Source organism: Giraffa tippelskirchi, chromosome X, assembly GCF_054371585.1.
Source record: "Giraffa tippelskirchi isolate mGirTip1 chromosome X, T2T-mGirTip1v1.2.pri, whole genome shotgun sequence".
NCBI classification, from domain to species: domain Eukaryota; kingdom Metazoa; phylum Chordata; class Mammalia; order Artiodactyla; family Giraffidae; genus Giraffa; species Giraffa tippelskirchi.
Genome location: NC_137289.1, coordinates 98971865 through 99254134, shown reverse-complemented (window position 1 = coordinate 99254134; position 282270 = coordinate 98971865). Strand labels below are relative to the sequence as shown.

Sequence of the window (282270 nt, the reverse complement as noted above, 5' to 3'; positions counted from 1 at the left end):
GAGTCGGACACGACTGAGCGACTTCACTTTCACTTTTTTCATACCATTGTTTTTAAATTCCACATATATGCATTAATATACAATATTTGTTTTTCTCTTTCTGACTGAATTGATTCTGTATGACAGTCTCTAATTCCATCCACATCTCTACAAATGGCACAATTTCATCCCTTTTCATGGTTGAATAAACTTCCATTGTACATATATACCACAACTTATTTATCCATTCATCTTTCAGTGGACATCTAGGATGCTTCCATATCCTAGCTGTTGTAAACAGTGCTGCAGTGAACATTGGTGTACATGTGTCTTTTTGAATTATGGTTTTCTCTGGGTATATGCCAAGCTGTGGGATTGCTGGGTCCTATGGTAGTTTTAATTTTAGTTTTTTAAGGAAACTTCATAGTGTTCTCCATAGTGACTGTACCAATGTACATCCCCACCAACAGTGCAGTAGGGTTCCCTTTTTACCACAACCTCTCTAGCATTTACTGTTTGTAGATTTCTTTTGGTGATGGCCATTCTGACCAGTGTGAGATAATACCCCACTGTAGTTTTGATTTGCATTTTTCTAATAATTAATCACATTGAGCATCTTTTCATGGGTTTGTTGACCATCTGTATGTCTTCTTTGGAGAAATGTCTATTTAGGTCTTCTGCCTCCATTCAGATTCAACCTATGTTGGATGAGCATGAATTTGATGTATAATTTCATAACTGATTATTTCCCCACTCTAACATCTCAAACTGAACTATGACACTGAATATGTTAAACAGTGTCTCCCAGATTATGTTAGGCTCTGGGATTCAAGGGTGGAAAAGACACACACAGTCTCCACCCTCAGTGACTCCTAGTCTGTTGGGAGACATTCAGTAAAATAAGCACTGACAAGGAACTTGGTAAGTGCTTTCTATCAGAGAGAAGGTAATTATATGGACTTGTCAGTATGTACCAGGAAATAATCTAATTTCAGAGGGACAGAGAAGCTCCCTAGAGAAAGACAAGTGTAACCTGAGAGCTGAAGGTAAGCAGTTTCAGCCAGATGAAGATGGAGGGAATCATCCCTGACAGAAGATAATGAAGTTGTAGAAATCAGAGAGAGCATGGGGGATGTGATGACTAGAAAGAGGTTCAGAATGGCTGGAACATGCCATGCGGGATGTTGATTCGAGATCCTGCCTGAAACATTGTGAGCTTACTGAGTATTTATTGAGTTGAAAGATCTTTTTATGCTCTTAACTGAAAGAACACTCCTTCAATCCTTGAGTCGATATCTTCAATCCTGGAGAAGATATCTGTGAAGTCACTAGTTTATAAAGTATAACCAATTGTTGGACAACCTCTTGTACTCAGCTGCGAGTTGTTGCGGGAATAGAACTTTGACTTACTTTACTGTGTTATCACACAAGTAATACAGTTATAATCCCATTGCATGCCAGCATTTACAGGACTCAGTCATTTCCAGAGAAGCTTTGGGATTATTGGAATATATGATATGGACTGAAATGTTATTTAATTAATTTCTTTACTTATATCAATTTTAACAGCTTTACTGTTATAAATAAAGTGTTACAAATTATATTTACTTTGCAAATCATACAGTGGAATCTTTGAAATTGAACATGTCAGTGATATTTAGTATATTCACAAAATTGTGCAACCATCAACACAACAATATTTAATCACCCAAATGAGAAACTCTAATGCTAGGCACCTACCAATGCACTTTCTGTCTGTTCTCAACATTGCACATAACATGCAATCGAACAGTATATTATTCTTTTATTTAACTAATTATCTTTTTTAAATTTATTTTTTATTGAAGGATAATTGCTTTACAGAATTTTGCTGTTTTCTGTCAAACCTCAACATGAATCAGCCATAGGTATACATATATCCCCTCCCTTTTGAAACTCCCTCCCATCTCCCGCCCCATCCCACCCCTCTAGGTTGATACAGAGCCCCTGTTTGAGTTTCCCGAACCATACAGCAACTTCCCCTTGGCTATCTATTTTACATATGGTAATGTAAGTTTCCATGCTGCTCTTTCCATACATCTCACCCTCTCCTCCCCTCTCCCCATGTCCATAAGTCTATTCTCTATGTCGGTTTCTCCACTGTTGCCCTGTAAATAAATTCTTCAGTACCATTTTTCTAGATTCTGTGGAACACATGTAAACCCATGGCTGATTCATGTCAATGTATGGCAAAAACTATTACAATATTGTAAAGTAATTAGCCCCCAACTAAAATAAATAAATTTATTAAAAAAAAAAAGAAATTAAAGGAAAAAAATTATAACAGAAAAAAAAAAGATTCTGTATATTATTCTTTATGACTGGCTTCTTTGACTTAAAAATATTTTAAAGGCTCATCCATGATGTATTTTATTTTTTATTATTGTTGAACAACATTTCACTGTATATATGTACCATATCGAGTTGTCAAATCATGGATATTTCTATTGTTTGTACTTTTGGTAATTAATGATTGATGCTACTGTGAATGTCATATACAAGTTTTTTGAGTATACATAAGTTTTCGTTTATTTGGCGTATATACCCAGGAGAGGAATTGCTGGGTCATACAAGATCACTCTTGTTTAACTCTTGAGAAACTGCTGCATTGTTTTGGAAAGGAGTCGTACCATTTTTAAACTCCAACCAGCACTGTATCTGGCTTCAAATTTCTCCACACTTGCTTTTATCTGTCTGTTTTTTTGTAGCCATCCCAGCAGGTGTGAATTGGTATCTCATTGTGACTTCGACTTTCAGTTTTTTGAAATGAATGATGTTCAGCACCTTCTCATGTGTTCAGTGGCTAACTGTATATCTTTTTAGGAGAAAGATCTATTCAAGACCTTTGCCCATTTTTAATTGTGTTTCTTGTTTTTGGATTGAGTTGTAAGATTCCTTTATATATTTTGTATACATGTCCCTTATTAAGTATATGATTTGCAAATATTTTCTCCCATACTATAGGTTGTCTTTTCACTCTCTTTTGTTGTTGTTGTTTATTTATTTTTGAACTTTAGTTTTTATTTTTATTTTTTTTTGTTTTATTTTATTTTTTTTTAATTTTAGTTGGGGGTTAATTACTTTACAATGTTGTAGTAGTTTTTGCCATACATTGACATGAATCAACCATGGGTTTACATGTGTTCCCCTTCCTAGGCCCCCCTCCCACCTCCCTTCCTATCCCGTCCCTCTGGGTCATCCCATTGCCCCAGTCCTGAGCATTTGTCTCATGCATCGAACATGGAATGGTGTTCTGTTTCACATATGATAATATACATGTTTAAATGCTATTCTCCCAGAACGTCCCACCCTCACCTTCTCCCTCAGAGTCCATAAGACTGTTCTATGCATCTGTGTCTCTTACTCTGTCTCGCATATAGAGTTATCGTTACCATCTTTCAAATTCCATATATATGCATTAGTATACTGTATTGGTGTTTTTCTTTCTGGCTTACTTCACTCTGTATAATGGGCTCCAGTTTCATCCATCTCAATAGAACCGATTCAAATGTATTTTTTTAATAGCTGAGTAATATTCCATTGTGTATATGTACCACAGCTTCCTTACCCATTCGTCTGCTGATGGACATCTAGGTTGCTTCCATGTCCTGGCTATGGTAAACAGTGATGCGATGAACATTGGGGTACACGCGTCTCTTTCAATTCTGGTTTCCTCGGTGTGTATGCCCAGCAGTGGGATTGCTGGGTCATATGGCAGTTCTATTCCCAGTTTTTTAAGGAATCTCCACACTGTTCTCCATAGTGGCTGTACTAGTTTGCATTCCCATCAACAGGGTAAGAGGGTTCCCTTTTCTCCACACCCTCTCCAGCATTTATTGCTTGTAGACTTTTGGATAGCAGCCATTCTGACTGGTGTGAAATGGTACCCCATTGTGGTTTTGATTTGCATTTCTCTAATAATGAGTGATGTTGAATATCTTTTCATGTGATTGTTAGCCATCTGTATGTCTTCTTTGGAGAAATGTCTGTTTAGTTCTTTGGCCCATTTTTTGATTAGGTCGTTAATTTTTCTGGAATTCAGCTGCAAGAGTTGCTTGTATATTTTTGAGATTAGTTCTTTGTCTGTTGGTTCGTTTGCTATTATTTTCTCCCATTCTGAAGGCTGTCTTTTCACCTTGCTTATAGTTTCCTTTGTTGTGCAAAAGCTTTTAATTTTAATTAGGTCCCATTTGTTTATTTTTGCTTTTATTTCCAATATTCTGGGAGGTGGGTCATGGAGGATCCTGCTGTGATTTATGTCGGAGAGTGTTTTGCCTATGTTTTCCTCTAGGAGTTTTATAGTTTCTGGTCTTACGTTTAGATCTTTAATCCATTTTGAGTTTACTTTTGTGTATGGTGTTAGGAAGTGTTCTAGTTTCATTCTTTTACAAGTGGTTGACCAGTTTTCCCAGCACCACTTGTTAAAGAGATTGTCTTTTCTCCATTGTATATTCTTGCCTCCTTTGTCGAAGATAAGGTGTCCATATGTGCGTGGGTTTATCTCTGGGCTTTCTATTTTGTTCCATTGATCTATATTTCTATCTTTGTGCCAATACCATACTGTCTTGATGACTGTGGCTTTGTAGTAGAGCCTGAAGTCAGGCAGGTTGATTCCTCCAGTTCCATTCTTCTTCCTCAAGATTGCTTTGGCTATTCGAGGTTTCTTATATTTCCATACAAATTGTGAGATGATTTGTTCTAGTTCTGTGAAAAATACCATTGGTAGCTTGATAGGGATTGCATTGAATGTATCGATTGCTTTGGGTAGTATACTCATTTTCACTATATTAATTCTTCCAATCCATGAACATGGTATATTTCTCCATCTGTTTGTGTCCTCTTTGATTTCTTTCATCAGTGTTTTATAGTTTTCTCTATATAAGTCTTTTGTTTCTTTAGGTAGATATATTCCTAAGTATTTTATTCTTTTTGTTGCAATGGTGAATGGTATTGTTTCCTTAATTTCTCTTTCTGTTTTCTCATTATTGGAGTATAGGAATGCAAGGGGTTACTGTGTGTTAATTTTATATCCTGCAACTTTACTATATTCATTGATTAACTCTAGTAATTTTCTAGTAGAGTCTTTAGGGTTTTCTATGTAGAGGATCATGTCATCTGCAAACAGTGAGAGTTTTACTTCTTCTTTTCCTATCTGTATTCCTTTTATTTCTTTTTCAGCTCTGATTGCTGTGGCCAAAACTTCCAAAACTATGTTGAATAGTAGTGGTGAAAGTGGGCATCCTTGCCTTGTTCCTGACTTTAGGGGAAATGCTTTCAATTTTTCACCATTGAGGATAATGTTTGCTGTGGGTTTGTCATATATAGCTTTTATTATGTTGAGATATGTTCCTTCTATTCCTGCTTTCTGGAGGGTTTTTATCATAAATGGATGCTGAATTTTGTCAAAGGCTTTTTCTGCATCTATTGAGATAACCATATGGTTTTTTTCTTTCAATTTGTTAATGTGGTGTATTACATTGATTGACTTGTGGATGTTAAAAAAACCTTGCATTCCTGGGATAAAGCCCACTTGGTCATGATGTATGATCTTTTTAATATGATGTTGGATTCTGTTTGCTAGAATTTTATTAAGGATTTTTGCATCTATGTTCATCAGTGATATTGGCCTGTAGTTTTCCTTTTTTGTGACATCTTTGTCTGGTTTTGGAATTAGGGTGATGGTGGCCTCATAGAATGAGTTTGGAAGTTTACCATCTTCTGCAATTTTCTGAAAGAGTTTGAGTAGGATAGGTGTTAGCTCTTCTCTAAATTTTTGGTAGAATTCCGCTGTGAAGCCGTCTGGTCCTGGGCTTTTGTTTGCTGGAAGATTTCTGATTACAGTTTCGATTTCCGTGCTTGTGATGGGTCTGTTAAGATCTTCTATTTCTTCCTGGTTCGGTTTTGGAAAGTTATACTTTTCTAAGAATTTGTCCATTTCTTCCAAGTTGTCCATTTTATTGGCATATAGCTGTTGGTAGTAGTCTCTTATGATCCTTTGTATTTCTCTGGAGTCTGTTGTGATCTCTCCATTTTCATTTCTAATTTTGTTGATCTAATTCTTCTCCCTTTGTTTCTTCATGAGTCTGGCTAACGGCTTGTCAATTTTGTTTATCTTCTCGAAAAACCAGCTTTTAGTTTTGTTAATTTTTGCTATGGTCTCTTTTGTTTCTTTTGCATTTATTTCTGCCCTAATTTTTAAGATTTCTTTCCTTCTACTGACCCTGGGGTTCTTCATTTCTTCCTTCTCTAGTTGTTTTAGGTGTAGAGTTAGTTGATTTATTTGATTTTTTTCTTGTTTCTTGAGGTACGCCTGTATTGCTATGAACCTTCCCTTTAGTATTGCTTTTACAGTGTCCCATAGGTTTTGGGTTGTTGTGTTTTCCTTTTCATTCTTTTCTATGCATAATTTGATTTCTTCTGTGATTTGTTGGTTATTCAGAAGCGTGTTGTTTAGCCTCCATATGTTGGAATTTTTAATAGTTTTTTTCCTGTAATTGAGGTCTAATCTTACTGCATTGTGGTCAGAGAAGATGGCTGGGATGATTTCAATTTTTCTGAATTTACCAAGGCTAGATTTATGGCCCAGGATGTGATCTATCCTGGAGAAAGTTCCATGTGCACTTGAGAAAAAGGTAAAATTGATTGTTTTGGGGTGGAAAGTCCTGTAAATATCAATTAAATCTAATTTGTCTATTGTATCATTTAAAGTTTGTGTTTCCTTGTTAATTTTCTGTTTAGTTGATCTATCCATATGCGTGAGTGGAGGATTAAAGTCTCCCACTATTATTGTGTTATTGTTAATTTCCCCTTTCATACTTGTTAATATTTGCCTTATATATTGTGGTGCTCCTATGTTGGGTGCATATATATTTATGATTGTTACGTCTTCTTCTTGGATTGACCCTTTGATCTTTATGTAGTGTCCCTCTTTGTCCATTTTCAGATCCTTTATTTTAAAGTCTATTTTATCTGAAATGAGTATTGCGACTCCTGCTTTCTTTTGGTCTCCGTTTGCATGAAATACGTTTTTCCATCCCTTCACTTTCAGCCTGTGTGTGTCCCTAGTTTTGAGGTGGGTCTCTTGTAGACAGCATATATAGGGGTCTTGTTTTTGTATCCATTCAGCAAGCCTTTGTCTTTTGGTTGGGGCATTCAACCCATTTACATTTAAGGTAATTATTGATAAGTATGATCCCGTTGCCATTTACTTTGTTGTTTTGAGTTCGTGTTGCAACATCCTTTCTGTGTTTCCTGTTTAGAGAAGATCCTTTAGCATTTGTTGGAGAGCTGGTTTGGTGGTGCTGAATTCCCTCAGCTCTTGCTTGTCTGTAAAGCTTTTGAATTCTCCTTCATATCTGAATGAGATCCTTGCTGGGTACAGTAATCTGGGTTGTAGATTATTCTCTTTCATTACTTTAAGTATGTCCTGCCATTCCCTTCTAGCCTGAAGGGTTTCTATTGAAAGATCAGCTCTTATCCTTATGGGGATCCCCTTGTGTGTTATTTGTTGCTTTTCCCTTGCTGCTTTTAATATTTGTTGTTTGTGTTTGATCTTTGTTAATTTGATTAATATGTGTCTTGGGGTGTTTCACCTTTGGTTTATCCTGTTTGGAACTCTCTGGGTTTCTTGGACTTCTGTGACTATTTCTTTCCTCATTTTAGGGAAATTTTCAACTATTATCTCCTCGAGTATTTTTTCATGGCCTTTCCTTTTATCTTCTTCTTCTGGGACTCCTATGATTCGAATGTTGGGGCGTTTCATATTGTCCCAGAGGTCCCTGAGGTTTTCCTCATTTCTTTTGATTCTTTTTTCTTTTTTCCTCTCTGCTTCGTTTATTTCCATCATTCTATCTTCTACCTCACTTATCCTATCTTCTCCCTCCGTTATTCTACTGTTGGTTCCCTCCAGAGTGTCTTTTATCTCCTTTATTTCATTATTCATTCTATATTGACTCCTTTTTATTTCTTCTAAGTCCTTGATAAACATTTCTTGCATCTTCTCAATCCTTGTCTCCAGGATATTTATCTGTAACTCCATTTTGCTTTCAAGATTTTGGATCATTTTTATTATCCTTATTCTAAATTCTTTTTCAGATAGATTCCCTATCTCCTCCTCTTTTGTTTGGTTTTGTGGGCATTTCTCATTTTCCTTTACTTGCTGAGTATTTCTCTGCCTTTTCATCTTGTTTAGATTGCTGTGTTAGGCGTGGCCCTTCTGTATTCTGGTAGTATGAAGTTCCTCTTTATTGTGGAGGTTCCTCACTGTGGTTGGGGTTGGACAGGTGCCTTGTCAAGGCTTCCTGGTTGGGGGAGCTTGTGTCGGTGTTCTGGTGGGTGGAGCTGGATTTCTGCTCTCTAGAGTGCAATGGAGTGACCAGTATTAATTTTGGAGATGTCTATGGATTTGGTGTGCCTCTGGGCAGCCTGTATATTGATGCTCAGGGCTATGTTCCTGTGTTGCTGGAGAATTTGCGTGGTATGTCTTGCTCTGGAACTTATTGGCTCTTGGGTGGAGCTTGGTTTCAGTGTATATGTGGAGGCTATTGGATGGTCTCTTATTAATTAATGTTTCCCCTGGCTTTCAGTCTTATTCTTGCAGTAGCCTCAAGACTTCTCCTTCCATACAGCATCAATAATAAAACTTTTAGGTTAATGGTGAAAAGATTCTCCACAGTGAGGGATACCCAGAAAGGTTCACTGAGTTACATGGAGAGATGAGGTGGGGGGGGGGTTGAGGTGACCAGGAGGGGAAGAGGGGAATTCAAATATGGAGAGAGCAATCTAGCCAGTAAGCACTTCCCTCTGTGCTTTCCACAGTTTGAACCCTCAGAGTGGTTCACAGAGATACATAGAGAGGGGGGAGGAAGGTAATAGAGGTGAGCATGAGTAGAAAGGGAGGAATCAAGAGGGGAGAGAGAGATCTGGGCAGTATCCTGTTCCTGAAGTGTTCTCCGGTACCCAGAACACCCTCAGAGATTCACAGAATTGGGTTGAGAAGAGAAGGAGGAGGGTGGGAGATAGAGGTTCCCTGGGGGAGAAGAAAGAGCATCAATAGGGGGAGAGAGTAATCAGGCCAGTGATCACACTCCTGAGTAAAAATAGGTCCTAAAGATTGGGTTCTTAAATGTACAAAATTGATATCAAATATGTAAAACAAAGATTAAAAATCTAGAGTAGAGGTTAGGACTCTTATAAAACTTACAATATAAAAAAAAAGAAAAAAGGAAACAGTGTAAAAAGAAAAATAAACAGTAAAACAGTAAAAAAAGAAACAGGAAAAAAAGTAAAACAGGAAAAAAAACAGTAAAAAAAGAAAACACAAAAGGTATAAGATATATGTATGCAGTTTGCTTCAAAAATAGGGGTTTTTTTTTTTGCAAGTTAATAGTGGGTTATGAAAATGAAAGTTAAAGGCGTAATAGAGTACTTGAAGAAAAAAGAAAGAAGAGAAAAAAAATTTTTTTTAATTAAAAAAATAATAATAATAGTAAAAAAATATATATCCTGGACTTTCTCTGCAGCTGTTGTGAGCAGTGTGGGGTCTGCTCAGTTTCAGATAGATCCTTGTTCCTGCTTATACTTTTCAAGATCTATAGGTCCTTTTCAATGCAGTCGGTATTAACTACAGGGATTTTAATCTGTTGGCCTGTCACTTCCAAAGCGCTTCCCTCTGTTTATTTGGCTTCTGTTTGGAGATCTCTTCAGTATCTAATTTCCGCCCTGCAACAAAGGGGTGGAGGTGGTCTCTTTAGGTTCACTTGTTCAGTCGTGCTGTGGGGAGGAAAGAACACTGCAAACCTGGCGTGTGTGTGGTGAGCTCGCAGTGTCTCGGCCGCACTGGGTTCGCCCCTGCTCACGGCGTGTGTGCTTTCCCCGTCTACCCTGCTCAGGCTTCAGGTTACTCAGCTGGGGAGTGGGCCGGGGAGTGGGCCCTGAGATGCGTGCACTTCCCAGGTCTAAGCCGCTCAGGTTCAGGCTCCCGGTTACTCCACAAAGGCGCAGACTCGGTTTCGCCCACGGCTTGTGCCGTTCCCAGTCGGAGCTGCTCAGGCGGCCAGGAGTTTGGCGAGCGTGCTCTCCCCTGTTGGGGCGGTGCGGCTTATCACCTCCCTGGTCCCCGCCTCGGTTTACGGGCGCGCCCGGCTCCGGTGTGCTTTGTGTCGGTTCTGGGGAGCTGGTCTCTGGCTGCGACCCTCCCGGCGGCTGTCGACCCTCCGGGATCTCAGGCAGTCTTTGCTTAGAAACTGGGAGCCTGTTTGCAGTTTGGTAGGGGGTGCCCTCTCTGGGGCCGAGTTTGCCCCTTTCCAGCTCTGGGTGGCCCCGCCTGCCCGCTGTGTCCGGCGGGGGATGGGGCGGTCCGCAGCCGGCTAGCTCTCCTCTGGTATCGCTCAGTCCTTTGTTCTGTGAGCGGGCCGGCAGTGCCTTAGAGTTGGGCTTTTCGCGGGATAGTTCTCTCTCTCTGGCTGTCCCACAGTTTAGGTTACTATCTCACGTTAGCTCCCTCAGATTGCCCTCAGGGCACTCGGTCCCGGTCCTTACCCTAGGCAGTGCCGCCCGCTCCTCTCCGTTCAGCCCCCACTTGCTGGTGGCGGATGATGCGAGCGTCTGGGGTTCTTTGCTGGGAGTTGCTTTAGGCACGTAATCTGTGGGTTTTATTTATTTTTTCCTCCCAGTTACGTTGCCCTCCGAGATAAGAAATCTTCCCCCACACCCGCCGGTGAGAGGGTTTCCTGGTGCTTGGAAATTTCTCCTCTTTTACGACTCCCTCCCCGGGACGGGTCTCCGTCCCTAACTCTTTTGTCTCTCTTTATATCTTTTATAATTTCTCCTACCTCTTTTGAAGATAATGCGCTGTCTTTGTGGAAGCCTGACGTCCTCTGCCAGCCTTCAGAAGTAGTTTTGTGAAGTTTGCTCAGCGTTCAGATGTTCTTTCGATAAATTTGTGGAGGAGAGAGTGGTCTCCCCGTCCTATTCCTCCGCCATCTTAGCCCCGCCTTCCTCTAGGAGTTTTATAGTTTCTGGTCTTACGTTTAGATCTTTAATCCATTTTGAGTTTATTTTTGTGTATGGTGTTAGGAAGTGTTCTGGTTTCATTCTTTTACAAGTGGTTGACCAGTTTTCCCAGCACCACTTGTTAAAGAGATTGTCTTTTCTCCATTGTATATTCTTGCCTCCTTTGTCGAAATTAAGGTGTCCATAGGTGCGTGGGTTTATCTCTGGGCTTTCTATTTTGTTCCATTGATCTATATTTCTATCTTTGTGCCAGTACCATACTGTCTTGATGACTGTGGCTTTGTAGTAGAGCCTGAAGTCAGGCAGGTTGATTCCTCCAGTTCCATTCTTCTTCCTCAAGATTGCTTTGGCTATTCGAGGTTTCTTATATTTCCATACAAATTGTGAAGTGATTTGTTCTAGTTCTCTGAAAAATACCATTGGTAGCTTGATAGGGATTGCATTGAATCTATCGATTGCTTTGGGTAGTATCCTCATTTTCACCATATTAATTCTTCCAATCCATGAACACGGTATATTTCTCCATCTGTTTGTGTCCTCTTTGATTTCTTTCATCAGTGTTTTATAGTTTTCTATATATAAGTCTTTTGTTTCTTTAGGTAGATATATTCCTAAGTATTTTATTCTTTTTGTTGCAATGGTGAATGGTATTGTTTCCTTAATTTCTCTTTCTGTTTTCTCATTATTGGAGTATAGGAATGCAAGAGATTTCTGTGTGTTAAATCCTCTACATAGAAAACCCTAAAGATTCTTCCAGAAACTTACTAGAGCTAATCAGTGAATATAGTAAAGTTGCAGGATATAAAATTAACTTTAGTTTTTAATCAGAGCAAATTTGATTTACAATGCTGTGTTGGTCTCTGCTGCACAACAATATGGTTAAGTGTGTGTGTGTACACACACACACACACACACATATCCAGGCCCCCCTGTGCTTCCCTCCCACTCCCCCATCCTACCCATCTAGGTCATTCAGAGCACCAAGCTGAGCTCCCTGTGGTATACAGCAGCTTCCCACTAGCTATCTATTTTACACATGGTAGTGTATATATGTCAATGCTACTCTCTCAATTCGTCCCACACTCTCACTCCACAAACCCCATGTCCACAAGTCTGTTCTCCACATTTGTATTTCCGTTTCTGCCCTGCAAATAGTTTCATCAGTACCATTTTTCTAGATTCCGTATATATGCATTAATGCATGATATATGTTTTCTCTTTCTGACTTATTTCGCTCTGTATGACAGATTCTAGATTCATACACATCACTACAAATGCCCCAATTTCGTTTCTTTCAATAGCTGGGTAATATTCCATTCTACATATATAGCAAACCTCTTTATCCGTTCATCTGTTGATGGACATCTAGGTTGCATCCATGTCCTGGCTATCATAAATAGCAATGCCATGAACATTGGCTGCTTGTTTCCTTTTGAATTATGGTTTTCTCAGGGTACATGTTCAGTAGTGAGACTGCTGGGTCAAACAGTAATTTTATTCCTAGTTTCTTACAGAACCTCCACACTGTTGTCCATAGTGGCTGTATCAATCTACATTCCAAACGACAATGCAAGAGGGTTCCTTTTTCTCCACATCTTCTCCAGCATTTACTATTTGTAGATTTTTTTTTTTTATGATGGCCATTCTGACTGCTGTGAGGTAATACCCTATTATAGGTTTTTTCAATTGGAAGGTAATTGCTTTACACTCTTGTGTTGGTTTCTGCAGTACAACAACGTGAATCAGCCATAATTATACATATATACTCTCCCTTTTGCGCCTCCCTCCCCTCTCCCATCCCACTCCTCTAGGTCATCACAGAGCACCAGGCTGGGCTCCCTGTGTTATACAGCAGCTTCTGACTAACTATCTACTTTACTCATGATAGTGTATATATGTCAATGCTACTTTCTCAGTTCATCCCACCCTCCCCTTCCCCTGCAGTGCCCACAGGTTCACTCTATGTCTGCATCTCTATTCCTTCCCTATAGTAGGTTCATCACTATTTTTCTAGATTCCATATATGTACATTAATGTACAATATTGGTTTTTCTTTTTGACCAGTTTCACTTGGTATAACAGGCTCTAGGTTCATCCACCTCACTTCAAATGACTCAATTTCGTTCCTTTTTATGGTTGAGTTATATTTCATTATATATATGTACCACATCTTCTTTATCAGTTCATCTGTCGAGAGACATCTTAAGTTGCTCCCATGTGCTGGCTATTGCAAATAGTGCTGCAATGAACATTGGGATACAAGTGTCTTTTTCAGTTATGGCTTCCACAAGGTATATGCCCAGTAATGGTATTGTTGGGTCATATTTTAACTTTATTACTAGTTTTTAAAGGAATCTCCTAACTCTTTTCCATAGTGGCTGTGTCGGTTTACACTCCAACCAATGGAGCAGGAGAGTTCCCTTGTCTGCACGTCCTCTTCAGCAGTTACTGTTTGTAGACTTTTTCACGCTGGTCATTCTGATTAGTTTGAGGTGATACCTCATTGTACTTTTGATTTGTATTTCTCTCATAATGAATGAGATTGAATATCTTTCTGTGTGTTTGTGGGCCAAATCAGCATGTCTTCTTTGGAGAAGTGTCTATCTAGGCCTTCTGGTCATTTTTTGATTGGGTTGCTTGTTCTTTTGATCTTGAGCCCAATGAGATGCTTGTACATTTGTTGGGTTAGTCCCCTTTCAGTTGCTTCATTTGCAAATATTTTCTGACATTCTGAGGGCTGTCTTTTCATCTTGTTTATGGTTTAGTTTGCTGTGAAAAACCTTTTAAGTTTAATGTGGTGCCATTTGTTTGCTTTTGTTTTTATTTTCATTACTCTAGAATGTGAGTCAAAAAAGGTCTTGCTATGGTTTATGTCAAAGTGTATTTTTCCTATGTTTTTCTCTAAGAGTTTTATAGTGTCCAGTGTTACATTTGGGATTGCCTGGTGGCTCAGATGGTACAGAATACACCTGCAATGCCCAAGACCCAAGTTCAATTTCTGGGTCAGGAAGATCCCCTGGAGAAGAGAATGGGTACCCACACCAGTATTTTTGAGTGGAGAATTCCTGGACAGAGGATACTGGTGGGGCTAAGAGTCGGAAAATACTGAGTGATTCACACTTTCACTTTCATTACGTGTGATTGAATTGTTTATAGTTTCTAATTCTTTCTGGTTCAGCCTTAGAAAATTGTATCTTTCTAAGAATATGTCCATTTCTTCCAAGTTGTCCATTTTATTGGCATGCAGATGCTTGTAGTATTCTCTTATGATCTTTTGTATTTCTGTGGTGTCAGTCATAACTTCGCCTTCTTCATTTCTCATTTTATTAATTTAAGTCTTCTCCCTTTTTTTCATGAGCAGTCTGCCTAAAGATTTTTCAGTATTGCTTATCTTCTCGAGCAACCAACTTTTCCTTCTAATGATCTTTGCTATTGTTTACTTCATTTCTATTAAACTTATGTCTGCTGTGATTTTTATGATTTCTTTCTTTCTCCTGACATTGCATTCTCTTTGTTCTCCTTTCCCAAGTTGCTTTAGAGATAAGTTTAGATTGTTTTCTGAGGTTTCTCTTGTTTCTTGAGGTGAGATTGAAATGCTATAAACTCCTCTCTTAGGACGGGTTTTGCTGCGTCTCACAGGTTTGCAGTCTTAGTGTTTTCATTGTCATTTTTCTATGTATTTTTAAATTTTCTCTTTAATTTCTTCAGCGATCACTTGGTTATTTAGCAGTGCAATGTTTACCCTCCATGTGCTTGTGTTTCTACAGGTTTTTCCCTGTAATTATTTTCTAATATCATAATGCTGATGTTGGGAAAGATGCTTGACACAACTTCGATTTTTTTAAATGTTCTGAGGCTTCATTTGTGACCCAAGATGTGTTCTCTCCTGGAGAATGTTCCATGTGCACTTGAGAAGAAAGTGTACTCTGCTGCTTTCAGGTGGAATGTCCTTTAAACATCAATCAAATCAATCTGGTCTATTGTTTCATTTGAGGATTGAATGTCCTTATTAATTTTCTGCGTGGATGATCTACTCATTGATGTAAGTGTCCTGTTAAAAGTCCCCTACTATTATTGTACTACTGTTGATTTCCTCTTTAATACTTGTTACCATTTGCCTCATGTATTGAGGTGCTCCTATTTGGGGTGCATAAATATTTAAAAATACTATATCTCCTTCTTGGATTGATCCCTTGATCATTATGTAGTGTCTTTCCTTATCTCTTGCAACAGTTTTTATGTTAAAGTCTATTTCATCTGATATGAGCATTGCTACTCCAGCTTTCTCTTGATTTCCATTCGCATGGAATATCTTTTCCCATGAACTCACTTTCAGTCTGTATGTGTCCCTCAGTCTGCAGTGGGTCTGTTGTAGGCAGCATACTCACCGGTCTTCCTTTTGTGTCTCTTCAGCCAGTCTTTGTCTTTTGGTTGGGACATTGAACACATTTACATGTAAGATAATTGTTGATATATATGTTCCTATTACCATTTTCTTAATTCTTTTTGGATTGTTTTTTAGGTCTTTTACTTCTCTTGTGCTCCCTGCCTTGAGAAGTTCCTTTAGCATTTGTTGTAATGCTGGTTTGGTGGTGCTGAATCTTCTTAGCTTTTGCTTGTCTCTAAAGTTTTTGATTTCTCCATTGAATTTGAATGAGATCCTTACTGGGCAGATTCATCTTGGTTGTAGGTTTTTCCATATATCCTGCCACTCCCTTCTGGCCTGCAGAATTTCTGCTGAAAAGTCAGCTGATAGCTTTTCGGGATTCCCTTTATGTTATCTTCTGCTTTTCCCTTGCTGCTTTTTTTATTTATTTTTTTTCCTTGCTGCTTTTAATATTCACTTTTATTTAATTTTTGTTAGTTTGATTAATATATGTCTTAGTGTGTTATCCTAGTGTTTATCCTATACGGGACTTTCTGCACTTCCTGAACTTAGGTGGCTATTCCCTTTCCCATGTTAGGGAAGTTTTTGACTATAATCTCTTTGAATATTTCCTCAATCCCTTTCTTTTTCTCTTCTTCCTCTAGGACGCCTAAAATTTGAATGTTATTGTGTTTAGTATGTCCCATAGTTCTCTAAGACTGTCTCCAATTGTTTTCATTCTTTTTTCTTTATCCTGCTCTTCAGCAGTTATTTCCACCATTCTGTCTTCCAACTCACTTATTTGTTCTCCTGCTTCAGTGAGTCTCATAATGATTTCTTCTAGTGTATTTTTCATTTCAGTTATTGTGTTTTCATCTTTGTTTGTTCCTTATTTCTTCTAAACCTTTGTTAAACATTTCTTGTATTTTTTCAATCCATACCTTCACTGTATTTTGAAGATTTGGGATCATCTTTAATATTCTTACTCTAAATTGTTTTTCAGGTAGTTTCCCTATTTCCTCTTTATTTATGTGGTCTTATAGTCTTTTACCTTGCTCTTTTGTCTGTAACATATTTTTGGTCATATCATTTTTTTGATAGGTGGGACTGTGTTCCTCTTGCACTGATTGTTTGGCCTGAGAATTCTAACACTGAAGTTTGCAGGCAGTTAGGTAGAGCCAGGTCCAGGTGTTGAGATGTGGACCTCCAGGAGACCTCACTCCAAATAATATTCTGTGAGGTCTGAGTGTCTCTGTTAATCCAGTAGTTTGGACTTGGTCCTTCCACCATAGGACCTCAAGCATGATCTCTGGCCCATGAATAAAGATCCTGCAAGCTGCATGGCACACCAAAAAATAAAGAAAAAAAATGTGGAAGACAATGACAAATAATAAAAAATAAAATAAATAAGAAAACTAACAGATAAATTAGAAAAATTAAACATATAAATGAAACAATCATTGGAAGGTAAGACACAACTACATTAGAAAATAGGGAAATAAAAAAAGGGTAGAAAAAAACCTTTGCTGTAGGGCAGGGCTTAGGTGGGGTGGAGCTCAGGCAGGGAGGGCTTAGGCAGAGGTGGGGCCTATGCTGAGTGTGGCCTGGATGGTCCCCAGAGTGCCTTCAGCTTCAGAGTACAGAGGAGTGGCCCCAGGCCTCAGCAGGCTCCTGGAGGATGAATGGGGGGAGGGGGTCAGAAAAACCAGGTGCGTTCTCCCATGACCCCAAGGGTCCCTCCCCATCCCCACAGATGCCCTTGAGGTAAGAGTGCCTCTCCACGTGTGGGAAAACATTTCCTCCCCTAGCTGCGCCTCAGGAGCACTGACCCCAACTAGCCTGCACATCTCCTTCCCCCTTGTGTCCCTCCTCCCCAGATCATACAGGATTGTTTGGGTGTTGCTGTGGTCCCCCTGGGATTCAAGGCTCCCTGCCAGCATCCAGTAGGTGCCCAGGATGTTTCACTTTCTTGATAGCGTCCTTTGAAGGATAAAAGTTTTAATTTTGATGATTCCAAATTGCCTGTTTTTGTTTCCTTTGGTGCTTGTGCTTTTGTATCATATCCAGGAAATCATTGCCTAATCCAAGATTAACATTTACATCTCTGGTTTCTTCTGAGTGCTTTATAGTTTTAGCTCTTATATTTAGGTTTCTAATCAATTTTTAGTTAATTGCTATATACAGTGTGAAGTATAAGTCTAAACTGATTCTTTTGCTGGTGAACACCCAGTTATCCCAAGACCATTTGTTGAACCATTATACTTTGCCATTGAATGGCCTCTGCACCCCTCACAGTAATCAATTGACCATAGAGACATGGGCTTGTTTCTTCCATCTCCATTCTATTCTGTTATCTGTCTATATACAAACCTTATGTAAGTACCATAATGTCTTGATTATTTTAGCTTTGAAGTGGGTTTTGTAATTGGGAAGTTTAAGTACCTATTCTTTCTCCAAACTATTTTGGCTATCCCAGGACCCTTTTAATTCTTACAATTCTAGGATCAGTTTGTTGATTTCTAGGTGGAAAGAGCAGTTTGAATTTTGATCGGGCTCTATTAGGGGAGTACTGCCACCTTAACACAATAGTAAGTCTTCCAATCCATAAATGTGAGATGCCTTTCCACTTATCTAGACTGTCTTTAATTTCACCCAGCAATGTTTTGTAGTTTTTATTGTACAAGTCTTCAATGTGTATATAAATATATATGCTCTTTGTATATGACCTTGTATTTTTTAAACCTGTTGAGCCCCTGTATTAGGGCTAATAGTTTCTGTGGGGAGAGGGTGGTTCTTTAGGATTTTCTATACACATAATTATGTCATCTGCAGAGGCTCTTTAGAAGGGCTAAGATGGCGGAGGAATAGGACGGGGAGACCACTCTCTCCTCCACAAATTTATCGAAAGAACATCTGAACGCTGACCAAACTTCACAAAACTACTTCTGAAGGCTGGCTGAGGACGTCAGGCTTTCACAAAAACTGCGCATTATCTTCAAAAGAGGTAGGAGAAATTATAAAAGATAAAAAGAGAGACAAAAGAGTTAGGGACGGAGACCCGTCCCGGGGAGGGAGTCGTAAAAGAGGAGGAATTTCCAAGCACCAGGAAACCCTCTCACCAGCGGGTGTGGGGGAGGATTTTTTTTTTTCTCGGAGGGCAACGTAACTGGGAGGGAAAAAATAAATAAAATCCACAGATTACGTGCCTAAAGCAACTCCCAGCAAAGAACCCCAGACGCTCGCATCATCCGCCACCAGCAAGTGGGGGCTGAACGGAGAGGAGCAGGCGGCATTGCCTAGGGTAAGGACCGGGCCCGAGTGCCCCGAGGGCAATCTGAGGGAACTAACGTGAGATAGTAACCTAAACTGTGGGACAGCGAGAGAGAGAGAACTATCCCGCGAAAAGCCCAACTCTAAGGCACTGCCGGCCCGCTCACAGAACAAAGGACTGAGCGATACCAGAGGAGAGCTAGCCGGCTGCGGACCGCCCCATCCCCCGCCGGACACAGCGGGCAGGCGGGGCCCGCCAGAGCCGGAAAGGGGCAAACTCGGCTCCAGAGAGGGCACCCCCTACCAAACTGCAAACAGGCTCCCAGTTTCTAAGCAAAGACTGCCTGAGATCCCGGAGGGTCGACAGCCGCCGGGAGGGTCGCAGCCAGAGACCAGCTCCCCAGAACCGACACAAAGCACACCGGAGCCGGGCGCGCGCGTAAACCGAGGCGGGGACCAGGGAGGTGATAAGCCGCACCGCCCCAACAGGGGAGAGCGCGCTCGCCAAACTCCTGGCCGCCTGGGCAGCTCCGACTGGGAACGGCACAAGCCGCGGGCGAAACCGAGTCTGCGCCTTTGTGGAGTAACCGGGAGCCTGAACCTGAGCGGCTTAGACCTGGGAAGTGCACGCAGCTCAGGGCCCGCTCCCCGGCCGAGTAACCTGAAGCCTGAGCAGGGTAGACGGGGAAAGCACACACGCCGTGAGCGGGGGCGAACCCAGTGCGGCCGAGACACTGCGAGCTTACCACACACACGCCAGAATTGCAGTGTTCCTTCCTCCCCACAGCACGACTGAACAAGCGAACCTAAAGAGATCACCTCCACCGCTTTGTTGCAGGGCGGAAATTAGATACTGAAGAGATCTCCAAACAGAAGCCAAATAAACAGAGGGAAGCGCTTTGGAAGGGACAGGCCAACAGATTAAGATCCCTGTAGTTAATACCGACTGCATTAAAAAGGACCTATAGATCTTGAAAAGTATAAGCAGGAATAAGGATCTATCTAAAACTGAGCAGATCCCACACTGCTCACAACAGCTCCAGAGAAAGTCCGGGATATATATATTTTTTACTATTATTATTTTTTTTTTTTTAATTTTTTTTTTTTAATTAAAAAAAATTTTTTTTTCTCTTCTTTCCTTTTTCTTCAAGTCCTCTATTACACCTTTAACTTTCATATTCATAACCCACTATTAACTTGCAAAAAAAAAAAACCCTATTTTTGAAGCAAACTACATACATATATCGTATACCTTTTGTGTTTTCTTTTTTTTAATGTTTTTTTCCTGTTCTACATTTTTTTACTGTTTCTTTTTTTACTGTTTTACTGTTTTTTTTCTTTTTACACTGTTTCCTTTTTTCTTTTTTTTTTTTTTTTTTTAGATTGTAAGTTTTATAAGAGTCTAACCTCTACTCTAGATTTTTAATCTTTGTTTTACATATTTGATATCAACTTTGTACATTTAAGAACCCAATCTTTAGGACCCATTTTTACTCAGGAGTGTGATCACTGGCCTGATCACTCTCTCCCCCTATTGATGCTCTTTCTTCTCCCCCAGGGAACCTCTATCTCCCACCCTCCTCCTTCTCTTCTCAACCCAATTCTGTGAATCTCTGAGGGTGTTCTGGGTACCGGAGAACACTTCAGGAACAGGATACTGCCCAGATCTCTCTCTCCCCTCTTAATTCCTCCCTTTCTACTCATGCTCACCTCTGTTACCTTCCTCCCCCCTCTCTATGTATCTCTGTGAATCACTCTGAGGGTTCCAAACTGTGGAAAGCACAGAGGGAAGTGCTTACTGGCTAGATTGCTCTCTCCACATTTGAATTCCCCTCTTCCCCTCCTGGTCACCTCAACCCACCCCCCCACCTCATCTCTCCATGTAACTCAGTGAACCTTTCTGGGTATCCCTCACTGTGGAGAATCTTTTCACCATTAACCTAAAAGTTTTATTATTGAGGCTGTATGGAAGGAGAAGTCTTGAGGCTACTGCAAGAATAAGACTGAAAACCAGGGGAAACATTAATTAATAAGAGACCATCCAATAGCCTCCATAAATTCACTGAAACCAAGCTCCACCCAAGAGACAATAAGTTCCAGAACAAGACATACCACGCAAATTCTCCAGCAACGCAGGAACATAGACCTGACCATCAATATACAGGCTGCCCAGAGGCACGCCAAATCCATAGACATCTCAAAAATTAATACTGGTCACTCCATTACACTCTAGAGAGCAGAAATCCAGCTCCACCCACCAGAACACCGACACAAGCTCCCCCAACCAGGAAACCTTGACAAGCCACCTGTCCAACCCCAACCGCAGTGAGAAACCTCCACAACAAAGAGGAACTTCATACTACCAGAATACAGAAGGGCCACGCCTAACACAGCAATCTAAACAAGATGAAAAGGCAGAGAAATACTCAGCAAGTAAAGGAAAATGAGAAATGCCCACAAAGCCAAACAAAAGAGGAGGAGATAGGGAATCTATCTGAAAAAGAATTTAGAATAAGGATAATAAAAATGATCCAAAATCTTGAAAGCAAAATGGAGTTACAGATAAATAGCCTGGAGACAAAGATTGAGAAGATGCAAGAAATGTTTATCAAGGACTTAGAAGAAATAAAAAGGAATCAATATAGAATGAATAATGAAATAAAGGAGATAAAAGACACTCTGGAGGGAACCAACAGTAGAATAACGGAGGCAGAAGATAGGATAAGTGAGGTAGAAGATAGAATGATGGAAATAAACGAAGCAGAGAGGAAAAAAGAAAAAAGAATCAAAAGAAATGAGGAAAACCTCCGGGACCTCTGGGACAATATGAAACGCCCCAACATTCGAATCATAGGAGTCCCAGAAGAAGAAGATAAAAGGAAAGGCCATGAAAAAATACTCGAGGAGATAATAGTTGAGAATTTCCCTAAATTGAGGAAAGAAATAGTCACAGAAGTCCAAGAAACCCAGAGAGTTCCAAACAGGATAAACCCAAGGCGAAACACCCCAAGACACATATTAATCAAATTAACAAAGATCAAACACAAAGAACAAATATTAAAAGCAGCAAGGGAAAAACAACAAATAACACACAAGGGGATCCCCATAAGGATAACAGCTGATCTTTCAATAGAAACCCTTCAGGCTAGAAGGGAATGGCAGGACATACTTAAAGTAATGAAAGAGAATAATCTACAACCCAGATTACTGTACCCAGCAAGGATCTCATTCAGATATGAAGGAGAATTCAAAAGCTTTACAGACAAGCAAGAGCTGAGGGAATTCAGCACCACCAAACCAGCTCTCCAGCAAATGCTAAAGGATCTTCTCTAAACAGGAAACACAGAAAGGATGTTTCAACATGAACTCAAAACAACAAAGTAAACGGCAACGGGATCATACTTATCAATAATTACCTTAAATGTAAATGGGTTGAATGCCCCAACCAAAAGACAAAGGCTTGCTGAATGGATACAAAAACAAGACCCCTATATATGCTGTCTACAAGAGACCCACCTCAAAACTAGGGACACACACAGGCTGAAAGTGAAGGGATGGAAAAACGTATTTCATGCAAACGGAGACCAAAAGAAAGCAGGAGTCGCAATACTCATTTCAGATAAAATAGACTTTAAAATAAAGGATCTGAAAATGGACAAAGAGGGACACTACATAAAGATCAAAGGGTCAATCCAAGAAGAAGACGTAACAATCATAAATATATATGCACCCAACATAGGAGCACCACAATATATAAGGCAAATATTAACAAGTATGAAAGGGGAAATTAACAATAACACAATAATAGTGGGAGACTTTAATCCTCCACTCACGCATATGGATAGATCAACTAAACAGAAAATTAACAAGGAAACACAAACTTTAAATGATACAATAGACAAATTAGATTTAATTGATATTTACAGGAGTTTCCACCCCAAAACAATCAATTTTACCTTTTTCTCAAGTGCACATGGAACTTTCTCCAGGATAGATCACATCCTGGGCCATAAATCTAGCCTTGGTAAATTCAAAAAAATTGAAATCATCCCAGCCATCTTCTCTGACCACAATGCAGTAAGATTAGACCTCAATTACAGGAAAAAAACTATTAAAAGTTCCAACATATGGAGGCTAAACAACACGCTTCTGAATAACCAACAAATCACAGAAGAAATCAATAAAGAAATAAAATTATGCATAGAAACGAATGAAAATGAAAACACAACAACCCAAAACCTATGGGACACTGTAAAAGCAATACTAAGGGGAAGGTTCATAGCAATACAGGCGTACCTCAAGAAACAAGAAAAAAATCAAATAAATCAACTAACTCTACACCTAAAGCAACTAGAGAAGGAAGAAATGAAAAACCCCAGGGTCAGTAGAAGGAAAGAAATCTTAAAAATTAGGGCAGAAATAAATGCAAAAGAAACAAAAGAGACCATAGCAAAAATAAACAAAACTAAAAGCTGGTTTTTCGAGAAGATAAACAAAATTGATAAGCCATTAGCCAGACTCATCAAGAAACAAAGGGAGAAGAATCAGATCAACAAAATTAGAAATGAAAATGGAGAGATCACAACAGACTCCAGAGAAATACAAAGGATCATAAGAGACTACTACCAACAGCTATATGCCAATAAAATGGACAACTTGGAAGAAATGGACAAATTCTTAGAAAAGTATAACTTTCCAAAACTGAACCAGGAAGAAATAGAAGATCTTAACAGACCCATCACAAGCACGGAAATCGAAACTGTAATCAGAAATCTTCCAGCAAACAAAAGCCCAGGACCAGACGGCTTCACAGCGGAATTCTACCAAAAATTTAGAGAAGAGCTAACACCTATCCTACTCAAACTCTTCCAGAAAATTGCAGAAGATGGTAAACTTCCAAACTCATTCTATGAGGCCACCATCACCCTAATTCCAAAACCAGACAAAGATGTCACAAAAAAGGAAAACTACAGGCCAATATCACTGATGAACATAGATGCAAAAATCCTTAATAAAATTCTAGCAAACAGAATCCAACATCATATTAAAAAGATCATACATCATGACCAAGTGGGCTTTATACCAGGAATGCAAGGTTTTTTTAACATCCGCAAATCAATCAATGTAATACACCACATTAACAAATTGAAAGAAAAAAACCATATGGTTATCTCAATAGATGCAGAAAAAGCCTTTGACAAAATTCAGCATCCATTTATGATTAAAACCCTCCAGAAAGCAGGAATAGAAGGAACATATCTCAACATAATAAAAGCTATATATGACAAACCCACAGCAAACATTACCCTCAATGGTGAAAAATTGAAAGCATTTCCCCTAAAGTCAGGAACAAGGCAAGGATGCCCACTTTCACCACTACTATTCAACATAGTTTTGGAAGTTTTGGCCACAGCAATCAGAGCTGAAAAAGAAATAAAAGGAATACAGATAGGAAAAGAAGAAGTAAAACTCTCACTGTTTGCAGATGACATGATCCTCTACATAGAAAACCCTAAAGACTCTACTAGAAAATTACTAGAGTTGATCAATGAATATAGTAAAGTTGCAGGATATAAAATTAACACACAGAAATCCCTTGCATTCCTATACTCCAATAATGAGAAAAGAGAAAGAGAAATTAAGGAAACAATACCATTCACCATTGCATCAAAAAGAATAAAATACTTAGGAATATATCTACCTAAAGAAACAAAAGACTTATATATAGAAAACTATAAAACACTGATGAAAGAAATCAAAGAGGACACAAGCAGATGGAGAAATATACCGTGTTCATGGATTGGAAGAATTAATATAGTGAAAATGAGTATTCTACCCAAAGCAATCTACAGATTCAATGCAATCCCTATCAAGCTACCAATGGTATTTTTCACAGAACTAGAACAAATCATCTCACAATTTGTATGGAAATATAAGAAACCTCGAATAGCCAAAGCAATCTTGAGGAAGAAGAATGGAACTGGAGGAATCAACCTGCCTGACTTCAGGCTCTACTACAAAGCCACAGTCATCAAGACAGTATGGTACTGGCACAAAGATAGAAATATAGATCAATGGAACAAAATAGAAAGCCCAGAGATAAACCCACGCACATATGGATACCTTATCTTCGACAAAGGAGGCAAGAATATACAATGGAGAAAAGACAATCTCTTTAACAAGTGGTGCTGGGAAAACTGGTCAACCACTTGTAAAAGAATGAAACTAGAACACTTCCTAACACCGTACACAAAAATAAACTCAAAATGGATTAAAGATCTAAACGTAAGACCAGAAACAATAAAACTCCTAGAGGAAAACATAGGCAAAACACTCTCCGACATAAATCACAGCAGGATCCTCCATGACCCACCTCCCAGAATATTGGAAATAAAAGCAAAAATAAACAAATGGGACCTAATTAAAATTAAAAGCTTTTGCACAACAAAGGAAACTATAAACAAGGTGAAAAGACAGCCTTCAGAATGGGAGAAAATAATAGCAAATGAAGCAACAGACAAACAATTAATCTCAAAAATATACAAGCAACTTCTGCAGCTGAATTCCCGAAAAATAAACGACCCAATCAAAAAATGGGCCAAAGAACTAAACAGACATTTCTCCAAAGAAGACATACAGATGGCTAACAAACACATGAAAAGATGCTCAACATCACTCATTATTAGAGAAATGCAAATCAAAACCTCAATGAGGTATCATTTCACACCAGTCAGAATGGCTGCTATCCAAAAGTCTACAAGCAATAAATGCTGGAGAGGGTGTGGAGAAAAGGGAACCCTCTTACACTGTTGGTGGGAATGCAAACTAGTACAGCCACTATGGAGAACAGTGTGGAGATTCCTTAAAAAACTGGGAATAGAACTGCCATATGACCCAGCAATCCCACTGCTGGGCATATACACCGAGGAAACCAGAATTGAAAGAGACGCGTGTACCCCAATGTTCATCGCAGCACTGTTTACAATAGCCAGGACATGGAAGCAACCTAGATGTCCATCAGCAGACGAATGGATAAGGAAGCTGTGGTACATATACACAATGGAATATTACTCAGCCATTAAAAAAATACATTTGAATCGGTTCTACTGAGATGGATGAAACTGGAGCCCATTATACAGAGTGAAGTAAGCCAGAAAGAAAAACAACAATACAGTATACTAATGCATATATATGGAATTTGAAAGATGGTAACGATAACCCTATATGCGAGACAGAATAAGAGACACAGACGCATGGAACAATTTTATGGACTCTGAGGGAGAAGGTGAGGGTGGGACGTTCTGGGAGAATGGCATTGAGACATGTGTATTGTCATATGTGAAACAGAGCACCATTCCATGTTCGATGCATGTGACAAGGGCTCTGGGCCGGGACAATGGGATGATCCAGAAGGATGGGATGGGGAGGGAGGTGGGTGGGGGGTCCGGGAAGGGCAACACATGTAAACCCATGGCTGATTCATGTCAATGTATGGCAAAAACTATTACAATATTGTAAAGTAATTAGCCCCCAACTAAAATAAATAAATTTATTAAAAAAAAAAAATTATGTCATCTGCAAATAGAAAAGTTTTACTTCTTTTCCAATGTAAATTCACTTTATTTCTTTTCCTTGCTTAATTACCCTGTCCAGAACCTCCAGAACAATGTGAAATAGAAGTGGTAAGAGATGATATCCTTGTATTGTTCCTGATTTTCAGGGGAAGTATTTCAACCTTTCATCATTAAGCACGATGATAGCCGTGAGTTTTTCATAGATGATTTATATCAGGTTGAAAATGTTACCTTCTACTTCTAGTTTGAGTCTTTTTATCTTGAAGTGATGCTGAATTTTGTCCAATGCTTTTCATGTAGGTACTGAGATGATACTGTGGTTTTTGTCCTTTATTCTATTGATATGGTTTAGTAACTTAATTGGGTCTTAATATTAAATCAATATTGCATTCCTGGGATACATCCTACTTGCTCATGCTATATAATTTGGTTTGCTAGTATTTTACTAAGAGTCTTTGTGTCTATATTCACAAAAATATTGGTCTGTGGTTTTCTTTTCTTGTGTTGTCTTTGGTTTGGTTTGGTATCAGGGTAATAATGGCCTCATAAAATGAAGCAGAAGAATTAACTTCTTTGGGGCTTCTGAGGTTGTGCTAGTGGCAAAGAACCTGCCTGCCAATGCAGGAGAGGTAAGAGATGTGAACTCAATCCCTGGGACAGGTAGATCCCCTGGAGGAGGGCCTGGCAACCCACTCCACTATTCTTGCCTGAAGAATCGCATGGACAGAGGAGCCTGGCGGCCTATAGTCCATAGAATCGCAAAGAGTCAGACATGACAGAAGCGACTTAGCACGCATGCACATTAACTTCCTTAATAAAGTTATTCATCCTTATTTCTTTTTGAGTGACCTTGGTTAGTATTTTTCAAGAAATGTTCTCATTTTATCTAAGTATTAATTTTTTGTATACCATTTTTCTGTTCTCCTTTCTTAAATAGCTTCATTGAAGCATAATCGATATACAACAGATTTTATATATTTAATGTGTACAATTTGATGAATTTGGGCATATGCAAACAATGATAATATCATCACCAGAATCAAGATAATAGACACATCCAACACCTTCTAAATTTCTTTGTGTCTCTTTTTTTGTTTGTTTTTTGTTAAATTGTGTGTGTGTGTGTGTGTGTGTGTGTGTGTGTGTGTGTGTAGGTGTGTGTGTCACAGTGAGAACACAATATTAGATTTACATTCAACAAATCTGGGGGCTTCCCAGATGGCTCAGTGGTAAAGAATCCACCTGCCAATTCAGGAGACACAAAAGATGCAGATTTGTTCCCTGGATCAGGAGATCCCCTGGAAGAGGAAATGGCAACCCATTTCAGTATTCTTGCCTGGAAAATCCCATGGAGAGAGGAGCCTGGCAGGCTACAGTCCCTAGGGTCACAAAGAGTCTGATACGACTAACTATGCAACAAATTTTGAATAATATTTTTAAAATCTTCCTTCATTATGCATTTAATATCTGAGAGCTCTATATTGATATCCCCTATCAGTTCAGTTCAGTTCAGTCGCTCAGTCATGTCCTACTCTTTGCGACCCCATGAATTGCAGCACGCCAGGCCTCTCTGTCCATCACCAACTCCCAGAGTCTACCCAATCCCATGTCCATCGAGTCGGTGATGCCATCCAACCATCTCATCCTCTGTCGTCCCCTTCTCCTCCCGCCCCCAATCCTACCCAGCATTAGGGTCTTTTCCAATGAGTCAACCCTTCGCGTGAGGTGGCCAAAGTATTGGAGTTTCAGCTTCAACATCAGACCTTCCAATGAACACCCAGGATTGATCTCTTTTAGGATGGATTGATTGGATCTCCTTGCAGTCCAAGGGACTCTCAAGAGTCTTCTCCAACACCACAGTTCAAAAGCATCAATTCTTTGGCGCTGAGCTTTCTTCACCGTCCAACTCTCACATCTATACATGACCACTGGAAAAACAATAGCCTTGACTAGATGGACTTTTGTTGGCAAAGTAATGTCTCTGATTTTAAATATGTTATCTAGGTTGGCCATAACATTCCTTCCAAGGAGTAAGCGTCTTTTAATTTCATGGCTGCAGTCATCATCAGCAGTGATTCTGGAGCCGAAAAAAAAATAAAGTCTGACACTGTTTCCAATGTTTCCCCATCTATTTCCCATGAAGTGATGGGACCAGATGCCATGATCTTAGTTTTCTGAACGTTGAGCTTTATGCTAACTTTTCCACTCTCCTCTTTCACCTTCATCAAGAGGCTCTTTAGTTCTTCTTCACTTTCTGCCGCAAGGGTGGTATCATCTGCATATCTGAGGTTATTGATATTTCTCCCGGCAATCTTGATTCCAGCTTGTGTTTCTTCCAGCCCTGCGTTTCTCATGATGTACTCTGCATATAAGTTAAATAAGCAGGGTGACAATATACAGCCTTGACGGACTCCTTTTCCTATTTGGAACCAGTCTGTTGTTCCATGTCCAGTTCTAACTGTTGCTTCCTGACCTGCATACAGGTTTCTCAAGAGACAGGTCAGATGGTCTGGTATTCCCATCTCTTTCAGAATTTTCCACAGTTTATTGTGATCCACACAGTCAAAGGCTTTGGAATAGTCAATAAAGCAGAAATAGATGTTTTTCTGGAACTCTCTCGCTTTTTCTATGAGCCAGTGGATATTGGCATTTTGATCTCTGGTTCCTCTGCCTTTTCTAAAACCAGCTTGAACATCTGGAAGTTCACGGTTCATGTATTGCTGAAGCCTGGCTTGGAGAATTTTGAGCATTACTTTACTAGCATGTGAGATGAGTGCAATTGTGCGGTAGTTTGAGCATTCTTTGGCATTGCCTTTCTTTGGGATTGGAACGAAAACTGACCTTTTCCAGTCCTGTGGCCACTGCTGAGTTTTCCAAATTTGCTGGCATATCGAGTGCAGCACTTTCACAGCATCACCTTTGAGGATTTGAAATAGCTCAACTGGAATTCCATCAACTCCACTAGCTTTGTTCATAGTGATGCTTTCTAAGGCCCACTTGACTTCACATTCCAGGATGTCTGGCTCTAGGTGAGTGATCACACCATCATGATTATCTGGGTCGTGAAGATCTTTTTTGTACAGTTCTTCTGTGTATTCTTGCCACCTCTTGTTAATATCTTCTGCTTCTGTTAGGTCCATACCATTTCTGTCCTTTATCGAGCCTATCTTTGCATGAAATGTTCCCTTGGTATCTCCAATTTTCTTGAAGAGATCTCTAGTCTTTCCCAATCTGTTGTTTTCCTCTATTTCTTTGCACTGATCGCTGAGGAAGGCTTTCTTATCTCTCCTTGCTCTTCTTTGGAACTCTGCATTCAGATGGGTATATCTTTCCTTTTCTCCTTTGCTTTTCACTTCTCTTCTCTTCCCAGCTATCTGTAAGGCCTCCTCAGACAGCCATTTTGCTTTTTTGCATTTCTTTTCCATGGGGATTTTCTTGATCCCTGTCTCCTGTACAATGTCACGAACCTCTGTCCATAGTTCATCAGGCACTCTATCAGGACTAGTCCCTTAAATCTATTTGTCACTTCCACTGTATACTCATAAGGGATTTGATCTAGGTCATACCTGAATGGACTAGTGGTTTTCCCTACTTTCTTCAATTTAAGTCTGAATTTGGCAATAAGCAGTTCATGATCTGAGCCACAGTCTACTCCTGGTCTTGTTTTTGCTGACTGTATAGAGCTGCCCGGAGCGGCGGCCAACAGGGGTTAGGCCGGGCCGGGGGCTGGGGGCCAGTGGCGGCGGTGAGAAGAATTACCCAAGGCCCAAGGTAAGAGAAACCCAACTAAGATGGTAACTGTTGCGAGAGGGCATCAGAGGGCAGACACACTGAAACTAAAATTACAGAAAACTAGCTAATCTGATCACACGGACCACAGCCTTGTCTGTCTCAATGAAACTAAGCCATGCCGTGTGGGGCCACCCAAGACGGATGGGTCATGGTGGAGAGATCTGACAGAATGCGGTCCACTGGAGAAGGGCATGGCAAACCACTTCAGTATTCTTGCCTTGAGAACCCCATGAACAGTATGAAAAGGCAAAAAGATAGGACACTGAAAGATGAACTCCCCAGGTCAGTAGGTGCCCAATATGCTAATGGAGATCAGTGGAGAAATAACTCCAGAAAGAATGATGGGATGGAGCCAAAGCAAAAATGATACCCAACTGTGGATGTGACTGGTGATAGACAGAAAGTCCGATGCTGTAAAGAGCAATATTGCATAGGAACCTGGAATGTTAGGTCCATGAATCAAGGCAAATTGGAAGTGGTCAAGCAGGAGATGGCAAGAGTGAATGTCGACATTCTAGGAATCAGCGAACTAAGATGGACTGGAATGGGTGAATTTAACTCAGATGACCATTATATCTACTACTGTGGGCAAGAATCCCTTAGAAGAAATGGAGTAGCCATCATGGTCAACAAAAGAGTCTGAAATGCAGTACTTGGATGAAATCTCAAAAATGACAGAATGATCTCTGTTCATTTCCAAGGCAAACCATTCAATATCACGGTAATCCAAGTCTATGCCCCGACCAGTGACACCGAAGAAGCTGAAGTTGAATGGTCCTATGAAGACCTACACGACCTTCTAGAACCAACACCCAAAAAAGATGTCCTTTTCATTATAGGGGACTGGAATGCAAAAGTAGGAAGTCAAGAAACACCTGGTGTAACAGGCAAGTTTGGCTTTGGAGTACAGAATGAAGCAGGGCAAAGGCTAATAGAGATTTGCCACGAGAACACACTGGTAATAGCAAACACCCTATTCCAACAACACAAGAGAAGACTCTACACGTGGACATCACCAGATGGTCAACACCGAAATCAGATATCCCCTATGGTATTTCTGAAATTGGTAATTAGTGTCACTCCTCCTTCTTTCTCTCTCTTTTTTTAATCCATCAGTCTTTAGGTTTATTATTATATTAATCTATTCACAGTATCAACCACTGGTTTCACTGAAGTTTTTGGTAGTACTGATTTTCTGGTTTCTATTTAATTGATTTCTGCCCAGATGTTTGTTATTCTTTTCTTTTGTTGGATTTGGGTTAAATTTTGCTGTATTCTAGTTTCTTAAAGAAGATTATTGATCTTCAAATGACAATTGGCCTGTTCCCTTTTCTAATACAAACGTTGAGTGCTATAAATATCCCTCTGTGAAGCTTTGGCATCACCTCATATACTTTGATATACTGTATTTTCTATTTCTCCTTTGATCCTTGCATTAATTTGATGTTTTGTTCAATTTACAAATAGTTTGTGATTTTCCAGCTAACTTTCCATAGTTAATCTTGATTTGAATTATATTTTGGTCAAGAAATATATTTTGTATGATTTCAGTCCTTTTGAACTAATTACATTTTTTAAATGGCATATTTTGTTGAACTTCCATATTCACTTTAGAAGAATATGTATTCAGTTGCTGTTGTTCAATAAATGGGCTTCCCAGGTGGTGGCAGTGGTAAAGAATCTGCCTGCAAATGCAAGAGAGGAAAGAGACACAGGTTCAATTTCTAGGTCTGGAAAGTCCCCTGGAGTAAGAAATGGCAACCCGCTCCAGTATTCTTCCCTGAAAAATTCCATGGACAGAGGAGCCTAGCGGGCTACAGTCCATGGGGTCTCAAACAGTTGGACACAACTGAGCAACTGCGCACATTCTGTAAATATCAATTAGGTCAATTTGGTTAATAGTATTATTCAATCTTCTATATATTTTCTCATTATGTTGCTCTCTTACGGTAATAATGGCTGAGCATGACAGTGAAAGTCTTCAACTGCAACTGTGGATTGTCTGTTTTTCCTTTCCATTCTATCAGATATTGGCTCCTGTATTCTGAAATTGCGTACATGTTCATGATTTTTATATCTTCTCAGTGAATTGAATTCTCTGTCATTATGTACTGTCCTTCTTTATCTTCGGTAAAAATCCTCATTCAGAAGTATACTTTTATAATGTTAATTCAGCCTCTCCAGCTTTCGTGTGATTTGGGATTTGGAGGTATAAGCATTTCCACACATTTAATTTTAAATTATTAGCTTATTTAAGGTGAGATTATTTTTTACTATACATAATGTGATCTGACAAACAAGGACTTTATTTATTAATCTGGCTTCATGGGTCTTGGCTGCTGCACTCGGGCTTCTCTCTAGTTGCAGTGTGTGGGCTTCTCTTGTTGTAGCGCAAGGGCTTAGTTGCCTCGCAACATGTGGGAGTCTTAGCTCCCAGACCAAGGATCAAATCTGTGTCCCCTGCATTGGACAGCAGATCCTTAACCACTGGACAGCCAGGGGAGTCCCCCAAAGTAGTTCTTTTAATTGACGTGTGTAGGCAACTTGCAATTAGAGGGTAAATAGTTCAGTTTTAAATCTACCATCTGGATATGCTTTTCTTTATATCACATATGTTTTTTAGTGACCAGTTTCCCATTTCTTCTCTTCATTTAGATTGGTTATTTCTTTATTAGTCTATTTTATTGCCACTATTGGCTTTCTAGATATACATCTTATTAAAAATCTTCCTAGGGAATTTCCTTGCAGTCCAATGATTAGGATTTGATGCTTTCATTGCCATGGCCCCAGGTCCAGTCCCTAGCCAGGGAACTAAGATCCCATGAGCTGCATGCATAGCCAAAAAATTCTTTCTAGGGGTGGCTCTAGAGTTTACAATATGCATTTTATATTTCTTACAATATGCCTTCAATTAGTATTATACCTACTTCATATATAAGAACCTTACAACTGTGTATTTCCCTTTCCATCCTGCTATCCTTTGTGCTATTGTTTTCTCACATTTTATTTTTGCATCTGTAACAAACACCACATTATGCTATTAATATTTTGCTTTAGATGATTATCATGTAAAGAGATTAAATATTTTTAAATATGTATTTATTCAAAGGTTTTGGCCATTTCCAGTATTATTCATTTCTTTGTATAGATACAAATTTGCTTCATGATATCTTCCTTCTCCCTTAAAAACTTTATTAACAAACATAGTGGGGCAGGTCTGTTAGCAATGAATATTCTCAGATGTTTAGTTTGATAATCATTGGTTTAAATATTTTCACTGAATTTTCATTTTAAAAAAAGCATTTCCATAAAAGCAAAAATAAACAAATGGGACCTAATTAAAATTAAAAGCTTTTGCACAACAAAGGAAACTATAAGCAAGGTGAAAAGACAGCCTTCAGAATGGGAGAAAATATTAGCAAACAAAGCAACGGACAAACAATTAATCTCAAAAATATAGAAGCAACTCCTGCAGCTCAATTCCAGAAAAATAAACGACCCAGTCAAAAAGTGGGCCAAAGAACTAAACAGACACTTCTCCAAAGAGGACATACAGATGGCTAACAAACACATGAAAAGATCCTCAACATCACTCATGGGTCTCATATCAGAGATATGCAAATCAAAACCACAATGAGGTACCATTTCACGCCTGACAGAGGAAAAATTAAAAAATTAAAAATTTTAAAAATTAAAAATTTTTAATTTTTTAAAATTAAAACAAAACAGCTCCAAAAAAATAAAAAAATAAAAAAGCATTTCCACTAATTAGACAATTCTGGGTGGCATAAATTCTGATGAGAATTTTTCTGCCTTTCTTAATTTTGTTCCTGCGTATGAAATGTGTCTTTTTGTTTCTCTTTCTGCCACTGCTAATGTCACATCAGAAACACTGCTGATGTTTCAATCAATCTTCTCAGTTGTTGAGCTGGCCTTCAGTTGTTTCCTGGCTACAGCTATTTTCAGTTCAATTCAGTACAATACAGCTGTCAGATGGAGACATCAGGAGGTCACAAACACCTCATGTCTGAATCCTGGCAAGTGACAAAGTGTCTCAAACGAGAAATAAATGCCCAAGTGGCTCAGACGTTTCAATCCCTGCAGCACAGGACCAAAGACAGAGCAACCTCCCTCTGGGGCCTGGTCTCCCCCCAGCTGTGCAGCATCAGAGCCTGGGTCCAGACTCACAAATACCCCAGGGACCTCACACTAGGGTCAAAAGAACCAAATTTCAATGATACACTCGAGCAGATACGGACCAAGGAAACAGGAGCTGGCAGGCCTCACTGCACTGGACACTCAACACCAAACAATCCACCAAACTGAAACTCCTAGAGACTCAGTAAATGAGGCAAGACACACGAAATCAGCTGAGATGAAATTCGAATACAGGCCGACATCCATTTTAGCAACTTCATAAGCTGCCAGGGAGAAACCCAACAGCTCAGAGACCTCGCACCCTGGACACAGAAGTCGCAATCACACAGCTCACACCATGGGACACATCACACCAACTGCACAGAGCACTGGTATGGTGAACGCATACAGCCCTTTCACAATGCTTCATGCAGCCACCACAAAGAGACCTCAGACCATGGTATCCCGCATCCTACACACCCCAAAGTTCACAGCCCAAGACATAGTAACCCCCTCAAGGTTTCAGCACCCTCAATCCCTGGCTCACAGACTTATCTCCAGGTCAGAGATGGCACACTCAGGGTGGAGAGGCACCGAAGGGTCAGATACCTCCCAGGCTTTGTCAAATACACTCTGTGATGTCACAATCAAGGGTATGGATACCAAGGGTATTCACGGTCCCTGAAATCCCTACGTGGATCATTCCTAGTTGTGGACTTGAAGCTCTTCTAGGGAACTGGACATAAGGAGTCCAGCCTCTTGCCTAGACTTCCCACCCTACAAATGGTGCCAAGATGCCAGTAAAGGCACATTCACTCCCCTGCCCCACTGAGGCCAGTGTAAACTGGTGAAACACCTTTGCAGGGCTCTGTGGCAGCACCCATTAGAATTTACATTCCATCCTGCCCTCACCCTCAGCAGCATTTGCCTTCATGAAAGAGGGACATGTGTAAGTCCTATTCTGTGGTGCCTCCTTGGCATTTAGAACAGTGTCAGGCACATGCACATAGTAGGTACTCCAGAGATGTGTGTTTGGCTAAGGAAGTCTTTGATCCAGCAGTATCACTGCTATGAATGTGCCTTAAGGAAATATTCCCACATGCTCAGAGATGTGTGTACAATGACAGCCAATTTCTAGGGAAAACTCTAGTGCCCATTGATAGTCAGTGACCATTTGTTTAAATTTTCATTGATTTCTTTCAACTGCATTTTGTCATTTTCAGTTTACAAATCTTATACCTCCTTGGTTAAATTAATTCCTATGTATATTGTTCTTTTTGTTCTAGTATAACTGCAATTTTCTTACTTAATAGGAGTATTCACTACTAGTTGAGTTTTGTATATGAAAGGTGGTGATGATTTCACCAGTGTGTACACAGCTGTTTACACGTCAAACATACCACAATAAAGTGGTTTAAAAAAATAGAAATGAAAGCAAAATAAAGGCATTACCAAATTAAAAAAAGAAAAAAAACCTCAGGGAATTTGTTGGTAGAACTGGCTGTCAAGAAAATCTAAAGGAAGTTCTTCAGGCTGCAATAAGTGAGTTTAGATGTTCCTCAGAATGCATGTGAAAAAGCAAAGAGCACAGGTAAAGGTAATTATGTGAACAAAAATACTTTATGAGTTCACATTTCACTCCTTTCTTCCTGTATTTAAAAAGCAACTGTCTAAAACAGTTTCACATAAATTATTGTTGTGAATGTGGTAGTTGCTCAGTCGCGTCTGACTCTTGGCAAGCCCTTTACTGTAGCCCGCTTCTGTAGGCTCCTCTGTCCATGGGATTCTCCAGGTGAGAATACTGGAGTGGTTAGCCATTCCCTACTCCAGAGGATCTTCCTAACAGAGGGATTGAACTTGGGTCTCCTGCATTGCAGGCAGATTCTTTACTGTCTGAGCCATCACAGAAGCCCAATTATTGTTGGGCCAATAACATATGGAACGTAATATATTCACTGTAACAGCACAAAGGAGGTTGTTGGGAGCAAAGCTGTATTAGGTAAGGAAACAAGTCAGGATGGTGTCAGATCCACAGGAACATATGCAAAGCATCAGAAATCATGACAACGAAGGTTAATAGAACAGAAGTTGTAAATATATACCTGATATCCTGCCTTGTATCAGCTTTTCATAGACATAACATTATAGTAATATAATAATGATAAGCGTGAATTAATGGGATGTACCCTTTATAGATCTACTATTTGTGACAATATGAGGGAAAGAGGGAAATTGGAATAGAGCAATAAAGGAGTAATGTTTCTATATGTCATTGTGATTAGTATAAATTTCAAGCTGGTTGTGATACAGTAAGATGTTTATTAGTGGCATTAGTAATAAACCTCTTATGTTAGAAAAGCAAAGATGTACCCATCTGAATGCAGAGTTCCAAAGAATATCAAGGAGAGATAAGAAAGCCTTCCTCAGTGATCATTGCAGAGAAATAGAGGAAAACAATAGAATGGGAAAGACTAGAAAGGTCTCTTCAAGAAAATTAGAGATTCCAAGGGAACATTTCATTCAAAGATGGGCACAATAAACGACAGAAATGGTATGGACCTAACAGAAGCAGAAGATATTAAGAAGAGGTGGCAAGAATACACAGAAGAACTATACATAAAAAGATCTTAATGACCCAGATATCCACGATGGTGTGATCACTCACCTAGAGCCAGACATCCTGGAATGTGAAGTCAAGTGGGCCTTTAGGAAGCATCACTATGAACAAAGCTAGTGGAGTAGCTTTTTGACTGACTGATGGACATGAGTTTGAGTGAGCCCCGGGAGTTGGTGATGGGCAGGTAGCCCTGGCGTGCTGCATTCCCTGGGCTCACAAAGACTGGGAGACGACTTAGCGACTGAACTGAACTGAAGTTGTTTATGGTAGCCTATAGCTAAGGAAATAAAAATAGTAGAAAAATCAGTAAAGAATTTAAAATGCTACACTAGAAAATACCCATTTAATGGAAAAGAAAGCAGTAACGTGAGGACCATAGAATACAACGGCATCGAAGAGAAAACTATATTGGCAGATGTAAGTCTGTATCAACATTAAATGTGAATAGATAAAACAATATAAACAAAAGGCAGACATTGAAAGACCAGTTTACAAATAAAAACAAGATCCAACTGTATGTTCTCTACAGAGGACACAGTTTAGACTTTAAGATACATAAATTACCGTGCGTGTGTGTGTGTGTGTCTGTTCAGTCTCTCAGTCATATCCAAGTCTTTGGGGCCCCAGGGACTGTAGCTGTCAGGACCCCTGTCCTTGGAATATTCCAGATGAGAATACTGTAGCGGGTTGCCATTTCCTACTGCGGGGAATCTTTCAGACCCAGGGATCCTACCTGAGTCTCCTGCATTGGCAGTTGGGTTCTTTACCACTAGTGCCACCTGGGAAGCCTTATCTGACCCAGCAATTCTATTCCTAGACAATTTTACCCAAGAGAAATGAAAACATGCTGACACAGTGGTCTGCACTCAAATGTCCCACACATGTATTCCTAATAGCCAAACATAGAAACAACCCAGTTATTCAACAACTGGTATACAGATGAAGAAAAATGAAAGAATATACCTGTACAAAGGAATACTACACGGTAATTTAAAAAAAAGGAACTACTAATGCATGTAAGAGCAAGGATGTGTCTCAACTGTGCAAATGAGAGAAACCAGACACAGAAGCCTACATATTACATGATTTCATGTCAATGGATTTCTGGAAAAGGCACAACTATTCACACAGAAATGTATCTGTGCCAGGGTATAGGAGTGGAGGAAGGAGTCTGATGGCAGACACCTCAAGGGAGCATTTTTGAATGTTGGGCCATTTTCTACATTTTTATTGTGGTAGCATTTACACCACGGCATACATTTGTCAAAACTCTACAAACTATAATGCTTTAAAGTGTTGGCTTTTATTGTATACAAATTATACCTCAATACGATTTTTAAAGGGAAAAAGAACATTTAAGTATTTAAATATTGGTTATTGTATCCATCTAGACCATGAGCTCAAAAACATAAAAATCTTTTGAATTCTTCGCAGACCTGGCCAACTTCCAGGATTCCCCATGGCAGTTTCGTACTCTTATGACAGGACACAGAAATGTGTTCTTAACCATGCTTACAAGTCCCTCTCCTTCACCTCAAGTCCAAATTCTTGTTGAGTTCTGTCCATTTTATCTCATAAACGTCTAATGTGTCTCTTTTTACCCACATACACATCTGCTCTGGTCCAAAGCCTCCCTCCATTCAGTTGTCAACCACCCTGCTAACTGGTCTCTTACATCCACTGAGGGTGTCTGTCTCCCTATTCCCGCCCTCTCCCTCCTTCTCTTACAGTTGCAGAACTATCTATGTGTTTCTAGATAAAGGCTACTCTCCTATACAAGGACTTGAAGGCATGGTCTAGCCCCTGTCTACCCTGCTAGCAACATCAAAAGTAGAGCTTCATTTTCTTGTCTCTCTTATCAGACTTCCTTCACATCTGCCAATTTCCTAAGCTCCTCCACTTAGATTTTCCCAATTTCTGAAGCCTCCTGGTAAACTCCTTCAAGCTAGGCTTCAACAATACGTGAACCGAGAACTTCCAGATATACAACTTCAGTTTCGAGGAGGCAGAGGAACCAAAGATCAAATTGCCAACATTTGTTAAATCATGGGAAAAGCAACGGATATCCCACAAAACATCTGCTTCTGCGTCATTGACTACACTAAGACCTCTGACTGTGTGGATCACAACAAACTGTAGAAAATTCTTAACCAGAGCGGAATACCAGACTACCTGACCTGTCTCCTGAGAAACCTGTATGCAGGTCAAGAAGCAAGTTAGAACCAAAGTTGGAAGAGGTGAGTGCTTTAAAATTGGGAAAGAGTATGACAAGGCTGTATGTTATCTGGTAGCAACAGCCTCATAATATGAGACAAAGGAATTAACTTCCTTGGGACTTCCCAGGTGGCCCTAGAGGTGAAGAACCTGCCTGCCAATGCAGGAGAGAGTCTGGTTCAATCCCTGGGTCAGGAAGATCCCCTGGAGGAGGCACTGGCAACCCACTCCAGTATTCTTACCTGGAGAATCCCAGGGACAGAAGAGCCTTGCGGGCCATGGTCCATAGGATCGTAAAGAGTCAGACACGGTGGAAGTGACTCAGCATGCACACACATGAGCTTAATAGATAGAAAGGTATTATTCATCTTCATTACTTTTAGAGTGAACTTTGCTCCTCAATATTTTTCAAGAAATGTTCTCATTTTATGTAAGTATCAATGTTTTGGAGAACATTTTTCTGCTCTCCTTTTGTAAACACATTTATTGAAATAGAATTGATATACAGCAAATTGTATATATTTAATGTGTACAATTTGATGAGTTTGGACATATGCAAACAATGATACTATCATCACCACAATCAATGTTACACACATATCCAACACCTCCTAAAATTTCCTTGTGTCCCTTTAGTTTCGCTTTATGTTAGACTGTGTGTGTGTGTGTGTGTGTATGTGTGTGTGTGTGTGTGTGTTTGTAGTGAGAACCCAATATTAGATTAACTCTCAACAAATGTTGTGGCTACCCAGGTGGCTCAGTGGGAAAGTATTCACCTGCCAATGCAGGAGATGCAGGAAATGGGGGTTTGATCCCTGGATCGGGAATATCCCCTGGAGGAGGGAATGGCAACCCATTCCAGTATTCTTGCCTGGAGAATCCCATCGACAGAGGAGCCTGGCTGACATGATTCAAGAGAATTGGCAGACACTTGGCATATATGCATAAGCACTTGACTTTAGTCCCTCAGTCGCGTCCGACTCTGCGGCCCCATGAACCGCAGCACACCAGGTCTCCCTGTCCATCACCAACTCCCGGAGTCCACCCAAACCCATGTGCATCTAGTCGATGGTGCGATCCAGCCATCTAATCCGCTGTCATCCCCTTCTCCTCCTTCCCTCAATCTTTCCCAGCATCAGGGTCTTTTCCAATAAGTCAGCTCTTCGCATAGGTGGCCAAATACTGAAGGTTCAGCTTCAACATCACTCCTTCCAGTGAACACCCAGGACTGATCTCCTTTAGGATGGACTGGTTGGATCTCCTTGCAGTCCAAGGGACTCTCAAGAGTCTTCTCCGATGCCACAGTTCAAAAGTTCAGTTCTTCAGCGCTCAGCTTTCTTTGTAGTCCAACTCTCATATCCATTCATTACCACTGGAAAAAGCATAGCCTTGACTAGACGGACCTTTGTTGGCAAAGTAATGTCTCTGCTTTTTAATATACTACCTAGGTTGGTCATAACTTTCCTTCCAAGGAATAAGCGTCTTTTAATTTCATGGCTGCAGTCACCATCTGCAGTGATTTTGGAGACCAGAAAAATACAGTCCGCCACTGTTGCCACTGTTTCCCCATCTATTCGCCATCAAGTGATGGGACCGGATGCCGTGATCTTAGTTTTCTGACTGTTGAGTTTTAAGCCACCTTTTTCACTCTCCTCTTTCACTTTCATCAGGAGGCTCTTTAGTTCTTCTTCACTTTCTGCCATATGGGTGGTGTCACCTGCATAACTGAGGATATGGCATGTGACTAAATAAGGGCCAGTTTGTCCAAAGCACTGTGTGCCTCTTCCTGTTTTTCACCCAGAATTCTTTCATGACGCAGTGTCATTCAGGGATCGCAGAGGTTACAACTTACCCCTGTAGAACTGGCTGTGAGCAACGGTGTTTCTGTTAGGGATCCTAATTCATCTGAAGCCAGAGATGGAATTTCTGAGCTGGAGTGCATCTGTGTCCTCAGGTGTGACCTATTAGAGCTGTTTTGGGTTGGCATCCAGGGTGAGCACTCTAAACTGTTTGCAGATCTCTGTCCCAGGGCATGAAATCTCAGAACTGTTTGGGGGGTCTGTGTCCAGAGGATTGGGCCTCTCAGCTGTTCATATATCTGCACACGAGAACAGTCTGAAGAGAAAGGCTGGATGGACCTCACTCTCACGGGCCTTAGAAGCAGGCCTGTGATGTCACATTTGCTACGATTTCTACCATGCCTCCCTACAGAGATAAAAACTTAGGGCCCCATCCTCAGAGAGGGTAATAATGCACAGTTCACAGAAGCCCAGGTAATAATACTGATAAGAAAAATACTTGCTGATATGACTGCCACCCTTGATAGGGGCCCTGTGACAAAAACTGTGTACACATACTCTCTCACTCCATCTGCCCAACCCACAACAAGGAGGGCACCGTTAGCAGATGGGCGCCCAAGGCCCAGTGCAGAGGGAACGTCTCAGCTCATGAGGAGGGGAGGAACTGGATGGAAGCTTGGGCTCCTTGGAGGAGGCGGGAAAGACTCAGCACAACCCTGGCCAGGGAGTGGGGGAGGGGGGTGTTGGCACAGGGCCACAAGGACCCTATGGCTGACTCACTGTCAGGGTATGTCTCTGTGTCTCCCCATCACACACCCAGCTTCTTATCTGATGGATGGAATGGACTCGTCACATTCCCTGGGGACGTGATCATGGAAGGTACAGAGTTGAGCCTCCAAGCTGCTGGGGGGAAATCTCACATTCACCAGTTTGCATGAGGCTCCACCACAAATGCAGAGATCTCTGCCTCTCTTTCCCCCATTAGAGCAGTCATTGGCAGGGAGATCAGCAAGAGGGCAGTCTGGGCAGGATAGGTTGTGAGGGACCCTGTGTGCAGTATGAGCCTCCCCAGGAATGGAGAATGTCCTTTTCTTGATGGGCAGAGGCCCCTGATGTGTGTGAAGGGAGCGTGATTAAGGCCCAGGCCATGGGCAACTGAGTCATTCTCTAGAGAAAGAGAGGATTTTACTCCCCAGGAGTAAAATGGAGACATCAGGATTTTACTCCCCAGTTTTTCCACTAGGATCTAGGATACTTTTCTCCCAGATAGGTATCTCCTCTAGGCTGTTGCTCAAATGTCACAATCTTAGAACTTCCCTGACCACTCTTTCTAGATATCATCCCCTCTCTCTATTTCACTATCCCAATTTAATGTTAATCATGGCAGTTACAAACACCTGATAAATTACTTGTATTTGGGGACCACATGATCCCAAGAGAAGGTAAGCTCCATGAGGAAAAGATCGATTTTCTCTTTCCAAACACACAAATTTGTGCTTGACACATACTTTGGAGAGAATGCATGAACAACGGAATGAATAAACAAAGTTAAACCTGTTGAGAGAAGCATAGCTAGACAGGCTGAGGATTCTGCTAGAGAACATATTCAGGGATGATAAGATGATGACAAAGCTGTGATCTTTATCTCACCTACGAGGTCGAGTCCTTGGGTCCCCTCGAAATTGACCCTTTTCCTAACAGAATGGAAGGTCCTGTTGTCTTTTTCACATATTACTCGCGGTCAACGTCAGAGGCCTTCCCCACGCCAGGACCTCAGATTCCAGTCGGAAGCTTTACTTACCCTGCCCACTGGGGGACTGTGGCTGGATATTTCTGCATTAAACAGGAAAGCTCAAACAACTACGATGCGTAGCATAGATAAAATGCTTTCAATGCTCTTTGTTACGACAGTGGTCACTATAGACAAGTAATCTTCAGTTTATGAAGACTTCTTTTTGAGTCCAAGATGGCAGCAATCTGTGGGGTTTTCACCCTAACCTTGCCCTTCCGCCCTTTGCGGATCATCCTGGAATGGTCCCCAGGCATCTATATCTGCTGTTCCCCAATCCCACCAGCAAGGGGCGCGCGAGATGAAACAGTTCTGTCCTGGGATATACCACTGAGGGGAAGCGGTAAGACCCCCCCACTCTGGAAGGTACCATTGGGAGAGGGCGTTCCACAGCAGGGAGGGCCCCCTTACACCGCGTCAGGCATGGACCACAGTTCCCAGGCGCGGCGCTCAGGGTGCCTCTGGGTATATCCCGATTCGCTCCTCTTCGTCTTCCCGCTGCTTTCGAATCCGAGTGGACACTGGTATTCAGCGGAAACTTTCTTCGTCTCTTTTCCAACTCCACCCCTTCGTTGGTGGGACGACTACGCAGCGAGAGACCTGCTGTCGGTTTGGGTATGGCGTCAGAGAAGCTTTCTGGGTAGTGACTGGTCACCGCGTGATTGCGGGCACTGTGGGCACAGAACTGGAACTGAGGGCGAGAGGCGCGTGTATACGCGTGCGCCTGCGTTAGCGTGGGCAACGATGCAGAGCATGCAATTTTCCTCCGAGTTTTATTGCTTTTCCCAAAGGGGTCGAATAGCTGCTCTGGTTAGTGGCGAGGTTTGGCGCGGTCACTGGCCGTGCATGGTGACTGCGTTTCAGTCTTGTTTAGCTCTCGCTCAGTCTGGATCCTGTGGCAGCGCACGGTCTTCACACAAATGCACGCAATTCATGTCCAGGGAGAGGTCTCTGAGTTTGGTGTCTCTCCCTGGAGAGTATACTGTATCTGGCACCTTGGGATTGTGTGTTGCTACGTGTGACAACACAGGTGCTGTTTGGCTACATTTGATCTCCTTGAGCCTTTGGGCGGAATTGTGAGTGATGGGACATTTGATCTGAGTGGATTTTGTGAGCCATAATACAAAGCCTCTAGGATGTGTGCCTGTATACCGGGATGTGCATCTTTGGAGGTTTCTTGCCTCTCAGTCCCTGTGTGTGAGATCTCTGTGTTAGGGGTCTGCACCCCAGAATGTGAGATCACTGAGCTTTTTGATTCTGGGTTCCAAGTTGTGATGCCTCTGTGCTGCTTTAAGGATGGGTTAGTCTAAAGGTGTAAAGTATCAGGTGCCTGGGGCTCTATGCAGAGGTTGCAAATTTTTCCTTTGTCTGGGAACTTTGTCTTAAGATTATATGATATTCTTGAGTTATTAAAACTTCTGCCTTTCCGTTTAGGAGGGTTTGTATTAGGTCGGTAAGTGTCCGCGTGGTTTGGGAGTCAGTCTCCATGATGTGAAGCATCTGTGCAGTTCTCATTTGTTTCTGTCTGGAAGACTTTGGGCTGTTTGCAGGGTCTCTGTCACAGCGTGTATGGTTATGGTCTCTGTTGTGTTTGAGCGTCTGAGACTCGAGTTGTGTGCTCTCTGTGCAGAGATTCAGTGAGCTCTTTTTGGTGTCTCTGGCTGTCTATGAGCTGTTGGAAGTCTTCGTGTTAGAAATAAAACCTCTTACGTTCTTGGCTGTGAGATCTCTGTCCAGGAAGTGAGGATTTGGTAGCTGGCAGATATGATTCTGAAGCCGGGAACCTGACATGCTGACTGTGTGTTGTTGAGTGTATCACTTGTCTCGTGAAATCTCAGTATGTATCATAATTAATACAGTGGGGCCAGTGCCCATCTTGGAGGGTACCTGTGCATGTTAGCAATGTGTTTAAAGGGCCTGCCTCCAGACTGTCCTTCAGCAAATGTTTTCTGAGCACCTGCCATAGACCTGAGCACTATTGGAGGAGTTTGGGACAGGGCAAAACTAACCAAGTCTCTCATTGCATAGACTTGGTGGTCAGTAAGTAAATCAAGGGTGGCAGGCACTATGAAGAAAGATATTGCTAGATCAGGGGAAAAGGTGTATGTGGGTATGATATTATGATTTTCTTCAAGATAATGAGGGAAAGTCTCCCTGAAAGATGCCAAGTAAGCAGAGATCTGGAGGAAGTGAGGGAGCAGGTCGTGGGGTTACCTAAGGGAAGAGCATTCCAGGCAGAAGGAACAACAAATGCAACAGTCCTGGCATGGAAATCTACTTGGCGTGCTCCTGAATGTCAAGGAGTCCTGTGATGCACTGGGTTTGGCACGTAGCTCTCATTGAAAGGGGCCTGGTGCTGCTATTTCTGTTTGTCCCCCAGTTTGTGGTCATCTGCATTTCACAGATGAAGGACTCAAGGCTCCAACATGTGCCCTGCACCTTCTCTCCTACCTATACCTGAAATTAGGAGTGAAACCTTCTGGTCCGTCAGGAGAGACAGAGAACTTGAGTGTACCAGCTGCAGGGATGATAGCATCCACGTTGAATGTCAGCCGAGCAGCGTACCTCAGTTTTAATGTGGGAATCATGCCTCATATCGTTGCCTGCCCTTGATGGAGGGCAGGACTTAAGAAGGAGAAAGGGAACTGGGGCAAAGGAGAGAGGCAGGAAGGGGAAGCTGGAGGACAATGAGAAAAAAAAATGAATGGTCTCATCACATTGCTTGGATTTGGCCCAAATCACCTTGATTAAATGATTGGAGTGATATATATATATATATATATATATATATATTTTTTTTTTTTACTTTGTCCCTGTCCCTACCCTTTCTTTCCCTCCCCTTCTCTTTTGTGCCTAGGATACCACCTGGGGCTGGAGATTTCTTTTCTGTGAATTTTTCAACTACAAGCTTGCTTTTAAAATAGGTTATCTGTTCCTTTTTCACTGAAATTTGATAGTTTGTTCCGCTTCACCTAAATTGCCAGATGTAGTTATTCTATGACTATAAACTTATTCATAGAATCCTTTTAATTTCTGTGGAATCTGTAACCTATTTCTTTCCTGATATTGGTAAGTTTTGTCTATAGTTATCTTGCTTTTGTTTTATTCTTCTGGGCGGAAATTTATGAATTCGTAGTGACCTTTTGAAAGAGCCAGCTTTGGGTTTTGTTGATTATCTATATATTTTTTCTAATATCTGTTCCGATCTCTATTTCCCTTATTTTGCTGAGTCTCGCTACCAAAGGGGTTCAATAAAGTTCCTGAAAGTTTCCCAAGTATAGTGTAATCTCACAGATTCTAGGGCACTGTTGTAGCCGCACTGAGTGAGGTCCACTGAATGTAGATCATGGCATCTGCACTTTTTACAAGAATTCCTCAGTTCTGATTGACATGGACAACGTGTCTAGGCACTACTGGAGCAGAGGCATGGTCTTATTTTCCCTACTGCCAGGCTGTCTTCACTGAGAGCATGTGACAGGGTTGTCTGTTTTCTCTGATGCACAAACCCAAGGGGTATGACACAAACTCAAGGGGGTTGACAATTAAATGGAGGGAGGCTTTGGACTAGAGCAGATGCGGTGGACTTTGGAAAAAGTAGATGCATTAGAGATTTTCGAAGTAAAAGTGACAGAACTCAGCAAGAATATGGACTTGAAGTGAAGGAGAGGGAATTGTAAACATGGTTAAGACCAAGTTTCTGTGTCCTGTCATAAGGGTACAAAGGTGTCATGGGAAATCCTGGAAGTTGGCCAGGTCTGGAAAGAATTCCAAATAAGATTTTTATGTTTATGAGCTCATGGTCTAGATGGATACAATAACCAGTATTTACATACTTAAAAGTTCCTTTTCCTTTTAAAAAAAAGTGAGAGGTATTGAGATATAATTTATATACAATAGAAGTCAATGCTTTAAAGCATTACCGTTTGTCGAGTTTTCACATATGCATACCATTGCGTAAATGCTACCACAACAAAAATGTAGAAAACGCCCCATTCGTTTGAAAACGCTCCTTTGGGCTATTTGCATTCAGACTCCTTCCTCCATTCCTATACCCTGGCCACCGCAGATATATTTCTGTACCTATAGTTGTGCCTTTTCCAGGAATCCATTGACATGGAATCATATAACACACAGCCTTCTGTGTCTGACATCTCTCAGTGGCACAGCTGAGATGCATCCTTGCTGTTACATGCATTAGGAGTTCCTTTTGAAATGACTGTGTAGTGTTCTCCTGCACGAGTATACACTTTTGTTTCTCTTTCATCTATATGCCAGTTGTTGAATAGTTGGGCTGTTTCTGGTTTTGGCTATTAGGAGTACATGAGTAGGATATTTTAGTAATGGTCCTTGTGTGAATATGTTTTCCTTTGTCTTTGGTAAAATTAAAACTCCTAGTAAGTACGAAAATTCCTGAGAATAAGAAGAATGTGCTACTGGAGAAGAGTGAAGAAATAGCTACAGAAGGAATGAAAAGGCTAAGCCAAAGGGGAAACAACCCCCAGCTGTGGTTGTGTCTTGTGGTGAAAGTCAAGTCCGATGCTAAAAGAACAATATTGTACAGGAACCAGAGGTATATTCTGAGAAATCAGTTACCAGTTCAGAGATATAAAGGTGCACTGCTGCAAGCAACAGATGGAAACAGAGGTATGTATTTCTGTGTCTATTCCATGGAAGTGAGTAAAGCCATCGCAAGCGTGATGGAAAACCCAGAAGCAGAGAAGGAAATGGTTCATCAAAGCATGTATAAAAATAGGTATTAAAAACCGTAATGTCTGTTTCTGTCACGAATGTCTTTCTGAGACACATTCTCCACTAAGGGTAACCTGGGACTACCTATCACCAGTTTGTGGATGCATAAGAAAGACTGCCCTGGAAGGAAAAATATATAGTCTTCAAGCCCCTTTCTCATCCTCCAGAGACCCTGCCGTTCCAGGACTCCACCTCAGTGGCGAGAAAACCTCAACGTGCACGGCACACGCCGAACTCCGGGAGCATGCGCAGTGTGTGCACGTGCACCCGTTGCTGCGCATGCGCCTTGGTGCACATACATCCTGAGCGTTCTGTGAGGAGCGTTGGGCCTGAGGCGGTTGGGTTTACTCAGTCCCGGTTCCTTCTCACTGCTTGCGAGTCACCAGGTAGGTCCACAGATCTGTCCTGTCTGGAGTTGAAGTGTGCGAGTGTGTGAGGGGGAGCCAGCGAGTTTCGGGCGGGTCGGGCAGTGCGATCTGGGGCCTTTGAGGAGGAAAGCCCTCGAGGTCGTCATCTTTCTCCTCAGAGGTGTCGCGACGCCATAGTTCTTGCCCTGGTGGCTGGAGAGGAAGGGCGGTGGGCAGAAGAGGGCAGGGGTCGGGTGATGGTGGGGGGGAGACTTGGGAGTGCTATTTGAAATATCTGGTTCACTGGGGCCCTGGAACTGACGACAGAGCACAGAATCTGGGGCCGGCAGTGGGACCTGGGCAGGGGGCGGGGTGGGCGATTAAGGAAAGGCCTAGAAACCGGACCGCGGGGGGGTTGTGACTGTATTGTTATAGCCACGCGTTTTGGGGAACAAACTCACTCAGAAGGACAATGGAGGTAATGGAGGGCAGTTTATTACACCGGCGGGCCCAAGGCAGAGTCTCCTCTTAGCCAAGGACCCCGACCAGCATTTGTGAAAATTTTTTATACCGCATGTGTACGTGTCCGAACTCACCACCCCAAATTCCTCGAGACTTACATAAACAAAGGAAGGGTAAATACAATCACAGTAATCTCATCATTTAGGTGTTATGTGTTCAAACAGTTAAACAGTTGGCCAATAATCAATAAGCCGGAGGTTACACCCCGATAGGTACAGAAACATTTACGGCCTGTCCAGAGACAGGGGTGATTAGTGTATGTTTTCTCTTAGGCGATGAGTAACCTGGATAGGATCTTCAAGGTTCCCCTGTCCGGAGGGGGTCTTATCCTTCTATTGTCGTTTTCACAGGCACTAGGCACAGAGTTCAGAGTCCATTAGAGAGGTGGCCGAGCATGATCAGCACCAACAGGCCTAAGATGGAGTCCAGGCCCCAGGAATTCCTTCTTCATTATCCCGGGTTTTGTGATAAGGTGTCAAGGGAGACGTGGACCAGTTGCTCTGCATGCACTCACCTCAGCCCCAGACCCTGAGAAAATCAGGCTGTAAAGACTGAGCCTTTCTTCTTGTTCCAGCTGAATTCCAAGGGAGTTGGGGGAGATATGTCTGGTGAAAAGGAGTGTGACAAAAGGAATAGTCCTAGATTTTTAATTCCTAGCAGCGTTTCACTAAATATCTTCATGATGGAGAATTCTGTTGTGAAATCACACTTCCTCACAAAAATTCAGCCTTCCTGTGTACCTTAAGGTGATTTCTCTGCCAGCTTAGCAAAGACAAATATGGCTTTTCTAGCAACTGTATTTGGTGTACTTGGAATGCATGTACACTCGTACTTAACCGGAGTTTTCTTTTGAAAGTATTTTCACATTTTTTAAAAAATAATAAGTCAACGTATGGTCATAAAAGTGATCAAATATAGCTGTACTCTTAAATACATTTTCTAAATCACAATATTCTACTTTCAGGGAGAAATATGAGTTTGCAAGTGGCATCAACATTGGGACCTATAGATCAAGAGTCCTCCCAGCTGGGTGAACCTGTGGTTGTGAGTACCTTACCATTTGATGTTTTCTATTAGCACAAGTTTATTTTGGAGAAAATATTGTTAAGTAGTGAGGTCGTTGCTGAGCCGCAGAAAGACGGCCGGGATTCTTGGCCTCTGGAGGAGAAGAATTCAATCCGGGGCCAGAGACGAGGCTGGATCGCCCAGAGCTTTGGTGTGATAAAGTTTTATTAAAGTGTAAACGAGATAGAGAAAGCTTCTGACATAGGCATCGGAAGGGGGTAGAAAGAGTACCCCCCTGCTAGTCTTCAGCTGGATGATATATAGTCACTAGCAGTTTGTTAATGAAAGAAAGGAATGTCTTAAACTCAGAATGGCACCAGGCCCCTCATCCATAAGATGTATTTTGGAATAATCTGGGCACCAGACATCCCGGGTCATAAAACGATTGACTTGAATTTTGCAGAAAGGCAGATCATGCAAATAGTTTCATCTACATAGATTAGGGGAACAGTGTCTGAGTATAACATACTGGTTTGTCAAGTAGGTTCTGAGCCATTAGGCGGAAGACAGCGCTTGGGGTAAATGCAGAGAACAATAACATAGCTTAAGACAAACATTTCCATAAGAAAAATGCATTGGTTAACTCAAAGTTTGTGAATAGTTAACTTCAGGTGAAACCAGGTGTCATGGCCACACAGTATTTTCAGAGAAACCTCTTTTAAATTTGTATAGAGAAGGGAAACAATATCCCTAGTTTGTTTCATCCTGCCGCTTAAGAGAGAGAGAAAATGTCTGACACTTGCAGCCTATTTCCTCCGTTTGGAGACTCCTGGCCTTCCTGCCGGTTGCCCTCTCAGTAAGTAGTACAGATGCAGCGATAAAGGTCTTTCATGCTGATAAAGGGTGACAGTTTGTCTTAGGAAGGAACATTGATCCAGATATATTACAGTCTGGTGTTGCCTGGATGAGTATACCGTTAAATTCCCTGGAAATGTGCCCAGTGACTCCCTTCCTCCTGCTTATTAACAACAGATTGCATACTTCCATCCCAACATAGATTTAAATAGCTTCCAAAGTCTTTCTGGGTAACTCTTAGGGGAGCTAACTTTTCTCTGTGGGAAGAGTAACTTTATTAAAAGTAAGTACATAGAATTGTGTTGGGAAAATGTTGTTAGGTTAACTTATGATCAGATATATCTGTGTCTTATGTATATTTATGCTATTAGATGTATTAACAACAAAAGGTTTTTATTTGCATGCCCACTCTACTAGGACCAGTAGCCCAGTGTTGAGCAACCTCAACAAGGGGAACCACCAGCTGAAATGCAGGATATCACACCGGCAAAGGAGGAAATAAATGAAGAGGATCCAGTGGATCGTGGTGAAGAGAAGCTTGAGACATAATTTATATACAAGAGAAGTCAATGCTTTAAAGCATTCCTGTTTGTCGAGTTTTGACATATGCATACCATTGCGTAAATGCTACCACAACAAAAAGGTAGAAAACGTCCCGTTGGTTTGAAAATGCTCCCTCGGGTGAGAATGCAAACTAGTACAGCCACTATGGAGAACAGTGTGGAGATTCCTTAAAAAACTGGGAATAGAACTGCCATACGACACAGCAATCCCTCTGCTGGGCATACACACCAAGGAAACCAGAATTGAAAGAGACACGTGTAGCCCAGTGTTCATCACAGCACTGTTTACAATAGCCAGGACATGGAAGCAACCTAGATGTCCATCAGCAGACGAATGAATAAGGAAGCATTGGTACATATACCCAATGGAATATTACTCAGCCATTAGAAAGAATACATTTGAATCATTTCTATTGAGATGGATGAAACTGGAGCCCATTATTCAGAGTGAAGTAAGCCAGAAAGGAAAACACCAATACAGTATACTAATGCATATATATGGAATTTGAAAGACGGTAACCATAACCCTATTGCGAGACAGAATAAGAGACAGAGATGCATAGAACAGTCGTATGGACTCTGAGGGAGAAGGTGAGGGTGGGACGTTCTGAGAGAATAGCATTGAAACATGTATATTATCATATGTGAAACAGAACACCATTCCAGGTTCGATGCATGAGACAAATGCTCAGGGCTGGGGCAATGGGATGACCCAGAGGGATGGGATGGAGAGTGGGTGGGAGGGGGGTTCAGGATGGGGAACACATGTAAACCCATAGCTGATTCATGTCAATGTATGGCAAAAGCCACTACAATATTGTAAAGTAATTAGCCCCCAACTAAAATAAATAAATTTATTAAAAAAAAAAAAAAAAGCAAATGCTCCCTCCGGCTATTTGCATTCAGATTCCTTCCTCCATTCCTATACCCTGGCAACCACAGATACATTTCTGTGCCTATAGTTGTGCGTTTTCCAGAAATCCATTGACATGAAATCATATAACACATAGCTTTCTGTGTCTGACATCTCTCAGTGGCACAGCTGAGATGCCTCCTTGCTGTTACATGCATTAGTAGTTCCTTTTGAAATGACTGTGTAGTATTCTTATGCATGAGTATACTCTTTTTTTCTTTCATCTACATACCAGTTGTTGAATAGTTTGGTTGTTTCTAGTTTTGGCTATTAAGAGTACATGAGTAGGATATTTTAGTAATGGTCCTTGTGTGAATATGTTTTCCTTTCTCTTGGGTAAAATTGGCTAAAATTAAAACTCCTAGGAAGTACCGAAATTCTTGAGAATAAGAAGAATATGCTACCGGAGAAGAGTGAAGAAATAGCTACAAAAGGAATGAAAAGGCTAAGCTAAAGTGGAAACAGCCCCCAGCTGTGGATGTGTCTGGTGGTGAAAGTCAAGTCCGATGCTAAAAGAAGAATATTGTACAGGAACCAGAGGTATATTCTGAGAAATCAGTTACCAGTTCAGAGATATAAATGTGCAATGCTCCAAGCAACAGATGGAAACGGAGGTACATATTTCTGTGTCTGTTCTATGGAAGTGAGTAAAGCCATTGCAAGCATGATGGAAAACCCAGAAGCAGAGAAGGAAATGGTTCATCAAAGCATGTATAAAAATAGGTATTCAAACCAGTAATGTCTATTCCTGTCATAAATGTCTTCCTGAGACACATTCTCCACTAAGGGTAACCTGGGACTACCTATCACCACAGTTTGTGGATGCGTAAGAAAGACTGCACTGGAAGGAAAAAAATACAGTCTTCAACCCCCTTTCTCATCCTCCAGAGACCCTGCGGTTCCAGGACTCTTACCTCAGTAGCGAGAAAAGCTCAACGTGCTCGGCACACGCCGAACTCAGGGAGCATGCGCAGTGTGTGCCCGTACACCCGCTACTGCGCATGCGCCTTGGTGCGCATAAGTAGCGCAGATTCTGTGAGGAGCGTTGGGCCTGAGGCGGTTGTGTTTACTCAGTCCCGGTTCCTTCTCGCTGCTTTCGGGTCACCGGGTAGGTCCACAGATCTGTCCTGTCTGGAGTTGATGTGTGCGAGCGTGTGAGGGGGAGCCAGCGAGTTTCGGGCGGGTCGGGCAGTGCGTTTTCGGGCCTTTGAGGAGGAAGGCCCTCGAGGTCGTCATCTGGCTCTTCAGAGGTGTCGTGATGCCATAGTTCTTGCCCTGGTGGCTGGAGAGGAAGCTCGGTGGGCAGAAGAGGGCAGGGGTCGGGTGATGGTGGGGGTGAGACTTGGGAGTGCTATTTGAAATATCTGGTTCACTGGGGCCCTGGAACTGATGACAGAGCACAGAATCTGGGGCCGGCAGTGGGACCTGGGCAGGGGGCGGGGTGGGCGATTAAGGAAAGGCCTAGAAACCGGACCGCGGGTGGGGGGGTGGGTTGTGACTGTCTCCCGGGTTTTGTGATAAGGTGTCAAGGGAGACGTGGACCGGTTGCTCTGCATGCAGACTCACTTCAGCCCCAGACACTGAGAAAATCGCCATAGTCAGGCTGTAAAGACTGAGCCTTCTTGTTCCAGCTGAATTCCAAGGGAGTTGGGGGAGATATGTCTGGTGAATAGGAGTGTGACAAAAGGAATAGTCCTGAATTTTTAACTCTTAGCAGTATTTCACTAAATATCTTCATAATGGAGAATTCTGTTGTGAAATCAAACTTCCTCACAAAAATTGAGCCTTCCTGTGTACCTTAAGGTAATTTCTCTGCCAGCTTAGCAAAGAGAAAAATGGCTTTTCTAGTAACTGTATTTAGTGTGATTGGAATGCATGTACACTCATACTTAACCATCGTTTTCTTTTGAAAGTATTTTCACATTTTTAAAAAAAGTAATAAGTCAACATATGGCCATAAAAGTGATCAAATATAGCTCTAGTCATAAATACATTTTCTAAATCACAACATTCTACTTTCAGGGAGAAATATGAGTGGGCAAGTGGCATCAACACTGGGACCTATAGATCAAGAGTCCTCCCAGCTGGATGCACCTGTGGTTGTGAGTACCTTACCATTTGGTGTTTTCTATTAGCAGAAGTTTATTTTTGAGAAAATGATGTTAAGTAGTACAGATGCAGTGATAAAGGTCTTTCATGCTGATAAAGGGTGACAGTGTGTCTTAGGAAGGAACATTGATCCAGATATATTACAGTCTGGCGTTGCCTGGATGAGTATACTGTTAAATTCCCTGGAAATGTGCCCAGTGACTCCCTCCTCCTGCTTATTAACAACAGATTGCATACTTCCATCCCAACATAGAGTTAAATAGCTTCCAAAGTCTTTCTGAGTAACTCTTTTGGGAGTTAACTTTTCTCTGTGGGAAGAGAAACTTTATTAAAAGTAAGTACATAGAATTGTGTTGGGAAAATGTTGTTAGGTTTACTTATGATCAGATACATCTGTGTCTTATGTATATTTATGCTATTAGATGTATTAACAACAAAAGGTTTTTATTTGCATGCCCACTCTACTAGGACCAGCAGCCCAGTGTTGAGCAACCTCAACAAGGGGAACCACCAGCTGAAATTCATGATATCACACCTGCAAAGGAGGAAGTAAATGAAGAGCATCCAGTGGATCGTGGTGAAGAGAAGCTGCAGCGTGCCTGTCAAGGTAAAGTGTATCAGTGCATCCTGCCTTAAGACATACCCAGTGAGTGGAGGAAAGGAAACATTAGAAAAGGACTTCAGACAGTTCCTAAAAAACTGAGGAGAGTATAGTTTGCAGGTTCGTGTGGTTGGTGAAGTTTTCCCTTGTTTTCAAGACAAGTCGGGGGAGCATCTAAGTTGTCTGAGGACAACCCTGGAAAAGGAAAATGGTAATGACTTTCGGAAAATTCTGCTTTCTTTTTCTCCAGCAAAACATTCCTGGAATAATGCTCCTGAATTTCTTACTCATCACATTTTTACCATCCTAACCTAAGGCTTTTAATTCATAACACTGAGGGAATGAATATCATCATTCCCTTGTTTATATTGTAGGTTTTACAGCTGAATTGATGTATTTTTTTAATGATTCTGACCTGGAACTTGATCTCCCGGAATTGGCTGTGGCAAAGACTGGGGGTCAAGGTGGAGATGGTCCTGATGTCTAGGAGGAGATTGCGTCAAATATAGAGCCTGTTGAAATGCCAGAAGCAGGTATGTCATCCATTCAGAAAGTAATTTATGTGGTTTCTGTTTTTCAGAATATTGTATCTTTAATAATATAGAGGGAACATTACTATTATTTTAATAATAGAATTCACATATTCTTTGAAAGACAGTTCACATCCCAGATGCCTGAGTGCCTGACTTACAGACTTTCCAATAAAGAGACAGGATCAAAGCCATATCGGACTGAAAATAGGAAACCGTTTTCCTTTTTTTTTAATTTTTAAATAAATTTATTTATTTTAGTTGGAGGCTAATTACTTTACAATATTGTAGTGGTTTTTGCCATACATTGACATGAATCAGCCATGGGTTTACATGTGTTCCCCATCCTGAACCCCCCCCACACCTCCCTCCCCCTCCCATCCCTCCGGGTCATCCCACTGCCCCAGCCCTGAGCATTTGTCTCATGCATCGAACCTGGAATGATGTTCTGTTTCACATATGATAATATACATGTTTCAATGCTATTCTCTCAGAACGTCCCACCCTCACCTTCTCCCTCAGAGTCCATAAGACTGTTCTATGCATCTGTGTCTCTTATTCTGTCTCGCATATAGGGTTATCGTTACCATCTTTCAAATTCCATATATATATGCATTAGTATACTGTATTGGTGTTTTTCTGTCTGGCTTACTTCACTCTGTATAATGGGCTCCAGTTTCATCCTTCTCAATAGAACTGATTCAAAAGGAAACCGTTTTCTTTCCTTGAGTATAAGTACTTTAAGCAACAGCTAATAATTTTCAGGTTCTTTTCTAATTTCTGCTTGTAACAAATACGGAATGCATTTGTAATAAATATCAGTTTACATGAAATATGCTCAGTAGGTTCTAGTACCAGCTTTAACATAATGTGTGTGATTCAGGTAAATCCCTTAACTTCTAAACTGAACTTTATTCATTTAAGTTGTGAATTCAGAACAGATACACTAAAATGCCAATTTTTCCATGCTGATTTTTGCACTCTCTGATTCCCTTCGATGGAATGCATACAAGAGTACTCTGTTTTTCTTGATTGATTTATCATAAAATATCATCTAGAGTCAAATTATAACAGGGGAATTGAGATTTCATTTTCTGATGGGGGACCCATGTACACCCGTGGCTGATTCATATCAATGTATTGCAAAAAACACCACACTATTGTAAAGTAATTAGCCTCCAATTAAAATTAAAAAATTAATTTTTTTAAAAAAGAAAATGAGCCAACATTCTGCTTGATGTTTGTTAAATTCTCTCAAATTCTGAATTCTCTAGCTCTTAAGAAAATTAGTTGCATTTTAAATCCTTTCCCCATTGAAGCATGATATGACTGAATAATAAAATGGCAAAAGGTAGTCTAGTTTCCTGTTTCTGTGGCTGATCAAGTTGAGAGAGTGCATTTAGTCAGTGATATTCCAGGCAGGTGTGAGTGAGATACACATGCTAAGCACACTACCTGCCCCCATGTTTGGTCTGTTTTGGGGGGCGTTTTTTTGCTTATTTTAAGTGGAGGATCATTACTTTACACTACTCTGATGGTTTTTGCCATACACCCAACTCTCACTCTTAAGGAACTAGTAAAAATCTGAGCCTCACGATATAATCGTCTCTCACTATATCAAATATGTTATTTTTCCTCTTTGATACGTGAGTTTAAAAAGTTTTGAAGGTTAAAGTCTGTAACTCTAGTTCTTCCCACGTAATCAGCGTAGTATCTTTCACATAGGTGTTCTCCAGATTGCTGACAATTAATTGCATGGTTCTAATTTTACAGGAAGAACTTCATGGTTAGGGAAGATTTTACTGTGTATTAGCCTTCTAAATATTTTCACTTTACCTTTTTGTTCCATTCCATTAGAACATGTAGATGAAAGGACAACTTTCAGACTACTTGCAAGTAACTACAGAACATGATTAAAATGTTCTCTTAGAAACATCTTAGCCCTAAATATGTGTGGTATTTAAAAAGAAAAATACATTAATTATAAAGTACATAAATATAAAATCCTACCCCCAACAAACAGGTAAGAAAAAGAGCAACAGAATAAACCTAACGGAAAAAGAAAAAGATACTTAATAAAAGACAGGTATGAATCGTCAGGAAGAGGAAAATAAACTCAACTAATAGATAAACACAATGTGGTAATTTACATAATTTTGTAACACACATATATATACACACACATTTTTTAATATTCTTTTCTGTTGTGATTTATCACAGGAGATTGGACATAGTTCCCTGTGCTGTATAGTAGGACCTTGTTGTTTATCCATTCTGAATGTGATAGTTTGTATCTGCCAACCCCAAATTGCCAGTCCATTCCTCTCAGTTTACATGATTGTGAAGAAAATGGACAAAGCCCAAGTATACCTAATAAGAAATATGAACAAGACACTAACAGTAGATTACAGAATTAAAACAGAGTATAATCTGGAACTCACATATTTTTAGAATATTGATGGGATGTGTCTAATAGGGTAGAAAAAGAAATATTATTTAACATAGCCCACAGTAACTAAATAAGTAAACATCACAAGATACCGTGGATGAACTTTTGAAATTGGTCAGAGTTGTCTCTCAAAAGCCATTGTCATTCAGAAACAAACCAAAAAATCTCCTTTTCCAGATTTTCTTCTCTCTTCCTACTTGCTTTTCTCTCTCACTCATACTCCCTCTAGCTCTCCCGTTTCTTTTCTTCTCTCCTTTTTCTCTTTCTTCTTTTGGTGTGGCTGTGAGAAAGTCCTATTTCTGCTTCACATGTTGATGTCGCCGGTGATAGTAATGACTGAAAATTAGTGTCCCCATATAATTTATTATACCAACTGGAATGCTTTCCAAGGTGACAAGAAACATTTAGAATTACAAGAGGGCCACAAGTAAAAAGGGGGATAAATGTTTAACTGACTTAAAACAACCACATCAGGGATAAATTAGAACAAATGAAAATTTCTACACTCTTCCACAGTAGAGAAGAAACAAATGTACTACTGGCCTTTTTCTTTACTTCACTTAAGCAGTAACAGAGATAACAACTGTTGAGCTGTCCTATATTCGGAATATTATTTCAAACCAACACAGTTCAATGATACTTTTGGGGGATTTTTTGGTTTTAGTTTTGGTGTATTTTGTTTGTCTTAGGGTGTTTTTTGTTGTTAGATATTTTACTGAATGTGTACACAGTTTTGCCCTCTACTGAAAACGACCTTCTGATAGGTTCAATTGATTTCATTTGTTCTGAACTCAGTGTCCTTATTTTCTTGTATAACTAGGAAGGGTAGTGTGTTTTTAAAAATACTGGTAATACGCTTGAAAAGCCTATAAAATCTCTAGAGAGGATTAACTGAAGGTAAGCCAAAGGGTCGCCCGTAGTGTTCTTGTTTTAGTCCACTTTATAAAACTACAACTGCGATGAACTCTGTACACCTCTCCTGTCATCGAAATTTCTGCTAAGTAACTTTTTTAATGTATATATTATAGGTGAAGGGCGACGATTTGCTTGAAAGAAGATAGACTGAAGCCATCTGTGCTGTTCTTATGTTGTATATTTGACTGTTAAAGTTCTGTCAATAAAGTTTCATTTTCTCCTTGCACATTTTTTGTTACATTTATCCCCGAGGATTTAATGGTATTGAAAATCCATGGTTTGTGATTTTTATGGCCTAGTTGAGGATGTATGTAGAGATAGAATGTTTGTATATAGATTTTCTGTTCCACAGTTCCTCTAAATATGCATATTAATTCCACAAATTTAGATCTAGATTATTTTTGCTTTTCAAAATATACTATAATATTTGAATATCAACAGTTTCTACTGGCTTAAACCTTAAACCTTTCCTCATTTTGCAGGATTGAACAAACCAGCCAGAATACTCTTGACTAAAGCAGGTGATAATCGGCATTTTTCCCGATAGGAAATGAGTAATCTTCTCCATTTCGACCTGTTTACGTTGCTTTTTTGTAGATACACTTTATCAGAGTAAGTTCCATTCTATTCCTAGCTTGCTGTCTTGAATATAGATTCAGTTCAGTTCAGTTCAGTCGCTCAGTCGTGTCCGACTCTCTGCGACCCCATGAATTGCAGCACGCCAGGCCTCTCTGTCCATCACCAACTCCTGGAGTCCACCCAAACCCATGTCCATCGAGTCGGTTATGCCATCCAACCATCTCAGCCTCTGTCGTCCCCTTCTCCTTCCGCCCCCAATCCTACCCAGCATTAGGGTCTTTTCCAATGAGTCAGCCCTTCGCATGAGGTGGCCCAAGTATTGGAGTTTCAGCTTCAACATCAGACCTTCCAGTGAACACCCAGGATTGATCTCTTTTAGGATGGATTGGTTGGATCTCCTTGCAGTCCAAGGGACTCTCAAGAGTCTTCTCCAACACCACAGTCCAAAAGCATCAATTCTTCGGTGCTCAGCTTTCTTCACCGTCCAACTCTCACATCCATACATGACCACTGGAAAAACCATAGCCTTGACTAGACGGACTTTTGTTGGCAAAGTAATGTCTCTGCTTTTAAATATGCTATCTAGGTTGGCCATAACCTTCCTTCCAAGGAGTAAGCGTCTTTTAAGTTCATGGCTGCAATCACCATCAGCACTGATTTTGGAGCCCCCAAAAATAAAGTCTGACACTGTTTCCAGTGTTTCCCCATCTGTTCGCCATGAAGTGATGGGACCGGATGCCATGATCTTAGATTTCTGAATGTTGAGTTTTAAGCCACCTTTTTCACTCTCCTCTTTCTCTTTCATCAGGAGGCTCTTTAGTTCTTCACTTTCTGCCATAAGGGTGGTGTCACCTGCATATCTGAGGATATGGCGTGTGACTAAATAAGGGCCAGTTTGTCCAAAGCACTGTGTGCCTCTTCCTGTTTTTCACCCAGAATTCCTTCACGACGCAGTGTCATTCAGGGATCGCAGAGGTTACAACTTACCCCTGTAGAACTGGCTGTGAGCAACGCTGTTTCTGTTAGGGATCCTAATTCATCTGAAGCCAGAGATGGAATTTCTGAGCTGGAGTGCATCAGTGTCCTCAGGTGTGACCTATTAGAGCTGTTTTGGGTTGGCATCCAGGATGAGCACTCTGAACTGTTTGCAGATCTCTGTCCCAGGGCATGAAATCTCAGAACTGTTTGGGGGGGGGGGTCTGTGTCCAGAGGGTTGGGCCTCTCAGCTGTTCATACATCTGCACACGAGAACAGTCTGAAGAGAGAGGCTGGATGGACCCCACTCTCACGGGCCTTAGAAGCAGGCCTGTGATGTCACATTTGCTACGATTTCTACCATGCCTCCCTACAGAGAGAAAAGCTTGGGGCCCCATCCTCAGAGAGGGTAATAATGCACAGTTCACAGAAGCCCAGGTAATAATCCTGTTAAGAAAAATACTTGCTGATATGACTGCCACCCTTGATAGGGGCCCTGTGACAAAAACTGTGTACACACACTCTCTCAGTCCATCTGCCCAACCCACAACAAGGAGGGCACCGTTAGCAGATGGGCGCCCAAGGCCCAGTGCAGAGGGAAGGTCTCAGCTCATGAGGAGGGGAGGAACTGGATGGAAGCTTGGGCTCCTTGGAGGAGGCGGGAAAGACTCAGCACAACCCTGGCCAGGGAGTGGGGGAGGGGGGCGTTGGCACAGGGCCACAAGGACCCTATGGCTGACTCACTGTCAGGGTATGTCTCTGTGTCTCCCCATCACACACCCAGCTTCTTATCTGATGGATGGAATGGACTCGTCACATTCCCTGGGGATGTGATCATGGAAGGTACAGAGTTGAGCCTCCAAGCAGCTGGGGGGAAATCTCACATTCACCAATTTGCATGAGGGACCACCACAAATGCAGAGATCCCTGCCTCTCTTTCCCCCATTAGAGCAGTCATTGGCAGGGAGATCAGCAAGAGGGCAGTCTGGGCAGGATAGGTTGTGAGGGACCCTGTGTGCAGCATGAGCCTCCCCAGGAATGGAGAATGTCCTTTTCTTGATGGGCAGAGGCCCCTGATGTGTGTGAAGGGAGCGTGATTAAGGCCCAGGCCATGGGCAACTGAGTCATTCTCTAGAGAAAGAGAGGATTTTACTCCCCAGGAGTAAAATGGAGACATCAGGATTTTACTCCCCAGTTTTTCCACTAGGATCTAGGATACTTTTCTCCCAGATAGGTATCTCCTCTAGGCTGTTGCTCAAATGTCACAATCTTAGAACTTCCCTGACCACTCTTTCTAGATATCATCCCCTCTCTCTATTTCACTATCCCAATTTAATGTTAATCATGGCAGTTACAAACACCTGATAAATTACTTGTATTTGGGGACCACATGATCCCAACAGAATGTAAGCTCCATGAGGAAAAGGTCGATTTTCTCTTTCCAAGCACACAAATTTGTGCTTGACACATACTTTGGAGAGAATGCATGAACAACGGAATGAACAGACAGTTAAACCTGTTGAGAGAAGCTTAGCTAGACAGGCTGAGGATTCTGCTAGAGAACATATTCAGGGATGATAAGATGATGACAAAGCTGTGATCTTTATCTCACCTACGAGGTGGTGTCCTTGGGTCCCCTCGAAATTGACCCCTTTCCTAACAGAATGGAAGGTCCTGTTGTCTTTTTCACATATTACTCGCGGTCAACGTCAGAGGCCTTCCCCACGCCAGGACCTCAGATTCCAGTCGGAAGCTTTACTTATCCTGCCCACTGGGGGACTGTGGCTGGATATTTCTGCCTTAAACCGGAAAGCTCAAACAACTACGATGCACAGCATAGATAAAATGCTTTCAATGCTCTTTGTTACGACAGTGGTCACTATAGACAAGTAATCTTCAGTTTATGAAGACTTCTTTTTGAGTCCAAGATGGCAGCAATCTGTGGGGTTTTCACCCTAACCTTGCCCTTCCGCCCTTGGCGGATCATCCTGGAATGGTCCCCGGGCATCTATATCTGCTGTTCCCCAATCCCACCAGCAAGGGGCGCGCGAGATGAAACAGTTCTGTCCTGGGATATACCACTGAGGGGAAGCGGTAAGACCCCCCCCCCACTCTGGAAGGTACCATTGGGAGTGGGCGTTCCACAGCAGGGAGGGCCCCCTTACACCGCGTCAGGCATGGACCACAGTTCCCAGGCGCGGCGCTCAGGGCGCCTCTGGGTCTATCCCGATTCGCTCCTCTTCGTCTTCCCGCTGCTTTCGAATCCGAGTGGACACTGGTATTCAGCGGAAACTTTCTTCGTCTCTTTTCCAACTCCACCCCTTCGTTGGTGGGACGACTACGGAGCGAGAGACCTGCTGTCGGTTTGGGTATGGCGTCAGAGAAGCTTTCTGGGTAGTGACTGGTCACCGCGTGATTGCGGGCGCTGTGGGCACAGAACTGGAACTGAGGGCGAGAGGCGCGAGTATACGCGTGCGCCTGCGTTAGCGTGCGCAACGATGCAGAGCATGCAATTTTCCTCCGAGTTTTATTGCTTTTCCCAAAGGGGTCGAATAGCTGCTCTGGTTAGTGGCGAGGTTTGGCGCGGTCACTGGCCGTGCATGGTGACTGCGTTTCAGTCTTGTTTAGCTCTCGCTCAGTCTGGATCCTGTGGCAGCGCACGGTCTTCACACAAATGCACGCAATTCATGTCCAGGGAGAGGTCTCTGAGTTTGGTGTCTCTCCCTGGAGAGTATACTGTATCTGGCACCTTGGGATTGTGTGTTGCTACGTGTGACAACACGGGTGCTGTTTGGCTACATTTGATCTTGAGCCTTTGGGCGGAATTGTGAGTGATGGGACATTTGATGTGAGTGGATTTTGTGAGCCATAATACAAAGCCTCTAGGATGTGTGCCTGTATACCGGGATGTGCATCTTTGGAGGTTTCTTGCCTTTCAGTCCCTGTGTGTGAGATCTCTGTGTTAGGGGTCTGCACCCCAGAATGTGAGATCACTGAGCTTTTTGATTCTGGGTTCCAAGTTGTGATGCCTCTGTGCTGCTTTAAGGATGGGTTAGTCTAAAGGTGTAAAGGATCAGCTGCCTGGGGCTCTATGCAGAGGTTGCAAATTTTTCCTTTGTCTGGGAACTTTGTCTTAAGATTATATGATATTCTTGAGTTATTAAAACTTCTGCCTTTCCGTTTAGGAGGGTTTGTATTAGGTCGGTAAGTGTCCGCGTGGTTTGGGAGTCAGTCTCCATGATGTGAAGCATCTGTGCAGTTCTCATTTGTTTCTGTCTGGAAGACTTTGGACTGTTTGCAGGGTCTCTGTCACAGCGTGTATGGTTATGGTCTCTGTTGTGTTTGAGCGTCTGAGACTCGAGTTGTGTGCTCTCTGTGCAGAGATTCAGTGAGCTCTTTTTGGTGTCTCTGGCTGTCTATGAGCTGTTGGAAGTCTTCGTGTTAGAAATAAAACCTCTTACGTTCTTGGCTGTGAGGTCTCTGTCCAGGAAGTGAGGATTTGGTAGCTGGCAGATATGATTCTGAAGCCGGGAACCTGACATGCTGACTGTGTGTTGTTGAGTGTATCACTTGCCTCGTGAAATCTCAGTATGTATCATAATTAATACAGTGGGGCCAGTGCCCATCTTGGAGGGTACCTGTGCATGTTAGCAATGTGTTTAAAGGGCCTGCCTCCAGACTGTCCTTCAGCAAATGTTTTCTGAGCACCTGCCATAGACCTGAGCAATATTGGAGGAGCTTGGGACAGGGCAAAACTAACCAAGTCTCTCATTGCATAGACTTGGTGGTCAGTAAGTAAATCAAGGGTGGCAGGCACTGTGAAGAAAGATATTGCTAGATCAGGGGAAAAGGTGTATGTGGGTATGATATTATGATTTTCTTCAAGATAATGAGGGAAAGTCTCCCTGAAAGATGCCAAGTAAGCAGAGATCTGGAGGAAGTGAGGGAGCAGGTCGTGGGGTTACCTAAGGGAAGAGCATTCCAGGCAGAAGGAACAACAAATGCAACAGTCCTGGCATGGAAATCTACTTGGCGTGCTCCTGAATGTCAAGGAGTCCTGTGATGCACTGGGTTTGGCTCGTAGCTCTCATTGAAAGGGGCCTGGTGCTGCTATTTCTGTTTGTCCCCCAGTTTGTGGTCATCTGCATTTCACAGATGAAGGACTCAAGGCTCCAACATGTGCCCTGCACCTTCTCTCCTACCTATACCTGAAATTAGGAGTGAAACCTTCTGGTCCGTCAGGAGAGACAGAGAACTTGAGTGTACCAGCTGCAGGGATGATAGCATCCACGTTGAATGTCAGCCGAGCAGCGTACCTCAGTTTTAATGTGGGAATCATGCCTCATATCGTTGCCTGCCCTTGATGGAGGGCAGGACTTAAGAAGGAGAAAGGGAACTGGGGCAAAGGAGAGAGGCAGGAAGGGGAAGCTGGAGGACAATGAGAAAAAAAAATGAATGGTCTCATCACATTGCTTGGATTGGGCCCAAATCACCTTGATTAAATGATTGGAGTGATATATAGATGTATATATATATATATATATATATATATATATATATGTTTTACTTTGTCCCTGTCCCTACCCTTTCTTTCCCTCCCCTTCTCTTTTGTGCCTGGGATACCACCTGGGGCTGGAGATTCCTTTTCTGTAAATTTTTCAACTACAAGCTTGCTTTTAAAATAGGTTATCTGTTTCTTTTTCACTGAAATTTGATAGTTTGTTCCGCTTCACCTAAATTGCCAGATGTAGTTATTCTATGACTATAAACTTATTCATAGAATCCTTTTAATTTCTGTGGAATCTGTAACCTATTTCTTTCCTGATATTGGCAAGTTTTGTCTATAGTTATCTTGCTTTTGTTTTATTCTTCTGGGTGGAAATTTATGAATTCGTAGTGACCTTTTGAAAGAGCCAGCTTTGGGTTTTGTCGATTATCTATATATTTTTTCTAATATCTGTTCCGATCTCTATTTCCCTTATTTTGCTGAGTCTCGCTACCAAAGGGGTTTAATAAAGTCCCTGAAAGTTTCCCAAGTATAGTGTAATCTCACAGATTCTAGGGCACTGTTGTAGCCGCACTGAGTGAGATCCACTGAATGTAGATCATGGCATCTGCACTTTTTACAAGAAGTCCTCAGTTCTGATTGACGTGGACAACGTGTCTAGGCACTACTGGAGCAGAGGCATGGTCTTATTTTCCCTACTGCCAGGCTGTCTTCACTGAGAGCATGTGACAGGGTTGTCTGTTTTCTCTGATGCACAAACCCAAGGGGTATGACACAAACTCAAGGGGGTTGACAATTAAATGGAGGGAGGCTTTGGACTAGAGCAGATGCGGTGGACTTTGGAAAAAGTAGATGCATTAGAGATTTTCGAAGTAAAAGTGACAGAACTCAGCAAGAATATGGACTTGAAGTGAAGGAGAGGGAATTGTAAACATGGTTAAGACCAAGTTTCTGTGTCCTGTCATAAGGGTACAAAGGTGTCATGGGAAATCCTGGAAGTTGGCCAGGTCTGGAAAGAATTCCAAATAAGATTTTTATGTTTATGAGCTCATGGTCTAGATGGATACAATAACCAGTATTTACATACTTAAAAGTTCCTTTTCCTTTTAAAAAAAAGTGAGAGGTATTGAGATATAATTTATATACAATAGAAGTCAATGCTTTAAAGCATTACCGTTTGTCGAGTTTTCACATATGCATACCATTGCGTAAATGCTACCACAACAAAAATGTAGAAAACGCCCCATTCGTTTGAAAATGCTCCTTTGGGCTATTTGCATTCAGACTCCTTCCTCCATTCCTATACCCTGGCCACCGCAGATATATTTCTGTGCCTATAGTTGTGCCTTTTCCAGGAATCCATTGACATGAAATCATATAACACATAGCCTTCTGTGTCTGACATCTCTCAGTGGCACAGCTGAGATGCATCCTTGCTGTTACATGCATTAGGAGTTCCTTTTGAAATGACTGTGTAGTATTCTCCTGCACGAGTATACACTTTTGTTTCTCTTTCATCTATATGCCAGTTGTTGAATAGTTGGGCTGTTTCTGGTTTTTGGCTATTAGGAGTACATGAGTAGGATATTTTAGTAATGGTCCTTGTGTGAATATGTTTTCCTTTGTCTTGGGTAAAATTAAAACTCCTAGTAAGTACGAAAATTCCTGAGAATAAGAAGAATGTGCTACTGGAGACGAGTGAAGAAATAGCTACAGAAGGAATGACAAGGCTAAGCCAAAGTGGAAACAACCCCCAGCTGTGGATGTGTCTGGTGGTGAAAGTAAAGTCCGATGCTAAAAGAACAATATTGTACAGGAACCAGAGGTATATTCTGAGAAATCAGTTACCAGTTCAGAGATATAAAGGTGCAGTGCTGCAAGCAACAGATGGAAACAGAGGTATGTATTTCTGTGTCTCTTCCATGGAAGTGAGTAAAGCCATCGCAAGCGTGATGGAAAACCCAGAAGCAGAGAAGGAAATGGTTCATCAAAGCATGTATAAAAATAGGTATTAAAAACCGTAATGTCTGTTTCTGTCACGAATGTCTTTCTGAGACACATTCTCCACTAAGGGTAACCTGGGACTACCTATCACCAGTTTGTGGATGCATAAGAAAGACTGCCCTGGAAGGAAAAATATATAGTCTTCAAGCCCCTTTCTCATCCTCCAGAGACCCTGCCGTTCCAGGACTCCACCTCAGTGGCGAGAAAACCTCAACGTGCACGGCACACGCCGAACTCCGGGAGCATGCGCAGTGTGTGCACGTGCACCCGTTGCTGCGCATGCGCCTTGGTGCACATACATCCTGAGCGTTCTGTGAGGAGCGTTGGGCCTGGGGCGGTTGGGTTTATTCAGTCCCGGTTCCTTCTCACTGCTTGCGAGTCACCAGGTAGGTCCACAGATCTGTCCTGTCTGGAGTTGAAGTGTGCGAGTGTGTGAGGGGGAGCCAGCGAGTTTCGGGCGGGTCGGGCAGTGCGATCTGGGGCCTTTGAGGAGGAAAGCCCTCGAGGTCGTCATCTTTCTCCTCAGAGGTGTCGCGACGCCATAGTTCTTGCCCTGGTGGCTGGAGGGGAAGGGCGGTGGGCAGAAGAGGGCAGGGGTCGGGTGATGGTGGGGGGGAGACTTGGGAGTGCTATTTGAAATATCTGGTTCACTGGGGCCCTGGAACTGACGACAGAGCACAGAATCTGGGGCCGGCAGTGGGACCTGGGCAGGGGGCGGGGTGGGCGATTAAGGAAAGGCCTAGAAACCGGACCGCGGGGGGGTTGTGACTGTATTGTTATAGCCACGCGTTTTGGGGAACAAACTCACTCAGAGGGACAATGCAGGTAATGGAGGGCAGTTTATTACACCGGCGGGCCCAAGGCAGAGTCTCCTCTTAGCCAAGGACCCCGACCAGCATTTGTGAAAATCTTTTATACCCCATGTGTACGTGTCCGAACTCACCACCCCAAATTCCTGGAGACTTACATAAACAAAGGAAGGGTAAATACAATCACAGTAATCTCATCATTTAGGTGTTATGTGTTCAAACAGTTAAACAGTTGGCCAATAATCAATAAGCCGGAGGTTACACTCCGATAGGTACAGAAACATTTACGGCCTGTCCAGAGACAGGGGTGATTAGTGTATGTTTTCTCTTAGGCGATGAGTAACCTGGATAGGATCTTCAAGGTTCCCCTGTCCGGAGGGGGTCTTATCCTTCTATTGTCGTTTTCACAGGCACTAGGCACAGAGTTCAGAGTCCATTAGAGAGGTGGCCGAGCATGATCAGCACCAACAGGCCTAAGATGGAGTCCAGGCCCCAGGAATTCCTTCTTCATTATCCCGGGTTTTGTGATAAGGTGTCAAGGGAGACGTGGACCAGTTGCTCTGCATGCACTCACCTCAGCCCCAGACCCTGAGAAAATCAGGCTGTAAAGACTGAGCCTTTCTTCTTGTTCCAGCTGAATTCCAAGGGAGTTGGGGGAGATATGTCTGGTGAAAAGGAGTGTGACAAAAGGAATAGTCCTAGATTTTTAATTCCTAGCAGCGTTTCACTAAATATCTTCATGATGGAGAATTCTGTTGTGAAATCAAACTTCCTCACAAAAATTCAGCCTTCCTGTGTACCTTAAGGTGATTTCTCTGCCAGCTTAGCAAAGACAAATATGGCTTTTCTAGCAACTGTATTTGGTGTACTTGGAATGCATGTACACTCGTACTTAACCAGAGTTTTCTTTTGAAAGTATTTTCACATTTTTTAAAAAATAATAAGTCAACGTATGGTCATAAAAGTGATCAAATATAGCTGTACTCTTAAATACATTTTCTAAATCACAATATTCTACTTTCAGGGAGAAATATGAGTTTGCAAGTGGCATCAACATTGGGACCTGTAGATCAAGAGTGCTCCCAGCTGGGTGAACCTGTGGTTGTGAGTACCTTACCATTTGATGTTTTCTATTAGCACAAGTTTATTTTGGAGAAAATATTGTTAAGTAGTGAGGTCGTTGCTGAGCCGCAGAAAGACGGCCGGGATTCTTGGCCTCTGGAGGAGAAGAATTCAATCCGGGGCCAGAGACGAGGCTGGATCGCCCAGAGCTTTGGTGTGATCAAGTTTTATTAAAGTGTAAACGAGATAGAGAAAGCTTCTGACATAGGCATCGGAAGGGGGTAGAAAGAGTACTCCCCTGCTAGTCTTCAGCTGGATGATATATAGTCACTAGCAGTTTGTTAATGAAAGAAAGGAATGTCTTAAACTCAGAATGGCACCAGGCCCCTCATCCATAAGATGTATTTTGGAATAATCTGGGCACCAGACATCCCGGGTCATAAAACGATTGACTTGAATTTTGCAGAAAGGCAGATCATGCAAATAGTTTCATTTACATAGATTAGGGGAACAATGTCTGAGTATAACATACTGGTTTGTCAAGTAAGTTCTGAGCCATTAGGCGGAAGACAGCGCTTGGGGTAAATGCAGAGTACAATAACATAGCTTAAGACAAACATTTCCATAAGAAAAAAGGATTGGTTAACTCAAAGTTTGAGAATAGTTAACTTCAGGTGAAACCAGGTGTCATGGCCACACAGTATTTTCAGAGAAACCTCTTTTAAATTTGTATAGAGAAGGGAAACAATATCCCTAGTTTGTTTCATCCTGCCGCTTAAGAGAGAGAGAAAATGTCTGACACTTGCAGCCTATTTCCTCCGTTTGGAGACTCCTGGCCTTCCTGCCGGTTGCCCTCTCAGTAGGTAGTACAGATGCAGCGATAAAGGTCTTTCATGCTGATAAAGGGTGACAGTTTGTCTTAGGAAGGAACATTGATCCAGATATATTACAGTCTGGTGTTGCCTGGATGAGTATACCGTTAAATTCCCTGGAAATGTGCCCAGTGACTCCCTTCCTCCTGCTTATTAACAACAGATTGCATACTTCCATCCCAACATAGATTTAAATAGCTTCCAAAGTCTTTCTGGGTAACTCTTAGGGGAGCTAACTTTTCTCTGTGGGAAGAGTAACTTTATTAAAAGTAAGTACATAGAATTGTGTTGGGAAAATGTTGTTAGGTTAACTTATGATCAGATATATCTGTGTCTTATGTATATTTATGCTATTAGATGTATTAACAACAAAAGGTTTTTATTTGCATGCCCACTCTACTAGGACCAGTAGCCCAGTGTTGAGCAACCTCAACAAGGGGAACCACCAGCTGAAATGCAGGATATCACACCGGCAAAGGAGGAAATAAATGAAGAGGATCCAGTGGATCGTGGTGAAGAGAAGCTTGAGACATAATTTATATACAAGAGAAGTCAATGCTTTGAAGCATTCCTGTTTGTCGAGTTTTGACATATGCATACCATTGCGTAAATGCTACCACAACAAAAAGGTAGAAAACGTCCCGTTGGTTTGAAAATGCTCCCTCGGGTGAGAATGCAAACTAGTACAGCCACTATGGAGAACAGTGTGGAGATTCCTTAAAAAACTGGGAATAGAACTGCCATACGACACAGCAATCCCTCTGCTGGGCATACACACCAAGGAAACCAGAATTGAAAGAGACACGTGTAGCCCAGTGTTCATCACAGCACTGTTTACAATAGCCAGGACATGGAAGCAACCTAGATGTCCATCAGCAGACGAATGAATAAGGAAGCATTGGTACATATACCCAATGGAATATTACTCAGCCATTAGAAAGAATACATTTGAATCATTTCTATTGAGATGGATGAAACTGGAGCCCATTATTCAGAGTGAAGTAAGCCAGAAAGGAAAACACCAATACAGTATACTAATGCATATATATGGAATTTGAAAGACGGTAACCATAACCCTATTGCGAGACAGAATAAGAGACAGAGATGCATAGAACAGTCGTATGGACTCTGAGGGAGAAGGTGAGGGTGGGACGTTCTGAGAGAATAGCATTGAAACATGTATATTATCATATGTGAAACAGAACACCATTCCAGGTTCGATGCATGAGACAAATGCTCAGGGCTGGGGCAATGGGATGACCCAGAGGGATGGGATGGAGAGTGGGTGGGAGGGGGGTTCAGGATGGGGAACACATGTAAACCCATAGCTGATTCATGTCAATGTATGGCAAAAGCCACTACAATATTGTAAAGTAATTAGCCCCCAACTAAAATAAATAAATTTATTAAAAAAAAAAAAAAGCAAATGCTCCCTCCGGCTATTTGCATTCAGATTCCTTCCTCCATTCCTATACCCTGGCAACCACAGATACATTTCTGTGCCTATAGTTGTGCGTTTTCCAGAAATCCATTGACATGAAATCATATAACACATAGCTTTCTGTGTCTGACATCTCTCAGTGGCACAGCTGAGATGCCTCCTTGCTGTTACATGCATTAGTAGTTCCTTTTGAAATGACTGTGTAGTATTCTTATGCATGAGTATACTCTTTTTTTCTTTCATCTACATACCAGTTGTTGAATAGTTTGGTTGTTTCTAGTTTTGGCTATTAAGAGTACATGAGTAGGATATTTTAGTAATGGTCCTTGTGTGAATATGTTTTCCTTTCTCTTGGGTAAAATTGGCTAAAATTAAAACTCCTAGGAAGTACCGAAATTCTTGAGAATAAGAAGAATATGCTACCGGAGAAGAGTGAAGAAATAGCTACAAAAGGAATGAAAAGGCTAAGCTAAAGTGGAAACAGCCCCCAGCTGTGGATGTGTCTGGTGGTGAAAGTCAAGTCCGATGCTAAAAGAAGAATATTGTACAGGAACCAGAGGTATATTCTGAGAAATCAGTTACCAGTTCAGAGATATAAATGTGCAATGCTCCAAGCAACAGATGGAAACGGAGGTACATATTTCTGTGTCTGTTCTATGGAAGTGAGTAAAGCCATTGCAAGCATGATGGAAAACCCAGAAGCAGAGAAGGAAATGGTTCATCAAAGCATGTATAAAAATAGGTATTCAAACCAGTAATGTCTATTCCTGTCATAAATGTCTTCCTGAGACACATTCTCCACTAAGGGTAACCTGGGACTACCTATCACCACAGTTTGTGGATGCGTAAGAAAGACTGCACTGGAAGGAAAAAAATACAGTCTTCAACCCCCTTTCTCATCCTCCAGAGACCCTGCGGTTCCAGGACTCTTACCTCAGTAGCGAGAAAAGCTCAACGTGCTCGGCACACGCCGAACTCAGGGAGCATGCGCAGTGTGTGCCCGTACACCCGCTACTGCGCATGCGCCTTGGTGCGCATAAGTAGCGCAGATTCTGTGAGGAGCGTTGGGCCTGAGGCGGTTGTGTTTACTCAGTCCCGGTTCCTTCTCGCTGCTTTCGGGTCACCGGGTAGGTCCACAGATCTGTCCTGTCTGGAGTTGATGTGTGCGAGCGTGTGAGGGGGAGCCAGCGAGTTTCGGGCGGGTCGGGCAGTGCGTTTTCGGGCCTTTGAGGAGGAAGGCCCTCGAGGTCGTCATCTGGCTCTTCAGAGGTGTCGTGATGCCATAGTTCTTGCCCTGGTGGCTGGAGAGGAAGCTCGGTGGGCAGAAGAGGGCAGGGGTCGGGTGATGGTGGGGGTGAGACTTGGGAGTGCTATTTGAAATATCTGGTTCACTGGGGCCCTGGAACTGATGACAGAGCACAGAATCTGGGGCCGGCAGTGGGACCTGGGCAGGGGGCGGGGTGGGCGATTAAGGAAAGGCCTAGAAACCGGACCGCGGGTGGGGGGGTGGGTTGTGACTGTCTCCCGGGTTTTGTGATAAGGTGTCAAGGGAGACGTGGACCGGTTGCTCTGCATGCAGACTCACTTCAGCCCCAGACACTGAGAAAATCGCCATAGTCAGGCTGTAAAGACTGAGCCTTCTTGTTCCAGCTGAATTCCAAGGGAGTTGGGGGAGATATGTCTGGTGAATAGGAGTGTGACAAAAGGAATAGTCCTGAATTTTTAACTCTTAGCAGTATTTCACTAAATATCTTCATAATGGAGAATTCTGTTGTGAAATCAAACTTCCTCACAAAAATTGAGCCTTCCTGTGTACCTTAAGGTAATTTCTCTGCCAGCTTAGCAAAGACAAAAATGGCTTTTCTAGTAACTGTATTTAGTGTGATTGGAATGCATGTACACTCATACTTAACCATCGTTTTCTTTTGAAAGTATTTTCACATTTTTAAAAAAAGTAATAAGTCAACATATGGCCATAAAAGTGATCAAATATAGCTCTAGTCATAAATACATTTTCTAAATCACAACATTCTACTTTCAGGGAGAAATATGAGTGGGCAAGTGGCATCAACACTGGGACCTATAGATCAAGAGTCCTCCCAGCTGGATGCACCTGTGGTTGTGAGTACCTTACCATTTGGTGTTTTCTATTAGCAGAAGTTTATTTTTGAGAAAATGATGTTAAGTAGTACAGATGCAGTGATAAAGGTCTTTCATGCTGATAAAGGGTGACAGTGTGTCTTAGGAAGGAACATTGATCCAGATATATTACAGTCTGGCGTTGCCTGGATGAGTATACTGTTAAATTCCCTGGAAATGTGCCCAGTGACTCCCTCCTCCTGCTTATTAACAACAGATTGCATACTTCCATCCCAACATAGAGTTAAATAGCTTCCAAAGTCTTTCTGAGTAACTCTTTTGGGAGTTAACTTTTCTCTGTGGGAAGAGAAACTTTATTAAAAGTAAGTACATAGAATTGTGTTGGGAAAATGTTGTTAGGTTTACTTATGATCAGATACATCTGTGTCTTATGTATATTTATGCTATTAGATGTATTAACAACAAAAGGTTTTTATTTGCATGCCCACTCTACTAGGACCAGCAGCCCAGTGTTGAGCAACCTCAACAAGGGGAACCACCAGCTGAAATTCATGATATCACACCTGCAAAGGAGGAAGTAAATGAAGAGCATCCAGTGGATCGTGGTGAAGAGAAGCTGCAGCGTGCCTGTCAAGGTAAAGTGTATCAGTGCATCCTGCCTTAAGACATACCCAGTGAGTGGAGGAAAGGAAACATTAGAAAAGGACTTCAGACAGTTCCTAAAAAACTGAGGAGAGTATAGTTTGCAGGTTCGTGTGGTTGGTGAAGTTTTCCCTTGTTTTCAAGACAAGTCGGGGGAGCATCTAAGTTGTCTGAGGACAACCCTGGAAAAGGAAAATGGTAATGACTTTCGGAAAATTCTGCTTTCTTTTTCTCCAGCAAAACATTCCTGGAATAATGCTCCTGAATTTCTTACTCATCACATTTTTACCATCCTAACCTAAGGCTTTTAATTCATAACACTGAGGGAATGAATATCATCATTCCCTTGTTTATATTGTAGGTTTTACAGCTGAATTGATGTATTTTTTTAATGATTCTGACCTGGAACTTGATCTCCCGGAATTGGCTGTGGCAAAGACTGGGGGTCAAGGTGGAGATGGTCCTGATGTCTAGGAGGAGATTGCGTCAAATATAGAGCCTGTTGAAATGCCAGAAGCAGGTATGTCATCCATTCAGAAAGTAATTTATGTGGTTTCTGTTTTTCAGAATATTGTATCTTTAATAATATAGAGGGAACATTACTATTATTTTAATAATAGAATTCACATATTCTTTGAAAGACAGTTCACATCCCAGATGCCTGAGTGCCTGACTTACAGACTTTCCAATAAAGAGACAGGATCAAAGCCATATCGGACTGAAAATAGGAAACCGTTTTCCTTTTTTTTTAATTTTTAAATAAATTTATTTATTTTAGTTGGAGGCTAATTACTTTACAATATTGTAGTGGTTTTTGCCATACATTGACATGAATCAGCCATGGGTTTACATGTGTTCCCCATCCTGAACCCCCCCCACACCTCCCTCCCCCTCCCATCCCTCCGGGTCATCCCACTGCCCCAGCCCTGAGCATTTGTCTCATGCATCGAACCTGGAATGATGTTCTGTTTCACATATGATAATATACATGTTTCAATGCTATTCTCTCAGAACGTCCCACCCTCACCTTCTCCCTCAGAGTCCATAAGACTGTTCTATGCATCTGTGTCTCTTATTCTGTCTCGCATATAGGGTTATCGTTACCATCTTTCAAATTCCATATATATATGCATTAGTATACTGTATTGGTGTTTTTCTGTCTGGCTTACTTCACTCTGTATAATGGGCTCCAGTTTCATCCTTCTCAATAGAACTGATTCAAAAGGAAACCGTTTTCTTTCCTTGAGTATAAGTACTTTAAGCAACAGCTAATAATTTTCAGGTTCTTTTCTAATTTCTGCTTGTAACAAATACGGAATGCATTTGTAATAAATATCAGTTTACATGAAATATGCTCAGTAGGTTCTAGTACCAGCTTTAACATAATGTGTGTGATTCAGGTAAATCCCTTAACTTCTAAACTGAACTTTATTCATTTAAGTTGTGAATTCAGAACAGATACACTAAAATGCCAATTTTTCCATGCTGATTTTTGCACTCTCTGATTCCCTTCGATGGAATGCATACAAGAGTACTCTGTTTTTCTTGATTGATTTATCATAAAATATCATCTAGAGTCAAATTATAACAGGGGAATTGAGATTTCATTTTCTGATGGGGGACCCATGTACACCCGTGGCTGATTCATATCAATGTATTGCAAAAAACACCACACTATTGTAAAGTAATTAGCCTCCAATTAAAATTAAAAAATTAATTTTTTTAAAAAAGAAAATGAGCCAACATTCTGCTTGATGTTTGTTAAATTCTCTCAAATTCTGAATTCTCTAGCTCTTAAGAAAATTAGTTGCATTTTAAATCCTTTCCCCATTGAAGCATGATATGACTGAATAATAAAATGGCAAAAGGTAGTCTAGTTTCCTGTTTCTGTGGCTGATCAAGTTGAGAGAGTGCATTTAGTCAGTGATATTCCAGGCAGGTGTGAGTGAGATACACATGCTAAGCACACTACCTGCCCCCATGTTTGGTCTGTTTTGGGGGGCGTTTTTTTGCTTATTTTAAGTGGAGGATCATTACTTTACACTACTCTGATGGTTTTTGCCATACACCCAACTCTCACTCTTAAGGAACTAGTAAAAATCTGAGCCTCACGATATAATCGTCTCTCACTATATCAAATATGTTATTTTTCCTCTTTGATACGTGAGTTTAAAAAGTTTTGAAGGTTAAAGTCTGTAACTCTAGTTCTTCCCACGTAATCAGCGTAGTATCTTTCACATAGGTGTTCTCCAGATTGCTGACAATTAATTGCATGGTTCTAATTTTACAGGAAGAACTTCATGGTTAGGGAAGATTTTACTGTGTATTAGCCTTCTAAATATTTTCACTTTACCTTTTTGTTCCATTCCATTAGAACATGTAGATGAAAGGACAACTTTCAGACTACTTGCAAGTAACTACAGAACATGATTAAAATGTTCTCTTAGAAACATCTTAGCCCTAAATATGTGTGGTATTTAAAAAGAAAAATACATTAATTATAAAGTACATAAATATAAAATCCTACCCCCAACAAACAGGTAAGAAAAAGAGCAACAGAATAAACCTAACGGAAAAAGAAAAAGATACTTAATAAAAGACAGGTATGAATCGTCAGGAAGAGGAAAATAAACTCAACTAATAGATAAACACAATGTGGTAATTTACATAATTTTGTAACACACATATATATACACACACATTTTTTAATATTCTTTTCTGTTGTGATTTATCACAGGAGATTGGACATAGTTCCCTGTGCTGTATAGTAGGACCTTGTTGTTTATCCATTCTGAATGTGATAGTTTGTATCTGCCAACCCCAAATTGCCAGTCCATTCCTCTCAGTTTACATGATTGTGAAGAAAATGGACAAAGCCCAAGTATACCTAATAAGAAATATGAACAAGACACTAACAGTAGATTACAGAATTAAAACAGAGTATAATCTGGAACTCACATATTTTTAGAATATTGATGGGATGTGTCTAATAGGGTAGAAAAAGAAATATTATTTAACATAGCCCACAGTAACTAAATAAGTAAACATCACAAGATACCGTGGATGAACTTTTGAAATTGGTCAGAGTTGTCTCTCAAAAGCCATTGTCATTCAGAAACAAACCAAAAAATCTCCTTTTCCAGATTTTCTTCTCTCTTCCTACTTGCTTTTCTCTCTCACTCATACTCCCTCTAGCTCTCCCGTTTCTTTTCTTCTCTCCTTTTTCTCTTTCTTCTTTTGGTGTGGCTGTGAGAAAGTCCTATTTCTGCTTCACATGTTGATGTCGCCGGTGATAGTAATGACTGAAAATTAGTGTCCCCATATAATTTATTATACCAACTGGAATGCTTTCCAAGGTGACAAGAAACATTTAGAATTACAAGAGGGCCACAAGTAAAAAGGGGGATAAATGTTTAACTGACTTAAAACAACCACATCAGGGATAAATTAGAACAAATGAAAATTTCTACACTCTTCCACAGTAGAGAAGAAACAAATGTACTACTGGCCTTTTTCTTTACTTCACTTAAGCAGTAACAGAGATAACAACTGTTGAGCTGTCCTATATTCGGAATATTATTTCAAACCAACACAGTTCAATGATACTTTTGGGGGATTTTTTGGTTTTAGTTTTGGTGTATTTTGTTTGTCTTAGGGTGTTTTTTGTTGTTAGATATTTTACTGAATGTGTACACAGTTTTGCCCTCTACTGAAAACGACCTTCTGATAGGTTCAATTGATTTCATTTGTTCTGAACTCAGTGTCCTTATTTTCTTGTATAACTAGGAAGGGTAGTGTGTTTTTAAAAATACTGGTAATACGCTTGAAAAGCCTATAAAATCTCTAGAGAGGATTAACTGAAGGTAAGCCAAAGGGTCGCCCGTAGTGTTCTTGTTTTAGTCCACTTTATAAAACTACAACTGCGATGAACTCTGTACACCTCTCCTGTCATCGAAATTTCTGCTAAGTAACTTTTTTAATGTATATATTATAGGTGAAGGGCGACGATTTGCTTGAAAGAAGATAGACTGAAGCCATCTGTGCTGTTCTTATGTTGTATATTTGACTGTTAAAGTTCTGTCAATAAAGTTTCATTTTCTCCTTGCACATTTTTTGTTACATTTATCCCCGAGGATTTAATGGTATTGAAAATCCATGGTTTGTGACTTTTATGGCCTAGTTGAGGATGTATGTAGAGATAGAATGTTTGTATATAGATTTTCTGTTCCACAGTTCCTCTAAATATGCATATTAATTCCACAAATTTAGATCTAGATTATTTTTGCTTTTCAAAATATACTATAATATTTGAATATCAACAGTTTCTACTGGCTTAAACCTTAAACCTTTCCTCATTTTGCAGGATTGAACAAACCAGCCAGAATACTCTTGACTAAAGCAGGTGATAATCGGCATTTTTCCCGATAGGAAATGAGTAATCTTCTCCATTTCGACCTGTTTACGTTGCTTTTTTGTAGATACACTTTATCAGAGTAAGTTCCATTCTATTCCTAGCTTGCTGTCTTGAATATAGATTCAGTTCAGTTCAGTTCAGTCGCTCAGTCGTGTCCGACTCTCTGCGACCCCATGAATTGCAGCACGCCAGGCCTCTCTGTCCATCACCAACTCCTGGAGTCCACCCAAACCCATGTCCATCGAGTCGGTTATGCCATCCAACCATCTCAGCCTCTGTCGTCCCCTTCTCCTTCCGCCCCCAATCCTACCCAGCATTAGGGTCTTTTCCAATGAGTCAGCCCTTCGCATGAGGTGGCCCAAGTATTGGAGTTTCAGCTTCAACATCAGACCTTCCAGTGAACACCCAGGATTGATCTCTTTTAGGATGGATTGGTTGGATCTCCTTGCAGTCCAAGGGACTCTCAAGAGTCTTCTCCAACACCACAGTCCAAAAGCATCAATTCTTCGGTGCTCAGCTTTCTTCACCGTCCAACTCTCACATCCATACATGACCACTGGAAAAACCATAGCCTTGACTAGACGGACTTTTGTTGGCAAAGTAATGTCTCTGCTTTTAAATATGCTATCTAGGTTGGCCATAACCTTCCTTCCAAGGAGTAAGCGTCTTTTAAGTTCATGGCTGCAATCACCATCAGCACTGATTTTGGAGCCCCCAAAAATAAAGTCTGACACTGTTTCCAGTGTTTCCCCATCTGTTCGCCATGAAGTGATGGGACCGGATGCCATGATCTTAGATTTCTGAATGTTGAGTTTTAAGCCACCTTTTTCACTCTCCTCTTTCTCTTTCATCAGGAGGCTCTTTAGTTCTTCACTTTCTGCCATAAGGGTGGTGTCACCTGCATATCTGAGGATATGGCGTGTGACTAAATAAGGGCCAGTTTGTCCAAAGCACTGTGTGCCTCTTCCTGTTTTTCACCCAGAATTCCTTCACGACGCAGTGTCATTCAGGGATCGCAGAGGTTACAACTTACCCCTGTAGAACTGGCTGTGAGCAACGCTGTTTCTGTTAGGGATCCTAATTCATCTGAAGCCAGAGATGGAATTTCTGAGCTGGAGTGCATCAGTGTCCTCAGGTGTGACCTATTAGAGCTGTTTTGGGTTGGCATCCAGGATGAGCACTCTGAACTGTTTGCAGATCTCTGTCCCAGGGCATGAAATCTCAGAACTGTTTGGGGGGGGGGGTCTGTGTCCAGAGGGTTGGGCCTCTCAGCTGTTCATACATCTGCACACGAGAACAGTCTGAAGAGAGAGGCTGGATGGACCCCACTCTCACGGGCCTTAGAAGCAGGCCTGTGATGTCACATTTGCTACGATTTCTACCATGCCTCCCTACAGAGAGAAAAGCTTGGGGGCCCCATCCTCAGAGAGGGTAATAATGCACAGTTCACAGAAGCCCAGGTAATAATCCTGTTAAGAAAAATACTTGCTGATATGACTGCCACCCTTGATAGGGGCCCTGTGACAAAAACTGTGTACACACACTCTCTCAGTCCATCTGCCCAACCCACAACAAGGAGGGCACCGTTAGCAGATGGGCGCCCAAGGCCCAGTGCAGAGGGAAGGTCTCAGCTCATGAGGAGGGGAGGAACTGGATGGAAGCTTGGGCTCCTTGGAGGAGGCGGGAAAGACTCAGCACAACCCTGGCCAGGGAGTGGGGGAGGGGGGCGTTGGCACAGGGCCACAAGGACCCTATGGCTGACTCACTGTCAGGGTATGTCTCTGTGTCTCCCCATCACACACCCAGCTTCTTATCTGATGGATGGAATGGACTCGTCACATTCCCTGGGGATGTGATCATGGAAGGTACAGAGTTGAGCCTCCAAGCAGCTGGGGGGAAATCTCACATTCACCAATTTGCATGAGGCTCCACCACAAATGCAGAGATCCCTGCCTCTCTTTCCCCCGTTAGAGCAGTCATTGGCAGGGAGATCAGCAAGAGGGCAGTCTGGGCAGGATAGGTTGTGAGGGACCCTGTGTGCAGCATGAGCCTCCCCAGGAATGGAGAATGTCCTTTTCTTGATGGGCAGAGGCCCCTGATGTGTGTGAAGGGAGCGTGATTAAGGCCCAGGCCATGGGCAACTGAGTCATTCTCTAGAGAAAGAGAGGATTTTACTCCCCAGGAGTAAAATGGAGACATCAGGATTTTACTCCCCAGTTTTTCCACTAGGATCTAGGATACTTTTCTCCCAGATAGGTATCTCCTCTAGGCTGTTGCTCAAATGTCACAATCTTAGAACTTCCCTGACCACTCTTTCTAGATATCATCCCCTCTCTCTATTTCACTATCCCAATTTAATGTTAATCATGGCAGTTACAAACACCTGATAAATTACTTGTATTTGGGGACCACATGATCCCAACAGAATGTAAGCTCCATGAGGAAAAGGTCGATTTTCTCTTTCCAAGCACACAAATTTGTGCTTGACACATACTTTGGAGAGAATGCATGAACAACGGAATGAACAGACAGTTAAACCTGTTGAGAGAAGCTTAGCTAGACAGGCTGAGGATTCTGCTAGAGAACATATTCAGGGATGATAAGATGATGACAAAGCTGTGATCTTTAACTCACCTACGAGGTGGTGTCCTTGGGTCCCCTCGAAATTGACCCCTTTCCTAACAGAATGGAAGGTCCTGTTGTCTTTTTCACATATTACTCGCGGTCAACGTCAGAGGCCTTCCCCACGCCAGGACCTCAGATTCCAGTCGGAAGCTTTACTTATCCTGCCCACTGGGGGACTGTGGCTGGATATTTCTGCCTTAAACCGGAAAGCTCAAACAACTACGATGCGCAGCATAGATAAAATGCTTTCAATGCTCTTTGTTACGACAGTGGTCACTATAGACAAGTAATCTTCAGTTTATGAAGACTTCTTTTTGAGTCCAAGATGGCAGCAATCTGTGGGGTTTTCACCCTAACCTTGCCCTTCCGCCCTTGGCGGATCATCCTGGAATGGTCCCCGGGCATCTATATCTGCTGTTCCCCAATCCCACCAGCAAGGGGCGCGCGAGATGAAACAGTTCTGTCCTGGGATATACCACTGAGGGGAAGCGGTAAGACCCCCCCCCCCACTCTGGAAGGTACCATTGGGAGAGGGCGTTCCACAGCAGGGAGGGCCCCCTTACACCGCGTCAGGCATGGACCACAGTTCCCAGGCGCGGCGCTCAGGGCGCCTCTGGGTCTATCCCGATTCGCTCCTCTTCGTCTTCCCGCTGCTTTCGAATCCGAGTGGACACTGGTATTCAGCGGAAACTTTCTTCGTCTCTTTTCCAACTCCACCCCTTCGTTGGTGGGACGACTACGGAGCGAGAGACCTGCTGTCGGTTTGGGTATGGCGTCAGAGAAGCTTTCTGGGTAGTGACTGGTCACCGCGTGATTGCGGGCGCTGTGGGCACAGAACTGGAACTGAGGGCGAGAGGCGCGAGTATACGCGTGCGCCTGCGTTAGCGTGCGCAACGATGCAGAGCATGCAATTTTCCTCCGAGTTTTATTGCTTTTCCCAAAGGGGTCGAATAGCTGCTCTGGTTAGTGGCGAGGTTTGGCGCGGTCACTGGCCGTGCATGGTGACTGCGTTTCAGTCTTGTTTAGCTCTCGCTCAGTCTGGATCCTGTGGCAGCGCACGGTCTTCACACAAATGCACGCAATTCATGTCCAGGGAGAGGTCTCTGAGTTTGGTGTCTCTCCCTGGAGAGTATACTGTATCTGGCACCTTGGGATTGTGTGTTGCTACGTGTGACAACACGGGTGCTGTTTGGCTACATTTGATCTTGAGCCTTTGGGCGGAATTGTGAGTGATGGGACATTTGATGTGAGTGGATTTTGTGAGCCATAATACAAAGCCTCTAGGATGTGTGCCTGTATACCGGGATGTGCATCTTTGGAGGTTTCTTGCCTTTCAGTCCCTGTGTGTGAGATCTCTGTGTTAGGGGTCTGCACCCCAGAATGTGAGATCACTGAGCTTTTTGATTCTGGGTTCCAAGTTGTGATGCCTCTGTGCTGCTTTAAGGATGGGTTAGTCTAAAGGTGTAAAGGATCAGCTGCCTGGGGCTCTATGCAGAGTTTGCAAATTTTTCCTTTGTCTGGGAACTTTGTCTTAAGATTATATGATATTCTTGAGTTATTAAAACTTCTGCCTTTCCGTTTAGGAGGGTTTGTATTAGGTCGGTAAGTGTCCGCGTGGTTTGGGAGTCAGTCTCCATGATGTGAAGCATCTGTGCAGTTCTCATTTGTTTCTGTCTGGAAGACTTTGGACTGTTTGCAGGGTCTCTGTCACAGCGTGTATGGTTATGGTCTCTGTTGTGTTTGAGCGTCTGAGACTCGAGTTGTGTGCTCTCTGTGCAGAGATTCAGTGAGCTCTTTTTGGTGTCTCTGGCTGTCTATGAGCTGTTGGAAGTCTTCGTGTTAGAAATAAAACCTCTTACGTTCTTGGCTGTGAGGTCTCTGTCCAGGAAGTGAGGATTTGGTAGCTGGCAGATATGATTCTGAAGCCGGGAACCTGACATGCTGACTGTGTGTTGTTGAGTGTATCACTTGCCTCGTGAAATCTCAGTATGTATCATAATTAATACAGTGGGGCCAGTGCCCATCTTGGAGGGTACCTGTGCATGTTAGCAATGTGTTTAAAGGGCCTGCCTCCAGACTGTCCTTCAGCAAATGTTTTCTGAGCACCTGCCATAGACCTGAGCACTATTGGAGGAGCTTGGGACAGGGCAAAACTAACCAAGTCTCTCATTGCATAGACTTGGTGGTCAGTAAGTAAATCAAGGGTGGCAGGCACTGTGAAGAAAGACATTGCTAGATCAGGGGAAAAGGTGTATGTGGGTATGATATTATAATTTTCTTCAAGATAATGAGGGAAAGTCTCCCTGAAAGATGCCAAGTAAGCAGAGATCTGGAGGAAGTGAGGGAGCAGGTCGTGGGGTTACCTAAGGGAAGAGCATTCCAGGCAGAAGGAACAACAAATGCAACAGTCCTGGCATGGAAATCTACTTGGCGTGCTCCTGAATGTCAAGGAGTCCTGTGATGCACTGGGTTTGGCTCGTAGCTCTCATTGAAAGGGGCCTGGTGCTGCTATTTCTGTTTGTCCCCCAGTTTGTGGTCATCTGCATTTCACAGATGAAGGACTCAAGGCTCCAACATGTGCCCTGCACCTTCTCTCCTACCTATACCTGAAATTAGGAGTGAAACCTTCTGGTCCGTCAGGAGAGACAGAGAACTTGAGTGTACCAGCTGCAGGGATGATAGCATCCACGTTGAATGTCAGCCGAGCAGCGTACCTCAGTTTTAATGTGGGAATCATGCCTCATATCGTTGCCTGCCCTTGATGGAGGGCAGGACTTAAGAAGGAGAAAGGGAACTGGGGCAAAGGAGAGAGGCAGGAAGGGGAAGCTGGAGGACAATGAGAAAAAAAAATGAATGGTCTCATCACATTGCTTGGATTTGGCCCAAATCACCTTGATTAAATGATTGGAGTGATATATAGATGTATAGATATATATATATATATATATATATGTTTTACTTTGTCCCTGTCCCTACCCTTTCTTTCCCTCCCCTTCTCTTTTGTGCCTGGGATACCACCTGGGGCTGGAGATTCCTTTTCTGTAAATTTTTCAACTACAAGCTTGCTTTTAAAATAGGTTATCTGTTTCTTTTTCACTGAAATTTGATAGTTTGTTCCGCTTCACCTAAATTGCCAGATGTAGTTATTCTATGACTATAAACTTATTCATAGAATCCTTTTAATTTCTGTGGAATCTGTAACCTATTTCTTTCCTGATATTGGCAAGTTTTGTCTATAGTTATCTTGCTTTTGTTTTATTCTTCTGGGTGGAAATTTATGAATTCGTAGTGACCTTTTGAAAGAGCCAGCTTTGGGTTTTGTCGATTATCTATATATTTTTTCTAATATCTGTTCCGATCTCTATTTCCCTTATTTTGCTGAGTCTCGCTACCAAAGGGGTTTAATAAAGTCCCTGAAAGTTTCCCAAGTATAGTGTAATCTCACAGATTCTAGGGCACTGTTGTAGCCGCACTGAGTGAGATCCACTGAATGTAGATCATGGCATCTGCACTTTTTACAAGAATTCCTCAGTTCTGATTGACGTGGACAACGTGTCTAGGCACTACTGGAGCAGAGGCATGGTCTTATTTTCCCTACTGCCAGGCTGTCTCCATTGAGAGCATGTGACAGGGTTGTCTGTTTTCTCTGATGCACAAATCCAAGGGGTATGACACAAACTCAAGGGGGTTGACAATTAAATGGAGGGAGGCTTTGGACTAGAGCAGATGCGGTGGACTTTGGAAAAAGTAGATGCATTAGAGATTTTCGAAGTAAAAGTGACAGAACTCAGCAAGAATATGGACTTGAAGTGAAGGAGAGGGAATTGTAAACATGGTTAAGACCAAGTTTCTGTGTCCTGTCATAAGGGTACAAAGGTGTCATGGGAAATCCTGGAAGTTGGCCAGGTCTGGAAAGAATTCCAAATAAGATTTTTATGTTTATGAGCTCATGGTCTAGATGGATACAATAACCAGTATTTACATATTTAAAAGTTCCTTTTCCTTTTAAAAAAAAGTGAGAGGTATTGAGATATAATTTATATACAATAGAAGTCAATGCTTTAAAGCATTACCGTTTGTCGAGTTTTCACATATGCATACCATTGCGTAAATGCTACCACAACAAAAATGTAGAAAACGCCCCATTCGTTTGAAAATGCTCCTTTGGGCTATTTGCATTCAGACTCCTTCCTCCATTCCTATACCCTGGCCACCGCAGATATATTTCTGTGCCTATAGTTGTGCCTTTTCCAGGAATCCATTGACATGAAATCATATAACACATAGCCTTCTGTGTCTGACATCTCTCAGTGGCACAGCTGAGATGCATCCTTGCTGTTACATGCATTAGGAGTTCCTTTTGAAATGACTGTGTAGTATTCTCCTGCACGAGTATACACTTTTGTTTCTCTTTCATCTATATGCCAGTTGTTGAATAGTTGGGCTGTTTCTGGTTTTTGGCTATTAGGAGTACATGAGTAGGATATTTTAGTAATGGTCCTTGTGTGAATATGTTTTCCTTTGTCTTGGGTAAAATTAAAACTCCTAGTAAGTACGAAAATTCCTGAGAATAAGAAGAATGTGCTACTGGAGACGAGTGAAGAAATAGCTACAGAAGGAATGACAAGGCTAAGCCAAAGTGGAAACAACCCCCAGCTGTGGATGTGTCTGGTGGTGAAAGTAAAGTCCGATGCTAAAAGAACAATATTGTACAGGAACCAGAGGTATATTCTGAGAAATCAGTTACCAGTTCAGAGATATAAAGGTGCAGTGCTGCAAGCAACAGATGGAAACAGAGGTATGTATTTCTGTGTCTCTTCCATGGAAGTGAGTAAAGCCATCGCAAGCGTGATGGAAAACCCAGAAGCAGAGAAGGAAATGGTTCATCAAAGCATGTATAAAAATAGGTATTAAAAACCGTAATGTCTGTTTCTGTCACGAATGTCTTTCTGAGACACATTCTCCACTAAGGGTAACCTGGGACTACCTATCACCAGTTTGTGGATGCATAAGAAAGACTGCCCTGGAAGGAAAAATATATAGTCTTCAAGCCCCTTTCTCATCCTCCAGAGACCCTGCCGTTCCAGGACTCCACCTCAGTGGCGAGAAAACCTCAACGTGCACGGCACACGCCGAACTCCGGGAGCATGCGCAGTGTGTGCACGTGCACCCGTTGCTGCGCATGCGCCTTGGTGCACATACATCCTGAGCGTTCTGTGAGGAGCGTTGGGCCTGAGGCGGTTGGGTTTATTCAGTCCCGGTTCCTTCTCACTGCTTGCGAGTCACCAGGTAGGTCCACAGATCTGTCCTGTCTGGAGTTGAAGTGTGCGAGTGTGTGAGGGGGAGCCAGCGAGTTTCGGGCGGGTCGGGCAGTGCGATCTGGGGCCTTTGAGGAGGAAAGCCCTCGAGGTCGTCATCTTTCTCCTCAGAGGTGTCGCGACGCCATAGTTCTTGCCCTGGTGGCTGGAGGGGAAGGGCGGTGGGCAGAAGAGGGCAGGGGTCGGGTGATGGTGGGGGGGAGACTTGGGAGTGCTATTTGAAATATCTGGTTCACTGGGGCCCTGGAACTGACGACAGAGCACAGAATCTGGGGCCGGCAGTGGGACCTGGGCAGGGGGCGGGGTGGGCGATTAAGGAAAGGCCTAGAAACCGGACCGCGGGGGGGTTGTGACTGTATTGTTATAGCCACGCGTTTTGGGGAACAAACTCACTCAGAGGGACAATGCAGGTAATGGAGGGCAGTTTATTACACCGGCGGGCCCAAGGCAGAGTCTCCTCTTAGCCAAGGACCCCGACCAGCATTTGTGAAAATCTTTTATACCCCATGTGTACGTGTCCGAACTCACCACCCCAAATTCCTGGAGACTTACATAAACAAAGGAAGGGTAAATACAATCACAGTAATCTCATCATTTAGGTGTTATGTGTTCAAACAGTTAAACAGTTGGCCAATAATCAATAAGCCGGAGGTTACACTCCGATAGGTACAGAAACATTTACGGCCTGTCCAGAGACAGGGGTGATTAGTGTATGTTTTCTCTTAGGCGATGAGTAACCTGGATAGGATCTTCAAGGTTCCCCTGTCCGGAGGGGGTCTTATCCTTCTATTGTCGTTTTCACAGGCACTAGGCACAGAGTTCAGAGTCCATTAGAGAGGTGGCCGAGCATGATCAGCACCAACAGGCCTAAGATGGAGTCCAGGCCCCAGGAATTCCTTCTTCATTATCCCGGGTTTTGTGATAAGGTGTCAAGGGAGACGTGGACCAGTTGCTCTGCATGCACTCACCTCAGCCCCAGACCCTGAGAAAATCAGGCTGTAAAGACTGAGCCTTTCTTCTTGTTCCAGCTGAATTCCAAGGGAGTTGGGGGAGATATGTCTGGTGAAAAGGAGTGTGACAAAAGGAATAGTCCTGGATTTTTAATTCCTAGCAGCGTTTCACTAAATATCTTCATGATGGAGAATTCTGTTGTGAAATCAAACTTCCTCACAAAAATTCAGCCTTCCTGTGTACCTTAAGGTGATTTCTCTGCCAGCTTAGCAAAGACAAATATGGCTTTTCTAGCAACTGTATTTGGTGTACTTGGAATGCATGTACACTCGTACTTAACCAGAGTTTTCTTTTGAAAGTATTTTCACATTTTTTAAAAAATAATAAGTCAACGTATGGTCATAAAAGTGATCAAATATAGCTGTACTCTTAAATACATTTTCTAAATCACAATATTCTACTTTCAGGGAGAAATATGAGTTTGCAAGTGGCATCAACATTGGGACCTGTAGATCAAGAGTGCTCCCAGCTGGGTGAACCTGTGGTTGTGAGTACCTTACCATTTGATGTTTTCTATTAGCACAAGTTTATTTTGGAGAAAATATTGTTAAGTAGTGAGGTCGTTGCTGAGCCGCAGAAAGACGGCCGGGATTCTTGGCCTCTGGAGGAGAAGAATTCAATCCGGGGCCAGAGACGAGGCTGGATCGCCCAGAGCTTTGGTGTGATAAAGTTTTATTAAAGTGTAAACGAGATAGAGAAAGCTTCTGACATAGGCATCGGAAGGGGGTAGAAAGAGTACTCCCCTGCTAGTCTTCAGCTGGATGATATATAGTCACTAGCAGTTTGTTAATGAAAGAAAGGAATGTCTTAAACTCAGAATGGCACCAGGCCCCTCATCCATAAGATGTATTTTGGAATAATCTGGGCACCAGACATCCCGGGTCATAAAACGATTGACTTGAATTTTGCAGAAAGGCAGATCATGCAAATAGTTTCATTTACATAGATTAGGGGAACAATGTCTGAGTATAACATACTGGTTTGTCAAGTAAGTTCTGAGCCATTAGGCGGAAGACAGCGCTTGGGGTAAATGCAGAGTACAATAACATAGCTTAAGACAAACATTTCCATAAGAAAAAAGGATTGGTTAACTCAAAGTTTGAGAATAGTTAACTTCAGGTGAAACCAGGTGTCATGGCCACACAGTATTTTCAGAGAAACCTCTTTTAAATTTGTATAGAGAAGGGAAACAATATCCCTAGTTTGTTTCATCCTGCCGCTTAAGAGAGAGAGAAAATGTCTGACACTTGCAGCCTATTTCCTCCGTTTGGAGACTCCTGGCCTTCCTGCCGGTTGCCCTCTCAGTAGGTAGTACAGATGCAGCGATAAAGGTCTTTCATGCTGATAAAGGGTGACAGTTTGTCTTAGGAAGGAACATTGATCCAGATATATTACAGTCTGGTGTTGCCTGGATGAGTATACCGTTAAATTCCCTGGAAATGTGCCCAGTGACTCCCTTCCTCCTGCTTATTAACAACAGATTGCATACTTCCATCCCAACATAGATTTAAATAGCTTCCAAAGTCTTTCTGGGTAACTCTTAGGGGAGCTAACTTTTCTCTGTGGGAAGAGTAACTTTATTAAAAGTAAGTACATAGAATTGTGTTGGGAAAATGTTGTTAGGTTAACTTATGATCAGATATATCTGTGTCTTATGTATATTTATGCTATTAGATGTATTAACAACAAAAGGTTTTTATTTGCATGCCCACTCTACTAGGACCAGTAGCCCAGTGTTGAGCAACCTCAACAAGGGGAACCACCAGCTGAAATGCAGGATATCACACCGGCAAAGGAGGAAATAAATGAAGAGGATCCAGTGGATCGTGGTGAAGAGAAGCTTGAGACATAATTTATATACAAGAGAAGTCAATGCTTTGAAGCATTCCTGTTTGTCGAGTTTTGACATATGCATACCATTGCGTAAATGCTACCACAACAAAAAGGTAGAAAACGTCCCGTTGGTTTGAAAATGCTCCCTCGGGTGAGAATGCAAACTAGTACAGCCACTATGGAGAACAGTGTGGAGATTCCTTAAAAAACTGGGAATAGAACTGCCATACGACACAGCAATCCCTCTGCTGGGCATACACACCAAGGAAACCAGAATTGAAAGAGACACGTGTAGCCCAGTGTTCATCACAGCACTGTTTACAATAGCCAGGACATGGAAGCAACCTAGATGTCCATCAGCAGACGAATGAATAAGGAAGCATTGGTACATATACCCAATGGAATATTACTCAGCCATTAGAAAGAATACATTTGAATCATTTCTATTGAGATGGATGAAACTGGAGCCCATTATTCAGAGTGAAGTAAGCCAGAAAGGAAAACACCAATACAGTATACTAATGCATATATATGGAATTTGAAAGACGGTAACCATAACCCTATTGCGAGACAGAATAAGAGACAGAGATGCATAGAACAGTCGTATGGACTCTGAGGGAGAAGGTGAGGGTGGGACGTTCTGAGAGAATAGCATTGAAACATGTATATTATCATATGTGAAACAGAACACCATTCCAGGTTCGATGCATGAGACAAATGCTCAGGGCTGGGGCAATGGGATGACCCAGAGGGATGGGATGGAGAGTGGGTGGGAGGGGGGTTCAGGATGGGGAACACATGTAAACCCATAGCTGATTCATGTCAATGTATGGCAAAAGCCACTACAATATTGTAAAGCAATTAGCCCCCAACTAAAATAAATAAATTTATTAAAAAAAAAAAAAAAAAAAAGCAAATGCTCCCTCCGGCTATTTGCATTCAGATTCCTTCCTCCATTCCTATACCCTGGCAACCACAGATACATTTCTGTGCCTATAGTTGTGCGTTTTCCAGAAATCCATTGACATGAAATCATATAACACATAGCTTTCTGTGTCTGACATCTCTCAGTGGCACAGCTGAGATGCCTCCTTGCTGTTACATGCATTAGTAGTTCCTTTTGAAATGACTGTGTAGTATTCTTATGCATGAGTATACTCTTTTTTCTTTCATCTACATACCAGTTGTTGAATAGTTTGGTTGTTTCTAGTTTTGGCTATTAAGAGTACATGAGTAGGATATTTTAGTAATGGTCCTTGTGTGAATATGTTTTCCTTTCTCTTGGGTAAAATTGGCTAAAATTAAAACTCCTAGGAAGTACCGAAATTCTTGAGAATAAGAAGAATATGCTACCGGAGAAGAGTGAAGAAATAGCTACAAAAGGAATGAAAAGGCTAAGCTAAAGTGGAAACAGCCCCCAGCTGTGGATGTGTCTGGTGGTGAAAGTCAAGTCCGATGCTAAAAGAAGAATATTGTACAGGAACCAGAGGTATATTCTGAGAAATCAGTTACCAGTTCAGAGATATAAATGTGCAATGCTCCAAGCAACAGATGGAAACGGAGGTACATATTTCTGTGTCTGTTCTATGGAAGTGAGTAAAGCCATTGCAAGCATGATGGAAAACCCAGAAGCAGAGAAGGAAATGGTTCATCAAAGCATGTATAAAAATAGGTATTCAAACCAGTAATGTCTATTCCTGTCATAAATGTCTTCCTGAGACACATTCTCCACTAAGGGTAACCTGGGACTACCTATCACCACAGTTTGTGGATGCGTAAGAAAGACTGCACTGGAAGGAAAAAAATACAGTCTTCAACCCCCTTTCTCATCCTCCAGAGACCCTGCGGTTCCAGGACTCTTACCTCAGTAGCGAGAAAAGCTCAACGTGCTCGGCACACGCCGAACTCAGGGAGCATGCGCAGTGTGTGCCCGTACACCCGCTACTGCGCATGCGCCTTGGTGCGCATAAGTAGCGCAGATTCTGTGAGGAGCGTTGGGCCTGAGGCGGTTGTGTTTACTCAGTCCCGGTTCCTTCTCGCTGCTTTCGAGTCACCGGGTAGGTCCACAGATCTGTCCTGTCTGGAGTTGATGTGTGCGAGCGTGTGAGGGGGAGCCAGCGAGTTTCGGGCGGGTCGGGCAGTGCGTTTTCGGGCCTTTGAGGAGGAAGGCCCTCGAGGTCGTCATCTGGCTCTTCAGAGGTGTCGTGATGCCATAGTTCTTGCCCTGGTGGCTGGAGAGGAAGCTCGGTGGGCAGAAGAGGGCAGGGGTCGGGTGATGGTGGGGGTGAGACTTGGGAGTGCTATTTGAAATATCTGGTTCACTGGGGCCCTGGAACTGATGACAGAGCACAGAATCTGGGGCCGGCAGTGGGACCTGGGCAGGGGGCGGGGTGGGCGATTAAGGAAAGGCCTAGAAACCGGACCGCGGGTGGGGGGGTGGGTTGTGACTGTCTCCCGGGTTTTGTGATAAGGTGTCAAGGGAGACGTGGACCGGTTGCTCTGCATGCAGACTCACTTCAGCCCCAGACACTGAGAAAATCGCCATAGTCAGGCTGTAAAGACTGAGCCTTCTTGTTCCAGCTGAATTCCAAGGGAGTTGGGGGAGATATGTCTGGTGAATAGGAGTGTGACAAAAGGAATAGTCCTGAATTTTTAACTCTTAGCAGTATTTCACTAAATATCTTCATAATGGAGAATTCTGTTGTGAAATCAAACTTCCTCACAAAAATTGAGCCTTCCTGTGTACCTTAAGGTAATTTCTCTGCCAGCTTAGCAAAGACAAAAATGGCTTTTCTAGTAACTGTATTTAGTGTGATTGGAATGCATGTACACTCATACTTAACCATCGTTTTCTTTTGAAAGTATTTTCACATTTTTAAAAAAAGTAATAAGTCAACATATGGCCATAAAAGTGATCAAATATAGCTCTAGTCATAAATACATTTTCTAAATCACAACATTCTACTTTCAGGGAGAAATATGAGTGGGCAAGTGGCATCAACACTGGGACCTATAGATCAAGAGTCCTCCCAGCTGGATGCACCTGTGGTTGTGAGTACCTTACCATTTGGTGTTTTCTATTAGCAGAAGTTTATTTTTGAGAAAATGATGTTAAGTAGTACAGATGCAGTGATAAAGGTCTTTCATGCTGATAAAGGGTGACAGTGTGTCTTAGGAAGGAACATTGATCCAGATATATTACAGTCTGGCGTTGCCTGGATGAGTATACTGTTAAATTCCCTGGAAATGTGCCCAGTGACTCCCTCCTCCTGCTTATTAACAACAGATTGCATACTTCCATCCCAACATAGAGTTAAATAGCTTCCAAAGTCTTTCTGAGTAACTCTTTTGGGAGTTAACTTTTCTCTGTGGGAAGAGAAACTTTATTAAAAGTAAGTACATAGAATTGTGTTGGGAAAATGTTGTTAGGTTTACTTATGATCAGATACATCTGTGTCTTATGTATATTTATGCTATTAGATGTATTAACAACAAAAGGTTTTTATTTGCATGCCCACTCTACTAGGACCAGCAGCCCAGTGTTGAGCAACCTCAACAAGGGGAACCACCAGCTGAAATTCATGATATCACACCTGCAAAGGAGGAAGTAAATGAAGAGCATCCAGTGGATCGTGGTGAAGAGAAGCTGCAGCGTGCCTGTCAAGGTAAAGTGTATCAGTGCATCCTGCCTTAAGACATACCCAGTGAGTGGAGGAAAGGAAACATTAGAAAAGGACTTCAGACAGTTCCTAAAAAACTGAGGAGAGTATAGTTTGCAGGTTCGTGTGGTTGGTGAAGTTTTCCCTTGTTTTCAAGACAAGTCGGGGGAGCATCTAAGTTGTCTGAGGACAACCCTGGAAAAGGAAAATGGTAATGACTTTCGGAAAATTCTGCTTTCTTTTTCTCCAGCAAAACATTCCTGGAATAATGCTCCTGAATTTCTTACTCATCACATTTTTACCATCCTAACCTAAGGCTTTTAATTCATAACACTGAGGGAATGAATATCATCATTCCCTTGTTTATATTGTAGGTTTTACAGCTGAATTGATGTATTTTTTTAATGATTCTGACCTGGAACTTGATCTCCCGGAATTGGCTGTGGCAAAGACTGGGGGTCAAGGTGGAGATGGTCCTGATGTCTAGGAGGAGATTGCGTCAAATATAGAGCCTGTTGAAATGCCAGAAGCAGGTATGTCATCCATTCAGAAAGTAATTTATGTGGTTTCTGTTTTTCAGAATATTGTATCTTTAATAATATAGAGGGAACATTACTATTATTTTAATAATAGAATTCACATATTCTTTGAAAGACAGTTCACATCCCAGATGCCTGAGTGCCTGACTTACAGACTTTCCAATAAAGAGACAGGATCAAAGCCATATCGAACTGAAAATAGGAAACCGTTTTCCTTTTTTTTTTTATTTTTAAATAAATTTATTTATTTTAGTTGGAGGCTAATTACTTTACAATATTGTAGTGGTTTTTGCCATACATTGACATGAATCAGCCATGGGTTTACATGTGTTCCCCATCCTGAACCCCCCCCACACCTCCCTCCCCCTCCCATCCCTCCGGGTCATCCCACTGCCCCAGCCCTGAGCATTTGTCTCATGCATCGAACCTGGAATGATGTTCTGTTTCACATATGATAATATACATGTTTCAATGCTATTCTCTCAGAACGTCCCACCCTCACCTTCTCCCTCAGAGTCCATAAGACTGTTCTATGCATCTGTGTCTCTTATTCTGTCTCGCATATAGGGTTATCGTTACCATCTTTCAAATTCCATATATATGCATTAGTATACTGTATTGGTGTTTTTCTGTCTGGCTTACTTCACTCTGTATAATGGGCTCCAGTTTCATCCTTCTCAATAGAACTGATTCAAAAGGAAACCGTTTTCTTTCCTTGAGTATAAGTACTTTAAGCAACAGCTAATAATTTTCAGGTTCTTTTCTAATTTCTGCTTGTAACAAATACGGAATGCATTTGTAATAAATATCAGTTTACATGAAATATGCTCAGTAGGTTCTAGTACCAGCTTTAACATAATGTGTGTGATTCAGGTAAATCCCTTAACTTCTAAACTGAACTTTATTCATATAAGTTGTGAATTCAGAACAGATACACTAAAATGCCAATTTTTCCATGCTGATTTTTGCACTCTCTGATTCCCTTCGATGGAATGCATACAAGAGTACTCTGTTTTTCTTGATTGATTTATCATAAAATATCATCTAGAGTCAAATTATAACAGGGGAATTGAGATTTCATTTTCTGATGGGGGACCCATGTACACCCGTGGCTGATTCATATCAATGTATTGCAAAAAACACCACACTATTGTAAAGTAATTAGCCTCCAATTAAAATTAAAAAATTAATTTTTTTAAAAAAGAAAATGAGCCAACATTCTGCTTGATGTTTGTTAAATTCTCTCAAATTCTGAATTCTCTAGCTCTTAAGAAAATTAGTTGCATTTTAAATCCTTTCCCCATTGAAGCATGATATGACTGAATAATAAAATGGCAAAAGGTAGTCTAGTTTCCTGTTTCTGTGGCTGATCAAGTTGAGAGAGTGCATTTAGTCAGTGATATTCCAGGCAGGTGTGAGTGAGATACACATGCTAAGCACACTACCTGCCCCCATGTTTGGTCTGTTTTGGGGGGCGTTTTTTTGCTTATTTTAAGTGGAGGATCATTACTTTACACTACTCTGATGGTTTTTGCCATACACCCAACTCTCACTCTTAAGGAACTAGTAAAAATCTGAGCCTCACGATATAATCGTCTCTCACTATATCAAATATGTTATTTTTCCTCTTTGATACGTGAGTTTAAAAAGTTTTGAAGGTTAAAGTCTGTAACTCTAGTTCTTCCCACGTAATCAGCGTAGTATCTTTCACATAGGTGTTCTCCAGATTGCTGACAATTAATTGCATGGTTCTAATTTTACAGGAAGAACTTCATGGTTAGGGAAGATTTTACTGTGTATTAGCCTTCTAAATATTTTCACTTTACCTTTTTGTTCCATTCCATTAGAACATGTAGATGAAAGGACAACTTTCAGACTACTTGCAAGTAACTACAGAACATGATTAAAATGTTCTCTTAGAAACATCTTAGCCCTAAATATGTATGGTATTTAAAAAGAAAAATACATTAATTATAAAGTACATAAATATAAAATCCTACCCCCAACAAACAGGTAAGAAAAAGAGCAACAGAATAATCCTAACGGAAAAAGAAAAAGATACTTAATAAAAGACAGGTATGAATCGTCAGGAAGAGGAAAATAAACTCAACTAATAAATAAACACAATGTGGTAATTTACATAATTTTGTAACACACATATATATACACACACATTTTTTAATATTCTTTTCTGTTGTGATTTATCACAGGAGATTGGACATAGTTCCCTGTGCTGTATAGTAGGACCTTGTTGTTTATCCATTCTGAATGTGATAGTTTGTATCTGCCAACCCCAAATTGCCAGTCCATTCCTCTCAGTTTACATGATTGTGAAGAAAATGGACAAAGCCCAAGTATACCTAATAAGAAATATGAACAAGACACTAACAGTAGATTACAGAATTAAAACAGTATAATCTGGAACTCACATATTTTTAGAATATTGATGGGATGTGTCTAATAGGGTAGAAAAAGAAATATTATTTAACATAGCCCACAGTAACTAAATAAGTAAACATCACAAGATACCGTGGATGAACTTTTGAAATTGGTCAGAGTTGTCTCTCAAAAGCCATTGTCATTCAGAAACAAACCAAAAAATCTCCTTTTCCAGATTTTCTTCTCTCTTCCTACTTGCTTTTCTCTCTCACTCATACTCCCTCTAGCTCTCCCGTTTCTTTTCTTCTCTCCTTTTTCTCTTTCTTCTTTTGGTGTGGCTGTGAGAAAGTCCTATTTCTGCTTCACATGTTGATGTCGCCGGTGATAGTAATGACTGAAAATTAGTGTCCCCATATAATTTATTATACCAACTGGAATGCTTTCCAAGGTGACAAGAAACATTTAGAATTACAAGAGGGCCACAAGTAAAAAGGGGGATAAATGTTTAACTGACTTAAAACAACCACATCAGGGATAAATTAGAACAAATGAAAATTTCTACACTCTTCCACAGTAGAGAAGAAACAAATGTACTACTGGCCTTTTTCTTTACTTCACTTAAGCAGTAACAGAGATAACAACTGTTGAGCTGTCCTATATTCGGAATATTATTTCAAACCAACACAGTTCAATGATACTTTTGGGGGATTTTTTGGTTTTAGTTTTTGTGTATTTTGTTTTTCTTAGGGTGTTTTTTGTTGTTAGATATTTTACTGAATGTGTACACAGTTTTGCCCTCTACTGAAAACGACCTTCTGATAGGTTCAATTGATTTCATTTGTTCTGAACTCAGTGTCCTTATTTTCTTGTATAACTAGGAAGGGTAGTGTGTTTTTAAAAATACTGGTAATACGCTTGAAAAGCCTATAAAATCTCTAGAGAGGATTAACTGAAGGTAAGCCAAAGGGTCGCCCGTAGTGTTCTTGTTTTAGTCCACTTTATAAAACTACAACTGTGATGAACTCTGTACACCTCTCCTGTCATCGAAATTTCTGCTAAGTAACTTTTTTAATGTATATATTATAGGTGAAGGGCGACGATTTGCTTGAAAGAAGATAGACTGAAGCCGTCTGTGCTGTTCTTATGTTGTATATTTGACTGTTAAAGTTCTGTCAATAAAGTTTCATTTTCTCCTTGCACATTTTTTGTTACATTTATCCCCGAGGATTTAATGGTATTGAAAATCCATGGTTTGTGATTTTTATGGCCTAGTTGAGGATGTATGTAGAGATAGAATGTTTGTATATAGATTTTCTGTTCCACAGTTCCTCTAAATATGCATATTAATTCCACAAATTTAGATCTAGATTATTTTTGCTTTTCAAAATATACTATAATATTTGAATATCAACAGTTTCTACTGGCTTAAACCTTAAACCTTTCCTCATTTTGCAGGATTGAACAAACCAGCCAGAATACTCTTGACTAAAGCAGGTGATAATCGGCATTTTTCCCGATAGGAAATGAGTAATCTTCTCCATTTCGACCTGTTTACGTTGCTTTTTTGTAGATACACTTTATCAGAGTAAGTTCCATTCTATTCCTAGCTTGCTGTCTTGAATATAGATTCAGTTCAGTTCAGTTCAGTCGCTCAGTCGTGTCCGACTCTCTGCGACCCCATGAATTGCAGCACGCCAGGCCTCTCTGTCCATCACCAACTCCTGGAGTCCACCCAAACCCATGTCCATCGAGTCGGTTATGCCATCCAACCATCTCAGCCTCTGTCGTCCCCTTCTCCTTCCGCCCCCAATCCTACCCAGCATTAGGGTCTTTTCCAATGAGTCAGCCCTTCGCATGAGGTGGCCCAAGTATTGGAGTTTCAGCTTCAACATCAGACCTTCCAGTGAACACCCAGGATTGATCTCTTTTAGGATGGATTGGTTGGATCTCCTTGCAGTCCAAGGGACTCTCAAGAGTCTTCTCCAACACCACAGTCCAAAAGCATCAATTCTTCGGTGCTCAGCTTTCTTCACCGTCCAACTCTCACATCCATACATGACCACTGGAAAAACCATAGCCTTGACTAGACGGACTTTTGTTGGCAAAGTAATGTCTCTGCTTTTAAATATGCTATCTAGGTTGGCCATAACCTTCCTTCCAAGGAGTAAGCGTCTTTTAAGTTCATGGCTGCAATCACCATCAGCACTGATTTTGGAGCCCCCAAAAATAAAGTCTGACACTGTTTCCAGTGTTTCCCCATCTGTTCGCCATGAAGTGATGGGACCGGATGCCATGATCTTAGATTTCTGAATGTTGAGTTTTAAGCCACCTTTTTCACTCTCCTCTTTCTCTTTCATCAGGAGGCTCTTTAGTTCTTCACTTTCTGCCATAAGGGTGGTGTCACCTGCATATCTGAGGATATGGCGTGTGACTAAATAAGGGCCAGTTTGTCCAAAGCACTGTGTGCCTCTTCCTGTTTTTCACCCAGAATTCCTTCACGACGCAGTGTCATTCAGGGATCGCAGAGGTTACAACTTACCCCTGTAGAACTGGCTGTGAGCAACGCTGTTTCTGTTAGGGATCCTAATTCATCTGAAGCCAGAGATGGAATTTCTGAGCTGGAGTGCATCAGTGTCCTCAGGTGTGACCTATTAGAGCTGTTTTGGGTTGGCATCCAGGATGAGCACTCTGAACTGTTTGCAGATCTCTGTCCCAGGGCATGAAATCTCAGAACTGTTTGGGGGGGGGGGGTCTGTGTCCAGAGGGTTGGGCCTCTCAGCTGTTCATACATCTGCACACGAGAACAGTCTGAAGAGAGAGGCTGGATGGACCCCACTCTCACGGGCCTTAGAAGCAGGCCTGTGATGTCACATTTGCTACGATTTCTACCATGCCTCCCTACAGAGAGAAAAGCTTGGGGCCCCATCCTCAGAGAGGGTAATAATGCACAGTTCACAGAAGCCCAGGTAATAATCCTGTTAAGAAAAATACTTGCTGATATGACTGCCACCCTTGATAGGGGCCCTGTGACAAAAACTGTGTACACACACTCTCTCAGTCCATCTGCCCAACCCACAACAAGGAGGGCACCGTTAGCAGATGGGCGCCCAAGGCCCAGTGCAGAGGGAAGGTCTCAGCTCATGAGGAGGGGAGGAACTGGATGGAAGCTTGGGCTCCTTGGAGGAGGCGGGAAAGACTCAGCACAACCCTGGCCAGGGAGTGGGGGAGGGGGGCGTTGGCACAGGGCCACAAGGACCCTATGGCTGACTCACTGTCAGGGTATGTCTCTGTGTTTCCCCATCACACACCCAGCTTCTTATCTGATGGATGGAATGGACTCGTCACATTCCCTGGGGATGTGATCATGGAAGGTACAGAGTTGAGCCTCCAAGCAGCTGGGGGGAAATCTCACATTCACCAATTTGCATGAGGCTCCACCACAAATGCAGAGATCCCTGCCTCTCTTTCCCCCATTAGAGCAGTCATTGGCAGGGAGATCAGCAAGAGGGCAGTCTGGGCAGGATAGGTTGTGAGGGACCCTGTGTGCAGCATGAGCCTCCCCAGGAATGGAGAATGTCCTTTTCTTGATGGGCAGAGGCCCCTGATGTGTGTGAAGGGAGCGTGATTAAGGCCCAGGCCATGGGCAACTGAGTCATTCTCTAGAGAAAGAGAGGATTTTACTCCCCAGGAGTAAAATGGAGACATCAGGATTTTACTCCCCAGTTTTTCCACTAGGATCTAGGATACTTTTCTCCCAGATAGGTATCTCCTCTAGGCTGTTGCTCAAATGTCACAATCTTAGAACTTCCCTGACCACTCTTTCTAGATATCATCCCCTCTCTCTATTTCACTATCCCAATTTAATGTTAATCATGGCAGTTACAAACACCTGATAAATTACTTGTATTTGGGGACCACATGATCCCAACAGAATGTAAGCTCCATGAGGAAAAGGTCGATTTTCTCTTTCCAAGCACACAAATTTGTGCTTGACACATACTTTGGAGAGAATGCATGAACAACGGAATGAACAGACAGTTAAGCCTGTTGAGAGAAGCTTAGCTAGACAGGCTGAGGATTCTGCTAGAGAACATATTCAGGGATGATAAGATGATGACAAAGCTGTGATCTTTATCTCACCTACGAGGTGGTGTCCTTGGGTCCCCTCGAAATTGACCCCTTTCCTAACAGAATGGAAGGTCCTGTTGTCTTTTTCACATATTACTCGCGGTCAACGTCAGAGGCCTTCCCCACGCCAGGACCTCAGATTCCAGTCGGAAGCTTTACTTATCCTGCCCACTGGGGGACTGTGGCTGGATATTTCTGCCTTAAACCGGAAAGCTCAAACAACTACGATGCGCAGCATAGATAAAATGCTTTCAATGCTCTTTGTTACGACAGTGGTCACTATAGACAAGTAATCTTCAGTTTATGAAGACTTCTTTTTGAGTCCAAGATGGCAGCAATCTGTGGGGTTTTCACCCTAACCTTGCCCTTCCGCCCTTGGCGGATCATCCTGGAATGGTCCCCGGGCATCTATATCTGCTGTTCCCCAATTCCACCAGCAAGGGGCGCGCGAGATGAAACAGTTCTGTCCTGGGATATACCACTGAGGGGAAGCGGTAAGACCCCCCCCACTCTGGAAGGTACCATTGGGAGAGGGCGTTCCACAGCAGGGAGGGCCCCCTTACACCGCGTCAGGCATGGACCACAGTTCCCAGGCGCGGCGCTCAGGGCGCCTCTGGGTCTATCCCGATTCGCTCCTCTTCGTCTTCCCGCTGCTTTCGAATCCGAGTGGACACTGGTATTCAGCGGAAACTTTCTTCGTCTCTTTTCCAACTCCACCCCTTCGTTGGTGGGACGACTACGGAGCGAGAGACCTGCTGTCGGTTTGGGTATGGCGTCAGAGAAGCTTTCTGGGTAGTGACTGGTCACCGCGTGATTGCGGGAGCTGTGGGCACAGAACTGGAACTGAGGGCGAGAGGCGCGTGTATACGCGTGCGCCTGCGTTAGCGTGCGCAACGATGCAGAGCATGCAATTTTCCTCCGAGTTTTATTGCTTTTCCCAAAGGGGTCGAATAGCTGCTCTGGTTAGTGGCGAGGTTTGGCGCGGTCACTGGCCGTGCATGGTGACTGCGTTTCAGTCTTGTTTAGCTCTCGCTCAGTCTGGATCCTGTGGCAGCGCACGGTCTTCACACAAATGCACGCAATTCATGTCCAGGGAGAGGTCTCTGAGTTTGGTGTCTCTCCCTGGAGAGTATACTGTATCTGGCACCTTGGGATTGTGTGTTGCTACGTGTGACAACACGGGTGCTGTTTGGCTACATTTGATCTTGAGCCTTTGGGCGGAATTGTGAGTGATGGGACATTTGATGTGAGTGGATTTTGTGAGCCATAATACAAAGCCTCTAGGATGTGTGCCTGTATACCGGGATGTGCATCTTTGGAGGTTTCTTGCCTTTCAGTCCCTGTGTGTGAGATCTCTGTGTTAGGGGTCTGCACCCCAGAATGTGAGATCACTGAGCTTTTTGATTCTGGGTTCCAAGTTGTGATGCCTCTGTGCTGCTTTAAGGATGGGTTAGTCTAAAGGTGTAAAGGATCAGCTGCCTGGGGCTCTATGCAGAGGTTGCAAATTTTTCCTTTGTCTGGGAACTTTGTCTTAAGATTATATGATATTCTTGAGTTATTAAAACTTCTGCCTTTCCGTTTAGGAGGGTTTGTATTAGGTCGGTAAGTGTCCGCGTGGTTTGGGAGTCAGTCTCCATGATGTGAAGCATCTGTGCAGTTCTCATTTGTTTCTGTCTGGAAGACTTTGGACTGTTTGCAGGGTCTCTGTCACAGCGTGTATGGTTATGGTCTCTGTTGTGTTTGAGCGTCTGAGACTCGAGTTGTGTGCTCTCTGTGCAGAGATTCAGTGAGCTCTTTTTGGTGTCTCTGGCTGTCTATGAGCTGTTGGAAGTCTTCGTGTTAGAAATAAAACCTCTTACGTTCTTGGCTGTGAGGTCTCTGTCCAGGAAGTGAGGATTTGGTAGCTGGCAGATATGATTCTGAAGCCGGGAACCTGACATGCTGACTGTGTGTTGTTGAGTGTATCACTTGCCTCGTGAAATCTCAGTATGTATCATAATTAATACAGTGGGGCCAGTGCCCATCTTGGAGGGTACCTGTGCATGTTAGCAATGTGTTTAAAGGGCCTGCCTCCAGACTGTCCTTCAGCAAATGTTTTCTGAGCACCTGCCATAGACCTGAGCACTATTGGAGGAGCTTGGGACAGGGCAAAACTAACCAAGTCTCTCATTGCATAGACTTGGTGGTCAGTAAGTAAATCAAGGGTGGCAGGCACTATGAAGAAAGATATTGCTAGATCAGGGGAAAAGGTGTATGTGGGTATGATATTATGATTTTCTTCAAGATAATGAGGGAAAGTCTCCCTGAAAGATGCCAAGTAAGCAGAGATCTGGAGGAAGTGAGGGAGCAGGTCGTGGGGTTACCTAAGGGAAGAGCATTCCAGGCAGAAGGAACAACAAATGCAACAGTCCTGGCATGGAAATCTACTTGGCGTGCTCCTGAATGTCAAGGAGTCCTGTGATGCACTGGGTTTGGCTCGTAGCTCTCATTGAAAGGGGCCTGGTGCTGCTATTTCTGTTTGTCCCCCAGTTTGTGGTCATCTGCATTTCACAGATGAAGGACTCAAGGCTCCAGCATGTGCCCTGCACCTTCTCTCCTACCTATACCTGAAATTAGGAGTGAAACCTTCTGGTCCGTCAGGAGAGACAGAGAACTTGAGTGTACCAGCTGCAGGGATGATAGCATCCGCGTTGAATGTCAGCCGAGCAGCGTACCTCAGTTTTAATGTGGGAATCATGCCTCATATCGTTGCCTGCCCTTGATGGAGGGCAGGACTTAAGAAGGAGAAAGGGAACTGGGGCAAAGGAGAGAGGCAGGAAGGGGAAGCTGGAGGACAATGAGAAAAAAAAATGAATGGTCTCATCACATTGCTTGGATTTGGCCCAAATCACCTTGATTAAATGATTGGAGTGATATATAGATGTATATATATATATATATATATATATATATATATATATATATATATATATATGTTTTACTTTGTCCCTGTCCCTACCCTTTCTTTCCCTCCCCTTCTCTTTTGTGCCTGGGATACCACCTGGGGCTGGAGATTTCTTTTCTGTAAATTTTTCAACTACAAGCTTGCTTTTAAAATAGGTTATCTGTTTCTTTTTCACTGAAATTTGATAGTTTGTTCCGCTTCACCTAAATTGCCAGATGTAGTTATTCTATGACTATAAACTTATTCATAGAAGCCTTTTAATTTCTGTGGAATCTGTAACCTATTTCTTTCCTGATATTGGCAAGTTTTGTCTATAGTTATCTTGCTTTTGTTTTATTCTTCTGGGTGGAAATTTATGAATTCGTAGTGACCTTTTGAAAGAGCCAGCTTTGGGTTTTGTCGATTATCTATATATTTTTTCTAATATCTGTTCCGATCTCTATTTCCCTTATTTTGCTGAGTCTCGCTACCAAAGGGGTTTAAGAAAGTCCCTGAAAGTTTCCCAAGTATAGTGTAATCTCACAGATTCTAGGGCACTGTTGTAGCCGCACTGAGTGAGATCCACTGAATGTAGATCATGGCATCTGCACTTTTTACAAGAAGTCCTCAGTTCTGATTGACGTGGACAACGTGTCTAGGCACTACTGGAGCAGAGGCATGGTCTTATTTTCCCTACTGCCAGGCTGTCTTCACTGAGAGCATGTGACAGGGTTGTCTGTTTTCTCTGATGCACAAACCCAAGGGGTATGACACAAACTCAAGGGGGTTGACAATTAAATGGAGGGAGGCTTTGGACTAGAGCAGATGCGGTGGACTTTGGAAAAAGTAGATGCATTAGAGATTTTCGAAGTAAAAGTGACAGAACTCAGCAAGAATATGGACTTGAAGTGAAGGAGAGGGAATTGTAAACATGGTTAAGACCAAGTTTCTGTGTCCTGTCATAAGGGTACAAAGGTGTCATGGGAAATCCTGGAAGTTGGCCAGGTCTGGAAAGAATTCCAAATAAGATTTTTATGTTTATGAGCTCATGGTCTAGATGGATACAATAACCAGTATTTACATACTTAAAAGTTCCTTTTCCTTTTAAAAAAAAGTGAGAGGTATTGAGATATAATTTATATACAATAGAAGTCAATGCTTTAAAGCATTACCGTTTGTCGAGTTTTCACATATGCATACCATTGCGTAAATGCTACCACAACAAAAATGTAGAAAACGCCCCATTCGTTTGAAAATGCTCCTTTGGGCTATTTGCATTCAGACTCCTTCCTCCATTCCTATACCCTGGCCACCGCAGATATATTTCTGTGCCTATAGTTGTGCCTTTTCCAGGAATCCATTGACATGAAATCATATAACACATAGCCTTCTGTGTCTGACATCTCTCAGTGGCACAGCTGAGATGCATCCTTGCTGTTACATGCATTAGGAGTTCCTTTTGAAATGACTGTGTAGTATTCTCCTGCACGAGTATACACTTTTGTTTCTCTTTCATCTATATGCCAGTTGTTGAATAGTTGGGCTGTTTCTGGTTTTTGGCTATTAGGAGTACATGAGTAGGATATTTTAGTAATGGTCCTTGTGTGAATATGTTTTCCTTTGTCTTGGGTAAAATTAAAACTCCTAGTAAGTACGAAAATTCCTGAGAATAAGAAGAATGTGCTACTGGAGACGAGTGAAGAAATAGCTACAGAAGGAATGACAAGGCTAAGCCAAAGTGGAAACAACCCCCAGCTGTGGATGTGTCTGGTGGTGAAAGTAAAGTCCGATGCTAAAAGAACAATATTGTACAGGAACCAGAGGTATATTCTGAGAAATCAGTTACCAGTTCAGAGATATAAAGGTGCAGTGCTGCAAGCAACAGATGGAAACAGAGGTATGTATTTCTGTGTCTCTTCCATGGAAGTGAGTAAAGCCATCGCAAGCGTGATGGAAAACCCAGAAGCAGAGAAGGAAATGGTTCATCAAAGCATGTATAAAAATAGGTATTAAAAACCGTAATGTCTGTTTCTGTCACGAATGTCTTTCTGAGACACATTCTCCACTAAGGGTAACCTGGGACTACCTATCACCAGTTTGTGGATGCATAAGAAAGACTGCCCTGGAAGGAAAAATATATAGTCTTCAAGCCCCTTTCTCATCCTCCAGAGACCCTGCCGTTCCAGGACTCCACCTCAGTGGCGAGAAAACCTCAACGTGCACGGCACACGCCGAACTCCGGGAGCATGCGCAGTGTGTGCACGTGCACCCGTTGCTGCGCATGCGCCTTGGTGCACATACATCCTGAGCGTTCTGTGAGGAGCGTTGGGCCTGAGGCGGTTGGGTTTATTCAGTCCCGGTTCCTTCTCACTGCTTGCGAGTCACCAGGTAGGTCCACAGATCTGTCCTGTCTGGAGTTGAAGTGTGCGAGTGTGTGAGGGGGAGCCAGCGAGTTTCGGGCGGGTCGGGCAGTGCGATCTGGGGCCTTTGAGGAGGAAAGCCCTCGAGGTCGTCATCTTTCTCCTCAGAGGTGTCGCGACGCCATAGTTCTTGCCCTGGTGGCTGGAGGGGAAGGGCGGTGGGCAGAAGAGGGCAGGGGTCGGGTGATGGTGGGGGGGAGACTTGGGAGTGCTATTTGAAATATCTGGTTCACTGGGGCCCTGGAACTGACGACAGAGCACAGAATCTGGGGCCGGCAGTGGGACCTGGGCAGGGGGCGGGGTGGGCGATTAAGGAAAGGCCTAGAAACCGGACCGCGGGGGGGTTGTGACTGTATTGTTATAGCCACGCGTTTTGGGGAACAAACTCACTCAGAGGGACAATGCAGGTAATGGAGGGCAGTTTATTACACCGGCGGGCCCAAGGCAGAGTCTCCTCTTAGCCAAGGACCCCGACCAGCATTTGTGAAAATCTTTTATACCCCATGTGTACGTGTCCGAACTCACCACCCCAAAATCCTCGAGACTTACATAAACAAAGGAAGGGTAAATACAATCACAGTAATCTCATCATTTAGGTGTTATGTGTTCAAACAGTTAAACAGTTGGCCAATAATCAATAAGCCGGAGGTTACACTCCGATAGGTACAGAAACATTTACGGCCTGTCCAGAGACAGGGGTGATTAGTGTATGTTTTCTCTTAGGCGATGAGTAACCTGGATAGGATCTTCAAGGTTCCCCTGTCCGGAGGGGGTCTTATCCTTCTATTGTCGTTTTCACAGGCACTAGGCACAGAGTTCAGAGTCCATTAGAGAGGTGGCCGAGCATGATCAGCACCAACAGGCCTAAGATGGAGTCCAGGCCCCAGGAATTCCTTCTTCATTATCCCGGGTTTTGTGATAAGGTGTCAAGGGAGACGTGGACCAGTTGCTCTGCATGCACTCACCTCAGCCCCAGACCCTGAGAAAATCAGGCTGTAAAGACTGAGCCTTTCTTCTTGTTCCAGCTGAATTCCAAGGGAGTTGGGGGAGATATGTCTGGTGAAAAGGAGTGTGACAAAAGGAACAGTCCTGGATTTTTAATTCCTAGCAGCGTTTCACTAAATATCTTCATGATGGAGAATTCTGTTGTGAAATCAAACTTCCTCACAAAAGTTCAGCCTTCCTGTGTACCTTAAGGTGATTTCTCTGCCAGCTTAGCAAAGACAAATATGGCTTTTCTAGCAACTGTATTTGGTGTACTTGGAATGCATGTACACTCGTACTTAACCAGAGTTTTCTTTTGAAAGTATTTTCACATTTTTTAAAAAATAATAAGTCAACGTATGGTCATAAAAGTGATCAAATATAGCTGTACTCTTAAATACATTTTCTAAATCACAATATTCTACTTTCAGGGAGAAATATGAGTTTGCAAGTGGCATCAACATTGGGACCTGTAGATCAAGAGTGCTCCCAGCTGGGTGAACCTGTGGTTGTGAGTACCTTACCATTTGATGTTTTCTATTAGCACAAGTTTATTTTGGAGAAAATATTGTTAAGTAGTGAGGTCGTTGCTGAGCCGCAGAAAGACGGCCGGGATTCTTGGCCTCTGGAGGAGAAGAATTCAATCCGGGGCCAGAGACGAGGCTGGATCGCCCAGAGCTTTGGTGTGATCAAGTTTTATTAAAGTGTAAACGAGATAGAGAAAGCTTCTGACATAGGCATCGGAAGGGGGTAGAAAGAGTACTCCCCTGCTAGTCTTCAGCTGGATGATACATAGTCACTAGCAGTTTGTTAATGAAAGAAAGGAATGTCTTAAACTCAGAATGGCACCAGGCCCCTCATCCATAAGATGTATTTTGGAATAATCTGGGCACCAGACATCCCGGGTCATAAAACGATTGACTTGAATTTTGCAGAAAGGCAGATCATGCAAATAGTTTCATTTACATAGATTAGGGGAACAATGTCTGAGTATAACATACTGGTTTGTCAAGTAAGTTCTGAGCCATTAGGCGGAAGACAGCGCTTGGGGTAAATGCAGAGTACAATAACATAGCTTAAGACAAACATTTCCATAAGAAAAAAGGATTGGTTAACTCAAAGTTTGAGAATAGTTAACTTCAGGTGAAACCAGGTGTCATGGCAACACAGTATTTTCAGAGAAACCTCTTTTAAATTTGTATAGAGAAGGGAAACAATATCCCTAGTTTGTTTCATCCTGCCGCTTAAGAGAGAGAGAAAATGTCTGACACTTGCAGCCTATTTCCTCCGTTTGGAGACTCCTGGCCTTCCTGCCGGTTGCCCTCTCAGTAAGTAGTACAGATGCAGCGATAAAGGTCTTTCATGCTGATAAAGGGTGACAGTTTGTCTTAGGAAGGAACATTGATCCAGATATATTACAGTCTGGTGTTGCCTGGATGAGTATACCGTTAAATTCCCTGGAAATGTGCCCAGTGACTCCCTTCCTCCTGCTTATTAACAACAGATTGCATACTTCCATCCCAACATAGATTTAAATAGCTTCCAAAGTCTTTCTGGGTAACTCTTAGGGGAGCTAACTTTTCTCTGTGGGAAGAGTAACTTTATTAAAAGTAAGTACATAGAATTGTGTTGGGAAAATGTTGTTAGGTTAACTTATGATCAGATATATCTGTGTCTTATGTATATTTATGCTATTAGATGTATTAACAACAAAAGGTTTTTATTTGCATGCCCACTCTACTAGGACCAGTAGCCCAGTGTTGAGCAACCTCAACAAGGGGAACCACCAGCTGAAATGCAGGATATCACACCGGCAAAGGAGGAAATAAATGAAGAGGATCCAGTGGATCGTGGTGAAGAGAAGCTTGAGACATAATTTATATACAAGAGAAGTCAATGCTTTAAAGCATTCCTGTTTGTCGAGTTTTGACATATGCATACCATTGCGTAAATGCTACCACAACAAAAAGGTAGAAAACGTCCCGTTGGTTTGAAAATGCTCCCTCGGGTGAGAATGCAAACTAGTACAGCCACTATGGAGAACAGTGTGGAGATTCCTTAAAAAACTGGGAATAGAACTGCCATACGACACAGCAATCCCTCTGCTGGGCATACACACCAAGGAAACCAGAATTGAAAGAGACACGTGTAGCCCAGTGTTCATCACAGCACTGTTTACAATAGCCAGGACATGGAAGCAACCTAGATGTCCATCAGCAGACGAATGAATAAGGAAGCATTGGTACATATACCCAATGGAATATTACTCAGCCATTAGAAAGAATACATTTGAATCATTTCTATTGAGATGGATGAAACCGGAGCCCATTATTCAGAGTGAAGTAAGCCAGAAAGGAAAACACCAATACGGTATACTAATGCATATATATGGAATTTGAAAGACGGTAACCATAACCCTATTGCGAGACAGAATAAGAGACAGAGATGCATAGAACAGTCGTATGGACTCTGAGGGAGAAGGTGAGGGTGGGACGTTCTGAGAGAATAGCATTGAAACATGTATATTATCATATGTGAAACAGAACACCATTCCAGGTTCGATGCATGAGACAAATGCTCAGGGCTGGGGCAATGGGATGACCCAGAGGGATGGGATGGAGAGTGGGTGGGAGGGGGGTTCAGGATGGGGAACACATGTAAACCCATAGCTGATTCATGTCAATGTATGGCAAAAGCCACTACAATATTGTAAAGTAATTAGCCCCCAACTAAAATAAATAAATTTATTAAAAAAAAAAAAAAAAAAAGCAAATGCTCCCTCCGGCTATTTGCATTCAGATTCCTTCCTCCATTCCTATACCCTGGCAACCACAGATACATTTCTGTGCCTATAGTTGTGCGTTTTCCAGAAATCCATTGACATGAAATCATATAACACATAGCTTTCTGTGTCTGACATCTCTCAGTGGCACAGCTGAGATGCCTCCTTGCTGTTACATGCATTAGTAGTTCCTTTTGAAATGACTGTGTAGTATTCTTATGCATGAGTATACTCTTTTTTTCTTTCATCTACATACCAGTTGTTGAATAGTTTGGTTGTTTCTAGTTTTGGCTATTAAGAGTACATGAGTAGGATATTTTAGTAATGGTCCTTGTGTGAATATGTTTTCCTTTCTCTTGGGTAAAATTGGCTAAAATTAAAACGCCTAGGAAGTACCGAAATTCTTGAGAATAAGAAGAATATGCTACCGGAGAAGAGTGAAGAAATAGCTACAAAAGGAATGAAAAGGCTAAGCTAAAGTGGAAACAGCCCCCAGCTGTGGATGTGTCTGGTGGTGAAAGTCAAGTCCGATGCTAAAAGAAGAATATTGTACAGGAACCAGAGGTATATTCTGAGAAATCAGTTACCAGTTCAGAGATATAAATGTGCAATGCTCCAAGCAACAGATGGAAACGGAGGTACATATTTCTGTGTCTGTTCTATGGAAGTGAGTAAAGCCATTGCAAGCATGATGGAAAACCCAGAAGCAGAGAAGGAAATGGTTCATCAAAGCATGTATAAAAATAGGTATTCAAACCAGTAATGTCTATTCCTGTCATAAATGTCTTCCTGAGACACATTCTCCACTAAGGGTAACCTGGGACTACCTATCACCACAGTTTGTGGATGCGTAAGAAAGACTGCACTGGAAGGAAAAAAATACAGTCTTCAACCCCCTTTCTCATCCTCCAGAGACCCTGCGGTTCCAGGACTCTTACCTCAGTAGCGAGAAAAGCTCAACGTGCTCGGCACACGCGGAACTCAGGGAGCATGCGCAGTGTGTGCCCGTACACCCGCTACTGCGCATGCGCCTTGGTGCGCATAAGTAGCGCAGATTCTGTGAGGAGCGTTGGGCCTGAGGCGGTTGTGTTTACTCAGTCCCGGTTCCTTCTCGCTGCTTTCGAGTCACCGGGTAGGTCCACAGATCTGTCCTGTCTGGAGTTGATGTGTGCGAGCGTGTGAGGGGGAGCCAGCGAGTTTCGGGCGGGTCGGGCAGTGCGTTTTCGGGCCTTTGAGGAGGAAGGCCCTCGAGGTCGTCATCTTGCTCTTCAGAGGTGTCGTGATGCCATAGTTCTTGCCCTGGTGGCTGGAGAGGAAGCTCGGTGGGCAGAAGAGGGCAGGGGTCGGGTGATGGTGGGGGTGAGACTTGGGAGTGCTATTTGAAATATCTGGTCCACTGGGGCCCTGGAACTGATGACAGAGCACAGAATCTGGGGCCGGCAGTGGGACCTGGGCAGGGGGCGGGGTGGGCGATTAAGGAAAGGCCTAGAAACCGGACCGCGGGTGGGGGGGTGGGTTGTGACTGTCTCCCGGGTTTTGTGATAAGGTGTCAAGGGAGACGTGGACCGGTTGCTCTGCATGCAGACTCACTTCAGCCCCAGACACTGAGAAAATCGCCATAGTCAGGCTGTAAAGACTGAGCCTTCTAGTTCCAGCTGAATTCCAAGGGAGTTGGGGGAGATATGTCTGGTGAATAGGAGTGTGACAAAAGGAATAGTCCTGAATTTTTAACTCTTAGCAGTATTTCACTAAATATCTTCATAATGGAGAATTCTGTTGTGAAATCAAACTTCCTCACAAAAATTGAGCCTTCCTGTGTACCTTAAGGTAATTTCTCTGCCAGCTTAGCAAAGACAAAAATGGCTTTTCTAGTAACTGTATTTAGTGTGATTGGAATGCATGTACACTCATACTTAACCATCGTTTTCTTTTGAAAGTATTTTCACATTTTTAAAAAAAGTAATAAGTCAACATATGGCCATAAAAGTGATCAAATATAGCTCTAGTCATAAATACATTTTCTAAATCACAACATTCTACTTTCAGGGAGAAATATGAGTGGGCAAGTGGCATCAACACTGGGACCTATAGATCAAGAGTCCTCCCAGCTGGATGCACCTGTGGTTGTGAGTACCTTACCATTTGGTGTTTTCTATTAGCAGAAGTTTATTTTTGAGAAAATGATGTTAAGTAGTACAGATGCAGTGATAAAGGTCTTTCATGCTGATAAAGGGTGACAGTGTGTCTTAGGAAGGAACATTGATCCAGATATATTACAGTCTGGCGTTGCCTGGATGAGTATACTGTTAAATTCCCTGGAAATGTGCCCAGTGACTCCCTCCTCCTGCTTATTAACAACAGATTGCATACTTCCATCCCAACATAGAGTTAAATAGCTTCCAAAGTCTTTCTGAGTAACTCTTTTGGGAGTTAACTTTTCTCTGTGGGAAGAGAAACTTTATTAAAAGTAAGTACATAGAATTGTGTTGGGAAAATGTTGTTAGGTTTACTTATGATCAGATACATCTGTGTCTTATGTATATTTATGCTATTAGATGTATTAACAACAAAAGGTTTTTATTTGCATGCCCACTCTACTAGGACCAGCAGCCCAGTGTTGAGCAACCTCAACAAGGGGAACCACCAGCTGAAATTCATGATATCACACCTGCAAAGGAGGAAGTAAATGAAGAGCATCCAGTGGATCGTGGTGAAGAGAAGCTGCAGCATGCCTGTCAAGGTAAAGTGTATCAGTGCATCCTGCCTTAAGACATACCCAGTGAGTGGAGGAAAGGAAACATTAGAAAAGGACTTCAGACAGTTCCTAAAAAACTGAGGAGAGTATAGTTTGCAGGTTCGTGTGGTTGGTGAAGTTTTCCCTTGTTTTCAAGACAAGTCGGGGGAGCATCTAAGTTGTCTGAGGACAACCCTGGAAAAGGAAAATGGTAATGACTTTCGGAAAATTCTGCTTTCTTTTTCTCCAGCAAAACATTCCTGGAATAATGCTCCTGAATTTCTTACTCATCACATTTTTACCATCCTAACCTAAGGCTTTTAATTCATAACACTGAGGGAATGAATATCATCATTCCCTTGTTTATATTGTAGGTTTTACAGCTGAATTGATGTATTTTTTTAATGATTCTGACCTGGAACTTGATCTCCCGGAATTGGCTGTGGCAAAGACTGGGGGTCAAGGTGGAGATGGTCCTGATGTCTAGGAGGAGATTGCGTCAAATATAGAGCCTGTTGAAATGCCAGAAGCAGGTATGTCATCCATTCAGAAAGTAATTTATGTGGTTTCTGTTTTTCAGAATATTGTATCTTTAATAATATAGAGGGAACATTACTATTATTTTAATAATAGAATTCACATATTCTTTGAAAGACAGTTCACATCCCAGATGCCTGAGTGCCTGACTTACAGACTTTCCAATAAAGAGACAGGATCAAAGCCATATCGAACTGAAAATAGGAAACCGTTTTCCTTTTTTTTTTATTTTTAAATAAATTTATTTATTTTAGTTGGAGGCTAATTACTTTACAATATTGTAGTGGTTTTTGCCATACATTGACATGAATCAGCCATGGGTTTACATGTGTTCCCCATCCTGAACCCCCCCCACACCTCCCTCCCCCTCCCATCCCTCCGGGTCATCCCACTGCCCCAGCCCTGAGCATTTGTCTCATGCATCGAACCTGGAATGATGTTCTGTTTCACATATGATAATATACATGTTTCAATGCTATTCTCTCAGAACGTCCCACCCTCACCTTCTCCCTCAGAGTCCATAAGACTGTTCTATGCATCTGTGTCTCTTATTCTGTCTCGCATATAGGGTTATCGTTACCATCTTTCAAATTCCATATATATGCATTAGTATACTGTATTGGTGTTTTTCTGTCTGGCTTACTTCACTCTGTATAATGGGCTCCAGTTTCATCCTTCTCAATAGAACTGATTCAAAAGGAAACCGTTTTCTTTCCTTGAGTATAAGTACTTTAAGCAACAGCTAATAATTTTCAGGTTCTTTTCTAATTTCTGCTTGTAACAAATACGGAATGCATTTGTAATAAATATCAGTTTACATGAAATATGCTCAGTAGGTTCTAGTACCAGCTTTAACATAATGTGTGTGATTCAGGTAAATCCCTTAACTTCTAAACTGAACTTTATTCATATAAGTTGTGAATTCAGAACAGATACACTAAAATGCCAATTTTTCCATGCTGATTTTTGCACTCTCTGATTCCCTTCGATGGAATGCATACAAGAGTACTCTGTTTTTCTTGATTGATTTATCATAAAATATCATCTAGAGTCAAATTATAACAGGGGAATTGAGATTTCATTTTCTGATGGGGGACCCATGTACACCCGTGGCTGATTCATATCAATGTATTGCAAAAAACACCACACTATTGTAAAGTAATTAGCCTCCAATTAAAATTAAAAAATTAATTTTTTTAAAAAAGAAAATGAGCCAACATTCTGCTTGATGTTTGTTAAATTCTCTCAAATTCTGAATTCTCTAGCTCTTAAGAAAATTAGTTGCATTTTAAATCCTTTCCCCATTGAAGCATGATATGACTGAATAATAAAATGGCAAAAGGTAGTCTAGTTTCCTGTTTCTGTGGCTGATCAAGTTGAGAGAGTGCATTTAGTCAGTGATATTCCAGGCAGGTGTGAGTGAGATACACATGCTAAGCACACTACCTGCCCCCATGTTTGGTCTGTTTTGGGGGGCGTTTTTTTGCTTATTTTAAGTGGAGGATCATTACTTTACACTACTCTGATGGTTTTTGCCATACACCCAACTCTCACTCTTAAGGAACTAGTAAAAATCTGAGCCTCACGATATAATCGTCTCTCACTATATCAAATATGTTATTTTTCCTCTTTGATACGTGAGTTTAAAAAGTTTTGAAGGTTAAAGTCTGTAACTCTAGTTCTTCCCACGTAATCAGCGTAGTATCTTTCACATAGGTGTTCTCCAGATTGCTGACAATTAATTGCATGGTTCTAATTTTACAGGAAGAACTTCATGGTTAGGGAAGATTTTACTGTGTATTAGCCTTCTAAATATTTTCACTTTACCTTTTTGTTCCATTCCATTAGAACATGTAGATGAAAGGACAACTTTCAGACTACTTGCAAGTAACTACAGAACATGATTAAAATGTTCTCTTAGAAACATCTTAGCCCTAAATATGTATGGTATTTAAAAAGAAAAATACATTAATTATAAAGTACATAAATATAAAATCCTACCCCCAACAAACAGGTAAGAAAAAGAGCAACAGAATAAACCTAACGGAAAAAGAAAAAGATACTTAATAAAAGACAGGTATGAATCGTCAGGAAGAGGAAAATAAACTCAACTAATAAATAAACACAATGTGGTAATTTACATAATTTTGTAACACACATATATATACACACACATTTTTTAATATTCTTTTCTGTTGTGATTTATCACAGGAGATTGGACATAGTTCCCTGTGCTGTATAGTAGGACCTTGTTGTTTATCCATTCTGAATGTGATAGTTTGTATCTGCCAACCCCAAATTGCCAGTCCATTCCTCTCAGTTTACATGATTGTGAAGAAAATGGACAAAGCCCAAGTATACCTAATAAGAAATATGAACAAGACACTAACAGTAGATTACAGAATTAAAACAGAGTATAATCTGGAACTCACATATTTTTAGAATATTGATGGGATGTGTCTAATAGGGTAGAAAAAGAAATATTATTTAACATAGCCCAGAGTAACTAAATAAGTAAACATCACAAGATGCCGTGGATGAACTTTTGAAATTGGTCAGAGTTGTCTCTCAAAAGCCATTGTCATTCAGAAACAAACCAAAAAATCTCCTTTTCCAGATTTTCTTCTCTCTTCCTACTTGCTTTTCTCTCTCACTCATACTCCCTCTAGCTCTCCCGTTTCTTTTCTTCTCTCCTTTTTCTCTTTCTTCTTTTGGTGTGGCTGTGAGAAAGTCCTATTTCTGCTTCACATGTTGATGTCGCCAGTGATAGTAATGACTGAAAATTAGTGTCCCCATATAATTTATTATACCAACTGGAATGCTTTCCAAGGTGACAAGAAACATTTAGAATTACAAGAGGGCCACAAGTAAAAAGGGGGATAAATGTTTAACTGACTTAAAACAACCACATCAGGGATAAATTAGAACAAATGAAAATTTCTACACTCTTCCACAGTAGAGAAGAAACAAATGTACTACTGGCCTTTTTCTTTACTTCACTTAAGCAGTAACAGAGATAACAACTGTTGAGCTGTCCTATATTCGGAATATTATTTCAAACCAACACAGTTCAATGATACTTTTGGGGGATTTTTTGGTTTTAGTTTTGGTGTATTTTGTTTTTCTTAGGGTGTTTTTTGTTGTTAGATATTTTACTGAATGTGTACACAGTTTTGCCCTCTACTGAAAACGACCTTCTGATAGGTTCAATTGATTTCATTTGTTCTGAACTCAGTGTCCTTATTTTCTTGTATAACTAGGAAGGGTAGTGTGTTTTTAAAAATACTGGTAATACGCTTGAAAAGCCTATAAAATCTCTAGAGAGGATTAACTGAAGGTAAGCCAAAGGGTCGCCCGTAGTGTTCTTGTTTTAGTCCACTTTATAAAACTACAACTGCGATGAACTCTGTACACCTCTCCTGTCATCGAAATTTCTGCTAAGTAACTTTTTTAATGTATATATTATAGGTGAAGGGCGACGATTTGCTTGAAAGAAGATAGACTGAAGCCGTCTGTGCTGTTCTTATGTTGTATATTTGACTGTTAAAGTTCTGTCAATAAAGTTTCATTTTCTCCTTGCACATTTTTTGTTACATTTATCCCCGAGGATTTAATGGTATTGAAAATCCATGGTTTGTGATTTTTATGGCCTAGTTGAGGATGTATGTAGAGATAGAATGTTTGTATATAGATTTTCTGTTCCACAGTTCCTCTAAATATGCATATTAATTCCACAAATTTAGATCTAGATTATTTTTGCTTTTCAAAATATACTATAATATTTGAATATCAACAGTTTCTACTGGCTTAAACCTTAAACCTTTCCTCATTTTGCAGGATTGAACAAACCAGCCAGAATACTCTTGACTAAAGCAGGTGATAATCGGCATTTTTCCCGATAGGAAATGAGTAATCTTCTCCATTTCGACCTGTTTACGTTGCTTTTTTGTAGATACACTTTATCAGAGTAAGTTCCATTCTATTCCTAGCTTGCTGTCTTGAATATAGATTCAGTTCAGTTCAGTTCAGTCGCTCAGTCGTGTCCGACTCTCTGCGACCCCATGAATTGCAGCACGCCAGGCCTCTCTGTCCATCACCAACTCCTGGAGTCCACCCAAACCCATGTCCATCGAGTCGGTTATGCCATCCAACCATCTCAGCCTCTGTCGTCCCCTTCTCCTTCCGCCCCCAATCCTACCCAGCATTAGGGTCTTTTCCAATGAGTCAGCCCTTCGCATGAGGTGGCCCAAGTATTGGAGTTTCAGCTTCAACATCAGACCTTCCAGTGAACACCCAGGATTGATCTCTTTTAGGATGGATTGGTTGGATCTCCTTGCAGTCCAAGGGACTCTCAAGAGTCTTCTCCAACACCACAGTCCAAAAGCATCAATTCTTCGGTGCTCAGCTTTCTTCACCGTCCAACTCTCACATCCATACATGACCACTGGAAAAACCATAGCCTTGACTAGACGGACTTTTGTTGGCAAAGTAATGTCTCTGCTTTTAAATATGCTATCTAGGTTGGCCATAACCTTCCTTCCAAGGAGTAAGCGTCTTTTAAGTTCATGGCTGCAATCACCATCAGCAGTGATTTTGGAGCCCCCAAAAATAAAGTCTGACACTGTTTCCAGTGTTTCCCCATCTGTTCGCCATGAAGTGATGGGACCGGATGCCATGATCTTAGATTTCTGAATGTTGAGTTTTAAGCCACCTTTTTCACTCTCCTCTTTCTCTTTCATCAGGAGGCTCTTTAGTTCTTCACTTTCTGCCATAAGGGTGGTGTCACCTGCATATCTGAGGATATGGCGTGTGACTAAATAAGGGCCAGTTTGTCCAAAGCACTGTGTGCCTCTTCCTGTTTTTCACCCAGAATTCCTTCACGACGCAGTGTCATTCAGGGATCGCAGAGGTTACAACTTACCCCTGTAGAACTGGCTGTGAGCAACGCTGTTTCTGTTAGGGATCCTAATTCATCTGAAGCCAGAGATGGAATTTCTGAGCTGGAGTGCATCAGTGTCCTCAGGTGTGACCTATTAGAGCTGTTTTGGGTTGGCATCCAGGATGAGCACTCTGAACTGTTTGCAGATCTCTGTCCCAGGGCATGAAATCTCAGAACTGTTTGGGGGGGGGGGGTCTGTGTCCAGAGGGTTGGGCCTCTCAGCTATTCATACATCTGCACACGAGAACAGTCTGAAGAGAGAGGCTGGATGGACCCCACTCTCACGGGCCTTAGAAGCAGGCCTGTGATGTCACATTTGCTACGATTTCTACCATGCCTCCCTACAGAGAGAAAAGCTTGGGGCCCCATCCTCAGAGAGGGTAATAATGCACAGTTCACAGAAGCCCAGGTAATAATCCTGTTAAGAAAAATACTTGCTGATATGACTGCCACCCTTGATAGGGGCCCTGTGACAAAAACTGTGTACACACACTCTCTCAGTCCATCTGCCCAACCCACAACAAGGAGGGCACCGTTAGCAGATGGGCGCCCAAGGCCCAGTGCAGAGGGAAGGTCTCAGCTCATGAGGAGGGGAGGAACTGGATGGAAGCTTGGGCTCCTTGGAGGAGGCGGGAAAGACTCAGCACAACCCTGGCCAGGGAGTGGGGGAGGGGGGCGTTGGCACAGGGCCACAAGGACCCTATGGCTGACTCACTGTCAGGGTATGTCTCTGTGTCTCCCCATCACACACCCAGCTTCTTATCTGATGGATGGAATGGACTCGTCACATTCCCTGGGGATGTGATCATGGAAGGTACAGAGTTGAGCCTCCAAGCAGCTGGGGGGAAATCTCACATTCACCAATTTGCATGAGGCTCCACCACAAATGCAGAGATCCCTGCCTCTCTTTCCCCCGTTAGAGCAGTCATTGGCAGGGAGATCAGCAAGAGGGCAGTCTGGGCAGGATAGGTTGTGAGGGACCCTGTGTGCAGCATGAGCCTCCCCAGGAATGGAGAATGTCCTTTTCTTGATGGGCAGAGGCCCCTGATGTGTGTGAAGGGAGCGTGATTAAGGCCCAGGCCATGGGCAACTGAGTCATTCTCTAGAGAAAGAGAGGATTTTACTCCCCAGGAGTAAAATGGAGACATCAGGATTTTACTCCCCAGTTTTTCCACTAGGATCTAGGATACTTTTCTCCCAGATAGGTATCTCCTCTAGGCTGTTGCTCAAATGTCACAATCTTAGAACTTCCCTGACCACTCTTTCTAGATATCATCCCCTCTCTCTATTTCACTATCCCAATTTAATGTTAATCATGGCAGTTACAAACACCTGATAAATTACTTGTATTTGGGGACCACATGATCCCAACAGAATGTAAGCTCCATGAGGAAAAGGTCGATTTTCTCTTTCCAAGCACACAAATTTGTGCTTGACACATACTTTGGAGAGAATGCATGAACAACGGAATGAACAGACAGTTAAGCCTGTTGAGAGAAGCTTAGCTAGACAGGCTGAGGATTCTGCTAGAGAACATATTCAGGGATGATAAGATGATGACAAAGCTGTGATCTTTATCTCACCTACGAGGTGGTGTCCTTGGGTCCCCTCGAAATTGACCCCTTTCCTAACAGAATGGAAGGTCCTGTTGTCTTTTTCACATATTACTCGCGGTCAACGTCAGAGGCCTTCCCCACGCCAGGACCTCAGATTCCAGTCGGAAGCTTTACTTATCCTGCCCACTGGGGGACTGTGGCTGGATATTTCTGCCTTAAACCGGAAAGCTCAAACAACTACGATGCGCAGCATAGATAAAATGCTTTCAATGCTCTTTGTTACGACAGTGGTCACTATAGACAAGTAATCTTCAGTTTATGAAGACTTCTTTTTGAGTCCAAGATGGCAGCAATCTGTGGGGTTTTCACCCTAACCTTGCCCTTCCGCCCTTGGCGGATCATCCTGGAATGGTCCCCGGGCATCTATATCTGCTGTTCCCCAATTCCACCAGCAAGGGGCGCGCGAGATGAAACAGTTCTGTCCTGGGATATACCACTGAGGGGAAGCGGTAAGACCCCCCCCCCCACTCTGGAAGGTACCATTGGGAGAGGGCGTTCCACAGCAGGGAGGGCCCCCTTACACCGCGTCAGGCATGGACCACAGTTCCCAGGCGCGGCGCTCAGGGCGCCTCTGGGTCTATCCCGATTCGCTCCTCTTCGTCTTCCCGCTGCTTTCGAATCCGAGTGGACACTGGTATTCAGCGGAAACTTTCTTCGTCTCTTTTCCAACTCCACCCCTTCGTTGGTGGGACGACTACGGAGCGAGAGACCTGCTGTCGGTTTGGGTATGGCGTCAGAGAAGCTTTCTGGGTAGTGACTGGTCACCGCGTGATTGCGGGCGCTGTGGGCACAGAACTGGAACTGAGGGCGAGAGGCGCGTGTATACGCGTGCGCCTGCGTTAGCGTGCGCAACGATGCAGAGCATGCAATTTTCCTCCGAGTTTTATTGCTTTTCCCAAAGGGGTCGAATAGCTGCTCTGGTTAGTGGCGAGGTTTGGCGCGGTCACTGGCCGTGCATGGTGACTGCGTTTCAGTCTTGTTTAGCTCTCGCTCAGTCTGGATCCTGTGGCAGCGCACGGTCTTCACACAAATGCACGCAATTCATGTCCAGGGAGAGGTCTCTGAGTTTGGTGTCTCTCCCTGGAGAGTATACTGTATCTGGCACCTTGGGATTGTGTGTTGCTACGTGTGACAACACGGGTGCTGTTTGGCTACATTTGATCTTGAGCCTTTGGGCGGAATTGTGAGTGATGGGACATTTGATGTGAGTGGATTTTGTGAGCCATAATACAAAGCCTCTAGGATGTGTGCCTGTATACCGGGATGTGCATCTTTGGAGGTTTCTTGCCTTTCAGTCCCTGTGTGTGAGATCTCTGTGTTAGGGGTCTGCACCCCAGAATGTGAGATCACTGAGCTTTTTGATTCTGGGTTCCAAGTTGTGATGCCTCTGTGCTGCTTTAAGGATGGGTTAGTCTAAAGGTGTAAAGGATCAGCTGCCTGGGGCTCTATGCAGAGGTTGCAAATTTTTCCTTTGTCTGGGAACTTTGTCTTAAGATTATATGATATTCTTGAGTTATTAAAACTTCTGCCTTTCCGTTTAGGAGGGTTTGTATTAGGTCGGTAAGTGTCCGCGTGGTTTGGGAGTCAGTCTCCATGATGTGAAGCATCTGTGCAGTTCGCATTTGTTTCTGTCTGGAAGACTTTGGACTGTTTGCAGGGTCTCTGTCACAGCGTGTATGGTTATGGTCTCTGTTGTGTTTGAGCGTCTGAGACTCGAGTTGTGTGCTCTCTGTGCAGAGATTCAGTGAGCTCTTTTTGGTGTCTCTGGCTGTCTATGAGCTGTTGGAAGTCTTCGTGTTAGAAATAAAACCTCTTACGTTCTTGGCTGTGAGGTCTCTGTCCAGGAAGTGAGGATTTGGTAGCTGGCAGATATGATTCTGAAGCCGGGAACCTGACATGCTGACTGTGTGTTGTTGAGTGTATCACTTGCCTCGTGAAATCTCAGTATGTATCATAATTAATACAGTGGGGCCAGTGCCCATCTTGGAGGGTACCTGTGCATGTTAGCAATGTGTTTAAAGGGCCTGCCTCCAGACTGTCCTTCAGCAAATGTTTTCTGAGCACCTGCCATAGACCTGAGCACTATTGGAGGAGCTTGGGACAGGGCAAAACTAACCAAGTCTCTCATTGCATAGACTTGGTGGTCAGTAAGTAAATCAAGGGTGGCAGGCACTATGAAGAAAGATATTGCTAGATCAGGGGAAAAGGTGTATGTGGGTATGATATTATGATTTTCTTCAAGATAATGAGGGAAAGTCTCCCTGAAAGATGCCAAGTAAGCAGAGATCTGGAGGAAGTGAGGGAGCAGGTCGTGGGGTTACCTAAGGGAAGAGCATTCCAGGCAGAAGGAACAACAAATGCAACAGTCCTGGCATGGAAATCTACTTGGCGTGCTCCTGAATGTCAAGGAGTCCTGTGATGCACTGGGTTTGGCTCGTAGCTCTCATTGAAAGGGGCCTGGTGCTGCTATTTCTGTTTGTCCCCCAGTTTGTGGTCATCTGCATTTCACAGATGAAGGACTCAAGGCTCCAACATGTGCCCTGCACCTTCTCTCCTACCTATACCTGAAATTAGGAGTGAAACCTTCTGGTCCATCAGGAGAGACAGAGAACTTGAGTGTACCAGCTGCAGGGATGATAGCATCCGCGTTGAATGTCAGCCGAGCAGCGTACCTCAGTTTTAATGTGGGAATCATGCCTCATATCGTTGCCTGCCCTTGATGGAGGGCAGGACTTAAGAAGGAGAAAGGGAACTGGGGCAAAGGAGAGAGGCAGGAAGGGGAAGCTGGAGGACAATGAGAAAAAAAAATGAATGGTCTCATCACATTGCTTGGATTTGGCCCAAATCACCTTGATTAAATGATTGGAGTGATATATATATATATATATATATATATATATATATATATATATTTTTTTTTTTTTTTTTTTTTTTTACTTTGTCCCTGTCCCTACCCTTTCTTTCCCTCCCCTTCTCTTTTGTGCCTGGGATACCACCTGGGGCTGGAGATTTCTTTTCTGTAAATTTTTCAACTACAAGCTTGCTTTTAAAATAGGTTATCTGTTTCTTTTTCACTGAAATTTGATAGTTTGTTCCGCTTCACCTAAATTGCCAGATGTAGTTATTCTATGACTATAAACTTATTCATAGAAGCCTTTTAATTTCTGTGGAATCTGTAACCTATTTCTTTCCTGATATTGGCAAGTTTTGTCTATAGTTATCTTGCTTTTGTTTTATTCTTCTGGTTGGAAATTTATGAATTCGTAGTGACCTTTTGAAAGAGCCAGCTTTGGGTTTTGTCGATTATCTATATATTTTTTCTAATATCTGTTCCGATCTCTATTTCCCTTATTTTGCTGAGTCTCGCTACCAAAGGGGTTTAATAAAGTCCCTGAAAGTTTCCCAAGTATAGTGTAATCTCACAGATTCTAGGGCACTGTTGTAGCCGCACTGAGTGAGATCCACTGAATGTAGATCATGGCATCTGCACTTTTTACAAGAAGTCCTCAGTTCTGATTGACGTGGACAACGTGTCTAGGCACTACTGGAGCAGAGGCATGGTCTTATTTTCCCTACTGCCAGGCTGTCTTCACTGAGAGCATGTGACAGGGTTGTCTGTTTTCTCTGATGCACAAACCCAAGGGGTATGACACAAACTCAAGGGGGTTGACAATTAAATGGAGGGAGGCTTTGGACTAGAGCAGATGCGGTGGACTTTGGAAAAAGTAGATGCATTAGAGATTTTCGAAGTAAAAGTGACAGAACTCAGCAAGAATATGGACTTGAAGTGAAGGAGAGGGAATTGTAAACATGGTTAAGACCAAGTTTCTGTGTCCTGTCATAAGGGTACAAAGGTGTCATGGGAAATCCTGGAAGTTGGCCAGGTCTGGAAAGAATTCCAAATAAGATTTTTATGTTTATGAGCTCATGGTCTATATGGATACAATAACCAGTATTTACATACTTAAAAGTTCCTTTTCCTTTTAAAAAAAAGTGAGAGGTATTGAGATATAATTTATATACAATAGAAGTCAATGCTTTAAAGCATTACCGTTTGTCGAGTTTTCACATATGCATACCATTGCGTAAATGCTACCACAACAAAAATGTAGAAAACGCCCCATTCGTTTGAAAATGCTCCTTTGGGCTATTTGCATTCAGACTCCTTCCTCCATTCCTATACCCTGGCCACCGCAGATATATTTCTGTGCCTATAGTTGTGCCTTTTCCAGGAATCCATTGACATGAAATCATATAACACATAGCCTTCTGTGTCTGACATCTCTCAGTGGCACAGCTGAGATGCATCCTTGCTGTTACATGCATTAGGAGTTCCTTTTGAAATGACTGTGTAGTATTCTCCTGCACGAGTATACACTTTTGTTTCTCTTTCATCTATATGCCAGTTGTTGAATAGTTGGGCTGTTTCTGGTTTTTGGCTATTAGGAGTACATGAGTAGGATATTTTAGTAATGGTCCTTGTGTGAATATGTTTTCCTTTGTCTTGGGTAAAATTAAAACTCCTAGTAAGTACGAAAATTCCTGAGAATAAGAAGAATGTGCTACTGGAGACGAGTGAAGAAATAGCTACAGAAGGAATGACAAGGCTAAGCCAAAGTGGAAACAACCCCCAGCTGTGGATGTGTCTGGTGGTGAAAGTCAAGTCCGATGCTAAAAGAACAATATTGTACAGGAACCAGAGGTATATTCTGAGAAATCAGTTACCAGTTCAGAGATATAAAGGTGCAGTGCTGCAAGCAACAGATGGAAACAGAGGTATGTATTTCTGTGTCTCTTCCATGGAAGTGAGTAAAGCCATCGCAAGCGTGATGGAAAACCCAGAAGCAGAGAAGGAAATGGTTCATCAAAGCATGTATAAAAATAGGTATTAAAAACCGTAATGTCTGTTTCTGTCACGAATGTCTTTCTGAGACACATTCTCCACTAAGGGTAACCTGGGACTACCTATCACCAGTTTGTGGATGCATAAGAAAGACTGCCCTGGAAGGAAAAATATATAGTCTTCAAGCCCCTTTCTCATCCTCCAGAGACCCTGCCGTTCCAGGACTCCACCTCAGTGGCGAGAAAACCTCAACGTGCACGGCACACGCCGAACTCCGGGAGCATGCGCAGTGTGTGCACGTGCACCCGTTGCTGCGCATGCGCCTTGGTGCACATACATCCTGAGCGTTCTGTGAGGAGCGTTGGGCCTGAGGCGGTTGGGTTTATTCAGTCCCGGTTCCTTCTCACTGCTTGCGAGTCACCAGGTAGGTCCACAGATCTGTCCTGTCTGGAGTTGAAGTGTGCGAGTGTGTGAGGGGGAGCCAGCGAGTTTCGGGCGGGTCGGGCAGTGCGATCTGGGGCCTTTGAGGAGGAAAGCCCTCGAGGTCGTCATCTTTCTCCTCAGAGGTGTCGCGACGCCATAGTTCTTGCCCTGGTGGCTGGAGGGGAAGGGCGGTGGGCAGAAGAGGGCAGGGGTCGGGTGATGGTGGGGGGGAGACTTGGGAGTGCTATTTGAAATATCTGGTTCACTGGGGCCCTGGAACTGACGACAGAGCACAGAATCTGGGGCCGGCAGTGGGACCTGGGCAGGGGGCGGGGTGGGCGATTAAGGAAAGGCCTAGAAACCGGACCGCGGGGGGGTTGTGACTGTATTGTTATAGCCACGCGTTTTGGGGAACAAACTCACTCAGAGGGACAATGCAGGTAATGGAGGGCAGTTTATTACACCGGCGGGCCCAAGGCAGAGTCTCCTCTTAGCCAAGGACCCCGACCAGCATTTGTGAAAATCTTTTATACCCCATGTGTACGTGTCCGAACTCACCACCCCAAATTCCTGGAGACTTACATAAACAAAGGAAGGGTAAATACAATCACAGTAATCTCATCATTTAGGTGTTATGTGTTCAAACAGTTAAACAGTTGGCCAATAATCAATAAGCCGGAGGTTACACTCCGATAGGTACAGAAACATTTACGGCCTGTCCAGAGACAGGGGTGATTAGTGTATGTTTTCTCTTAGGCGATGAGTAACCTGGATAGGATCTTCAAGGTTCCCCTGTCCGGAGGGGGTCTTATCCTTCTATTGTCGTTTTCACAGGCACTAGGCACAGAGTTCAGAGTCCATTAGAGAGGTGGCCGAGCATGATCAGCACCAACAGGCCTAAGATGGAGTCCAGGCCCCAGGAATTCCTTCTTCATTATCCCGGGTTTTGTGATAAGGTGTCAAGGGAGACGTGGACCAGTTGCTCTGCATGCACTCACCTCAGCCCCAGACCCTGAGAAAATCAGGCTGTAAAGACTGAGCCTTTCTTCTTGTTCCAGCTGAATTCCAAGGGAGTTGGGGGAGATATGTCTGGTGAAAAGGAGTGTGACAAAAGGAACAGTCCTGGATTTTTAATTCCTAGCAGCGTTTCACTAAATATCTTCATGATGGAGAATTCTGTTGTGAAATCAAACTTCCTCACAAAAGTTCAGCCTTCCTGTGTACCTTAAGGTGATTTCTCTGCCAGCTTAGCAAAGACAAATATGGCTTTTCTAGCAACTGTATTTGGTGTACTTGGAATGCATGTACACTCGTACTTAACCAGAGTTTTCTTTTGAAAGTATTTTCACATTTTTTAAAAAATAATAAGTCAACGTATGGTCATAAAAGTGATCAAATATAGCTGTACTCTTAAATACATTTTCTAAATCACAATATTCTACTTTCAGGGAGAAATATGAGTTTGCAAGTGGCATCAACATTGGGACCTGTAGATCAAGAGTGCTCCCAGCTGGGTGAACCTGTGGTTGTGAGTACCTTACCATTTGATGTTTTCTATTAGCACAAGTTTATTTTGGAGAAAATATTGTTAAGTAGTGAGGTCGTTGCTGAGCCGCAGAAAGACGGCCGGGATTCTTGGCCTCTGGAGGAGAAGAATTCAATCCGGGGCCAGAGACGAGGCTGGATCGCCCAGAGCTTTGGTGTGATCAAGTTTTATTAAAGTGTAAACGAGATAGAGAAAGCTTCTGACATAGGCATCGGAAGGGGGTAGAAAGAGTACTCCCCTGCTAGTCTTCAGCTGGATGATACATAGTCACTAGCAGTTTGTTAATGAAAGAAAGGAATGTCTTAAACTCAGAATGGCACCAGGCCCCTCATCCATAAGATGTATTTTGGAATAATCTGGGCACCAGACATCCCGGGTCATAAAACGATTGACTTGAATTTTGCAGAAAGGCAGATCATGCAAATAGTTTCATTTACATAGATTAGGGGAACAATGTCTGAGTATAACATACTGGTTTGTCAAGTAAGTTCTGAGCCATTAGGCGGAAGACAGCGCTTGGGGTAAATGCAGAGTACAATAACATAGCTTAAGACAAACATTTCCATAAGAAAAAAGGATTGGTTAACTCAAAGTTTGAGAATAGTTAACTTCAGGTGAAACCAGGTGTCATGGCAACACAGTATTTTCAGAGAAACCTCTTTTAAATTTGTATAGAGAAGGGAAACAATATCCCTAGTTTGTTTCATCCTGCCGCTTAAGAGAGAGAGAAAATGTCTGACACTTGCAGCCTATTTCCTCCGTTTGGAGACTCCTGGCCTTCCTGCCGGTTGCCCTCTCAGTAAGTAGTACAGATGCAGCGATAAAGGTCTTTCATGCTGATAAAGGGTGACAGTTTGTCTTAGGAAGGAACATTGATCCAGATATATTACAGTCTGGTGTTGCCTGGATGAGTATACCGTTAAATTCCCTGGAAATGTGCCCAGTGACTCCCTTCCTCCTGCTTATTAACAACAGATTGCATACTTCCATCCCAACATAGATTTAAATAGCTTCCAAAGTCTTTCTGGGTAACTCTTAGGGGAGCTAACTTTTCTCTGTGGGAAGAGTAACTTTATTAAAAGTAAGTACATAGAATTGTGTTGGGAAAATGTTGTTAGGTTAACTTATGATCAGATATATCTGTGTCTTATGTATATTTATGCTATTAGATGTATTAACAACAAAAGGTTTTTATTTGCATGCCCACTCTACTAGGACCAGTAGCCCAGTGTTGAGCAACCTCAACAAGGGGAACCACCAGCTGAAATGCAGGATATCACACCGGCAAAGGAGGAAATAAATGAAGAGGATCCAGTGGATCGTGGTGAAGAGAAGCTTGAGACATAATTTATATACAAGAGAAGTCAATGCTTTAAAGCATTCCTGTTTGTCGAGTTTTGACATATGCATACCATTGCGTAAATGCTACCACAACAAAAAGGTAGAAAACGTCCCGTTGGTTTGAAAATGCTCCCTCGGGTGAGAATGCAAACTAGTACAGCCACTATGGAGAACAGTGTGGAGATTCCTTAAAAAACTGGGAATAGAACTGCCATACGACACAGCAATCCCTCTGCTGGGCATACACACCAAGGAAACCAGAATTGAAAGAGACACGTGTAGCCCAGTGTTCATCACAGCACTGTTTACAATAGCCAGGACATGGAAGCAACCTAGATGTCCATCAGCAGACGAATGAATAAGGAAGCATTGGTACATATACCCAATGGAATATTACTCAGCCATTAGAAAGAATACATTTGAATCATTTCTATTGAGATGGATGAAACCGGAGCCCATTATTCAGAGTGAAGTAAGCCAGAAAGGAAAACACCAATACGGTATACTAATGCATATATATGGAATTTGAAAGACGGTAACCATAACCCTATTGCGAGACAGAATAAGAGACAGAGATGCATAGAACAGTCGTATGGACTCTGAGGGAGAAGGTGAGGGTGGGACGTTCTGAGAGAATAGCATTGAAACATGTATATTATCATATGTGAAACAGAACACCATTCCAGGTTCGATGCATGAGACAAATGCTCAGGGCTGGGGCAATGGGATGACCCAGAGGGATGGGATGGAGAGTGGGTGGGAGGGGGGTTCAGGATGGGGAACACATGTAAACCCATAGCTGATTCATGTCAATGTATGGCAAAAGCCACTACAATATTGTAAAGTAATTAGCCCCCAACTAAAATAAATAAATTTATTAAAAAAAAAAAAAAAAAAAGCAAATGCTCCCTCCGGCTATTTGCATTCAGATTCCTTCCTCCATTCCTATACCCTGGCAACCACAGATACATTTCTGTGCCTATAGTTGTGCGTTTTCCAGAAATCCATTGACATGAAATCATATAACACATAGCTTTCTGTGTCTGACATCTCTCAGTGGCACAGCTGAGATGCCTCCTTGCTGTTACATGCATTAGTAGTTCCTTTTGAAATGACTGTGTAGTATTCTTATGCATGAGTATACTCTTTTTTTCTTTCATCTACATACCAGTTGTTGAATAGTTTGGTTGTTTCTAGTTTTGGCTATTAAGAGTACATGAGTAGGATATTTTAGTAATGGTCCTTGTGTGAATATGTTTTCCTTTCTCTTGGGTAAAATTGGCTAAAATTAAAACGCCTAGGAAGTACCGAAATTCTTGAGAATAAGAAGAATATGCTACCGGAGAAGAGTGAAGAAATAGCTACAAAAGGAATGAAAAGGCTAAGCTAAAGTGGAAACAGCCCCCAGCTGTGGATGTGTCTGGTGGTGAAAGTCAAGTCCGATGCTAAAAGAAGAATATTGTACAGGAACCAGAGGTATATTCTGAGAAATCAGTTACCAGTTCAGAGATATAAATGTGCAATGCTCCAAGCAACAGATGGAAACGGAGGTACATATTTCTGTGTCTGTTCTATGGAAGTGAGTAAAGCCATTGCAAGCATGATGGAAAACCCAGAAGCAGAGAAGGAAATGGTTCATCAAAGCATGTATAAAAATAGGTATTCAAACCAGTAATGTCTATTCCTGTCATAAATGTCTTCCTGAGACACATTCTCCACTAAGGGTAACCTGGGACTACCTATCACCACAGTTTGTGGATGCGTAAGAAAGACTGCACTGGAAGGAAAAAAATACAGTCTTCAACCCCCTTTCTCATCCTCCAGAGACCCTGCGGTTCCAGGACTCTTACCTCAGTAGCGAGAAAAGCTCAACGTGCTCGGCACACGCGGAACTCAGGGAGCATGCGCAGTGTGTGCCCGTACACCCGCTACTGCGCATGCGCCTTGGTGCGCATAAGTAGCGCAGATTCTGTGAGGAGCGTTGGGCCTGAGGCGGTTGTGTTTACTCAGTCCCGGTTCCTTCTCGCTGCTTTCGAGTCACCGGGTAGGTCCACAGATCTGTCCTGTCTGGAGTTGATGTGTGCGAGCGTGTGAGGGGGAGCCAGCGAGTTTCGGGCGGGTCGGGCAGTGCGTTTTCGGGCCTTTGAGGAGGAAGGCCCTCGAGGTCGTCATCTTGCTCTTCAGAGGTGTCGTGATGCCATAGTTCTTGCCCTGGTGGCTGGAGAGGAAGCTCGGTGGGCAGAAGAGGGCAGGGGTCGGGTGATGGTGGGGGTGAGACTTGGGAGTGCTATTTGAAATATCTGGTCCACTGGGGCCCTGGAACTGATGACAGAGCACAGAATCTGGGGCCGGCAGTGGGACCTGGGCAGGGGGCGGGGTGGGCGATTAAGGAAAGGCCTAGAAACCGGACCGCGGGTGGGGGGGTGGGTTGTGACTGTCTCCCGGGTTTTGTGATAAGGTGTCAAGGGAGACGTGGACCGGTTGCTCTGCATGCAGACTCACTTCAGCCCCAGACACTGAGAAAATCGCCATAGTCAGGCTGTAAAGACTGAGCCTTCTAGTTCCAGCTGAATTCCAAGGGAGTTGGGGGAGATATGTCTGGTGAATAGGAGTGTGACAAAAGGAATAGTCCTGAATTTTTAACTCTTAGCAGTATTTCACTAAATATCTTCATAATGGAGAATTCTGTTGTGAAATCAAACTTCCTCACAAAAATTGAGCCTTCCTGTGTACCTTAAGGTAATTTCTCTGCCAGCTTAGCAAAGACAAAAATGGCTTTTCTAGTAACTGTATTTAGTGTGATTGGAATGCATGTACACTCATACTTAACCATCGTTTTCTTTTGAAAGTATTTTCACATTTTTAAAAAAAGTAATAAGTCAACATATGGCCATAAAAGTGATCAAATATAGCTCTAGTCATAAATACATTTTCTAAATCACAACATTCTACTTTCAGGGAGAAATATGAGTGGGCAAGTGGCATCAACACTGGGACCTATAGATCAAGAGTCCTCCCAGCTGGATGCACCTGTGGTTGTGAGTACCTTACCATTTGGTGTTTTCTATTAGCAGAAGTTTATTTTTGAGAAAATGATGTTAAGTAGTACAGATGCAGTGATAAAGGTCTTTCATGCTGATAAAGGGTGACAGTGTGTCTTAGGAAGGAACATTGATCCAGATATATTACAGTCTGGCGTTGCCTGGATGAGTATACTGTTAAATTCCCTGGAAATGTGCCCAGTGACTCCCTCCTCCTGCTTATTAACAACAGATTGCATACTTCCATCCCAACATAGAGTTAAATAGCTTCCAAAGTCTTTCTGAGTAACTCTTTTGGGAGTTAACTTTTCTCTGTGGGAAGAGAAACTTTATTAAAAGTAAGTACATAGAATTGTGTTGGGAAAATGTTGTTAGGTTTACTTATGATCAGATACATCTGTGTCTTATGTATATTTATGCTATTAGATGTATTAACAACAAAAGGTTTTTATTTGCATGCCCACTCTACTAGGACCAGCAGCCCAGTGTTGAGCAACCTCAACAAGGGGAACCACCAGCTGAAATTCATGATATCACACCTGCAAAGGAGGAAGTAAATGAAGAGCATCCAGTGGATCGTGGTGAAGAGAAGCTGCAGCATGCCTGTCAAGGTAAAGTGTATCAGTGCATCCTGCCTTAAGACATACCCAGTGAGTGGAGGAAAGGAAACATTAGAAAAGGACTTCAGACAGTTCCTAAAAAACTGAGGAGAGTATAGTTTGCAGGTTCGTGTGGTTGGTGAAGTTTTCCCTTGTTTTCAAGACAAGTCGGGGGAGCATCTAAGTTGTCTGAGGACAACCCTGGAAAAGGAAAATGGTAATGACTTTCGGAAAATTCTGCTTTCTTTTTCTCCAGCAAAACATTCCTGGAATAATGCTCCTGAATTTCTTACTCATCACATTTTTACCATCCTAACCTAAGGCTTTTAATTCATAACACTGAGGGAATGAATATCATCATTCCCTTGTTTATATTGTAGGTTTTACAGCTGAATTGATGTATTTTTTTAATGATTCTGACCTGGAACTTGATCTCCCGGAATTGGCTGTGGCAAAGACTGGGGGTCAAGGTGGAGATGGTCCTGATGTCTAGGAGGAGATTGCGTCAAATATAGAGCCTGTTGAAATGCCAGAAGCAGGTATGTCATCCATTCAGAAAGTAATTTATGTGGTTTCTGTTTTTCAGAATATTGTATCTTTAATAATATAGAGGGAACATTACTATTATTTTAATAATAGAATTCACATATTCTTTGAAAGACAGTTCACATCCCAGATGCCTGAGTGCCTGACTTACAGACTTTCCAATAAAGAGACAGGATCAAAGCCATATCGAACTGAAAATAGGAAACCGTTTTCCTTTTTTTTTTATTTTTAAATAAATTTATTTATTTTAGTTGGAGGCTAATTACTTTACAATATTGTAGTGGTTTTTGCCATACATTGACATGAATCAGCCATGGGTTTACATGTGTTCCCCATCCTGAACCCCCCCCACACCTCCCTCCCCCTCCCATCCCTCCGGGTCATCCCACTGCCCCAGCCCTGAGCATTTGTCTCATGCATCGAACCTGGAATGATGTTCTGTTTCACATATGATAATATACATGTTTCAATGCTATTCTCTCAGAACGTCCCACCCTCACCTTCTCCCTCAGAGTCCATAAGACTGTTCTATGCATCTGTGTCTCTTATTCTGTCTCGCATATAGGGTTATCGTTACCATCTTTCAAATTCCATATATATGCATTAGTATACTGTATTGGTGTTTTTCTGTCTGGCTTACTTCACTCTGTATAATGGGCTCCAGTTTCATCCTTCTCAATAGAACTGATTCAAAAGGAAACCGTTTTCTTTCCTTGAGTATAAGTACTTTAAGCAACAGCTAATAATTTTCAGGTTCTTTTCTAATTTCTGCTTGTAACAAATACGGAATGCATTTGTAATAAATATCAGTTTACATGAAATATGCTCAGTAGGTTCTAGTACCAGCTTTAACATAATGTGTGTGATTCAGGTAAATCCCTTAACTTCTAAACTGAACTTTATTCATATAAGTTGTGAATTCAGAACAGATACACTAAAATGCCAATTTTTCCATGCTGATTTTTGCACTCTCTGATTCCCTTCGATGGAATGCATACAAGAGTACTCTGTTTTTCTTGATTGATTTATCATAAAATATCATCTAGAGTCAAATTATAACAGGGGAATTGCGATTTCATTTTCTGATGGGGGACCCATGTACACCCGTGGCTGATTCATATCAATGTATTGCAAAAAACACCACACTATTGTAAAGTAATTAGCCTCCAATTAAAATTAAAAAATTAATTTTTTTAAAAAAGAAAATGAGCCAACATTCTGCTTGATGTTTGTTAAATTCTCTCAAATTCTGAATTCTCTAGCTCTTAAGAAAATTAGTTGCATTTTAAATCCTTTCCCCATTGAAGCATGATATGACTGAATAATAAAATGGCAAAAGGTAGTCTAGTTTCCTGTTTCTGTGGCTGATCAAGTTGAGAGAGTGCATTTAGTCAGTGATATTCCAGGCAGGTGTGAGTGAGATACACATGCTAAGCACACTACCTGCCCCCATGTTTGGTCTGTTTTGGGGGGCGTTTTTTTGCTTATTTTAAGTGGAGGATCATTACTTTACACTACTCTGATGGTTTTTGCCATACACCCAACTCTCACTCTTAAGGAACTAGTAAAAATCTGAGCCTCACGATATAATCGTCTCTCACTATATCAAATATGTTATTTTTCCTCTTTGATACGTGAGTTTAAAAAGTTTTGAAGGTTAAAGTCTGTAACTCTAGTTCTTCCCACGTAATCAGCGTAGTATCTTTCACATAGGTGTTCTCCAGATTGCTGACAATTAATTGCATGGTTCTAATTTTACAGGAAGAACTTCATGGTTAGGGAAGATTTTACTGTGTATTAGCCTTCTAAATATTTTCACTTTACCTTTTTGTTCCATTCCATTAGAACATGTAGATGAAAGGACAACTTTCAGACTACTTGCAAGTAACTACAGAACATGATTAAAATGTTCTCTTAGAAACATCTTAGCCCTAAATATGTATGGTATTTAAAAAGAAAAATACATTAATTATAAAGTACATAAATATAAAATCCTACCCCCAACAAACAGGTAAGAAAAAGAGCAACAGAATAAACCTAACGGAAAAAGAAAAAGATACTTAATAAAAGACAGGTATGAATCGTCAGGAAGAGGAAAATAAACTCAACTAATAAATAAACACAATGTGGTAATTTACATAATTTTGTAACACACATATATATACACACATATTTTTTAATATTCTTTTCTGTTGTGATTTATCACAGGAGATTGGACATAGTTCCCTGTGCTGTATAGTAGGACCTTGTTGTTTATCCATTCTGAATGTGATAGTTTGTATCTGCCAACCCCAAATTGCCAGTCCATTCCTCTCAGTTTACATGATTGTGAAGAAAATGGACAAAGCCCAAGTATACCTAATAAGAAATATGAACAAGACACTAACAGTAGATTACAGAATTAAAACAGAGTATAATCTGGAACTCACATATTTTTAGAATATTGATGGGATGTGTCTAATAGGGTAGAAAAAGAAATATTATTTAACATAGCCCAGAGTAACTAAATAAGTAAACATCACAAGATACCGTGGATGAACTTTTGAAATTGGTCAGAGTTGTCTCTCAAAAGCCATTGTCATTCAGAAACAAACCAAAAAATCTCCTTTTCCAGATTTTCTTCTCTCTTCCTACTTGCTTTTCTCTCTCACTCATACTCCCTCTAGCTCTCCCGTTTCTTTTCTTCTCTCCTTTTTCTCTTTCTTCTTTTGGTGTGGCTGTGAGAAAGTCCTATTTCTGCTTCACATGTTGATGTCGCCAGTGATAGTAATGACTGAAAATTAGTGTCCCCATATAATTTATTATACCAACTGGAATGCTTTCCAAGGTGACAAGAAACATTTAGAATTACAAGAGGGCCACAAGTAAAAAGGGGGATAAATGTTTAACTGACTTAAAACAACCACATCAGGGATAAATTAGAACAAATGAAAATTTCTACACTCTTCCACAGTAGAGAAGAAACAAATGTACTACTGGCCTTTTTCTTTACTTCACTTAAGCAGTAACAGAGATAACAACTGTTGAGCTGTCCTATATTCGGAATATTATTTCAAACCAACACAGTTCAATGATACTTTTGGGGGATTTTTTGGTTTTAGTTTTGGTGTATTTTGTTTTTCTTAGGGTGTTTTTTGTTGTTAGATATTTTACTGAATGTGTACACAGTTTTGCCCTCTACTGAAAACGACCTTCTGATAGGTTCAATTGATTTCATTTGTTCTGAACTCAGTGTCCTTATTTTCTTGTATAACTAGGAAGGGTAGTGTGTTTTTAAAAATACTGGTAATACGCTTGAAAAGCCTATAAAATCTCTAGAGAGGATTAACTGAAGGTAAGCCAAAGGGTCGCCCGTAGTGTTCTTGTTTTAGTCCACTTTATAAAACTACAACTGCGATGAACTCTGTACACCTCTCCTGTCATCGAAATTTCTGCTAAGTAACTTTTTTAATGTATATATTATAGGTGAAGGGCGACGATTTGCTTGAAAGAAGATAGACTGAAGCCGTCTGTGCTGTTCTTATGTTGTATATTTGACTGTTAAAGTTCTGTCAATAAAGTTTCATTTTCTCCTTGCACATTTTTTGTTACATTTATCCCCGAGGATTTAATGGTATTGAAAATCCATGGTTTGTGATTTTTATGGCCTAGTTGAGGATGTATGTAGAGATAGAATGTTTGTATATAGATTTTCTGTTCCACAGTTCCTCTAAATATGCATATTAATTCCACAAATTTAGATCTAGATTATTTTTGCTTTTCAAAATATACTATAATATTTGAATATCAACAGTTTCTACTGGCTTAAACCTTAAACCTTTCCTCATTTTGCAGGATTGAACAAACCAGCCAGAATACTCTTGACTAAAGCAGGTGATAATCGGCATTTTTCCCGATAGGAAATGAGTAATCTTCTCCATTTCGACCTGTTTACGTTGCTTTTTTGTAGATACACTTTATCAGAGTAAGTTCCATTCTATTCCTAGCTTGCTGTCTTGAATATAGATTCAGTTCAGTTCAGTTCAGTCGCTCAGTCGTGTCCGACTCTCTGCGACCCCATGAATTGCAGCACGCCAGGCCTCTCTGTCCATCACCAACTCCTGGAGTCCACCCAAACCCATGTCCATCGAGTCGGTTATGCCATCCAACCATCTCAGCCTCTGTCGTCCCCTTCTCCTTCCGCCCCCAATCCTACCCAGCATTAGGGTCTTTTCCAATGAGTCAGCCCTTCGCATGAGGTGGCCCAAGTATTGGAGTTTCAGCTTCAACATCAGACCTTCCAGTGAACACCCAGGATTGATCTCTTTTAGGATGGATTGGTTGGATCTCCTTGCAGTCCAAGGGACTCTCAAGAGTCTTCTCCAACACCACAGTCCAAAAGCATCAATTCTTCGGTGCTCAGCTTTCTTCACCGTCCAACTCTCACATCCATACATGACCACTGGAAAAACCATAGCCTTGACTAGACGGACTTTTGTTGGCAAAGTAATGTCTCTGCTTTTAAATATGCTATCTAGGTTGGCCATAACCTTCCTTCCAAGGAGTAAGCGTCTTTTAAGTTCATGGCTGCAATCACCATCAGCAGTGATTTTGGAGCCCCCCAAAATAAAGTCTGACACTGTTTCCAGTGTTTCCCCATCTGTTCGCCATGAAGTGATGGGACCGGATGCCATGATCTTAGATTTCTGAATGTTGAGTTTTAAGCCACCTTTTTCACTCTCCTCTTTCTCTTTCATCAGGAGGCTCTTTAGTTCTTCACTTTCTGCCATAAGGGTGGTGTCACCTGCATATCTGAGGATATGGCGTGTGACTAAATAAGGGCCAGTTTGTCCAAAGCACTGTGTGCCTCTTCCTGTTTTTCACCCAGAATTCCTTCACGACGCAGTGTCATTCAGGGATCGCAGAGGTTACAACTTACCCCTGTAGAACTGGCTGTGAGCAACGCTGTTTCTGTTAGGGATCCTAATTCATCTGAAGCCAGAGATGGAATTTCTGAGCTGGAGTGCATCAGTGTCCTCAGGTGTGACCTATTAGAGCTGTTTTGGGTTGGCATCCAGGATGAGCACTCTGAACTGTTTGCAGATCTCTGTCCCAGGGCATGAAATCTCAGAACTGTTTGGGGGGGGGGGTCTGTGTCCAGAGGGTTGGGCCTCTCAGCTATTCATACATCTGCACACGAGAACAGTCTGAAGAGAGAGGCTGGATGGACCCCACTCTCACGGGCCTTAGAAGCAGGCCTGTGATGTCACATTTGCTACGATTTCTACCATGCCTCCCTACAGAGAGAAAAGCTTGGGGCCCCATCCTCAGAGAGGGTAATAATGCACAGTTCACAGAAGCCCAGGTAATAATCCTGTTAAGAAAAATACTTGCTGATATGACTGCCACCCTTGATAGGGGCCCTGTGACAAAAACTGTGTACACACACTCTCTCAGTCCATCTGCCCAACCCACAACAAGGAGGGCACCGTTAGCAGATGGGCGCCCAAGGCCCAGTGCAGAGGGAAGGTCTCAGCTCATGAGGAGGGGAGGAACTGGATGGAAGCTTGGGCTCCTTGGAGGAGGCGGGAAAGACTCAGCACAACCCTGGCCAGGGAGTGGGGGAGGGGGGCGTTGGCACAGGGCCACAAGGACCCTATGGCTGACTCACTGTCAGGGTATGTCTCTGTGTCTCCCCATCACACACCCAGCTTCTTATCTGATGGATGGAATGGACTCGTCACATTCCCTGGGGATGTGATCATGGAAGGTACAGAGTTGAGCCTCCAAGCAGCTGGGGGGAAATCTCACATTCACCAATTTGCATGAGGCTCCACCACAAATGCAGAGATCCCTGCCTCTCTTTCCCCCGTTAGAGCAGTCATTGGCAGGGAGATCAGCAAGAGGGCAGTCTGGGCAGGATAGGTTGTGAGGGACCCTGTGTGCAGCATGAGCCTCCCCAGGAATGGAGAATGTCCTTTTCTTGATGGGCAGAGGCCCCTGATGTGTGTGAAGGGAGCGTGATTAAGGCCCAGGCCATGGGCAACTGAGTCATTCTCTAGAGAAAGAGAGGATTTTACTCCCCAGGAGTAAAATGGAGACATCAGGATTTTACTCCCCAGTTTTTCCACTAGGATCTAGGATACTTTTCTCCCAGATAGGTATCTCCTCTAGGCTGTTGCTCAAATGTCACAATCTTAGAACTTCCCTGACCACTCTTTCTAGATATCATCCCCTCTCTCTATTTCACTATCCCAATTTAATGTTAATCATGGCAGTTACAAACACCTGATAAATTACTTGTATTTGGGGACCACATGATCCCAACAGAATGTAAGCTCCATGAGGAAAAGGTCGATTTTCTCTTTCCAAGCACACAAATTTGTGCTTGACACATACTTTGGAGAGAATGCATGAACAACGGAATGAACAGACAGTTAAGCCTGTTGAGAGAAGCTTAGCTAGACAGGCTGAGGATTCTGCTAGAGAACATATTCAGGGATGATAAGATGATGACAAAGCTGTGATCTTTATCTCACCTACGAGGTGGTGTCCTTGGGTCCCCTCGAAATTGACCCCTTTCCTAACAGAATGGAAGGTCCTGTTGTCTTTTTCACATATTACTCGCGGTCAACGTCAGAGGCCTTCCCCACGCCAGGACCTCAGATTCCAGTCGGAAGCTTTACTTATCCTGCCCACTGGGGGACTGTGGCTGGATATTTCTGCCTTAAACCGGAAAGCTCAAACAACTACGATGCGCAGCATAGATAAAATGCTTTCAATGCTCTTTGTTACGACAGTGGTCACTATAGACAAGTAATCTTCAGTTTATGAAGACTTCTTTTTGAGTCCAAGATGGCAGCAATCTGTGGGGTTTTCACCCTAACCTTGCCCTTCCGCCCTTGGCGGATCATCCTGGAATGGTCCCCGGGCATCTATATCTGCTGTTCCCCAATTCCACCAGCAAGGGGCGCGCGAGATGAAACAGTTCTGTCCTGGGATATACCACTGAGGGGAAGCGGTAAGACCCCCCCCCCACTCTGGAAGGTACCATTGGGAGAGGGCGTTCCACAGCAGGGAGGGCCCCCTTACACCGCGTCAGGCATGGACCACAGTTCCCAGGCGCGGCGCTCAGGGCGCCTCTGGGTCTATCCCGATTCGCTCCTCTTCGTCTTCCCGCTGCTTTCGAATCCGAGTGGACACTGGTATTCAGCGGAAACTTTCTTCGTCTCTTTTCCAACTCCACCCCTTCGTTGGTGGGACGACTACGGAGCGAGAGACCTGCTGTCGGTTTGGGTATGGCGTCAGAGAAGCTTTCTGGGTAGTGACTGGTCACCGCGTGATTGCGGGCGCTGTGGGCACAGAACTGGAACTGAGGGCGAGAGGCGCGTGTATACGCGTGCGCCTGCGTTAGCGTGCGCAACGATGCAGAGCATGCAATTTTCCTCCGAGTTTTATTGCTTTTCCCAAAGGGGTCGAATAGCTGCTCTGGTTAGTGGCGAGGTTTGGCGCGGTCACTGGCCGTGCATGGTGACTGCGTTTCAGTCTTGTTTAGCTCTCGCTCAGTCTGGATCCTGTGGCAGCGCACGGTCTTCACACAAATGCACGCAATTCATGTCCAGGGAGAGGTCTCTGAGTTTGGTGTCTCTCCCTGGAGAGTATACTGTATCTGGCACCTTGGGATTGTGTGTTGCTACGTGTGACAACACGGGTGCTGTTTGGCTACATTTGATCTTGAGCCTTTGGGCGGAATTGTGAGTGATGGGACATTTGATGTGAGTGGATTTTGTGAGCCATAATACAAAGCCTCTAGGATGTGTGCCTGTATACCGGGATGTGCATCTTTGGAGGTTTCTTGCCTTTCAGTCCCTGTGTGTGAGATCTCTGTGTTAGGGGTCTGCACCCCAGAATGTGAGATCACTGAGCTTTTTGATTCTGGGTTCCAAGTTGTGATGCCTCTGTGCTGCTTTAAGGATGGGTTAGTCTAAAGGTGTAAAGGATCAGCTGCCTGGGGCTCTATGCAGAGGTTGCAAATTTTTCCTTTGTCTGGGAACTTTGTCTTAAGATTATATGATATTCTTGAGTTATTAAAACTTCTGCCTTTCCGTTTAGGAGGGTTTGTATTAGGTCGGTAAGTGTCCGCGTGGTTTGGGAGTCAGTCTCCATGATGTGAAGCATCTGTGCAGTTCGCATTTGTTTCTGTCTGGAAGACTTTGGACTGTTTGCAGGGTCTCTGTCACAGCGTGTATGGTTATGGTCTCTGTTGTGTTTGAGCGTCTGAGACTCGAGTTGTGTGCTCTCTGTGCAGAGATTCAGTGAGCTCTTTTTGGTGTCTCTGGCTGTCTATGAGCTGTTGGAAGTCTTCGTGTTAGAAATAAAACCTCTTACGTTCTTGGCTGTGAGGTCTCTGTCCAGGAAGTGAGGATTTGGTAGCTGGCAGATATGATTCTGAAGCCGGGAACCTGACATGCTGACTGTGTGTTGTTGAGTGTATCACTTGCCTCGTGAAATCTCAGTATGTATCATAATTAATACAGTGGGGCCAGTGCCCATCTTGGAGGGTACCTGTGCATGTTAGCAATGTGTTTAAAGGGCCTGCCTCCAGACTGTCCTTCAGCAAATGTTTTCTGAGCACCTGCCATAGACCTGAGCACTATTGGAGGAGCTTGGGACAGGGCAAAACTAACCAAGTCTCTCATTGCATAGACTTGGTGGTCAGTAAGTAAATCAAGGGTGGCAGGCACTATGAAGAAAGATATTGCTAGATCAGGGGAAAAGGTGTATGTGGGTATGATATTATGATTTTCTTCAAGATAATGAGGGAAAGTCTCCCTGAAAGATGCCAAGTAAGCAGAGATCTGGAGGAAGTGAGGGAGCAGGTCGTGGGGTTACCTAAGGGAAGAGCATTCCAGGCAGAAGGAACAACAAATGCAACAGTCCTGGCATAGAAATCTACTTGGCGTGCTCCTGAATGTCAAGGAGTCCTGTGATGCACTGGGTTTGGCTCGTAGCTCTCATTGAAAGGGGCCTGGTGCTGCTATTTCTGTTTGTCCCCCAGTTTGTGGTCATCTGCATTTCACAGATGAAGGACTCAAGGCTCCAACATGTGCCCTGCACCTTCTCTCCTACCTATACCTGAAATTAGGAGTGAAACCTTCTGGTCCATCAGGAGAGACAGAGAACTTGAGTGTACCAGCTGCAGGGATGATAGCATCCGCGTTGAATGTCAGCCGAGCAGCGTACCTCAGTTTTAATGTGGGAATCATGCCTCATATCGTTGCCTGCCCTTGATGGAGGGCAGGACTTAAGAAGGAGAAAGGGAACTGGGGCAAAGGAGAGAGGCAGGAAGGGGAAGCTGGAGGACAATGAGAAAAAAAAATGAATGGTCTCATCACATTGCTTGGATTTGGCCCAAATCACCTTGATTAAATGATTGGAGTGATATATATATATATATATATATATATATATATATATATATATTTTTTTTTTTTTTTTTTTTTACTTTGTCCCTGTCCCTACCCTTTCTTTCCCTCCCCTTCTCTTTTGTGCCTGGGATACCACCTGGGGCTGGAGATTTCTTTTCTGTAAATTTTTCAACTACAAGCTTGCTTTTAAAATAGGTTATCTGTTTCTTTTTCACTGAAATTTGATAGTTTGTTCCGCTTCACCTAAATTGCCAGATGTAGTTATTCTATGACTATAAACTTATTCATAGAAGCCTTTTAATTTCTGTGGAATCTGTAACCTATTTCTTTCCTGATATTGGCAAGTTTTGTCTATAGTTATCTTGCTTTTGTTTTATTCTTCTGGTTGGAAATTTATGAATTCGTAGTGACCTTTTGAAAGAGCCAGCTTTGGGTTTTGTCGATTATCTATATATTTTTTCTAATATCTGTTCCGATCTCTATTTCCCTTATTTTGCTGAGTCTCGCTACCAAAGGGGTTTAATAAAGTCCCTGAAAGTTTCCCAAGTATAGTGTAATCTCACAGATTCTAGGGCACTGTTGTAGCCGCACTGAGTGAGATCCACTGAATGTAGATCATGGCATCTGCACTTTTTACAAGAAGTCCTCAGTTCTGATTGACGTGGACAACGTGTCTAGGCACTACTGGAGCAGAGGCATGGTCTTATTTTCCCTACTGCCAGGCTGTCTTCACTGAGAGCATGTGACAGGGTTGTCTGTTTTCTCTGATGCACAAACCCAAGGGGTATGACACAAACTCAAGGGGGTTGACAATTAAATGGAGGGAGGCTTTGGACTAGAGCAGATGCGGTGGACTTTGGAAAAAGTAGATGCATTAGAGATTTTCGAAGTAAAAGTGACAGAACTCAGCAAGAATATGGACTTGAAGTGAAGGAGAGGGAATTGTAAACATGGTTAAGACCAAGTTTCTGTGTCCTGTCATAAGGGTACAAAGGTGTCATGGGAAATCCTGGAAGTTGGCCAGGTCTGGAAAGAATTCCAAATAAGATTTTTATGTTTATGAGCTCATGGTCTAGATGGATACAATAACCAGTATTTACATACTTAAAAGTTCCTTTTCCTTTTAAAAAAAAGTGAGAGGTATTGAGATATAATTTATATACAATAGAAGTCAATGCTTTAAAGCATTACCGTTTGTCGAGTTTTCACATATGCATACCATTGCGTAAATGCTACCACAACAAAAATGTAGAAAACGCCCCATTCGTTTGAAAATGCTCCTTTGGGCTATTTGCATTCAGACTCCTTCCTCCATTCCTATACCCTGGCCACCGCAGATATATTTCTGTGCCTATAGTTGTGCCTTTTCCAGGAATCCATTGACATGAAATCATATAACACATAGCCTTCTGTGTCTGACATCTCTCAGTGGCACAGCTGAGATGCATCCTTGCTGTTACATGCATTAGGAGTTCCTTTTGAAATGACTGTGTAGTATTCTCCTGCACGAGTATACACTTTTGTTTCTCTTTCATCTATATGCCAGTTGTTGAATAGTTGGGCTGTTTCTGGTTTTTGGCTATTAGGAGTACATGAGTAGGATATTTTAGTAATGGTCCTTGTGTGAATATGTTTTCCTTTGTCTTGGGTAAAATTAAAACTCCTAGTAAGTACGAAAATTCCTGAGAATAAGAAGAATGTGCTACTGGAGACGAGTGAAGAAATAGCTACAGAAGGAATGACAAGGCTAAGCCAAAGTGGAAACAACCCCCAGCTGTGGATGTGTCTGGTGGTGAAAGTCAAGTCCGATGCTAAAAGAACAATATTGTACAGGAACCAGAGGTATATTCTGAGAAATCAGTTACCAGTTCAGAGATATAAAGGTGCAGTGCTGCAAGCAACAGATGGAAACAGAGGTATGTATTTCTGTGTCTCTTCCATGGAAGTGAGTAAAGCCATCGCAAGCGTGATGGAAAACCCAGAAGCAGAGAAGGAAATGGTTCATCAAAGCATGTATAAAAATAGGTATTAAAAACCGTAATGTCTGTTTCTGTCACGAATGTCTTTCTGAGACACATTCTCCACTAAGGGTAACCTGGGACTACCTATCACCAGTTTGTGGATGCATAAGAAAGACTGCCCTGGAAGGAAAAATATATAGTCTTCAAGCCCCTTTCTCATCCTCCAGAGACCCTGCCGTTCCAGGACTCCACCTCAGTGGCGAGAAAACCTCAACGTGCACGGCACACGCCGAACTCCGGGAGCATGCGCAGTGTGTGCACGTGCACCCGTTGCTGCGCATGCGCCTTGGTGCACATACATCCTGAGCGTTCTGTGAGGAGCGTTGGGCCTGAGGCGGTTGGGTTTATTCAGTCCCGGTTCCTTCTCACTGCTTGCGAGTCACCAGGTAGGTCCACAGATCTGTCCTGTCTGGAGTTGAAGTGTGCGAGTGTGTGAGGGGGAGCCAGCGAGTTTCGGGCGGGTCGGGCAGTGCGATCTGGGGCCTTTGAGGAGGAAAGCCCTCGAGGTCGTCATCTTTCTCCTCAGAGGTGTCGCGACGCCATAGTTCTTGCCCTGGTGGCTGGAGGGGAAGGGCGGTGGGCAGAAGAGGGCAGGGGTCGGGTGATGGTGGGGGGGAGACTTGGGAGTGCTATTTGAAATATCTGGTTCACTGGGGCCCTGGAACTGACGACAGAGCACAGAATCTGGGGCCGGCAGTGGGACCTGGGCAGGGGGCGGGGTGGGCGATTAAGGAAAGGCCTAGAAACCGGACCGCGGGGGGGTTGTGACTGTATTGTTATAGCCACGCGTTTTGGGGAACAAACTCACTCAGAGGGACAATGCAGGTAATGGAGGGCAGTTTATTACACCGGCGGGCCCAAGGCAGAGTCTCCTCTTAGCCAAGGACCCCGACCAGCATTTGTGAAAATCTTTTATACCCCATGTGTACGTGTCCGAACTCACCACCCCAAATTCCTGGAGACTTACATAAACAAAGGAAGGGTAAATACAATCACAGTAATCTCATCATTTAGGTGTTATGTGTTCAAACAGTTAAACAGTTGGCCAATAATCAATAAGCCGGAGGTTACACTCCGATAGGTACAGAAACATTTACGGCCTGTCCAGAGACAGGGGTGATTAGTGTATGTTTTCTCTTAGGCGATGAGTAACCTGGATAGGATCTTCAAGGTTCCCCTGTCCGGAGGGGGTCTTATCCTTCTATTGTCGTTTTCACAGGCACTAGGCACAGAGTTCAGAGTCCATTAGAGAGGTGGCCGAGCATGATCAGCACCAACAGGCCTAAGATGGAGTCCAGGCCCCAGGAATTCCTTCTTCATTATCCCGGGTTTTGTGATAAGGTGTCAAGGGAGACGTGGACCAGTTGCTCTGCATGCACTCACCTCAGCCCCAGACCCTGAGAAAATCAGGCTGTAAAGACTGAGCCTTTCTTCTTGTTCCAGCTGAATTCCAAGGGAGTTGGGGGAGATATGTCTGGTGAAAAGGAGTGTGACAAAAGGAACAGTCCTGGATTTTTAATTCCTAGCAGCGTTTCACTAAATATCTTCATGATGGAGAATTCTGTTGTGAAATCAAACTTCCTCACAAAAGTTCAGCCTTCCTGTGTACCTTAAGGTGATTTCTCTGCCAGCTTAGCAAAGACAAATATGGCTTTTCTAGCAACTGTATTTGGTGTACTTGGAATGCATGTACACTCGTACTTAACCAGAGTTTTCTTTTGAAAGTATTTTCACATTTTTTAAAAAATAATAAGTCAACGTATGGTCATAAAAGTGATCAAATATAGCTGTACTCTTAAATACATTTTCTAAATCACAATATTCTACTTTCAGGGAGAAATATGAGTTTGCAAGTGGCATCAACATTGGGACCTGTAGATCAAGAGTGCTCCCAGCTGGGTGAACCTGTGGTTGTGAGTACCTTACCATTTGATGTTTTCTATTAGCACAAGTTTATTTTGGAGAAAATATTGTTAAGTAGTGAGGTCGTTGCTGAGCCGCAGAAAGACGGCCGGGATTCTTGGCCTCTGGAGGAGAAGAATTCAATCCGGGGCCAGAGACGAGGCTGGATCGCCCAGAGCTTTGGTGTGATCAAGTTTTATTAAAGTGTAAACGAGATAGAGAAAGCTTCTGACATAGGCATCGGAAGGGGGTAGAAAGAGTACTCCCCTGCTAGTCTTCAGCTGGATGATACATAGTCACTAGCAGTTTGTTAATGAAAGAAAGGAATGTCTTAAACTCAGAATGGCACCAGGCCCCTCATCCATAAGATGTATTTTGGAATAATCTGGGCACCAGACATCCCGGGTCATAAAACGATTGACTTGAATTTTGCAGAAAGGCAGATCATGCAAATAGTTTCATTTACATAGATTAGGGGAACAATGTCTGAGTATAACATACTGGTTTGTCAAGTAAGTTCTGAGCCATTAGGCGGAAGACAGCGCTTGGGGTAAATGCAGAGTACAATAACATAGCTTAAGACAAACATTTCCATAAGAAAAAAGGATTGGTTAACTCAAAGTTTGAGAATAGTTAACTTCAGGTGAAACCAGGTGTCATGGCAACACAGTATTTTCAGAGAAACCTCTTTTAAATTTGTATAGAGAAGGGAAACAATATCCCTAGTTTGTTTCATCCTGCCGCTTAAGAGAGAGAGAAAATGTCTGACACTTGCAGCCTATTTCCTCCGTTTGGAGACTCCTGGCCTTCCTGCCGGTTGCCCTCTCAGTAAGTAGTACAGATGCAGCGATAAAGGTCTTTCATGCTGATAAAGGGTGACAGTTTGTCTTAGGAAGGAACATTGATCCAGATATATTACAGTCTGGTGTTGCCTGGATGAGTATACCGTTAAATTCCCTGGAAATGTGCCCAGTGACTCCCTTCCTCCTGCTTATTAACAACAGATTGCATACTTCCATCCCAACATAGATTTAAATAGCTTCCAAAGTCTTTCTGGGTAACTCTTAGGGGAGCTAACTTTTCTCTGTGGGAAGAGTAACTTTATTAAAAGTAAGTACATAGAATTGTGTTGGGAAAATGTTGTTAGGTTAACTTATGATCAGATATATCTGTGTCTTATGTATATTTATGCTATTAGATGTATTAACAACAAAAGGTTTTTATTTGCATGCCCACTCTACTAGGACCAGTAGCCCAGTGTTGAGCAACCTCAACAAGGGGAACCACCAGCTGAAATGCAGGATATCACACCGGCAAAGGAGGAAATAAATGAAGAGGATCCAGTGGATCGTGGTGAAGAGAAGCTTGAGACATAATTTATATACAAGAGAAGTCAATGCTTTAAAGCATTCCTGTTTGTCGAGTTTTGACATATGCATACCATTGCGTAAATGCTACCACAACAAAAAGGTAGAAAACGTCCCGTTGGTTTGAAAATGCTCCCTCGGGTGAGAATGCAAACTAGTACAGCCACTATGGAGAACAGTGTGGAGATTCCTTAAAAAACTGGGAATAGAACTGCCATACGACACAGCAATCCCTCTGCTGGGCATACACACCAAGGAAACCAGAATTGAAAGAGACACGTGTAGCCCAGTGTTCATCACAGCACTGTTTACAATAGCCAGGACATGGAAGCAACCTAGATGTCCATCAGCAGACGAATGAATAAGGAAGCATTGGTACATATACCCAATGGAATATTACTCAGCCATTAGAAAGAATACATTTGAATCATTTCTATTGAGATGGATGAAACTGGAGCCCATTATTCAGAGTGAAGTAAGCCAGAAAGGAAAACACCAATACGGTATACTAATGCATATATATGGAATTTGAAAGACGGTAACCATAACCCTATTGCGAGACAGAATAAGAGACAGAGATGCATAGAACAGTCGTATGGACTCTGAGGGAGAAGGTGAGGGTGGGACGTTCTGAGAGAATAGCATTGAAACATGTATATTATCATATGTGAAACAGAACACCATTCCAGGTTCGATGCATGAGACAAATGCTCAGGGCTGGGGCAATGGGATGACCCAGAGGGATGGGATGGAGAGTGGGTGGGAGGGGGGTTCAGGATGGGGAACACATGTAAACCCATAGCTGATTCATGTCAATGTATGGCAAAAGCCACTACAATATTGTAAAGTAATTAGCCCCCAACTAAAATAAATAAATTTATTAAAAAAAAAAAAAAAAAAAAAGCAAATGCTCCCTCCGGCTATTTGCATTCAGATTCCTTCCTCCATTCCTATACCCTGGCAACCACAGATACATTTCTGTGCCTATAGTTGTGCGTTTTCCAGAAATCCATTGACATGAAATCATATAACACATAGCTTTCTGTGTCTGACATCTCTCAGTGGCACAGCTGAGATGCCTCCTTGCTGTTACATGCATTAGTAGTTCCTTTTGAAATGACTGTGTAGTATTCTTATGCATGAGTATACTCTTTTTTTCTTTCATCTACATACCAGTTGTTGAATAGTTTGGTTGTTTCTAGTTTTGGCTATTAAGAGTACATGAGTAGGATATTTTAGTAATGGTCCTTGTGTGAATATGTTTTCCTTTCTCTTGGGTAAAATTGGCTAAAATTAAAACGCCTAGGAAGTACCGAAATTCTTGAGAATAAGAAGAATATGCTACCGGAGAAGAGTGAAGAAATAGCTACAAAAGGAATGAAAAGGCTAAGCTAAAGTGGAAACAGCCCCCAGCTGTGGATGTGTCTGGTGGTGAAAGTCAAGTCCGATGCTAAAAGAAGAATATTGTACAGGAACCAGAGGTATATTCTGAGAAATCAGTTACCAGTTCAGAGATATAAATGTGCAATGCTCCAAGCAACAGATGGAAACGGAGGTACATATTTCTGTGTCTGTTCTATGGAAGTGAGTAAAGCCATTGCAAGCATGATGGAAAACCCAGAAGCAGAGAAGGAAATGGTTCATCAAAGCATGTATAAAAATAGGTATTCAAACCAGTAATGTCTATTCCTGTCATAAATGTCTTCCTGAGACACATTCTCCACTAAGGGTAACCTGGGACTACCTATCACCACAGTTTGTGGATGCGTAAGAAAGACTGCACTGGAAGGAAAAAAATACAGTCTTCAACCCCCTTTCTCATCCTCCAGAGACCCTGCGGTTCCAGGACTCTTACCTCAGTAGCGAGAAAAGCTCAACGTGCTCGGCACACGCGGAACTCAGGGAGCATGCGCAGTGTGTGCCCGTACACCCGCTACTGCGCATGCGCCTTGGTGCGCATAAGTAGCGCAGATTCTGTGAGGAGCGTTGGGCCTGAGGCGGTTGTGTTTACTCAGTCCCGGTTCCTTCTCGCTGCTTTCGAGTCACCGGGTAGGTCCACAGATCTGTCCTGTCTGGAGTTGATGTGTGCGAGCGTGTGAGGGGGAGCCAGCGAGTTTCGGGCGGGTCGGGCAGTGCGTTTTCGGGCCTTTGAGGAGGAAGGCCCTCGAGGTCGTCATCTTGCTCTTCAGAGGTGTCGTGATGCCATAGTTCTTGCCCTGGTGGCTGGAGAGGAAGCTCGGTGGGCAGAAGAGGGCAGGGGTCGGGTGATGGTGGGGGTGAGACTTGGGAGTGCTATTTGAAATATCTGGTCCACTGGGGCCCTGGAACTGATGACAGAGCACAGAATCTGGGGCCGGCAGTGGGACCTGGGCAGGGGGCGGGGTGGGCGATTAAGGAAAGGCCTAGAAACCGGACCGCGGGTGGGGGGGTGGGTTGTGACTGTCTCCCGGGTTTTGTGATAAGGTGTCAAGGGAGACGTGGACCGGTTGCTCTGCATGCAGACTCACTTCAGCCCCAGACACTGAGAAAATCGCCATAGTCAGGCTGTAAAGACTGAGCCTTCTAGTTCCAGCTGAATTCCAAGGGAGTTGGGGGAGATATGTCTGGTGAATAGGAGTGTGACAAAAGGAATAGTCCTGAATTTTTAACTCTTAGCAGTATTTCACTAAATATCTTCATAATGGAGAATTCTGTTGTGAAATCAAACTTCCTCACAAAAATTGAGCCTTCCTGTGTACCTTAAGGTAATTTCTCTGCCAGCTTAGCAAAGACAAAAATGGCTTTTCTAGTAACTGTATTTAGTGTGATTGGAATGCATGTACACTCATACTTAACCATCGTTTTCTTTTGAAAGTATTTTCACATTTTTAAAAAAAGTAATAAGTCAACATATGGCCATAAAAGTGATCAAATATAGCTCTAGTCATAAATACATTTTCTAAATCACAACATTCTACTTTCAGGGAGAAATATGAGTGGGCAAGTGGCATCAACACTGGGACCTATAGATCAAGAGTCCTCCCAGCTGGATGCACCTGTGGTTGTGAGTACCTTACCATTTGGTGTTTTCTATTAGCAGAAGTTTATTTTTGAGAAAATGATGTTAAGTAGTACAGATGCAGTGATAAAGGTCTTTCATGCTGATAAAGGGTGACAGTGTGTCTTAGGAAGGAACATTGATCCAGATATATTACAGTCTGGCGTTGCCTGGATGAGTATACTGTTAAATTCCCTGGAAATGTGCCCAGTGACTCCCTCCTCCTGCTTATTAACAACAGATTGCATACTTCCATCCCAACATAGAGTTAAATAGCTTCCAAAGTCTTTCTGAGTAACTCTTTTGGGAGTTAACTTTTCTCTGTGGGAAGAGAAACTTTATTAAAAGTAAGTACATAGAATTGTGTTGGGAAAATGTTGTTAGGTTTACTTATGATCAGATACATCTGTGTCTTATGTATATTTATGCTATTAGATGTATTAACAACAAAAGGTTTTTATTTGCATGCCCACTCTACTAGGACCAGCAGCCCAGTGTTGAGCAACCTCAACAAGGGGAACCACCAGCTGAAATTCATGATATCACACCTGCAAAGGAGGAAGTACATGAAGAGCATCCAGTGGATCGTGGTGAAGAGAAGCTGCAGCATGCCTGTCAAGGTAAAGTGTATCAGTGCATCTTGCCTTAAGACATACCCAGTGAGTGGAGGAAAGGAAACATTAGAAAAGGACTTCAGACAGTTCCTAAAAAACTGAGGAGAGTATAGTTTGCAGGTTCGTGTGGTTGGTGAAGTTTTCCCTTGTTTTCAAGACAAGTCGGGGGAGCATCTAAGTTGTCTGAGGACAACCCTGGAAAAGGAAAATGGTAATGACTTTCGGAAAATTCTGCTTTCTTTTTCTCCAGCAAAACATTCCTGGAATAATGCTCCTGAATTTCTTACTCATCACATTTTTACCATCCTAACCTAAGGCTTTTAATTCATAACACTGAGGGAATGAATATCATCATTCCCTTGTTTATATTGTAGGTTTTACAGCTGAATTGATGTATTTTTTTAATGATTCTGACCTGGAACTTGATCTCCCGGAATTGGCTGTGGCAAAGACTGGGGGTCAAGGTGGAGATGGTCCTGATGTCTAGGAGGAGATTGCGTCAAATATAGAGCCTGTTGAAATGCCAGAAGCAGGTATGTCATCCATTCAGAAAGTAATTTATGTGGTTTCTGTTTTTCAGAATATTGTATCTTTAATAATATAGAGGGAACATTACTATTATTTTAATAATAGAATTCACATATTCTTTGAAAGACAGTTCACATCCCAGATGCCTGAGTGCCTGACTTACAGACTTTCCAATAAAGAGACAGGATCAAAGCCATATCGAACTGAAAATAGGAAACCGTTTTCCTTTTTTTTTTATTTTTAAATAAATTTATTTATTTTAGTTGGAGGCTAATTACTTTACAATATTGTAGTGGTTTTTGCCATACATTGACATGAATCAGCCATGGGTTTACATGTGTTCCCCATCCTGAACCCCCCCCACACCTCCCTCCCCCTCCCATCCCTCCGGGTCATCCCACTGCCCCAGCCCTGAGCATTTGTCTCATGCATCGAACCTGGAATGATGTTCTGTTTCACATATGATAATATACATGTTTCAATGCTATTCTCTCAGAACGTCCCACCCTCACCTTCTCCCTCAGAGTCCATAAGACTGTTCTATGCATCTGTGTCTCTTATTCTGTCTCGCATATAGGGTTATCGTTACCATCTTTCAAATTCCATATATATGCATTAGTATACTGTATTGGTGTTTTTCTGTCTGGCTTACTTCACTCTGTATAATGGGCTCCAGTTTCATCCTTCTCAATAGAACTGATTCAAAAGGAAACCGTTTTCTTTCCTTGAGTATAAGTACTTTAAGCAACAGCTAATAATTTTCAGGTTCTTTTCTAATTTCTGCTTGTAACAAATACGGAATGCATTTGTAATAAATATCAGTTTACATGAAATATGCTCAGTAGGTTCTAGTACCAGCTTTAACATAATGTGTGTGATTCAGGTAAATCCCTTAACTTCTAAACTGAACTTTATTCATATAAGTTGTGAATTCAGAACAGATACACTAAAATGCCAATTTTTCCATGCTGATTTTTGCACTCTCTGATTCCCTTCGATGGAATGCATACAAGAGTACTCTGTTTTTCTTGATTGATTTATCATAAAATATCATCTAGAGTCAAATTATAACAGGGGAATTGAGATTTCATTTTCTGATGGGGGACCCATGTACACCCGTGGCTGATTCATATCAATGTATTGCAAAAAACACCACACTATTGTAAAGTAATTAGCCTCCAATTAAAATTAAAAAATTAATTTTTTTAAAAAAGAAAATGAGCCAACATTCTGCTTGATGTTTGTTAAATTCTCTCAAATTCTGAATTCTCTAGCTCTTAAGAAAATTAGTTGCATTTTAAATCCTTTCCCCATTGAAGCATGATATGACTGAATAATAAAATGGCAAAAGGTAGTCTAGTTTCCTGTTTCTGTGGCTGATCAAGTTGAGAGAGTGCATTTAGTCAGTGATATTCCAGGCAGGTGTGAGTGAGATACACATGCTAAGCACACTACCTGCCCCCATGTTTGGTCTGTTTTGGGGGGCGTTTTTTTGCTTATTTTAAGTGGAGGATCATTACTTTACACTACTCTGATGGTTTTTGCCATACACCCAACTCTCACTCTTAAGGAACTAGTAAAAATCTGAGCCTCACGATATAATCGTCTCTCACTATATCAAATATGTTATTTTTCCTCTTTGATACGTGAGTTTAAAAAGTTTTGAAGGTTAAAGTCTGTAACTCTAGTTCTTCCCACGTAATCAGCGTAGTATCTTTCACATAGGTGTTCTCCAGATTGCTGACAATTAATTGCATGGTTCTAATTTTACAGGAAGAACTTCATGGTTAGGGAAGATTTTACTGTGTATTAGCCTTCTAAATATTTTCACTTTACCTTTTTGTTCCATTCCATTAGAACATGTAGATGAAAGGACAACTTTCAGACTACTTGCAAGTAACTACAGAACATGATTAAAATGTTCTCTTAGAAACATCTTAGCCCTAAATATGTATGGTATTTAAAAAGAAAAATACATTAATTATAAAGTACATAAATATAAAATCCTACCCCCAACAAACAGGTAAGAAAAAGAGCAACAGAATAAACCTAACGGAAAAAGAAAAAGATACTTAATAAAAGACAGGTATGAATCGTCAGGAAGAGGAAAATAAACTCAACTAATAAATAAACACAATGTGGTAATTTACATAATTTTGTAACACACATATATATACACACATATTTTTTAATATTCTTTTCTGTTGTGATTTATCACAGGAGATTGGACATAGTTCCCTGTGCTGTATAGTAGGACCTTGTTGTTTATCCATTCTGAATGTGATAGTTTGTATCTGCCAACCCCAAATTGCCAGTCCATTCCTCTCAGTTTACATGATTGTGAAGAAAATGGACAAAGCCCAAGTATACCTAATAAGAAATATGAACAAGACACTAACAGTAGATTACAGAATTAAAACAGAGTATAATCTGGAACTCACATATTTTTAGAATATTGATGGGATGTGTCTAATAGGGTAGAAAAAGAAATATTATTTAACATAGCCCAGAGTAACTAAATAAGTAAACATCACAAGATACCGTGGATGAACTTTTGAAATTGGTCAGAGTTGTCTCTCAAAAGCCATTGTCATTCAGAAACAAACCAAAAAATCTCCTTTTCCAGATTTTCTTCTCTCTTCCTACTTGCTTTTCTCTCTCACTCATACTCCCTCTAGCTCTCCCGTTTCTTTTCTTCTCTCCTTTTTCTCTTTCTTCTTTTGGTGTGGCTGTGAGAAAGTCCTATTTCTGCTTCACATGTTGATGTCGCCAGTGATAGTAATGACTGAAAATTAGTGTCCCCATATAATTTATTATACCAACTGGAATGCTTTCCAAGGTGACAAGAAACATTTAGAATTACAAGAGGGCCACAAGTAAAAAGGGGGATAAATGTTTAACTGACTTAAAACAACCACATCAGGGATAAATTAGAACAAATGAAAATTTCTACACTCTTCCACAGTAGAGAAGAAACAAATGTACTACTGGCCTTTTTCTTTACTTCACTTAAGCAGTAACAGAGATAACAACTGTTGAGCTGTCCTATATTCGGAATATTATTTCAAACCAACACAGTTCAATGATACTTTTGGGGGATTTTTTGGTTTTAGTTTTGGTGTATTTTGTTTTTCTTAGGGTGTTTTTTGTTGTTAGATATTTTACTGAATGTGTACACAGTTTTGCCCTCTACTGAAAACGACCTTCTGATAGGTTCAATTGATTTCATTTGTTCTGAACTCAGTGTCCTTATTTTCTTGTATAACTAGGAAGGGTAGTGTGTTTTTAAAAATACTGGTAATACGCTTGAAAAGCCTATAAAATCTCTAGAGAGGATTAACTGAAGGTAAGCCAAAGGGTCGCCCGTAGTGTTCTTGTTTTAGTCCACTTTATAAAACTACAACTGCGATGAACTCTGTACACCTCTCCTGTCATCGAAATTTCTGCTAAGTAACTTTTTTAATGTATATATTATAGGTGAAGGGCGACGATTTGCTTGAAAGAAGATAGACTGAAGCCGTCTGTGCTGTTCTTATGTTGTATATTTGACTGTTAAAGTTCTGTCAATAAAGTTTCATTTTCTCCTTGCACATTTTTTGTTACATTTATCCCCGAGGATTTAATGGTATTGAAAATCCATGGTTTGTGATTTTTATGGCCTAGTTGAGGATGTATGTAGAGATAGAATGTTTGTATATAGATTTTCTGTTCCACAGTTCCTCTAAATATGCATATTAATTCCACAAATTTAGATCTAGATTATTTTTGCTTTTCAAAATATACTATAATATTTGAATATCAACAGTTTCTACTGGCTTAAACCTTAAACCTTTCCTCATTTTGCAGGATTGAACAAACCAGCCAGAATACTCTTGACTAAAGCAGGTGATAATCGGCATTTTTCCCGATAGGAAATGAGTAATCTTCTCCATTTCGACCTGTTTACGTTGCTTTTTTGTAGATACACTTTATCAGAGTAAGTTCCATTCTATTCCTAGCTTGCTGTCTTGAATATAGATTCAGTTCAGTTCAGTTCAGTCGCTCAGTCGTGTCCGACTCTCTGCGACCCCATGAATTGCAGCACGCCAGGCCTCTCTGTCCATCACCAACTCCTGGAGTCCACCCAAACCCATGTCCATCGAGTCGGTTATGCCATCCAACCATCTCAGCCTCTGTCGTCCCCTTCTCCTTCCGCCCCCAATCCTACCCAGCATTAGGGTCTTTTCCAATGAGTCAGCCCTTCGCATGAGGTGGCCCAAGTATTGGAGTTTCAGCTTCAACATCAGACCTTCCAGTGAACACCCAGGATTGATCTCTTTTAGGATGGATTGGTTGGATCTCCTTGCAGTCCAAGGGACTCTCAAGAGTCTTCTCCAACACCACAGTCCAAAAGCATCAATTCTTCGGTGCTCAGCTTTCTTCACCGTCCAACTCTCACATCCATACATGACCACTGGAAAAACCATAGCCTTGACTAGACGGACTTTTGTTGGCAAAGTAATGTCTCTGCTTTTAAATATGCTATCTAGGTTGGCCATAACCTTCCTTCCAAGGAGTAAGCGTCTTTTAAGTTCATGGCTGCAATCACCATCAGCAGTGATTTTGGAGCCCCCAAAAATAAAGTCTGACACTGTTTCCAGTGTTTCCCCATCTGTTCGCCATGAAGTGATGGGACCGGATGCCATGATCTTAGATTTCTGAATGTTGAGTTTTAAGCCACCTTTTTCACTCTCCTCTTTCTCTTTCATCAGGAGGCTCTTTAGTTCTTCACTTTCTGCCATAAGGGTGGTGTCACCTGCATATCTGAGGATATGGCGTGTGACTAAATAAGGGCCAGTTTGTCCAAAGCACTGTGTGCCTCTTCCTGTTTTTCACCCAGAATTCCTTCACGACGCAGTGTCATTCAGGGATCGCAGAGGTTACAACTTACCCCTGTAGAACTGGCTGTGAGCAACGCTGTTTCTGTTAGGGATCCTAATTCATCTGAAGCCAGAGATGGAATTTCTGAGCTGGAGTGCATCAGTGTCCTCAGGTGTGACCTATTAGAGCTGTTTTGGGTTGGCATCCAGGATGAGCACTCTGAACTGTTTGCAGATCTCTGTCCCAGGGCATGAAATCTCAGAACTGTTTGGGGGGGGGGGTCTGTGTCCAGAGGGTTGGGCCTCTCAGCTATTCATACATCTGCACACGAGAACAGTCTGAAGAGAGAGGCTGGATGGACCCCACTCTCACGGGCCTTAGAAGCAGGCCTGTGATGTCACATTTGCTACGATTTCTACCATGCCTCCCTACAGAGAGAAAAGCTTGGGGCCCCATCCTCAGAGAGGGTAATAATGCACAGTTCACAGAAGCCCAGGTAATAATCCTGTTAAGAAAAATACTTGCTGATATGACTGCCACCCTTGATAGGGGCCCTGTGACAAAAACTGTGTACACACACTCTCTCAGTCCATCTGCCCAACCCACAACAAGGAGGGCACCGTTAGCAGATGGGCGCCCAAGGCCCAGTGCAGAGGGAAGGTCTCAGCTCATGAGGAGGGGAGGAACTGGATGGAAGCTTGGGCTCCTTGGAGGAGGCGGGAAAGACTCAGCACAACCCTGGCCAGGGAGTGGGGGAGGGGGGCGTTGGCACAGGGCCACAAGGACCCTATGGCTGACTCACTGTCAGGGTATGTCTCTGTGTCTCCCCATCACACACCCAGCTTCTTATCTGATGGATGGAATGGACTCGTCACATTCCCTGGGGATGTGATCATGGAAGGTACAGAGTTGAGCCTCCAAGCAGCTGGGGGGAAATCTCACATTCACCAATTTGCATGAGGCTCCACCACAAATGCAGAGATCCCTGCCTCTCTTTCCCCCGTTAGAGCAGTCATTGGCAGGGAGATCAGCAAGAGGGCAGTCTGGGCAGGATAGGTTGTGAGGGACCCTGTGTGCAGCATGAGCCTCCCCAGGAATGGAGAATGTCCTTTTCTTGATGGGCAGAGGCCCCTGATGTGTGTGAAGGGAGCGTGATTAAGGCCCAGGCCATGGGCAACTGAGTCATTCTCTAGAGAAAGAGAGGATTTTACTCCCCAGGAGTAAAATGGAGACATCAGGATTTTACTCCCCAGTTTTTCCACTAGGATCTAGGATACTTTTCTCCCAGATAGGTATCTCCTCTAGGCTGTTGCTCAAATGTCACAATCTTAGAACTTCCCTGACCACTCTTTCTAGATATCATCCCCTCTCTCTATTTCACTATCCCAATTTAATGTTAATCATGGCAGTTACAAACACCTGATAAATTACTTGTATTTGGGGACCACATGATCCCAACAGAATGTAAGCTCCATGAGGAAAAGGTCGATTTTCTCTTTCCAAGCACACAAATTTGTGCTTGACACATACTTTGGAGAGAATGCATGAACAACGGAATGAACAGACAGTTAAGCCTGTTGAGAGAAGCTTAGCTAGACAGGCTGAGGATTCTGCTAGAGAACATATTCAGGGATGATAAGATGATGACAAAGCTGTGATCTTTATCTCACCTACGAGGTGGTGTCCTTGGGTCCCCTCGAAATTGACCCCTTTCCTAACAGAATGGAAGGTCCTGTTGTCTTTTTCACATATTACTCGCGGTCAACGTCAGAGGCCTTCCCCACGCCAGGACCTCAGATTCCAGTCGGAAGCTTTACTTATCCTGCCCACTGGGGGACTGTGGCTGGATATTTCTGCCTTAAACCGGAAAGCTCAAACAACTACGATGCGCAGCATAGATAAAATGCTTTCAATGCTCTTTGTTACGACAGTGGTCACTATAGACAAGTAATCTTCAGTTTATGAAGACTTCTTTTTGAGTCCAAGATGGCAGCAATCTGTGGGGTTTTCACCCTAACCTTGCCCTTCCGCCCTTGGCGGATCATCCTGGAATGGTCCCCGGGCATCTATATCTGCTGTTCCCCAATTCCACCAGCAAGGGGCGCGCGAGATGAAACAGTTCTGTCCTGGGATATACCACTGAGGGGAAGCGGTAAGACCCCCCCCCCACTCTGGAAGGTACCATTGGGAGAGGGCGTTCCACAGCAGGGAGGGCCCCCTTACACCGCGTCAGGCATGGACCACAGTTCCCAGGCGCGGCGCTCAGGGCGCCTCTGGGTCTATCCCGATTCGCTCCTCTTCGTCTTCCCGCTGCTTTCGAATCCGAGTGGACACTGGTATTCAGCGGAAACTTTCTTCGTCTCTTTTCCAACTCCACCCCTTCGTTGGTGGGACGACTACGGAGCGAGAGACCTGCTGTCGGTTTGGGTATGGCGTCAGAGAAGCTTTCTGGGTAGTGACTGGTCACCGCGTGATTGCGGGCGCTGTGGGCACAGAACTGGAACTGAGGGCGAGAGGCGCGTGTATACGCGTGCGCCTGCGTTAGCGTGCGCAACGATGCAGAGCATGCAATTTTCCTCCGAGTTTTATTGCTTTTCCCAAAGGGGTCGAATAGCTGCTCTGGTTAGTGGCGAGGTTTGGCGCGGTCACTGGCCGTGCATGGTGACTGCGTTTCAGTCTTGTTTAGCTCTCGCTCAGTCTGGATCCTGTGGCAGCGCACGGTCTTCACACAAATGCACGCAATTCATGTCCAGGGAGAGGTCTCTGAGTTTGGTGTCTCTCCCTGGAGAGTATACTGTATCTGGCACCTTGGGATTGTGTGTTGCTACGTGTGACAACACGGGTGCTGTTTGGCTACATTTGATCTTGAGCCTTTGGGCGGAATTGTGAGTGATGGGACATTTGATGTGAGTGGATTTTGTGAGCCATAATACAAAGCCTCTAGGATGTGTGCCTGTATACCGGGATGTGCATCTTTGGAGGTTTCTTGCCTTTCAGTCCCTGTGTGTGAGATCTCTGTGTTAGGGGTCTGCACCCCAGAATGTGAGATCACTGAGCTTTTTGATTCTGGGTTCCAAGTTGTGATGCCTCTGTGCTGCTTTAAGGATGGGTTAGTCTAAAGGTGTAAAGGATCAGCTGCCTGGGGCTCTATGCAGAGGTTGCAAATTTTTCCTTTGTCTGGGAACTTTGTCTTAAGATTATATGATATTCTTGAGTTATTAAAACTTCTGCCTTTCCGTTTAGGAGGGTTTGTATTAGGTCGGTAAGTGTCCGCGTGGTTTGGGAGTCAGTCTCCATGATGTGAAGCATCTGTGCAGTTCGCATTTGTTTCTGTCTGGAAGACTTTGGACTGTTTGCAGGGTCTCTGTCACAGCGTGTATGGTTATGGTCTCTGTTGTGTTTGAGCGTCTGAGACTCGAGTTGTGTGCTCTCTGTGCAGAGATTCAGTGAGCTCTTTTTGGTGTCTCTGGCTGTCTATGAGCTGTTGGAAGTCTTCGTGTTAGAAATAAAACCTCTTACGTTCTTGGCTGTGAGGTCTCTGTCCAGGAAGTGAGGATTTGGTAGCTGGCAGATATGATTCTGAAGCCGGGAACCTGACATGCTGACTGTGTGTTGTTGAGTGTATCACTTGCCTCGTGAAATCTCAGTATGTATCATAATTAATACAGTGGGGCCAGTGCCCATCTTGGAGGGTACCTGTGCATGTTAGCAATGTGTTTAAAGGGCCTGCCTCCAGACTGTCCTTCAGCAAATGTTTTCTGAGCACCTGCCATAGACCTGAGCACTATTGGAGGAGCTTGGGACAGGGCAAAACTAACCAAGTCTCTCATTGCATAGACTTGGTGGTCAGTAAGTAAATCAAGGGTGGCAGGCACTATGAAGAAAGATATTGCTAGATCAGGGGAAAAGGTGTATGTGGGTATGATATTATGATTTTCTTCAAGATAATGAGGGAAAGTCTCCCTGAAAGATGCCAAGTAAGCAGAGATCTGGAGGAAGTGAGGGAGCAGGTCGTGGGGTTACCTAAGGGAAGAGCATTCCAGGCAGAAGGAACAACAAATGCAACAGTCCTGGCATGGAAATCTACTTGGCGTGCTCCTGAATGTCAAGGAGTCCTGTGATGCACTGGGTTTGGCTCGTAGCTCTCATTGAAAGGGGCCTGGTGCTGCTATTTCTGTTTGTCCCCCAGTTTGTGGTCATCTGCATTTCACAGATGAAGGACTCAAGGCTCCAACATGTGCCCTGCACCTTCTCTCCTACCTATACCTGAAATTAGGAGTGAAACCTTCTGGTCCATCAGGAGAGACAGAGAACTTGAGTGTACCAGCTGCAGGGATGATAGCATCCGCGTTGAATGTCAGCCGAGCAGCGTACCTCAGTTTTAATGTGGGAATCATGCCTCATATCGTTGCCTGCCCTTGATGGAGGGCAGGACTTAAGAAGGAGAAAGGGAACTGGGGCAAAGGAGAGAGGCAGGAAGGGGAAGCTGGAGGACAATGAGAAAAAAAAATGAATGGTCTCATCACATTGCTTGGATTTGGCCCAAATCACCTTGATTAAATGATTGGAGTGATATATATATATATATATATATATATATATATATATATATATATATATATATATTTTTTTTTACTTTGTCCCTGTCCCTACCCTTTCTTTCCCTCCCCTTCTCTTTTGTGCCTGGGATACCACCTGGGGCTGGAGATTTCTTTTCTGTAAATTTTTCAACTACAAGCTTGCTTTTAAAATAGGTTATCTGTTTCTTTTTCACTGAAATTTGATAGTTTGTTCCGCTTCACCTAAATTGCCAGATGTAGTTATTCTATGACTATAAACTTATTCATAGAAGCCTTTTAATTTCTGTGGAATCTGTAACCTATTTCTTTCCTGATATTGGCAAGTTTTGTCTATAGTTATCTTGCTTTTGTTTTATTCTTCTGGGTGGAAATTTATGAATTCGTAGTGACCTTTTGAAAGAGCCAGCTTTGGGTTTTGTCGATTATCTATATATTTTTTCTAATATCTGTTCCGATCTCTATTTCCCTTATTTTGCTGAGTCTCGCTACCAAAGGGGTTTAATAAAGTCCCTGAAAGTTTCCCAAGTATAGTGTAATCTCACAGATTCTAGGGCACTGTTGTAGCCGCACTGAGTGAGATCCACTGAATGTAGATCATGGCATCTGCACTTTTTACAAGAAGTCCTCAGTTCTGATTGACGTGGACAACGTGTCTAGGCACTACTGGAGCAGAGGCATGGTCTTATTTTCCCTACTGCCAGGCTGTCTTCACTGAGAGCATGTGACAGGGTTGTCTGTTTTCTCTGATGCACAAACCCAAGGGGTATGACACAAACTCAAGGGGGTTGACAATTAAATGGAGGGAGGCTTTGGACTAGAGCAGATGCGGTGGACTTTGGAAAAAGTAGATGCATTAGAGATTTTCGAAGTAAAAGTGACAGAACTCAGCAAGAATATGGACTTGAAGTGAAGGAGAGGGAATTGTAAACATGGTTAAGACCAAGTTTCTGTGTCCTGTCATAAGGGTACAAAGGTGTCATGGGAAATCCTGGAAGTTGGCCAGGTCTGGAAAGAATTCCAAATAAGATTTTTATGTTTATGAGCTCATGGTCTAGATGGATACAATAACCAGTATTTACATACTTAAAAGTTCCTTTTCCTTTTAAAAAAAAGTGAGAGGTATTGAGATATAATTTATATACAATAGAAGTCAATGCTTTAAAGCATTACCGTTTGTCGAGTTTTCACATATGCATACCATTGCGTAAATGCTACCACAACAAAAATGTAGAAAACGCCCCATTCGTTTGAAAATGCTCCTTTGGGCTATTTGCATTCAGACTCCTTCCTCCATTCCTATACCCTGGCCACCGCAGATATATTTCTGTGCCTATAGTTGTGCCTTTTCCAGGAATCCATTGACATGAAATCATATAACACATAGCCTTCTGTGTCTGACATCTCTCAGTGGCACAGCTGAGATGCATCCTTGCTGTTACATGCATTAGGAGTTCCTTTTGAAATGACTGTGTAGTATTCTCCTGCACGAGTATACACTTTTGTTTCTCTTTCATCTATATGCCAGTTGTTGAATAGTTGGGCTGTTTCTGGTTTTTGGCTATTAGGAGTACATGAGTAGGATATTTTAGTAATGGTCCTTGTGTGAATATGTTTTCCTTTGTCTTGGGTAAAATTAAAACTCCTAGTAAGTACGAAAATTCCTGAGAATAAGAAGAATGTGCTACTGGAGACGAGTGAAGAAATAGCTACAGAAGGAATGACAAGGCTAAGCCAAAGTGGAAACAACCCCCAGCTGTGGATGTGTCTGGTGGTGAAAGTCAAGTCCGATGCTAAAAGAACAATATTGTACAGGAACCAGAGGTATATTCTGAGAAATCAGTTACCAGTTCAGAGATATAAAGGTGCAGTGCTGCAAGCAACAGATGGAAACAGAGGTATGTATTTCTGTGTCTCTTCCATGGAAGTGAGTAAAGCCATCGCAAGCGTGATGGAAAACCCAGAAGCAGAGAAGGAAATGGTTCATCAAAGCATGTATAAAAATAGGTATTAAAAACCGTAATGTCTGTTTCTGTCACGAATGTCTTTCTGAGACACATTCTCCACTAAGGGTAACCTGGGACTACCTATCACCAGTTTGTGGATGCATAAGAAAGACTGCCCTGGAAGGAAAAATATATAGTCTTCAAGCCCCTTTCTCATCCTCCAGAGACCCTGCCGTTCCAGGACTCCACCTCAGTGGCGAGAAAACCTCAACGTGCACGGCACACGCCGAACTCCGGGAGCATGCGCAGTGTGTGCACGTGCACCCGTTGCTGCGCATGCGCCTTGGTGCACATACATCCTGAGCGTTCTGTGAGGAGCGTTGGGCCTGAGGCGGTTGGGTTTATTCAGTCCCGGTTCCTTCTCACTGCTTGCGAGTCACCAGGTAGGTCCACAGATCTGTCCTGTCTGGAGTTGAAGTGTGCGAGTGTGTGAGGGGGAGCCAGCGAGTTTCGGGCGGGTCGGGCAGTGCGATCTGGGGCCTTTGAGGAGGAAAGCCCTCGAGGTCGTCATCTTTCTCCTCAGAGGTGTCGCGACGCCATAGTTCTTGCCCTGGTGGCTGGAGGGGAAGGGCGGTGGGCAGAAGAGGGCAGGGGTCGGGTGATGGTGGGGGGGAGACTTGGGAGTGCTATTTGAAATATCTGGTTCACTGGGGCCCTGGAACTGACGACAGAGCACAGAATCTGGGGCCGGCAGTGGGACCTGGGCAGGGGGCGGGGTGGGCGATTAAGGAAAGGCCTAGAAACCGGACCGCGGGGGGGTTGTGACTGTATTGTTATAGCCACGCGTTTTGGGGAACAAACTCACTCAGAGGGACAATGCAGGTAATGGAGGGCAGTTTATTACACCGGCGGGCCCAAGGCAGAGTCTCCTCTTAGCCAAGGACCCCGACCAGCATTTGTGAAAATCTTTTATACCCCATGTGTACGTGTCCGAACTCACCACCCCAAATTCCTCGAGACTTACATAAACAAAGGAAGGGTAAATACAATCACAGTAATCTCATCATTTAGGTGTTATGTGTTCAAACAGTTAAACAGTTGGCCAATAATCAATAAGCCGGAGGTTACACTCCGATAGGTACAGAAACATTTACGGCCTGTCCAGAGACAGGGGTGATTAGTGTATGTTTTCTCTTAGGCGATGAGTAACCTGGATAGGATCTTCAAGGTTCCCCTGTCCGGAGGGGGTCTTATCCTTCTATTGTCGTTTTCACAGGCACTAGGCACAGAGTTCAGAGTCCATTAGAGAGGTGGCCGAGCATGATCAGCACCAACAGGCCTAAGATGGAGTCCAGGCCCCAGGAATTCCTTCTTCATTATCCCGGGTTTTGTGATAAGGTGTCAAGGGAGACGTGGACCAGTTGCTCTGCATGCACTCACCTCAGCCCCAGACCCTGAGAAAATCAGGCTGTAAAGACTGAGCCTTTCTTCTTGTTCCAGCTGAATTCCAAGGGAGTTGGGGGAGATATGTCTGGTGAAAAGGAGTGTGACAAAAGGAACAGTCCTGGATTTTTAATTCCTAGCAGCGTTTCACTAAATATCTTCATGATGGAGAATTCTGTTGTGAAATCAAACTTCCTCACAAAAGTTCAGCCTTCCTGTGTACCTTAAGGTGATTTCTCTGCCAGCTTAGCAAAGACAAATATGGCTTTTCTAGCAACTGTATTTGGTGTACTTGGAATGCATGTACACTCGTACTTAACCAGAGTTTTCTTTTGAAAGTATTTTCACATTTTTTAAAAAATAATAAGTCAACGTATGGTCATAAAAGTGATCAAATATAGCTGTACTCTTAAATACATTTTCTAAATCACAATATTCTACTTTCAGGGAGAAATATGAGTTTGCAAGTGGCATCAACATTGGGACCTGTAGATCAAGAGTGCTCCCAGCTGGGTGAACCTGTGGTTGTGAGTACCTTACCATTTGATGTTTTCTATTAGCACAAGTTTATTTTGGAGAAAATATTGTTAAGTAGTGAGGTCGTTGCTGAGCCGCAGAAAGACGGCCGGGATTCTTGGCCTCTGGAGGAGAAGAATTCAATCCGGGGCCAGAGACGAGGCTGGATCGCCCAGAGCTTTGGTGTGATCAAGTTTTATTAAAGTGTAAACGAGATAGAGAAAGCTTCTGACATAGGCATCGGAAGGGGGTAGAAAGAGTACTCCCCTGCTAGTCTTCAGCTGGATGATACATAGTCACTAGCAGTTTGTTAATGAAAGAAAGGAATGTCTTAAACTCAGAATGGCACCAGGCCCCTCATCCATAAGATGTATTTTGGAATAATCTGGGCACCAGACATCCCGGGTCATAAAACGATTGACTTGAATTTTGCAGAAAGGCAGATCATGCAAATAGTTTCATTTACATAGATTAGGGGAACAATGTCTGAGTATAACATACTGGTTTGTCAAGTAAGTTCTGAGCCATTAGGCGGAAGACAGCGCTTGGGGTAAATGCAGAGTACAATAACATAGCTTAAGACAAACATTTCCATAAGAAAAAAGGATTGGTTAACTCAAAGTTTGAGAATAGTTAACTTCAGGTGAAACCAGGTGTCATGGCAACACAGTATTTTCAGAGAAACCTCTTTTAAATTTGTATAGAGAAGGGAAACAATATCCCTAGTTTGTTTCATCCTGCCGCTTAAGAGAGAGAGAAAATGTCTGACACTTGCAGCCTATTTCCTCCGTTTGGAGACTCCTGGCCTTCCTGCCGGTTGCCCTCTCAGTAAGTAGTACAGATGCAGCGATAAAGGTCTTTCATGCTGATAAAGGGTGACAGTTTGTCTTAGGAAGGAACATTGATCCAGATATATTACAGTCTGGTGTTGCCTGGATGAGTATACCGTTAAATTCCCTGGAAATGTGCCCAGTGACTCCCTTCCTCCTGCTTATTAACAACAGATTGCATACTTCCATCCCAACATAGATTTAAATAGCTTCCAAAGTCTTTCTGGGTAACTCTTAGGGGAGCTAACTTTTCTCTGTGGGAAGAGTAACTTTATTAAAAGTAAGTACATAGAATTGTGTTGGGAAAATGTTGTTAGGTTAACTTATGATCAGATATATCTGTGTCTTATGTATATTTATGCTATTAGATGTATTAACAACAAAAGGTTTTTATTTGCATGCCCACTCTACTAGGACCAGTAGCCCAGTGTTGAGCAACCTCAACAAGGGGAACCACCAGCTGAAATGCAGGATATCACACCGGCAAAGGAGGAAATAAATGAAGAGGATCCAGTGGATCGTGGTGAAGAGAAGCTTGAGACATAATTTATATACAAGAGAAGTCAATGCTTTAAAGCATTCCTGTTTGTCGAGTTTTGACATATGCATACCATTGCGTAAATGCTACCACAACAAAAAGGTAGAAAACGTCCCGTTGGTTTGAAAATGCTCCCTCGGGTGAGAATGCAAACTAGTACAGCCACTATGGAGAACAGTGTGGAGATTCCTTAAAAAACTGGGAATAGAACTGCCATACGACACAGCAATCCCTCTGCTGGGCATACACACCAAGGAAACCAGAATTGAAAGAGACACGTGTAGCCCAGTGTTCATCACAGCACTGTTTACAATAGCCAGGACATGGAAGCAACCTAGATGTCCATCAGCAGACGAATGAATAAGGAAGCATTGGTACATATACCCAATGGAATATTACTCAGCCATTAGAAAGAATACATTTGAATCATTTCTATTGAGATGGATGAAACTGGAGCCCATTATTCAGAGTGAAGTAAGCCAGAAAGGAAAACACCAATACGGTATACTAATGCATATATATGGAATTTGAAAGACGGTAACCATAACCCTATTGCGAGACAGAATAAGAGACAGAGATGCATAGAACAGTCGTATGGACTCTGAGGGAGAAGGTGAGGGTGGGACGTTCTGAGAGAATAGCATTGAAACATGTATATTATCATATGTGAAACAGAACACCATTCCAGGTTCGATGCATGAGACAAATGCTCAGGGCTGGGGCAATGGGATGACCCAGAGGGATGGGATGGAGAGTGGGTGGGAGGGGGGTTCAGGATGGGGAACACATGTAAACCCATAGCTGATTCATGTCAATGTATGGCAAAAGCCACTACAATATTGTAAAGTAATTAGCCCCCAACTAAAATAAATAAATTTATTAAAAAAAAAAAAAAAAAAAGCAAATGCTCCCTCCGGCTATTTGCATTCAGATTCCTTCCTCCATTCCTATACCCTGGCAACCACAGATACATTTCTGTGCCTATAGTTGTGCGTTTTCCAGAAATCCATTGACATGAAATCATATAACACATAGCTTTCTGTGTCTGACATCTCTCAGTGGCACAGCTGAGATGCCTCCTTGCTGTTACATGCATTAGTAGTTCCTTTTGAAATGACTGTGTAGTATTCTTATGCATGAGTATACTCTTTTTTTCTTTCATCTACATACCAGTTGTTGAATAGTTTGGTTGTTTCTAGTTTTGGCTATTAAGAGTACATGAGTAGGATATTTTAGTAATGGTCCTTGTGTGAATATGTTTTCCTTTCTCTTGGGTAAAATTGGCTAAAATTAAAACGCCTAGGAAGTACCGAAATTCTTGAGAATAAGAAGAATATGCTACCGGAGAAGAGTGAAGAAATAGCTACAAAAGGAATGAAAAGGCTAAGCTAAAGTGGAAACAGCCCCCAGCTGTGGATGTGTCTGGTGGTGAAAGTCAAGTCCGATGCTAAAAGAAGAATATTGTACAGGAACCAGAGGTATATTCTGAGAAATCAGTTACCAGTTCAGAGATATAAATGTGCAATGCTCCAAGCAACAGATGGAAACGGAGGTACATATTTCTGTGTCTGTTCTATGGAAGTGAGTAAAGCCATTGCAAGCATGATGGAAAACCCAGAAGCAGAGAAGGAAATGGTTCATCAAAGCATGTATAAAAATAGGTATTCAAACCAGTAATGTCTATTCCTGTCATAAATGTCTTCCTGAGACACATTCTCCACTAAGGGTAACCTGGGACTACCTATCACCACAGTTTGTGGATGCGTAAGAAAGACTGCACTGGAAGGAAAAAAATACAGTCTTCAACCCCCTTTCTCATCCTCCAGAGACCCTGCGGTTCCAGGACTCTTACCTCAGTAGCGAGAAAAGCTCAACGTGCTCGGCACACGCGGAACTCAGGGAGCATGCGCAGTGTGTGCCCGTACACCCGCTACTGCGCATGCGCCTTGGTGCGCATAAGTAGCGCAGATTCTGTGAGGAGCGTTGGGCCTGAGGCGGTTGTGTTTACTCAGTCCCGGTTCCTTCTCGCTGCTTTCGAGTCACCGGGTAGGTCCACAGATCTGTCCTGTCTGGAGTTGATGTGTGCGAGCGTGTGAGGGGGAGCCAGCGAGTTTCGGGCGGGTCGGGCAGTGCGTTTTCGGGCCTTTGAGGAGGAAGGCCCTCGAGGTCGTCATCTTGCTCTTCAGAGGTGTCGTGATGCCATAGTTCTTGCCCTGGTGGCTGGAGAGGAAGCTCGGTGGGCAGAAGAGGGCAGGGGTCGGGTGATGGTGGGGGTGAGACTTGGGAGTGCTATTTGAAATATCTGGTCCACTGGGGCCCTGGAACTGATGACAGAGCACAGAATCTGGGGCCGGCAGTGGGACCTGGGCAGGGGGCGGGGTGGGCGATTAAGGAAAGGCCTAGAAACCGGACCGCGGGTGGGGGGGTGGGTTGTGACTGTCTCCCGGGTTTTGTGATAAGGTGTCAAGGGAGACGTGGACCGGTTGCTCTGCATGCAGACTCACTTCAGCCCCAGACACTGAGAAAATCGCCATAGTCAGGCTGTAAAGACTGAGCCTTCTAGTTCCAGCTGAATTCCAAGGGAGTTGGGGGAGATATGTCTGGTGAATAGGAGTGTGACAAAAGGAATAGTCCTGAATTTTTAACTCTTAGCAGTATTTCACTAAATATCTTCATAATGGAGAATTCTGTTGTGAAATCAAACTTCCTCACAAAAATTGAGCCTTCCTGTGTACCTTAAGGTAATTTCTCTGCCAGCTTAGCAAAGACAAAAATGGCTTTTCTAGTAACTGTATTTAGTGTGATTGGAATGCATGTACACTCATACTTAACCATCGTTTTCTTTTGAAAGTATTTTCACATTTTTAAAAAAAGTAATAAGTCAACATATGGCCATAAAAGTGATCAAATATAGCTCTAGTCATAAATACATTTTCTAAATCACAACATTCTACTTTCAGGGAGAAATATGAGTGGGCAAGTGGCATCAACACTGGGACCTATAGATCAAGAGTCCTCCCAGCTGGATGCACCTGTGGTTGTGAGTACCTTACCATTTGGTGTTTTCTATTAGCAGAAGTTTATTTTTGAGAAAATGATGTTAAGTAGTACAGATGCAGTGATAAAGGTCTTTCATGCTGATAAAGGGTGACAGTGTGTCTTAGGAAGGAACATTGATCCAGATATATTACAGTCTGGCGTTGCCTGGATGAGTATACTGTTAAATTCCCTGGAAATGTGCCCAGTGACTCCCTCCTCCTGCTTATTAACAACAGATTGCATACTTCCATCCCAACATAGAGTTAAATAGCTTCCAAAGTCTTTCTGAGTAACTCTTTTGGGAGTTAACTTTTCTCTGTGGGAAGAGAAACTTTATTAAAAGTAAGTACATAGAATTGTGTTGGGAAAATGTTGTTAGGTTAACTTATGATCAGATACATCTGTGTCTTATGTATATTTATGCTATTAGATGTATTAACAACAAAAGGTTTTTATTTGCATGCCCACTCTACTAGGACCAGCAGCCCAGTGTTGAGCAACCTCAACAAGGGGAACCACCAGCTGAAATTCATGATATCACACCTGCAAAGGAGGAAGTAAATGAAGAGCATCCAGTGGATCGTGGTGAAGAGAAGCTGCAGCATGCCTGTCAAGGTAAAGTGTATCAGTGCATCCTGCCTTAAGACATACCCAGTGAGTGGAGGAAAGGAAACATTAGAAAAGGACTTCAGACAGTTCCTAAAAAACTGAGGAGAGTATAGTTTGCAGGTTCGTGTGGTTGGTGAAGTTTTCCCTTGTTTTCAAGACAAGTCGGGGGAGCATCTAAGTTGTCTGAGGACAACCCTGGAAAAGGAAAATGGTAATGACTTTCGGAAAATTCTGCTTTCTTTTTCTCCAGCAAAACATTCCTGGAATAATGCTCCTGAATTTCTTACTCATCACATTTTTACCATCCTAACCTAAGGCTTTTAATTCATAACACTGAGGGAATGAATATCATCATTCCCTTGTTTATATTGTAGGTTTTACAGCTGAATTGATGTATTTTTTTAATGATTCTGACCTGGAACTTGATCTCCCGGAATTGGCTGTGGCAAAGACTGGGGGTCAAGGTGGAGATGGTCCTGATGTCTAGGAGGAGATTGCGTCAAATATAGAGCCTGTTGAAATGCCAGAAGCAGGTATGTCATCCATTCAGAAAGTAATTTATGTGGTTTCTGTTTTTCAGAATATTGTATCTTTAATAATATAGAGGGAACATTACTATTATTTTAATAATAGAATTCACATATTCTTTGAAAGACAGTTCACATCCCAGATGCCTGAGTGCCTGACTTACAGACTTTCCAATAAAGAGACAGGATCAAAGCCATATCGAACTGAAAATAGGAAACCGTTTTCCTTTTTTTTTTATTTTTAAATAAATTTATTTATTTTAGTTGGAGGCTAATTACTTTACAATATTGTAGTGGTTTTTGCCATACATTGACATGAATCAGCCATGGGTTTACATGTGTTCCCCATCCTGAACCCCCCCCACACCTCCCTCCCCCTCCCATCCCTCCGGGTCATCCCACTGCCCCAGCCCTGAGCATTTGTCTCATGCATCGAACCTGGAATGATGTTCTGTTTCACATATGATAATATACATGTTTCAATGCTATTCTCTCAGAACGTCCCACCCTCACCTTCTCCCTCAGAGTCCATAAGACTGTTCTATGCATCTGTGTCTCTTATTCTGTCTCGCATATAGGGTTATCGTTACCATCTTTCAAATTCCATATATATGCATTAGTATACTGTATTGGTGTTTTTCTGTCTGGCTTACTTCACTCTGTATAATGGGCTCCAGTTTCATCCTTCTCAATAGAACTGATTCAAAAGGAAACCGTTTTCTTTCCTTGAGTATAAGTACTTTAAGCAACAGCTAATAATTTTCAGGTTCTTTTCTAATTTCTGCTTGTAACAAATACGGAATGCATTTGTAATAAATATCAGTTTACATGAAATATGCTCAGTAGGTTCTAGTACCAGCTTTAACATAATGTGTGTGATTCAGGTAAATCCCTTAACTTCTAAACTGAACTTTATTCATATAAGTTGTGAATTCAGAACAGATACACTAAAATGCCAATTTTTCCATGCTGATTTTTGCACTCTCTGATTCCCTTCGATGGAATGCATACAAGAGTACTCTGTTTTTCTTGATTGATTTATCATAAAATATCATCTAGAGTCAAATTATAACAGGGGAATTGCGATTTCATTTTCTGATGGGGGACCCATGTACACCCGTGGCTGATTCATATCAATGTATTGCAAAAAACACCACACTATTGTAAAGTAATTAGCCTCCAATTAAAATTAAAAAATTAATTTTTTTAAAAAAGAAAATGAGCCAACATTCTGCTTGATGTTTGTTAAATTCTCTCAAATTCTGAATTCTCTAGCTCTTAAGAAAATTAGTTGCATTTTAAATCCTTTCCCCATTGAAGCATGATATGACTGAATAATAAAATGGCAAAAGGTAGTCTAGTTTCCTGTTTCTGTGGCTGATCAAGTTGAGAGAGTGCATTTAGTCAGTGATATTCCAGGCAGGTGTGAGTGAGATACACATGCTAAGCACACTACCTGCCCCCATGTTTGGTCTGTTTTGGGGGGCGTTTTTTTGCTTATTTTAAGTGGAGGATCATTACTTTACACTACTCTGATGGTTTTTGCCATACACCCAACTCTCACTCTTAAGGAACTAGTAAAAATCTGAGCCTCACGATATAATCGTCTCTCACTATATCAAATATGTTATTTTTCCTCTTTGATACGTGAGTTTAAAAAGTTTTGAAGGTTAAAGTCTGTAACTCTAGTTCTTCCCACGTAATCAGCGTAGTATCTTTCACATAGGTGTTCTCCAGATTGCTGACAATTAATTGCATGGTTCTAATTTTACAGGAAGAACTTCATGGTTAGGGAAGATTTTACTGTGTATTAGCCTTCTAAATATTTTCACTTTACCTTTTTGTTCCATTCCATTAGAACATGTAGATGAAAGGACAACTTTCAGACTACTTGCAAGTAACTACAGAACATGATTAAAATGTTCTCTTAGAAACATCTTAGCCCTAAATATGTATGGTATTTAAAAAGAAAAATACATTAATTATAAAGTACATAAATATAAAATCCTACCCCCAACAAACAGGTAAGAAAAAGAGCAACAGAATAAACCTAACGGAAAAAGAAAAAGATACTTAATAAAAGACAGGTATGAATCGTCAGGAAGAGGAAAATAAACTCAACTAATAAATAAACACAATGTGGTAATTTACATAATTTTGTAACACACATATATATACACACACATTTTTTAATATTCTTTTCTGTTGTGATTTATCACAGGAGATTGGACATAGTTCCCTGTGCTGTATAGTAGGACCTTGTTGTTTATCCATTCTGAATGTGATAGTTTGTATCTGCCAACCCCAAATTGCCAGTCCATTCCTCTCAGTTTACATGATTGTGAAGAAAATGGACAAAGCCCAAGTATACCTAATAAGAAATATGAACAAGACACTAACAGTAGATTACAGAATTAAAACAGAGTATAATCTGGAACTCACATATTTTTAGAATATTGATGGGATGTGTCTAATAGGGTAGAAAAAGAAATATTATTTAACATAGCCCAGAGTAACTAAATAAGTAAACATCACAAGATACCGTGGATGAACTTTTGAAATTGGTCAGAGTTGTCTCTCAAAAGCCATTGTCATTCAGAAACAAACCAAAAAATCTCCTTTTCCAGATTTTCTTCTCTCTTCCTACTTGCTTTTCTCTCTCACTCATACTCCCTCTAGCTCTCCCGTTTCTTTTCTTCTCTCCTTTTTCTCTTTCTTCTTTTGGTGTGGCTGTGAGAAAGTCCTATTTCTGCTTCACATGTTGATGTCGCCAGTGATAGTAATGACTGAAAATTAGTGTCCCCATATAATTTATTATACCAACTGGAATGCTTTCCAAGGTGACAAGAAACATTTAGAATTACAAGAGGGCCACAAGTAAAAAGGGGGATAAATGTTTAACTGACTTAAAACAACCACATCAGGGATAAATTAGAACAAATGAAAATTTCTACACTCTTCCACAGTAGAGAAGAAACAAATGTACTACTGGCCTTTTTCTTTACTTCACTTAAGCAGTAACAGAGATAACAACTGTTGAGCTGTCCTATATTCGGAATATTATTTCAAACCAACACAGTTCAATGATACTTTTGGGGGATTTTTTGGTTTTAGTTTTGGTGTATTTTGTTTGTCTTAGGGTGTTTTTTGTTGTTAGATATTTTACTGAATGTGTACACAGTTTTGCCCTCTACTGAAAACGACCTTCTGATAGGTTCAATTGATTTCATTTGTTCTGAACTCAGTGTCCTTATTTTCTTGTATAACTAGGAAGGGTAGTGTGTTTTTAAAAATACTGGTAATACGCTTGAAAAGCCTATAAAATCTCTAGAGAGGATTAACTGAAGGTAAGCCAAAGGGTCGCCCGTAGTGTTCTTGTTTTAGTCCACTTTATAAAACTACAACTGCGATGAACTCTGTACACCTCTCCTGTCATCGAAATTTCTGCTAAGTAACTTTTTTAATGTATATATTATAGGTGAAGGGCGACGATTTGCTTGAAAGAAGATAGACTGAAGCCGTCTGTGCTGTTCTTATGTTGTATATTTGACTGTTAAAGTTCTGTCAATAAAGTTTCATTTTCTCCTTGCACATTTTTTGTTACATTTATCCCCGAGGATTTAATGGTATTGAAAATCCATGGTTTGTGATTTTTATGGCCTAGTTGAGGATGTATGTAGAGATAGAATGTTTGTATATAGATTTTCTGTTCCACAGTTCCTCTAAATATGCATATTAATTCCACAAATTTAGATCTAGATTATTTTTGCTTTTCAAAATATACTATAATATTTGAATATCAACAGTTTCTACTGGCTTAAACCTTAAACCTTTCCTCATTTTGCAGGATTGAACAAACCAGCCAGAATACTCTTGACTAAAGCAGGTGATAATCGGCATTTTTCCCGATAGGAAATGAGTAATCTTCTCCATTTCGACCTGTTTACGTTGCTTTTTTGTAGATACACTTTATCAGAGTAAGTTCCATTCTATTCCTAGCTTGCTGTCTTGAATATAGATTCAGTTCAGTTCAGTTCAGTCGCTCAGTCGTGTCCGACTCTCTGCGACCCCATGAATTGCAGCACGCCAGGCCTCTCTGTCCATCACCAACTCCTGGAGTCCACCCAAACCCATGTCCATCGAGTCGGTTATGCCATCCAACCATCTCAGCCTCTGTCGTCCCCTTCTCCTTCCGCCCCCAATCCTACCCAGCATTAGGGTCTTTTCCAATGAGTCAGCCCTTCGCATGAGGTGGCCCAAGTATTGGAGTTTCAGCTTCAACATCAGACCTTCCAGTGAACACCCAGGATTGATCTCTTTTAGGATGGATTGGTTGGATCTCCTTGCAGTCCAAGGGACTCTCAAGAGTCTTCTCCAACACCACAGTCCAAAAGCATCAATTCTTCGGTGCTCAGCTTTCTTCACCGTCCAACTCTCACATCCATACATGACCACTGGAAAAACCATAGCCTTGACTAGACGGACTTTTGTTGGCAAAGTAATGTCTCTGCTTTTAAATATGCTATCTAGGTTGGCCATAACCTTCCTTCCAAGGAGTAAGCGTCTTTTAAGTTCATGGCTGCAATCACCATCAGCAGTGATTTTGGAGCCCCCAAAAATAAAGTCTGACACTGTTTCCAGTGTTTCCCCATCTGTTCGCCATGAAGTGATGGGACCGGATGCCATGATCTTAGATTTCTGAATGTTGAGTTTTAAGCCACCTTTTTCACTCTCCTCTTTCTCTTTCATCAGGAGGCTCTTTAGTTCTTCACTTTCTGCCATAAGGGTGGTGTCACCTGCATATCTGAGGATATGGCGTGTGACTAAATAAGGGCCAGTTTGTCCAAAGCACTGTGTGCCTCTTCCTGTTTTTCACCCAGAATTCCTTCACGACGCAGTGTCATTCAGGGATCGCAGAGGTTACAACTTACCCCTGTAGAACTGGCTGTGAGCAACGCTGTTTCTGTTAGGGATCCTAATTCATCTGAAGCCAGAGATGGAATTTCTGAGCTGGAGTGCATCAGTGTCCTCAGGTGTGACCTATTAGAGCTGTTTTGGGTTGGCATCCAGGATGAGCACTCTGAACTGTTTGCAGATCTCTGTCCCAGGGCATGAAATCTCAGAACTGTTTGGGGGGGGGGGTCTGTGTCCAGAGGGTTGGGCCTCTCAGCTATTCATACATCTGCACACGAGAACAGTCTGAAGAGAGAGGCTGGATGGACCCCACTCTCACGGGCCTTAGAAGCAGGCCTGTGATGTCACATTTGCTACGATTTCTACCATGCCTCCCTACAGAGAGAAAAGCTTGGGGCCCCATCCTCAGAGAGGGTAATAATGCACAGTTCACAGAAGCCCAGGTAATAATCCTGTTAAGAAAAATACTTGCTGATATGACTGCCACCCTTGATAGGGGCCCTGTGACAAAAACTGTGTACACACACTCTCTCAGTCCATCTGCCCAACCCACAACAAGGAGGGCACCGTTAGCAGATGGGCGCCCAAGGCCCAGTGCAGAGGGAAGGTCTCAGCTCATGAGGAGGGGAGGAACTGGATGGAAGCTTGGGCTCCTTGGAGGAGGCGGGAAAGACTCAGCACAACCCTGGCCAGGGAGTGGGGGAGGGGGGCGTTGGCACAGGGCCACAAGGACCCTATGGCTGACTCACTGTCAGGGTATGTCTCTGTGTCTCCCCATCACACACCCAGCTTCTTATCTGATGGATGGAATGGACTCGTCACATTCCCTGGGGATGTGATCATGGAAGGTACAGAGTTGAGCCTCCAAGCAGCTGGGGGGAAATCTCACATTCACCAATTTGCATGAGGCTCCACCACAAATGCAGAGATCCCTGCCTCTCTTTCCCCCGTTAGAGCAGTCATTGGCAGGGAGATCAGCAAGAGGGCAGTCTGGGCAGGATAGGTTGTGAGGGACCCTGTGTGCAGCATGAGCCTCCCCAGGAATGGAGAATGTCCTTTTCTTGATGGGCAGAGGCCCCTGATGTGTGTGAAGGGAGCGTGATTAAGGCCCAGGCCATGGGCAACTGAGTCATTCTCTAGAGAAAGAGAGGATTTTACTCCCCAGGAGTAAAATGGAGACATCAGGATTTTACTCCCCAGTTTTTCCACTAGGATCTAGGATACTTTTCTCCCAGATAGGTATCTCCTCTAGGCTGTTGCTCAAATGTCACAATCTTAGAACTTCCCTGACCACTCTTTCTAGATATCATCCCCTCTCTCTATTTCACTATCCCAATTTAATGTTAATCATGGCAGTTACAAACACCTGATAAATTACTTGTATTTGGGGACCACATGATCCCAACAGAATGTAAGCTCCATGAGGAAAAGGTCGATTTTCTCTTTCCAAGCACACAAATTTGTGCTTGACACATACTTTGGAGAGAATGCATGAACAACGGAATGAACAGACAGTTAAGCCTGTTGAGAGAAGCTTAGCTAGACAGGCTGAGGATTCTGCTAGAGAACATATTCAGGGATGATAAGATGATGACAAAGCTGTGATCTTTATCTCACCTACGAGGTGGTGTCCTTGGGTCCCCTCGAAATTGACCCCTTTCCTAACAGAATGGAAGGTCCTGTTGTCTTTTTCACATATTACTCGCGGTCAACGTCAGAGGCCTTCCCCACGCCAGGACCTCAGATTCCAGTCGGAAGCTTTACTTATCCTGCCCACTGGGGGACTGTGGCTGGATATTTCTGCCTTAAACCGGAAAGCTCAAACAACTACGATGCGCAGCATAGATAAAATGCTTTCAATGCTCTTTGTTACGACAGTGGTCACTATAGACAAGTAATCTTCAGTTTATGAAGACTTCTTTTTGAGTCCAAGATGGCAGCAATCTGTGGGGTTTTCACCCTAACCTTGCCCTTCCGCCCTTGGCGGATCATCCTGGAATGGTCCCCGGGCATCTATATCTGCTGTTCCCCAATTCCACCAGCAAGGGGCGCGCGAGATGAAACAGTTCTGTCCTGGGATATACCACTGAGGGGAAGCGGTAAGACCCCCCCCCCCACTCTGGAAGGTACCATTGGGAGAGGGCGTTCCACAGCAGGGAGGGCCCCCTTACACCGCGTCAGGCATGGACCACAGTTCCCAGGCGCGGCGCTCAGGGCGCCTCTGGGTCTATCCCGATTCGCTCCTCTTCGTCTTCCCGCTGCTTTCGAATCCGAGTGGACACTGGTATTCAGCGGAAACTTTCTTCGTCTCTTTTCCAACTCCACCCCTTCGTTGGTGGGACGACTACGGAGCGAGAGACCTGCTGTCGGTTTGGGTATGGCGTCAGAGAAGCTTTCTGGGTAGTGACTGGTCACCGCGTGATTGCGGGCGCTGTGGGCACAGAACTGGAACTGAGGGCGAGAGGCGCGTGTATACGCGTGCGCCTGCGTTAGCGTGCGCAACGATGCAGAGCATGCAATTTTCCTCCGAGTTTTATTGCTTTTCCCAAAGGGGTCGAATAGCTGCTCTGGTTAGTGGCGAGGTTTGGCGCGGTCACTGGCCGTGCATGGTGACTGCGTTTCAGTCTTGTTTAGCTCTCGCTCAGTCTGGATCCTGTGGCAGCGCACGGTCTTCACACAAATGCACGCAATTCATGTCCAGGGAGAGGTCTCTGAGTTTGGTGTCTCTCCCTGGAGAGTATACTGTATCTGGCACCTTGGGATTGTGTGTTGCTACGTGTGACAACACGGGTGCTGTTTGGCTACATTTGATCTTGAGCCTTTGGGCGGAATTGTGAGTGATGGGACATTTGATGTGAGTGGATTTTGTGAGCCATAATACAAAGCCTCTAGGATGTGTGCCTGTATACCGGGATGTGCATCTTTGGAGGTTTCTTGCCTTTCAGTCCCTGTGTGTGAGATCTCTGTGTTAGGGGTCTGCACCCCAGAATGTGAGATCACTGAGCTTTTTGATTCTGGGTTCCAAGTTGTGATGCCTCTGTGCTGCTTTAAGGATGGGTTAGTCTAAAGGTGTAAAGGATCAGCTGCCTGGGGCTCTATGCAGAGGTTGCAAATTTTTCCTTTGTCTGGGAACTTTGTCTTAAGATTATATGATATTCTTGAGTTATTAAAACTTCTGCCTTTCCGTTTAGGAGGGTTTGTATTAGGTCGGTAAGTGTCCGCGTGGTTTGGGAGTCAGTCTCCATGATGTGAAGCATCTGTGCAGTTCTCATTTGTTTCTGTCTGGAAGACTTTGGACTGTTTGCAGGGTCTCTGTCACAGCGTGTATGGTTATGGTCTCTGTTGTGTTTGAGCGTCTGAGACTCGAGTTGTGTGCTCTCTGTGCAGAGATTCAGTGAGCTCTTTTTGGTGTCTCTGGCTGTCTATGAGCTGTTGGAAGTCTTCGTGTTAGAAATAAAACCTCTTACGTTCTTGGCTGTGAGGTCTCTGTCCAGGAAGTGAGGATTTGGTAGCTGGCAGATATGATTCTGAAGCCGGGAACCTGACATGCTGACTGTGTGTTGTTGAGTGTATCACTTGCCTCGTGAAATCTCAGTATGTATCATAATTAATACAGTGGGGCCAGTGCCCATCTTGGAGGGTACCTGTGCATGTTAGCAATGTGTTTAAAGGGCCTGCCTCCAGACTGTCCTTCAGCAAATGTTTTCTGAGCACCTGCCATAGACCTGAGCACTATTGGAGGAGCTTGGGACAGGGCAAAACTAACCAAGTCTCTCATTGCATAGACTTGGTGGTCAGTAAGTAAATCAAGGGTGGCAGGCACTATGAAGAAAGATATTGCTAGATCAGGGGAAAAGGTGTATGTGGGTATGATATTATGATTTTCTTCAAGATAATGAGGGAAAGTCTCCCTGAAAGATGCCAAGTAAGCAGAGATCTGGAGGAAGTGAGGGAGCAGGTCGTGGGGTTACCTAAGGGAAGAGCATTCCAGGCAGAAGGAACAACAAATGCAACAGTCCTGGCATGGAAATCTACTTGGCGTGCTCCTGAATGTCAAGGAGTCCTGTGATGCACTGGGTTTGGCTCGTAGCTCTCATTGAAAGGGGCCTGGTGCTGCTATTTCTGTTTGTCCCCCAGTTTGTGGTCATCTGCATTTCACAGATGAAGGACTCAAGGCTCCAACATGTGCCCTGCACCTTCTCTCCTACCTATACCTGAAATTAGGAGTGAAACCTTCTGGTCCGTCAGGAGAGACAGAGAACTTGAGTGTACCAGCTGCAGGGATGATAGCATCTGCGTTGAATGTCAGCCGAGCAGCGTACCTCAGTTTTAATGTGGGAATCATGCCTCATATCGTTGCCTGCCCTTGATGGAGGGCAGGACTTAAGAAGGAGAAAGGGAACTGGGGCAAAGGAGAGAGGCAGGAAGGGGAAGCTGGAGGACAATGAGAAAAAAAAATGAATGGTCTCATCACATTGCTTGGATTTGGCCCAAATCACCTTGATTAAATGATTGGAGTGATATATATATATATATATATATATATATATATATATATATATATATATATTTTTTTTTTTTTTTTACTTTGTCCCTGTCCCTACCCTTTCTTTCCCTCCCCTTCTCTTTTGTGCCTGGGATACCACCTGGGGCTGGAGATTTCTTTTCTGTAAATTTTTCAACTACAAGCTTGCTTTTAAAATAGGTTATCTGTTTCTTTTTCACTGAAATTTGATAGTTTGTTCCGCTTCACCTAAATTGCCAGATGTAGTTATTCTATGACTATAAACTTATTCATAGAAGCCTTTTAATTTCTGTGGAATCTGTAACCTATTTCTTTCCTGATATTGGCAAGTTTTGTCTATAGTTATCTTGCTTTTGTTTTATTCTTCTGGGTGGAAATTTATGAATTCGTAGTGACCTTTTGAAAGAGCCAGCTTTGGGTTTTGTCGATTATCTATATATTTTTTCTAATATCTGTTCCGATCTCTATTTCCCTTATTTTGCTGAGTCTCGCTACCAAAGGGGTTTAATAAAGTCCCTGAAAGTTTCCCAAGTATAGTGTAATCTCACAGATTCTAGGGCACTGTTGTAGCCGCACTGAGTGAGATCCACTGAATGTAGATCATGGCATCTGCACTTTTTACAAGAAGTCCTCAGTTCTGATTGACGTGGACAACGTGTCTAGGCACTACTGGAGCAGAGGCATGGTCTTATTTTCCCTACTGCCAGGCTGTCTTCACTGAGAGCATGTGACAGGGTTGTCTGTTTTCTCTGATGCACAAACCCAAGGGGTATGACACAAACTCAAGGGGGTTGACAATTAAATGGAGGGAGGCTTTGGACTAGAGCAGATGCGGTGGACTTTGGAAAAAGTAGATGCATTAGAGATTTTCGAAGTAAAAGTGACAGAACTCAGCAAGAATATGGACTTGAAGTGAAGGAGAGGGAATTGTAAACATGGTTAAGACCAAGTTTCTGTGTCCTGTCATAAGGGTACAAAGGTGTCATGGGAAATCCTGGAAGTTGGCCAGGTCTGGAAAGAATTCCAAATAAGATTTTTATGTTTATGAGCTCATGGTCTAGATGGATACAATAACCAGTATTTACATACTTAAAAGTTCCTTTTCCTTTTAAAAAAAAGTGAGAGGTATTGAGATATAATTTATATACAATAGAAGTCAATGCTTTAAAGCATTACCGTTTGTTGAGTTTTCACATATGCATACCATTGCGTAAATGCTACCACAACAAAAATGTAGAAAACGCCCCATTCGTTTGAAAATGCTCCTTTGGGCTATTTGCATTCAGACTCCTTCCTCCATTCCTATACCCTGGCCACCGCAGATATATTTCTGTGCCTATAGTTGTGCCTTTTCCAGGAATCCATTGACATGAAATCATATAACACATAGCCTTCTGTGTCTGACATCTCTCAGTGGCACAGCTGAGATGCATCCTTGCTGTTACATGCATTAGGAGTTCCTTTTGAAATGACTGTGTAGTATTCTCCTGCACGAGTATACACTTTTGTTTCTCTTTCATCTATATGCCAGTTGTTGAATAGTTGGGCTGTTTCTGGTTTTTGGCTATTAGGAGTACATGAGTAGGATATTTTAGTAATGGTCCTTGTGTGAATATGTTTTCCTTTGTCTTGGGTAAAATTAAAACTCCTAGTAAGTACGAAAATTCCTGAGAATAAGAAGAATGTGCTACTGGAGACGAGTGAAGAAATAGCTACAGAAGGAATGACAAGGCTAAGCCAAAGTGGAAACAACCCCCAGCTGTGGATGTGTCTGGTGGTGAAAGTCAAGTCCGATGCTAAAAGAACAATATTGTACAGGAACCAGAGGTATATTCTGAGAAATCAGTTACCAGTTCAGAGATATAAAGGTGCAGTGCTGCAAGCAACAGATGGAAACAGAGGTATGTATTTCTGTGTCTCTTCCATGGAAGTGAGTAAAGCCATCGCAAGCGTGATGGAAAACCCAGAAGCAGAGAAGGAAATGGTTCATCAAAGCATGTATAAAAATAGGTATTAAAAACCGTAATGTCTGTTTCTGTCACGAATGTCTTTCTGAGACACATTCTCCACTAAGGGTAACCTGGGACTACCTATCACCAGTTTGTGGATGCATAAGAAAGACTGCCCTGGAAGGAAAAATATATAGTCTTCAAGCCCCTTTCTCATCCTCCAGAGACCCTGCCGTTCCAGGACTCCACCTCAGTGGCGAGAAAACCTCAACGTGCACGGCACACGCCGAACTCCGGGAGCATGCGCAGTGTGTGCACGTGCACCCGTTGCTGCGCATGCGCCTTGGTGCACATACATCCTGAGCGTTCTGTGAGGAGCGTTGGGCCTGAGGCGGTTGGGTTTATTCAGTCCCGGTTCCTTCTCACTGCTTGCGAGTCACCAGGTAGGTCCACAGATCTGTCCTGTCTGGAGTTGAAGTGTGCGAGTGTGTGAGGGGGAGCCAGCGAGTTTCGGGCGGGTCGGGCAGTGCGATCTGGGGCCTTTGAGGAGGAAAGCCCTCGAGGTCGTCATCTTTCTCCTCAGAGGTGTCGCGACGCCATAGTTCTTGCCCTGGTGGCTGGAGGGGAAGGGCGGTGGGCAGAAGAGGGCAGGGGTCGGGTGATGGTGGGGGGGAGACTTGGGAGTGCTATTTGAAATATCTGGTTCACTGGGGCCCTGGAACTGACGACAGAGCACAGAATCTGGGGCCGGCAGTGGGACCTGGGCAGGGGGCGGGGTGGGCGATTAAGGAAAGGCCTAGAAACCGGACCGCGGGGGGGTTGTGACTGTATTGTTATAGCCACGCGTTTTGGGGAACAAACTCACTCAGAGGGACAATGCAGGTAATGGAGGGCAGTTTATTACACCGGCGGGCCCAAGGCAGAGTCTCCTCTTAGCCAAGGACCCCGACCAGCATTTGTGAAAATCTTTTATACCCCATGTGTACGTGTCCGAACTCACCACCCCAAATTCCTCGAGACTTACATAAACAAAGGAAGGGTAAATACAATCACAGTAATCTCATCATTTAGGTGTTATGTGTTCAAACAGTTAAACAGTTGGCCAATAATCAATAAGCCGGAGGTTACACTCCGATAGGTACAGAAACATTTACGGCCTGTCCAGAGACAGGGGTGATTAGTGTATGTTTTCTCTTAGGCGATGAGTAACCTGGATAGGATCTTCAAGGTTCCCCTGTCCGGAGGGGGTCTTATCCTTCTATTGTCGTTTTCACAGGCACTAGGCACAGAGTTCAGAGTCCATTAGAGAGGTGGCCGAGCATGATCAGCACCAACAGGCCTAAGATGGAGTCCAGGCCCCAGGAATTCCTTCTTCATTATCCCGGGTTTTGTGATAAGGTGTCAAGGGAGACGTGGACCAGTTGCTCTGCATGCACTCACCTCAGCCCCAGACCCTGAGAAAATCAGGCTGTAAAGACTGAGCCTTTCTTCTTGTTCCAGCTGAATTCCAAGGGAGTTGGGGGAGATATGTCTGGTGAAAAGGAGTGTGACAAAAGGAACAGTCCTGGATTTTTAATTCCTAGCAGCGTTTCACTAAATATCTTCATGATGGAGAATTCTGTTGTGAAATCAAACTTCCTCACAAAAGTTCAGCCTTCCTGTGTACCTTAAGGTGATTTCTCTGCCAGCTTAGCAAAGACAAATATGGCTTTTCTAGCAACTGTATTTGGTGTACTTGGAATGCATGTACACTCGTACTTAACCAGAGTTTTCTTTTGAAAGTATTTTCACATTTTTTAAAAAATAATAAGTCAACGTATGGTCATAAAAGTGATCAAATATAGCTGTACTCTTAAATACATTTTCTAAATCACAATATTCTACTTTCAGGGAGAAATATGAGTTTGCAAGTGGCATCAACATTGGGACCTGTAGATCAAGAGTGCTCCCAGCTGGGTGAACCTGTGGTTGTGAGTACCTTACCATTTGATGTTTTCTATTAGCACAAGTTTATTTTGGAGAAAATATTGTTAAGTAGTGAGGTCGTTGCTGAGCCGCAGAAAGACGGCCGGGATTCTTGGCCTCTGGAGGAGAAGAATTCAATCCGGGGCCAGAGACGAGGCTGGATCGCCCAGAGCTTTGGTGTGATAAAGTTTTATTAAAGTGTAAACGAGATAGAGAAAGCTTCTGACATAGGCATCGGAAGGGGGTAGAAAGAGTACTCCCCTGCTAGTCTTCAGCTGGATGATACATAGTCACTAGCAGTTTGTTAATGAAAGAAAGGAATGTCTTAAACTCAGAATGGCACCAGGCCCCTCATCCATAAGATGTATTTTGGAATAATCTGGGCACCAGACATCCCGGGTCATAAAACGATTGACTTGAATTTTGCAGAAAGGCAGATCATGCAAATAGTTTCATTTACATAGATTAGGGGAACAATGTCTGAGTATAACATACTGGTTTGTCAAGTAAGTTCTGAGCCATTAGGCGGAAGACAGCGCTTGGGGTAAATGCAGAGTACAATAACATAGCTTAAGACAAACATTTCCATAAGAAAAAAGGATTGGTTAACTCAAAGTTTGAGAATAGTTAACTTCAGGTGAAACCAGGTGTCATGGCAACACAGTATTTTCAGAGAAACCTCTTTTAAATTTGTATAGAGAAGGGAAACAATATCCCTAGTTTGTTTCATCCTGCCGCTTAAGAGAGAGAGAAAATGTCTGACACTTGCAGCCTATTTCCTCCGTTTGGAGACTCCTGGCCTTCCTGCCGGTTGCCCTCTCAGTAAGTAGTACAGATGCAGCGATAAAGGTCTTTCATGCTGATAAAGGGTGACAGTTTGTCTTAGGAAGGAACATTGATCCAGATATATTACAGTCTGGTGTTGCCTGGATGAGTATACCGTTAAATTCCCTGGAAATGTGCCCAGTGACTCCCTTCCTCCTGCTTATTAACAACAGATTGCATACTTCCATCCCAACATAGATTTAAATAGCTTCCAAAGTCTTTCTGGGTAACTCTTAGGGGAGCTAACTTTTCTCTGTGGGAAGAGTAACTTTATTAAAAGTAAGTACATAGAATTGTGTTGGGAAAATGTTGTTAGGTTAACTTATGATCAGATATATCTGTGTCTTATGTATATTTATGCTATTAGATGTATTAACAACAAAAGGTTTTTATTTGCATGCCCACTCTACTAGGACCAGTAGCCCAGTGTTGAGCAACCTCAACAAGGGGAACCACCAGCTGAAATGCAGGATATCACACCGGCAAAGGAGGAAATAAATGAAGAGGATCCAGTGGATCGTGGTGAAGAGAAGCTTGAGACATAATTTATATACAAGAGAAGTCAATGCTTTAAAGCATTCCTGTTTGTCGAGTTTTGACATATGCATACCATTGCGTAAATGCTACCACAACAAAAAGGTAGAAAACGTCCCGTTGGTTTGAAAATGCTCCCTCGGGTGAGAATGCAAACTAGTACAGCCACTATGGAGAACAGTGTGGAGATTCCTTAAAAAACTGGGAATAGAACTGCCATACGACACAGCAATCCCTCTGCTGGGCATACACACCAAGGAAACCAGAATTGAAAGAGACACGTGTAGCCCAGTGTTCATCACAGCACTGTTTACAATAGCCAGGACATGGAAGCAACCTAGATGTCCATCAGCAGACGAATGAATAAGGAAGCATTGGTACATATACCCAATGGAATATTACTCAGCCATTAGAAAGAATACATTTGAATCATTTCTATTGAGATGGATGAAACCGGAGCCCATTATTCAGAGTGAAGTAAGCCAGAAAGGAAAACACCAATACGGTATACTAATGCATATATATGGAATTTGAAAGACGGTAACCATAACCCTATTGCGAGACAGAATAAGAGACAGAGATGCATAGAACAGTCGTATGGACTCTGAGGGAGAAGGTGAGGGTGGGACGTTCTGAGAGAATAGCATTGAAACATGTATATTATCATATGTGAAACAGAACACCATTCCAGGTTCGATGCATGAGACAAATGCTCAGGGCTGGGGCAATGGGATGACCCAGAGGGATGGGATGGAGAGTGGGTGGGAGGGGGGTTCAGGATGGGGAACACATGTAAACCCATAGCTGATTCATGTCAATGTATGGCAAAAGCCACTACAATATTGTAAAGTAATTAGCCCCCAACTAAAATAAATAAATTTATTAAAAAAAAAAAAAAAAAAGCAAATGCTCCCTCCGGCTATTTGCATTCAGATTCCTTCCTCCATTCCTATACCCTGGCAACCACAGATACATTTCTGTGCCTATAGTTGTGCGTTTTCCAGAAATCCATTGACATGAAATCATATAACACATAGCTTTCTGTGTCTGACATCTCTCAGTGGCACAGCTGAGATGCCTCCTTGCTGTTACATGCATTAGTAGTTCCTTTTGAAATGACTGTGTAGTATTCTTATGCATGAGTATACTCTTTTTTTCTTTCATCTACATACCAGTTGTTGAATAGTTTGGTTGTTTCTAGTTTTGGCTATTAAGAGTACATGAGTAGGATATTTTAGTAATGGTCCTTGTGTGAATATGTTTTCCTTTCTCTTGGGTAAAATTGGCTAAAATTAAAACGCCTAGGAAGTACCGAAATTCTTGAGAATAAGAAGAATATGCTACCGGAGAAGAGTGAAGAAATAGCTACAAAAGGAATGAAAAGGCTAAGCTAAAGTGGAAACAGCCCCCAGCTGTGGATGTGTCTGGTGGTGAAAGTCAAGTCCGATGCTAAAAGAAGAATATTGTACAGGAACCAGAGGTATATTCTGAGAAATCAGTTACCAGTTCAGAGATATAAATGTGCAATGCTCCAAGCAACAGATGGAAACGGAGGTACATATTTCTGTGTCTGTTCTATGGAAGTGAGTAAAGCCATTGCAAGCATGATGGAAAACCCAGAAGCAGAGAAGGAAATGGTTCATCAAAGCATGTATAAAAATAGGTATTCAAACCAGTAATGTCTATTCCTGTCATAAATGTCTTCCTGAGACACATTCTCCACTAAGGGTAACCTGGGACTACCTATCACCACAGTTTGTGGATGCGTAAGAAAGACTGCACTGGAAGGAAAAAAATACAGTCTTCAACCCCCTTTCTCATCCTCCAGAGACCCTGCGGTTCCAGGACTCTTACCTCAGTAGCGAGAAAAGCTCAACGTGCTCGGCACACGCGGAACTCAGGGAGCATGCGCAGTGTGTGCCCGTACACCCGCTACTGCGCATGCGCCTTGGTGCGCATAAGTAGCGCAGATTCTGTGAGGAGCGTTGGGCCTGAGGCGGTTGTGTTTACTCAGTCCCGGTTCCTTCTCGCTGCTTTCGAGTCACCGGGTAGGTCCACAGATCTGTCCTGTCTGGAGTTGATGTGTGCGAGCGTGTGAGGGGGAGCCAGCGAGTTTCGGGCGGGTCGGGCAGTGCGTTTTCGGGCCTTTGAGGAGGAAGGCCCTCGAGGTCGTCATCTTGCTCTTCAGAGGTGTCGTGATGCCATAGTTCTTGCCCTGGTGGCTGGAGAGGAAGCTCGGTGGGCAGAAGAGGGCAGGGGTCGGGTGATGGTGGGGGTGAGACTTGGGAGTGCTATTTGAAATATCTGGTCCACTGGGGCCCTGGAACTGATGACAGAGCACAGAATCTGGGGCCGGCAGTGGGACCTGGGCAGGGGGCGGGGTGGGCGATTAAGGAAAGGCCTAGAAACCGGACCGCGGGTGGGGGGGTGGGTTGTGACTGTCTCCCGGGTTTTGTGATAAGGTGTCAAGGGAGACGTGGACCGGTTGCTCTGCATGCAGACTCACTTCAGCCCCAGACACTGAGAAAATCGCCATAGTCAGGCTGTAAAGACTGAGCCTTCTAGTTCCAGCTGAATTCCAAGGGAGTTGGGGGAGATATGTCTGGTGAATAGGAGTGTGACAAAAGGAATAGTCCTGAATTTTTAACTCTTAGCAGTATTTCACTAAATATCTTCATAATGGAGAATTCTGTTGTGAAATCAAACTTCCTCACAAAAATTGAGCCTTCCTGTGTACCTTAAGGTAATTTCTCTGCCAGCTTAGCAAAGACAAAAATGGCTTTTCTAGTAACTGTATTTAGTGTGATTGGAATGCATGTACACTCATACTTAACCATCGTTTTCTTTTGAAAGTATTTTCACATTTTTAAAAAAAGTAATAAGTCAACATATGGCCATAAAAGTGATCAAATATAGCTCTAGTCATAAATACATTTTCTAAATCACAACATTCTACTTTCAGGGAGAAATATGAGTGGGCAAGTGGCATCAACACTGGGACCTATAGATCAAGAGTCCTCCCAGCTGGATGCACCTGTGGTTGTGAGTACCTTACCATTTGGTGTTTTCTATTAGCAGAAGTTTATTTTTGAGAAAATGATGTTAAGTAGTACAGATGCAGTGATAAAGGTCTTTCATGCTGATAAAGGGTGACAGTGTGTCTTAGGAAGGAACATTGATCCAGATATATTACAGTCTGGCGTTGCCTGGATGAGTATACTGTTAAATTCCCTGGAAATGTGCCCAGTGACTCCCTCCTCCTGCTTATTAACAACAGATTGCATACTTCCATCCCAACATAGAGTTAAATAGCTTCCAAAGTCTTTCTGAGTAACTCTTTTGGGAGTTAACTTTTCTCTGTGGGAAGAGAAACTTTATTAAAAGTAAGTACATAGAATTGTGTTGGGAAAATGTTGTTAGGTTTACTTATGATCAGATACATCTGTGTCTTATGTATATTTATGCTATTAGATGTATTAACAACAAAAGGTTTTTATTTGCATGCCCACTCTACTAGGACCAGCAGCCCAGTGTTGAGCAACCTCAACAAGGGGAACCACCAGCTGAAATTCATGATATCACACCTGCAAAGGAGGAAGTAAATGAAGAGCATCCAGTGGATCGTGGTGAAGAGAAGCTGCAGCATGCCTGTCAAGGTAAAGTGTATCAGTGCATCCTGCCTTAAGACATACCCAGTGAGTGGAGGAAAGGAAACATTAGAAAAGGACTTCAGACAGTTCCTAAAAAACTGAGGAGAGTATAGTTTGCAGGTTCGTGTGGTTGGTGAAGTTTTCCCTTGTTTTCAAGACAAGTCGGGGGAGCATCTAAGTTGTCTGAGGACAACCCTGGAAAAGGAAAATGGTAATGACTTTCGGAAAATTCTGCTTTCTTTTTCTCCAGCAAAACATTCCTGGAATAATGCTCCTGAATTTCTTACTCATCACATTTTTACCATCCTAACCTAAGGCTTTTAATTCATAACACTGAGGGAATGAATATCATCATTCCCTTGTTTATATTGTAGGTTTTACAGCTGAATTGATGTATTTTTTTAATGATTCTGACCTGGAACTTGATCTCCCGGAATTGGCTGTGGCAAAGACTGGGGGTCAAGGTGGAGATGGTCCTGATGTCTAGGAGGAGATTGCGTCAAATATAGAGCCTGTTGAAATGCCAGAAGCAGGTATGTCATCCATTCAGAAAGTAATTTATGTGGTTTCTGTTTTTCAGAATATTGTATCTTTAATAATATAGAGGGAACATTACTATTATTTTAATAATAGAATTCACATATTCTTTGAAAGACAGTTCACATCCCAGATGCCTGAGTGCCTGACTTACAGACTTTCCAATAAAGAGACAGGATCAAAGCCATATCGAACTGAAAATAGGAAACCGTTTTCCTTTTTTTTTTATTTTTAAATAAATTTATTTATTTTAGTTGGAGGCTAATTACTTTACAATATTGTAGTGGTTTTTGCCATACATTGACATGAATCAGCCATGGGTTTACATGTGTTCCCCATCCTGAACCCCCCCCACACCTCCCTCCCCCTCCCATCCCTCCGGGTCATCCCACTGCCCCAGCCCTGAGCATTTGTCTCATGCATCGAACCTGGAATGATGTTCTGTTTCACATATGATAATATACATGTTTCAATGCTATTCTCTCAGAACGTCCCACCCTCACCTTCTCCCTCAGAGTCCATAAGACTGTTCTATGCATCTGTGTCTCTTATTCTGTCTCGCATATAGGGTTATCGTTACCATCTTTCAAATTCCATATATATGCATTAGTATACTGTATTGGTGTTTTTCTGTCTGGCTTACTTCACTCTGTATAATGGGCTCCAGTTTCATCCTTCTCAATAGAACTGATTCAAAAGGAAACCGTTTTCTTTCCTTGAGTATAAGTACTTTAAGCAACAGCTAATAATTTTCAGGTTCTTTTCTAATTTCTGCTTGTAACAAATACGGAATGCATTTGTAATAAATATCAGTTTACATGAAATATGCTCAGTAGGTTCTAGTACCAGCTTTAACATAATGTGTGTGATTCAGGTAAATCCCTTAACTTCTAAACTGAACTTTATTCATATAAGTTGTGAATTCAGAACAGATACACTAAAATGCCAATTTTTCCATGCTGATTTTTGCACTCTCTGATTCCCTTCGATGGAATGCATACAAGAGTACTCTGTTTTTCTTGATTGATTTATCATAAAATATCATCTAGAGTCAAATTATAACAGGGGAATTGAGATTTCATTTTCTGATGGGGGACCCATGTACACCCGTGGCTGATTCATATCAATGTATTGCAAAAAACACCACACTATTGTAAAGTAATTAGCCTCCAATTAAAATTAAAAAATTAATTTTTTTAAAAAAGAAAATGAGCCAACATTCTGCTTGATGTTTGTTAAATTCTCTCAAATTCTGAATTCTCTAGCTCTTAAGAAAATTAGTTGCATTTTAAATCCTTTCCCCATTGAAGCATGATATGACTGAATAATAAAATGGCAAAACGTAGTCTAGTTTCCTGTTTCTGTGGCTGATCAAGTTGAGAGAGTGCATTTAGTCAGTGATATTCCAGGCAGGTGTGAGTGAGATACACATGCTAAGCACACTACCTGCCCCCATGTTTGGTCTGTTTTGGGGGGCGTTTTTTTGCTTATTTTAAGTGGAGGATCATTACTTTACACTACTCTGATGGTTTTTGCCATACACCCAACTCTCACTCTTAAGGAACTAGTAAAAATCTGAGCCTCACGATATAATCGTCTCTCACTATATCAAATATGTTATTTTTCCTCTTTGATACGTGAGTTTAAAAAGTTTTGAAGGTTAAAGTCTGTAACTCTAGTTCTTCCCACGTAATCAGCGTAGTATCTTTCACATAGGTGTTCTCCAGATTGCTGACAATTAATTGCATGGTTCTAATTTTACAGGAAGAACTTCATGGTTAGGGAAGATTTTACTGTGTATTAGCCTTCTAAATATTTTCACTTTACCTTTTTGTTCCATTCCATTAGAACATGTAGATGAAAAGACAACTTTCAGACTACTTGCAAGTAACTACAGAACATGATTAAAATGTTCTCTTAGAAACATCTTAGCCCTAAATATGTATGGTATTTAAAAAGAAAAATACATTAATTATAAAGTACATAAATATAAAATCCTACCCCCAACAAACAGGTAAGAAAAAGAGCAACAGAATAAACCTAATGGAAAAAGAAAAAGATACTTAATAAAAGACAGGTATGAATCGTCAGGAAGAGGAAAATAAACTCAACTAATAAATAAACACAATGTGGTAATTTACATAATTTTGTAACACACATATATATACACACATATTTTTTAATATTCTTTTCTGTTGTGATTTATCACAGGAGATTGGACATAGTTCCCTGTGCTGTATAGTAGGACCTTGTTGTTTATCCATTCTGAATGTGATAGTTTGTATCTGCCAACCCCAAATTGCCAGTCCATTCCTCTCAGTTTACATGATTGTGAAGAAAATGGACAAAGCCCAAGTATACCTAATAAGAAATATGAACAAGACACTAACAGTAGATTACAGAATTAAAACAGAGTATAATCTGGAACTCACATATTTTTAGAATATTGATGGGATGTGTCTAATAGGGTAGAAAAAGAAATATTATTTAACATAGCCCAGAGTAACTAAATAAGTAAACATCACAAGATACCGTGGATGAACTTTTGAAATTGGTCAGAGTTGTCTCTCAAAAGCCATTGTCATTCAGAAACAAACCAAAAAATCTCCTTTTCCAGATTTTCTTCTCTCTTCCTACTTGCTTTTCTCTCTCACTCATACTCCCTCTAGCTCTCCCGTTTCTTTTCTTCTCTCCTTTTTCTCTTTCTTCTTTTGGTGTGGCTGTGAGAAAGTCCTATTTCTGCTTCACATGTTGATGTCGCCAGTGATAGTAATGACTGAAAATTAGTGTCCCCATATAATTTATTATACCAACTGGAATGCTTTCCAAGGTGACAAGAAACATTTAGAATTACAAGAGGGCCACAAGTAAAAAGGGGGATAAATGTTTAACTGACTTAAAACAACCACATCAGGGATAAATTAGAACAAATGAAAATTTCTACACTCTTCCACAGTAGAGAAGAAACAAATGTACTACTGGCCTTTTTCTTTACTTCACTTAAGCAGTAACAGAGATAACAACTGTTGAGCTGTCCTATATTCGGAATATTATTTCAAACCAACACAGTTCAATGATACTTTTGGGGGATTTTTTGGTTTTAGTTTTGGTGTATTTTGTTTTTCTTAGGGTGTTTTTTGTTGTTAGATATTTTACTGAATGTGTACACAGTTTTGCCCTCTACTGAAAACGACCTTCTGATAGGTTCAATTGATTTCATTTGTTCTGAACTCAGTGTCCTTATTTTCTTGTATAACTAGGAAGGGTAGTGTGTTTTTAAAAATACTGGTAATACGCTTGAAAAGCCTATAAAATCTCTAGAGAGGATTAACTGAAGGTAAGCCAAAGGGTCGCCCGTAGTGTTCTTGTTTTAGTCCACTTTATAAAACTACAACTGCGATGAACTCTGTACACCTCTCCTGTCATCGAAATTTCTGCTAAGTAACTTTTTTAATGTATATATTATAGGTGAAGGGCGACGATTTGCTTGAAAGAAGATAGACTGAAGCCGTCTGTGCTGTTCTTATGTTGTATATTTGACTGTTAAAGTTCTGTCAATAAAGTTTCATTTTCTCCTTGCACATTTTTTGTTACATTTATCCCCGAGGATTTAATGGTATTGAAAATCCATGGTTTGTGATTTTTATGGCCTAGTTGAGGATGTATGTAGAGATAGAATGTTTGTATATAGATTTTCTGTTCCACAGTTCCTCTAAATATGCATATTAATTCCACAAATTTAGATCTAGATTATTTTTGCTTTTCAAAATATACTATAATATTTGAATATCAACAGTTTCTACTGGCTTAAACCTTAAACCTTTCCTCATTTTGCAGGATTGAACAAACCAGCCAGAATACTCTTGACTAAAGCAGGTGATAATCGGCATTTTTCCCGATAGGAAATGAGTAATCTTCTCCATTTCGACCTGTTTACGTTGCTTTTTTGTAGATACACTTTATCAGAGTAAGTTCCATTCTATTCCTAGCTTGCTGTCTTGAATATAGATTCAGTTCAGTTCAGTTCAGTCGCTCAGTCGTGTCCGACTCTCTGCGACCCCATGAATTGCAGCACGCCAGGCCTCTCTGTCCATCACCAACTCCTGGAGTCCACCCAAACCCATGTCCATCGAGTCGGTTATGCCATCCAACCATCTCAGCCTCTGTCGTCCCCTTCTCCTTCCGCCCCCAATCCTACCCAGCATTAGGGTCTTTTCCAATGAGTCAGCCCTTCGCATGAGGTGGCCCAAGTATTGGAGTTTCAGCTTCAACATCAGACCTTCCAGTGAACACCCAGGATTGATCTCTTTTAGGATGGATTGGTTGGATCTCCTTGCAGTCCAAGGGACTCTCAAGAGTCTTCTCCAACACCACAGTCCAAAAGCATCAATTCTTCGGTGCTCAGCTTTCTTCACCGTCCAACTCTCACATCCATACATGACCACTGGAAAAACCATAGCCTTGACTAGACGGACTTTTGTTGGCAAAGTAATGTCTCTGCTTTTAAATATGCTATCTAGGTTGGCCATAACCTTCCTTCCAAGGAGTAAGCGTCTTTTAAGTTCATGGCTGCAATCACCATCAGCAGTGATTTTGGAGCCCCCAAAAATAAAGTCTGACACTGTTTCCAGTGTTTCCCCATCTGTTCGCCATGAAGTGATGGGACCGGATGCCATGATCTTAGATTTCTGAATGTTGAGTTTTAAGCCACCTTTTTCACTCTCCTCTTTCTCTTTCATCAGGAGGCTCTTTAGTTCTTCACTTTCTGCCATAAGGGTGGTGTCACCTGCATATCTGAGGATATGGCGTGTGACTAAATAAGGGCCAGTTTGTCCAAAGCACTGTGTGCCTCTTCCTGTTTTTCACCCAGAATTCCTTCACGACGCAGTGTCATTCAGGGATCGCAGAGGTTACAACTTACCCCTGTAGAACTGGCTGTGAGCAACGCTGTTTCTGTTAGGGATCCTAATTCATCTGAAGCCAGAGATGGAATTTCTGAGCTGGAGTGCATCAGTGTCCTCAGGTGTGACCTATTAGAGCTGTTTTGGGTTGGCATCCAGGATGAGCACTCTGAACTGTTTGCAGATCTCTGTCCCAGGGCATGAAATCTCAGAACTGTTTGGGGGGGGGGGGTCTGTGTCCAGAGGGTTGGGCCTCTCAGCTATTCATACATCTGCACACGAGAACAGTCTGAAGAGAGAGGCTGGATGGACCCCACTCTCACGGGCCTTAGAAGCAGGCCTGTGATGTCACATTTGCTACGATTTCTACCATGCCTCCCTACAGAGAGAAAAGCTTGGGGCCCCATCCTCAGAGAGGGTAATAATGCACAGTTCACAGAAGCCCAGGTAATAATCCTGTTAAGAAAAATACTTGCTGATATGACTGCCACCCTTGATAGGGGCCCTGTGACAAAAACTGTGTACACACACTCTCTCAGTCCATCTGCCCAACCCACAACAAGGAGGGCACCGTTAGCAGATGGGCGCCCAAGGCCCAGTGCAGAGGGAAGGTCTCAGCTCATGAGGAGGGGAGGAACTGGATGGAAGCTTGGGCTCCTTGGAGGAGGCGGGAAAGACTCAGCACAACCCTGGCCAGGGAGTGGGGGAGGGGGGCGTTGGCACAGGGCCACAAGGACCCTATGGCTGACTCACTGTCAGGGTATGTCTCTGTGTCTCCCCATCACACACCCAGCTTCTTATCTGATGGATGGAATGGACTCGTCACATTCCCTGGGGATGTGATCATGGAAGGTACAGAGTTGAGCCTCCAAGCAGCTGGGGGGAAATCTCACATTCACCAATTTGCATGAGGCTCCACCACAAATGCAGAGATCCCTGCCTCTCTTTCCCCCATTAGAGCAGTCATTGGCAGGGAGATCAGCAAGAGGGCAGTCTGGGCAGGATAGGTTGTGAGGGACCCTGTGTGCAGCATGAGCCTCCCCAGGAATGGAGAATGTCCTTTTCTTGATGGGCAGAGGCCCCTGATGTGTGTGAAGGGAGCGTGATTAAGGCCCAGGCCATGGGCAACTGAGTCATTCTCTAGAGAAAGAGAGGATTTTACTCCCCAGGAGTAAAATGGAGACATCAGGATTTTACTCCCCAGTTTTTCCACTAGGATCTAGGATACTTTTCTCCCAGATAGGTATCTCCTCTAGGCTGTTGCTCAAATGTCACAATCTTAGAACTTCCCTGACCACTCTTTCTAGATATCATCCCCTCTCTCTATTTCACTATCCCAATTTAATGTTAATCATGGCAGTTACAAACACCTGATAAATTACTTGTATTTGGGGACCACATGATCCCAACAGAATGTAAGCTCCATGAGGAAAAGGTCGATTTTCTCTTTCCAAGCACACAAATTTGTGCTTGACACATACTTTGGAGAGAATGCATGAACAACGGAATGAACAGACAGTTAAGCCTGTTGAGAGAAGCTTAGCTAGACAGGCTGAGGATTCTGCTAGAGAACATATTCAGGGATGATAAGATGATGACAAAGCTGTGATCTTTATCTCACCTACGAGGTGGTGTCCTTGGGTCCCCTCGAAATTGACCCCTTTCCTAACAGAATGGAAGGTCCTGTTGTCTTTTTCACATATTACTCGCGGTCAACGTCAGAGGCCTTCCCCACGCCAGGACCTCAGATTCCAGTCGGAAGCTTTACTTATCCTGCCCACTGGGGGACTGTGGCTGGATATTTCTGCCTTAAACCGGAAAGCTCAAACAACTACGATGCGCAGCATAGATAAAATGCTTTCAATGCTCTTTGTTACGACAGTGGTCACTATAGACAAGTAATCTTCAGTTTATGAAGACTTCTTTTTGAGTCCAAGATGGCAGCAATCTGTGGGGTTTTCACCCTAACCTTGCCCTTCCGCCCTTGGCGGATCATCCTGGAATGGTCCCCGGGCATCTATATCTGCTGTTCCCCAATTCCACCAGCAAGGGGCGCGCGAGATGAAACAGTTCTGTCCTGGGATATACCACTGAGGGGAAGCGGTAAGACCCCCCCCCCACTCTGGAAGGTACCATTGGGAGAGGGCGTTCCACAGCAGGGAGGGCCCCCTTACACCGCGTCAGGCATGGACCACAGTTCCCAGGCGCGGCGCTCAGGGCGCCTCTGGGTCTATCCCGATTCGCTCCTCTTCGTCTTCCCGCTGCTTTCGAATCCGAGTGGACACTGGTATTCAGCGGAAACTTTCTTCGTCTCTTTTCCAACTCCACCCCTTCGTTGGTGGGACGACTACGGAGCGAGAGACCTGCTGTCGGTTTGGGTATGGCGTCAGAGAAGCTTTCTGGGTAGTGACTGGTCACCGCGTGATTGCGGGCGCTGTGGGCACAGAACTGGAACTGAGGGCGAGAGGCGCGTGTATACGCGTGCGCCTGCGTTAGCGTGCGCAACGATGCAGAGCATGCAATTTTCCTCCGAGTTTTATTGCTTTTCCCAAAGGGGTCGAATAGCTGCTCTGGTTAGTGGCGAGGTTTGGCGCGGTCACTGGCCGTGCATGGTGACTGCGTTTCAGTCTTGTTTAGCTCTCGCTCAGTCTGGATCCTGTGGCAGCGCACGGTCTTCACACAAATGCACGCAATTCATGTCCAGGGAGAGGTCTCTGAGTTTGGTGTCTCTCCCTGGAGAGTATACTGTATCTGGCACCTTGGGATTGTGTGTTGCTACGTGTGACAACACGGGTGCTGTTTGGCTACATTTGATCTTGAGCCTTTGGGCGGAATTGTGAGTGATGGGACATTTGATGTGAGTGGATTTTGTGAGCCATAATACAAAGCCTCTAGGATGTGTGCCTGTATACCGGGATGTGCATCTTTGGAGGTTTCTTGCCTTTCAGTCCCTGTGTGTGAGATCTCTGTGTTAGGGGTCTGCACCCCAGAATGTGAGATCACTGAGCTTTTTGATTCTGGGTTCCAAGTTGTGATGCCTCTGTGCTGCTTTAAGGATGGGTTAGTCTAAAGGTGTAAAGGATCAGCTGCCTGGGGCTCTATGCAGAGGTTGCAAATTTTTCCTTTGTCTGGGAACTTTGTCTTAAGATTATATGATATTCTTGAGTTATTAAAACTTCTGCCTTTCCGTTTAGGAGGGTTTGTATTAGGTCGGTAAGTGTCCGCGTGGTTTGGGAGTCAGTCTCCATGATGTGAAGCATCTGTGCAGTTCTCATTTGTTTCTGTCTGGAAGACTTTGGACTGTTTGCAGGGTCTCTGTCACAGCGTGTATGGTTATGGTCTCTGTTGTGTTTGAGCGTCTGAGACTCGAGTTGTGTGCTCTCTGTGCAGAGATTCAGTGAGCTCTTTTTGGTGTCTCTGGCTGTCTATGAGCTGTTGGAAGTCTTCGTGTTAGAAATAAAACCTCTTACGTTCTTGGCTGTGAGGTCTCTGTCCAGGAAGTGAGGATTTGGTAGCTGGCAGATATGATTCTGAAGCCGGGAACCTGACATGCTGACTGTGTGTTGTTGAGTGTATCACTTGCCTCGTGAAATCTCAGTATGTATCATAATTAATACAGTGGGGCCAGTGCCCATCTTGGAGGGTACCTGTGCATGTTAGCAATGTGTTTAAAGGGCCTGCCTCCAGACTGTCCTTCAGCAAATGTTTTCTGAGCACCTGCCATAGACCTGAGCACTATTGGAGGAGCTTGGGACAGGGCAAAACTAACCAAGTCTCTCATTGCATAGACTTGGTGGTCAGTAAGTAAATCAAGGGTGGCAGGCACTGTGAAGAAAGATATTGCTAGATCAGGGGAAAAGGTGTATGTGGGTATGATATTATGATTTTCTTCAAGATAATGAGGGAAAGTCTCCCTGAAAGATGCCAAGTAAGCAGAGATCTGGAGGAAGTGAGGGAGCAGGTCGTGGGGTTACCTAAGGGAAGAGCATTCCAGGCAGAAGGAACAACAAATGCAACAGTCCTGGCATGGAAATCTACTTGGCGTGCTCCTGAATGTCAAGGAGTCCTGTGATGCACTGGGTTTGGCTCGTAGCTCTCATTGAAAGGGGCCTGGTGCTGCTATTTCTGTTTGTCCCCCAGTTTGTGGTCATCTGCATTTCACAGATGAAGGACTCAAGGCTCCAACATGTGCCCTGCACCTTCTCTCCTACCTATACCTGAAATTAGGAGTGAAACCTTCTGGTCCGTCAGGAGAGACAGAGAACTTGAGTGTACCAGCTGCAGGGATGATAGCATCCGCGTTGAATGTCAGCCGAGCAGCGTACCTCAGTTTTAATGTGGGAATCATGCCTCATATCGTTGCCTGCCCTTGATGGAGGGCAGGACTTAAGAAGGAGAAAGGGAACTGGGGCAAAGGAGAGAGGCAGGAAGGGGAAGCTGGAGGACAATGAGAAAAAAAAATGAATGGTCTCATCACATTGCTTGGATTTGGCCCAAATCACCTTGATTAAATGATTGGAGTGATATATATATATATATATATATATATATATATATATATATATATATATATTTTTTTTTTTTTTACTTTGTCCCTGTCCCTACCCTTTCTTTCCCTCCCCTTCTCTTTTGTGCCTGGGATACCACCTGGGGCTGGAGATTTCTTTTCTGTAAATTTTTCAACTACAAGCTTGCTTTTAAAATAGGTTATCTGTTTCTTTTTCACTGAAATTTGATAGTTTGTTCCGCTTCACCTAAATTGCCAGATGTAGTTATTCTATGACTATAAACTTATTCATAGAAGCCTTTTAATTTCTGTGGAATCTGTAACCTATTTCTTTCCTGATATTGGCAAGTTTTGTCTATAGTTATCTTGCTTTTGTTTTATTCTTCTGGGTGGAAATTTATGAATTCGTAGTGACCTTTTGAAAGAGCCAGCTTTGGGTTTTGTCGATTATCTATATATTTTTTCTAATATCTGTTCCGATCTCTATTTCCCTTATTTTGCTGAGTCTCGCTACCAAAGGGGTTTAATAAAGTCCCTGAAAGTTTCCCAAGTATAGTGTAATCTCACAGATTCTAGGGCACTGTTGTAGCCGCACTGAGTGAGATCCACTGAATGTAGATCATGGCATCTGCACTTTTTACAAGAAGTCCTCAGTTCTGATTGACGTGGACAACGTGTCTAGGCACTACTGGACCAGAGGCATGGTCTTATTTTCCCTACTGCCAGGCTGTCTTCACTGAGAGCATGTGACAGGGTTGTCTGTTTTCTCTGATGCACAAACCCAAGGGGTATGACACAAACTCAAGGGGGTTGACAATTAAATGGAGGGAGGCTTTGGACTAGAGCAGATGCGGTGGACTTTGGAAAAAGTAGATGCATTAGAGATTTTCGAAGTAAAAGTGACAGAACTCAGCAAGAATATGGACTTGAAGTGAAGGAGAGGGAATTGTAAACATGGTTAAGACCAAGTTTCTGTGTCCTGTCATAAGGGTACAAAGGTGTCATGGGAAATCCTGGAAGTTGGCCAGGTCTGGAAAGAATTCCAAATAAGATTTTTATGTTTATGAGCTCATGGTCTAGATGGATACAATAACCAGTATTTACATACTTAAAAGTTCCTTTTCCTTTTAAAAAAAAGTGAGAGGTATTGAGATATAATTTATATACAATAGAAGTCAATGCTTTAAAGCATTACCGTTTGTCGAGTTTTCACATATGCATACCATTGCGTAAATGCTACCACAACAAAAATGTAGAAAACGCCCCATTCGTTTGAAAATGCTCCTTTGGGCTATTTGCATTCAGACTCCTTCCTCCATTCCTATACCCTGGCCACCGCAGATATATTTCTGTGCCTATAGTTGTGCCTTTTCCAGGAATCCATTGACATGAAATCATATAACACATAGCCTTCTGTGTCTGACATCTCTCAGTGGCACAGCTGAGATGCATCCTTGCTGTTACATGCATTAGGAGTTCCTTTTGAAATGACTGTGTAGTATTCTCCTGCACGAGTATACACTTTTGTTTCTCTTTCATCTATATGCCAGTTGTTGAATAGTTGGGCTGTTTCTGGTTTTTGGCTATTAGGAGTACATGAGTAGGATATTTTAGTAATGGTCCTTGTGTGAATATGTTTTCCTTTGTCTTGGGTAAAATTAAAACTCCTAGTAAGTACGAAAATTCCTGAGAATAAGAAGAATGTGCTACTGGAGACGAGTGAAGAAATAGCTACAGAAGGAATGACAAGGCTAAGCCAAAGTGGAAACAACCCCCAGCTGTGGATGTGTCTGGTGGTGAAAGTCAAGTCCGATGCTAAAAGAACAATATTGTACAGGAACCAGAGGTATATTCTGAGAAATCAGTTACCAGTTCAGAGATATAAAGGTGCAGTGCTGCAAGCAACAGATGGAAACAGAGGTATGTATTTCTGTGTCTCTTCCATGGAAGTGAGTAAAGCCATCGCAAGCGTGATGGAAAACCCAGAAGCAGAGAAGGAAATGGTTCATCAAAGCATGTATAAAAATAGGTATTAAAAACCGTAATGTCTGTTTCTGTCACGAATGTCTTTCTGAGACACATTCTCCACTAAGGGTAACCTGGGACTACCTATCACCAGTTTGTGGATGCATAAGAAAGACTGCCCTGGAAGGAAAAATATATAGTCTTCAAGCCCCTTTCTCATCCTCCAGAGACCCTGCCGTTCCAGGACTCCACCTCAGTGGCGAGAAAACCTCAACGTGCACGGCACACGCCGAACTCCGGGAGCATGCGCAGTGTGTGCACGTGCACCCGTTGCTGCGCATGCGCCTTGGTGCACATACATCCTGAGCGTTCTGTGAGGAGCGTTGGGCCTGAGGCGGTTGGGTTTATTCAGTCCCGGTTCCTTCTCACTGCTTGCGAGTCACCAGGTAGGTCCACAGATCTGTCCTGTCTGGAGTTGAAGTGTGCGAGTGTGTGAGGGGGAGCCAGCGAGTTTCGGGCGGGTCGGGCAGTGCGATCTGGGGCCTTTGAGGAGGAAAGCCCTCGAGGTCGTCATCTTTCTCCTCAGAGGTGTCGCAACGCCATAGTTCTTGCCCTGGTGGCTGGAGGGGAAGGGCGGTGGGCAGAAGAGGGCAGGGGTCGGGTGATGGTGGGGGGGAGACTTGGGAGTGCTATTTGAAATATCTGGTTCACTGGGGCCCTGGAACTGACGACAGAGCACAGAATCTGGGGCCGGCAGTGGGACCTGGGCAGGGGGCGGGGTGGGCGATTAAGGAAAGGCCTAGAAACCGGACCGCGGGGGGGTTGTGACTGTATTGTTATAGCCACGCGTTTTGGGGAACAAACTCACTCAGAGGGACAATGCAGGTAATGGAGGGCAGTTTATTACACCGGCGGGCCCAAGGCAGAGTCTCCTCTTAGCCAAGGACCCCGACCAGCATTTGTGAAAATCTTTTATACCCCATGTGTACGTGTCCGAACTCACCACCCCAAATTCCTCGAGACTTACATAAACAAAGGAAGGGTAAATACAATCACAGTAATCTCATCATTTAGGTGTTATGTGTTCAAACAGTTAAACAGTTGGCCAATAATCAATAAGCCGGAGGTTACACTCCGATAGGTACAGAAACATTTACGGCCTGTCCAGAGACAGGGGTGATTAGTGTATGTTTTCTCTTAGGCGATGAGTAACCTGGATAGGATCTTCAAGGTTCCCCTGTCCGGAGGGGGTCTTATCCTTCTATTGTCGTTTTCACAGGCACTAGGCACAGAGTTCAGAGTCCATTAGAGAGGTGGCCGAGCATGATCAGCACCAACAGGCCTAAGATGGAGTCCAGGCCCCAGGAATTCCTTCTTCATTATCCCGGGTTTTGTGATAAGGTGTCAAGGGAGACGTGGACCAGTTGCTCTGCATGCACTCACCTCAGCCCCAGACCCTGAGAAAATCAGGCTGTAAAGACTGAGCCTTTCTTCTTGTTCCAGCTGAATTCCAAGGGAGTTGGGGGAGATATGTCTGGTGAAAAGGAGTGTGACAAAAGGAACAGTCCTGGATTTTTAATTCCTAGCAGCGTTTCACTAAATATCTTCATGATGGAGAATTCTGTTGTGAAATCAAACTTCCTCACAAAAGTTCAGCCTTCCTGTGTACCTTAAGGTGATTTCTCTGCCAGCTTAGCAAAGACAAATATGGCTTTTCTAGCAACTGTATTTGGTGTACTTGGAATGCATGTACACTCGTACTTAACCAGAGTTTTCTTTTGAAAGTATTTTCACATTTTTTAAAAAATAATAAGTCAACGTATGGTCATAAAAGTGATCAAATATAGCTGTACTCTTAAATACATTTTCTAAATCACAATATTCTACTTTCAGGGAGAAATATGAGTTTGCAAGTGGCATCAACATTGGGACCTGTAGATCAAGAGTGCTCCCAGCTGGGTGAACCTGTGGTTGTGAGTACCTTACCATTTGATGTTTTCTATTAGCACAAGTTTATTTTGGAGAAAATATTGTTAAGTAGTGAGGTCGTTGCTGAGCCGCAGAAAGACGGCCGGGATTCTTGGCCTCTGGAGGAGAAGAATTCAATCCGGGGCCAGAGACGAGGCTGGATCGCCCAGAGCTTTGGTGTGATAAAGTTTTATTAAAGTGTAAACGAGATAGAGAAAGCTTCTGACATAGGCATCGGAAGGGGGTAGAAAGAGTACTCCCCTGCTAGTCTTCAGCTGGATGATACATAGTCACTAGCAGTTTGTTAATGAAAGAAAGGAATGTCTTAAACTCAGAATGGCACCAGGCCCCTCATCCATAAGATGTATTTTGGAATAATCTGGGCACCAGACATCCCGGGTCATAAAACGATTGACTTGAATTTTGCAGAAAGGCAGATCATGCAAATAGTTTCATTTACATAGATTAGGGGAACAATGTCTGAGTATAACATACTGGTTTGTCAAGTAAGTTCTGAGCCATTAGGCGGAAGACAGCGCTTGGGGTAAATGCAGAGTACAATAACATAGCTTAAGACAAACATTTCCATAAGAAAAAAGGATTGGTTAACTCAAAGTTTGAGAATAGTTAACTTCAGGTGAAACCAGGTGTCATGGCAACACAGTATTTTCAGAGAAACCTCTTTTAAATTTGTATAGAGAAGGGAAACAATATCCCTAGTTTGTTTCATCCTGCCGCTTAAGAGAGAGAGAAAATGTCTGACACTTGCAGCCTATTTCCTCCGTTTGGAGACTCCTGGCCTTCCTGCCGGTTGCCCTCTCAGTAAGTAGTACAGATGCAGCGATAAAGGTCTTTCATGCTGATAAAGGGTGACAGTTTGTCTTAGGAAGGAACATTGATCCAGATATATTACAGTCTGGTGTTGCCTGGATGAGTATACCGTTAAATTCCCTGGAAATGTGCCCAGTGACTCCCTTCCTCCTGCTTATTAACAACAGATTGCATACTTCCATCCCAACATAGATTTAAATAGCTTCCAAAGTCTTTCTGGGTAACTCTTAGGGGAGCTAACTTTTCTCTGTGGGAAGAGTAACTTTATTAAAAGTAAGTACATAGAATTGTGTTGGGAAAATGTTGTTAGGTTAACTTATGATCAGATATATCTGTGTCTTATGTATATTTATGCTATTAGATGTATTAACAACAAAAGGTTTTTATTTGCATGCCCACTCTACTAGGACCAGTAGCCCAGTGTTGAGCAACCTCAACAAGGGGAACCACCAGCTGAAATGCAGGATATCACACCGGCAAAGGAGGAAATAAATGAAGAGGATCCAGTGGATCGTGGTGAAGAGAAGCTTGAGACATAATTTATATACAAGAGAAGTCAATGCTTTAAAGCATTCCTGTGTGTCGAGTTTTGACATATGCATACCATTGCGTAAATGCTACCACAACAAAAAGGTAGAAAACGTCCCGTTGGTTTGAAAATGCTCCCTCGGGTGAGAATGCAAACTAGTACAGCCACTATGGAGAACAGTGTGGAGATTCCTTAAAAAACTGGGAATAGAACTGCCATACGACACAGCAATCCCTCTGCTGGGCATACACACCAAGGAAACCAGAATTGAAAGAGACACGTGTAGCCCAGTGTTCATCACAGCACTGTTTACAATAGCCAGGACATGGAAGCAACCTAGATGTCCATCAGCAGACGAATGAATAAGGAAGCATTGGTACATATACCCAATGGAATATTACTCAGCCATTAGAAAGAATACATTTGAATCATTTCTATTGAGATGGATGAAACTGGAGCCCATTATTCAGAGTGAAGTAAGCCAGAAAGGAAAACACCAATACAGTATACTAATGCATATATATGGAATTTGAAAGACGGTAACCATAACCCTATTGCGAGACAGAATAAGAGACAGAGATGCATAGAACAGTCGTATGGACTCTGAGGGAGAAGGTGAGGGTGGGACGTTCTGAGAGAATAGCATTGAAACATGTATATTATCATATGTGAAACAGAACACCATTCCAGGTTCGATGCATGAGACAAATGCTCAGGGCTGGGGCAATGGGATGACCCAGAGGGATGGGATGGAGAGTGGGTGGGAGGGGGGTTCAGGATGGGGAACACATGTAAACCCATAGCTGATTCATGTCAATGTATGGCAAAAGCCACTACAATATTGTAAAGTAATTAGCCCCCAACTAAAATAAATAAATTTATTAAAAAAAAAAAAAAAAAAAGCAAATGCTCCCTCCGGCTATTTGCATTCAGATTCCTTCCTCCATTCCTATACCCTGGCAACCACAGATACATTTCTGTGCCTATAGTTGTGCGTTTTCCAGAAATCCATTGACATGAAATCATATAACACATAGCTTTCTGTGTCTGACATCTCTCAGTGGCACAGCTGAGATGCCTCCTTGCTGTTACATGCATTAGTAGTTCCTTTTGAAATGACTGTGTAGTATTCTTATGCATGAGTATACTCTTTTTTTCTTTCATCTACATACCAGTTGTTGAATAGTTTGGTTGTTTCTAGTTTTGGCTATTAAGAGTACATGAGTAGGATATTTTAGTAATGGTCCTTGTGTGAATATGTTTTCCTTTCTCTTGGGTAAAATTGGCTAAAATTAAAACGCCTAGGAAGTACCGAAATTCTTGAGAATAAGAAGAATATGCTACCGGAGAAGAGTGAAGAAATAGCTACAAAAGGAATGAAAAGGCTAAGCTAAAGTGGAAACAGCCCCCAGCTGTGGATGTGTCTGGTGGTGAAAGTCAAGTCCGATGCTAAAAGAAGAATATTGTACAGGAACCAGAGGTATATTCTGAGAAATCAGTTACCAGTTCAGAGATATAAATGTGCAATGCTCCAAGCAACAGATGGAAACGGAGGTACATATTTCTGTGTCTGTTCTATGGAAGTGAGTAAAGCCATTGCAAGCATGATGGAAAACCCAGAAGCAGAGAAGGAAATGGTTCATCAAAGCATGTATAAAAATAGGTATTCAAACCAGTAATGTCTATTCCTGTCATAAATGTCTTCCTGAGACACATTCTCCACTAAGGGTAACCTGGGACTACCTATCACCACAGTTTGTGGATGCGTAAGAAAGACTGCACTGGAAGGAAAAAAATACAGTCTTCAACCCCCTTTCTCATCCTCCAGAGACCCTGCGGTTCCAGGACTCTTACCTCAGTAGCGAGAAAAGCTCAACGTGCTCGGCACACGCGGAACTCAGGGAGCATGCGCAGTGTGTGCCCGTACACCCGCTACTGCGCATGCGCCTTGGTGCGCATAAGTAGCGCAGATTCTGTGAGGAGCGTTGGGCCTGAGGCGGTTGTGTTTACTCAGTCCCGGTTCCTTCTCGCTGCTTTCGAGTCACCGGGTAGGTCCACAGATCTGTCCTGTCTGGAGTTGATGTGTGCGAGCGTGTGAGGGGGAGCCAGCGAGTTTCGGGCGGGTCGGGCAGTGCGTTTTCGGGCCTTTGAGGAGGAAGGCCCTCGAGGTCGTCATCTTGCTCTTCAGAGGTGTCGTGATGCCATAGTTCTTGCCCTGGTGGCTGGAGAGGAAGCTCGGTGGGCAGAAGAGGGCAGGGGTCGGGTGATGGTGGGGGTGAGACTTGGGAGTGCTATTTGAAATATCTGGTCCACTGGGGCCCTGGAACTGATGACAGAGCACAGAATCTGGGGCCGGCAGTGGGACCTGGGCAGGGGGCGGGGTGGGCGATTAAGGAAAGGCCTAGAAACCGGACCGCGGGTGGGGGGGTGGGTTGTGACTGTCTCCCGGGTTTTGTGATAAGGTGTCAAGGGAGACGTGGACCGGTTGCTCTGCATGCAGACTCACTTCAGCCCCAGACACTGAGAAAATCGCCATAGTCAGGCTGTAAAGACTGAGCCTTCTAGTTCCAGCTGAATTCCAAGGGAGTTGGGGGAGATATGTCTGGTGAATAGGAGTGTGACAAAAGGAATAGTCCTGAATTTTTAACTCTTAGCAGTATTTCACTAAATATCTTCATAATGGAGAATTCTGTTGTGAAATCAAACTTCCTCACAAAAATTGAGCCTTCCTGTGTACCTTAAGGTAATTTCTCTGCCAGCTTAGCAAAGACAAAAATGGCTTTTCTAGTAACTGTATTTAGTGTGATTGGAATGCATGTACACTCATACTTAACCATCGTTTTCTTTTGAAAGTATTTTCACATTTTTAAAAAAAGTAATAAGTCAACATATGGCCATAAAAGTGATCAAATATAGCTCTAGTCATAAATACATTTTCTAAATCACAACATTCTACTTTCAGGGAGAAATATGAGTGGGCAAGTGGCATCAACACTGGGACCTATAGATCAAGAGTCCTCCCAGCTGGATGCACCTGTGGTTGTGAGTACCTTACCATTTGGTGTTTTCTATTAGCAGAAGTTTATTTTTGAGAAAATGATGTTAAGTAGTACAGATGCAGTGATAAAGGTCTTTCATGCTGATAAAGGGTGACAGTGTGTCTTAGGAAGGAACATTGATCCAGATATATTACAGTCTGGCGTTGCCTGGATGAGTATACTGTTAAATTCCCTGGAAATGTGCCCAGTGACTCCCTCCTCCTGCTTATTAACAACAGATTGCATACTTCCATCCCAACATAGAGTTAAATAGCTTCCAAAGTCTTTCTGAGTAACTCTTTTGGGAGTTAACTTTTCTCTGTGGGAAGAGAAACTTTATTAAAAGTAAGTACATAGAATTGTGTTGGGAAAATGTTGTTAGGTTTACTTATGATCAGATACATCTGTGTCTTATGTATATTTATGCTATTAGATGTATTAACAACAAAAGGTTTTTATTTGCATGCCCACTCTACTAGGACCAGCAGCCCAGTGTTGAGCAACCTCAACAAGGGGAACCACCAGCTGAAATTCATGATATCACACCTGCAAAGGAGGAAGTAAATGAAGAGCATCCAGTGGATCGTGGTGAAGAGAAGCTGCAGCATGCCTGTCAAGGTAAAGTGTATCAGTGCATCCTGCCTTAAGACATACCCAGTGAGTGGAGGAAAGGAAACATTAGAAAAGGACTTCAGACAGTTCCTAAAAAACTGAGGAGAGTATAGTTTGCAGGTTCGTGTGGTTGGTGAAGTTTTCCCTTGTTTTCAAGACAAGTCGGGGGAGCATCTAAGTTGTCTGAGGACAACCCTGGAAAAGGAAAATGGTAATGACTTTCGGAAAATTCTGCTTTCTTTTTCTCCAGCAAAACATTCCTGGAATAATGCTCCTGAATTTCTTACTCATCACATTTTTACCATCCTAACCTAAGGCTTTTAATTCATAACACTGAGGGAATGAATATCATCATTCCCTTGTTTATATTGTAGGTTTTACAGCTGAATTGATGTATTTTTTTAATGATTCTGACCTGGAACTTGATCTCCCGGAATTGGCTGTGGCAAAGACTGGGGGTCAAGGTGGAGATGGTCCTGATGTCTAGGAGGAGATTGCGTCAAATATAGAGCCTGTTGAAATGCCAGAAGCAGGTATGTCATCCATTCAGAAAGTAATTTATGTGGTTTCTGTTTTTCAGAATATTGTATCTTTAATAATATAGAGGGAACATTACTATTATTTTAATAATAGAATTCACATATTCTTTGAAAGACAGTTCACATCCCAGATGCCTGAGTGCCTGACTTACAGACTTTCCAATAAAGAGACAGGATCAAAGCCATATCGAACTGAAAATAGGAAACCGTTTTCCTTTTTTTTTTATTTTTAAATAAATTTATTTATTTTAGTTGGAGGCTAATTACTTTACAATATTGTAGTGGTTTTTGCCATACATTGACATGAATCAGCCATGGGTTTACATGTGTTCCCCATCCTGAACCCCCCCCACACCTCCCTCCCCCTCCCATCCCTCCGGGTCATCCCACTGCCCCAGCCCTGAGCATTTGTCTCATGCATCGAACCTGGAATGATGTTCTGTTTCACATATGATAATATACATGTTTCAATGCTATTCTCTCAGAACGTCCCACCCTCACCTTCTCCCTCAGAGTCCATAAGACTGTTCTATGCATCTGTGTCTCTTATTCTGTCTCGCATATAGGGTTATTGTTACCATCTTTCAAATTCCATATATATGCATTAGTATACTGTATTGGTGTTTTTCTGTCTGGCTTACTTCACTCTGTATAATGGGCTCCAGTTTCATCCTTCTCAATAGAACTGATTCAAAAGGAAACCGTTTTCTTTCCTTGAGTATAAGTACTTTAAGCAACAGCTAATAATTTTCAGGTTCTTTTCTAATTTCTGCTTGTAACAAATACGGAATGCATTTGTAATAAATATCAGTTTACATGAAATATGCTCAGTAGGTTCTAGTACCAGCTTTAACATAATGTGTGTGATTCAGGTAAATCCCTTAACTTCTAAACTGAACTTTATTCATATAAGTTGTGAATTCAGAACAGATACACTAAAATGCCAATTTTTCCATGCTGATTTTTGCACTCTCTGATTCCCTTCGATGGAATGCATACAAGAGTACTCTGTTTTTCTTGATTGATTTATCATAAAATATCATCTAGAGTCAAATTATAACAGGGGAATTGCGATTTCATTTTCTGATGGGGGACCCATGTACACCCGTGGCTGATTCATATCAATGTATTGCAAAAAACACCACACTATTGTAAAGTAATTAGCCTCCAATTAAAATTAAAAAATTAATTTTTTTAAAAAAGAAAATGAGCCAACATTCTGCTTGATGTTTGTTAAATTCTCTCAAATTCTGAATTCTCTAGCTCTTAAGAAAATTAGTTGCATTTTAAATCCTTTCCCCATTGAAGCATGATATGACTGAATAATAAAATGGCAAAAGGTAGTCTAGTTTCCTGTTTCTGTGGCTGATCAAGTTGAGAGAGTGCATTTAGTCAGTGATATTCCAGGCAGGTGTGAGTGAGATACACATGCTAAGCACACTACCTGCCCCCATGTTTGGTCTGTTTTGGGGGGCGTTTTTTTGCTTATTTTAAGTGGAGGATCATTACTTTACACTACTCTGATGGTTTTTGCCATACACCCAACTCTCACTCTTAAGGAACTAGTAAAAATCTGAGCCTCACGATATAATCGTCTCTCACTATATCAAATATGTTATTTTTCCTCTTTGATACGTGAGTTTAAAAAGTTTTGAAGGTTAAAGTCTGTAACTCTAGTTCTTCCCACGTAATCAGCGTAGTATCTTTCACATAGGTGTTCTCCAGATTGCTGACAATTAATTGCATGGTTCTACTTTTACAGGAAGAACTTCATGGTTAGGGAAGATTTTACTGTGTATTAGCCTTCTAAATATTTTCACTTTACCTTTTTGTTCCATTCCATTAGAACATGTAGATGAAAGGACAACTTTCAGACTACTTGCAAGTAACTACAGAACATGATTAAAATGTTCTCTTAGAAACATCTTAGCCCTAAATATGTATGGTATTTAAAAAGAAAAATACATTAATTATAAAGTACATAAATATAAAATCCTACCCCCAACAAACAGGTAAGAAAAAGAGCAACAGAATAAACCTAACGGAAAAAGAAAAAGATACTTAATAAAAGACAGGTATGAATCGTCAGGAAGAGGAAAATAAACTCAACTAATAAATAAACACAATGTGGTAATTTACATAATTTTGTAACACACATATATATACACACACATTTTTTAATATTCTTTTCTGTTGTGATTTATCACAGGAGATTGGACATAGTTCCCTGTGCTGTATAGTAGGACCTTGTTGTTTATCCATTCTGAATGTGATAGTTTGTATCTGCCAACCCCAAATTGCCAGTCCATTCCTCTCAGTTTACATGATTGTGAAGAAAATGGACAAAGCCCAAGTATACCTAATAAGAAATATGAACAAGACACTAACAGTAGATTACAGAATTAAAACAGAGTATAATCTGGAACTCACATATTTTTAGAATATTGATGGGATGTGTCTAATAGGGTAGAAAAAGAAATATTATTTAACATAGCCCACAGTAACTAAATAAGTAAACATCACAAGATACCATGGATGAACTTTTGAAATTGGTCAGAGTTGTCTCTCAAAAGCCATTGTCATTCAGAAACAAACCAAAAAATCTCCTTTTCCAGATTTTCTTCTCTCTTCCTACTTGCTTTTCTCTCTCACTCATACTCCCTCTAGCTCTCCCGTTTCTTTTCTTCTCTCCTTTTTCTCTTTCTTCTTTTGGTGTGGCTGTGAGAAAGTCCTATTTCTGCTTCACATGTTGATGTCGCCAGTGATAGTAATGACTGAAAATTAGTGTCCCCATATAATTTATTATACCAACTGGAATGCTTTCCAAGGTGACAAGAAACATTTAGAATTACAAGAGGGCCACAAGTAAAAAGGGGGATAAATGTTTAACTGACTTAAAACAACCACATCAGGGATAAATTAGAACAAATGAAAATTTCTACACTCTTCCACAGTAGAGAAGAAACAAATGTACTACTGGCCTTTTTCTTTACTTCACTTAAGCAGTAACAGAGATAACAACTGTTGAGCTGTCCTATATTCGGAATATTATTTCAAACCAACACAGTTCAATGATACTTTTGGGGGATTTTTTGGTTTTAGTTTTGGTGTATTTTGTTTGTCTTAGGGTGTTTTTTGTTGTTAGATATTTTACTGAATGTGTACACAGTTTTGCCCTCTACTGAAAACGACCTTCTGATAGGTTCAATTGATTTCATTTGTTCTGAACTCAGTGTCCTTATTTTCTTGTATAACTAGGAAGGGTAGTGTGTTTTTAAAAATACTGGTAATACGCTTGAAAAGCCTATAAAATCTCTAGAGAGGATTAACTGAAGGTAAGCCAAAGGGTCGCCCGTAGTGTTCTTGTTTTAGTCCACTTTATAAAACTACAACTGCGATGAACTCTGTACACCTCTCCTGTCATCGAAATTTCTGCTAAGTAACTTTTTTAATGTATATATTATAGGTGAAGGGCGACGACTTGCTTGAAAGAAGATAGACTGAAGCCGACTGTGCTGTTCTTATGTTGTATATTTGACTGTTAAAGTTCTGTCAATAAAGTTTCATTTTCTCCTTGCACATTTTTTGTTACATTTATCCCCGAGGATTTAATGGTATTGAAAATCCATGGTTTGTGATTTTTATGGCCTAGTTGAGGATGTATGTAGAGATAGAATGTTTGTATATAGATTTTCTGTTCCACAGTTCCTCTAAATATGCATATTAATTCCACAAATTTAGATCTAGATTATTTTTGCTTTTCAAAATATACTATAATATTTGAATATCAACAGTTTCTACTGGCTTAAACCTTAAACCTTTCCTCATTTTGCAGGATTGAACAAACCAGCCAGAATACTCTTGACTAAAGCAGGTGATAATCGGCATTTTTCCCGATAGGAAATGAGCAATCTTCTCCATTTCGACCTGTTTACGTTGCTTTTTTGTAGATACACTTTATCAGAGTAAGTTCCATTCTATTCCTAGCTTGCTGTCTTGAATATAGATTCAGTTCAGTTCCGTTCAGTCGCTCAGTCGTGTCCGACTCTCTGCGACCCCATGAATTGCAGCACGCCAGGCCTCTCTGTCCATCACCAACTCCTGGAGTCCACCCAAACCCATGTCCATCGAGTCGGTTATGCCATCCAACCATCTCAGCCTCTGTCGTCCCCTTCTCCTTCCGCCCCCAATCCTACCCAGCATTAGGGTCTTTTCCAATGAGTCAGCCCTTCGCATGAGGTGGCCCAAGTATTGGAGTTTCAGCTTCAACATCAGACCTTCCAGTGAACACCCAGGATAGATCTCTTTTAGGATGGATTGGTTGGATCTCCTTGCAGTCCAAGGGACTCTCAAGAGTCTTCTCCAACACCACAGTCCAAAAGCATCAATTCTTCGGTGCTCAGCTTTCTTCACCGTCCAACTCTCACATCCATACATGACCACTGGAAAAACCATAGCCTTGACTAGACGGACTTTTGTTGGCAAAGTAATGTCTCTGCTTTTAAATATGCTATCTAGGTTGGCCATAACCTTCCTTCCAAGGAGTAAGCGTCTTTTAAGTTCATGGCTGCAATCACCATCAGCAGTGATTTTGGAGCCCCCAAAAATAAAGTCTGACACTGTTTCCAGTGTTTCCCCATCTGTTCGCCATGAAGTGATGGGACCGGATGCCATGATCTTAGATTTCTGAATGTTGAGTTTTAAGCCACCTTTTTCACTCTCCTCTTTCTCTTTCATCAGGAGGCTCTTTAGTTCTTCACTTTCTGCCATAAGGGTGGTGTCACCTGCATATCTGAGGATATGGCGTGTGACTAAATAAGGGCCAGTTTGTCCAAAGCACTGTGTGCCTCTTCCTGTTTTTCACCCAGAATTCCTTCACGACGCAGTGTCATTCAGGGATCGCAGAGGTTACAACTTACCCCTGTAGAACTGGCTGTGAGCAACGCTGTTTCTGTTAGGGATGCTAATTCATCTGAAGCCAGAGATGGAATTTCTGAGCTGGAGTGCATCAGTGTCCTCAGGTGTGACCTATTAGAGCTGTTTTGGGTTGGCATCCAGGATGAGCACTCTGAACTGTTTGCAGATCTCTGTCCCAGGGCATGAAATCTCAGAACTGTTTGGGGGGGGGGGTCTGTGTCCAGAGGGTTGGGCCTCTCAGCTATTCATACATCTGCACACGAGAACAGTCTGAAGAGAGAGGCTGGATGGACCCCACTCTCACGGGCCTTAGAAGCAGGCCTGTGATGTCACATTTGCTACGATTTCTACCATGCCTCCCTACAGAGAGAAAAGCTTGGGGCCCCATCCTCAGAGAGGGTAATAATGCACAGTTCACAGAAGCCCAGGTAATAATCCTGTTAAGAAAAATACTTGCTGATATGACTGCCACCCTTGATAGGGGCCCTGTGACAAAAACTGTGTACACACACTCTCTCAGTCCATCTGCCCAACCCACAACAAGGAGGGCACCGTTAGCAGATGGGCGCCCAAGGCCCAGTGCAGAGGGAAGGTCTCAGCTCATGAGGAGGGGAGGAACTGGATGGAAGCTTGGGCTCCTTGGAGGAGGCGGGAAAGACTCAGCACAACCCTGGCCAGGGAGTGGGGGAGGGGGGCGTTGGCACAGGGCCACAAGGACCCTATGGCTGACTCACTGTCAGGGTATGTCTCTGTGTCTCCCCATCACACACCCAGCTTCTTATCTGATGGATGGAATGGACTCGTCACATTCCCTGGGGATGTGATCATGGAAGGTACAGAGTTGAGCCTCCAAGCAGCTGGGGGGAAATCTCACATTCACCAATTTGCATGAGGCTCCACCACAAATGCAGAGATCCCTGCCTCTCTTTCCCCCATTAGAGCAGTCATTGGCAGGGAGATCAGCAAGAGGGCAGTCTGGGCAGGATAGGTTGTGAGGGACCCTGTGTGCAGCATGAGCCTCCCCAGGAATGGAGAATGTCCTTTTCTTGATGGGCAGAGGCCCCTGATGTGTGTGAAGGGAGCGTGATTAAGGCCCAGGCCATGGGCAACTGAGTCATTCTCTAGAGAAAGAGAGGATTTTACTCCCCAGGAGTAAAATGGAGACATCAGGATTTTACTCCCCAGTTTTTCCACTAGGATCTAGGATACTTTTCTCCCAGATAGGTATCTCCTCTAGGCTGTTGCTCAAATGTCACAATCTTAGAACTTCCCTGACCACTCTTTCTAGATATCATCCCCTCTCTCTATTTCACTATCCCAATTTAATGTTAATCATGGCAGTTACAAACACCTGATAAATTACTTGTATTTGGGGACCACATGATCCCAACAGAATGTAAGCTCCATGAGGAAAAGGTCGATTTTCTCTTTCCAAGCACACAAATTTGTGCTTGACACATACTTTGGAGAGAATGCATGAACAACGGAATGAACAGACAGTTAAACCTGTTGAGAGAAGCTTAGCTAGACAGGCTGAGGATTCTGCTAGAGAACATATTCAGGGATGATAAGATGATGACAAAGCTGTGATCTTTATCTCACCTACGAGGTGGTGTCCTTGGGTCCCCTCGAAATTGACCCCTTTCCTAACAGAATGGAAGGTCCTGTTGTCTTTTTCACATATTACTCGCGGTCAACGTCAGAGGCCTTCCCCACGCCAGGACCTCAGATTCCAGTCGGAAGCTTTACTTATCCTGCCCACTGGGGGACTGTGGCTGGATATTTCTGCCTTAAACCGGAAAGCTCAAACAACTACGATGCGCAGCATAGATAAAATGCTTTCAATGCTCTTTGTTACGACAGTGGTCACTATAGACAAGTAATCTTCAGTTTATGAAGACTTCTTTTTGAGTCCAAGATGGCAGCAATCTGTGGGGTTTTCACCCTAACCTTGCCCTTCCGCCCTTGGCGGATCATCCTGGAATGGTCCCCGGGCATCTATATCTGCTGTTCCCCAATCCCACCAGCAAGGGGCGCGCGAGATGAAACAGTTCTGTCCTGGGATATACCACTGAGGGGAAGCGGTAAGACCCCCCCCCACTCTGGAAGGTACCATTGGGAGAGGGCGTTCCACAGCAGGGAGGGCCCCCTTACACCGCGTCAGGCATGGACCACAGTTCCCAGGCGCGGCGCTCAGGGCGCCTCTGGGTCTATCCCGATTCGCTCCTCTTCGTCTTCCCGCTGCTTTCGAATCCGAGTGGACACTGGTATTCAGCGGAAACTTTCTTCGTCTCTTTTCCAACTCCACCCCTTCGTTGGTGGGACGACTACGGAGCGAGAGACCTGCTGTCGGTTTGGGTATGGCGTCAGAGAAGCTTTCTGGGTAGTGACTGGTCACCGCGTGATTGCGGGCGCTGTGGGCACAGAACTGGAACTGAGGGCGAGAGGCGCGAGTATACGCGTGCGCCTGCGTTAGCGTGCGCAACGATGCAGAGCATGCAATTTTCCTCCGAGTTTTATTGCTTTTCCCAAAGGGGTCGAATAGCTGCTCTGGTTAGTGGCGAGGTTTGGCGCGGTCACTGGCCGTGCATGGTGACTGCGTTTCAGTCTTGTTTAGCTCTCGCTCAGTCTGGATCCTGTGGCAGCGCACGGTCTTCACACAAATGCACGCAATTCATGTCCAGGGAGAGGTCTCTGAGTTTGGTGTCTCTCCCTGGAGAGTATACTGTATCTGGCACCTTGGGATTGTGTGTTGCTACGTGTGACAACACGGGTGCTGTTTGGCTACATTTGATCTTGAGCCTTTGGGCGGAATTGTGAGTGATGGGACATTTGATGTGAGTGGATTTTGTGAGCCATAATACAAAGCCTCTAGGATGTGTGCCTGTATACCGGGATGTGCATCTTTGGAGGTTTCTTGCCTTTCAGTCCCTGTGTGTGAGATCTCTGTGTTAGGGGTCTGCACCCCAGAATGTGAGATCACTGAGCTTTTTGATTCTGGGTTCCAAGTTGTGATGCCTCTGTGCTGCTTTAAGGATGGGTTAGTCTAAAGGTGTAAAGGATCAGCTGCCTGGGGCTCTATGCAGAGGTTGCAAATTTTTCCTTTGTCTGGGAACTTTGTCTTAAGATTATATGATGTTCTTGAGTTATTAAAACTTCTGCCTTTCCGTTTAGGAGGGTTTGTATTAGGTCGGTAAGTGTCCGCGTGGTTTGGGAGTCAGTCTCCATGATGTGAAGCATCTGTGCAGTTCTCATTTGTTTCTGTCTGGAAGACTTTGGACTGTTTGCAGGGTCTCTGTCACAGCGTGTATGGTTATGGTCTCTGTTGTGTTTGAGCGTCTGAGACTCGAGTTGTGTGCTCTCTGTGCAGAGATTCAGTGAGCTCTTTTTGGTGTCTCTGGCTGTCTATGAGCTGTTGGAAGTCTTCGTGTTAGAAATAAAACCTCTTACGTTCTTGGCTGTGAGGTCTCTGTCCAGGAAGTGAGGATTTGGTAGCTGGCAGATATGATTCTGAAGCCGGGAACCTGACATGCTGACTGTGTGTTGTTGAGTGTATCACTTGCCTCGTGAAATCTCAGTATGTATCATAATTAATACAGTGGGGCCAGTGCCCATCTTGGAGGGTACCTGTGCATGTTAGCAATGTGTTTAAAGGGCCTGCCTCCAGACTGTCCTTCAGCAAATGTTTTCTGAGCACCTGCCATAGACCTGAGCACTATTGGAGGAGCTTGTGACAGGGCAAAACTAACCAAGTCTCTCATTGCATAGACTTGGTGGTCAGTAAGTAAATCAAGGGTGGCAGGCACTGTGAAGAAAGATATTGCTAGATCAGGGGAAAAGGTGTATGTGGGTATGATATTATGATTTTCTTCAAGATAATGAGGGAAAGTCTCCCTGAAAGATGCCAAGTAAGCAGAGATCTGGAGGAAGTGAGGGAGCAGGTCGTGGGGTTACCTAAGGGAAGAGCATTCCAGGCAGAAGGAACAACAAATGCAACAGTCCTGGCATGGAAATCTACTTGGCGTGCTCCTGAATGTCAAGGAGTCCTGTGATGCACTGGGTTTGGCTCGTAGCTCTCATTGAAAGGGGCCTGGTGCTGCTATTTCTGTTTGTCCCCCAGTTTGTGGTCATCTGCATTTCACAGATGAAGGACTCAAGGCTCCAACATGTGCCCTGCACCTTCTCTCCTACCTATACCTGAAATTAGGAGTGAAACCTTCTGGTCCGTCAGGAGAGACAGAGAACTTGAGTGTACCAGCTGCAGGGATGATAGCATCCGCGTTGAATGTCAGCCGAGCAGCGTACCTCAGTTTTAATGTGGGAATCATGCCTCATATCGTTGCCTGCCCTTGATGGAGGGCAGGACTTAAGAAGGAGAAAGGGAACTGGGGCAAAGGAGAGAGGCAGGAAGGGGAAGCTGGAGGACAATGAGAAAAAAAAATGAATGGTCTCATCACATTGCTTGGATTTGGCCCAAATCACCTTGATTAAATGATTGGAGTGATATATAGATGTATATATATATATATATATATATATATATATATATGTTTTACTTTGTCCCTGTCCCTACCCTTTCTTTCCCTCCCCTTCTCTTTTGTGCCTGGGATACCACCTGGGGCTGGAGATTTCTTTTCTGTAAATTTTTCAACTACAAGCTTGCTTTTAAAATAGGTTATCTGTTTCTTTTTCACTGAAATTTGATAGTTTGTTCCGCTTCACCTAAATTGCCAGATGTAGTTATTCTATGACTATAAACTTATTCATAGAAGCCTTTTAATTTCTGTGGAATCTGTAACCTATTTCTTTCCTGATATTGGCAAGTTTTGTCTATAGTTATCTTGCTTTTGTTTTATTCTTCTGGGTGGAAATTTATGAATTCGTAGTGACCTTTTGAAAGAGCCAGCTTTGGGTTTTGTCGATTATCTATATATTTTTTCTAATATCTGTCCCGATCTCTATTTCCCTTATTTTGCTGAGTCTCGCTACCAAAGGGGTTTAATAAAGTCCCTGAAAGTTTCCCAAGTATAGTGTAATCTCACAGATTCTAGGGCACTGTTGTAGCCGCACTGAGTGAGATCCACTGAATGTAGATCATGGCATCTGCACTTTTTACAAGAAGTCCTCAGTTCTGATTGACGTGGACAACGTGTCTAGGCACTACTGGAGCAGAGGCATGGTCTTATTTTCCCTACTGCCAGGCTGTCTTCACTGAGAGCATGTGACAGGGTTGTCTGTTTTCTCTGATGCACAAACCCAAGGGGTATGACACAAACTCAAGGGGGTTGACAATTAAATGGAGGGAGGCTTTGGACTAGAGCAGATGCGGTGGACTTTGGAAAAAGTAGATGCATTAGAGATTTTCGAAGTAAAAGTGACAGAACTCAGCAAGAATATGGACTTGAAGTGAAGGAGAGGGAATTGTAAACATGGTTAAGACCAAGTTTCTGTGTCCTGTCATAAGGGTACAAAGGTGTCATGGGAAATCCTGGAAGTTGGCCAGGTCTGGAAAGAATTCCAAATAAGATTTTTATGTTTATGAGCTCATGGTCTAGATGGATACAATAACCAGTATTTACATACTTAAAAGTTCCTTTTCCTTTTAAAAAAAAGTGAGAGGTATTGAGATATAATTTATATACAATAGAAGTCAATGCTTTAAAGCATTACCGTTTGTCGAGTTTTCACATATGCATACCATTGCGTAAATGCTACCACAACAAAAATGTAGAAAACGCCCCATTCGTTTGAAAATGCTCCTTTGGGCTATTTGCATTCAGACTCCTTCCTCCATTCCTATACCCTGGCCACCGCAGATATATTTCTGTGCCTATAGTTGTGCCTTTTCCAGGAATCCATTGACATGAAATCATATAACACATAGCCTTCTGTGTCTGACATCTCTCAGTGGCACAGCTGAGATGCATCCTTGCTGTTACATGCATTAGGAGTTCCTTTTGAAATGACTGTGTAGTATTCTCCTGCACGAGTATACACTTTTGTTTCTCTTTCATCTATATGCCAGTTGTTGAATAGTTGGGCTGTTTCTGGTTTTTGGCTATTAGGAGTACATGAGTAGGATATTTTAGTAATGGTCCTTGTGTGAATATGTTTTCCTTTGTCTTGGGTAAAATTAAAACTCCTAGTAAGTACGAAAATTCCTGAGAATAAGAAGAATGTGCTACTGGAGACGAGTGAAGAAATAGCTACAGAAGGAATGACAAGGCTAAGCCAAAGTGGAAACAACCCCCAGCTGTGGATGTGTCTGGTGGTGAAAGTCAAGTCCGATGCTAAAAGAACAATATTGTACAGGAACCAGAGGTATATTCTGAGAAATCAGTTACCAGTTCAGAGATATAAAGGTGCAGTGCTGCAAGCAACAGATGGAAACAGAGGTATGTATTTCTGTGTCTCTTCCATGGAAGTGAGTAAAGCCATCGCAAGCGTGATGGAAAACCCAGAAGCAGAGAAGGAAATGGTTCATCAAAGCATGTATAAAAATAGGTATTAAAAACCGTAATGTCTGTTTCTGTCACGAATGTCTTTCTGAGACACATTCTCCACTAAGGGTAACCTGGGACTACCTATCACCAGTTTGTGGATGCATAAGAAAGACTGCCCTGGAAGGAAAAATATATAGTCTTCAAGCCCCTTTCTCATCCTCCAGAGACCCTGCCGTTCCAGGACTCCACCTCAGTGGCGAGAAAACCTCAACGTGCACGGCACACGCCGAACTCCGGGAGCATGCGCAGTGTGTGCACGTGCACCCGTTGCTGCGCATGCGCCTTGGTGCACATACATCCTGAGCGTTCTGTGAGGAGCGTTGGGCCTGAGGCGGTTGGGTTTATTCAGTCCCGGTTCCTTCTCACTGCTTGCGAGTCACCAGGTAGGTCCACAGATCTGTCCTGTCTGGAGTTGAAGTGTGCGAGTGTGTGAGGGGGAGCCAGCGAGTTTCGGGCGGGTCGGGCAGTGCGATCTGGGGCCTTTGAGGAGGAAAGCCCTCGAGGTCGTCATCTTTCTCCTCAGAGGTGTCGCGACGCCATAGTTCTTGCCCTGGTGGCTGGAGGGGAAGGGCGGTGGGCAGAAGAGGGCAGGGGTCGGGTGATGGTGGGGGGGAGACTTGGGAGTGCTATTTGAAATATCTGGTTCACTGGGGCCCTGGAACTGACGACAGAGCACAGAATCTGGGGCCGGCAGTGGGACCTGGGCAGGGGGCGGGGTGGGCGATTAAGGAAAGGCCTAGAAACCGGACCGCGGGGGGGTTGTGACTGTATTGTTATAGCCACGCGTTTTGGGGAACAAACTCACTCAGAGGGACAATGCAGGTAATGGAGGGCAGTTTATTACACCGGCGGGCCCAAGGCAGAGTCTCCTCTTAGCCAAGGACCCCGACCAGCATTTGTGAAAATCTTTTATACCCCATGTGTACGTGTCCGAACTCACCACCCCAAATTCCTCGAGACTTACATAAACAAAGGAAGGGTAAATACAATCACAGTAATCTCATCATTTAGGTGTTATGTGTTCAAACAGTTAAACAGTTGGCCAATAATCAATAAGCCGGAGGTTACACTCCGATAGGTACAGAAACATTTACGGCCTGTCCAGAGACAGGGGTGATTAGTGTATGTTTTCTCTTAGGCGATGAGTAACCTGGATAGGATCTTCAAGGTTCCCCTGTCCGGAGGGGGTCTTATCCTTCTATTGTCGTTTTCACAGGCACTAGGCACAGAGTTCAGAGTCCATTAGAGAGGTGGCCGAGCATGATCAGCACCAACAGGCCTAAGATGGAGTCCAGGCCCCAGGAATTCCTTCTTCATTATCCCGGGTTTTGTGATAAGGTGTCAAGGGAGACGTGGACCAGTTGCTCTGCATGCACTCACCTCAGCCCCAGACCCTGAGAAAATCAGGCTGTAAAGACTGAGCCTTTCTTCTTGTTCCAGCTGAATTCCAAGGGAGTTGGGGGAGATATGTCTGGTGAAAAGGAGTGTGACAAAAGGAACAGTCCTGGATTTTTAATTCCTAGCAGCGTTTCACTAAATATCTTCATGATGGAGAATTCTGTTGTGAAATCAAACTTCCTCACAAAAGTTCAGCCTTCCTGTGTACCTTAAGGTGATTTCTCTGCCAGCTTAGCAAAGACAAATATGGCTTTTCTAGCAACTGTATTTGGTGTACTTGGAATGCATGTACACTCGTACTTAACCAGAGTTTTCTTTTGAAAGTATTTTCACATTTTTTAAAAAATAATAAGTCAACGTATGGTCATAAAAGTGATCAAATATAGCTGTACTCTTAAATACATTTTCTAAATCACAATATTCTACTTTCAGGGAGAAATATGAGTTTGCAAGTGGCATCAACATTGGGACCTGTAGATCAAGAGTGCTCCCAGCTGGGTGAACCTGTGGTTGTGAGTACCTTACCATTTGATGTTTTCTATTAGCACAAGTTTATTTTGGAGAAAATATTGTTAAGTAGTGAGGTCGTTGCTGAGCCGCAGAAAGACGGCCGGGATTCTTGGCCTCTGGAGGAGAAGAATTCAATCCGGGGCCAGAGACGAGGCTGGATCGCCCAGAGCTTTGGTGTGATCAAGTTTTATTAAAGTGTAAACGAGATAGAGAAAGCTTCTGACATAGGCATCGGAAGGGGGTAGAAAGAGTACTCCCCTGCTAGTCTTCAGCTGGATGATACATAGTCACTAGCAGTTTGTTAATGAAAGAAAGGAATGTCTTAAACTCAGAATGGCACCAGGCCCCTCATCCATAAGATGTATTTTGGAATAATCTGGGCACCAGACATCCCGGGTCATAAAACGATTGACTTGAATTTTGCAGAAAGGCAGATCATGCAAATAGTTTCATTTACATAGATTAGGGGAACAATGTCTGAGTATAACATACTGGTTTGTCAAGTAAGTTCTGAGCCATTAGGCGGAAGACAGCGCTTGGGGTAAATGCAGAGTACAATAACATAGCTTAAGACAAACATTTCCATAAGAAAAAAGGATTGGTTAACTCAAAGTTTGAGAATAGTTAACTTCAGGTGAAACCAGGTGTCATGGCAACACAGTATTTTCAGAGAAACCTCTTTTAAATTTGTATAGAGAAGGGAAACAATATCCCTAGTTTGTTTCATCCTGCCGCTTAAGAGAGAGAGAAAATGTCTGACACTTGCAGCCTATTTCCTCCGTTTGGAGACTCCTGGCCTTCCTGCCGGTTGCCCTCTCAGTAAGTAGTACAGATGCAGCGATAAAGGTCTTTCATGCTGATAAAGGGTGACAGTTTGTCTTAGGAAGGAACATTGATCCAGATATATTACAGTCTGGTGTTGCCTGGATGAGTATACCGTTAAATTCCCTGGAAATGTGCCCAGTGACTCCCTTCCTCCTGCTTATTAACAACAGATTGCATACTTCCATCCCAACATAGATTTAAATAGCTTCCAAAGTCTTTCTGGGTAACTCTTAGGGGAGCTAACTTTTCTCTGTGGGAAGAGTAACTTTATTAAAAGTAAGTACATAGAATTGTGTTGGGAAAATGTTGTTAGGTTAACTTATGATCAGATATATCTGTGTCTTATGTATATTTATGCTATTAGATGTATTAACAACAAAAGGTTTTTATTTGCATGCCCACTCTACTAGGACCAGTAGCCCAGTGTTGAGCAACCTCAACAAGGGGAACCACCAGCTGAAATGCAGGATATCACACCGGCAAAGGAGGAAATAAATGAAGAGGATCCAGTGGATCGTGGTGAAGAGAAGCTTGAGACATAATTTATATACAAGAGAAGTCAATGCTTTAAAGCATTCCTGTGTGTCGAGTTTTGACATATGCATACCATTGCGTAAATGCTACCACAACAAAAAGGTAGAAAACGTCCCGTTGGTTTGAAAATGCTCCCTCGGGTGAGAATGCAAACTAGTACAGCCACTATGGAGAACAGTGTGGAGATTCCTTAAAAAACTGGGAATAGAACTGCCATACGACACAGCAATCCCTCTGCTGGGCATACACACCAAGGAAACCAGAATTGAAAGAGACACGTGTAGCCCAGTGTTCATCACAGCACTGTTTACAATAGCCAGGACATGGAAGCAACCTAGATGTCCATCAGCAGACGAATGAATAAGGAAGCATTGGTACATATACCCAATGGAATATTACTCAGCCATTAGAAAGAATACATTTGAATCATTTCTATTGAGATGGATGAAACTGGAGCCCATTATTCAGAGTGAAGTAAGCCAGAAAGGAAAACACCAATACAGTATACTAATGCATATATATGGAATTTGAAAGACGGTAACCATAACCCTATTGCGAGACAGAATAAGAGACAGAGATGCATAGAACAGTCGTATGGACTCTGAGGGAGAAGGTGAGGGTGGGACGTTCTGAGAGAATAGCATTGAAACATGTATATTATCATATGTGAAACAGAACACCATTCCAGGTTCGATGCATGAGACAAATGCTCAGGGCTGGGGCAATGGGATGACCCAGAGGGATGGGATGGAGAGTGGGTGGGAGGGGGGTTCAGGATGGGGAACACATGTAAACCCATAGCTGATTCATGTCAATGTATGGCAAAAGCCACTACAATATTGTAAAGTAATTAGCCCCCAACTAAAATAAATAAATTTATTAAAAAAAAAAAAAAAAAAGCAAATGCTCCCTCCGGCTATTTGCATTCAGATTCCTTCCTCCATTCCTATACCCTGGCAACCACAGATACATTTCTGTGCCTATAGTTGTGCGTTTTCCAGAAATCCATTGACATGAAATCATATAACACATAGCTTTCTGTGTCTGACATCTCTCAGTGGCACAGCTGAGATGCCTCCTTGCTGTTACATGCATTAGTAGTTCCTTTTGAAATGACTGTGTAGTATTCTTATGCATGAGTATACTCTTTTTTTCTTTCATCTACATACCAGTTGTTGAATAGTTTGGTTGTTTCTAGTTTTGGCTATTAAGAGTACATGAGTAGGATATTTTAGTAATGGTCCTTGTGTGAATATGTTTTCCTTTCTCTTGGGTAAAATTGGCTAAAATTAAAACGCCTAGGAAGTACCGAAATTCTTGAGAATAAGAAGAATATGCTACCGGAGAAGAGTGAAGAAATAGCTACAAAAGGAATGAAAAGGCTAAGCTAAAGTGGAAACAGCCCCCAGCTGTGGATGTGTCTGGTGGTGAAAGTCAAGTCCGATGCTAAAAGAAGAATATTGTACAGGAACCAGAGGTATATTCTGAGAAATCAGTTACCAGTTCAGAGATATAAATGTGCAATGCTCCAAGCAACAGATGGAAACGGAGGTACATATTTCTGTGTCTGTTCTATGGAAGTGAGTAAAGCCATTGCAAGCATGATGGAAAACCCAGAAGCAGAGAAGGAAATGGTTCATCAAAGCATGTATAAAAATAGGTATTCAAACCAGTAATGTCTATTCCTGTCATAAATGTCTTCCTGAGACACATTCTCCACTAAGGGTAACCTGGGACTACCTATCACCACAGTTTGTGGATGCGTAAGAAAGACTGCACTGGAAGGAAAAAAATACAGTCTTCAACCCCCTTTCTCATCCTCCAGAGACCCTGCGGTTCCAGGACTCTTACCTCAGTAGCGAGAAAAGCTCAACGTGCTCGGCACACGCGGAACTCAGGGAGCATGCGCAGTGTGTGCCCGTACACCCGCTACTGCGCATGCGCCTTGGTGCGCATAAGTAGCGCAGATTCTGTGAGGAGCGTTGGGCCTGAGGCGGTTGTGTTTACTCAGTCCCGGTTCCTTCTCGCTGCTTTCGAGTCACCGGGTAGGTCCACAGATCTGTCCTGTCTGGAGTTGATGTGTGCGAGCGTGTGAGGGGGAGCCAGCGAGTTTCGGGCGGGTCGGGCAGTGCGTTTTCGGGCCTTTGAGGAGGAAGGCCCTCGAGGTCGTCATCTTGCTCTTCAGAGGTGTCGTGATGCCATAGTTCTTGCCCTGGTGGCTGGAGAGGAAGCTCGGTGGGCAGAAGAGGGCAGGGGTCGGGTGATGGTGGGGGTGAGACTTGGGAGTGCTATTTGAAATATCTGGTCCACTGGGGCCCTGGAACTGATGACAGAGCACAGAATCTGGGGCCGGCAGTGGGACCTGGGCAGGGGGCGGGGTGGGCGATTAAGGAAAGGCCTAGAAACCGGACCGCGGGTGGGGGGGTGGGTTGTGACTGTCTCCCGGGTTTTGTGATAAGGTGTCAAGGGAGACGTGGACCGGTTGCTCTGCATGCAGACTCACTTCAGCCCCAGACACTGAGAAAATCGCCATAGTCAGGCTGTAAAGACTGAGCCTTCTAGTTCCAGCTGAATTCCAAGGGAGTTGGGGGAGATATGTCTGGTGAATAGGAGTGTGACAAAAGGAATAGTCCTGAATTTTTAACTCTTAGCAGTATTTCACTAAATATCTTCATAATGGAGAATTCTGTTGTGAAATCAAACTTCCTCACAAAAATTGAGCCTTCCTGTGTACCTTAAGGTAATTTCTCTGCCAGCTTAGCAAAGACAAAAATGGCTTTTCTAGTAACTGTATTTAGTGTGATTGGAATGCATGTACACTCATACTTAACCATCGTTTTCTTTTGAAAGTATTTTCACATTTTTAAAAAAAGTAATAAGTCAACATATGGCCATAAAAGTGATCAAATATAGCTCTAGTCATAAATACATTTTCTAAATCACAACATTCTACTTTCAGGGAGAAATATGAGTGGGCAAGTGGCATCAACACTGGGACCTATAGATCAAGAGTCCTCCCAGCTGGATGCACCTGTGGTTGTGAGTACCTTACCATTTGGTGTTTTCTATTAGCAGAAGTTTATTTTTGAGAAAATGATGTTAAGTAGTACAGATGCAGTGATAAAGGTCTTTCATGCTGATAAAGGGTGACAGTGTGTCTTAGGAAGGAACATTGATCCAGATATATTACAGTCTGGCGTTGCCTGGATGAGTATACTGTTAAATTCCCTGGAAATGTGCCCAGTGACTCCCTCCTCCTGCTTATTAACAACAGATTGCATACTTCCATCCCAACATAGAGTTAAATAGCTTCCAAAGTCTTTCTGAGTAACTCTTTTGGGAGTTAACTTTTCTCTGTGGGAAGAGAAACTTTATTAAAAGTAAGTACATAGAATTGTGTTGGGAAAATGTTGTTAGGTTTACTTATGATCAGATACATCTGTGTCTTATGTATATTTATGCTATTAGATGTATTAACAACAAAAGGTTTTTATTTGCATGCCCACTCTACTAGGACCAGCAGCCCAGTGTTGAGCAACCTCAACAAGGGGAACCACCAGCTGAAATTCATGATATCACACCTGCAAAGGAGGAAGTAAATGAAGAGCATCCAGTGGATCGTGGTGAAGAGAAGCTGCAGCATGCCTGTCAAGGTAAAGTGTATCAGTGCATCCTGCCTTAAGACATACCCAGTGAGTGGAGGAAAGGAAACATTAGAAAAGGACTTCAGACAGTTCCTAAAAAACTGAGGAGAGTATAGTTTGCAGGTTCGTGTGGTTGGTGAAGTTTTCCCTTGTTTTCAAGACAAGTCGGGGGAGCATCTAAGTTGTCTGAGGACAACCCTGGAAAAGGAAAATGGTAATGACTTTCGGAAAATTCTGCTTTCTTTTTCTCCAGCAAAACATTCCTGGAATAATGCTCCTGAATTTCTTACTCATCACATTTTTACCATCCTAACCTAAGGCTTTTAATTCATAACACTGAGGGAATGAATATCATCATTCCCTTGTTTATATTGTAGGTTTTACAGCTGAATTGATGTATTTTTTTAATGATTCTGACCTGGAACTTGATCTCCCGGAATTGGCTGTGGCAAAGACTGGGGGTCAAGGTGGAGATGGTCCTGATGTCTAGGAGGAGATTGCGTCAAATATAGAGCCTGTTGAAATGCCAGAAGCAGGTATGTCATCCATTCAGAAAGTAATTTATGTGGTTTCTGTTTTTCAGAATATTGTATCTTTAATAATATAGAGGGAACATTACTATTATTTTAATAATAGAATTCACATATTCTTTGAAAGACAGTTCACATCCCAGATGCCTGAGTGCCTGACTTACAGACTTTCCAATAAAGAGACAGGATCAAAGCCATATCGAACTGAAAATAGGAAACCGTTTTCCTTTTTTTTTTATTTTTAAATAAATTTATTTATTTTAGTTGGAGGCTAATTACTTTACAATATTGTAGTGGTTTTTGCCATACATTGACATGAATCAGCCATGGGTTTACATGTGTTCCCCATCCTGAACCCCCCCCACACCTCCCTCCCCCTCCCATCCCTCCGGGTCATCCCACTGCCCCAGCCCTGAGCATTTGTCTCATGCATCGAACCTGGAATGATGTTCTGTTTCACATATGATAATATACATGTTTCAATGCTATTCTCTCAGAACGTCCCACCCTCACCTTCTCCCTCAGAGTCCATAAGACTGTTCTATGCATCTGTGTCTCTTATTCTGTCTCGCATATAGGGTTATCGTTACCATCTTTCAAATTCCATATATATGCATTAGTATACTGTATTGGTGTTTTTCTGTCTGGCTTACTTCACTCTGTATAATGGGCTCCAGTTTCATCCTTCTCAATAGAACTGATTCAAAAGGAAACCGTTTTCTTTCCTTGAGTATAAGTACTTTAAGCAACAGCTAATAATTTTCAGGTTCTTTTCTAATTTCTGCTTGTAACAAATACGGAATGCATTTGTAATAAATATCAGTTTACATGAAATATGCTCAGTAGGTTCTAGTACCAGCTTTAACATAATGTGTGTGATTCAGGTAAATCCCTTAACTTCTAAACTGAACTTTATTCATATAAGTTGTGAATTCAGAACAGATACACTAAAATGCCAATTTTTCCATGCTGATTTTTGCACTCTCTGATTCCCTTCGATGGAATGCATACAAGAGTACTCTGTTTTTCTTGATTGATTTATCATAAAATATCATCTAGAGTCAAATTATAACAGGGGAATTGCGATTTCATTTTCTGATGGGGGACCCATGTACACCCGTGGCTGATTCATATCAATGTATTGCAAAAAACACCACACTATTGTAAAGTAATTAGCCTCCAATTAAAATTAAAAAATTAATTTTTTTAAAAAAGAAAATGAGCCAACATTCTGCTTGATGTTTGTTAAATTCTCTCAAATTCTGAATTCTCTAGCTCTTAAGAAAATTAGTTGCATTTTAAATCCTTTCCCCATTGAAGCATGATATGACTGAATAATAAAATGGCAAAAGGTAGTCTAGTTTCCTGTTTCTGTGGCTGATCAAGTTGAGAGAGTGCATTTAGTCAGTGATATTCCAGGCAGGTGTGAGTGAGATACACATGCTAAGCACACTACCTGCCCCCATGTTTGGTCTGTTTTGGGGGGCGTTTTTTTGCTTATTTTAAGTGGAGGATCATTACTTTACACTACTCTGATGGTTTTTGCCATACACCCAACTCTCACTCTTAAGGAACTAGTAAAAATCTGAGCCTCACGATATAATCGTCTCTCACTATATCAAATATGTTATTTTTCCTCTTTGATACGTGAGTTTAAAAAGTTTTGAAGGTTAAAGTCTGTAACTCTAGTTCTTCCCACGTAATCAGCGTAGTATCTTTCACATAGGTGTTCTCCAGATTGCTGACAATTAATTGCATGGTTCTACTTTTACAGGAAGAACTTCATGGTTAGGGAAGATTTTACTGTGTATTAGCCTTCTAAATATTTTCACTTTACCTTTTTGTTCCATTCCATTAGAACATGTAGATGAAAGGACAACTTTCAGACTACTTGCAAGTAACTACAGAACATGATTAAAATGTTCTCTTAGAAACATCTTAGCCCTAAATATGTATGGTATTTAAAAAGAAAAATACATTAATTATAAAGTACATAAATATAAAATCCTACCCCCAACAAACAGGTAAGAAAAAGAGCAACAGAATAAACCTAACGGAAAAAGAAAAAGATACTTAATAAAAGACAGGTATGAATCGTCAGGAAGAGGAAAATAAACTCAACTAATAAATAAACACAATGTGGTAATTTACATAATTTTGTAACACACATATATATACACACACATTTTTTAATATTCTTTTCTGTTGTGATTTATCACAGGAGATTGGACATAGTTCCCTGTGCTGTATAGTAGGACCTTGTTGTTTATCCATTCTGAATGTGATAGTTTGTATCTGCCAACCCCAAATTGCCAGTCCATTCCTCTCAGTTTACATGATTGTGAAGAAAATGGACAAAGCCCAAGTATACCTAATAAGAAATATGAACAAGACACTAACAGTAGATTACAGAATTAAAACAGAGTATAATCTGGAACTCACATATTTTTAGAATATTGATGGGATGTGTCTAATAGGGTAGAAAAAGAAATATTATTTAACATAGCCCACAGTAACTAAATAAGTAAACATCACAAGATACCGTGGATGAACTTTTGAAATTGGTCAGAGTTGTCTCTCAAAAGCCATTGTCATTCAGAAACAAACCAAAAAATCTCCTTTTCCAGATTTTCTTCTCTCTTCCTACTTGCTTTTCTCTCTCACTCATACTCCCTCTAGCTCTCCCGTTTCTTTTCTTCTCTCCTTTTTCTCTTTCTTCTTTTGGTGTGGCTGTGAGAAAGTCCTATTTCTGCTTCACATGTTGATGTCGCCAGTGATAGTAATGACTGAAAATTAGTGTCCCCATATAATTTATTATACCAACTGGAATGCTTTCCAAGGTGACAAGAAACATTTAGAATTACAAGAGGGCCACAAGTAAAAAGGGGGATAAATGTTTAACTGACTTAAAACAACCACATCAGGGATAAATTAGAACAAATGAAAATTTCTACACTCTTCCACAGTAGAGAAGAAACAAATGTACTACTGGCCTTTTTCTTTACTTCACTTAAGCAGTAACAGAGATAACAACTGTTGAGCTGTCCTATATTCGGAATATTATTTCAAACCAACACAGTTCAATGATACTTTTGGGGGATTTTTTGGTTTTAGTTTTGGTGTATTTTGTTTGTCTTAGGGTGTTTTTTGTTGTTAGATATTTTACTGAATGTGTACACAGTTTTGCCCTCTACTGAAAACGACCTTCTGATAGGTTCAATTGATTTCATTTGTTCTGAACTCAGTGTCCTTATTTTCTTGTATAACTAGGAAGGGTAGTGTGTTTTTAAAAATACTGGTAATACGCTTGAAAAGCCTATAAAATCTCTAGAGAGGATTAACTGAAGGTAAGCCAAAGGGTCGCCCGTAGTGTTCTTGTTTTAGTCCACTTTATAAAACTACAACTGCGATGAACTCTGTACACCTCTCCTGTCATCGAAATTTCTGCTAAGTAACTTTTTTAATGTATATATTATAGGTGAAGGGCGACGACTTGCTTGAAAGAAGATAGACTGAAGCCGACTGTGCTGTTCTTATGTTGTATATTTGACTGTTAAAGTTCTGTCAATAAAGTTTCATTTTCTCCTTGCACATTTTTTGTTACATTTATCCCCGAGGATTTAATGGTATTGAAAATCCATGGTTTGTGATTTTTATGGCCTAGTTGAGGATGTATGTAGAGATAGAATGTTTGTATATAGATTTTCTGTTCCACAGTTCCTCTAAATATGCATATTAATTCCACAAATTTAGATCTAGATTATTTTTGCTTTTCAAAATATACTATAATATTTGAATATCAACAGTTTCTACTGGCTTAAACCTTAAACCTTTCCTCATTTTGCAGGATTGAACAAACCAGCCAGAATACTCTTGACTAAAGCAGGTGATAATCGGCATTTTTCCCGATAGGAAATGAGCAATCTTCTCCATTTCGACCTGTTTACGTTGCTTTTTTGTAGATACACTTTATCAGAGTAAGTTCCATTCTATTCCTAGCTTGCTGTCTTGAATATAGATTCAGTTCAGTTCCGTTCAGTCGCTCAGTCGTGTCCGACTCTCTGCGACCCCATGAATTGCAGCACGCCAGGCCTCTCTGTCCATCACCAACTCCTGGAGTCCACCCAAACCCATGTCCATCGAGTCGGTTATGCCATCCAACCATCTCAGCCTCTGTCGTCCCCTTCTCCTTCCGCCCCCAATCCTACCCAGCATTAGGGTCTTTTCCAATGAGTCAGCCCTTCGCATGAGGTGGCCCAAGTATTGGAGTTTCAGCTTCAACATCAGACCTTCCAGTGAACACCCAGGATAGATCTCTTTTAGGATGGATTGGTTGGATCTCCTTGCAGTCCAAGGGACTCTCAAGAGTCTTCTCCAACACCACAGTCCAAAAGCATCAATTCTTCGGTGCTCAGCTTTCTTCACCGTCCAACTCTCACATCCATACATGACCACTGGAAAAACCATAGCCTTGACTAGACGGACTTTTGTTGGCAAAGTAATGTCTCTGCTTTTAAATATGCTATCTAGGTTGGCCATAACCTTCCTTCCAAGGAGTAAGCGTCTTTTAAGTTCATGGCTGCAATCACCATCAGCAGTGATTTTGGAGCCCCCAAAAATAAAGTCTGACACTGTTTCCAGTGTTTCCCCATCTGTTCGCCATGAAGTGATGGGACCGGATGCCATGATCTTAGATTTCTGAATGTTGAGTTTTAAGCCACCTTTTTCACTCTCCTCTTTCTCTTTCATCAGGAGGCTCTTTAGTTCTTCACTTTCTGCCATAAGGGTGGTGTCACCTGCATATCTGAGGATATGGCGTGTGACTAAATAAGGGCCAGTTTGTCCAAAGCACTGTGTGCCTCTTCCTGTTTTTCACCCAGAATTCCTTCACGACGCAGTGTCATTCAGGGATCGCAGAGGTTACAACTTACCCCTGTAGAACTGGCTGTGAGCAACGCTGTTTCTGTTAGGGATGCTAATTCATCTGAAGCCAGAGATGGAATTTCTGAGCTGGAGTGCATCAGTGTCCTCAGGTGTGACCTATTAGAGCTGTTTTGGGTTGGCATCCAGGATGAGCACTCTGAACTGTTTGCAGATCTCTGTCCCAGGGCATGAAATCTCAGAACTGTTTGGGGGGGGGGGTCTGTGTCCAGAGGGTTGGGCCTCTCAGCTATTCATACATCTGCACACGAGAACAGTCTGAAGAGAGAGGCTGGATGGACCCCACTCTCACGGGCCTTAGAAGCAGGCCTGTGATGTCACATTTGCTACGATTTCTACCATGCCTCCCTACAGAGAGAAAAGCTTGGGGCCCCATCCTCAGAGAGGGTAATAATGCACAGTTCACAGAAGCCCAGGTAATAATCCTGTTAAGAAAAATACTTGCTGATATGACTGCCACCCTTGATAGGGGCCCTGTGACAAAAACTGTGTACACACACTCTCTCAGTCCATCTGCCCAACCCACAACAAGGAGGGCACCGTTAGCAGATGGGCGCCCAAGGCCCAGTGCAGAGGGAAGGTCTCAGCTCATGAGGAGGGGAGGAACTGGATGGAAGCTTGGGCTCCTTGGAGGAGGCGGGAAAGACTCAGCACAACCCTGGCCAGGGAGTGGGGGAGGGGGGCGTTGGCACAGGGCCACAAGGACCCTATGGCTGACTCACTGTCAGGGTATGTCTCTGTGTCTCCCCATCACACACCCAGCTTCTTATCTGATGGATGGAATGGACTCGTCACATTCCCTGGGGATGTGATCATGGAAGGTACAGAGTTGAGCCTCCAAGCAGCTGGGGGGAAATCTCACATTCACCAATTTGCATGAGGCTCCACCACAAATGCAGAGATCCCTGCCTCTCTTTCCCCCATTAGAGCAGTCATTGGCAGGGAGATCAGCAAGAGGGCAGTCTGGGCAGGATAGGTTGTGAGGGACCCTGTGTGCAGCATGAGCCTCCCCAGGAATGGAGAATGTCCTTTTCTTGATGGGCAGAGGCCCCTGATGTGTGTGAAGGGAGCGTGATTAAGGCCCAGGCCATGGGCAACTGAGTCATTCTCTAGAGAAAGAGAGGATTTTACTCCCCAGGAGTAAAATGGAGACATCAGGATTTTACTCCCCAGTTTTTCCACTAGGATCTAGGATACTTTTCTCCCAGATAGGTATCTCCTCTAGGCTGTTGCTCAAATGTCACAATCTTAGAACTTCCCTGACCACTCTTTCTAGATATCATCCCCTCTCTCTATTTCACTATCCCAATTTAATGTTAATCATGGCAGTTACAAACACCTGATAAATTACTTGTATTTGGGGACCACATGATCCCAACAGAATGTAAGCTCCATGAGGAAAAGGTCGATTTTCTCTTTCCAAGCACACAAATTTGTGCTTGACACATACTTTGGAGAGAATGCATGAACAACGGAATGAACAGACAGTTAAACCTGTTGAGAGAAGCTTAGCTAGACAGGCTGAGGATTCTGCTAGAGAACATATTCAGGGATGATAAGATGATGACAAAGCTGTGATCTTTATCTCACCTACGAGGTGGTGTCCTTGGGTCCCCTCGAAATTGACCCCTTTCCTAACAGAATGGAAGGTCCTGTTGTCTTTTTCACATATTACTCGCGGTCAACGTCAGAGGCCTTCCCCACGCCAGGACCTCAGATTCCAGTCGGAAGCTTTACTTATCCTGCCCACTGGGGGACTGTGGCTGGATATTTCTGCCTTAAACCGGAAAGCTCAAACAACTACGATGCGCAGCATAGATAAAATGCTTTCAATGCTCTTTGTTACGACAGTGGTCACTATAGACAAGTAATCTTCAGTTTATGAAGACTTCTTTTTGAGTCCAAGATGGCAGCAATCTGTGGGGTTTTCACCCTAACCTTGCCCTTCCGCCCTTGGCGGATCATCCTGGAATGGTCCCCGGGCATCTATATCTGCTGTTCCCCAATCCCACCAGCAAGGGGCGCGCGAGATGAAACAGTTCTGTCCTGGGATATACCACTGAGGGGAAGCGGTAAGACCCCCCCCCCACTCTGGAAGGTACCATTGGGAGAGGGCGTTCCACAGCAGGGAGGGCCCCCTTACACCGCGTCAGGCATGGACCACAGTTCCCAGGCGCGGCGCTCAGGGCGCCTCTGGGTCTATCCCGATTCGCTCCTCTTCGTCTTCCCGCTGCTTTCGAATCCGAGTGGACACTGGTATTCAGCGGAAACTTTCTTCGTCTCTTTTCCAACTCCACCCCTTCGTTGGTGGGACGACTACGGAGCGAGAGACCTGCTGTCGGTTTGGGTATGGCGTCAGAGAAGCTTTCTGGGTAGTGACTGGTCACCGCGTGATTGCGGGCGCTGTGGGCACAGAACTGGAACTGAGGGCGAGAGGCGCGAGTATACGCGTGCGCCTGCGTTAGCGTGCGCAACGATGCAGAGCATGCAATTTTCCTCCGAGTTTTATTGCTTTTCCCAAAGGGGTCGAATAGCTGCTCTGGTTAGTGGCGAGGTTTGGCGCGGTCACTGGCCGTGCATGGTGACTGCGTTTCAGTCTTGTTTAGCTCTCGCTCAGTCTGGATCCTGTGGCAGCGCACGGTCTTCACACAAATGCACGCAATTCATGTCCAGGGAGAGGTCTCTGAGTTTGGTGTCTCTCCCTGGAGAGTATACTGTATCTGGCACCTTGGGATTGTGTGTTGCTACGTGTGACAACACGGGTGCTGTTTGGCTACATTTGATCTTGAGCCTTTGGGCGGAATTGTGAGTGATGGGACATTTGATGTGAGTGGATTTTGTGAGCCATAATACAAAGCCTCTAGGATGTGTGCCTGTATACCGGGATGTGCATCTTTGGAGGTTTCTTGCCTTTCAGTCCCTGTGTGTGAGATCTCTGTGTTAGGGGTCTGCACCCCAGAATGTGAGATCACTGAGCTTTTTGATTCTGGGTTCCAAGTTGTGATGCCTCTGTGCTGCTTTAAGGATGGGTTAGTCTAAAGGTGTAAAGGATCAGCTGCCTGGGGCTCTATGCAGAGGTTGCAAATTTTTCCTTTGTCTGGGAACTTTGTCTTAAGATTATATGATGTTCTTGAGTTATTAAAACTTCTGCCTTTCCGTTTAGGAGGGTTTGTATTAGGTCGGTAAGTGTCCGCGTGGTTTGGGAGTCAGTCTCCATGATGTGAAGCATCTGTGCAGTTCTCATTTGTTTCTGTCTGGAAGACTTTGGACTGTTTGCAGGGTCTCTGTCACAGCGTGTATGGTTATGGTCTCTGTTGTGTTTGAGCGTCTGAGACTCGAGTTGTGTGCTCTCTGTGCAGAGATTCAGTGAGCTCTTTTTGGTGTCTCTGGCTGTCTATGAGCTGTTGGAAGTCTTCGTGTTAGAAATAAAACCTCTTACGTTCTTGGCTGTGAGGTCTCTGTCCAGGAAGTGAGGATTTGGTAGCTGGCAGATATGATTCTGAAGCCGGGAACCTGACATGCTGACTGTGTGTTGTTGAGTGTATCACTTGCCTCGTGAAATCTCAGTATGTATCATAATTAATACAGTGGGGCCAGTGCCCATCTTGGAGGGTACCTGTGCATGTTAGCAATGTGTTTAAAGGGCCTGCCTCCAGACTGTCCTTCAGCAAATGTTTTCTGAGCACCTGCCATAGACCTGAGCACTATTGGAGGAGCTTGTGACAGGGCAAAACTAACCAAGTCTCTCATTGCATAGACTTGGTGGTCAGTAAGTAAATCAAGGGTGGCAGGCACTGTGAAGAAAGATATTGCTAGATCAGGGGAAAAGGTGTATGTGGGTATGATATTATGATTTTCTTCAAGATAATGAGGGAAAGTCTCCCTGAAAGATGCCAAGTAAGCAGAGATCTGGAGGAAGTGAGGGAGCAGGTCGTGGGGTTACCTAAGGGAAGAGCATTCCAGGCAGAAGGAACAACAAATGCAACAGTCCTGGCATGGAAATCTACTTGGCGTGCTCCTGAATGTCAAGGAGTCCTGTGATGCACTGGGTTTGGCTCGTAGCTCTCATTGAAAGGGGCCTGGTGCTGCTATTTCTGTTTGTCCCCCAGTTTGTGGTCATCTGCATTTCACAGATGAAGGACTCAAGGCTCCAACATGTGCCCTGCACCTTCTCTCCTACCTATACCTGAAATTAGGAGTGAAACCTTCTGGTCCGTCAGGAGAGACAGAGAACTTGAGTGTACCAGCTGCAGGGATGATAGCATCCGCGTTGAATGTCAGCCGAGCAGCGTACCTCAGTTTTAATGTGGGAATCATGCCTCATATCGTTGCCTGCCCTTGATGGAGGGCAGGACTTAAGAAGGAGAAAGGGAACTGGGGCAAAGGAGAGAGGCAGGAAGGGGAAGCTGGAGGACAATGAGAAAAAAAAATGAATGGTCTCATCACATTGCTTGGATTTGGCCCAAATCACCTTGATTAAATGATTGGAGTGATATATAGATGTATATATATATATATATATATATATATATATATATATATGTTTTACTTTGTCCCTGTCCCTACCCTTTCTTTCCCTCCCCTTCTCTTTTGTGCCTGGGATACCACCTGGGGCTGGAGATTTCTTTTCTGTAAATTTTTCAACTACAAGCTTGCTTTTAAAATAGGTTATCTGTTTCTTTTTCACTGAAATTTGATAGTTTGTTCCGCTTCACCTAAATTGCCAGATGTAGTTATTCTATGACTATAAACTTATTCATAGAATCCTTTTAATTTCTGTGGAATCTGTAACCTATTTCTTTCCTGATATTGGCAAGTTTTGTCTATAGTTATCTTGCTTTTGTTTTATTCTTCTGGGTGGAAATTTATGAATTCGTAGTGACCTTTTGAAAGAGCCAGCTTTGGGTTTTGTCGATTATCTATATATTTTTTCTAATATCTGTCCCGATCTCTATTTCCCTTATTTTGCTGAGTCTCGCTACCAAAGGGGTTTAATAAAGTCCCTGAAAGTTTCCCAAGTATAGTGTAATCTCACAGATTCTAGGGCACTGTTGTAGCCGCACTGAGTGAGATCCACTGAATGTAGATCATGGCATCTGCACTTTTTACAAGAAGTCCTCAGTTCTGATTGACGTGGACAACGTGTCTAGGCACTACTGGAGCAGAGGCATGGTCTTATTTTCCCTACTGCCAGGCTGTCTTCACTGAGAGCATGTGACAGGGTTGTCTGTTTTCTCTGATGCACAAACCCAAGGGGTATGACACAAACTCAAGGGGGTTGACAATTAAATGGAGGGAGGCTTTGGACTAGAGCAGATGCGGTGGACTTTGGAAAAAGTAGATGCATTAGAGATTTTCGAAGTAAAAGTGACAGAACTCAGCAAGAATATGGACTTGAAGTGAAGGAGAGGGAATTGTAAACATGGTTAAGACCAAGTTTCTGTGTCCTGTCATAAGGGTACAAAGGTGTCATGGGAAATCCTGGAAGTTGGCCAGGTCTGGAAAGAATTCCAAATAAGATTTTTATGTTTATGAGCTCATGGTCTAGATGGATACAATAACCAGTATTTACATACTTAAAAGTTCCTTTTCCTTTTAAAAAAAAGTGAGAGGTATTGAGATATAATTTATATACAATAGAAGTCAATGCTTTAAAGCATTACCGTTTGTCGAGTTTTCACATATGCATACCATTGCGTAAATGCTACCACAACAAAAATGTAGAAAACGCCCCATTCGTTTGAAAATGCTCCTTTGGGCTATTTGCATTCAGACTCCTTCCTCCATTCCTATACCCTGGCCACCGCAGATATATTTCTGTGCCTATAGTTGTGCCTTTTCCAGGAATCCATTGACATGAAATCATATAACACATAGCCTTCTGTGTCTGACATCTCTCAGTGGCACAGCTGAGATGCATCCTTGCTGTTACATGCATTAGGAGTTCCTTTTGAAATGACTGTGTAGTATTCTCCTGCACGAGTATACACTTTTGTTTCTCTTTCATCTATATGCCAGTTGTTGAATAGTTGGGCTGTTTCTGGTTTTTGGCTATTAGGAGTACATGAGTAGGATATTTTAGTAATGGTCCTTGTGTGAATATGTTTTCCTTTGTCTTGGGTAAAATTAAAACTCCTAGTAAGTACGAAAATTCCTGAGAATAAGAAGAATGTGCTACTGGAGACGAGTGAAGAAATAGCTACAGAAGGAATGACAAGGCTAAGCCAAAGTGGAAACAACCCCCAGCTGTGGATGTGTCTGGTGGTGAAAGTAAAGTCCGATGCTAAAAGAACAATATTGTACAGGAACCAGAGGTATATTCTGAGAAATCAGTTACCAGTTCAGAGATATAAAGGTGCAGTGCTGCAAGCAACAGATGGAAACAGAGGTATGTATTTCTGTGTCTCTTCCATGGAAGTGAGTAAAGCCATCGCAAGCGTGATGGAAAACCCAGAAGCAGAGAAGGAAATGGTTCATCAAAGCATGTATAAAAATAGGTATTAAAAACCGTAATGTCTGTTTCTGTCACGAATGTCTTTCTGAGACACATTCTCCACTAAGGGTAACCTGGGACTACCTATCACCAGTTTGTGGATGCATAAGAAAGACTGCCCTGGAAGGAAAAATATATAGTCTTCAAGCCCCTTTCTCATCCTCCAGAGACCCTGCCGTTCCAGGACTCCACCTCAGTGGCGAGAAAACCTCAACGTGCACGGCACACGCCGAACTCCGGGAGCATGCGCAGTGTGTGCACGTGCACCCGTTGCTGCGCATGCGCCTTGGTGCACATACATCCTGAGCGTTCTGTGAGGAGCGTTGGGCCTGAGGCGGTTGGGTTTATTCAGTCCCGGTTCCTTCTCACTGCTTGCGAGTCACCAGGTAGGTCCACAGATCTGTCCTGTCTGGAGTTGAAGTGTGCGAGTGTGTGAGGGGGAGCCAGCGAGTTTCGGGCGGGTCGGGCAGTGCGATCTGGGGCCTTTGAGGAGGAAAGCCCTCGAGGTCGTCATCTTTCTCCTCAGAGGTGTCGCGACGCCATAGTTCTTGCCCTGGTGGCTGGAGGGGAAGGGCGGTGGGCAGAAGAGGGCAGGGGTCGGGTGATGGTGGGGGGGAGACTTGGGAGTGCTATTTGAAATATCTGGTTCACTGGGGCCCTGGAACTGACGACAGAGCACAGAATCTGGGGCCGGCAGTGGGACCTGGGCAGGGGGCGGGGTGGGCGATTAAGGAAAGGCCTAGAAACCGGACCGCGGGGGGGTTGTGACTGTATTGTTATAGCCACGCGTTTTGGGGAACAAACTCACTCAGAGGGACAATGCAGGTAATGGAGGGCAGTTTATTACACCGGCGGGCCCAAGGCAGAGTCTCCTCTTAGCCAAGGACCCCGACCAGCATTTGTGAAAATCTTTTATACCCCATGTGTACGTGTCCGAACTCACCACCCCAAATTCCTCGAGACTTACATAAACAAAGGAAGGGTAAATACAATCACAGTAATCTCATCATTTAGGTGTTATGTGTTCAAACAGTTAAACAGTTGGCCAATAATCAATAAGCCGGAGGTTACACTCCGATAGGTACAGAAACATTTACGGCCTGTCCAGAGACAGGGGTGATTAGTGTATGTTTTCTCTTAGGCGATGAGTAACCTGGATAGGATCTTCAAGGTTCCCCTGTCCGGAGGGGGTCTTATCCTTCTATTGTCGTTTTCACAGGCACTAGGCACAGAGTTCAGAGTCCATTAGAGAGGTGGCCGAGCATGATCAGCACCAACAGGCCTAAGATGGAGTCCAGGCCCCAGGAATTCCTTCTTCATTATCCCGGGTTTTGTGATAAGGTGTCAAGGGAGACGTGGACCAGTTGCTCTGCATGCACTCACCTCAGCCCCAGACCCTGAGAAAATCAGGCTGTAAAGACTGAGCCTTTCTTCTTGTTCCAGCTGAATTCCAAGGGAGTTGGGGGAGATATGTCTGGTGAAAAGGAGTGTGACAAAAGGAACAGTCCTGGATTTTTAATTCCTAGCAGCGTTTCACTAAATATCTTCATGATGGAGAATTCTGTTGTGAAATCAAACTTCCTCACAAAAGTTCAGCCTTCCTGTGTACCTTAAGGTGATTTCTCTGCCAGCTTAGCAAAGACAAATATGGCTTTTCTAGCAACTGTATTTGGTGTACTTGGAATGCATGTACACTCGTACTTAACCAGAGTTTTCTTTTGAAAGTATTTTCACATTTTTTAAAAAATAATAAGTCAACGTATGGTCATAAAAGTGATCAAATATAGCTGTACTCTTAAATACATTTTCTAAATCACAATATTCTACTTTCAGGGAGAAATATGAGTTTGCAAGTGGCATCAACATTGGGACCTGTAGATCAAGAGTGCTCCCAGCTGGGTGAACCTGTGGTTGTGAGTACCTTACCATTTGATGTTTTCTATTAGCACAAGTTTATTTTGGAGAAAATATTGTTAAGTAGTGAGGTCGTTGCTGAGCCGCAGAAAGACGGCCGGGATTCTTGGCCTCTGGAGGAGAAGAATTCAATCCGGGGCCAGAGACGAGGCTGGATCGCCCAGAGCTTTGGTGTGATCAAGTTTTATTAAAGTGTAAACGAGATAGAGAAAGCTTCTGACATAGGCATCGGAAGGGGGTAGAAAGAGTACTCCCCTGCTAGTCTTCAGCTGGATGATACATAGTCACTAGCAGTTTGTTAATGAAAGAAAGGAATGTCTTAAACTCAGAATGGCACCAGGCCCCTCATCCATAAGATGTATTTTGGAATAATCTGGGCACCAGACATCCCGGGTCATAAAACGATTGACTTGAATTTTGCAGAAAGGCAGATCATGCAAATAGTTTCATTTACATAGATTAGGGGAACAATGTCTGAGTATAACATACTGGTTTGTCAAGTAAGTTCTGAGCCATTAGGCGGAAGACAGCGCTTGGGGTAAATGCAGAGTACAATAACATAGCTTAAGACAAACATTTCCATAAGAAAAAAGGATTGGTTAACTCAAAGTTTGAGAATAGTTAACTTCAGGTGAAACCAGGTGTCATGGCAACACAGTATTTTCAGAGAAACCTCTTTTAAATTTGTATAGAGAAGGGAAACAATATCCGTAGTTTGTTTCATCCTGCCGCTTAAGAGAGAGAGAAAATGTCTGACACTTGCAGCCTATTTCCTCCGTTTGGAGACTCCTGGCCTTCCTGCCGGTTGCCCTCTCAGTAAGTAGTACAGATGCAGCGATAAAGGTCTTTCATGCTGATAAAGGGTGACAGTTTGTCTTAGGAAGGAACATTGATCCAGATATATTACAGTCTGGTGTTGCCTGGATGAGTATACCGTTAAATTCCCTGGAAATGTGCCCAGTGACTCCCTTCCTCCTGCTTATTAACAACAGATTGCATACTTCCATCCCAACATAGATTTAAATAGCTTCCAAAGTCTTTCTGGGTAACTCTTAGGGGAGCTAACTTTTCTCTGTGGGAAGAGTAACTTTATTAAAAGTAAGTACATAGAATTGTGTTGGGAAAATGTTGTTAGGTTAACTTATGATCAGATATATCTGTGTCTTATGTATATTTATGCTATTAGATGTATTAACAACAAAAGGTTTTTATTTGCATGCCCACTCTACTAGGACCAGTAGCCCAGTGTTGAGCAACCTCAACAAGGGGAACCACCAGCTGAAATGCAGGATATCACACCGGCAAAGGAGGAAATAAATGAAGAGGATCCAGTGGATCGTGGTGAAGAGAAGCTTGAGACATAATTTATATACAAGAGAAGTCAATGCTTTAAAGCATTCCTGTTTGTCGAGTTTTGACATATGCATACCATTGCGTAAATGCTACCACAACAAAAAGGTAGAAAACGTCCCGTTGGTTTGAAAATGCTCCCTCGGGTGAGAATGCAAACTAGTACAGCCACTATGGAGAACAGTGTGGAGATTCCTTAAAAAACTGGGAATAGAACTGCCATACGACACAGCAATCCCTCTGCTGGGCATACACACCAAGGAAACCAGAATTGAAAGAGACACGTGTAGCCCAGTGTTCATCACAGCACTGTTTACAATAGCCAGGACATGGAAGCAACCTAGATGTCCATCAGCAGACGAATGAATAAGGAAGCATTGGTACATATACCCAATGGAATATTACTCAGCCATTAGAAAGAATACATTTGAATCATTTCTATTGAGATGGATGAAACCGGAGCCCATTATTCAGAGTGAAGTAAGCCAGAAAGGAAAACACCAATACGGTATACTAATGCATATATATGGAATTTGAAAGACGGTAACCATAACCCTATTGCGAGACAGAATAAGAGACAGAGATGCATAGAACAGTCGTATGGACTCTGAGGGAGAAGGTGAGGGTGGGACGTTCTGAGAGAATAGCATTGAAACATGTATATTATCATATGTGAAACAGAACACCATTCCAGGTTCGATGCATGAGACAAATGCTCAGGGCTGGGGCAATGGGATGACCCAGAGGGATGGGATGGAGAGTGGGTGGGAGGGGGGTTCAGGATGGGGAACACATGTAAACCCATAGCTGATTCATGTCAATGTATGGCAAAAGCCACTACAATATTGTAAAGTAATTAGCCCCCAACTAAAATAAATAAATTTATTAAAAAAAAAAAAAAAAAAGCAAATGCTCCCTCCGGCTATTTGCATTCAGATTCCTTCCTCCATTCCTATACCCTGGCAACCACAGATACATTTCTGTGCCTATAGTTGTGCGTTTTCCAGAAATCCATTGACATGAAATCATATAACACATAGCTTTCTGTGTCTGACATCTCTCAGTGGCACAGCTGAGATGCCTCCTTGCTGTTACATGCATTAGTAGTTCCTTTTGAAATGACTGTGTAGTATTCTTATGCATGAGTATACTCTTTTTTTCTTTCATCTACATACCAGTTGTTGAATAGTTTGGTTGTTTCTAGTTTTGGCTATTAAGAGTACATGAGTAGGATATTTTAGTAATGGTCCTTGTGTGAATATGTTTTCCTTTCTCTTGGGTAAAATTGGCTAAAATTAAAACGCCTAGGAAGTACCGAAATTCTTGAGAATAAGAAGAATATGCTACCGGAGAAGAGTGAAGAAATAGCTACAAAAGGAATGAAAAGGCTAAGCTAAAGTGGAAACAGCCCCCAGCTGTGGATGTGTCTGGTGGTGAAAGTCAAGTCCGATGCTAAAAGAAGAATATTGTACAGGAACCAGAGGTATATTCTGAGAAATCAGTTACCAGTTCAGAGATATAAATGTGCAATGCTCCAAGCAACAGATGGAAACGGAGGTACATATTTCTGTGTCTGTTCTATGGAAGTGAGTAAAGCCATTGCAAGCATGATGGAAAACCCAGAAGCAGAGAAGGAAATGGTTCATCAAAGCATGTATAAAAATAGGTATTCAAACCAGTAATGTCTATTCCTGTCATAAATGTCTTCCTGAGACACATTCTCCACTAAGGGTAACCTGGGACTACCTATCACCACAGTTTGTGGATGCGTAAGAAAGACTGCACTGGAAGGAAAAAAATACAGTCTTCAACCCCCTTTCTCATCCTCCAGAGACCCTGCGGTTCCAGGACTCTTACCTCAGTAGCGAGAAAAGCTCAACGTGCTCGGCACACGCGGAACTCAGGGAGCATGCGCAGTGTGTGCCCGTACACCCGCTACTGCGCATGCGCCTTGGTGCGCATAAGTAGCGCAGATTCTGTGAGGAGCGTTGGGCCTGAGGCGGTTGTGTTTACTCAGTCCCGGTTCCTTCTCGCTGCTTTCGAGTCACCGGGTAGGTCCACAGATCTGTCCTGTCTGGAGTTGATGTGTGCGAGCGTGTGAGGGGGAGCCAGCGAGTTTCGGGCGGGTCGGGCAGTGCGTTTTCGGGCCTTTGAGGAGGAAGGCCCTCGAGGTCGTCATCTTGCTCTTCAGAGGTGTCGTGATGCCATAGTTCTTGCCCTGGTGGCTGGAGAGGAAGCTCGGTGGGCAGAAGAGGGCAGGGGTCGGGTGATGGTGGGGGTGAGACTTGGGAGTGCTATTTGAAATATCTGGTCCACTGGGGCCCTGGAACTGATGACAGAGCACAGAATCTGGGGCCGGCAGTGGGACCTGGGCAGGGGGCGGGGTGGGCGATTAAGGAAAGGCCTAGAAACCGGACCGCGGGTGGGGGGGTGGGTTGTGACTGTCTCCCGGGTTTTGTGATAAGGTGTCAAGGGAGACGTGGACCGGTTGCTCTGCATGCAGACTCACTTCAGCCCCAGACACTGAGAAAATCGCCATAGTCAGGCTGTAAAGACTGAGCCTTCTAGTTCCAGCTGAATTCCAAGGGAGTTGGGGGAGATATGTCTGGTGAATAGGAGTGTGACAAAAGGAATAGTCCTGAATTTTTAACTCTTAGCAGTATTTCACTAAATATCTTCATAATGGAGAATTCTGTTGTGAAATCAAACTTCCTCACAAAAATTGAGCCTTCCTGTGTACCTTAAGGTAATTTCTCTGCCAGCTTAGCAAAGACAAAAATGGCTTTTCTAGTAACTGTATTTAGTGTGATTGGAATGCATGTACACTCATACTTAACCATCGTTTTCTTTTGAAAGTATTTTCACATTTTTAAAAAAAGTAATAAGTCAACATATGGCCATAAAAGTGATCAAATATAGCTCTAGTCATAAATACATTTTCTAAATCACAACATTCTACTTTCAGGGAGAAATATGAGTGGGCAAGTGGCATCAACACTGGGACCTATAGATCAAGAGTCCTCCCAGCTGGATGCACCTGTGGTTGTGAGTACCTTACCATTTGGTGTTTTCTATTAGCAGAAGTTTATTTTTGAGAAAATGATGTTAAGTAGTACAGATGCAGTGATAAAGGTCTTTCATGCTGATAAAGGGTGACAGTGTGTCTTAGGAAGGAACATTGATCCAGATATATTACAGTCTGGCGTTGCCTGGATGAGTATACTGTTAAATTCCCTGGAAATGTGCCCAGTGACTCCCTCCTCCTGCTTATTAACAACAGATTGCATACTTCCATCCCAACATAGAGTTAAATAGCTTCCAAAGTCTTTCTGAGTAACTCTTTTGGGAGTTAACTTTTCTCTGTGGGAAGAGAAACTTTATTAAAAGTAAGTACATAGAATTGTGTTGGGAAAATGTTGTTAGGTTTACTTATGATCAGATACATCTGTGTCTTATGTATATTTATGCTATTAGATGTATTAACAACAAAAGGTTTTTATTTGCATGCCCACTCTACTAGGACCAGCAGCCCAGTGTTGAGCAACCTCAACAAGGGGAACCACCAGCTGAAATTCATGATATCACACCTGCAAAGGAGGAAGTAAATGAAGAGCATCCAGTGGATCGTGGTGAAGAGAAGCTGCAGCATGCCTGTCAAGGTAAAGTGTATCAGTGCATCCTGCCTTAAGACATACCCAGTGAGTGGAGGAAAGGAAACATTAGAAAAGGACTTCAGACAGTTCCTAAAAAACTGAGGAGAGTATAGTTTGCAGGTTCGTGTGGTTGGTGAAGTTTTCCCTTGTTTTCAAGACAAGTCGGGGGAGCATCTAAGTTGTCTGAGGACAACCCTGGAAAAGGAAAATGGTAATGACTTTCGGAAAATTCTGCTTTCTTTTTCTCCAGCAAAACATTCCTGGAATAATGCTCCTGAATTTCTTACTCATCACATTTTTACCATCCTAACCTAAGGCTTTTAATTCATAACACTGAGGGAATGAATATCATCATTCCCTTGTTTATATTGTAGGTTTTACAGCTGAATTGATGTATTTTTTTAATGATTCTGACCTGGAACTTGATCTCCCGGAATTGGCTGTGGCAAAGACTGGGGGTCAAGGTGGAGATGGTCCTGATGTCTAGGAGGAGATTGCGTCAAATATAGAGCCTGTTGAAATGCCAGAAGCAGGTATGTCATCCATTCAGAAAGTAATTTATGTGGTTTCTGTTTTTCAGAATATTGTATCTTTAATAATATAGAGGGAACATTACTATTATTTTAATAATAGAATTCACATATTCTTTGAAAGACAGTTCACATCCCAGATGCCTGAGTGCCTGACTTACAGACTTTCCAATAAAGAGACAGGATCAAAGCCATATCGAACTGAAAATAGGAAACCGTTTTCCTTTTTTTTTTATTTTTAAATAAATTTATTTATTTTAGTTGGAGGCTAATTACTTTACAATATTGTAGTGGTTTTTGCCATACATTGACATGAATCAGCCATGGGTTTACATGTGTTCCCCATCCTGAACCCCCCCCACACCTCCCTCCCCCTCCCATCCCTCCGGGTCATCCCACTGCCCCAGCCCTGAGCATTTGTCTCATGCATCGAACCTGGAATGATGTTCTGTTTCACATATGATAATATACATGTTTCAATGCTATTCTCTCAGAACGTCCCACCCTCACCTTCTCCCTCAGAGTCCATAAGACTGTTCTATGCATCTGTGTCTCTTATTCTGTCTCGCATATAGGGTTATCGTTACCATCTTTCAAATTCCATATATATGCATTAGTATACTGTATTGGTGTTTTTCTGTCTGGCTTACTTCACTCTGTATAATGGGCTCCAGTTTCATCCTTCTCAATAGAACTGATTCAAAAGGAAACCGTTTTCTTTCCTTGAGTATAAGTACTTTAAGCAACAGCTAATAATTTTCAGGTTCTTTTCTAATTTCTGCTTGTAACAAATACGGAATGCATTTGTAATAAATATCAGTTTACATGAAATATGCTCAGTAGGTTCTAGTACCAGCTTTAACATAATGTGTGTGATTCAGGTAAATCCCTTAACTTCTAAACTGAACTTTATTCATATAAGTTGTGAATTCAGAACAGATACACTAAAATGCCAATTTTTCCATGCTGATTTTTGCACTCTCTGATTCCCTTCGATGGAATGCATACAAGAGTACTCTGTTTTTCTTGATTGATTTATCATAAAATATCATCTAGAGTCAAATTATAACAGGGGAATTGCGATTTCATTTTCTGATGGGGGACCCATGTACACCCGTGGCTGATTCATATCAATGTATTGCAAAAAACACCACACTATTGTAAAGTAATTAGCCTCCAATTAAAATTAAAAAATTAATTTTTTTAAAAAAGAAAATGAGCCAACATTCTGCTTGATGTTTGTTAAATTCTCTCAAATTCTGAATTCTCTAGCTCTTAAGAAAATTAGTTGCATTTTAAATCCTTTCCCCATTGAAGCATGATATGACTGAATAATAAAATGGCAAAAGGTAGTCTAGTTTCCTGTTTCTGTGGCTGATCAAGTTGAGAGAGTGCATTTAGTCAGTGATATTCCAGGCAGGTGTGAGTGAGATACACATGCTAAGCACACTACCTGCCCCCATGTTTGGTCTGTTTTGGGGGGCGTTTTTTTGCTTATTTTAAGTGGAGGATCATTACTTTACACTACTCTGATGGTTTTTGCCATACACCCAACTCTCACTCTTAAGGAACTAGTAAAAATCTGAGCCTCACGATATAATCGTCTCTCACTATATCAAATATGTTATTTTTCCTCTTTGATACGTGAGTTTAAAAAGTTTTGAAGGTTAAAGTCTGTAACTCTAGTTCTTCCCACGTAATCAGCGTAGTATCTTTCACATAGGTGTTCTCCAGATTGCTGACAATTAATTGCATGGTTCTAATTTTACAGGAAGAACTTCATGGTTAGGGAAGATTTTACTGTGTATTAGCCTTCTAAATATTTTCACTTTACCTTTTTGTTCCATTCCATTAGAACATGTAGATGAAAGGACAACTTTCAGACTACTTGCAAGTAACTACAGAACATGATTAAAATGTTCTCTTAGAAACATCTTAGCCCTAAATATGTGTGGTATTTAAAAAGAAAAATACATTAATTATAAAGTACATAAATATAAAATCCTACCCCCAACAAACAGGTAAGAAAAAGAGCGACAGAATAAACCTAACGGAAAAAGAAAAAGATACTTAATAAAAGACAGGTATGAATCGTCAGGAAGAGGAAAATAAACTCAACTAATAGATAAACACAATGTGGTAATTTACATAATTTTGTAACACACATATATATACACACACATTTTTTAATATTCTTTTCTGTTGTGATTTATCACAGGAGGTTGGACATAGTTCCCTGTGCTGTATAGTAGGACCTTGTTGTTTATCCATTCTGAATGTGATAGTTTGTATCTGCCAACCCCAAATTGCCAGTCCATTCCTCTCAGTTTACATGATTGTGAAGAAAATGGACAAAGCCCAAGTATACCTAATAAGAAATATGAACAAGACACTAACAGTAGATTACAGAATTAAAACAGAGTATAATCTGGAACTCACATATTTTTAGAATATTGATGGGATGTGTCTAATAGGGTAGAAAAAGAAATATTATTTAACATAGCCCAGAGTAACTAAATAAGTAAACATCACAAGATACCGTGGATGAACTTTTGAAATTGGTCAGAGTTGTCTCTCAAAAGCCATTGTCATTCAGAAACAAACCAAAAAATCTCCTTTTCCAGATTTTCTTCTCTCTTCCTACTTGCTTTTCTCTCTCACTCATACTCCCTCTAGCTCTCCCGTTTCTTTTCTTCTCTCCTTTTTCTCTTTCTTCTTTTGGTGTGGCTGTGAGAAAGTCCTATTTCTGCTTCACATGTTGATGTCGCCAGTGATAGTAATGACTGAAAATTAGTGTCCCCGTATAATTTATTATACCAACTGGAATGCTTTCCAAGGTGACAAGAAACATTTAGAATTACAAGAGGGCCACAAGTAAAAAGGGGGATAAATGTTTAACTGACTTAAAACAACCACATCAGGGATAAATTAGAACAAATGAAAATTTCTACACTCTTCCACAGTAGAGAAGAAACAAATGTACTACTGGCCTTTTTCTTTACTTCACTTAAGCAGTAACAGAGATAACAACTGTTGAGCTGTCCTATATTCGGAATATTATTTCAAACCAACACAGTTCAATGATACTTTTGGGGGATTTTTTGGTTTTAGTTTTGGTGTATTTTGTTTTTCTTAGGGTGTTTTTTGTTGTTAGATATTTTACTGAATGTGTACACAGTTTTGCCCTCTACTGAAAACGACCTTCTGATAGGTTCAATTGATTTCATTTGTTCTGAACTCAGTGTCCTTATTTTCTTGTATAACTAGGAAGGGTAGTGTGTTTTTAAAAATACTGGTAATACGCTTGAAAAGCCTATAAAATCTCTAGAGAGGATTAACTGAAGGTAAGCCAAAGGGTCGCCCGTAGTGTTCTTGTTTTAGTCCACTTTATAAAACTACAACTGCGATGAACTCTGTACACCTCTCCTGTCATCGAAATTTCTGCTAAGTAACTTTTTAAATGTATATATTATAGGTGAAGGGCGACGATTTGCTTGAAAGAAGATAGACTGAAGCCATCTGTGCTGTTCTTATGTTGTATATTTGACTGTTAAAGTTCTGTCAATAAAGTTTCATTTTCTCCTTGCACATTTTTTGTTACATTTATCCCCGAGGATTTAATGGTATTGAAAATCCATGGTTTGTGATTTTTATGGCCTAGTTGAGGATGTATGTAGAGATAGAATGTTTGTATATAGATTTTCTGTTCCACAGTTCCTCTAAATATGCATATTAATTCCACAAATTTAGATCTAGATTATTTTTGCTTTTCAAAATATACTATAATATTTGAATATCAACAGTTTCTACTGGCTTAAACCTTAAACCTTTCCTCATTTTGCAGGATTGAACAAACCAGCCAGAATACTCTTGACTAAAGCAGGTGATAATCGGCATTTTTCCCGATAGGAAATGAGTAATCTTCTCCATTTCGACCTGTTTACGTTGCTTTTTTGTAGATACACTTTATCAGAGTAAGTTCCATTCTATTCCTAGCTTGCTGTCTTGAATATAGATTCAGTTCAGTTCCGTTCAGTCGCTCAGTCGTGTCCGACTCTCTGCGACCCCATGAATTGCAGCACGCCAGGCCTCTCTGTCCATCACCAACTCCTGGAGTCCACCCAAACCCATGTCCATCGAGTCGGTTATGCCATCCAACCATCTCAGCCTCTGTCGTCCCCTTCTCCTTCCGCCCCCAATCCTACCCAGCGTTAGGGTCTTTTCCAATGAGTCAGCCCTTCGCATGAGGTGGCCCAAGTATTGGAGTTTCAGCTTCAACATCAGACCTTCCGGTGAACACCCAGGATTGATCTCTTTTAGGATGGATTGGTTGGATCTCCTTGCAGTCCAAGTGACTCTCAAGAGTCTTCTCCAACACCACAGTCCAAAAGCATCAATTCTTCGGTGCTCAGCTTTCTTCACCGTCCAACTCTCACATCCATACATGACCACTGGAAAAACCATAGCCTTGACTAGACGGACTTTTGTTGGCAAAGTAATGTCTCTGCTTTTAAATATGCTATCTAGGTTGGCCATAACCTTCCTTCCAAGGAGTAAGCGTCTTTTAAGTTCATGGCTGCAATCACCATCAGCAGTGGTTTTGGAGCCCCCAAAAATAAAGTCTGACACTGTTTCCAGTGTTTCCCCATCTATTCGCCATGAAGTGATGGAACCGGATGCCGTGATCTTAGTTTTCTGAATGTTGAGTTTTAAGCCACCTTTTTCACTCTCCTCTTTCTCTTTCATCAGGAGGCTCTTTAGTTCTTCACTTTCTGCCATAAGGGTGGTGTCACCTGCATATCTGAGGATATGGCGTGTGACTAAATAAGGGCCAGTTTGTCCAAAGCACTGTGTGCCTCTTCCTGTTTTTCACCCAGAATTCCTTCATGACGCAGTGACATTCAGGGATCGCAGAGGTTACAACTTACCCCTGTAGAACTGGCTGTGAGCAACGCTGTTTCTGTTAGGGATCCTAATTCATCTGAAGCCAGAGATGGAATTTCTGAGCTGGAGTGCATCTGTGTCCTCAGGTGTGACCTATTAGAGCTGTTTTGGGTTGGCATCCAGGATGAGCACTCTAAACTGTTTGCAGATCTCTGTCCCAGGGCATGAAATCTCAGAACTGTTTGGGGGGGGGGGGTCTGTGTCCAGAGGGTTGGGCCTCTCAGCTGTTCATATATCTGCACACGAGAACAGTCTGAAGAGAGAGGCTGGATGGACCCCACTCTCACGGGCCTTAGAAGCAGGCCTGTGATGTCACATTTGCTACGATTTCTACCATGCCTCCCTACAGAGAGAAAAGCTTGGGGCCCCATCCTCAGAGAGGGTAATAATGCACAGTTCACAGAAGCCCAGGTAATAATCCTGTTAAGAAAAATACTTGCTGATATGACTGCCACCCTTGATAGGGGCCCTGTGACAAAAACTGTGTACACACACTCTCTCAGTCCATCTGCCCAACCCACAACAAGGAGGGCACCGTTAGCAGATGGGCGCCCAAGGCCCAGTGCAGAGGGAAGGTCTCAGCTCATGAGGAGGGGAGGAACTGGATGGAAGCTTGGGCTCCTTGGAGGAGGCGGGAAAGACTCAGCACAACCCTGGCCAGGGAGTGTGGGAGGGGGGCGTTGGCACAGGGCCACAGGGACCCTATGGCTGACTCACTGTCAGGGTATGTCTCTGTGTCTCCCCATCACACACCCAGCTTCTTATCTGATGGATGGAATGGACTGGTCACATTCCCTGGGGACGTGATCATGGAAGGTACAGAGTTGAGCCTCCAAGCAGCTGGGGGGAAATCTCACATTCACCAGTTTGCATGAGGCTCCACCACAAATGCAGAGATCCCTGCCTCTCTTTCCCCCATTAGAGCAGTCATTGGCAGGGAGATCAGCAAGAGGGCAGTCTGGGCAGGATAGGTTGTGAGGGACCCTGTGTGCAGCATGAGCCTCCCCAGGAATGGAGAATGTCCTTTTCCTGATGGGCAGAGGCCCCTGATGTGTGTGAAGGGAGCGTGATTAAGGCCCAGGCCATGGGCAACTGAGTCATTCTCTAGAGAAAGAGAGGATTTTACTCCCCAGGAGTAAAATGGAGACATCAGGATTTCACTCCCCAGTTTTTCCACTAGGATCTAGGATACTTTTCTCCCAGATAGGTATCTCCTCTAGGCTGTTGCTCAAATGTCACAATCTTAGAACTTCCCTGACCACTCTTTCTAGATATCATCCCCTCTCTCTATTTCACTATCCCAATTTAATGTTAATTATGGCAGTTACAAACACCTGATAAATTACTTGTATTTGGGGACCACATGATCCCAAGAGAAGGTAAGCTCCATGAGGAAAAGGTCGATTTTCTCTTTCCAAACACACAAATTTGTGCTTGACACATACTTTGGAGAGAATGCATGAACAACGGAATGAATAAACAAAGTTAAACCTGTTGAGAGAAGCATAGCTAGACAGGCTGAGGATTCTGCTAGAGAACATATTCAGGGATGATAAGATGATGACAAAGCTGTGACCTTTATCTCACCTACGAGGTGGTGTCCTTGGGTCCCCTCGAAATTGACCCCTTTCCTAACAGAATGGAAGGTCCTGTTGTCTTTTTCACATATTACTCGCGGTCAACGTCAGAGGCCTTCCCCACGCCAGGAGCTCAGATTCCAGTCGGAAGCTTTACTTACCCTGCCCACTGGGGGACTGTGGCTGGATATTTCTGCCTTAAACAGGAAAGCTCAAACAACTACGATGCGCAGCATAGATAAAATGCTTTCAATGCTCTTTGTTAGGACAGTGGTCACTATAGACAAGTAATCTTCAGTTTATGAAGACTTCTTTTTGAGTCCAAGATGGCAGCAATCTGTGGGGTTTTCACCCTAACCTTGCCCTTCCGCCCTTGGCGGATCATCCTGGAATGGTCCCCGGGCATCTATATCTGCTGTTCCCCAATCCCACCAGCAAGGGGCGCGCGAGATGAAACAGTTCTGTCCTGGGATATACCACTGAGGGGAAGCGGTAAGACCCCCCCCACTCTGGAAGGTACCATTGGGAGAGGGCGTTCCACAGCAGGGAGGGCCCCCTTACACCGCGTCAGGCATGGACCACAGTTCCCAGGCGCGGCGCTCAGGGCGCCTCTGGGTCTATCCCGATTCGCTCCTCTTCGTCTTCCCGCTGCTTTCGAATCCGAGTGGACACTGGTATTCAGCGGAAACTTTCTTCGTCTCTTTTCCAACTCCACCCCTTCGTTGGTGGGACGACTACGGAGCGAGAGACCTGCTGTCGGTTTGGGTATGGCGTCAGAGAAGCTTTCTGGGTAGTGACTGGTCACCGCGTGATTGCGGGCACTGTGGGCACAGAACTGGAACTGAGGGCGAGAGGCGCGTGTATACGCGTGCGCCTGCGTTAGCGTGCGCAACGATGCAGAGCATGCAATTTTCCTCCGAGTTTTATTGCTTTTCCCAAAGGGGTCGAATAGCTGCTCTGGTTAGTGGCGAGGTTTGGCGCGGTCACTGGCCGTGCATGGTGACTGCGTTTCAGTCTTGTTTAGCTCTCGCTCAGTCTGGATCCTGTGGCAGCGCACGGTCTTCACACAAATGCACGCAATTCATGTCCAGGGAGAGGTCTCTGAGTTTGGTGTCTCTCCCTGGAGAGTATACTGTATCTGGCACCTTGGGATTGTGTGTTGCTACGTGTGACAACACGGGTGCTGTTTGGCTACATTTGATCTCCTTGAGCCTTTGGGCGGAATTGTGAGTGATGGGACATTTGATGTGAGTGGATTTTGTGAGCCATAATACAAAGCCTCTAGGATGTGTGCCTGTATACCGGGATGTGCATCTTTGGAGGTTTCTTGCCTCTCAGTCCCTGTGTGTGAGATCTCTGTGTTAGGAGTCTGCACCCCAGAATGTGAGATCACTGAGCTTTTTGATTCTGGGTTCCAAGTTGTGATGCCTCTGTGCTGCTTTAAGGATGGGTTAGTCTAAAGGTGTAAAGGATCAGCTGCCTGGGGCTCTATGCAGAGGTTGCAAATTTTTCCTTTGTCTGGGAACTTTGTCTTAAGATTATATGATATTCTTGAGTTATTAAAACTTCTGCCTTTCCGTTTAGGAGGGTTTGTATTAGGTCGGTAAGTGTCCGCATGGTTTGGGAGTCAGTCTCCATGATGTGAAGCATCTGTGCAGTTCTCATTTGTTTCTGTCTGGAAGACTTTGGACTGTTTGCAGGGTCTCTGTCACAGCGTGTATGGTTATGGTCTCTGTTGTGTTTGAGCGTCTGAGACTCGAGTTGTGTGCTCTCTGTGCAGAGATTCAGTGAGCTCTTTTTGGTGTCTCTGGCTGTCTATGAGCTGTTGGAAGTCTTCGTGTTAGAAATAAAACCTCTTACGTTCTTGGCTGTGAGGTCTCTGTCCAGGAAGTGAGGATTTGGTAGCTGGCAGATATGATTCTGAAGCCGGGAACCTGACATGCTGACTGTGTGTTGTTGAGTGTATCACTTGTCTCGTGAAATCTCAGTATGTATCATAATTAATACAGTGGGGCCAGTGCCCATCTTGGAGGGTACCTGTGCATGTTAGCAATGTGTTTAAAGGGCCTGCCTCCAGACTGTCCTTCAGCAAATGTTTTCTGAGCACCTGCCATAGACCTGAGCACTATTGGAGGAGTTTGGGACAGGGCAAAACTAACCAAGTCTCTCATTGCATAGACTTGGTGGTCAGTAAGTAAATCAAGGGTGGCAGGCACTATGAAGAAAGATATTGCTAGATCAGGGGAAAAGGTGTATGTGGGTATGATATTATGATTTTCTTCAAGATAATGAGGGAAAGTCTCCCTGAAAGATGCCAAGTAAGCAGAGATCTGGAGGAAGTGAGGGAGCAGGTCGTGGGGTTACCTAAGGGAAGAGCATTCCAGGCAGAAGGAACAACAAATGCAACAGTCCTCGCATGGAAATCTACTTGGCGTGCTCCTGAACGTCAGGGAGTCCTGTGATGCACTGGGTTTGGCACGTAGCTCTCATTGAAAGGGGCCTGGTGCTGCTATTTCTGTTTGTCCCCCAGTTTGTGGTCATCTGCATTTCACAGATGAAGGACTCAAGGCTCCAACATGTGCCCTGCACCTTCTCTCCTACCTATACCTGAAATTAGGAGTGAAACCTTCTGGTCCGTCAGGAGAGACAGAGAACTTGAGTGTACCAGCTGCAGGGATGATAGTATCCACGTTGAATGTCAGCCGAGCAGCGTACCTCAGTTTTAATGTGGGAATCATGCCTCATATCGTTGCCTGCCCTTGATGGAGGGCAGGACTTAAGAAGGAGAAAGGGAACTGGGGCAAAGGAGAGAGGCAGGAAGGGGAAGCTGGAGGACAATGAGAAAAAAAAATGAATGGTCTCATCACATTGCTTGGATTTGGCCCAAATCACCTTGATTAAATGATTGGAGTGATATATAGATATATAGATATATAGATATATATGTTTTACTTTGTCCCTGTCCCTACCCTTTCTTTCCCTCCCCTTCTCTTTTGTGCCTGGGATACCACCTGGGGCTGGAGATTTCTTTTCTGTGAATTTTTCAACTACAAGCTTGCTTTTAAAATAGGTTATCTGTTCCTTTTTCACTGAAATTTGATAGTTTGTTCCGCTTCACCTAAATTGCCAGATGTAGTTATTCTATGACTATAAACTTATTCATAGAATCCTTTTAATTTCTGTGGAATCTGTAACCTATTTCTTTCCTGATATTGGTAAGTTTTGTCTATAGTTATCTTGCTTTTGTTTTATTCTTCTGGGTGGAAATTTATGAATTCGTAGTGACCTTTTGAAAGAGCCAGCTTTGGGTTTTGTCGATTATCTATATATTTTTTCTAATATCTGTTCCGATCTCTTTTTCCCTTATTTTGCTGAGTCTCGCTACCAAAGGGGTTTAATAAAGTCCCTGAAAGTTTCCCAAGTATAGTGTAATCTCACAGATTCTAGGGCACTGTTGTAGCCGCACTGAGTGAGATCCACTGAATGTAGATCATGGCATCTGCACTTTTTACAAGAATTCCTCAGTTCTGATTGACATGGACAACGTGTCTAGGCACTACTGGACCAGAGACATGGTCTTATTTTCCCTACTGCCAGGCTGTCTTCACTGACAGCATGTGACAGGGTTGTCTGTTTTCTCTGATGCACAAACCCAAGGGGTATGACACAAACTCAAGGGGGTTGACAATTAAATGGAGGGAGGCTTTGGACTAGAGCAGATGCGGTGGACTTTGGAAAAAGTAGATGCATTAGAGATTTTCGAAGTAAAAGTGACAGAACTCAGCAAGAATATGGACTTGAAGTGAAGGAGAGGGAATTGTAAACATGGTTAAGACCAAGTTTCTGTGTCCTGTCATAAGGGTACAAAGGTGTCATGGGAAATCCTGGAAGTTGGCCAGGTCTGGAAAGAATTCCAAATAAGATTTTTATGTTTATGAGCTCATGGTCTAGATGGATACAATAACCAGTATTTACATACTTAAAAGTTCCTTTTCCTTTTAAAAAAAAGTGAGAGGTATTGAGATATAATTTATATACAATAGAAGTCAATGCTTTAAAGCATTACCGTTTGTCAAGTTTTCACATATGCATACCATTGCGTAAATGCTACCACAGCAAAAATGTAGAAAACGCCCCATTCGTTTGAAAACGCTCCTTTGGGCTATTTGCATTGAGACTCCTTCCTCCATTCCTATACCCTGGCCACCGCAGATATATTTCTGTGCCTATAGTTGTGCCTTTTCCAGGAATCCATTGACATGGAATCATATAACACATAGCCTTCTGTGTCTGACATCTCTCAGTGGCACAGCTGAGATGCATCCTTGCTGTTACATGCATTAGGAGTTCCTTTTGAAATGACTGTGTAGTATTCTTATGCATGAGTATATTCTTTTTTCTTTCATCTACATACCAGTTGTTGAATAGTTTGGTTGTTTCTGGTTTTGGCTATTAGGAGTACATGAGTAGGATATTTTAGTAATGGTCCTTGTGTGAATATGTTTTCCTTTCTCTTGGGTAAAATTGGCTAAAATTAAAACTCCTAGGAAGTACCGAAATTCTTGAGAATAAGAAGAATATGCTACCGGAGAAGAGTGAAGAAATAGCTACAAAAGGAATGAAAAGGCTAAGCTAAAGTGGAAACAGCCCCCAGCTGTGGATGTGTCTGGTGGTGAAAGTCAAGTCCGATGCTAAAAGAACAATATTGTACAGGAACCAGAGGTATATTCTGAGAAATCAGTTACCAGTTCAGAGATATAAATGTGCAATGCTCCAAGCAACAGATGGAAACGGAGGTACATATTTCTGTGTCTATTCTATGGAAGTGAGTAAAGCCATTGCAAGCATGATGGAAAACCCAGAAGCAGAGAAGGAAATGGTTCATCAAAGCATGTATAAAAATAGGTATTCAAACCAGTAATGTCTATTCCTGTCATAAATGTCTTCCTGAGACACATTCTCCACTAAGGGTAACCTGGGACTACCTATCACCACAGTTTGTGGATGCGTAAGAAAGACTGCACTGGAAGGAAAAAAAGATAGTCTTCAACCCCCTTTCTCATCCTCCAGAGACCCTGCGGTTCCAGGACTCTACCTCAGTAGCGAGAAAAGCTCAACGTGCTCGGCACACGCCGAACTCAGGGAGCATGCGCAGTGTGTGCAGGTACACCCGCTACTGCGCATGCGCCTTGGTGCGCATAAGTAGCGCGCATTCTGTGAGGAGCGTTGGGCCTGAGGCGGTTGTGTTTACTCAGTCCCGGTTCCTTCTCACTGCTTGCGAGTCACCAGGTAGGTCCACAGATCTGTCCTGTCTGGAGTTGATGTGTGCGAGCGTGTGAGGGGGAGCCAGCGAGTTTCGGGCGGGTCGGGCAGCGCGTTTTCGGGCCTTTGAGGAGGAAGGCCCTCGAGGTCGTCATCTTGCTCTTCAGAGGTGTCGTGACGCCATAGTTCTTGCCCTGGTGGCTGGAGAGGAAGCTCGGTGGGCAGAAGAGGGAGGGATCGGGTGATGGTGGGCGGGGGGGAGACTTGGGAGTGCTATTTGAAATATCTGGTTCACTGGGGCCCTGGAACTGACGACAGAGCACAGAATCTGGGGCCGGCAGTGGGACCTGGGCAGGGGGCGGGGTGGGCGATTAAGGAAAGGCCTAGAAACCGGACCGCGGGGGTGGGGGGGGTGGGTTGTGACTGTCTCCCGGGTTTTGTGATAAGGTGTCAAGGGAGACGTGGACCGGTTGCTCTGCATGCAGACTCACTTCAGCCCCAGACACTGAGAAAATCGCCATAGTCAGGCTGTAAAGACTGAGCCTTCTTGTTCCAACTGAATTCCAAGGGAGCTGGGGAGATACGTCTGGTGAATAGGGGTGTGACAAAAGGAATAGTCCTGAATTTTTAACTCTTAGCAGTATTTCACTAAATATCTTCATAATGGAGAATTCTGTTGTGAAATCAAACTTCCTCACAAAAATTGAGCCTTCCTGTGTACCTTAAGGTAATTTCTCTGCCAGCTTAGCAAAGACAAAAATGGCTTTTCTAGTAACTGTATTTAGTGTGATTGGAATGCATGTACACTCATACTTAACCATCGTTTTCTTTTGAAAGTATTTTCACATTTTTTAAAAAAGTAATAAGTCAACATATGGCCATAAAAGTGATCAAATATAGCTCTAGTCATAAATACATTTTCTAAATCACAACATTCTACTTTCAGGGAGAAATATGAGTGGGCAAGTGGCATCAACACTGGGACCTATAGATCAAGAGTCCTCCCAGCTGGATGCACCTGTGGTTGTGAGTACCTTACCATTTGGTGTTTTCTATTAGCAGAAGTTTATTTTTGAGAAAATGATGTTAAGTAGTACAGATGCAGTGATAAAGGTCTTTCATGCTGATAAAGGGTGACAGTGTGTCTTAGGAAGGAACATTGATCCAGATATATTACAGTCTGGCGTTGCCTGGATGAGTATACTGTTAAATTCCCTGGAAATGTGCCCAGTGACTCCCTCCTCCTGCTTATTAACAACAGATTGCATACTTCCATCCCAACATAGAGTTAAATAGCTTCCAAAGTCTTTCTGAGTAACTCTTATGGGAGTTAACTTTTCTCTGTGGGAAGAGAAACTTTATTAAAAGTAAGTACATAGAATTGTGTTGGGAAAATGTTGTTAGGTTTACTTATGATCAGATACATCTGTGTCTTGTGTATAGTTATGCTATTAGATGTATTAACAACAAAAAGTTTTTATTTGCATGCCCACTCTACTAGGACCAGCAGCCCAGTGTTGAGCAACCTCAACAAGGGGAACCACCAGCTGAAATTCATGATATCACACCTGCAAAGGAGGAAGTACATGAAGAGCATCCAGTGGATCGTGGTGAAGAGAAACTGCCGCGTGCCTGTCAAGGTAAAGTGTATCAGTGCATCCTGCCTTAAGACATACCCAGTGAGTGGAGGAAAGGAAACATTAGAAAAGGACTTCAGACAGTTCCTGAAAAACTGAGGAGAGTATAGTTTGCAGGTTCGTGTGGTTGGTGAAATTTTCCCTTGTTTTCAAGACAAAGAAGTCGGGGGAGCATCTAAGTTGTCTGAGGACAACCCTGGAAAAGGAAAATGGTAATGACTTTCGGGAAATTCTGCTTTCCTTTTTCTCCAGCAAAACATTCCTGGAATAATGCTCCTGAGTTTCTTACTCATCACATTTTTACCATACTAACCTAAGGCTTTTAATTCATAACACTGAGGGAATGAATATCATCATTCCCTTGTTTATATTGTAGGTTTTACACCTAAATTGATGCGTTTTTTTAATGATCCTTACCTGGAAATTGATCTCCCGGAATTGGCTGTGGCAAAGACTGGGGGTCAAGGTGGAGATGGTCCTGATGTCTAGGAGGAGATTGCGTCAAATATACAGCCTGTTGAAATGCCAGAAGCAGGTATGTCATCCATTCAGAAAGTAATTTATGTGGTTTCTGTTTTTCAGAATATTATATCTTTAATAATATAGAGGGAACATTACTATTATTTTAATAATAGAATTCACATATTCTTTGAAAGATAGTTCACATCCCAGATGCCTGAGTGCCTGACTTACAGACTTTCCAATAAAGAGACAGGATCAAAGCCATATCGAACTGAAAATAGGAAACCGTTTTCCTTTTTTTTTTTTTTTTTAAATAAATTTATTTATTTTAGTTGGAGGCTAATTACTTTACAATATTGTAGTGGTTTTTGCCATACATTGACATGAATCAGCCATGGGTTTACATGTGTTCCCCATACTGAACCCCCCCACACCTCCCTCCCCCTCCCATCCCTCCGGGTCATCCCACTGCCCCAGCCCTGAGCATTTGTCTCATGCATCGAACCTGGAATGATGTTCTGTTTCACATATGATAATATACATGTTTCAATGCTATTCTCTCAGAACGTCCCACCCTCACCTTCTCCCTCAGAGTCCATAAGACTGTTCTATGCATCTGTGTCTCTTATTCTGTCTCGCATATAGGGTTATCGTTACCATCTTTCAAATTCCATATATATGCATTAGTATACTGTATTGGTGTTTTTCTGTCTGGCTTACTTCACTCTGTATAATGGGCTCCAGTTTCATCCTTCTCAATAGAACTGATTCAAAAGGAAACCGTTTTCTTTCCTTGAGTATAAGTACTTTAAGCAACAGCTAATAATTTTCAGGTTCTTTTCTAATTTCTGCTTGTAACAAATACGGAATGCATTTGTAATAAATATCAGTTTACATGAAATATGCTCAGTAGGTTCTAGTACCAGCTTTAACATAATGTGTGTGATTCAGGTAAATCCCTTAACTTCTAAACTGAACTTTATTCATTTAAGTTGTGAATTCAGAACAGATACACTAAAATGCCAATTTTTCCATGCTGATTTTTGCACTCTCTGATTCCCTTCGATGGAATGCATACAAGAATACTCTGTTTTTCTTGATTGATTTATCATAAAATATCATCTAGAGTCAAATTATAACAGGGGAATTGAGATTTCATTTTCTGATGGGGGACCCATGTACACCCGTGGCTGATTCATATCAATGTATTGCAAAAAACACCACACTATTGTAAAGTAATTAGCCTCCAATTAAAATTAAAAAATTAATTTTTTAAAAAAGAAAATGAGCCAACATTCTGCTTGATGTTTGTTAAATTCTCTCAAATTCTGAATTCTCTAGCTCTTAGGAAACTTAGTTGCATTTTAAATCCTTTCCCCATTGAAGCATGATATGACTGAATAATAAAATGGCAAAAGGTAGTCTAGTTTCCTGTTTCTGTGGCTGATCAAGTTGAGAGAGTGCATTTAGTCAGTGATATTCCAGGCAGGTGTGAGTGAGATACATATGCTAAGCACACTACCTGCCCCCATGTTTGGTCTGTTTTGGGGGGCGTTTTTTTGCTTATTTTAAGTGGAGGATCATTACTTTACACTACTCTGATGGTTTTTGCCATACACCCAACTCTCACTCTTAAGGAACTAGTAAAAATCTGAGCCTCACGATATAATCGTCTCTCACTATATCAAATATGTTATTTTTCCTCTTTGATACGTGAGTTTAAAAAGTTTTGAAGGTTAAAGTCTGTAACTCTAGTTCTTCCCACGTAATCAGCGTAGTATCTTTCACATAGGTGTTCTCCAGATTGCTGACAATTAATTGCATGGTTCTAATTTTACAGGAAGAACTTCATGGTTAGGGAAGATTTTACTGTGTATTAGCCTTCTAAATATTTTCACTTTACCTTTTTGTTCCATTCCATTAGAACATGTAGATGAAAGGACAACTTTCAGACTACTTGCAAGTAACTACAGAACATGATTAAAATGTTCTCTTAGAAACATCTTAGCCCTAAATATGTGTGGTATTTAAAAAGAAAAATACATTAATTATAAAGTACATAAATATAAAATCCTACCCCCAACAAACAGGTAAGAAAAAGAGCGACAGAATAAACCTAACGGAAAAAGAAAAAGATACTTAATAAAAGACAGGTATGAATCGTCAGGAAGAGGAAAATAAACTCAACTAATAGATAAACACAATGTGGTAATTTACATAATTTTGTAACACACATATATATACACACACATTTTTTAATATTCTTTTCTGTTGTGATTTATCACAGGAGGTTGGACATAGTTCCCTGTGCTGTATAGTAGGACCTTGTTGTTTATCCATTCTGAATGTGATAGTTTGTATCTGCCAACCCCAAATTGCCAGTCCATTCCTCTCAGTTTACATGATTGTGAAGAAAATGGACAAAGCCCAAGTATACCTAATAAGAAATATGAACAAGACACTAACAGTAGATTACAGAATTAAAACAGAGTATAATCTGGAACTCACATATTTTTAGAATATTGATGGGATGTGTCTAATAGGGTAGAAAAAGAAATATTATTTAACATAGCCCAGAGTAACTAAATAAGTAAACATCACAAGATACCGTGGATGAACTTTTGAAATTGGTCAGAGTTGTCTCTCAAAAGCCATTGTCATTCAGAAACAAACCAAAAAATCTCCTTTTCCAGATTTTCTTCTCTCTTCCTACTTGCTTTTCTCTCTCACTCATACTCCCTCTAGCTCTCCCGTTTCTTTTCTTCTCTCCTTTTTCTCTTTCTTCTTTTGGTGTGGCTGTGAGAAAGTCCTATTTCTGCTTCACATGTTGATGTCGCCAGTGATAGTAATGACTGAAAATTAGTGTCCCCATATAATTTATTATACCAACTGGAATGCTTTCCAAGGTGACAAGAAACATTTAGAATTACAAGAGGGCCACAAGTAAAAAGGGGGATAAATGTTTAACTGACTTAAAACAACCACATCAGGGATAAATTAGAACAAATGAAAATTTCTACACTCTTCCACAGTAGAGAAGAAACAAATGTACTACTGGCCTTTTTCTTTACTTCACTTAAGCAGTAACAGAGATAACAACTGTTGAGCTGTCCTATATTCGGAATATTATTTCAAACCAACACAGTTCAATGATACTTTTGGGGGATTTTTTGGTTTTAGTTTTGGTGTATTTTGTTTGTCTTAGGGTGTTTTTTGTTGTTAGATATTTTACTGAATGTGTACACAGTTTTGCCCTCTACTGAAAACGACCTTCTGATAGGTTCAATTGATTTCATTTGTTCTGAACTCAGTGTCCTTATTTTCTTGTATAACTAGGAAGGGTAGTGTGTTTTTAAAAATACTGGTAATACGCTTGAAAAGCCTATAAAATCTCTAGAGAGGATTAACTGAAGGTAAGCCAAAGGGTCGCCCGTAGTGTTCTTGTTTTAGTCCACTTTATAAAACTACAACTGCGATGAACTCTGTACACCTCTCCTGTCATCGAAATTTCTGCTAAGTAACTTTTTTAATGTATATATTATAGGTGAAGGGCGACGATTTGCTTGAAAGAAGATAGACTGAAGCCGTCTGTGCTGTTCTTATGTTGTATATTTGACTGTTAAAGTTCTGTCAATAAAGTTTCATTTTCTCCTTGCACATTTTTTGTTACATTTATCCCCGAGGATTTAATGGTATTGAAAATCCATGGTTTGTGATTTTTATGGCCTAGTTGAGGATGTATGTAGAGATAGAATGTTTGTATATAGATTTTCTGTTCCACAGTTCCTCTAAATATGCATATTAATTCCACAAATTTAGATCTAGATTATTTTTGCTTTTCAAAATATACTATAATATTTGAATATCAACAGTTTCTACTGGCTTAAACCTTAAACCTTTCCTCATTTTGCAGGATTGAACAAACCAGCCAGAATACTCTTGACTAAAGCAGGTGATAATCGGCATTTTTCCCGATAGGAAATGAGTAATCTTCTCCATTTCGACCTGTTTACGTTGCTTTTTTGTAGATACACTTTATCAGAGTAAGTTCCATTCTATTCCTAGCTTGCTGTCTTGAATATAGATTCAGTTCAGTTCAGTTCAGTCGCTCAGTCGTGTCCGACTCTCTGCGACCCCATGAATTGCAGCACGCCAGGCCTCTCTGTCCATCACCAACTCCTGGAGTCCACCCAAACCCATGTCCATCGAGTCGGTTATGCCATCCAACCATCTCAGCCTCTGTCGTCCCCTTCTCCTTCCGCCCCCAATCCTACCCAGCATTAGGGTCTTTTCCAATGAGTCAGCCCTTCGCATGAGGTGGCCCAAGTATTGGAGTTTCAGCTTCAACATCAGACCTTCCAGTGAACACCCAGGATTGATCTCTTTTAGGATGGATTGGTTGGATCTCCTTGCAGTCCAAGGGACTCTCAAGAGTCTTCTCCAACACCACAGTCCAAAAGCATCAATTCTTCGGTGCTCAGCTTTCTTCACCGTCCAACTCTCACATCCATACATGACCACTGGAAAAACCATAGCCTTGACTAGACGGACTTTTGTTGGCAAAGTAATGTCTCTGCTTTTAAATATGCTATCTAGGTTGGCCATAACCTTCCTTCCAAGGAGTAAGCGTCTTTTAAGTTCATGGCTGCAATCACCATCAGCAGTGATTTTGGAGCCCCCAAAAATAAAGTCTGACACTGTTTCCAGTGTTTCCCCATCTGTTCGCCATGAAGTGATGGGACCGGATGCCATGATCTTAGATTTCTGAATGTTGAGTTTTAAGCCACCTTTTTCACTCTCCTCTTTCTCTTTCATCAGGAGGCTCTTTAGTTCTTCACTTTCTGCCATAAGGGTGGTGTCACCTGCATATCTGAGGATATGGCGTGTGACTAAATAAGGGCCAGTTTGTCCAAAGCACTGTGTGCCTCTTCCTGTTTTTCACCCAGAATTCCTTCACGACGCAGTGTCATTCAGGGATCGCAGAGGTTACAACTTACCCCTGTAGAACTGGCTGTGAGCAACGCTGTTTCTGTTAGGGATCCTAATTCATCTGAAGCCAGAGATGGAATTTCTGAGCTGGAGTGCATCAGTGTCCTCAGGTGTGACCTATTAGAGCTGTTTTGGGTTGGCATCCAGGATGAGCACTCTGAACTGTTTGCAGATCTCTGTCCCAGGGCATGAAATCTCAGAACTGTTTGGGGGGGGGGGGTCTGTGTCCAGAGGGTTGGGCCTCTCAGCTATTCATACATCTGCACACGAGAACAGTCTGAAGAGAGAGGCTGGATGGACCCCACTCTCACGGGCCTTAGAAGCAGGCCTGTGATGTCACATTTGCTACGATTTCTACCATGCCTCCCTACAGAGAGAAAAGCTTGGGGCCCCATCCTCAGAGAGGGTAATAATGCACAGTTCACAGAAGCCCAGGTAATAATCCTGTTAAGAAAAATACTTGCTGATATGACTGCCACCCTTGATAGGGGCCCTGTGACAAAAACTGTGTACACACACTCTCTCAGTCCATCTGCCCAACCCACAACAAGGAGGGCACCGTTAGCAGATGGGCGCCCAAGGCCCAGTGCAGAGGGAAGGTCTCAGCTCATGAGGAGGGGAGGAACTGGATGGAAGCTTGGGCTCCTTGGAGGAGGCGGGAAAGACTCAGCACAACCCTGGCCAGGGAGTGGGGGAGGGGGGCGTTGGCACAGGGCCACAAGGACCCTATGGCTGACTCACTGTCAGGGTATGTCTCTGTGTCTCCCCATCACACACCCAGCTTCTTATCTGATGGATGGAATGGACTCGTCACATTCCCTGGGGATGTGATCATGGAAGGTACAGAGTTGAGCCTCCAAGCAGCTGGGGGGAAATCTCACATTCACCAATTTGCATGAGGCTCCACCACAAATGCAGAGATCCCTGCCTCTCTTTCCCCCATTAGAGCAGTCATTGGCAGGGAGATCAGCAAGAGGGCAGTCTGGGCAGGATAGGTTGTGAGGGACCCTGTGTGCAGCATGAGCCTCCCCAGGAATGGAGAATGTCCTTTTCTTGATGGGCAGAGGCCCCTGATGTGTGTGAAGGGAGCGTGATTAAGGCCCAGGCCATGGGCAACTGAGTCATTCTCTAGAGAAAGAGAGGATTTTACTCCCCAGGAGTAAAATGGAGACATCAGGATTTTACTCCCCAGTTTTTCCACTAGGATCTAGGATACTTTTCTCCCAGATAGGTATCTCCTCTAGGCTGTTGCTCAAATGTCACAATCTTAGAACTTCCCTGACCACTCTTTCTAGATATCATCCCCTCTCTCTATTTCACTATCCCAATTTAATGTTAATCATGGCAGTTACAAACACCTGATAAATTACTTGTATTTGGGGACCACATGATCCCAACAGAATGTAAGCTCCATGAGGAAAAGGTCGATTTTCTCTTTCCAAGCACACAAATTTGTGCTTGACACATACTTTGGAGAGAATGCATGAACAACGGAATGAACAGACAGTTAAGCCTGTTGAGAGAAGCTTAGCTAGACAGGCTGAGGATTCTGCTAGAGAACATATTCAGGGATGATAAGATGATGACAAAGCTGTGATCTTTATCTCACCTACGAGGTGGTGTCCTTGGGTCCCCTCGAAATTGACCCCTTTCCTAACAGAATGGAAGGTCCTGTTGTCTTTTTCACATATTACTCGCGGTCAACGTCAGAGGCCTTCCCCACGCCAGGACCTCAGATTCCAGTCGGAAGCTTTACTTATCCTGCCCACTGGGGGACTGTGGCTGGATATTTCTGCCTTAAACCGGAAAGCTCAAACAACTACGATGCGCAGCATAGATAAAATGCTTTCAATGCTCTTTGTTACGACAGTGGTCACTATAGACAAGTAATCTTCAGTTTATGAAGACTTCTTTTTGAGTCCAAGATGGCAGCAATCTGTGGGGTTTTCACCCTAACCTTGCCCTTCCGCCCTTGGCGGATCATCCTGGAATGGTCCCCGGGCATCTATATCTGCTGTTCCCCAATTCCACCAGCAAGGGGCGCGCGAGATGAAACAGTTCTGTCCTGGGATATACCACTGAGGGGAAGCGGTAAGACCCCCCCCCCACTCTGGAAGGTACCATTGGGAGAGGGCGTTCCACAGCAGGGAGGGCCCCCTTACACCGCGTCAGGCATGGACCACAGTTCCCAGGCGCGGCGCTCAGGGCGCCTCTGGGTCTATCCCGATTCGCTCCTCTTCGTCTTCCCGCTGCTTTCGAATCCGAGTGGACACTGGTATTCAGCGGAAACTTTCTTCGTCTCTTTTCCAACTCCACCCCTTCGTTGGTGGGACGACTACGGAGCGAGAGACCTGCTGTCGGTTTGGGTATGGCGTCAGAGAAGCTTTCTGGGTAGTGACTGGTCACCGCGTGATTGCGGGCGCTGTGGGCACAGAACTGGAACTGAGGGCGAGAGGCGCGTGTATACGCGTGCGCCTGCGTTAGCGTGCGCAACGATGCAGAGCATGCAATTTTCCTCCGAGTTTTATTGCTTTTCCCAAAGGGGTCGAATAGCTGCTCTGGTTAGTGGCGAGGTTTGGCGCGGTCACTGGCCGTGCATGGTGACTGCGTTTCAGTCTTGTTTAGCTCTCGCTCAGTCTGGATCCTGTGGCAGCGCACGGTCTTCACACAAATGCACGCAATTCATGTCCAGGGAGAGGTCTCTGAGTTTGGTGTCTCTCCCTGGAGAGTATACTGTATCTGGCACCTTGGGATTGTGTGTTGCTACGTGTGACAACACGGGTGCTGTTTGGCTACATTTGATCTTGAGCCTTTGGGCGGAATTGTGAGTGATGGGACATTTGATGTGAGTGGATTTTGTGAGCCATAATACAAAGCCTCTAGGATGTGTGCCTGTATACCGGGATGTGCATCTTTGGAGGTTTCTTGCCTTTCAGTCCCTGTGTGTGAGATCTCTGTGTTAGGGGTCTGCACCCCAGAATGTGAGATCACTGAGCTTTTTGATTCTGGGTTCCAAGTTGTGATGCCTCTGTGCTGCTTTAAGGATGGGTTAGTCTAAAGGTGTAAAGGATCAGCTGCCTGGGGCTCTATGCAGAGGTTGCAAATTTTTCCTTTGTCTGGGAACTTTGTCTTAAGATTATATGATATTCTTGAGTTATTAAAACTTCTGCCTTTCCGTTTAGGAGGGTTTGTATTAGGTCGGTAAGTGTCCGCGTGGTTTGGGAGTCAGTCTCCATGATGTGAAGCATCTGTGCAGTTCTCATTTGTTTCTGTCTGGAAGACTTTGGACTGTTTGCAGGGTCTCTGTCACAGCGTGTATGGTTATGGTCTCTGTTGTGTTTGAGCGTCTGAGACTCGAGTTGTGTGCTCTCTGTGCAGAGATTCAGTGAGCTCTTTTTGGTGTCTCTGGCTGTCTATGAGCTGTTGGAAGTCTTCGTGTTAGAAATAAAACCTCTTACGTTCTTGGCTGTGAGGTCTCTGTCCAGGAAGTGAGGATTTGGTAGCTGGCAGATATGATTCTGAAGCCGGGAACCTGACATGCTGACTGTGTGTTGTTGAGTGTATCACTTGCCTCGTGAAATCTCAGTATGTATCATAATTAATACAGTGGGGCCAGTGCCCATCTTGGAGGGTACCTGTGCATGTTAGCAATGTGTTTAAAGGGCCTGCCTCCAGACTGTCCTTCAGCAAATGTTTTCTGAGCACCTGCCATAGACCTGAGCACTATTGGAGGAGCTTGGGACAGGGCAAAACTAACCAAGTCTCTCATTGCATAGACTTGGTGGTCAGTAAGTAAATCAAGGGTGGCAGGCACTATGAAGAAAGATATTGCTAGATCAGGGGAAAAGGTGTATGTGGGTATGATATTATGATTTTCTTCAAGATAATGAGGGAAAGTCTCCCTGAAAGATGCCAAGTAAGCAGAGATCTGGAGGAAGTGAGGGAGCAGGTCGTGGGGTTACCTAAGGGAAGAGCATTCCAGGCAGAAGGAACAACAAATGCAACAGTCCTGGCATGGAAATCTACTTGGCGTGCTCCTGAATGTCAAGGAGTCCTGTGATGCACTGGGTTTGGCTCGTAGCTCTCATTGAAAGGGGCCTGGTGCTGCTATTTCTGTTTGTCCCCCAGTTTGTGGTCATCTGCATTTCACAGATGAAGGACTCAAGGCTCCAACATGTGCCCTGCACCTTCTCTCCTACCTATACCTGAAATTAGGAGTGAAACCTTCTGGTCCGTCAGGAGAGACAGAGAACTTGAGTGTACCAGCTGCAGGGATGATAGCATCCGCGTTGAATGTCAGCCGAGCAGCGTACCTCAGTTTTAATGTGGGAATCATGCCTCATATCGTTGCCTGCCCTTGATGGAGGGCAGGACTTAAGAAGGAGAAAGGGAACTGGGGCAAAGGAGAGAGGCAGGAAGGGGAAGCTGGAGGACAATGAGAAAAAAAAATGAATGGTCTCATCACATTGCTTGGATTTGGCCCAAATCACCTTGATTAAATGATTGGAGTGATATATAGATGTATATATATATATATATATATATATATATATATATATATATGTTTTACTTTGTCCCTGTCCCTACCCTTTCTTTCCCTCCCCTTCTCTTTTGTGCCTGGGATACCACCTGGGGCTGGAGATTTCTTTTCTGTAAATTTTTCAACTACAAGCTTGCTTTTAAAATAGGTTATCTGTTTCTTTTTCACTGAAATTTGATAGTTTGTTCCGCTTCACCTAAATTGCCAGATGTAGTTATTCTATGACTATAAACTTATTCATAGAATCCTTTTAATTTCTGTGGAATCTGTAACCTATTTCTTTCCTGATATTGGCAAGTTTTGTCTATAGTTATCTTGCTTTTGTTTTATTCTTCTGGGTGGAAATTTATGAATTCGTAGTGACCTTTTGAAAGAGCCAGCTTTGGGTTTTGTCGATTATCTATATATTTTTTCTAATATCTGTCCCGATCTCTATTTCCCTTATTTTGCTGAGTCTCGCTACCAAAGGGGTTTAATAAAGTCCCTGAAAGTTTCCCAAGTATAGTGTAATCTCACAGATTCTAGGGCACTGTTGTAGCCGCACTGAGTGAGATCCACTGAATGTAGATCATGGCATCTGCACTTTTTACAAGAAGTCCTCAGTTCTGATTGACGTGGACAACGTGTCTAGGCACTACTGGAGCAGAGGCATGGTCTTATTTTCCCTACTGCCAGGCTGTCTTCACTGAGAGCATGTGACAGGGTTGTCTGTTTTCTCTGATGCACAAACCCAAGGGGTATGACACAAACTCAAGGGGGTTGACAATTAAATGGAGGGAGGCTTTGGACTAGAGCAGATGCGGTGGACTTTGGAAAAAGTAGATGCATTAGAGATTTTCGAAGTAAAAGTGACAGAACTCAGCAAGAATATGGACTTGAAGTGAAGGAGAGGGAATTGTAAACATGGTTAAGACCAAGTTTCTGTGTCCTGTCATAAGGGTACAAAGGTGTCATGGGAAATCCTGGAAGTTGGCCAGGTCTGGAAAGAATTCCAAATAAGATTTTTATGTTTATGAGCTCATGGTCTAGATGGATACAATAACCAGTATTTACATACTTAAAAGTTCCTTTTCCTTTTAAAAAAAAGTGAGAGGTATTGAGATATAATTTATATACAATAGAAGTCAATGCTTTAAAGCATTACCGTTTGTCGAGTTTTCACATATGCATACCATTGCGTAAATGCTACCACAACAAAAATGTAGAAAACGCCCCATTCGTTTGAAAATGCTCCTTTGGGCTATTTGCATTCAGACTCCTTCCTCCATTCCTATACCCTGGCCACCGCAGATATATTTCTGTGCCTATAGTTGTGCCTTTTCCAGGAATCCATTGACATGAAATCATATAACACATAGCCTTCTGTGTCTGACATCTCTCAGTGGCACAGCTGAGATGCATCCTTGCTGTTACATGCATTAGGAGTTCCTTTTGAAATGACTGTGTAGTATTCTCCTGCACGAGTATACACTTTTGTTTCTCTTTCATCTATATGCCAGTTGTTGAATAGTTGGGCTGTTTCTGGTTTTTGGCTATTAGGAGTACATGAGTAGGATATTTTAGTAATGGTCCTTGTGTGAATATGTTTTCCTTTGTCTTGGGTAAAATTAAAACTCCTAGTAAGTACGAAAATTCCTGAGAATAAGAAGAATGTGCTACTGGAGACGAGTGAAGAAATAGCTACAGAAGGAATGACAAGGCTAAGCCAAAGTGGAAACAACCCCCAGCTGTGGATGTGTCTGGTGGTGAAAGTCAAGTCCGATGCTAAAAGAACAATATTGTACAGGAACCAGAGGTATATTCTGAGAAATCAGTTACCAGTTCAGAGATATAAAGGTGCAGTGCTGCAAGCAACAGATGGAAACAGAGGTATGTATTTCTGTGTCTCTTCCATGGAAGTGAGTAAAGCCATCGCAAGCGTGATGGAAAACCCAGAAGCAGAGAAGGAAATGGTTCATCAAAGCATGTATAAAAATAGGTATTAAAAACCGTAATGTCTGTTTCTGTCACGAATGTCTTTCTGAGACACATTCTCCACTAAGGGTAACCTGGGACTACCTATCACCAGTTTGTGGATGCATAAGAAAGACTGCCCTGGAAGGAAAAATATATAGTCTTCAAGCCCCTTTCTCATCCTCCAGAGACCCTGCCGTTCCAGGACTCCACCTCAGTGGCGAGAAAACCTCAACGTGCACGGCACACGCCGAACTCCGGGAGCATGCGCAGTGTGTGCACGTGCACCCGTTGCTGCGCATGCGCCTTGGTGCACATACATCCTGAGCGTTCTGTGAGGAGCGTTGGGCCTGAGGCGGTTGGGTTTATTCAGTCCCGGTTCCTTCTCACTGCTTGCGAGTCACCAGGTAGGTCCACAGATCTGTCCTGTCTGGAGTTGAAGTGTGCGAGTGTGTGAGGGGGAGCCAGCGAGTTTCGGGCGGGTCGGGCAGTGCGATCTGGGGCCTTTGAGGAGGAAAGCCCTCGAGGTCGTCATCTTTCTCCTCAGAGGTGTCGCAACGCCATAGTTCTTGCCCTGGTGGCTGGAGGGGAAGGGCGGTGGGCAGAAGAGGGCAGGGGTCGGGTGATGGTGGGGGGGAGACTTGGGAGTGCTATTTGAAATATCTGGTTCACTGGGGCCCTGGAACTGACGACAGAGCACAGAATCTGGGGCCGGCAGTGGGACCTGGGCAGGGGGCGGGGTGGGCGATTAAGGAAAGGCCTAGAAACCGGACCGCGGGGGGGTTGTGACTGTATTGTTATAGCCACGCGTTTTGGGGAACAAACTCACTCAGAGGGACAATGCAGGTAATGGAGGGCAGTTTATTACACCGGCGGGCCCAAGGCAGAGTCTCCTCTTAGCCAAGGACCCCGACCAGCATTTGTGAAAATCTTTTATACCCCATGTGTACGTGTCCGAACTCACCACCCCAAATTCCTCGAGACTTACATAAACAAAGGAAGGGTAAATACAATCACAGTAATCTCATCATTTAGGTGTTATGTGTTCAAACAGTTAAACAGTTGGCCAATAATCAATAAGCCGGAGGTTACACTCCGATAGGTACAGAAACATTTACGGCCTGTCCAGAGACAGGGGTGATTAGTGTATGTTTTCTCTTAGGCGATGAGTAACCTGGATAGGATCTTCAAGGTTCCCCTGTCCGGAGGGGGTCTTATCCTTCTATTGTCGTTTTCACAGGCACTAGGCACAGAGTTCAGAGTCCATTAGAGAGGTGGCCGAGCATGATCAGCACCAACAGGCCTAAGATGGAGTCCAGGCCCCAGGAATTCCTTCTTCATTATCCCGGGTTTTGTGATAAGGTGTCAAGGGAGACGTGGACCAGTTGCTCTGCATGCACTCACCTCAGCCCCAGACCCTGAGAAAATCAGGCTGTAAAGACTGAGCCTTTCTTCTTGTTCCAGCTGAATTCCAAGGGAGTTGGGGGAGATATGTCTGGTGAAAAGGAGTGTGACAAAAGGAACAGTCCTGGATTTTTAATTCCTAGCAGCGTTTCACTAAATATCTTCATGATGGAGAATTCTGTTGTGAAATCAAACTTCCTCACAAAAGTTCAGCCTTCCTGTGTACCTTAAGGTGATTTCTCTGCCAGCTTAGCAAAGACAAATATGGCTTTTCTAGCAACTGTATTTGGTGTACTTGGAATGCATGTACACTCGTACTTAACCAGAGTTTTCTTTTGAAAGTATTTTCACATTTTTTAAAAAATAATAAGTCAACGTATGGTCATAAAAGTGATCAAATATAGCTGTACTCTTAAATACATTTTCTAAATCACAATATTCTACTTTCAGGGAGAAATATGAGTTTGCAAGTGGCATCAACATTGGGACCTGTAGATCAAGAGTGCTCCCAGCTGGGTGAACCTGTGGTTGTGAGTACCTTACCATTTGATGTTTTCTATTAGCACAAGTTTATTTTGGAGAAAATATTGTTAAGTAGTGAGGTCGTTGCTGAGCCGCAGAAAGACGGCCGGGATTCTTGGCCTCTGGAGGAGAAGAATTCAATCCGGGGCCAGAGACGAGGCTGGATCGCCCAGAGCTTTGGTGTGATCAAGTTTTATTAAAGTGTAAACGAGATAGAGAAAGCTTCTGACATAGGCATCGGAAGGGGGTAGAAAGAGTACTCCCCTGCTAGTCTTCAGCTGGATGATACATAGTCACTAGCAGTTTGTTAATGAAAGAAAGGAATGTCTTAAACTCAGAATGGCACCAGGCCCCTCATCCATAAGATGTATTTTGGAATAATCTGGGCACCAGACATCCCGGGTCATAAAACGATTGACTTGAATTTTGCAGAAAGGCAGATCATGCAAATAGTTTCATTTACATAGATTAGGGGAACAATGTCTGAGTATAACATACTGGTTTGTCAAGTAAGTTCTGAGCCATTAGGCGGAAGACAGCGCTTGGGGTAAATGCAGAGTACAATAACATAGCTTAAGACAAACATTTCCATAAGAAAAAAGGATTGGTTAACTCAAAGTTTGAGAATAGTTAACTTCAGGTGAAACCAGGTGTCATGGCAACACAGTATTTTCAGAGAAACCTCTTTTAAATTTGTATAGAGAAGGGAAACAATATCCCTAGTTTGTTTCATCCTGCCGCTTAAGAGAGAGAGAAAATGTCTGACACTTGCAGCCTATTTCCTCCGTTTGGAGACTCCTGGCCTTCCTGCCGGTTGCCCTCTCAGTAAGTAGTACAGATGCAGCGATAAAGGTCTTTCATGCTGATAAAGGGTGACAGTTTGTCTTAGGAAGGAACATTGATCCAGATATATTACAGTCTGGTGTTGCCTGGATGAGTATACCGTTAAATTCCCTGGAAATGTGCCCAGTGACTCCCTTCCTCCTGCTTATTAACAACAGATTGCATACTTCCATCCCAACATAGATTTAAATAGCTTCCAAAGTCTTTCTGGGTAACTCTTAGGGGAGCTAACTTTTCTCTGTGGGAAGAGTAACTTTATTAAAAGTAAGTACATAGAATTGTGTTGGGAAAATGTTGTTAGGTTAACTTATGATCAGATATATCTGTGTCTTATGTATATTTATGCTATTAGATGTATTAACAACAAAAGGTTTTTATTTGCATGCCCACTCTACTAGGACCAGTAGCCCAGTGTTGAGCAACCTCAACAAGGGGAACCACCAGCTGAAATGCAGGATATCACACCGGCAAAGGAGGAAATAAATGAAGAGGATCCAGTGGATCGTGGTGAAGAGAAGCTTGAGACATAATTTATATACAAGAGAAGTCAATGCTTTAAAGCATTCCTGTGTGTCGAGTTTTGACATATGCATACCATTGCGTAAATGCTACCACAACAAAAAGGTAGAAAACGTCCCGTTGGTTTGAAAATGCTCCCTCGGGTGAGAATGCAAACTAGTACAGCCACTATGGAGAACAGTGTGGAGATTCCTTAAAAAACTGGGAATAGAACTGCCATACGACACAGCAATCCCTCTGCTGGGCATACACACCAAGGAAACCAGAATTGAAAGAGACACGTGTAGCCCAGTGTTCATCACAGCACTGTTTACAATAGCCAGGACATGGAAGCAACCTAGATGTCCATCAGCAGACGAATGAATAAGGAAGCATTGGTACATATACCCAATGGAATATTACTCAGCCATTAGAAAGAATACATTTGAATCATTTCTATTGAGATGGATGAAACTGGAGCCCATTATTCAGAGTGAAGTAAGCCAGAAAGGAAAACACCAATACGGTATACTAATGCATATATATGGAATTTGAAAGACGGTAACCATAACCCTATTGCGAGACAGAATAAGAGACAGAGATGCATAGAACAGTCGTATGGACTCTGAGGGAGAAGGTGAGGGTGGGACGTTCTGAGAGAATAGCATTGAAACATGTATATTATCATATGTGAAACAGAACACCATTCCAGGTTCGATGCATGAGACAAATGCTCAGGGCTGGGGCAATGGGATGACCCAGAGGGATGGGATGGAGAGTGGGTGGGAGGGGGGTTCAGGATGGGGAACACATGTAAACCCATAGCTGATTCATGTCAATGTATGGCAAAAGCCACTACAATATTGTAAAGTAATTAGCCCCCAACTAAAATAAATAAATTTATTAAAAAAAAAAAAAAAAAAAGCAAATGCTCCCTCCGGCTATTTGCATTCAGATTCCTTCCTCCATTCCTATACCCTGGCAACCACAGATACATTTCTGTGCCTATAGTTGTGCGTTTTCCAGAAATCCATTGACATGAAATCATATAACACATAGCTTTCTGTGTCTGACATCTCTCAGTGGCACAGCTGAGATGCCTCCTTGCTGTTACATGCATTAGTAGTTCCTTTTGAAATGACTGTGTAGTATTCTTATGCATGAGTATACTCTTTTTTTCTTTCATCTACATACCAGTTGTTGAATAGTTTGGTTGTTTCTAGTTTTGGCTATTAAGAGTACATGAGTAGGATATTTTAGTAATGGTCCTTGTGTGAATATGTTTTCCTTTCTCTTGGGTAAAATTGGCTAAAATTAAAACGCCTAGGAAGTACCGAAATTCTTGAGAATAAGAAGAATATGCTACCGGAGAAGAGTGAAGAAATAGCTACAAAAGGAATGAAAAGGCTAAGCTAAAGTGGAAACAGCCCCCAGCTGTGGATGTGTCTGGTGGTGAAAGTCAAGTCCGATGCTAAAAGAAGAATATTGTACAGGAACCAGAGGTATATTCTGAGAAATCAGTTACCAGTTCAGAGATATAAATGTGCAATGCTCCAAGCAACAGATGGAAACGGAGGTACATATTTCTGTGTCTGTTCTATGGAAGTGAGTAAAGCCATTGCAAGCATGATGGAAAACCCAGAAGCAGAGAAGGAAATGGTTCATCAAAGCATGTATAAAAATAGGTATTCAAACCAGTAATGTCTATTCCTGTCATAAATGTCTTCCTGAGACACATTCTCCACTAAGGGTAACCTGGGACTACCTATCACCACAGTTTGTGGATGCGTAAGAAAGACTGCACTGGAAGGAAAAAAATACAGTCTTCAACCCCCTTTCTCATCCTCCAGAGACCCTGCGGTTCCAGGACTCTTACCTCAGTAGCGAGAAAAGCTCAACGTGCTCGGCACACGCGGAACTCAGGGAGCATGCGCAGTGTGTGCCCGTACACCCGCTACTGCGCATGCGCCTTGGTGCGCATAAGTAGCGCAGATTCTGTGAGGAGCGTTGGGCCTGAGGCGGTTGTGTTTACTCAGTCCCGGTTCCTTCTCGCTGCTTTCGAGTCACCGGGTAGGTCCACAGATCTGTCCTGTCTGGAGTTGATGTGTGCGAGCGTGTGAGGGGGAGCCAGCGAGTTTCGGGCGGGTCGGGCAGCGCGTTTTCGGGCCTTTGAGGAGGAAGGCCCTCGAGGTCGTCATCTTGCTCTTCAGAGGTGTCGTGATGCCATAGTTCTTGCCCTGGTGGCTGGAGAGGAAGCTCGGTGGGCAGAAGAGGGCAGGGGTCGGGTGATGGTGGGGGTGAGACTTGGGAGTGCTATTTGAAATATCTGGTCCACTGGGGCCCTGGAACTGATGACAGAGCACAGAATCTGGGGCCGGCAGTGGGACCTGGGCAGGGGGCGGGGTGGGCGATTAAGGAAAGGCCTAGAAACCGGACCGCGGGTGGGGGGGTGGGTTGTGACTGTCTCCCGGGTTTTGTGATAAGGTGTCAAGGGAGACGTGGACCGGTTGCTCTGCATGCAGACTCACTTCAGCCCCAGACACTGAGAAAATCGCCATAGTCAGGCTGTAAAGACTGAGCCTTCTAGTTCCAGCTGAATTCCAAGGGAGTTGGGGGAGATATGTCTGGTGAATAGGAGTGTGACAAAAGGAATAGTCCTGAATTTTTAACTCTTAGCAGTATTTCACTAAATATCTTCATAATGGAGAATTCTGTTGTGAAATCAAACTTCCTCACAAAAATTGAGCCTTCCTGTGTACCTTAAGGTAATTTCTCTGCCAGCTTAGCAAAGACAAAAATGGCTTTTCTAGTAACTGTATTTAGTGTGATTGGAATGCATGTACACTCATACTTAACCATCGTTTTCTTTTGAAAGTATTTTCACATTTTTAAAAAAAGTAATAAGTCAACATATGGCCATAAAAGTGATCAAATATAGCTCTAGTCATAAATACATTTTCTAAATCACAACATTCTACTTTCAGGGAGAAATATGAGTGGGCAAGTGGCATCAACACTGGGACCTATAGATCAAGAGTCCTCCCAGCTGGATGCACCTGTGGTTGTGAGTACCTTACCATTTGGTGTTTTCTATTAGCAGAAGTTTATTTTTGAGAAAATGATGTTAAGTAGTACAGATGCAGTGATAAAGGTCTTTCATGCTGATAAAGGGTGACAGTGTGTCTTAGGAAGGAACATTGATCCAGATATATTACAGTCTGGCGTTGCCTGGATGAGTATACTGTTAAATTCCCTGGAAATGTGCCCAGTGACTCCCTCCTCCTGCTTATTAACAACAGATTGCATACTTCCATCCCAACATAGAGTTAAATAGCTTCCAAAGTCTTTCTGAGTAACTCTTTTGGGAGTTAACTTTTCTCTGTGGGAAGAGAAACTTTATTAAAAGTAAGTACATAGAATTGTGTTGGGAAAATGTTGTTAGGTTTACTTATGATCAGATACATCTGTGTCTTATGTATATTTATGCTATTAGATGTATTAACAACAAAAGGTTTTTATTTGCATGCCCACTCTACTAGGACCAGCAGCCCAGTGTTGAGCAACCTCAACAAGGGGAACCACCAGCTGAAATTCATGATATCACACCTGCAAAGGAGGAAGTAAATGAAGAGCATCCAGTGGATCGTGGTGAAGAGAAGCTGCAGCATGCCTGTCAAGGTAAAGTGTATCAGTGCATCCTGCCTTAAGACATACCCAGTGAGTGGAGGAAAGGAAACATTAGAAAAGGACTTCAGACAGTTCCTAAAAAACTGAGGAGAGTATAGTTTGCAGGTTCGTGTGGTTGGTGAAGTTTTCCCTTGTTTTCAAGACAAGTCGGGGGAGCATCTAAGTTGTCTGAGGACAACCCTGGAAAAGGAAAATGGTAATGACTTTCGGAAAATTCTGCTTTCTTTTTCTCCAGCAAAACATTCCTGGAATAATGCTCCTGAATTTCTTACTCATCACATTTTTACCATCCTAACCTAAGGCTTTTAATTCATAACACTGAGGGAATGAATATCATCATTCCCTTGTTTATATTGTAGGTTTTACAGCTGAATTGATGTATTTTTTTAATGATTCTGACCTGGAACTTGATCTCCCGGAATTGGCTGTGGCAAAGACTGGGGGTCAAGGTGGAGATGGTCCTGATGTCTAGGAGGAGATTGCGTCAAATATAGAGCCTGTTGAAATGCCAGAAGCAGGTATGTCATCCATTCAGAAAGTAATTTATGTGGTTTCTGTTTTTCAGAATATTGTATCTTTAATAATATAGAGGGAACATTACTATTATTTTAATAATAGAATTCACATATTCTTTGAAAGACAGTTCACATCCCAGATGCCTGAGTGCCTGACTTACAGACTTTCCAATAAAGAGACAGGATCAAAGCCATATCGAACTGAAAATAGGAAACCGTTTTCCTTTTTTTTTTATTTTTAAATAAATTTATTTATTTTAGTTGGAGGCTAATTACTTTACAATATTGTAGTGGTTTTTGCCATACATTGACATGAATCAGCCATGGGTTTACATGTGTTCCCCATCCTGAACCCCCCCCACACCTCCCTCCCCCTCCCATCCCTCCGGGTCATCCCACTGCCCCAGCCCTGAGCATTTGTCTCATGCATCGAACCTGGAATGATGTTCTGTTTCACATATGATAATATACATGTTTCAATGCTATTCTCTCAGAACGTCCCACCCTCACCTTCTCCCTCAGAGTCCATAAGACTGTTCTATGCATCTGTGTCTCTTATTCTGTCTCGCATATAGGGTTATTGTTACCATCTTTCAAATTCCATATATATGCATTAGTATACTGTATTGGTGTTTTTCTGTCTGGCTTACTTCACTCTGTATAATGGGCTCCAGTTTCATCCTTCTCAATAGAACTGATTCAAAAGGAAACCGTTTTCTTTCCTTGAGTATAAGTACTTTAAGCAACAGCTAATAATTTTCAGGTTCTTTTCTAATTTCTGCTTGTAACAAATACGGAATGCATTTGTAATAAATATCAGTTTACATGAAATATGCTCAGTAGGTTCTAGTACCAGCTTTAACATAATGTGTGTGATTCAGGTAAATCCCTTAACTTCTAAACTGAACTTTATTCATATAAGTTGTGAATTCAGAACAGATACACTAAAATGCCAATTTTTCCATGCTGATTTTTGCACTCTCTGATTCCCTTCGATGGAATGCATACAAGAGTACTCTGTTTTTCTTGATTGATTTATCATAAAATATCATCTAGAGTCAAATTATAACAGGGGAATTGCGATTTCATTTTCTGATGGGGGACCCATGTACACCCGTGGCTGATTCATATCAATGTATTGCAAAAAACACCACACTATTGTAAAGTAATTAGCCTCCAATTAAAATTAAAAAATTAATTTTTTTAAAAAAGAAAATGAGCCAACATTCTGCTTGATGTTTGTTAAATTCTCTCAAATTCTGAATTCTCTAGCTCTTAAGAAAATTAGTTGCATTTTAAATCCTTTCCCCATTGAAGCATGATATGACTGAATAATAAAATGGCAAAAGGTAGTCTAGTTTCCTGTTTCTGTGGCTGATCAAGTTGAGAGAGTGCATTTAGTCAGTGATATTCCAGGCAGGTGTGAGTGAGATACACATGCTAAGCACACTACCTGCCCCCATGTTTGGTCTGTTTTGGGGGGCGTTTTTTTGCTTATTTTAAGTGGAGGATCATTACTTTACACTACTCTGATGGTTTTTGCCATACACCCAACTCTCACTCTTAAGGAACTAGTAAAAATCTGAGCCTCACGATATAATCGTCTCTCACTATATCAAATATGTTATTTTTCCTCTTTGATACGTGAGTTTAAAAAGTTTTGAAGGTTAAAGTCTGTAACTCTAGTTCTTCCCACGTAATCAGCGTAGTATCTTTCACATAGGTGTTCTCCAGATTGCTGACAATTAATTGCATGGTTCTACTTTTACAGGAAGAACTTCATGGTTAGGGAAGATTTTACTGTGTATTAGCCTTCTAAATATTTTCACTTTACCTTTTTGTTCCATTCCATTAGAACATGTAGATGAAAGGACAACTTTCAGACTACTTGCAAGTAACTACAGAACATGATTAAAATGTTCTCTTAGAAACATCTTAGCCCTAAATATGTATGGTATTTAAAAAGAAAAATACATTAATTATAAAGTACATAAATATAAAATCCTACCCCCAACAAACAGGTAAGAAAAAGAGCAACAGAATAAACCTAACGGAAAAAGAAAAAGATACTTAATAAAAGACAGGTATGAATCGTCAGGAAGAGGAAAATAAACTCAACTAATAAATAAACACAATGTGGTAATTTACATAATTTTGTAACACACATATATATACACACACATTTTTTAATATTCTTTTCTGTTGTGATTTATCACAGGAGATTGGACATAGTTCCCTGTGCTGTATAGTAGGACCTTGTTGTTTATCCATTCTGAATGTGATAGTTTGTATCTGCCAACCCCAAATTGCCAGTCCATTCCTCTCAGTTTACATGATTGTGAAGAAAATGGACAAAGCCCAAGTATACCTAATAAGAAATATGAACAAGACACTAACAGTAGATTACAGAATTAAAACAGAGTATAATCTGGAACTCACATATTTTTAGAATATTGATGGGATGTGTCTAATAGGGTAGAAAAAGAAATATTATTTAACATAGCCCACAGTAACTAAATAAGTAAACATCACAAGATACCATGGATGAACTTTTGAAATTGGTCAGAGTTGTCTCTCAAAAGCCATTGTCATTCAGAAACAAACCAAAAAATCTCCTTTTCCAGATTTTCTTCTCTCTTCCTACTTGCTTTTCTCTCTCACTCATACTCCCTCTAGCTCTCCCGTTTCTTTTCTTCTCTCCTTTTTCTCTTTCTTCTTTTGGTGTGGCTGTGAGAAAGTCCTATTTCTGCTTCACATGTTGATGTCGCCAGTGATAGTAATGACTGAAAATTAGTGTCCCCATATAATTTATTATACCAACTGGAATGCTTTCCAAGGTGACAAGAAACATTTAGAATTACAAGAGGGCCACAAGTAAAAAGGGGGATAAATGTTTAACTGACTTAAAACAACCACATCAGGGATAAATTAGAACAAATGAAAATTTCTACACTCTTCCACAGTAGAGAAGAAACAAATGTACTACTGGCCTTTTTCTTTACTTCACTTAAGCAGTAACAGAGATAACAACTGTTGAGCTGTCCTATATTCGGAATATTATTTCAAACCAACACAGTTCAATGATACTTTTGGGGGATTTTTTGGTTTTAGTTTTGGTGTATTTTGTTTGTCTTAGGGTGTTTTTTGTTGTTAGATATTTTACTGAATGTGTACACAGTTTTGCCCTCTACTGAAAACGACCTTCTGATAGGTTCAATTGATTTCATTTGTTCTGAACTCAGTGTCCTTATTTTCTTGTATAACTAGGAAGGGTAGTGTGTTTTTAAAAATACTGGTAATACGCTTGAAAAGCCTATAAAATCTCTAGAGAGGATTAACTGAAGGTAAGCCAAAGGGTCGCCCGTAGTGTTCTTGTTTTAGTCCACTTTATAAAACTACAACTGCGATGAACTCTGTACACCTCTCCTGTCATCGAAATTTCTGCTAAGTAACTTTTTTAATGTATATATTATAGGTGAAGGGCGACGACTTGCTTGAAAGAACATAGACTGAAGCCGACTGTGCTGTTCTTATGTTGTATATTTGACTGTTAAAGTTCTGTCAATAAAGTTTCATTTTCTCCTTGCACATTTTTTGTTACATTTATCCCCGAGGATTTAATGGTATTGAAAATCCATGGTTTGTGATTTTTATGGCCTAGTTGAGGATGTATGTAGAGATAGAATGTTTGTATATAGATTTTCTGTTCCACAGTTCCTCTAAATATGCATATTAATTCCACAAATTTAGATCTAGATTATTTTTGCTTTTCAAAATATACTATAATATTTGAATATCAACAGTTTCTACTGGCTTAAACCTTAAACCTTTCCTCATTTTGCAGGATTGAACAAACCAGCCAGAATACTCTTGACTAAAGCAGGTGATAATCGGCATTTTTCCCGATAGGAAATGAGCAATCTTCTCCATTTCGACCTGTTTACGTTGCTTTTTTGTAGATACACTTTATCAGAGTAAGTTCCATTCTATTCCTAGCTTGCTGTCTTGAATATAGATTCAGTTCAGTTCCGTTCAGTCGCTCAGTCGTGTCCGACTCTCTGCGACCCCATGAATTGCAGCACGCCAGGCCTCTCTGTCCATCACCAACTCCTGGAGTCCACCCAAACCCATGTCCATCGAGTCGGTTATGCCATCCAACCATCTCAGCCTCTGTCGTCCCCTTCTCCTTCCGCCCCCAATCCTACCCAGCATTAGGGTCTTTTCCAATGAGTCAGCCCTTCGCATGAGGTGGCCCAAGTATTGGAGTTTCAGCTTCAACATCAGACCTTCCAGTGAACACCCAGGATAGATCTCTTTTAGGATGGATTGGTTGGATCTCCTTGCAGTCCAAGGGACTCTCAAGAGTCTTCTCCAACACCACAGTCCAAAAGCATCAATTCTTCGGTGCTCAGCTTTCTTCACCGTCCAACTCTCACATCCATACATGACCACTGGAAAAACCATAGCCTTGACTAGACGGACTTTTGTTGGCAAAGTAATGTCTCTGCTTTTAAATATGCTATCTAGGTTGGCCATAACCTTCCTTCCAAGGAGTAAGCGTCTTTTAAGTTCATGGCTGCAATCACCATCAGCAGTGATTTTGGAGCCCCCAAAAATAAAGTCTGACACTGTTTCCAGTGTTTCCCCATCTGTTCGCCATGAAGTGATGGGACCGGATGCCATGATCTTAGATTTCTGAATGTTGAGTTTTAAGCCACCTTTTTCACTCTCCTCTTTCTCTTTCATCAGGAGGCTCTTTAGTTCTTCACTTTCTGCCATAAGGGTGGTGTCACCTGCATATCTGAGGATATGGCGTGTGACTAAATAAGGGCCAGTTTGTCCAAAGCACTGTGTGCCTCTTCCTGTTTTTCACCCAGAATTCCTTCACGACGCAGTGTCATTCAGGGATCGCAGAGGTTACAACTTACCCCTGTAGAACTGGCTGTGAGCAACGCTGTTTCTGTTAGGGATGCTAATTCATCTGAAGCCAGAGATGGAATTTCTGAGCTGGAGTGCATCAGTGTCCTCAGGTGTGACCTATTAGAGCTGTTTTGGGTTGGCATCCAGGATGAGCACTCTGAACTGTTTGCAGATCTCTGTCCCAGGGCATGAAATCTCAGAACTGTTTGGGGGGGGGGGGTCTGTGTCCAGAGGGTTGGGCCTCTCAGCTATTCATACATCTGCACACGAGAACAGTCTGAAGAGAGAGGCTGGATGGACCCCACTCTCACGGGCCTTAGAAGCAGGCCTGTGATGTCACATTTGCTACGATTTCTACCATGCCTCCCTACAGAGAGAAAAGCTTGGGGCCCCATCCTCAGAGAGGGTAATAATGCACAGTTCACAGAAGCCCAGGTAATAATCCTGTTAAGAAAAATACTTGCTGATATGACTGCCACCCTTGATAGGGGCCCTGTGACAAAAACTGTGTACACACACTCTCTCAGTCCATCTGCCCAACCCACAACAAGGAGGGCACCGTTAGCAGATGGGCGCCCAAGGCCCAGTGCAGAGGGAAGGTCTCAGCTCATGAGGAGGGGAGGAACTGGATGGAAGCTTGGGCTCCTTGGAGGAGGCGGGAAAGACTCAGCACAACCCTGGCCAGGGAGTGGGGGAGGGGGGCGTTGGCACAGGGCCACAAGGACCCTATGGCTGACTCACTGTCAGGGTATGTCTCTGTGTCTCCCCATCACACACCCAGCTTCTTATCTGATGGATGGAATGGACTCGTCACATTCCCTGGGGATGTGATCATGGAAGGTACAGAGTTGAGCCTCCAAGCAGCTGGGGGGAAATCTCACATTCACCAATTTGCATGAGGCTCCAC

General features: G+C 42.6%; 15 protein-coding genes across 25 annotated transcripts; all 15 read left to right on the top strand.

The window, feature by feature from the left end:
• The first annotated feature begins 46990 nt into the window (after window positions 1-46990).
• Window positions 46991-51505, top strand: LOC145536323 (uncharacterized). Its single transcript, XM_081565429.1, has 4 exons — window positions 46991-47233; window positions 47506-47724; window positions 49172-49251; window positions 50485-51505. The coding sequence occupies exons 1-4, from the start codon at window positions 47056-47058 to the stop codon at window positions 50491-50493; spliced, it is 486 nt and encodes a 161-aa protein (XP_081421555.1). The 5' UTR covers window positions 46991-47055; the 3' UTR covers window positions 50494-51505.
• Window positions 50485-58373, top strand: LOC145536324 (uncharacterized). Its single transcript, XM_081565430.1, has 6 exons — window positions 50485-51221; window positions 51909-52651; window positions 53566-53645; window positions 54121-54259; window positions 54628-54786; window positions 58261-58373. The coding sequence occupies exons 2-5, from the start codon at window positions 52366-52368 to the stop codon at window positions 54738-54740; spliced, it is 618 nt and encodes a 205-aa protein (XP_081421556.1). The 5' UTR covers window positions 50485-51221; window positions 51909-52365; the 3' UTR covers window positions 54741-54786; window positions 58261-58373.
• Window positions 58374-69796: 11423 nt separating this feature from the next.
• LOC145536024 (uncharacterized) lies at window positions 69797-77245 on the top strand. Its single transcript, XM_081564385.1, has 5 exons — window positions 69797-71523; window positions 72438-72517; window positions 72993-73131; window positions 73500-73658; window positions 77133-77245. Exons 1-4 carry the CDS (start codon window positions 71238-71240, stop codon window positions 73610-73612), a joined length of 618 nt encoding a protein of 205 aa, XP_081420511.1. The 5' UTR covers window positions 69797-71237; the 3' UTR covers window positions 73613-73658; window positions 77133-77245.
• A 3479-nt stretch (window positions 77246-80724) lies between these two features.
• On the top strand, window positions 80725-96115 carry LOC145535960 (uncharacterized). The gene is made up of 10 exons (XM_081564309.1): window positions 80725-80944; window positions 84727-84975; window positions 85248-85466; window positions 86914-86993; window positions 88227-88824; window positions 89654-90396; window positions 91311-91390; window positions 91866-92004; window positions 92373-92531; window positions 96003-96115. Exons 6-9 carry the CDS (start codon window positions 90111-90113, stop codon window positions 92483-92485), a joined length of 618 nt encoding a protein of 205 aa, XP_081420435.1. The 5' UTR covers window positions 80725-80944; window positions 84727-84975; window positions 85248-85466; window positions 86914-86993; window positions 88227-88824; window positions 89654-90110; the 3' UTR covers window positions 92486-92531; window positions 96003-96115.
• Window positions 96116-99611: 3496 nt separating this feature from the next.
• Window positions 99612-108588, top strand: LOC145535883 (uncharacterized). Its single transcript, XM_081564227.1, has 7 exons — window positions 99612-99811; window positions 103616-103864; window positions 104137-104355; window positions 105413-105584; window positions 105803-105882; window positions 107116-107713; window positions 108543-108588. The coding sequence occupies exons 2-4, from the start codon at window positions 103687-103689 to the stop codon at window positions 105448-105450; spliced, it is 435 nt and encodes a 144-aa protein (XP_081420353.1). The 5' UTR covers window positions 99612-99811; window positions 103616-103686; the 3' UTR covers window positions 105451-105584; window positions 105803-105882; window positions 107116-107713; window positions 108543-108588.
• A 63-nt stretch (window positions 108589-108651) lies between these two features.
• LOC145535882 (uncharacterized) lies at window positions 108652-115005 on the top strand. The gene is made up of 6 exons (XM_081564226.1): window positions 108652-108900; window positions 109066-109285; window positions 110200-110279; window positions 110755-110893; window positions 111262-111420; window positions 114893-115005. The coding sequence occupies exons 2-5, from the start codon at window positions 109144-109146 to the stop codon at window positions 111372-111374; spliced, it is 474 nt and encodes a 157-aa protein (XP_081420352.1). The 5' UTR covers window positions 108652-108900; window positions 109066-109143; the 3' UTR covers window positions 111375-111420; window positions 114893-115005.
• A 6511-nt stretch (window positions 115006-121516) lies between these two features.
• LOC145535898 (uncharacterized) lies at window positions 121517-133896 on the top strand. Its single transcript, XM_081564241.1, has 10 exons — window positions 121517-122755; window positions 123028-123246; window positions 124694-124773; window positions 126007-126743; window positions 127434-127791; window positions 127957-128176; window positions 129091-129170; window positions 129646-129784; window positions 130153-130311; window positions 133784-133896. The coding sequence occupies exons 6-9, from the start codon at window positions 128035-128037 to the stop codon at window positions 130263-130265; spliced, it is 474 nt and encodes a 157-aa protein (XP_081420367.1). The 5' UTR covers window positions 121517-122755; window positions 123028-123246; window positions 124694-124773; window positions 126007-126743; window positions 127434-127791; window positions 127957-128034; the 3' UTR covers window positions 130266-130311; window positions 133784-133896.
• Window positions 133897-137358: 3462 nt separating this feature from the next.
• LOC145535946 (uncharacterized) lies at window positions 137359-152784 on the top strand. 3 transcript variants are annotated; one of them, XM_081564294.1, is made up of 12 exons: window positions 137373-137593; window positions 141393-141641; window positions 141914-142132; window positions 143190-143361; window positions 143580-143659; window positions 144893-145490; window positions 146322-146679; window positions 146845-147064; window positions 147979-148058; window positions 148534-148672; window positions 149041-149199; window positions 152672-152784. In XM_081564294.1, the coding sequence occupies exons 8-11, from the start codon at window positions 146923-146925 to the stop codon at window positions 149151-149153; spliced, it is 474 nt and encodes a 157-aa protein (XP_081420420.1). In that variant the 5' UTR covers window positions 137373-137593; window positions 141393-141641; window positions 141914-142132; window positions 143190-143361; window positions 143580-143659; window positions 144893-145490; window positions 146322-146679; window positions 146845-146922; the 3' UTR covers window positions 149154-149199; window positions 152672-152784. The 3 variants fall into 3 exon arrangements, with proteins under 3 accessions (XP_081420421.1, XP_081420420.1, XP_081420422.1); XM_081564296.1 differs by having other exon boundaries at window positions 144893-145629; XM_081564295.1 differs by having other exon boundaries at window positions 137359-137593; window positions 144893-145629; window positions 146322-147064.
• A 3476-nt stretch (window positions 152785-156260) lies between these two features.
• LOC145537195 (uncharacterized) lies at window positions 156261-171670 on the top strand. Of its 6 annotated transcripts, none has more exons than XM_081568022.1 (12): window positions 156261-156481; window positions 160281-160529; window positions 160802-161020; window positions 162078-162249; window positions 162468-162547; window positions 163781-164378; window positions 165208-165565; window positions 165731-165950; window positions 166865-166944; window positions 167420-167558; window positions 167927-168085; window positions 171558-171670. In XM_081568022.1, exons 8-11 carry the CDS (start codon window positions 165809-165811, stop codon window positions 168037-168039), a joined length of 474 nt encoding a protein of 157 aa, XP_081424148.1. In that variant the 5' UTR covers window positions 156261-156481; window positions 160281-160529; window positions 160802-161020; window positions 162078-162249; window positions 162468-162547; window positions 163781-164378; window positions 165208-165565; window positions 165731-165808; the 3' UTR covers window positions 168040-168085; window positions 171558-171670. The 6 variants fall into 6 exon arrangements, 5 of the variants coding, with proteins under 5 accessions (XP_081424148.1, XP_081424149.1, XP_081424147.1 ...); XM_081568023.1 differs by having other exon boundaries at window positions 163781-164517; XM_081568021.1 differs by having other exon boundaries at window positions 163781-165950.
• Window positions 171671-178321: 6651 nt separating this feature from the next.
• LOC145537194 (uncharacterized) lies at window positions 178322-190559 on the top strand. Of its 2 annotated transcripts, XM_081568019.1 has the most exons (10): window positions 178322-179419; window positions 179692-179910; window positions 181358-181437; window positions 182671-183407; window positions 184097-184454; window positions 184620-184839; window positions 185754-185833; window positions 186309-186447; window positions 186816-186974; window positions 190447-190559. In XM_081568019.1, exons 6-9 carry the CDS (start codon window positions 184698-184700, stop codon window positions 186926-186928), a joined length of 474 nt encoding a protein of 157 aa, XP_081424145.1. In that variant the 5' UTR covers window positions 178322-179419; window positions 179692-179910; window positions 181358-181437; window positions 182671-183407; window positions 184097-184454; window positions 184620-184697; the 3' UTR covers window positions 186929-186974; window positions 190447-190559. The 2 variants fall into 2 exon arrangements, with proteins under 2 accessions (XP_081424145.1, XP_081424146.1); XM_081568020.1 differs by lacking the exon at window positions 178322-179419 and having other exon boundaries at window positions 179820-179910; window positions 184097-184839.
• A 3472-nt stretch (window positions 190560-194031) lies between these two features.
• Window positions 194032-209447, top strand: LOC145537189 (uncharacterized). The gene is made up of 12 exons (XM_081568016.1): window positions 194032-194257; window positions 198058-198306; window positions 198579-198797; window positions 199631-200026; window positions 200245-200324; window positions 201558-201783; window positions 202985-203342; window positions 203508-203727; window positions 204642-204721; window positions 205197-205335; window positions 205704-205862; window positions 209335-209447. Exons 8-11 carry the CDS (start codon window positions 203586-203588, stop codon window positions 205814-205816), a joined length of 474 nt encoding a protein of 157 aa, XP_081424142.1. The 5' UTR covers window positions 194032-194257; window positions 198058-198306; window positions 198579-198797; window positions 199631-200026; window positions 200245-200324; window positions 201558-201783; window positions 202985-203342; window positions 203508-203585; the 3' UTR covers window positions 205817-205862; window positions 209335-209447.
• A 3496-nt stretch (window positions 209448-212943) lies between these two features.
• LOC145537191 (uncharacterized) lies at window positions 212944-221903 on the top strand. The gene is made up of 7 exons (XM_081568018.1): window positions 212944-213143; window positions 216932-217180; window positions 217453-217671; window positions 218729-218900; window positions 219119-219198; window positions 220432-221029; window positions 221858-221903. Exons 2-4 carry the CDS (start codon window positions 217003-217005, stop codon window positions 218764-218766), a joined length of 435 nt encoding a protein of 144 aa, XP_081424144.1. The 5' UTR covers window positions 212944-213143; window positions 216932-217002; the 3' UTR covers window positions 218767-218900; window positions 219119-219198; window positions 220432-221029; window positions 221858-221903.
• LOC145537190 (uncharacterized) lies at window positions 221300-228320 on the top strand. Its single transcript, XM_081568017.1, has 6 exons — window positions 221300-222215; window positions 222381-222600; window positions 223515-223594; window positions 224070-224208; window positions 224577-224735; window positions 228208-228320. The coding sequence occupies exons 2-5, from the start codon at window positions 222459-222461 to the stop codon at window positions 224687-224689; spliced, it is 474 nt and encodes a 157-aa protein (XP_081424143.1). The 5' UTR covers window positions 221300-222215; window positions 222381-222458; the 3' UTR covers window positions 224690-224735; window positions 228208-228320.
• Window positions 228321-231792: 3472 nt separating this feature from the next.
• LOC145537187 (uncharacterized) lies at window positions 231793-261149 on the top strand. 2 transcript variants are annotated; one of them, XM_081568012.1, is made up of 11 exons: window positions 231793-232017; window positions 235810-236058; window positions 236331-236549; window positions 237607-237778; window positions 237997-238076; window positions 239310-240046; window positions 240736-241478; window positions 242393-242472; window positions 242948-243086; window positions 243455-243613; window positions 261037-261149. In XM_081568012.1, the coding sequence occupies exons 7-10, from the start codon at window positions 241193-241195 to the stop codon at window positions 243565-243567; spliced, it is 618 nt and encodes a 205-aa protein (XP_081424138.1). In that variant the 5' UTR covers window positions 231793-232017; window positions 235810-236058; window positions 236331-236549; window positions 237607-237778; window positions 237997-238076; window positions 239310-240046; window positions 240736-241192; the 3' UTR covers window positions 243568-243613; window positions 261037-261149. The 2 variants fall into 2 exon arrangements, with proteins under 2 accessions (XP_081424138.1, XP_081424139.1); XM_081568013.1 differs by lacking the exon at window positions 261037-261149 and adding an exon at window positions 247086-247198.
• Window positions 261150-264641: 3492 nt separating this feature from the next.
• LOC145537186 (uncharacterized) lies at window positions 264642-280031 on the top strand. 2 transcript variants are annotated; one of them, XM_081568009.1, is made up of 10 exons: window positions 264642-264847; window positions 268642-268890; window positions 269163-269381; window positions 270439-270610; window positions 270829-270908; window positions 272142-274311; window positions 275226-275305; window positions 275781-275919; window positions 276288-276446; window positions 279919-280031. In XM_081568009.1, exons 6-9 carry the CDS (start codon window positions 274026-274028, stop codon window positions 276398-276400), a joined length of 618 nt encoding a protein of 205 aa, XP_081424135.1. In that variant the 5' UTR covers window positions 264642-264847; window positions 268642-268890; window positions 269163-269381; window positions 270439-270610; window positions 270829-270908; window positions 272142-274025; the 3' UTR covers window positions 276401-276446; window positions 279919-280031. The 2 variants fall into 2 exon arrangements, with proteins under 2 accessions (XP_081424135.1, XP_081424137.1); XM_081568011.1 differs by lacking the exons at window positions 264642-264847; window positions 268642-268890; window positions 270439-270610 and having other exon boundaries at window positions 269300-269381; window positions 272142-272367; window positions 273569-274311.
• The last annotated feature ends 2239 nt before the right edge of the window (window positions 280032-282270 follow it).

What these genes read in the sequence shown, in the direction of transcription:
- LOC145535882 (XM_081564226.1), top strand. Translation starts at nt 109,144, where the DNA reads ATGCGCAGTGTGTGCCCGTACACCCGCTACTGCGCATGCGCCTTGGTG. An exon ending in CGCTGCTTTCGAGTCACCGG is followed by an intron (nt 109,286 to 110,199) that starts GTAGGTCCACAG and finishes TTCTACTTTCAG; the next exon opens with GGAGAAATATGAGTGGGCAA. An exon ending in GCTGCAGCATGCCTGTCAAG is followed by an intron (nt 110,894 to 111,261) that starts GTAAAGTGTATC and finishes TTTATATTGTAG; the next exon opens with GTTTTACAGCTGAATTGATG.
- LOC145535883 (XM_081564227.1), top strand. Translation starts at nt 103,687, where the DNA reads ATGACAAGGCTAAGCCAAAGTGGAAACAACCCCCAGCTGTGGATGTGT. An exon ending in AGCAACAGATGGAAACAGAG is followed by an intron (nt 103,865 to 104,136) that starts GTATGTATTTCT and finishes CTCATCCTCCAG; the next exon opens with AGACCCTGCCGTTCCAGGAC. An exon ending in CACTGCTTGCGAGTCACCAG is followed by an intron (nt 104,356 to 105,412) that starts GTAGGTCCACAG and finishes TTCTTGTTCCAG; the next exon opens with CTGAATTCCAAGGGAGTTGG.
- LOC145535946 (XM_081564295.1), top strand. Translation starts at nt 146,779, where the DNA reads ATGCGTAAGAAAGACTGCACTGGAAGGAAAAAAATACAGTCTTCAACC. An exon ending in CGCTGCTTTCGAGTCACCGG is followed by an intron (nt 147,065 to 147,978) that starts GTAGGTCCACAG and finishes TTCTACTTTCAG; the next exon opens with GGAGAAATATGAGTGGGCAA. An exon ending in AGCTGGATGCACCTGTGGTT is followed by an intron (nt 148,059 to 148,533) that starts GTGAGTACCTTA and finishes CCACTCTACTAG; the next exon opens with GACCAGCAGCCCAGTGTTGA.
- LOC145535898 (XM_081564241.1), top strand. Translation starts at nt 128,035, where the DNA reads ATGCGCAGTGTGTGCCCGTACACCCGCTACTGCGCATGCGCCTTGGTG. An exon ending in CGCTGCTTTCGAGTCACCGG is followed by an intron (nt 128,177 to 129,090) that starts GTAGGTCCACAG and finishes TTCTACTTTCAG; the next exon opens with GGAGAAATATGAGTGGGCAA. An exon ending in GCTGCAGCATGCCTGTCAAG is followed by an intron (nt 129,785 to 130,152) that starts GTAAAGTGTATC and finishes TTTATATTGTAG; the next exon opens with GTTTTACAGCTGAATTGATG.
- LOC145535960 (XM_081564309.1), top strand. Translation starts at nt 90,111, where the DNA reads ATGCGTAAGAAAGACTGCACTGGAAGGAAAAAAATACAGTCTTCAACC. An exon ending in AGCTGGATGCACCTGTGGTT is followed by an intron (nt 91,391 to 91,865) that starts GTGAGTACCTTA and finishes CCACTCTACTAG; the next exon opens with GACCAGCAGCCCAGTGTTGA. An exon ending in GCTGCAGCGTGCCTGTCAAG is followed by an intron (nt 92,005 to 92,372) that starts GTAAAGTGTATC and finishes TTTATATTGTAG; the next exon opens with GTTTTACAGCTGAATTGATG.
- LOC145537190 (XM_081568017.1), top strand. Translation starts at nt 222,459, where the DNA reads ATGCGCAGTGTGTGCCCGTACACCCGCTACTGCGCATGCGCCTTGGTG. An exon ending in CGCTGCTTTCGAGTCACCGG is followed by an intron (nt 222,601 to 223,514) that starts GTAGGTCCACAG and finishes TTCTACTTTCAG; the next exon opens with GGAGAAATATGAGTGGGCAA. An exon ending in GCTGCAGCATGCCTGTCAAG is followed by an intron (nt 224,209 to 224,576) that starts GTAAAGTGTATC and finishes TTTATATTGTAG; the next exon opens with GTTTTACAGCTGAATTGATG.
- LOC145536024 (XM_081564385.1), top strand. Translation starts at nt 71,238, where the DNA reads ATGCGTAAGAAAGACTGCACTGGAAGGAAAAAAATACAGTCTTCAACC. An exon ending in AGCTGGATGCACCTGTGGTT is followed by an intron (nt 72,518 to 72,992) that starts GTGAGTACCTTA and finishes CCACTCTACTAG; the next exon opens with GACCAGCAGCCCAGTGTTGA. An exon ending in GCTGCAGCGTGCCTGTCAAG is followed by an intron (nt 73,132 to 73,499) that starts GTAAAGTGTATC and finishes TTTATATTGTAG; the next exon opens with GTTTTACAGCTGAATTGATG.
- LOC145536323 (XM_081565429.1), top strand. Translation starts at nt 47,056, where the DNA reads ATGAAAAGGCTAAGCCAAAGGGGAAACAACCCCCAGCTGTGGTTGTGT. An exon ending in AGCAACAGATGGAAACAGAG is followed by an intron (nt 47,234 to 47,505) that starts GTATGTATTTCT and finishes CTCATCCTCCAG; the next exon opens with AGACCCTGCCGTTCCAGGAC. An exon ending in CACTGCTTGCGAGTCACCAG is followed by an intron (nt 47,725 to 49,171) that starts GTAGGTCCACAG and finishes TTCTACTTTCAG; the next exon opens with GGAGAAATATGAGTTTGCAA.
- LOC145537194 (XM_081568020.1), top strand. Translation starts at nt 184,554, where the DNA reads ATGCGTAAGAAAGACTGCACTGGAAGGAAAAAAATACAGTCTTCAACC. An exon ending in CGCTGCTTTCGAGTCACCGG is followed by an intron (nt 184,840 to 185,753) that starts GTAGGTCCACAG and finishes TTCTACTTTCAG; the next exon opens with GGAGAAATATGAGTGGGCAA. An exon ending in AGCTGGATGCACCTGTGGTT is followed by an intron (nt 185,834 to 186,308) that starts GTGAGTACCTTA and finishes CCACTCTACTAG; the next exon opens with GACCAGCAGCCCAGTGTTGA.
- LOC145537191 (XM_081568018.1), top strand. Translation starts at nt 217,003, where the DNA reads ATGACAAGGCTAAGCCAAAGTGGAAACAACCCCCAGCTGTGGATGTGT. An exon ending in AGCAACAGATGGAAACAGAG is followed by an intron (nt 217,181 to 217,452) that starts GTATGTATTTCT and finishes CTCATCCTCCAG; the next exon opens with AGACCCTGCCGTTCCAGGAC. An exon ending in CACTGCTTGCGAGTCACCAG is followed by an intron (nt 217,672 to 218,728) that starts GTAGGTCCACAG and finishes TTCTTGTTCCAG; the next exon opens with CTGAATTCCAAGGGAGTTGG.
- LOC145537186 (XM_081568009.1), top strand. Translation starts at nt 274,026, where the DNA reads ATGCGTAAGAAAGACTGCACTGGAAGGAAAAAAATACAGTCTTCAACC. An exon ending in AGCTGGATGCACCTGTGGTT is followed by an intron (nt 275,306 to 275,780) that starts GTGAGTACCTTA and finishes CCACTCTACTAG; the next exon opens with GACCAGCAGCCCAGTGTTGA. An exon ending in GCTGCAGCATGCCTGTCAAG is followed by an intron (nt 275,920 to 276,287) that starts GTAAAGTGTATC and finishes TTTATATTGTAG; the next exon opens with GTTTTACAGCTGAATTGATG.
- LOC145537187 (XM_081568012.1), top strand. Translation starts at nt 241,193, where the DNA reads ATGCGTAAGAAAGACTGCACTGGAAGGAAAAAAATACAGTCTTCAACC. An exon ending in CGCTGCTTTCGAGTCACCGG is followed by an intron (nt 241,479 to 242,392) that starts GTAGGTCCACAG and finishes TTCTACTTTCAG; the next exon opens with GGAGAAATATGAGTGGGCAA. An exon ending in GCTGCAGCATGCCTGTCAAG is followed by an intron (nt 243,087 to 243,454) that starts GTAAAGTGTATC and finishes TTTATATTGTAG; the next exon opens with GTTTTACAGCTGAATTGATG.
- LOC145536324 (XM_081565430.1), top strand. Translation starts at nt 52,366, where the DNA reads ATGCGTAAGAAAGACTGCACTGGAAGGAAAAAAATACAGTCTTCAACC. An exon ending in CGCTGCTTTCGGGTCACCGG is followed by an intron (nt 52,652 to 53,565) that starts GTAGGTCCACAG and finishes TTCTACTTTCAG; the next exon opens with GGAGAAATATGAGTGGGCAA. An exon ending in AGCTGGATGCACCTGTGGTT is followed by an intron (nt 53,646 to 54,120) that starts GTGAGTACCTTA and finishes CCACTCTACTAG; the next exon opens with GACCAGCAGCCCAGTGTTGA.
- LOC145537189 (XM_081568016.1), top strand. Translation starts at nt 203,586, where the DNA reads ATGCGCAGTGTGTGCCCGTACACCCGCTACTGCGCATGCGCCTTGGTG. An exon ending in AGCTGGATGCACCTGTGGTT is followed by an intron (nt 204,722 to 205,196) that starts GTGAGTACCTTA and finishes CCACTCTACTAG; the next exon opens with GACCAGCAGCCCAGTGTTGA. An exon ending in GCTGCAGCATGCCTGTCAAG is followed by an intron (nt 205,336 to 205,703) that starts GTAAAGTGTATC and finishes TTTATATTGTAG; the next exon opens with GTTTTACAGCTGAATTGATG.
- LOC145537195 (XM_081568021.1), top strand. Translation starts at nt 165,665, where the DNA reads ATGCGTAAGAAAGACTGCACTGGAAGGAAAAAAATACAGTCTTCAACC. An exon ending in CGCTGCTTTCGAGTCACCGG is followed by an intron (nt 165,951 to 166,864) that starts GTAGGTCCACAG and finishes TTCTACTTTCAG; the next exon opens with GGAGAAATATGAGTGGGCAA. An exon ending in GCTGCAGCATGCCTGTCAAG is followed by an intron (nt 167,559 to 167,926) that starts GTAAAGTGTATC and finishes TTTATATTGTAG; the next exon opens with GTTTTACAGCTGAATTGATG.